Source organism: Eumetopias jubatus, unplaced genomic scaffold (assembly GCF_037043125.1).
Source record: "Eumetopias jubatus isolate StellerSeaLion01/CBP00866 unplaced genomic scaffold, mEumJub1_p1.0 scaffold_11, whole genome shotgun sequence".
NCBI lineage: Eukaryota > Metazoa > Chordata > Mammalia > Carnivora > Otariidae > Eumetopias > Eumetopias jubatus.
In genome coordinates this window covers 56,232,177-56,520,534 of record NW_028274817.1, presented here as the reverse complement: position 1 = coordinate 56,520,534, position 288,358 = coordinate 56,232,177, and the positions used below count along the sequence as shown (strand labels likewise).

Here is a 288,358-nt window from a genome sequence, read left to right as displayed (position 1 = left end):
ACAGAAAAAGATTATTCCCACTTCCCTCTTTTTCACACATGCAGGACTAAATACTCCATAACTCTCTTAAAATCTTGATTGTAACAAAGAGTTTTAGGCTTTTATCTCAGTTAAAATGAACAACACTAATATAACTTTATTGGAAAGTTATATAGAAGTTTGGTTTGGGGATGATATAAGTGAACTGTAGCTTCATCTAAATAACAGAAAGCTAATAAGCAAAACACAGTATAAAGGTATAAGCAATAACTTAGAGTTATAGAGATAAATACTAAAAAACTAAAAAAATATATTGGTTAAAAGTGTTGGCACCTGGGGAGCAAGAGGAGAGAAAGAGGCCTATCTGGAGGCTCTTGATTTTCATTGTACACTTTTCTATACTATTTATTTATTTGAGTATGTGCTTGTCTTACTTATTAAAAATATTAAAGTGCTCTCAGAAGCAGTGGTAGAAATGACACTTCATCTTTAGCTAGTTTGACAGAGAGGAATAACTTCCAAAATTGGCATACAAAATGTCAGCTTTGATATTCTATTCACTGACAAGGTTGATTACATGTATTTTTAAATAATGCTATGTGTTTCTGATAAACTTGTAAATATTAGCAACAGGTTGCTTCAGGTATAATATATATAATGTTTCAACAATTATATATATTATTCAGTGTTCACCATGATGTGTACTTTTAATCTCCTTCACCTGTTTTACCCAACTCCCACCCACCTCCCCTCTGGCAACCACCCTTTGCTCTCTGTATTTGAGTCTGTTTTTTGTCTTTTTTTCTTTTTGTTCATTTGTTTTCTTTCTTAAATTCCACAAGCGTAAAACAATATGGTATTTGTCTTTCTCTAACTTATATTGTACACCTGAAACTAATATAAAAATGTATTGTTAATTACACTTGAATTTTTTAAAGATTTTATTTATTTAATTGACAAAGAGAGACACAGTGAGAGAGGGAACACAAGCAGGGGGAGTGGGAGAGGGTGAAGCAGGCTTCCCACCGAGCAGGGAGTCTGATGCAGGGCTCGATCCCAGGACCCTGGGACCATGACTTGAGCCAAAGGCTGACGCTTAATGACTGAGCCACCCAGGCGCCCCTACACTTGAATTTTTAAAAATAAATAAATAGATAAAAATTGTAAAGAGAAGACAAACAATTTAAAAATGCAATAATAAAAGCTGCTTCAGACAAGGCCTGACTTTTATTTTGAGCATTCTTAGGACTGATGAGAGAGGGGAAGCAGAATATGACACGAAAAGCAATATTTTATGAAAATAATGTCCCAGGAACTACTGGGGATAAGCAATTACAGATAGTTATAATATTTGATAAGTGCTAGGAAATTTAAAAAATCAATAACATATTTACGTCAATGGAAATAGACAAAATTTTACATTAATAGAGAATTCAGTAAATATATAGATAAGCAAATCAATAGACAAATAAATGTAATGTGATTGAACAATTCCTAAAGACAATGTTTAAAAATACAGGCTTTACACCTAATAATAAAATATTTCCCTTTCTTTTATTCATTTTAAAGAAGAAAAGTACCCAAATGTAAAAGCTATAACTGTAAAACTCTTAGAAGAAAACATAGTTGGAAATATTCATGGCATTGGATTTGGTAATGATTTTCTTGTTGTCCAAAAAGTATGGACAACAAAAGAAAAAATAAATTAGACATCATCAGAATGAAATCATGAAATGGGAGAAAATGGTTTCAAATAATACATCTGATAAGGGATTAATATCCAGAAAGTAAAAAGAAAACCAACAAAGAACAAAAAACCTTACAACTCAACAATAACAAAAATCAAATAACTGAATTCAGAAATGGGCAAAGAACTTGAATAGACATAACTCCAAAGAAGATATAGAAATGGCCAATAAGCACATGAACAAATGCAAATTAAAACCACAAAAAGGTATCACTTCAAAACTGCAATGGACATACTGTTTATGTCCTCCCAAAAACCATAAGTTGAAATATTAACCCGCAATATGATGGTATTTGGTAGGTGATTATGTCATGAGGCAGAGCCTTCATGAATGGGATTAGTGCCCTTATAGAGGCCTGCCACTCTTTTTAAAAAAGCCTTCTCTCACCTTTCCACCATGTGAGATTACAGTAAAAAGAGTACCATCTATGAATCAGGAAGTGGGCTCTTACCAAACACTGATTGTCCTGGCACCTTCATCTTGTACTTCTCAGTCAGCAGAACTATGAAAAATGAACTTCTGTTGTTTAGAAACCACACAATTAATGGTACTTTAGTTTTCTTTCCAGTTTTATTGAGGTATACTTGACATATAACATTGTGAAAGTTTAAAGTGTGCAGTGGGATGATGTAATATAAGCAATAAAAAAAAAGAAAAAAGAAATGATTACAATAGGGTTAGTTAACACTTCCATCACTTCACATGATTATTTTATTTTTTGAAAACTTATATTATAATTGCAAGTTTGTACCCTTTGAACAACATCTCCCTGTTTAATTTTTTGAGGAAATTCCATACTGTTTTCCATAGTGGCTAAACCATTTTACATTCACAACAAAAGTACACAAGGGCTCCTTCTCCTTCACAGCCTTGGCAACACTTGTCTCTGTCTTTTTGATAATAGTCATTCTAACAGACAGGGAGGCAAAATGGTGGAAGAGTAGGGGACCTCGTTTCATCTGGTCCCTTCAATTTAGCTAGGTATCTATCAAATCATTCTGAACACCTGTGAATTCAACCTGAGATGTAAGTAAAGAATTACTGGGATTCTACAAATAGAAAAGTGACCACTTTTTGCAAGGTTAGAGATGCAGAGAAGTGAATCTGAGGGAATATATCAGAAGATAAACTGTGGGGGGAGGGAGTCTCCATAAGCTGGCTACCAGAAAGTGATAGCCTCAGAGCACAAAATCAGAACATTTAGAAGTCTGCTCCAGTGAGAGACATCCCTGCCTGAAAGGGGCTCAGGTGGCAAATCAGTGCAGAATCCTAGGTGGGACAGTGTGCTCTCAGGATCCCTGGGGTCACAGAAAGAATGGGGGTGCTTTGAGCCAGCAGAGTTCCCAAGCATTGGAACAGGGAAACCAACTACAGTCAGCAAGCCTGGGAGTGGGCTCTCAGCTCAGTTTGCCATAAACCATGAACCACAGCACAATTGGGCAACTGCTTTTTATGTGGGGGCTCCACAAAGGGCAGAAAGGCAGCGACCCTCTGCCTTCCCCTGGGAGGGGCAGCACAGGTGCACACCGCAGAAGTCTACAGAGTTTGGTGCACACAAAAGTGAAGACTGCTTTTCCCTGAGAGTTTGCTGAAGAGACGGGTTGCAAACTTTCAGCTCTGGGGCTGGAGATTGGGGCACCACCATTTTTATTTTCATCCTCTGAAGCGTCACAGAAAGCCTTCAGGGAACAAAAGCCACATAGAGCAACCTGAAGCAGCTTACACTGAGCCCAGCCCCCTGGCAAAGGGTGGTGCAACTCCACCCAGGCAAAGACACCTGAGAGTCAGTGCAACAGGCCCTTTCCCCAGAAGACCAACAGGAACATCAGGCTAATACCAAGTCTATGGATCACACAGAACTGAAAAGCTCTTGTGCTAGGGGAAAATAGTATACAGAATTTGAGGGGCTTTTTTCATGATCCTTTTTCCTTTCAGTGTAAAATTTTCCTTTTCTTTTTTTAAGATTTTATTTATTTATTTGACAGAGAGAGACATAGTGAGAGAGGGAACACAAGTAGGGGGAGTGGGAGAGGAAGCAGGCTTCCCGCAAAGCAGGGAGCCTGATATGGGGCTCAATCTCAGGACCCTGGGATCATGACCTGAGCTGAAGGCAGACGTTTAATGACTAAGCCACCCAGGCACCCCTAAAATTTTCCTTTTCTTTTTTTCTTTTTCAACTAGTTTCTTATTTTATCAACATTTTGTTCTTTTTTAAAAAAGATTTTACTAATTTATTTGACAGAGAGAGGGAGCACAAGCAGGGGGAGGGCAGAGGGAGGGCAGGGGGAGGGCAGGGGGAGAGAGAGAAGCAGGCTCCCTGTTGAGCAGGAAGGCTGGTGCAGGGCTTGATCCTAGGACCCCCAGATCATGACTTGAGCCAAAGAAAGATGCTTTACCAACTGAGCCTCTCAGGTGCCCCTCAAATCTTTGTTCTTAAGTCTTTTCTTAATTTTCACTTTTACATTTACATTTTATAGATATATTCTTCATTTTTGGCTTCCTTTCACTGTATTCAATTTTATAATAGCACTGGCTATTATATGCAAGTGTTGAATCACTAAATTCTACCCTTGAAACTAATACTACACTATATGTTAACTAACTTAAATTTAAATAAAATATTGAAAGAAACAGAATGTTTGAACCTGTTCTAAAAGCAATAAATATTTACTCCCCCCAATATTTTATGTATATGATATCATACTTTAAATCCTTTTATCTTGTGAATCCCTTGGGTGATTATTGTATATATAATTGATTTTATTGTTTTTGTACTTTAACTGCTATACTGGTTGTATAAGTGATTATTCTACTACATTTATTATGTATGTATTTATGAATTGTAATTTATGAATTATTCCCTTTCCTAATTCTGTTACTCTAGATTATGGTCTTTCCTTTCTTTCTTTTTTTTTAAAGATTTTATTTATTTATTTGACAGGGAGAGACACAGCGAGAGAGGAAATACAAGCAGGGGGAGTGGGAGAAGGAGAAGCAGGCTTCCCGCAGAGCAGGGAGCCCGATGTGGGACTCGATCCCAAGACCCTGGGATCATGACCTGAGCTGAAGCCAGAGGCTTAACGATTGAGCCACCCAGGCGCCCCTGGCCTTTCCTTTCTATTGAAAAAATTCTCTTTAACATTTCTTGAAAACACTGTTTTAGTAGTGATAAACACCTTTAAGTTTTGTTTAGGAAACTCTTTCATTATGCTTTCATGCTATGATAGCCTATCTTGATAGAGTATTCTTGGTTACAGATTTTTTCCTTTCAGACTTTGAATTAATCACCACACTCTTCTGGCTTGCAAATTTTCTGCTGAAAAATCAGAGGATAGCCTTAAGCAGTTTCCCTTGTATGGAACTGTTTTCTTTTGCTGCATTTAAAAGTCTTTATCACTAATTTTTTTAAGTTTTTATATTAATTCTATATAGTTAACATACAGTGTTATATTATGTTCAGGTGTACAATATAGTAATTCAACACTTCCATACATCACCCTGTGCTCATCAGGACAAGTGGACTTCTTAATCCCCATCACCTATTTAACCTGTTCTGCACCCCCTCCACTCTGATAACCATCAGATTGTTCCGTATATTTAAGAGACTGTTTCTTGCTTTCTCTCTCTCTCTCTTGCTTTATCCATTTGCTTCTTTGTTTTGTCTCTCAAATTCTACATATGAGAAAAATCATATGGTATTCATCTTTCTCTGACTGATTTATTTCACTTAGCATTATACTCTCTAGCTCCATCCGTGTGGGTCCCTGGGACTACCTCTCAGAGAACTGCTGTGGGTGTGCACCAAGGGAGGCTGTGGTTTTCAGCAGTGCATACAGTAGTGGAGACTCTTTGTCCTGGAGGGTTTATTAAAGGGCAGACTGTGAATTTTCTGTTCTGTGCCAGAGGTTTGGCTGCAGCCATTTTTGCTCTGATCATCTGAAGAGAACAGGAAACCCCCCAAGGAAAAAAAGCTACACAGAAGACTGGTTTCCACTGGGCCCATACCACTGACAGGGGGTGGGAAAACTCCACCCATGCAGGGTTACTTGAGAAACAGCGGGGCAGGCCCCTCTCCCAGAAGACAGGCTGGAAGAACAGGTGGACAACAATTCTATGGATTCCATAAGACTGTAAAATCCTAATGCTAGGGGAAAATTATATATTGAGCTACAGGTGTGGCCTCGTCAATTGTTTATTTTTCAGATAAAATTCTCCTTTCCTTTTTCTTTTTTTCCTTTTCTTATGCTTTATCACTGTTTTTTTTCTCTTTTTAACTTCTCATCTCAACTAGATGTTTATTATATCAACTTATATTTCATAGTTGCTTTTTAAATTGTATTTTTTCACACCTGTATTTTTTATAGATATATGCTTTATTGTAGTCCTTTTTACACTATTCAATTTTACCTTTATATATATACGTTTTACTTTCCTTATAATATTGGGACATAATGTCTTCTAACACAAGACGAAAATACACCCAGAAACAGCTGAAACACACCATTTTGTCCACACTAAGAGATTATAACCCCCATTCCTCCCCGATTTTTAATTTTTTAATTTATAAATTTTATCCTTGTGTTTTATTTTGGCTTTGTTTTCTAAGTGGTGGTTTCGGACCATTCCAGATTTTGCTAGGGTGTATGTTGCTTGGGTCATGGTTGATATCTTGGACTATGGTCATTCACTGAATCATCCCTCAACAGAATGACTAGCAGGAGGAACTCTCAACAGAGAAAAGAAAGAGAGACAATGTCCTCTGCCACAGAACTAATGTATATGGATATAAGCAAGATGTCAGAGGTAGATTTCAGGATAGAAATCATAAAGTCAATAGGCAGGCTTGAAAAAAGCATTAGTGACAATATAGAATCTCTAAGAGCAGAAATGAGATCTAATCAAGCCAAACTAAAAAATGCTATGAATGAGATCCAGTCTAAACTGGATTCTCTAACAGCCAGGGTAAATGAGGCAGAAGATAAAACTAGTGATCTAGAAGATAAGCTGATGGAAAGAAAGGAAGCTGAGGAAAACAGAGATAGGCTGCTAGTAGCACATGAGAAAAGGCTTGAAGAGATTAATGATTCCATAAAATGTTACAATATCAAACTTATTGGGATTCCAAATGGGGTGGGGGGGTCTAGAAGGTATATTTGAGCAAATCATAGCTGAGAACTTCCCTAATCTGGGGAAGGAAACAAGCCTTTGAGTCCAAGAGACAGAGAGGACCACTCCAAAATCAAAAAAATAGATCAACACCCTGACATATATTAGTGAAGCTTGTAAATTTTACACCCAAGGAAACAATCCTTAGAATAGCCAGGGAGAGGAGGTTCCTTACATATGGAGGGATGAACATCAGAAAAACATCACACCTGTCCACAGAAGCCTGACAAACCAGAAAGGGCTGGCAAGACATATTCAAGGTACTAAATAAAAAGAATATGCAACCAAGAATACTTTATCCAGCAAGGCTGTCATTGAGAATGGATGGAGAGATAAAGACCTTTCAGGACAGGCAGAAACTGAAAGAATATGGGACCAGCAAGCCAGCACTGCAAGAAATATTAAGGGGGAATTTGTAAGCGAGGAGAGAACTAAAGAATCACATAGACCAGAAACAAAAAGAGAAAATCTATAGAAACAGGGACATTACAGGTTATACAATGGCAATAAATTCATATCTTTCAATAGTTACTCTGAATGTAAATGGGCTGAATGCTCCCATCAAAAGAAACAGGGTTTCAGATTGATTAAAAAGCAGGACCCATCCATATGCTGTCTAAAACAGACTCATTTTGAACTTAAAGACACCTTCAGCTTGAAACTAAGGACATGGTCACAGCTTTGTAATATAGCTTGAAATCGGGCAACGTGATGCCCCCAACTTTTTTTTCTTTTTCAATATTTCCTTGGTGATTCAGGGTCTTTTCTGATTCCATTCAAATTTTAGAATTGTTTCTTCCAGCAATTTGAAAAATGTCATTGGAATTTTGATCAGGATGGCATTGAAGGTATAGATTGTTCTGGGTAGCATAGACATTTTAACAATGTTTATTCTTCTGATCCATGAGCATGGAATGTTTTTCCATGTTTTTGTGTCTTCTTCAATTCCTTTCATGAGTGTTCTGTAGTTCCTAGAGTATAGATCCTTTACCTGTTTGGTTACGTTTACTCTGAGGTATCTTATGTCTTTTGGTGCTGTTGAAAACAGAATCGTTTCTCTAATTTCTCTTTCTACAGTTGCATTGTTAGTGTATAAGAAAGCAACTGATTTCTATGCATTGATTTTGTATCCTCCCACATTACTGAATTGCTGTATGAGTTCTAGTAATTTGGGGGTGGAGTTTTTTCGGTTTTCCACATAAAGTATCACGTCATCTGAGAAAAGAGAGACTTTGTTCTTTGCCAATTTGAATACTTTTTATTTCTTTTTGTTGTCTGATTGTGTTGCTAGGACTTCTAGTACTATGTTGAACAATAATGGCGAGAGTGGGCATTCTTAATGTGTTCCTGATCTTAGGGAAAGGCTCTCAGCTTTTCCCCATTGAGGATGATATTCACTGTGGGTTTTTCATAGATGGATTTTATGAACTTGAGGAATGTTCCCTCTATCCCTATACTCTGAAGTGTTTTAATCAGGAAAGGATGCTGTATTTTGTGAAATGATTTTTCTGCATCAATTAAGAGGACCATATGGTTCTTCTCTCTCCTCTTATTAATGTTTTATCACATCGATTGATTTGCAAATGTTGAATCACCCTTGCATCCCAAGACAGCATGGTACTGGCACAAAAACAGACATATAGACCAATGGAACAGAATAGAGAACCCAGATATGGACCCTCAACTCTATGGTCAAATAATCTTCAACAAAGCAGGAAAAAATATGCAATGGAAAAAAGACAGTTTCTTCAATAAATGGTGCTGGGAAAATTGGACAGCCACATGCAGAAGAATGAAACTCAACTATTTTCTAACACCATACACAAAGATAAACTCAAAGTGGATGAAAGACCTCAGTGTGAGACAGGAATCCATCAAAATCCTAGAGGAGAACATAGGCAGTAACCTCCTTGACATCGTCCACAGCAACTTCTTTTAAGATAAATCTCCAAAAGCTAGTGAAACAAAAGCAAAAATGAACTTTTGGGACTTCATCAAGATGAAAATCTTCTGCACAGCAAATGAAACAGTCAACAAAACAAAGAGGCAATCCATAGAATGGGAGAAGATATTTGCAAATGACACTCTGTAGTGTCAGGGCTACAGGGCTAAAGGGCTGGTATCCAAGATCTATAAATAACTTCTCAAACTCAACACCCAAAAAACAAATAATCAAGTCAAAAAATGGGCAGAAGACCTGAAAAGACACTTCTCTGAAGAAGACATACAAATGGCTAATAGACACATGAAAAAATATTCATCATCATTAGCCATCAGGGAAATTCAAATCAAAACCACATTGAAATACCACCTTACACCAGTTAGAGTGGCAAAAATTTACAAGGCAAGAAACAACAAATGTTGGAGAGGTTGTGGAGAAAGGGGAACCCTCTTACACTCTTGGTGGGAATGCAAGTTGGTACAGCCACTTTGGAAAACAGTGTGGACGTTCCTCAAAAAATTAAAAATAGAGCTATCCTATGACCCAGTAATTGCACTCCTGGGTACTTACCCCAAAGACACAGATGTAGTGAAAAGAAGGGCCATATGCACCCCAATGTTCATAGCAGCAATGTCCACAATAGCCAAACTGTAGAAAGAGCCAAGATGCCCTTCAACAGATGAATGGATAAAGAAGATGTGGTCCATATATACAATGGAATATTACTCAACCATCAAAAAGGATGAATACCCAACTTTTACATCAACATGGATGGGACTGGAGGAGATTGTGCTATGTGAAAAAAGTCAAGCAGAGAAAGTCAATTATTATATGGTTTCACTTATTTGTGGAACATAAGGAATAGCATGGAGGACATTAGGAGAAGGAAGGGAAAAATGAATGGGGGGAAATCGGAGGTAGAGATGAACCATGAGAGACTATGGACTCTGAGAAATAAACAGAATTTTAGAGGGAAGTAGGGGGGGGCGATGAGTTAGCCCAGTGATGGATATTAAGGAGGGCAAGTACTGCACGGAGCACTGGGTGTTATATGAAAACAATGGATCCTGGATCACCACATCAAAAACTAATGATGTATTGAATGGTGACTAACATAACATAATAAAATTTAAAAAGTTAAAGAAAAAAGAAACTAAGGAGATGGAGAACCATTTACCACACTAATAGACCTCAAAAGAAAGCTGGGGCAGCAATCTTCATATCATACAAATTAGATCTTAAACCAAAGACAATAGTAATAGATGTAGAAAGACACTATATCATACTTAAAGTGTCTATCCAAGAAGAAGATCTAACAATTGTAAATATTTATGCCCTAACTTGGGAGCAGCTAATTATATAAACCAATTAATAACCAAAATAAAGAAATATATTGATAATAATATATTAATAGTAGGAGACTTCAACACTCCACTCACAGCAATAGATCATCTAAGCAGATTAACAGAAAAAGGAGAGCTTTGAATGACACATTGGACAGATGGACTTCACAGATATATACAGAACATTCTGTCCTAAAACAACAGAATATTCATTCTTCTTGAGTGCACATGGAACTTCTTCAGAATATATCACATACTAGGTCACAAATCAGGTCTCAACCACCAGCAAAAGACTGAGATTATTACCTGCATATTTTCAGACCACAGTGCTGTGAAACTGGAACTCAACCACAAGAAGAAACTTGGAAGGAACTCAAACACTTGGAAGTTAATGAGCACTCAGCTAAAAAATGATTGGGTCAACCAGGAAATTAAAAAAGAACTTAACTTATTGAAACTAATGAGAATGAAAACACATTGGTACAAAATCCATGGGATACTACAAAGGCGGTTTTAAGAGGGAAATACATAGCCATTCAATCCTCTCTCAAAAAATTAGAAAAATCCCAAATGCACAAGCTAAACTTACACCTAAAAGACTTGTAGAATGAACAGCAATTAAGGCCTAAATCAAGCAGGAGAAGAGAAATAATAAAGATTAGAGCAGAAATCAATGAACTAAGAAACAGAAAAACAGTAGAACAGAAAAAAACAACAACTAGAAGCTAGTTCTTTGAAAGACTTAATAAGATCGATAAACCACTGGTCAGATTTATACAAAAGAAAATGGAAAGGACCCAAATCAACAAAGTTATGAATGAAAGGAGAGCGATCACAGCCAACACCAAGGAAATAGAAACAATTCTTAGAAATTATTACCAGCAACGATATGCAAATAAATGAGGCAATCTGGAGAAATAGATGCATTCCTGGAAACTTATAAATTACCAAGACTGAAACAGGAAGAAATAGACAATCTGAATAGAAAATAACAAGTAAGGAAATTGAGAAGTAATCAAACTTCCCCAAAAACAAGAGTCCAGGGCTTTCCAGGGGAATTCTACCAAACATTTAAAGAAATAATACCTATTCTACTGGAGCTGTTTCAAAAAAAAAAAAAAAAGAAAGAAAGAAATACAAGGAAAACTTCCAAACTCATCCTATGAGGCCAGCATTACCCTGATCCCAAAACCAGAAAAAGACCCTGGCAAAAAGGAGAATTACAGACCAATATCTCTGCTGAACATGGATGCCAAAATACTCAAGATCCTAGCCAATAGGATCCAACAGTACATTAAAAGGTTTATCCACCATGACCAGGTGGGATTTATTCCTGGGAAGCAAGGATGGCTCAACATTCACAAATCAATCATCATGATAGAGGACATTAATGAAAGAAAAGACAAGAACCCTATGATCCTCTCCATTGGTGAAGAAAAAGCGTTTGACAAAATATAGCATCCTTTCTTGATTAAAACTCTTCAAATTATAGGGATAGAAGGTATATTCCTCAATATCATAAAAGCCATCTATGAAAAACCCACTCAAATATCATTCTCAATGGGGAAAAACTGAGAATTTTCCCTTAAGGGCAGGAACATGACAGGGATGCCCACTCTCACCACTATTGTTCAACATAGTACTAGAAGTCCTAGCTTCAGCAATCAGCCAACAAAAAAAATAAATAAATAAAAGGCATTCAAATTAGCAAAGAAGAAATCAAACTCTCACTCTTCACAGATGACATGATACTTTATGTAGAAATCTCAAAAATCTCCACCCCCAAATTAATAGAACTCATACAGAAATTCAGCCAAGTGGCATGATACAAACTCAATGCCCAGAAATTAGTTGCATTTCTATACACTAACAATGTAACTGAAGAAACAGAAATTAAGGAATTGATTCCATTACAATAGCACCAAAAACCATAAGACACCTAGGAATAAACCTAATCAAAGAAGTAAAGGATCTATACACTATAAACTATAGAACTTATGAAAGAATTGGAGGAAGTCACAAAGACTTGGAGAAACATTCCATGCTCATGGACTGGAAGAATAAACATTGTGAAAATATTTACACTGCCCAGAGCAATTTACACTTTCATTGCAATCCTTATTAAAATATCATTGACATTTTTCACAGAGCAGGAACAAACAATTCTAAATTTTGTATGGAACCAGAAAAGACCCCAAATCGCCAGGTGATTGTTGAAAAAGAAAACCAAAGCTGTGGGCATAACGATGCCTGACTACGAGCTATATTACAAAGCTGTCATCATCAAAACAGTATAGTCCTGGCACAAAAACAGACACATAGACCAATGGAACAGAACAGAGAGCCCAGAAATGGACCGTCAACTCTATGGTCAACTAATCTTCGACAAAGCAGGAAAGAATGTCCAATGGAAGAAGACAGTCTCTTCAACAAATGGTGTTGGGAATATTGGACAGCCACATGCAGAAGAATGAAACTGGACCATCCTTTTACACCATACACAAAGTTAAACTCAAAATGATCTCAATATGAGACATGAATCCATCAAAATCCTAGAGGAGAACATAGGCAGTAACATTTTTGACATCGGCCTCAGCAACTCCTTTCAAGAGCCGTCTCTAAACACAAGGGAAACAAAAGCAAAAATGATCTTTTGGGAATTCAAGTTAAAAAGCTTCTGCACAGCAAAGTCAACAAAATTAAGAGGCAAACCAGGGAATGGGAAATTATGTTTGCAAATGCTATTTCAGATAAAGGGCTTGTATTTAAGATCTATAAAGAACTTCTCAAACTCAACACCCAGAAAACAAATAATCCAGTCAAGAAATGGGCAGAAGACATGAACAGACACTTCTCCAAAGAAGACATACAAATGGCTAACAGACACAGAAAATGTTCAACATCACTAGCCATCAGGGAAATACAAATCAAAACCACAATGAGATACTACCTTACACCAGTTAGAATGGTAAAAATTAACAAGACAGGAAACAACAAATGTTGATGAGGATGTGGAGAAAGAGGAACTCTCGACACTGTTGGTGGGAATGCAAACTTGTACAGCCACTCTGGAAAACAGTATGGAGGTTGCTGAAGACTTTAAAAATAGAACTACCCTATGACCTAGCAATTGCACTCTTCAGTTTTTACCCCGTAACACAAATTTAGTGAAAAGAAGAGGCACAGGCACCCCAATTTTCATAGCAACAATATCCACAATAGCCAAACTGTGGAAGGAGCTGAGATGCCCTTCAACAGATGAATGGATACAGAAGATGTGGTTCCTATATACAATGGAATATTACTCAGCTGTGAGAAAGGATGAATACCTACCATTTGCATCAACATGGATGGAACTGGAGGGGATTATGCTAAGTGAAATAAATCAAGCAGAGAAGGACAATTATCATATGGTTTCACTCAGATGAGGGACATAAGGAATAGTGCTGAGGAGTATAGGGGAAGGGAGGCAAAACTGAATGGAAGAAATCAGAGAGGGAGACAAATCATGAGAAACTCTGGACTCTGGGAAACAAACTGATGGTAACAGAAGGGAGGTGGTGGGGGGATGAAGTAGCTGGGCGATAGGTATTAAGGAGCGCATGAGTTGTGGTGTGCACTGAGTGTTATATGCAACTAATGAATGTTGAACACTACATGAAAAACTCTTGATGTGGGGCGCCTGGGTGGCTCAGTCATTAAGTGTCTGCCTTCGGCTCAGGTCATGATCCCATGGTCCTGGGATCAAGCCCCTCATCGGGCTCCCTGCTCAGCCGGGAAACCTGCTTCTCCCTCTCCCACTCCCTCTGCTTGTGTTCCCTCTCTCACTGTCTCTCTGTCAAATAAATAAATAAATAGAATCTTAAAAAACATTAATGGTGTACTGTATGTTGGCTAACTGAACATAATAATAAAAAAAAGTGTTTGGAAGAAGTCACCTGTAAATCCATCTTGCCCTGGACTTTTGCTTTTTGGGAATTTTTGATTACTGACATAATTTCTTTGCTTGTTATCAGTCTGTTCAATATTTCTATTTTTTCCCGTTTCAGTTTTGGTAGTTCATATTTCTAGGAATTTATCCATTTATTCTACATTGTCCAATTTGTTGGCATATAGTTTTTCATAATATTCTTTTTTTATCACTTGTATTTTTGTGGTATTTGTTATTTTTTCTCATTCATTTGAGTCCTTTCTCTATTTTTCCTGATAAGTCTGGCTAGAGGTTTATAAATTTTATTGATATTTTTCAAAGAACCAACTCCTAGTTTCATTGATCTGTTCTATTTTTTTTTAGTTTCTATATCATATATTTCTGCTCTAATCTATTATTTCATTCTTTCTGCCAGTTTTAAATTTTGTTTGTTCTTTTTTTTCTTTTTAAAAATATGTATTTACTTGAAGGGGGAAATCAGAGGGGGAAACAAACCATGAGAGACTATGGACTCTGAGAAACAAACTGAAGGTTCTATAGGGGAGGGGAGTGGGGGGATGGGTTAGCCTGGTGATGAGTATTAAAGAGGGCACATATTGAATGGAGCACTGGGTGTTATATACAAACAATGAATCATGGAACACTACATCAAAAAATAATGATGTAATGTATGGTGATTAACATAACATAATAAAATAAAATTTAAAATATATATATGTGTATTTACTTATTTTAGAGAGAGACAGTATGAGTGGGAGGAGTGGGAGAGGCAGAGGGATAGGAGGAGAGAAACACAGGTAGACTCTGAGCTGAGCCCAGTGTGTGATGTGGGGCTCTATCTTACGACCTGAGCTGAAGCCTAGAGTTGGATGCATAACTGACTGTGCCACCCAGGTGCACCTGTTGTTCTTTTTCTAGTTCCTTTAGGTGTAAAGTTAGGTTGTTTATTTGAAATTTTTCTTGCTTCTTGAAGTAGGTCTGCATTGCTAGAAACTTCCCTCTCAGAACCACTTTTGCAGCACCTCAAATATATGGACTGTCGTGTTTTCATATTCATTTGCTTCCATATACTTTTTTATATATTTTCTTATTTCTTGGTTGCCATATTCATTGTTTAGTAGCATGTTATTTAACTTCCATGTATTTTTTGTTTTTCCATATTTTTCCCTTGTGGTTGACTTCTAATTCCATAGAAGAATGGAGAGAGGCTGTTCCCTCTTCATGAAGTGCGTCTGTGAGAGGTGGCATTGCCTCTTCAGGGACAAAATTCACCATTTCCCTCTCCCACTGCTCAGCATACATGCAGAGAAAACCTGCTAGGGCAGCTCAGCTGGACACTGGCTGTTTAGACTGCTTTGCTCCAAATGCCATGCCCCTTCACTCTGGCATCACCGCCCTTCTGGGTCAAAACTGCATCAGTCCCAGGACAGTAGGATCCTCTCTCAGAAGACCAGTGCATGTGCCTGCCACACCAGGTCCCTAAAGTTTGGAGTTTTAAAAGTCAGGTGGCTTGGCTTGGAAAGAACCCAAAGTGCACTGAATTGCTCCAGGCAGGTAGGCAACCTGGAGACAGTGTGATAACAGTGATCTGAAAAATGCCTAAGACACACAAGGGGAAATTGTTAGCTCTTCTGGGAGGTCTTCCTGAGAGCAGAGATCATTGGAATCCCTTTTCCTGGGACAAAAGAGCTGAATGGAACCATTTTCTGGCCCCCTTTCTCTCTCTCCTTCTTCTGGATTCCTATGATATGAATATTATTACATTTGCTGGAGTCACTGAGTTCCCTAAGATAGAGTTTCCCAGACAAACAAAAACTAAAGGAGTTAGTGACCACTAAACCAGCTCTGCAAGAAATATTAAAGGGGACTCTGAGTGGGAAGGAAAAACCAAAAGTGACAAAGACTAGAAAGGAAGAGAGAAAACCTCCAGAAACAATGACAAAACAAGTAAAAAATGGCAATAAATACATATCTATCAATAATTGCTTTGAATGTAAATGGACTAACTACTCCAATCAAAAAACATAAGGTGCCAGAATGGATAAAAAAACAAGGCCTATCTATATGCTCCCTAAGGACACCCATGTTAGACCTAAGGACATCTGCAGATTGAAAGTAAGAGAATGGAGAAACATTTATCATGCAAATGGATGTCAAAAGAAGGCACAAGCATGGGGAGTGGTAGGCAGAGGGAAAGGAAGAAACAGGCTCCCTGCTGAGCAGAGAGCCCAATGTGGGGCTCCATCCCAGGATTCTGGGATCATGACCTGAGCAGAAGGCAGACGCTTAATCCACTGAACCACCCAGGTGCCCCAAATAAATAAAATCTTAAAAAAAATAAGTCAGAGAAAGACAAATACCATATGATTTCACTCATATGTGGAATTTAAGAAACAGATTAACATAGGGGAAGGGAAGGGAAAACAAAATAAGATAAAACAGAGGGAGGCAAACCATAAGAGACTCTTAACTATAGGAAACAAACTGAGCGGTGCTGGAGAGGAGTTGGGTGGGGGGATGGGGTAATTGGGTGATGGACATTAGGGAGGGCATTTGATGTACTGAGCACTGGGTGTTATATGCAACTAATGAATCACTAAATTCTACCCTTGAAACTAATAATACACTATATGTTAAGTACTTGAATTTAAGTTAAAAATGTTGAAAAAAAGTTAGGTGGAGCATGTTCATGCTGGTTGCCAGAGATAACTGAGGATCTAGGCTGGTTGGGGGGGGGAGAAATAGAGAAATTATACCTGCCATTCTTTCATTCTTGGAAACATCTCTTAAAGATCCCTGCCCTTCCAGCATACATTCTGAGATTAGTAAGGAAATTGCATTCAAATATACCCAGAAGGTTTTCAGACTGTTGCTTTTATACTATATTTCAGTGGGGTTGTTTGTTATGCTATCTCTTTAACGGTGGGAACTCAGTTTCCTATCACCCTCCAGCTCTCCCATAGTTGAGCCTGCCAGTTTTTAAAGTACCCAGAGTTAAGTCCTGGTGGTTGTAAAAAAAAACTTTCAAAGTTAAGTCCCACTAGTTTTCAAAGCCAAATTTTATGGAGACTTGTCTTCCAACTGCAGGTCCCCCATGCATGGGGTACCTGGTGTGAGGCCTTCTCCTCCCTTTTTGCCATGATTGTGGCACCCTCCCATTTGTGGTTTGTCTTGCTAGGAGTTTGGTTCCCTACCAAGTCTTTGCCCTTCCTACTGTTTTTGAAGTGGTCTCCTCTCTACCATTAATTGTGGAAAGTCTGTTCGACCAGTCTTCTAGTCATTTTTCTGGTTTAGATGAACTGATGAGGCTGTATCTAGGTGTGTCCGTTGTATGAAGGGAGCTTAGAATCCTCCTACTCCACCATCTCCTGAGCAGCCTCACTATCTGATGAATTTTTTTATCTTCATTTGAGGTTTTGTTTTATTCTTTCATTTGGAACATATTCTTCTGTATCCTCATTTTGCCTAACTTTCTAATTGTTCCCATATATTGTGTAAATCAGTTATATCTTCCAGTCTTGAAGGAGTGGCTTTATGCTAAAGCTTTGGATTACAGTAGCACATACACCCCCCCTGGTCACCTGAGCCAGGTGTCCCAGCAGTGACCCCTGTGTGGGCTACATGCATTCTTCCATAGTTGCTGCATCACAATTGGTGTAGACTTGCTGTTATATAGGGGTGACCCCCAGTATGGCTGTCTGTAAGGTCCAGCTGTGACTGCTACAAGCTTGCTAGTGAGTGGGTCTGGCCCTCAACCCATCTAGCTGAGAGGCCCAACCACAACAATTGTGGGTATGCTGATGTATGGGGTTGAATCCCAACATGGCTGGCTGCCAGGCCTGGCCATGACAGCTATGGGTGCACTGGTGGGCAAAGCAGGCCTCCTGTGTGGCTTGCTGTGAAGTAGATATTCTAGTGTGGTGGGCTGGTCCCTTGGGACAGGAGCCCTTGGGATGGGCTCCAGTGCCAGTTGAGGATGTCCACAAGGAGTTTCAGGGCTGTGAGCTGCTTGAGAGGGCCTCTGCTACTGGCCAAGCCTGTCCACCAGGATTGGCAAGGTAGTGCGATGCTGGGGACGGGCTCTGGCCCAGTGGGTGGTTTGGGTGAGGTGAATTCTCAGAAGTAAGTCAGGACGGGGCAAGCTGTGCTTATACAGTAGATGGAGAATGTTAGAAATAGGGCTCACCAGCACTGGGCCAGCTAGGTAGAAGGGAGGTGCTAAATAAGCAAAAGGTACCTGCCAGTGCTTCTGTCCCCAGAGAATGTTCCAATAGATCCCTGCCTCTCTGCACCCACCTTAGAATTAGTCAGTGGATCCTCACGTGTAACCCAGGTATTTTTCAAACTGTTGCCTCTATGCCAGGATTCAGAATGAGTGATATTGTGTGCACATCCTTTAAGAGCAGAGTTGCAGTTTCCTAGTGCCCTCCAGTTCTCCTGAACATAAGCTTTGTTGGTTTTCAAAGCCACACACTATGGGGTCTCATTTTTATCATGCAGGTCCCTCAGGCTGTGGATCCTGGTGTGGGGTTCAAACCCCCCATTCCTCAAGGAGAATTTCTGCAATTGTGATACCCCTCCTGCTTGTGGGTTGCTGTGCTGGAGGTGTGGGTCTTGAACAAATCACATCTCCATCCCTCCTACCATCTCCAGGTGATTTTTTTTCTTTATATCTTTAGTTGTGTATGATCTGTTCTGCTAGTCTTCGGTTCATTCTCAGAGATAGTGGTTCTATATGTAGTTGTAGATTTGGGTGTAGATTTTGACAGGAGAAGATTAGTTCAGGGTCTTCCTATTCCACCATCTTGATCCTACCCTTGAATCTTGTTTCTTTTCACATCTTGTCATTTTATATTTAAAAACTCAACATTTTATGTGATATATTGTAGGAGCTCTGGATTCTTATTTTTTTTTTCCCTGAAGCTGGTTGTTGTTGCTAGTTTTATTTCATTTATTTGTAGCTTTTCGGTGGAATCTGTCTCCCCCATGCTTTGTGCTCTCTGGTGCTTGGGCTTATTTTTTAAATCATTTTGTTCCTTTTAAGCCTGGCTTCCTAGGAGTCACCTCTGTGTTTTCATAATTTAATTGTCAGCTAAAAATTGGTCGAGGTTGTGCTCAAATAACTTGTGTCAGTAGGCATCCACCCACTGCTGTTGGATTTGTGTGTGACTTTATGTATATGTACAAATTCAGGTCATTTTCAAGTACTGCCCAGACATTAATTTCCACCAAATCCTTTCAGGTCTCCCTTTGTATTGTAACCTCCTGGACAGGCTAGGAGAGCTCCACCAGAGGTCTCTCATATCCAAAATTTTTCACTTAAGTTTCAGCTGGTTGTTCAGTCTGCCACTGACTCCGACCAGGGCTTCACCCTGAGATTACCATTGCTGCTAGCTTTTCCTGCTCATCTTCTACTGAGGTAGCTGCTTTTATTGACAGTGCCATTTGACATAGGTTTTTCATTCTCTACTCCAAATCAAGTCAGCCCCTTCTACCAGTGATGTTGCTGATTTCCACTGCCAGGTCCACTGTAATAGAAATACCTTACACTGATATGGTGATGGGATGGGAGAAGTCCCAGACAAGAATGCCACAGACTTTCATTGTTCATTCCTGAAATTCAGTTTTACATGAATAAATGTTTCTCGATTTGTTGGTTGCTTTTGTTCTGTTCCAGATCCCTGAAATGGTGACTTTTTTAAAAAAACAATACTGTAAAGTTTTAGAGTTGTTTGAGAGCAGAGAATTTTTGCTGCCCTCATTACTACACCATAGTCAGAAGTCCCCACATTAAAAATATTACCTATGATTTTGAATTCTCATTAGTTCTTAGGGTTTCTATTTAACTATTCTGAACTAATAAGAAACAATTATTCAATGCATCAAATATTTGTTGAACACTAAAAATGGGCTTACGTGGGGTGCCTGGGTGACTCAGTCGTTAAGCATCTGCCTTCAGCTCAGGTCATGATCCTAGGGTCCTGGGATCAAGCCCTGCATCAGGCTCCCTGCTCCAAGGGAAGCCTGCTTCTCCCTCTCCCACTCCCCTGCTTGTGTTCCCTCTCTCACTGTGTTTCTCTCTGTCAAATAAACAAATAAAATCTTTAAAAAATTAAGATAAAAAATAAGTAAGATAAAAATGGGCTTACTTGGTTTACATCCTATATCACAAAGCCAAACACAATAGCTTCTCTCAGTATTACAATTCAGTGTGTCTAAATAACATAAAGGCATGGCTCTGGAGCTTTAGGATGCATAAAATTCACCCAGGGTACCTGTTAAAACTGTAGATTTCTGGCCAAGAGGAATTTATTTGTAGATTCTGATTCAACAGATTTAGGGTAGAACCCAGGAAACTATTTTAAAGAAGGTTCTCCAATAATTCTGGTGCAATTGGTCCAAAGACTGTACTGGAGAAATATTAAGAATGAAAGCTGTTGTGCTAGTTTGGCAACAAAAATACTAAAATCGGAATTATACAGAGAAGATTAGCATAGCCTCTGCACCAGGATAACACACAAAATTGTGAAGCATTCCATTAAAAAAATGAAGGCTATGACCTGAAAAAAAATGGGCATGTGTTCCACTTATACTTTTATATGGAACATCCAGATAATTGAGATTGAAGTATTTTACTTGGTTTTTGCTATACTTATATTATACGTGCCCTTCTCACATCATCAGTTTGGACATATTGCTGGTAGTCTATTGTGTTAGCTACAGTTTTGTCTGCTTAACATGATTTTCTTCCACCTCATTCTTTCTCTACTAATAGAACCTTTTTCTTGTTAGGTTGACTTCTCTGACTGACCGGAGAAGTTTTAAGATAATAAGCATTTTCAATAAGAATATCCCATTTCCTTGTCCAAAATGATTAGTTCAGGAATGGGCAAGTGATCTAAGCCACTCTGTGGGGGAAATTGCTAGAACTCTTGCTGGAACTTGAGTAAGAAATTCTAGCTCTGTAATTAAAAGATATAAAGATGGTGTAAATCTATATTTGTTAATACAATGGGAGGGAATTTTCCAAAAGATAAAGCACACGGAGAAAATCGGAGTCAAGGAGGAAAAGTGAGAACTATCCTTTGAGTGGCTGGAAACAAATGTGCTTGAAGCTCTGGACTTTCCAATAGGTTTCTCTTTTATTTAAACTAGTTTGAGTTGGGTTATCCTTCGCTTGAAACTGAAATTGTCATAGTGTACTTTGCCTTTGAGTAATATTTCCATCTGCTCCACTCACACCATTAGTCCCCCGCTCCTGGTCTCTCTCTCTCTCTTTCTCACACACACACACTCCCTCTTTGTCAATAGTTCTGAGTATAGCTTCCATATTAAAAAGACATATTGAATCTCTTTCTTAGATCTTAATATGAATTTATCACAATATATTTTTATAAAAAGTAAGATCTAACATGTAATGTCCATAGATGAATTACAAAGGATTTAAATTCTCCAATTTTGCCTAAACTCTACTCTTTTGAATTCTTATTTTACCCTAAATAACTAAAAAGCTAAGGAATACACTTGTTTCATCTTCCCCACCATCCTATGCTGTCTTTAGTGCTCCAACCTCTCTCACTTTTCCTAATGTTTTAGTTTTTCCCACGTGTTTCAAAATTCAAGGATATCTTTCTGGATTCTGGCACACCTTCATATGTATTCTGAGTTCCTTAGACTATTCCACACTGTTCTGCTCACAGTATCCTAACTTTGGAAGAGTAAAAAGAACCAAGTTGCAATTTCTTTCTTTCTGCAATACCTCCTCTTAAAAAGGGCATGACTCATCCTTAGTACCAGTAACCTGGGAAAGCTTTCCCAATCCATCCATAAATCACTAGCTATCAGGGAAATACAAATCAAAACCACAATGAGATACCACCTTACACCAAGTTAGAATGACAAAAATTAACAAGGCAGGAAACAACAAATGTTGGCCAGGATGTAGAGAAAGGGGAACCCTCTGACACTGTCGGTGGGAATGTAAGCTGGTACAGCCACTCTGAAAAACAGTATGGAGGTTCCTCAAGATGTTAAAAATAGAGCTACCCTATGACCCAGAAATTGCACTACTAGGTATTTACCCCAAAGATACAGATGTAGTGAAAGAAGGGGCACATGCACCTCAATGTTCATAACAGCAATGTCTGCAATAGCCAAACTGTGGAAGGAGCCAAGATGCCCTTCAACAGATGACTGGATAAAGAAGGTGTGGTACATATATACAATGGAATATTATTCAGCCATCATAAAGGATGACTACCCACGATTTGCATCAACATGTATGGAACTGGAGGAAACTATGCTAAGTGAAGTAAGTCAAACATAGAAAGACAATTATCATATGGTTTCACTCATATGTGGAACATAAGCAATAGCATGGAGGACCATAGGGAAAGGGAGGGAAATGTGAAGGGGGGGGAATCAGAGAGGGAGATGAACCATGAGAGACTATGGACCCCGGGAAACAAGGTTTCAGAGAGGAGAAGGTGAGGGATGAGGTAACAGAGTGATGGGTACTAAGGAGGGCACGTTTTGTGATGAGCACTGGGTGTTATATGCAACTAATGAATCATTGAACACTACATCAAAAACTAATGGTGTACTATACAGTGGCTAACTGACCATAATGAAAGAAAAAGAAAAACAAAGCCCCCCTCAATAGTAACTTGTGGATTACAGTACCAGCATCCTTTATCCACCACTCCTAACCCTTTGCAGTTATATATTTATACACCCATGTGCTTCCCTCCATTTTCCTTAGTTTTCTCTCCCTTCTCTAGACACAAAGAACTATAAATGAGGACGTTTATACCTATGAGCATAGATTTCTTATCTCATTTAATAATAGAAAAATACATAAGACTCAATGGCATACATTCTTATAAGAATGCCAATTTCAAATAGGCATAAAATGAATATTTTTGAAAGAACTTAAAATAATGTATTTCATAGTCAGAACTATTTTAGTAAAAAATAATATGACTTTTTTTAACACTTGGTCATAAACAGGAAAGCTCACAGCCTTATCAAGCAAGAATATAATGACATTAACATTTGGACATAATTGAAGAATGAGCCAGTTTTCCTTCTGCTAGCAAATCATGTACAGAAATAAAATAAAATGTCATTTTGTGTTACACTTTAATTAACTCTGTTTTTATTAAACCCCAAACAAAGCAGAGTTTCTGTAGGTCAACTAAAGTGGCTTAAAAAAATAAGAAAAGTATTAGTGATGGAAGTGATACTTCTTTTGGGAAACATCTGCTCTTCTATCACATATCATTACAGCTATATTTGATTTTCCACACAGAAAATTGTTTGCACCTGTCTTCAGCATTTTTTTCCAGCACACATTTACAGCATATCATTAACACTCACTCTTTCTTCTGCTAAACAACACTTCATACTATTGAATCAGTGTTGCTATTCATGTCAGAAGAAGGTGATCTAGCCATTTATCACTGTTCTGGCAACGTTTATGTACCTGGACTCAGGTAATCTCTTCAGAAGGCATTAGAATGGATTGCTTGCACTGAGTGTTGCCAATCAGGCTGCATAATTAAATCAGGCAGAATAAATAGTTTGAGTTGCATACCAAGATTATGCACTTTCAAAGATATACTGGCACTTTTGATTGCATTCTATTGCCACATTATATCAGATTATTTAGAGCCTTTGGAAAATATGATCTTTATATGCTACTTTTGACACAGCAGTTAACCTTGAATAGTGCCACTTAACTCAAATTTCAATCTTTTGCTCACTTCCCAGAATCTTTTAAGAATTGAACAGGGCCATATCTCTTGCATTAGGTGAAAAAGGATGCGATCTCTCATTTCCAGGATATAATCTAGACTCTTTAGCAAACAACCTGGGCCTGATTGATCCAGTTTACCTCTCAGGGCCCAATTTTCATGGGCAAGATGGCCCACTTAAGATGGGACTCATTTAATTTTGTTGAAATATTTGACTAGGTATTCATTTACCTGATGGTGTAACATACTCTGCACTGCTCTGTGATAGTGAAAACTGCACCTATAAACCTTTTTCTCATCAACCTACATTATTAGACTAGAAGATTCTAAATATGAAATATGTTACTTTCTTTTAATGGAAGTCAAATAAGAAAACTCTGCCTCAGTGAGGTTATAGATGGTTATCATAGCATTTCTACTCTAAAGTTGTTGGTTAAAAAATTCTACAGAAATTGAACAACTAAAATTGTCCAATATGTGCTTTAAATAAATGAGAGAGATTTGCATCAAAATCAAGCATTTGACAGCTGCTCTCTCTTTTTAGTTTAACCCCCTAAATGAAGGAGACAATGAAAGGGTAGTGGAGGAAAAGGGTCAGGAAATGTGGGTACTATGTATTTAGATTTATTTATTACTTTTATAAAATTCAAATACCAAACCACCATAGGTTTTAAATGTCCTGGCTTTGGAACCAGATTGCCTGGGTTCAAGCCTTGGTTTGCTTCTTGGCTGTGTGATGTCAGCCAAGTTATTTAACCTCTTTATGCTGCAGTTTCTTCATCTGTAAAAATGGGGATAATAATAGAGCCTCCTTCACGATTCGAATTATGTATATAAAACACCTGAAAAATGCCTGTTACAGGTATTGCTATGTGTTAGTTACTAGCTAATTATTAATCTTAGTAAATCATAAAATTGAGTTAATAAAAGTTAAACCTGACTTTCAAAAAAACACATATCTCATTCTAAAGAGAAGATTGCTTTGCTTGTTGTATTTTTTTCTATTGACCTCATTTGTTTAATTGTTAGATATTTTGTCTGACCTATCCCCTGCTTTCAGATTTAGATTGTCTAGAAATGAAAACTCCTATTTCAGCAGGCATATCATACCTGCCACTCAGCATGTTCAAGTTGAATGAAAGCAGCATTTGCAACATACAAACTTCAGCTTATTGACCCAATTTAACTTGGATCCATGCTGAAAGCTCTGATTGAAATTTTGAAATCCTTTTGCTGATGATCAATTTTAGGAAGTTCCCATCTCCTGAAAGCTTACCAGTCTAAACTATATGGCAGATACATGAAGCAGAATAAGTAGACATTTCTTTGCTGGAAAAATGAGTAGGAAGAAGATAGAATCCTGTTTTTTGCAAGTTACAAGTGTACACAGTAATTAATTTTTTGCCATCATACCAGTGCTAAGATGGTTCCTTATCTAAACGGTATCTTTTTAGCTCTAAAATTCCATGATTTCCCAATCAGAAACTATTATGTTACAAAATGCTTTCGACCAAACCCTATATAGCCTAAATAAACTTTATTTCTAATCCTATCATTTTAATTTAGCAAAATCTTCTTTATTTTATTATAAGTACTCAATTTAAAACTGAACTGAATTCAGAATGTACAACTTATTTAAATTAGTATCAAGTGTGTTGTGTACTTGAAAGAAAACACTGGAGAATTTTGATCTGCTTTAGGCAAAGCAAAAAGAAAAACTGAGAAACTCTCAAGGCTTTCTCTACTAGTATAAGTCCATTGTCCTTAAAGGAGCATCTTTATTCTGTCATAGGATCATTTATCAAGATACTAATTCAGGTTTGTTCCCACATTTTGTAGACATTTTTCTCTTCCTCATTCCAAGAAAGAAGACACACTTTGTATTCTGAGTTCTGAGCAACTTGTTTCAGAGTATGGTAGGATTTTTTTAAGATTTTATTTATTTATTTGACAGAAAGTGAGAGAGTACAAGCAGGGGGAGAGGCAGAGGGAGGGGGAGAGGCAAAGGGAGAGGGAGAAGCAGGCTCCCCACCAAGCAGGGAGCCTGACATGGGGCTTGATCCCCAGGACCCTGGGATCATGACCTAAGCCAAAGGCAGACACTTAACCAACCAAGCCACCCAGGTGCCCCAGAGTGTGGTAGTTTTTTAACGGATTTAGTGTTGCCGTAGAAGAATTGTAGGATGCAAGATTCAGAGAAAGTCTAGACCTGTCTTTGCTGAGAACAGTTATATAATTCTAAAATACACAAAACCAAGACTTAAGAAAACATAATTCAGAAACCTTCAGATGACTTCAATACAGTTTCTGCTCTCAAGGAGCTCTCCAGTCTACTGAACAGACAGACCTGTAAAAAAACAGGCAATGGTAATGCTAGGCAATAAAATGAGGTATAGGGAATATACTTTAACTTGGCACTTAACCTGGACTGGTGGTAACAGGGAAAGCTTCTGGGCAAGGTGATGCCTAAGAGTCTTAATGTAAAAGATATCCAGGCAGAGAAAAGCATTCAAGAAAGTAAGAATGTCATGAACAAATGCACAAGCAAGAGAGCATGGCACCTTCAATGGACTGCAAATAATGCTGAATTGTAGGAGCTTAGACTGTGAAGTGGTAAAGATAGGGGTTAGAAAGATATTGAAAGATTTCAAGCAGAGGAATGATGTGGTCATATTTGCATTTTAGAAAGTCTGTACTGGTAGCACTGTGTTAAAAAGATTGTAGGGGATCACAAGTGGTGGCAAGAAGATCAGTTCAGTTAGCAGACTAGTGCCCAGGTCCAGCTGAAAGGTGATAATATTTTAGACAACAGCAGAGACAGTTGGGATAGAAAAGAAAAGACATATTAAAGACAAATTTTGAAGTAGACTCATAATGATTTGGTGACAAGAATTAGCATGGAGTAGTGAAAAAGACAAAAGAGAACAAGATGATTCTTAGGTTTCAGGTTATGGTTAACAAGCTGGTTTCATATGAGTGCCATTTCTTTTCTTTTCTTTTTTTAAATTTTTATTTAAATACCAGTTAGCTAATATACAGTGTAATATTAACTTAAGGTGTACAATATAGTGATTCAACACTTCCATACAATGCCTAGTGCTCACCACAGGAAGTGCACTCCTTAAGCCCCATCACTTATTTTACCCACCACCCCACCTCCTTTCTGCTAACCATCAGTGTCCTATAGTTAAGAGTCTGTTTCTTGGTTTGCCTCCCTCTCTCTTTTTCTCCTTTGCTTCTTTGTTTTGTTTCTTCAATACCACATAGGAGTGAAATTATATGGTATTTCTCTTTGTCTTAGCATGATACATTCTAGCTCCATCCACTTTGCTGCGTATGGCAAGATATCATTCTCTTTGATGGCTGAATAATATTCATATATATATATATATATATATATATTCTTTTTCTTTATCCATTCATCAGTCAATGAACGTTGGGCTCTTTCAATACTTTGGGATTGTTGATAATGCTGCTATAAACATTAGGGGGATGTACACATTTGAAATAGTATTTTTGGATTCTTTGGGTAAATACATAGTACTGCTATTGATGGGTTGTAGGGTAGTTCTATTATGAACTGTTTGAGTAACCTTCATACTGTTTTTCAGAGTGGCTGCCCCAGTTTGCACTCCCACCAAAAGTGTAGGAGGTTTCCCCATTCTCCACATCCTCACCAACATCTGTTGTTTCCTGTGTTAGTAATTTTAGCCATTCTGACAAAAGCAAGGTGATATCTCATCATAATTTTGATTTGTATTTCCTTGATGATGAGTGGTGTTGAGCATCACTTCATATGTCTGTTGCCCATCTGTATGTCTTCTTTGGAAAAATATCTATTCATGTCTTTTGCCCATTTCTTAACTAGATTATTTCTTTTTTGGGTGTTGAGTTTGATAAGTTCTTTATAGATTTTATATACTAATCCTTTATCAGATACATTATTTGCAAATATCTTCTTTTTTCCATAGGCTTCCTTTTAGTTTTGGTGATTGTTTCCTTCACTGTCAGAAGTTTGATATCTTGAAGTCCCAGTAGATCATTTTGCTTTTGTTTCTCTTGCTCCCAGAAATGTGCCTAGTAAGAAATTGCTATGGCCAGGGGTGCCTGGGTGGCTCAGGCATTAAGCGTCTGCCTTCAGCTCAGGTCATGATACCAGGGTCCTGGGATAGAGCCCCGCATCAGGCTCCCTGCTCCGCAGGAGGCCTAATTCTCCCTCTCCTGTGCCCCTTTCTTGTGTTCCCTCTCTCACTGTCTCTCTTTGTCAAATAAATAAATAAAATCTTTTTTAAAAAAGGAAAAAAAGAAATTACTGTGGCTAATGTCAAACAGGTTGCTGCCTGTGTTTTCCTCTAGGATTTTGATGGTTTCCTGACTCACATTTAGGTCTTTCATCCATTTTGAATTTATTTTTGTGTATGGTGTAAGAAAGTCTTCCAGTTCATTCTTCTTCATGTTGCTGTCCAGTTTTCCCAACACCATTTGTTGAAGAGACTGTCATATTTCCAATGGATATTATTTCCTGCTTTGTCAAAGATTAGCTAACCATTCAGTTGTGGGGCTATTTCTGGGTTTTCCATTCTGTTCCATTGATCTCTGTGTCTAGTTTTGTGCCAGTACAATACTGTCTTGATCACTACAACTTTGTAATATAGCTTGAAGTCTGGAATTGTGATGTCTCCAGCTTTGTTTTTTTTTTTTTTCTCAAGATTGCTTTGGATTCCAACTGATCCCTGGAATTGGGCTGGATATCTACCAGACCAGTCTGAGCACCCACAAAATCACCCTGAGATGTAAGAAGATAGATCTGGATCTCCACAAACAGAATATCACAGGCAGTTGGTTTCGAGGTATGAAGCGGAGAGCCGTGATTCCATGGGCAGATATCAGAGAATAAACAGCAGCGAGAGGGAACCTGGCTGCGGGGATCCTACACCACTGGTGAGCGACATCCTTGTGTGCAGGGGACAGGGCAAAGACTCCCAGACCGGTAGCGGTGGGGAAAGGACTTTAGGGCAGCTTCCCGGACAGAAACTGGAATGGCGCAGGATCACACATGAAACCTGGGAGTGGCTGGCGACTTTAGAAGCACAAAGGGCAGAGAGGTGCCCCGATCTGGAGGCAGGACTGGGAGCTCGGCGGAGGGGCACACAACCCAAGATGCTGCAGTTTATAGCAGCACAGACAGAAATGGAGAGTGTGGGCTGGAGAGCTCACTGAAGAACAGACTGCAATCTCTCTGCTCTGAGGCAGAGGGGTGGAAACGGTCTCTTCTGCTCTCTCAGAACAGATGTGGAAACCTGCCAGGGAAAGACGCCAGAGAACAAAAGCCCCCCAAAAAGGGTTCCCACCGAGCCCATGCCCTGCCACAGGGGAACAGGGCAACTTTGCCCAAACGCTATTGCCTGAATAACAGATGGCAGGTCCCTCCCCCAGAAGAAAAGCTGTGAGAACAAGGGGCCAGCAACCCTAAGGTCCCTAGAAAACAGGTGCATCCTGCTTGGATTCTGGTTAATAATTTGACTCTATACATTTCCTCAACCACCCATCAGCAAAATACCTAGGAAGAGGAACCCCCAAAATAAGAAAGACTCAGAGATTATGAGTTATGCCACAGATATACAAATGGATGCAGATATAACGAAGATGTCGGAGATGGAATTCAGGGTAGCAATTGTGAAAGACTATACCTAGAAGGGAGAAATCAATTAATGGCAACATAGAGTCTCTAAGGGCAGAAATGAAAGCTGAATTGGCAGAAATTAAAAATGCTATCAATGAGATCCAATCCAATCTAGATAATCTAACAGCTAGGGTAAGTAAGGCAGAAGAAAGAATTACTGACCTGGAAGACAATTTAATAGATAAAGAGGGAAAAGAGGAGGCCAGGGAAAAACAACTCAGAATCCATGAAAATAGAATCAGAGAAATAAGTGACACCATGAAGCATTCCAATGTCAGAATTATTTGAATCCCGGAGGGAGTGGAGAGAGAGAGAGGACTAGAAGATATATTTGAGCAAATCATAGCTGAGAACGTCCCTAATCTGGGGAATGAAACAAACATTCGTGTCCTAGAGGCAGAGAGGACCCCTCCCAAGATCAAGGAAAACATGCCAACACCCTGGCATGTAATAGTAAAACTTGCAAATCTTAGAACCAAAGAAACCATCTCCAGGGCAGTTAGGGGGAAGAGATTCCTTACATACAGAGGGAGGAACAACAGAATAACGTCAGACTTATCCACAGAGACCTGGCAAGTCAGAAAGACCTGGCAAGACATATTCAGGGTACTAAACCAGAAGAACAGGCAGCCAAGAATACTTTATTAGGCAAGGCTGTCATTTAGAATGGATGGAGAGATGCAAAGCTTCCATGACCGGCAGACACCGAAAGAATATGTGACCACTAAGCCAGCCCTCCAAGAAATATTAAGGGGTGGGGTCCTATAAAAGGAGAAAGACCCCAAGAGTGATATACAACAGAAATTTACAAAGACAATCTATAAAAACAACATCTTCACAGGCAACATGATGACAATTCATATCTTTCAATAATCACTCTCAACGTGAATGGCCTAAATGCTCCCATAAAACAGCACAGCGTTTCAGATTGGACAAAAAGCCAGGACCCATCCATATGCTGTCTACAGGAGACTCATTTGGAACCTAAACATACATCCAGACTGAAAGTGAAGGGATGGAGATCCATCTTCCATGCCAGTGGACCTCAAAAGAAAGTAGGGGTAGCAATTCTTATATCAGACAAATGAGATTTTAAACCAAAGTCTGTAGTTAGAGACACAGAAGGACACTATATCATTCTTAAAGGATCGATCCAAAAAGAAGATCTAACAATTGTAAATATTTATGCCCCCAACATGGGAGCAGCCATCTACATAAGCCAAATGTTAACCAAAATAAAGAGTCACATTGATAACAATACGTTAATTGTAAGAGACCTCAATACTCCACTCTCAGCAATAGACAGATCATCTAAGCAGAAAAGCAACAAAGAAACAAGAGCTTTGAATGACATACTGGACCAGATGGACCTCATAGATATTTACAGAACATTCCACCCTAAAACAACAGAATACTCCTTCTTCTCGAGCACACATGGAACGTTTTCCAGAATAGACCATATACAGGGTCACAAATCAAGTCTCAACCAATACCAAAAGATTGAGATTATTCCCTGCATATTCTCAGACCACAATGCTTTAAAACTGGAACTCAAACACAAGAAAAAATTTGGCAGAAATTCAAACACTTGGAAGCTAAAGGACACTCTTCTCAAGAATGTTTGGGTCAACCAGGAAGTCAAAGAAGAAAAACAATTCATGGAAACCAATGAAAATGAAAAAACATCAGTCCAAAACCTATGGGATAGTGCAAAGGAAGTCCTAAGGGGGAAATAAATAGCCATCCAAGCCTCACTCAAAAAAATAGAAAAATCCCGAATTCACCAACTAACTACACCTTAAAGAACAAGAGAAAAAGCAACAAACAATGTCTAAGCCATGCATTAGAAGAGAAATAATTAAGATTAGAACAGAGATCAATGAATTAGAAACCAGAAACACAGTAGGTCATATCAATGAAACCAGAAGTTGGTTCTTTGAAGAATTAATAAGATCGATAAACCACTGGCCAGACATATCCAAAAGAAAAGAGAAAGAACCCAAATTAATAAAATTAGGAATGAAAGGGGAGAGATCATGACTAACGCCAAGGAAATAGAAACAATTATTAGAAATTAGTATCAACAAATATATGCCAATAAACTGAGCAATCTGGAAGAAATGGAGGCCTTCCTGGAAACCTATAAGCTGCCAAGACTGAAACAGGAAGAAATTGACAACATGAATAGGCCAATAACCAGGAATGAGACTGAAGCAGTGATCAAAAACCTCCCAACAGGGGCGCCTGGGTGGCTCAGTTGGTTAAGCAACTGCCTTCAGCTCAGGTCATGATCCTGGAGTCCCGGGATTGAGTCCCACATCGGGCTCCCTGCTCAGCGGGGAGTCTGCTTCTCCCTCTGACCCTCTTCCCTATCGTGCTTTCTGTCTCTCATTCTCCTCTCTCCCAAATAAATAAATAAAATCTTTAAAAAAATACCTCCCAATAAACAAGAGTCCAGGGCCTCAAGGATTCCCTGGGGAATTCTACCAAACATTCAAAGAAGAAATAATACCTATTCTACTGAAGCTGTTTCAAAAAATAGAAACAGAAGGAAAACTTCCAAACTCATTCTATGAGGCCAGCATTACCTTAATCCCCAAGCCAGGCAAAGACCCCATCAAAAAGGAGAATTTCAGATGCATATCAGTGATGAATATGGATTCCAAAATCCTCAACAAAATCCTAGCTAATAGGATCCAAAAATACATTAAAAGGATCATCCACCACGACCAACTGGGATTTATAGCCGGGATGCAAGTTTGGTTCAACATTTGCAAATCAACCAATGTGATAGAACACATTAATAAGAGGAGAGAGAAGAAATATATGGTCCTCTCAATTGATGGAGAAAAAGCATTTGACAAAATACAACATCCTTTCCTGATTAAAACTCTTCAGAGTATAGGGATAGAGAGAACATTCCTCAAGTTCATAAAATCCATCTATGAAAACCCCACAATGAATATCATCCTCAATGGGGAAAAGCTGAGAGCATTTCCCTTAAGATCAGGAACACATCAAAGATGCCCACTCTCGCCATTATTGTTCAACATAGTAATAGAAGTCCTAGCAACAGCAATCAGACAACAAAAAGAAATAAAAGGTATTCAAATTAGCAAAGAAGTCAAAGTCTCTCTTTTCGCAGATGATGTGATACTTTATGTGGAAAACCCAAAAGACTCCACCCCCAAATTACTAGAACTCATACAGCAATTCAGTAATGTGGCAGGATACAAAACCCATGCACAGAAATCAGTTGCTTTCTTATACACTAACAATGCAACTGTAGAAAGAAAAATTATAGAAACGATTCCATTTACAATAGCACCAAAAACCATAAGATACCTCAGAATAAACCTAACTAAAGAGGTAAAGGATCTATACTCTAGGAACTACAGAACACTCATGAAAGAAATTGAAGAAGACACAAAAAGATGGAAAAATATTCTGTGCTCATGGATCGGAAGAATAAACATTGTTAAAATGTCTATGCTGCTGAGAGCAATCTATACTTTCAGTGTCATCCCGATTAAAATTCCAATGACATTTTTCAAAGTGCTGGAACAAACAATCCTAAAATTTGTATGGAATCAAAAAAGACCCCGAATTTCCAAGGAAATGTTGAAAAAGAAAAACAAGTTTGGGTGCATCACATTGCCCAATTTCAAGCTATATTACAAAGCTGTGATCTCCAAGACAGTGTGGTACTGGCACAAAAAAAGACATATAGACCAATGGAACAGAATAGAGAGCCCAGATATGGACCCACAACTCTATGGTCATATAATCTTCAACAAAGCAGGAAAAAATATACAATGGAAAAAAGAGAGTCTCTTCACTAAATGGTACTGGAAAATTGGACAGCCACATGCAGAAGAATGGAACTTGACCATTCTCTAACACTATACACAAAGATAAACTCAAAATGGATCAAAGACCTCAGTGTGAGACAGGAATCCACAATAATCCTAGAGGAGAACATAGGCAGTAACCTCTTTGACATCTGCCACAGCAACTTCTTTCAAGACACATCTCCAAAAGCTAGTGAAACAAAAGCAAAAATGAACTTTTGGGACTTCATCAAGATAAAAAACTTCTGTACAGCTAAGGAAATAGTCAACAAAACAAAGAGGCAACCCACAGAATGGGAGAAGATATTTGCAAATGACACTACAGATGAAGGGCTGGTATCCAAGATCTATAAACAACTTCTCAAACTCAACACCCAAAAGACAAATAAGTCAAAAAATGGGCAAAAGACATAAAAGACACTTCTCTGAGAAAGACATACAAATGGCTAACAGATACATGAAAAAATGTTCATCATCATTAGCCACCAGGGAAATTCAAATCAAAACCACATTGAGATACCACCTTACACCAGTTAGAATGGCAAAAATTGACAAGGCATGAAACAACAAATGATGGAGAGGGTGTGGAGAAAGGGGACCCCCCCTTACACTGTTGGTGGAAATGCAAGTTGGTACGGAATTTGGAAAATAGTGTGGAGGTTCCTCAAAAAATTAAAAATAGAGCTACCCTATGACCCAGCAATTGCACTCCTGGGTATTTACCCCAAAGACACAGATGTAGTGAAAAGAAGGTCCATATGCACCTCAATGTTCGTAGCAGCAATGTCCACAATAGCCAAACTGTGGAAAGAGCCGAGATGCCCTTCAACAGATGAATGGATAAAGAAGATGTGGTCCATATATACAATGGAATATGACTCAGCCATCAGAAAGGATGAATACCCGGAAAGGCGGAGCAAGATGGCGAAGGAGTAGGAGACCTGGATTTCCTCTGGTCTCAGGAATTCAGCTGAATAGGGATCAAACCATTCTGAACACCTACGAACTCAACAGGAGACCGAAGAAGAGAGTAGCAACAACTCTCTGAACAGAGAAGCGACCACTTACTGGAAGGTAGGACGTGCAGAGAAGTGAATCTGAGGCGATATTCGGGAGGATAGACGGCGGGGGAGGGGTCCTCCATCGGCCGTTTCTGGCAAGTGATAGAGTCGCGGAGTACGAAATTGGAACTTTTAGAAGCCGGCTCCGCTGAGGGACGTCGCTCCAATGGCTAAGCGGAGGGTGGAACCCTCACGGGACAGTGTGGTCTGAGGACCCTCGGGGTCACAGAAAGACCGGGGGTGCTTGAGTGCAGCAGAGCTCCCAGGTATTGGAGCGGGGAAGCCGACTGCAGAGACAGAGCCAAGGCGCAGGCTCTCAGCTCGGGGTTGCCATAAACTGTGATATGTGGCCCAGTCAACCACTGCTCCTCCAGCAGGGACCCAACAAGCGGCAGATCCGGGGAGACTTCCCTCCCTCCCCCGGGAGGAGCAGCACAGAAGTGCACCGCAGGGATCTGCTGGGTTTGGAGACTCCACACAGGGTCGAGTGCCAGAGATAGAAATGCTTGGTCACAGGCCGGATGAGCACGCAGTGCGGCTGAAGACCAGGGAGACGGGAGTGATTGCTTTTCTCTGGGGGCGCACTGAGGACCGGGACCCTGAGTTCTCAGCTCCTCCGAGTGGAGATTGGGAGGCCACCATTTTCACCCTGGTCCTCCAAAGCTGTACCAGAGCTTGCAGGGAACAAAACTCCTGAGAGCAAACCCGAGCAGCTTGCTTAGGCCGGACTGACAAGGGTGGGGCAATTCCGCCTCCAGCAAAGACAATTGAGAGCTACGGCAACAGGCCCCTCCCCCAGAAGATCAGCCCGAACAGCCAGTAAGCCAAGACCAAGTTTACCGATCAAGGAGAATGGGAGAACTTCAGCGATAGGGGAATACTGCACATAGAATTCATGGTTTTTTTTTACCATGATTGATTAGTTTTTCAAAGTTAATTTTTTTAAATTTTTTTTAAATTTTTCTTTTTCCCTTTTTCAACCAACATCTTACCAATCCCTTTAAAAAAAAAAAAAACATTTTTTATCTTTCATTTTTAAAGTCATATTTTATCCCATCATAGTAGTTACCCTTATTTTTGGCATATATATATAAGTTGTTCTCTCTTTAAAATTTTGAGATACAGTTTCTACTAACAGATCAATATATACCCTAAATCACTAGTGTATGGCTTTGTTCTAGTCTCCTGCCTGATCACATTCTCTACCTTTTTTTTTTCTTTCGTTTATCTTTTTCTTTTTTTTCTTAAATCTTCTTTCTTTTTTCAAACAACTTCTTATCATCAATCCCTTTTATAAAATCTTTTATAATTTTCATCTTTACAGTCATCTTCCATCCCTTCGTTGTATCAACCCTTATTTTGTACATATATAAGTCTTTCTTCCTTTAAAATTTTAGGAGACAGTTTTTTCTAACAGACCAAAATACGCCCAAAGTCTAGTGTGTGGCATTGATCTATGCATTAGCCTGATCATATTCTGTTTTTTGTATATTGTTCTGTTTTTTTTATCTTTTTCTTTTTGTTTTTTTTTTCTTTCTTTTCTCTTACTTTTTTCTTTCGTTCCCTTTCTTTTCCCCTGGTTTCAGTTCTTTTCTGATTTCTTTAGAGTATATTTGCTGGGGACATTGTTAACCTGTTAGCATTTTGTTCTCTCATTCATCTATTCTCCTCTGGACAAAATGACAAGACGAAAAAATCACAGCAAAAAGAACAAGAGATAGTACCGTCAGCCAGGGACCTACTCAACATGGACATTAGTATGATGTCGGACCTAGAGTTCAGAATCATGACTTTAAAGATACTAGCCGGGCTTGAAAAAAGCGTGGAAGTTATTAGAGAAACCTTTTCTGGAGAAATAAAAGAACTAAAATCTAACCAAGTCGAAATCAAAAAGGCTATTGATGAGGTGCAATAAAAAATGGGGGCACTAACTGCTAGGATAAATGAGGCAGAAGAGAGAATCAGCGATATAGAAGACCAAATGATGGAAAATAAAGAGGCTGAGACAAAGAGAGAGAAACAACTACAGGATCACGAGGGCAGAATTCGAGAGATAAGCAATACTATAAGATGAAACAATATTAGAATAATTGGGATCCCAGAAGAAGAAGAAAGAGAGAGAGGGGCAGAAGGTATATTGGAGCAAATAATAGCAGAGAACTTCCCTAATGTGAGGAAGGAAACAGGCATCAAAATCCAGGAGGCACAGAGAACCCCTCTCAAAATCAATAAAAATAGGTCAACATCCCGACATCGAATAGTAAAACTTACGAGTCTCAGAGACAAAGAGAAAATCCTGAAAGCAGCTCGAGAGAAGAGATATGTAACCTACAATGGTAGAAATATTAGATTGGCAACAGACCTATCCACAGAGACCTGGCAGGCCAGAAAGGACTGGCATGATATCTTCAGAGCACTAAACGAGAAAAATATGCAGCCAAGAATACTATATCCGGCTAGGCTCTCATTGAAAATTGAAGGGGAGATAAAAAGCTTCCAGGACAAACAAAAACTAAAGGAATTTGCAAACACGAAACCAGCCCTCCAAGAAATATTGAAAGGGGTCCTCTATTCAAAGACAGAGCCTAAAAGCAGTATAGGACAGAAAGGAACACAGACAATATACAGTAACAGTCACCTTACAGACAATACAATGGCACTAAATTCATACCTTTCAATAGTTACCCTGAATGTAAATGGGCTAAATGCCCCAATCAAAAGACATAGGCTATCAGATTGGATTAAAAAACAAGACCCATCGATATGCTGTCTGCAAGAGACTCATTTTAAACCCAAAGACACCCCCAGATTGAAAGTGAGGGGGTGGAAAACCATTTACCATGCTAATGGACACCAAAAGAAAGCTGGGGTGGCAATCCTTATATCAGAAAAATTAGATTTTAAAACAAAGACTGTAATAAGAGATGAGGAAGGACACTATATCCTAATTAAAGGGACTATCCAACAAGAAGATCTAACAATTGTAAATATCTATGCCCCAAACATGGGAGCAGGCAATTAATAACAAAAGTGAAGAAACACATTGACAACAATACAATAATAGTGGGGGACTTTAACACCCCCTGACTGAAATGGACAGATCATCTAAGCAAAAGATCAACAAGGAAATAAAGACTTTAAATGAAACACTGGACCAAATGGACTTCACAGACATATTCAGAACATTCCATCCCAAAGCAACGGAATACACATTCTTCTCTAGTGCCCATGGAACATTCTCCAGAATTGATCACATCCTAGGTCACAAATCAGGTCTCAACTGGTACTAACAGATTGGGATTATTCCCTGCATGTTTTCAGACCACAATGCTTTGAAACTAGAACTCAATCTCAAGAGGAAAGACAGAATGAACTCAGATACATGGAGGCTAAAGAGCATCTTACTAAGGAATGAATGGGTCAACCACTAAATTAAAGGGGAGGCGGGTGGGGGGATGGGTTAGCCTGGTGATAGGTATTAAAGAGGGCACATTCTGGGTGGAGCACTGGGTGTTATGCACAAACAATGAATCATGGAACACTACATCAAAAACTAATGATGTAATATATGGTGATTAACGTAATAAAAATTATTTTAAAAAAGAAAGAAAAAAACCTAAAAACAAACAAGCAAAAAATTACTGACAACTACAATGTACATCTCCTTGTAAAACCCTTCATTTTCATTAAAATTTAAAAATGATTCTGGTGGTTGGCTCCAAAAAAAAAATTTCATGGAAACCAATGAAAATGAAAACACAACTGTTCAAAATCTTTGGGATACAGCAAAGGCAGTCCTGAGAGGAAAGTATATAGCAATACAAGCCTTTCTCAAGAAACAAGAAAGGTCTCAAATACACATCCTAACCTTACACCTAAGGGAGCTGGAGAAAGAACAGCAAATAAAGCCTAAACCCAGCAGGAGAAAAGAAATAATAAGGATCAGAGCAGAAATCAATGAACTAGAAACCAAAAGAACAGTAGAACAGATCAACAAAACTAGGAACTGGTTCTTTGAAAGAATTAACAAGACTGATAAACCCCTGGCCAGACTTATCAAAAAGAAAAGAGAAATGACCCAAATCAACAAAATCATGAATGAAAGAGGAGCGATCAAAACCAACACCAAAGAAATACAAACAATTATAAAAACATATTATGAGCAACTCTATGCCAGCAAATTAGATAACCTGGAAGAAATGGGTGCATTCCTAGAGATGTATCAACTACCAAAATTGAACCAGGAAGACATAGAAAACCTGAACAGACCTATAGCCACTAAAGAAATTAAAGCAGTCATCAAAAATCTCCCAAGAAACAAAAGCCCAGGGCCAGATGGCTTCCCAGGGGAATTCTATCAGACATTTAAAGAAGAATTAATACCTATTCTCCTGAAACTGTTCCAAAAAAATAGAAATGGAAGGAGAACTTCCAAACTCATTTTATGAGGCCACCATTACTTTGATCCGAAAACGAGACAAAGACCCCATCAAAAAGAGGAATTACAGACCAATATCCTTGATGAACATGGATGCAAAAATTCTCACCAAAATACTAGCCAATAGGATCCAACAGTACATTAAAAGGATTATTCACCATGACCAAGTGGGATTTATCCCTGGGCTGCAAGCCTGGTTAAACATCCGCAAATCAATCAACGTGATACAATACATTAACAAAAGAAAGAACAAGAATCATATGATCCTCTCAATAGATGCAGAAAAAGCATTTGACAAAGTACAGCATCCTTTCTTGATCAAAACTCTTCAGAGTATAGGGATAGAGGGTACACACCTCAAAATCATAAAAGCCATCTATGAAAAACCTACAGTGAATATCATTCTCAATGGGGAAAAGCTGAGAGCTTTTCCCCTAAGGTCAGGAACGCGGCAGGGATGTCCACTCTCACCACTGCTATTCAACATAGTATTAGAAGTCCTAGCCACATCAATCAGACAACAAAAAGAAATCAAAGGCATCCAAATCGGCAAAGAGGAAGTCAAACTCTCACTTTTTGCAGATGATATGATACTGTATGTGAAAAACCCAAAAGACTCCACCCCAAAACTGCTAGAACTCATACAGGAATTCAGTAAAGTAGCAGGATATAAAATCAATGCACAGAAATCAGTGGCATTCCTATACACCAACAACAAGACAGAAGAGAGACAAATCAAGGAGTCGATCCCATTTACAAATTGCACCCAAAACCATAAGATACCTAGAAATAAATTTAACCAAAGAGGCAAGGGATCTGTACTCAGAAAACTATAAAATACTCATGAAAGAAATTGAAGAAGACACAAAGAAATGGAAAAACGTTCCATGCTCATGGATTGGAAGAACAAATATTGTGAAGATGTCCATGCTACCTAGAGCAATCTACACATTTAATGCAATCCCCATCAAAATACCGTCCACTTTTTTCAAAGAAATGGAACAAATAATCCTAAAATTTGTATGGAACCAGAAGAGACCCCGAATAGCCAGAGGAATATTGAAAAAGAAAAGCAAAGCTGATGGCATCCCAATTCCGGACTTCCAGCTCTATTACAAAGCTGTTATCATCAAGACAGTATGATACTGGCACAAAAACAGACACATAGATCAATGGAACAGAATCGAGAGCCCAGAAATGGACCCTCAACTCTATGGTCAACTAATCTTTGACAAAGCAGGAAAGAATGTCTAATGGAAAAAGTCTCTTCAACAAATGGTGTTGGGAAAATTGGACAGCCACATGCAGAAGAATGAAACTGGACCATTTCCTTACACCACACACAAAAATAGACTCCAAATGGTTGAAAGACCTAAACATGAGACAAGAGTCCATCAAAATCCTAAAGGAGAACACAGGTAGCAACCTCTTCAACCTCAGCCGCAGCAACTTCTTCCTAGACACATCGCCAAAGGCAAGGGAATCAAGGGCAAAAATGAACTATTGGGATTTCATCAAGATAAAAAGCTTTTGCACAGCAAAAGGAACAGTCCACAAAACCAAAAGACAACCTACAGAATGGGAGAAAATATTTGCAAATGACATATCAGATAAAGGGCTAGTATCCAAAATCTATAAAGAACTTATCAAACTCAACACCCAAAGAACAAATAATCCAATCAAGAAATGGGCAGAAGACATGAACAGACATTTTTCCAAAGAAGACATCCAAATGGGCAACAGACACATGAAAAAGTGCTCAACATCGCTCAGCATCAGCGAAATCCAAATCAAAACCTCGATGAGATCCGACCTCACACAAGTCAGAATGGCTAAAATTAACAAGTCAGGAAATGACAGATGTTGGTAGGGATGCGGAGAAAGGGGAACCCTCCTACACTGTTGGTAGGAATGCAAGCTGGTGCAACCCCTCTGGAAAACAGTATGGAGGTTCCTCAAAAAGTTGAAAATTGAGCTACCATATGATCCAGCAATTGTACTACTGGGTATTTACCACAAAGATACAAATGTAGGGATCAGAAGGGGTACATGCACCCCAATGTTTATAGCAGTAATGTCCACAATAGCCAAACTGTGGAAAGAGCCAAGATGTCCATCAACAGATGAATGGATAAAGAAGAAGTGGTATATATACACAATGGAATATTATGCTGCCATCAAAAGGAATGAGGTCTTGCCATTTGCAACGACGTGGATGGAACTGGAGGGTGTCATGCTGAGTGAAATAAGTCAATCAGAGAAAGACATGTATCATATGACCTCACTGATATGAGGAATTCTTAATCTCAGGAAACAAACTGAGTGTTGCTGGAGTGATGGGGGTGGGAGGGATGGGGTGGCTGGGTGATAGACATTGGGTGGGGTATGTTCTATGGTGAGCACTGCGAATTGTGCAAGACTGTTGAATCACAGATCTGTACTTCTGAGACAAATAATGCAACATATGTTAAGAATAATGAAAAAGAAGAGGATAGCAGGAGATGAAGAATGAAGGGGAGTAAGTCGGAGGGGGAGACGAACGATGAGAGACGATGGACTCTGAAAAACAAACTGAGGGTTCTAGAGGGGAGGAGGGTGGGGGGATGTGTTAGTTTGGTGATGGGTATTAAAGAGGGCACATTCTGCGTGGAGCACTGGGTGTTATATGTAAACAATGAATCATGGAACACTACATCAAGAACTAAGATGTAATGTATGGTGATTAACATAACAATAAAAAATTTAAAAAAATTTAAAAAAAAAGAAAGGATGAATACCCAAATTTTACATCAACATGGATGGGACTGGAGGAGATTAAGTTAAGTGAAATAAGTCAAGCAGAGAAAGTCAATTATCATATGATTTCACTTACTTGTGGAACACAAGGAATAGCATGGAGCACATTATGAGAAGGAAGGGAAAAATGAAGGGTGGGATATTGGAGGGGGACATGAACCATGAGAGACTATGGACTCTGAGAAACAGGGTTTTAGAGGGGAGGGGAAGGAGGTCTGGGTTAGCCTGGTGATGGGCATTAAGGAGGCCACGTACTGCATGGAGCACTGGGTGTCATACAAAAACAATGGATCATGAATCACATCAAAAACTAATGATGTCTTGTATGGTGACTAACATAACATAGTAAAATTTAAAAAATTAAATAAAAAAAGATTGTTTTGGCAATTTGGGTTCTTTTGTGGTTCCATACAAGTTTTACAGTTGTTTGTTCTAGCTCTGTGGAAAATGTTTGTTCTTCTAATCTAGGAGTATGGAATGTTTTTCATTTCTTTGTGTCATCCTCAGTATAGTCTTCAGAGTACACATCTTTTACCTCTTTGACTGGGTTTATTCCTTGGTATCTTATGGGTTTTGGTGCAATTGTAAATGGGATGGATCCCCTGATTTCTCTGCTACATAATTATTGGTGTATAGAAAATCAGTAGATATTTGTATGTTGATTTTTGTATCCTGTGATATTGCTGAATTCATGTGTGAGTTCTAGCAAATTTTTGGTGGAGTCTTTTGGGTTTTCTATATAGAGTTATCATGTCATCTGGGAATGGAGAAAGTTTGACTTCTTCCTTGCCAATTTGGATGACTTTTATTTTTTGTTTTGTCTGATTGCTGTGGTTAGGACTTCCAGTACTATGTTAATTAACAATGGTGAGAGTGGACATCTCCTGACTGTAGAGGAAAAGCTCTCAGTTTTTCCCCATTGAGGATGATATTAGCTGTGGGACTTTGTATATAGCCTTTATGATGTTATGTTCCCTCTATCCCTACTTTGTAGAGAGATTTTATCAAGAATGAATGTTGTACTTCCTATCCTTTCCTTTATTAATGTGGTGTATCACATTGATTGGTTTATGAATATTGAACCACCCTTGCTGGTCAGGAATAAATTCTACTTGATTGAGGTGATTAACTCTTGTAAGGTACTGTTGGATTTTATTTGCTAAAATCATATTGAGAATTTTTGCATCCATGTTCTTCAGGGATATTGGCTGGTAATTCTCCTTTTTAGTGGGGTCTTTGGTTTTAGAATCAAGGTAATGCTGGCTTTGTAGAATGAGTTTGGAAGTTTTCCTTCCATTTCTATTTTTTGGAACAGTTTGAGAAGAACAGGTATCAACTCTTCTTTAAATGTTTCGTAGAATTTGCCTGTATAGTCATTTGGCACGGGACTTTTGTTTGTTGTGACATTTTTGAATACTGATTCAATTTCATTGCTGGTTATGGTCTATTCATATTTTCTATTTCTTCCTGTTTCAGTTTTCATAGTTTATATGTTTGTAGAAATTTATCCATTTTTTTCCAGATTGCCCAGTTTGTTGGCATATAATTTTTCATAAGAGTCTCATAATTCTTTGTACTTCTGTGGTGTTTGTTATAATCTCTCCTCTTTAATTCATGTTTTTATTTATTTGGGTCCTTTCTCTTTTCTTTTTGATAAGTCTGGCTAAGGGTTTATCAATTTCATTAATTCTTTCAAGGAACCAGCTCTTAGTTTCACTGATCTGTTCTACTGCTTTTGTTTGTTTGTTTCTATATCATTTATTTCTGCTCTAATCGTTACTTCCTTTCTTCTCTTGGTTTTAGGCTTTACTTGCTATTCTTCCTCTGGCTCCTTTAGGTGTAAGGTTAGATATTTGAGACTTTTCTTGCTTATTGAGGTAGACTGTATTGCTATATACGTCCCTCTTATGACTGCTTTTGCTGCATCCCAAAAGTTTTGGGCTGTTGAGTTCTCATTTTCATTTGTTTCCATGTATTTTTTTTTAATTTCTTCTTGCATTTCCTGGTTAACACACTCATTCTCTAGTAAGATGTTCTTTTCCTCCATGTATTTGTGGTCTTTCCAAATTTTTTTTCTTGTGGTTGTCTTCAAGTTTCATAGCATTGTGGTCAGAAAATATGCATGGTATGATTTCAATCTTTTTTTTTAATTTGTTGAGGCTTGATTTATGACCCAGTTTGTGATCTATTCTGGAGAATGACCCATGTGCACTTGAGAAGAATGTGTATTCTGCTGTTTTAAGATGAAATGTTTTGAATATATCTACTAAGTACATCTGGTCCAGTGTGTCATTCAAAGCCATTGTTTCCTTGTTGATTTTCTGGTTTGATGATCTGTCCATTGCTGTAAGTGGGTTGTTAAGGTCCCCTACTATTATTGTATTGTTATCAATGAGTTCTTTTATGTTTTATTAATTATTTTATATGTTTCAGTGCTCCCAATTTGTGGGCATACATATTTACAGTTGTTAGATCTTCTTATGGGATAGAACCCTTAATTATGATATAGTGCCCTTCTTTATCTCTTGTTATAGGCTTTGTTTTAAAGTCTAGTTTTTCTGATATAAGTATGGCTACTCTGGTTTTCATCCATTTGCATAATAGATGTTTCTCCATCATATCACTTTCAATCTGCAGATGTCTTTAGGTCTGAAATCAGTCTCTTGTAGGCATCATATAGATGGGTTTTGTATTTTTATCCATTCTGATACCCTATATCTTTCCATTGGAGCATTTGGTCCATTTACATTCAGAGTGATTATGGATAGATATGAGTTTAGTTCCATTGTATTATTTGTCAAGTTGTTGTTTCTGGAGATTTTCTCTGTATTTCCCTAGTCTTTGTTTCTTTTAATCCTTCTTTCTCACTCAAAGAGTCCCCTTTAATATTTCTTGCAGGGCTGATTTAGTGTTCATAAACTCCTTTAGTTTTGTTTGTCTGGGAAGCTCTTTATCTCTCCTTCTATTCTGAATGACAGCCTTGCTGGATGAAGTATTCTTGGCTGCATATTTTTCCCATCCAGCATATTGAATATTTCATGCCACTCCCCTCTGGCCTGCGAAGTTTCTGTTGATAAGTCTGCTGCTAACCTGATATAAGGATTCCTTTCCCCTTGCTGGTATCCAGATGTTTCCCTTATCTCTGTATTTTGCAAATTTTTCTGATATATCTTGGTGTTGACCTCCTTTTGTTGATTTCATGGGAGTTCTCTGTGCCTCCTGGATTTGGATATTTGTTTCCTTTGCAGATTAGGGAAGTTTTCAGTTAAAATTTACTCAAATAAAACTTCTGCCCCCTTTTCCCTCTCATCTTTTTCTGAGAATCCTGATACAAATGTTATTATGCTTTATGGAGTCAGAGTTCCCTGTCTACATTTGTGACCCAATATTTTTCTTTCCCTCTTCTTTTTAGCTTCATTATTTTCCATAATTTTATCTTCTATATCACTTATTCATTACTCCATTTCATCCATCCTTGTGCTCATTACATCCAGTGAGCTTTGCATCTCAGTTATAGTGGTTTTTGTTTTGGCCTGACTAGTTCTTAAGTCTTTTATCTCTGTAGTAAGGAACTGGTGTCTTCTAGGCTTTTCTCAAGCCCAGCTAGTACCCTTATGATTATTGTTTTAAATTCTTTCTCAGGCATATTACTTATATCTGTTTTGATTAGCTCCCTAGCCATGACCTCTTGTTCTTTCTTTTGGGGTGAATCCCTCCATCTTGGCATTTTGTCTAGGTTTCTGTCTTCTCTGTGTTAGGAAATTCTGTTATGTCTTCTGCTTCTGAGAGTAATGGCTATATAAAGAAAATGTCATATGCTGACCAGGGCATGGTTCTTCCAGAAGTGTTTCTGGTGTATGCTGTTTGCACTCTGTTATTGTGTTGGAGCCGCACTTTCCCTCAGGTCAGTCCTCTGTAGTGTTTCACCTTGTCTGCAGTGGGGAGTGTTTGGACCTTGTCCGATGTGTGGCGAGTTTTAACTACATGGGTTTTGGTCTCCTTGTTAGGAGGCCAGATCCTATTTCCAGTAGAGCTGAATTTTTACAGCACTTTATGATCAGTAGACTTGATGAATGTGTGTGTGGGGGGGTTGTGCTTGTCTTCTGGGGGAGTGACATGCTGCTTGTCTGCCTCTCAAGCACACTTGTGCTAGTTCAGACTCACCTGCAGAACACAGGGGGTTAGGTTTGATATAAGTGGCTCAAGCCTCCACTGTGGGCACTGTGCTGCTTACTGAAGTTCCTCCAAGCTGATGCAATGAGGGAAAAATTGTGTCAGCCAGCTTTCTTGGCCCTCAAAAGGAGAGTTTGGGCCCCCTGCTTTTCAGGAAGCCCTCACAGACTAGCACATAATCTTCCCTCATTTGTCCCAAGCTTCCCTCAGATCCCTGCCTTCATCTTGTCTATGTCTGTGGCATCTGCCCATATGACGGTACATTGTTCCTGTTTTATCTCAGGTGTGCTGGCTGGTTTTCAAAACTCCAAATTTTAGAGACTCGGCATGGCCTGGACCTGTGCTGATACCCTCAGACAGGGTCTCACTGTGCTGTGGTTGGTGCCGGTTTTTTCCGTAAGGCCAGTCCCATGGACTTCCTGGGGCTTGGAGTTTATGGTAAAGTGCAGCAAAAAGCTGGTGTCCAGGTCCAGGTTAGCTGCCCTCAACAGGTATCTCTGCTCATATGCTAATGAATGGGGCAGCTCAATGGCACCTGCTGAGGTGTCCTCAGAGAGGCAGTGCTGCCTCTCCCAAATACCCTCCAAGATGGGGAACTCTCTCTCCCAGCAGGATCCAGGGGTTCCTCAGACCACACTCTCCACTACTGGGTCTCTGCCCTCCTTCACAGGAGCACCTCTACACCCACCAGCCTCCACCTGGGAATGGTGCTGATTTCTAAAACTTTATTCTTTGATCTCTGCTGCTTGTGAAAATTTGCAATAATCAGCCCCTCTCGTTTTCCCCATCAATGATTTTGGGGAAGTGTTTTCTTTGTGCAATGCCCTGTGTTCGGTTACTCTCTCTCTCTCTCTTTCTCTCCTCTCCACCTGATCGGGGCTCCCTACCTTCTGTAGCACCGCTGATTCTTTTCCCCCCAAATCACGTCTCTACATCTGCATTGCATGATGTGGCCTCTTTTCTCCCTCTAGTTGTACAGTTTGTTATCTCAGTTCTCAGATTAATTTCCTATGTGTTCAGAATGATTTGATATTTATCCAGCTGTGTTTGAGGGACAAGACAAGCATAGGGTTCTACTACTGTGCCATCTTAACTCCTCCCTCATGATTTATTTCTCCTATAATCATATCTCCATGCCCACTACCTTCCATGATGTGGCCTCTTTTCTCCCTCTAGCTGTTCAGTTTGTTCTCTCAGTCCTCAGATTTCTTGGGTGTTTGGAATGATTTGATATTTATCTAGCTGTGTTTCAGGGATGAGGCAAGCAGAGGGTCCTCCTACTATTCTGCCATTTTCTCTCCTCTCCAGTGTTTAATCCATTTTTAGCTTACCTTTGTGTGTGGTGGGAAAAAGTGGCCCAGTTTCATTCTTTTGCATGTAGCTGCCTAGTTTTCCCAACACCATTTGTGGAAGAGGCTATCTTTTCTCCATTGTATGTTCTTGCTTCCTTTGTCATAGATTAATTTACTATAAAAATGTGGGTTTATTTCTGAATTATTTTCTTTTATTGATTTATGTGTCTATTTTTTGTCAGTATCATACTGTTGCAATTCCTACAGCTTTGTATTATATCTTGAATTTTGGCATTGTGATACCTCCAGTTTTGTTCTTTGTTAAGATTGTTTTGGCTCTTCAGGGTCTCTTCAGGTTCCATACAAAATTTAGGATTGTGTGTTCTAGTTCTGTGAAAAATGCTGATGGTATTTTAATAGGGATTTCATTGAATCTGTAGATTGCTTTGGGTAGTATGGGCATTTTAACAATAATTGTCCTTTAATCCATGAGCATGGAATATCTTTCCATTTGTGCCATTTTCAATTTCTTTCATCAGTGCTTTCTAGTTTTCAGAGTACAGGTCTTCCACCTCTCTGTTTAAGTTTATTCTTAGGTATTTTATTCTTTTTGGTGCAGTTGTAAGTGGGATTGTTTTCTTAATTTCTCTATTGTTACTTCATTATTAGTGTCTAGAAATGCAACAGATTTCTGCGTGCTAATTTTGTATCCTGCAAATTTACTGAATTCTTTTATTACTTCTAATAGGTTTTTTGGTGGAGTCTTTCAGGATCTCAATATGTAGCATTATGTCTTCAGCAACATATAAAACTTTTACTTCCTTACCAATTTGAATGTCTTTTATTTATTTTTGTCTGATTGCTGCATCTTTTTTATTCTGATTTTTTTCATTTAACATTAAAGAGTGTTCATTGACATGTGTTGATTGTCTCTCCTTAGTTTGTTTCTAGGGAGTGTTTTGGAAAACAGTGTTTTGGACTGTAGATAATACTGTTTCCAGGGAAAAATAAGACAAGGGCTTTGTGCATGTTAAACCTGAATCTAAAATAATTTTACCTATCACCAAAGGAAGTTACAACTGGGAACAAAGAAGACTCTACAAAGGATACTCTTACACCATAAAAAGTAAAAGACAAAAAAGAGTTTACATGACTCATATAACAAAAAGTTCATAAGTAAGTAGACCAAGTCTGTTACAGGTCCCAGTGATGCCCTCAAGGATCCAGGCTCTATCTTTCTACTCTGCCATTCCTTTTTTTTTCTTTAATTCCAGTATAACATACAGTATTATATTGATTTCGGGTATACAATATAGAGATTCAACAATTGTATACATTATTCAGTAGTCATCAAGATAAATGTACTCTTAATCCCCTTCACTTATTTCACCCATCTCCCTTCTGGTAAATATCTGTTTATTCTCCCTCGTTAAAAATCTGTTTCTTGCTTAGTCTCTTTATTTTTCCTTTGCTCATTTGTTTTGTTTCTTAAATTCAACATATAGTATTTGTTTTTCTCTGACTTATTTCACTTAGCATTATACTCTCTAGGTCCATCCATGTTGCTACAAATGACAAGATTTCATTCTTTCTTATGGCCAAATAATATTCCATTGTATGTATGTATGTGTATATATACCACTTTCTTTATCTGTTCATCAATCGATGAAAATGGGCTGCTTCCATAATTGGCTATTGTAAATAATACTGCAATAAACATAGGATGCATATATCATTTGGAATTAGTGTTTTCATATTCTTTGAGTAAATACCAAGTAGTGCTTGCAATAGCAACACACTGGAAACACCTAAATATTCATTAATAATAATTGGTTAGAGACTTCCAGGAAGATGGTGGAGTAGGAGGACCCTAAACCCATCTTGTCTCGTGGATACAACTAGATAACACTCACATCACCACAAATAATTCAGAAAATGACCCAAATACTGGCAGAATAAACTCCACAAATAAATGTAGAGAAGAGGCCACATCAAAGAGGATAGGAAGGGCAGAAATTTGGTGAGAAGCTAAATCTGACAGATCTGGGCATAAGACAGAGGGAGCTGTGGGTGTAGAGAGGAGCAAGAAAAAGACTATCAAACTGGGGACCCTGCACAGGGAAGACGAATCCCCATAGCATTTGCTTTTGAAAGTCAGAGAGGCCAAATTTCATGAGGCACAAGTCTCCTCCAATAAAACCAACCCAAGGAGGTCCACACCATGACACATAGTAATTAAAATGGCAACAAGTAGTGATAAAGAAAATATTTAAAAGCAGCAAGAGAAAAGAAGACAGTTACATACAAGGGAAACACCACAAGGTTATCAGCAGGTTTTACAGCAGAAATGTTGCAGGCTAGAAGAAAGTGTCATGATATATTCAAAGTGCTGAAAGGGAAAATTCTGCAGCCTAGAATATTGAATCCAGCAAGGTTATCATTCAGAATAGAAGGAGAGGTAAAGAATTTTCCAGACAAACAAAAATTAAAGGAGTTCATGACCAATAAATCAGCCCTGCAGGAAATATTAAAGGAGACTCTTTGAGTGGAAATATCAGTAATGGAACTCACAAAATAAAAGGATGTAGAACATGACACCATATACCTAAAACATGAGGGGAGAGGAGTAAAATATGGGTTCAAACTTAAGCAAACATAACTTAAAATAAACTGCTACATGCAGATGTTATATACAAACTTAGTGGTAATGACAAGTCAAAGACCAGTAATAAATATGCAAACAATAAAAACAAAGGAATCCAAATATATCAGTAAAAAAAAAAAAAAAAGAAAAAAAGAAAAGCCAAAAATCCATGAAGGAGAGCAACAGAAGGAAGGATCAGAGAAAACTACAAAATCCACCATAAAACAAGTAACAAAATGGCAATAAATGCATATCTATCAATGATTACTCTGAATGTAAATGGACTAAATGCTCCAGTCAGAAGACATAGGGTGACAGAATGGATAAAAAAACAAGACCCACCAGGACACCTGGGTGTCTTAGGTGGTTAAGCATCTGACTCTTGATTTCAGTTCAGGTTATGATCTCAGCGTTGTGAGATTGAGTCCTGTGTTGGGCTTTGTGCTGGGTGTGGAGCCTGCTTAAGATTTTCCCTCTCCCTCTTCCTCTGTCCCTCCCTCCTGCTCACGTATGCACTCTCTCACACTCTAAAACAAAACAATACAAGACCCATTTATATGTTTCATATGACAGACTCATTTCAGAACTAGACACCAGCAGATTGAAAGTGAGGGGATGAAGAAACACTTGTTATGGAAATGCATATCGACAGAAAGCTGTGGTAGCAAAACTTGTATATATCAGACAAAATAGACTTTAAAACAAAGACTGTAACAAGAGACAAAGAAAGACACTATATAATAATAAAGGGAACAGGGCACCTGGGTGGCTCAGTCAGTTGAGCATCTGCCTTTGGCTCAGGTCATGATCCTGGGGTCCTGGGATTGAGCCCCACATCAGACTCCCTGCTCAGTGGGGAGCCTGCTTCTCCTTCTCCCCCCACCCGTGCTCTTTCTCACTATCTCTCTCCCTCTCTCAAATAAACTCTTGAAGAAAATAATAATAATAAAGGGGACAGTCCAACAAGAAGACATAACAATTCTAAATATTTATGCACCCAACATGTGAGCACCCAAATACATAAAGCTGTTAGTAACAAACATAAAAGAACTAATCAATAGTAATACAATAATAGTAGAGGCTTTTAACACCCCACTTACACCAAAGGACAGATCATCTAAACAGAAAAATCAATAAGGAAACAATGGCTTTGAATGACACACTGGGCCAGATGGACTTAACAGATATATTCAGAACATTCCATCTTGAAACAGCAGAATATGCATTCTTTTCAAGTGGGCATGGAAAATTCTCCAGAATAGATAACATATTAGGCCACAAAACAAGCTTTAACAAATTAAAAAAGATCAAAGTCATACCATGTATCTTTTCCAACCAAAACACTGTAAAACTAGAAGTCAACCACAAGAAAAAATATGGAAAGACCACAAATACATGGAAGTTAAATAACAGGTTACTAAACAATGAATGGGTCAACCAGGAAATCAAAGAAGAAATTTAAAAAATTACATGGAAATAAATGAAGATGATAACGCAGTGTTCCAAAATATTTGGGATGCAACAAAAGCAGTCCTAAGAGGGATGTTTATAGCAATACAGGTCTAACTCAAGAAAAAGAAAAATCTCAAATAAACAACCTAACCTTATACCTATAGGAGTTAGAAAAAGAACAAACAAAACCCAAAACCAGCAGAAGGAAGGAAATAATAAAGACTAGAGCAGAAATAAATTATGTAGAAACTAAACAAAAACAAAACAAACGAACAAACAAAAATAGAACAGATCAACGAAGATCTGGTTCTTTGAAAAGATCAACAAAATTAATAAACCTCTAGCCAGATTCATCAGAAAAAAAGAGAGAGGATTCAAACAAAATCACTAATTAAAGAGGAGAAATAATAAAAACACCACAGAAATAGAAACAATTGTAAGGGAATATTATGAAATATTACATGCCAAAAAACTGAACAACTTAGAAGAAATGGATAAATTCCTAGAAACATATAAACTACCAAAACTGACACAGAAAGAAAATTTAAAAAGACCAATAACCAGCAAAGAACTTGAATCAATAACAAAAAACCTCCCAATAAACAAAAGTCCAAGCCCAGATGGCTTCACAGGTGAATTCTACCAAATATTTAAAGAAGAGTTACTACCTAATCTTCTCAAACTATTTCAAAAAATAGAAGAAGGTATACTTCTAAATTCATTCTATGAGGCCAGCATTATCATGATACTAAAACCAGATAAAGTTACCAAAAAAAAAAAAAAATAGAGAGAGAACTACAGGCCAATATTTCTGAGGAACATAGGTACAGAAATCCTCAACAAAATATTAGGAAACTGAATCCAACAATACATTTTAAAAAATCACTTGACCTGAGATCAAGAGTCAGATATTCAACAATAGCCACCCTATGGCGAGAGCCTAAATCTCCCTCAACTGAAGAATGGATAAAGAAGATGTGGTGTATATTTATATATATATAAAATAAAAATAACTGTATATACATACACACACACACACACACACACACACACACACACAATGGAATATTACTCAGCCATCAAAATAATGAAATCTTGCCATTTGCAGTGACATGAATGGAGACAGAATGTATTATGCTAAGTGACACAAGTCTGTCAGAAAAAGACAAATACCATATGATCTCACTCATATGTGGAATTTAGAAAGAAAAAAGGTGAACATATGGGAAGGGGGAAAAGAAAAAAAGAAGAGAGGGAAACAAGCCATAAGAGACCCTTAATGATAGAGAACAAACTGAGGGTTGATGGAGGGAGGTGGATGGGGGATGGGCTAGATGGGTGACAGGTATTAAAGAGATCACTTGTCTCCAATGTTTATAGCAGCAATGTCCACAATAGCCAAATTATGGAAAGAGCCTAGATGTCCATTAACAGATGAATGGATAAAGAAGATGTGGTATATATATATATATATATATATATATATATATATATATATACACATATACATACATACATACAATGGAATATTATGCAGCCATCAAAAATAAAATCTTGCCATTTGCAATGACATGGATGGAAGTAGAGGGTATTATGCTAAGTGAAGTAAGTCAGTCAGAGAAAGACAAATATCATATGATCTCACTGATATGAGGAATTTGAGAAACAAGACAGAGGATCATAGGGGAAGGGAGAGAAAAATGAAACAAGATGAAACCAGAGAGGGAGAAAAACCATAAGAGACTCTTAATCTCAGGAAACAAACTGAGGGTTGCTGGAATGGAAGGAGCTGGGAGGAATGGGGTGCCTGGGTGATGGACACTGGGGAAGGTGTGTGCTATGGTGAACACTGTGAATTGTGTAAGACTGATGAATCACAGACCTGTACCCCTGAAACAAATAATACATTATATGTTAATAAAAAAATATATATATAAAAGAGGGCACTTGTTATGATGAGCACCGGGTGTTGTATGTAAGTGATGAATCACTGAATTCTACTCCAGAATTCAATATTACACTGTATGTTCACTAACTAATATTTAAATTAAAAAAAATCATTCATTATAATCAAGTGGGATTTATTCCTTGAATGCAAGGGAGGTTAAATATTCACAAATCAATCAGTGTGAAACATCACATCAATAAGAGAGGATAAAAATCATATGATCATTCAAGAGATGTAGAAAAAGCATTTGACAAAGTACAACATCCATTCATGATAAGCACATCAACAAAGTAAGTTTAGAAGGAACATGACTCAACAGAATAGAGGCCATGCATGAAAATCCCATACCACACATCATATTCAATTGGGAAAAACCAAGAGCTTTTCCCCTAAGGTCAGGAACAAGACAAGGATGTGGACTCTCAGCACTTTTATTATTCAATATAGTTGGAAGTCCAAGCCAGAGCAATCAGACAACAAAAAGAAATAAAAGGCATCCAAATTGGTAAGGAAGAAATAAAACTTTTACTATTTGCAGATGACATAATATTATATTTACAAAACCTGAAAGACTCCACCAAATAACTACAAGCACTGATAAATAAATTCAGTAAAGTAACAGGACACAAAATCAATGTAGCATTTTTATACATCAATAATGAAGCAGCAGAAAGACATATTAAGAAAATAATCCTATTTACAATTGCACCAAAAAGAATAATATACCTAGGAATAAACTTAATTAAAGAGGTGAAAGACTTGTATTCTGAAAACTATAAAACATTCATGAAAGATGTTGAAGACAGCACAATCAAATGGAAAGATTTCCCATTCTCATGGATTGGAACAACAAATATTGTTAAAACATCTGTACCACCCAAAGCAATCTACAGATTTAATACAATCCCTATCAAAATACCAACAGCATTTTTCAGAGAACTAGGACAAACAATCCTAAAATTTGTACAGAACCACAAAAGACCCCAAATAGCCAAGGCAGTCCTGAAAATGAAAAGCAAAACTGTAGGTATCACAATTCCAGACTTCAAGTTATATTATAAAGCTGTAGTCATCAAAACAGCATGGTACTGGCCCGAAAGAAAAGACACATAGATCAGTAGAACAGAATACAAAACACAGAAATAAACCCACAAGTATATCATTGACAAATCAGGAAAGAATGTGCAATAGGAAAGTCTCTTCAACAAATGGTGTTGGGAAAACTGGACATCTACATGCAAAACAATGAAACAGGACCCCTTTCTTACACCATATATAAAAATAAAATCAATATGGATTAAACACCTAAATGTGAGACCTAAAACAATAAATATCCTAGAAGAGCACAGGCAGTAATTTTTCTGACATTGGCCACAGCAACATTTTTCTAGTTATGTCTCTCGAGGCAAGGGGAACAAAAGTAAAAATAATTGTGACTACATCAAAATAAAAACCTTCTGCACAGCAAATGAAATAATCAATAAAACTGAAAGGTAACCTACAGAATGGGAGAAGATATTTCCAAATGACATATCCAAAAAACAGTATCCAAAATATATAAAGACCTTGTACAACCCAACACCACACCAAAAACAAATAACCCTACTTAAAAATGGGCAGAAGACTAAGAAACAAAACTGAAGAATATGAGGGAAGGGGAGAAAAAAATAAGATAAAAACAGAGAGGGAGGTAAACCATAAGAGACTTATAACTATAGGGAGCAAACTGAGGGTTGCTGGAGGGGTGGTGTGTGGAGAGATGGAGTAATTGGGTGATGGGCATTACAGAGGGCAGTTGATGTAATGAGCACTGGGTGTTATATGCAACTGATTAATCACTAAATTTTACCTCCAAAACTAATAATACATTATATGTTACCTAAAACTTAAATATAAATAAAATATAAAAATTGTAAAAAAAAAAAATGGGCAGAAGACATGAAAAGACATTTCTCCAAAGAAGACATACAGATGGCCAACAGACACATGAAAAGATGCTAATCATCACTTATCATCAGGGATATGCAAATCAAAACTACAAGAGATATCACCTCACACCTATCAGAATGGCTAAAATCAATAATACAAGAAACAGCAGGTGTTGAAAAAAGCAACACTTGTGCACTGTTTGTAGGAATGCAAACTGGTGCAGTCACTCTGCAAAACAGTACAGAACTTTCTCAAAAAAGTTAAAAATAGAACTACCCTACAATCTGATAATCATGCTACTGGGTATTTACCCCTGAAATACAAAAACACTAATTCAAGGGCATACATGCACCTCTCTGTTTACTGAAGCACTGTTTACAACAGCCAATTGTGAAGTAGCCCATGTGTCCATCAATAGATAAATGGAGAAATAAGTTGTGATACACACACACACAATGGGATATGATTCAGCCATGAAAAAAGAATGAAATTTTGCCATTTGCAACAAGATGGATGGATCTAGAAGGGCATAATGCTAACCAAAAAAAATCAGTCATTGAAAGACATATACCATATAATTTCACTCACATGTGGAATTTAAGAAACAAAACAAGTAAAGTTAAAAGAGAGACACACACCAAGCAACAGGTGCTAACTATACTGATGGTTACCAGAGTGGAGGTGGATGGGAGGATGGATGAAATAGGTGATGGGGATTAAAGTATACATTTATCATGATGAGTACTGAGTAATGTATAGAATTGTATTGTACAGTTGAAACTAATATAACACTGTATGTTAATATACTGGAATTAAAATAAAAAACTTAAAAATAATAATGATTAAGTGGACTTCATACCATGGAACACTATGCAGCAATTAAAAGGGTGGATGCAAATTTTTATGTATTGGTGTTCTATGTCTAAGATATATATATGTGTATATATATATATTTTAAAAACTCCAGGTACAGAACTATGATATGAACCAATTTATGTTTTTAAAAAGTGGAAGAAATTGATGCATTCCTGGAAATTTATAAACTACAAAGACTGAAACAGGAAGAAGTAGAACATCTGAACAAACCAATAACCAGCAAGGAAATTGAAGCAGTAATCAAAAACCTCCCAAGAAGTCTTCCCAGGGGAATTCTACCAAATATTTAAAGAAGAAATAATACCTAATCTACTGAAGCTCTTTCAAAAAAGAAAGAAAGAAAGAGAAAGAAAGAAAGAAAGAAAGAAAGAAAGAAAGAAAGAAAGAAAGAAAGAAAGAAAGAAAGGGAAAGAAAAGAAATACAGGAAAACTTCCAAACTCGTTCTATGAGGCCAGCATTACCTTGATCCCAAAACCAGGCAAAGACCCCATCAAAAAGGAGAATTACAGACCAATATCTCTGATGAACATGGATGCCAAATACTCACCAAGATACTAGCAAATAGGATCCAATAGTACACTAAAAGGATTATTCGCCAAGACCAAATGGGATTTATTCCTGGGATACAAGGGTGGTTCAATATTTACAAATCAATCCATGTGATAGGGCACATTAATAAAAGAAAAGACAAGAACAGTATGATCCTCTCCATTGATGCAGAGAAAGCATTTGACAAAATACAGCATCATTTCCTGATTAAAACTCTTCAGAGTACAGGGATAGAGGGAACACACCTCAATATCATAAAAGCTATCTATGAAGAGCCCACAGCAAATATCATTCTCAAGGGGAAAAACTAAGAGCTTTTCCCTTAAGGGCAGGTACATGACAGGGATGCCCACTCTCACCACTATTGTTCAACACAGTACTAGAAATCCTAGCTTCAGCAATCAGACAACAAAAAGAAATAAAAGGTATTCAAATTGGCAAAGAAGTCAAAATCTCTCTCTTTGCAGATGACAAGATACTTTATGTGGAAAATCCAAAAGACTCCACCCCAGAATTGCTACAACTCATACACAGATTCAGCAACATGGCAGGATACAAAATCAAGGCACAGTTGCATTTCCATTCACTAACAATATGTCTGAAGAAAGAGAAATTAAGGAATCAGTCCCATTTACAATTGCACCAAAACCCACAAGATACCTAGGAAGAAATTTAAACAAAGAGGTAGAAGATCTCTACTCTACAGTATAGAAACTACAGAACACTTATGAAAGAAATGAGGGAAGACACAAAGACGGAAAAGGATTCCATGCTCATGGATTGGAAGAATAAACATAGTGAAAATGTCTATGCTGCCCAGAGCAATCTACACATTTAATGCAATCCTTATCAAAATACCATCAACATTTTTCACAGAGCTGGAACAAACAACCCTAAAATCTGTATGGAACCAGGAAAACCCTGAATCACCAGGGGAATGTTGAAAAAGAAAACCAAAGCTGGGGGCATAACGATGCCTGACTTAGAGCTATATTACAAAGCTGTAATCACCAAGACACCATGGTACTGGCACAAAAACAGACATAGATCAATGGAACAGAATAGAGAGGCCATAAATGGACCCTCAACTCTATGGTCAACTAATCTTTGACAAAGCAGGAAATAATATACAATGGAAAAAAGACAGCCTCTTCAATAATTGGTGCTGGGAAAATTGGACAGCCACAAGCAAAAGAATGAAACTGGACCATTCTCTCCCACCATAAACAAAGAAAAACTCAAAATGGATGAAAGACCTAACTGTGAGACAGGAATCCATCAAAATCTGAGAGGAAAACACAGGCAGTAACCTCTTTGACCTTGGCCACAGCAACTTCTTCCAAGATACGACCCCTGAGGCAAGGGAAAAAAAGCAAAAATGAACTTTTGGGACTTCATCAAGATAAAACGCTTCTGCACAGCAAAAGAAACAGTCAACAAAACTAAAATGCAACTTAAGGAATGGGAGAAGATATTTGCAAATGACATTACAGAAAAAGGGCTGGTATCCAAGATCTATAAAGAACTTCTCAAACTCAACATCCCAAAAACAAATAATCCAGTCAAAAAGTAGGCAAAAGACATGAACAGACACTTCTCAAAAAAAGAAATAAATATGGCTAACAGACATATGAAAAAATGCTCCACATCACTTGCCATCAGGGAAGTGCAAGTCAAAACCAAAATGAGATATCACCTTACACCAGTTAGAATGGTCAAAAGTAAGAAGACAGGAACCAACAAATGTTGGAGAGGATGTGGAGAAAGGGGAACACTCTTACACTGTTGGTGGGAATGCAAGCTGGTACAGCCACTCTGGAAAACAGTATGGTGGTTCCTCAAGATGTTAAAAATAGAGCTACCCTATGATGCAGCAATTGCACTACTGGGTATTTACCTCAAAGACAGATGTACTGAAAAGAAGGGCCAGATGCACCCCAATGTTCATAGCAGCAATATCTGCAATAGCCAAACTGTGGAAAGAGCTGAGATGCTCTTCAACAGATGAATTCATAAAGAAGATGTGGTCCATATATACAATGGAATATTACTCAGCCATCAGAAATGATGAATACCTACCATTTGCATCGACATGGTTGGAACTGAAGGGGATTATGCTAAGTGAAAATAGTTAAGTATTCAAAAAAATATACTCATTGTGTCTGTATGTTCATGTGTGTATACAGTTTCACATCTCAAGAGGAGTGATATTAGAAGGGGTGAATGAATATCTAAAAAATGTAGACAATTAAAAAATATAAGGAAAAAGATTATTCATAAAATCACACTATTCAAAATAACTATTACCATTTTGTGGGCACTCATCTGGACTTTGCACATACATACACATATGCATATAGACTTTCATTTTTTTCTTTTTTAAATTTTTTATTGTTATGTTAATCCCCATACATTATATAATTAGTTTTTGATGTAACGTTTCATGATTCATTGTTTGGGTATAACACCCAGTGCTCCATGCAGAAAGTGCCCTCTTTAATACCCATCACCAGGCTAACCCATCCTCCCACCTTCCTCCCCTCTAGAACCCTCAGTTTGTTTTTCAGAGTCCATCGTCTCTCATGGTTCGGCTCCCCCTCCGATTCCCCCCCTTCATTCCTCCCCTCCTACTATTTTCTTCTTTTTTTTTAACATATATTATTTGTTTCAGAGGTACAGACCTGTGATTCAACAGTCTTGCACAATTCACAGCGCTCACCATAGCACATACCCTCTCCAATGTCTATCACCCAGCCACCCCATCTCTCCCAAACCCCACCACTCCAGGAACACTCTGTTTCCTGAGATTAAGAATTCCTCATATCAATGAGGTCATATGATACATGTCTTTCTCTGATTGACTTATTTCGTTCAGCATAACACCCTCCAGTTCCATCCATGCTTTGTGCAAATGGTAAGATCTCATTCCTTTCGATGGCTGCATAATATTCCATTGTATATATATACCACTTCATCTTTATCCATTCATCTGTTGATGGACATCTTGGCTCTTTCCACAGTTTGGCTATTGTGGACATTGCTGCTATATACATCGGGGTGCACGTACCCCTTCAGATCCCTACATTTGTATCTTTGGGGTAAATACCCAATAGTACAATTGCTGGTTCTTATGGTAGCTCTATTTTCAACTTTTTGAGGAACCTCCATACTGTTTTCCAGAGTGGCTGCACCACCTTGCATTCCCACCAACAATGTAGGAGGGGTGCCCTTTCTTCACATCCCCGACAACATCTGTCGTTTCCTGACTTTTTAATTTTAACCATTCTGACTGGTGTGAGGTGGTATCGCATTGAAGTTTTGATTAGGATTTCCCTGATGCCGAGCGATGTTGGGCACTTTTTCATGTGTCTGTTGGCTATTTGGATGTCTTTTGAAAAATGTCTGTTCATGTCTTCTGCCTATATCTTGATTGGATCATTTTTTCTTTGGGTGTTGAGTTTGATAAGTTCTTTATAGATTTTGGATACTAGCCCTTTATCTGATATGTCATTTGCAAATATCTTCTCCCATTCTATCGGTTGTCTTTTGGTTTTGTGGACTCTTTCTTTTGCTGTGCAGAAGCTTTTTATCTTGATGGAGTCCCAATAGTTCATTTCTGCCCTGGCTTCCCTTGCCTTTGGCGATGTTTCTAGGAAGAAGTTGCTGCAGCTGAGGTGGGACAGGTTGCTACCTGTGTTCTCCTTTAGGATTTTGATGGACGCCTGTCTCACATTTAGGTCTTTCAACAATTTGGAGTCTATTTTTGTGTGTGGTGTAAGGAAATGGTCCAGTTTTATTCTTCTGCATGTGGCTGTCCAATTTTCCCAACACCATTTGTTGAAGAGACTGTCTTTTTTCCATTGGATATTCTTTCCTGCTTTGTTGAAGATAAGTTGACCATAGAGTTGAAGGTCCATTCCTGGGTTCTCTATTCTGTTCCATTGATCTATGTGTCTCTTTTTGTGCCAAGACCATGATGTCTTGATGATGACAGCTTTGTAATAGAGCTGGAAGTCTAGAATTTTGATGCCACCAGCTTTGCTTTGCTTTTTCAACATTCCTCTAGCTATTCAGGGTCTTTTCTGGTTCCATACAAATTTTAGGATTGTTTCTTCCATTTATTTGAAAAAAGTGGATGGTATTTGGTAGGGATTGCATTAAATGTGTAGATTGCTCTAGATAGCATTGACATTTTCACAATATTTGTTCTTCCAATCCATGAGCATGGAACGTTTTTCCATTTCTTTGTGTCTTTCCCCATTTCTTTCATGAGTATTTTATAGTTTTCTGAGTACAGATTCTTTGCCTCTTTGGTTAGATTTATTCCTAGGTATCTTATGGTTTTGGGTGCAATTGTAAATGGGATTGAATCTATAAATGCTTTTTCTTCTGTCTTGTTGTTGGTGTATAGGAATGCCACTGATTTCTGTGCATTGATTTTATATCCTGCCACTTTACTGAATTTCTGTATGAGTTCTAGCACGTTTGGGGTCGGGTTTTTTGGGTTTTCCACATAAAGTGTCATAACATCTGCAAAGAATGAGAGTTTGACTTCTTTGCTAATTCGAATGCTTTTTATTTCTTTTTGTTGTCTGATTGCTGTGGCTAGTACTTCTAGTACTATGTTGAATAGCAGTGGTGATAGTGGACATCCCTGCCATGTTCCTGACCTTAGGGGGAAAGCTCTGAGTTTTTCCCCATTGAGAATAAATTTCACTGTGTGTTCTTTATAGATGGTTTTTATGATTTTGAGGTATGTACCCTCTATCCCTATACTCTGAAGAGTTTTGATCAAGAAGGGATGCTGTACTTTGTCAAATGCTTTTCTGCATCTATTGAGGGGATCATATGGTTCTTGTTCTTTCTTTTATTAATGTATTGTATCGCATTGATTGATTTGTGGATGTTGAACTAACCTTGCAGCCCAGGGATAAATCCTACCTGGTCGTGGTGAATAATCCTTCTAATGTACTGTTGGATCTTATTGGCTAGTAATTTGGTGAGAATTTTTGCATCCATGTTCATCAGGGATATTGGTCTCTAATTCTCCTTTTTGATGGGGTCTTTGTCTGGTTTTGGGATCAAGGTAGTGCTGGCCTCATCAAATGAGTTTGGAAGTTTTCCTTCCATTTCTATTTTTTGGAACAGTTTCAGGAGAATAGGTATTAATTCTTCTTTAAATGTCTGATAGAATTCCCCTGGGAAGCCATCTGGCCCTGGGCTTTTGTTTCTTGGGAGATTTTTGATGACTGCTTCAATTTCCTTAGTGGTTATAGGTCTGTTCAGGTTTTCTATGTCTTCCTGGTTCAGTTTTGGTAGTTGATACATCTCTAGGAATGCATCCATTTCTTCCAGATTATCTTATTTGCTGGCATACAGTTGCTCATAATATGTTCTTATAATTGTTTGTATTTCTTTGGTGTTGGTTGTGATTGCTCCTCTTTCATTCCTGATTTTATTATTTGGGTCATTTCTCTTTTCCTTTTGATAAGTCTGGCCAGCGGTTCATCAATCTTGTCAATTCTTTCAAAGAACCAGCTCCTAGTTTCGTTGATCTGTTCTACTGTTCTTTTGGTTTCTATTTCATTGATTTCTGCTCTGATCTTTATTATTTCTCTTCTCCTGCTGGGTTTAGGCTATATTTGCTGTTCTTTCTCCAGCTCCTTTAGGTTTAGGGTTCGGTTGTGTATTTGAGACCTTTCTTGTTTCTTAAGAAGGGCTTGTATTGCTATATACTTTCCTCTTAGGACTCCCTTTGCTGCACCCCAAAGATTTTGAACAGGTGTGTTTTCATTTTCATTTGTTTCCATGAATTTTTTTTAATTCTTCTTTAATTTCCTGGTTGACCCATTCATTCTTTAGTAGGATGCTCTTTAGCCTCCATGTATTTGAGTTCTTTCCAACTTTCCTCCTGTGATTGAGTTTTAGTCTCAAAGCACTGTAGTCTGAAAATATACAGGGAATGATCCCAATCTTTGGTACCAGTTGAAACCTGATTTGTGACCTAGGATGTGATGTATTCTGGAGAATGTTATATGGAAACTAGAAAAGAATGTGTATTCTGCTGCTTTGGGATGGAATGTTCTGAATATATCTGTGAAGTCCATTTGGTCCAGTCCATCTGTCCATTTCAGTGAGATGGGTGTTAAATTCCCCCACTATTGTTGTATTGCTGTCAATGTGTTTCTTTGCTTTTGTTATTAATTGGCTTATATATGTGGCTGCTCCCATGTTAGGGGCATAGATATTTACAGTTGTTAGATCTTCTTGTGGATAGACCCTTTAAGTATGATATAGTATCCTTCCTCATCTGTTATTATACTCTTTGGTTTAAAATCTAATTTTTCTGATATAAGGATTGCCATCCCAGCTTTCTTTTGGTGTCCATTAACATGGTAAATTGTTTTCCACCCCCTCACTTTCAATCTGGAGCTGTCTTTGGGTCTAAAATGAGTCTCTTGCAGACAGCATATCAATGGGTCTTGTTTTTTTATCCAATCTGATACTCTGTGTCTTTTGATTGGTGTATCTAGCCCATTCACATTCAGAGTAACTTTTGGAAGATATGAATTTAGTGCCATTGTATTGCCTGTAAGGTGACTGTTACTGTATATTGTCTGTGTTCCTTTCTGGTGTATGTTACTTCTGGGCTCTCTCTTTGCTTAGAGGACCCCTTTCAATATTTTTTGTTGGGATGGTTTCATGTTTGCAAATTCCTTATTTTTTGTTTTTCCTGGAAGCTTTTTATCTCTCCCTCTACTTTCAATGACAGCCTAGCTAGATATAGTATTCTTGGCTGCATATTTTTCTCATTTATTGCTCTGAAGATATCATGCCAATCCTTTCTCACCTGCCAGGTCTCTGTGGATAGGTCTGTGCCAATCTAATGTTTCTACCATTGTTGGTTACAGCTCTTTTCCTGAGCTGCTTTCAGGATTTTCTCTTTGTCTCTGAGACTTGTAAGTTTTACTATTAGATGTCGGGGTGCTGACCTCTTTTTATTGATTTTGAGGGGGGTTCTCTGTGCCTCCTGGATTTTGATGTCTGTTTCTTTCCCCAAATTAGGGAAGTTCTCTGCTATAATTTGCTCCAATATACCTTCTGCCCTTCTCTCTCTATCTTCTTCTTCTGGGATCCCAATTATTCTAATATTGTCTCATCTTATGGTATCACTTATCTGTCGAATTCTGCCCTTATGATCCAGTAGTTGCTTATCTCTCTTTTTCTCAGCTTCCTTATTTTCCATCATTTGGTCTTCTATATCGTTAATTCTCTCTCCTGCCTCATTTATCCTAGCAGTTAGAGCCTCCATTTTTTTATTGCACCTCATTAATAGCCTTTTTGATTTTGACTTGGTTAGATTTCAGTTCTTTTATTTCTCCAGAAAGGGTTTCTCCAATATCTTCTATGGTTTTTTCAAGCCCAGCTAGTATCTTTATAATAGTCATTCTGAACTCTAGTTCCGACATCTTACTGATGTCCGTATTGATTAGGTCCCTGGCAGTCGGTACTGCCTCTTGTTCTTTTTTTGAGGTGATTTTTTCCGTCTTGTCTTTTTGTCCAGAGAAGAATAGATGAATGAGAGAACAAAATGCTAACAGGGTAACAATGACCCCAGAAAAATATACACTAAGCAAATCAGAAGAGACCTGAAACCAGGGGAAAAGGAAGTGAAAGAAAGAAAAAAGAAAAAAAAAGATAAAGATAAAACAAGTAACTGCCCTCCTTAATAGCCATCACCCATTTAACCCATCTACCCGCACACCTACCCTCCAACAACCCTCAGTTTGTCCTCCATAGTTAAGGGTCTGTTCTATAGTTTGCCTCTCTCTTTTTTTTTACTCCTATGTTCACATGTTTGGTTTATTAAATTCCATATATGAGTGAAATCATATGGTATTTGCCTTTCTCTGACTTATTTCACTTATCATAATATTTCCTAGCTCCATCCATGTTGTTGCAAATGGCAAGATTTCATTGTTTTGGATGGCTGAGTAATATTCCATTCTATATAATAGATATATATATATATATATATATATATATATATATATATATATATATATATACCATTCTTCTTTGTCCATTCAGCAGTTGATGGACATTTGGTTTCTTTGCATAGTTTGGCTATTGTTGATAATACTGCTATAAGCATTGGGTGCATGATTCCCTTTGAATCAGTATTTTAGTATCCTTCAGGTAAATACCTCGTTGTGCAACTTCTGGGTCATAGGGTAGTTTTACTTTAACTTTTTGAAGAATCTCAATACTGTTTTCCACAGTGGCTGCACCAGAGTTTGCATTCCCACCAACAGTATAAGAGGGTTTCCCTTTTTCCACATCCTCAGCATCATCTGTTGTTTCCTCTGTTATTAATTTTAGCCATTCTGACAGGTGTGATATCTCATTGTAATTTTCCTTTGTATTTCCATGATGATAAGTGATGTTGAACATCTGTTCATGTGTCTGTTACCTATCTGTATGTCTTCTTTGGAAAAATATCTATTCATGCTTTCTGGCCCATTTCTTAACTAGATTATTTGGTTTTTGGGTGTTGATAAGTTCTTTATAGATTTTGGATACTAACCTTTCATCAAATATGTCATTTACAAACATCTACCATTCTGAAGGTTGCCTTTTACTTTTGTTGATATTTCCTTCACTGTGCAGAAGCTTTTTATCTTGATGAAGTTCCATCATTTCATTTTTGTGTATTTCCCTTGCCTCTTGAGACATGTCTAGTAAGAACTGGCTACAGCTGATGTCAAAGAGGATGCTGCCTGTGTTCTCTTAGTATTTTGTTCGTCTCCTATCTCACATTTAGGTCTTTCATTCATTTTGAATTTATTTTTGTGTGTGGTGTAAGAAAGTGGTCCAGTTTCATTCTTCTGCATGTTGCTTTCCAGTTTTCCCAACACCATTTGTTGAAGAGACTGTCTAATTTCCAGTGGATATTCTTTCATGCTTTGACAAGGATTAGTTAACCATTCAGTTGTGGGTCCACTTCTGGGTTTTCTATTCTGTTCCATTGATCTATGTGTTGGTTTTTGTGCCAGTACCATACTGTCTTAATCACCACAGCTTTGTAATATAACTTGAAGTCCAGAAATGTGATGCTTCTAGCTTTGCTTTTCTTTTTCAAAATTACTTTGGCTATTTGGTTTCTTTTGTGGTTCCATACAAATTTTAAGATTATTTGTTCTAGCTCTGTGCAAAATGCTGATGGTATTTTGATATGAATTGCATTAAATGTGTATATTGCTTTGGGTAGTATAGACATTTTAACAGTGTTTGTTTTTCCTATCCATGAGTATGGAATGCTTTTCATTTCTTTGTGTCATCCTCAATTTCTTTCATAAGTATTCTATAGTTTTCAGAGTACAGATCTCTCTTTGGTTAGGTTTATTCCTAGATATCTTACAGTTTCTGGTGTAATTGTAAATGGGATCGATTCCTTGATTTCACTTTCTGCTGCTTCATTATAGGTGTATAGAAATGCAACAGATTTCAGTACATTGACTTTATATCCTGTGACTTTACTGAATTCGTGTATCAGTTTTAGCAATTTGTTGGTGGAGTCTTTCGGGATTTCTACATAGGGTATCATGTTGTCTGTGAAAAGTGAAGGTTTGACTTTTCCTTGCTGATTTGTTGCCTTTTATTTCTTACTGTTCTCTGATTGCTGAGGCTAAGACTTCCAGTATTATGTTAAATATAAATGGTGAGAGTGGACATCCCTGTCTTGTTCCTGACTGTAAAGGAAAAGCTCTCAGTTTTTCCCCATTGAGGATGATATTAGCTGTGGGTGTTTTGTATATGGCCTTTGTGATACTGAGTTTTGTTCCTTCTATCTTTACTTTTTTGAGGGTTTTTATCAAAAATGAATGCTGTACTTTGTCAAATGCTTCTTCTGCATCTGTTGAGAGGATCCTATGGTTCTCATCCTTTCTTTTATTAATGTGTATCATGTTGAATGATTTGCAAATATTGAACTTCCCTTGGAGCCCAGAAATAAACCCCACTTGATCATGGTGAATGATTCTTTTAATGTGCTGTTGGATTCAAGTTGCTACCTTCTTGTTGATAAGTTTTGCATTCATTTTTCATCAGGGATATTGGCCTGTAATTCTCCTTCTTAGTGGACTTTGATTTTAGAATCAAGGTAATGCTGGCCTCAGAAAATGAGTTTGGAGGTCTTCCTTCCTTCCTTCCTTCCTTCCTTCCTTCCTTCCTTCCTTCCTTCCTTCCTTCCTTCCTTCCCTCCCTCCCTCCCTCCCTCCCTCCTTCCTTCCTTCTCTCTCTTTCTTTCCTTTCCTTTCTTTCTTTCTTTCTTTCTTTCTTTCTTTCTTTCTTTCTTTCTTTCTTTCTTTCTTTCTTTCTTTCTTTCTTTCTTTCTTTCTTTCTTTCTTTCTTTCTTTCTTTCTTTCTTTCTTTCTTTCTTTCTTTCTTTCTTTCTTTCTTTCTTTCTTTCTTTCTTTCTTTCTTTCTTTCTTTCTTTCTTTCTTTCTTTCTTTCTTTCTTTTCTTTTCCTTTCTTTTTCTTTTCTTTCTTTTGGAACTGTTTGAGAAGAATAGATATTGACTCTTCTTTGAATGCTTGGTAGATTTGCCCTGGGAAGCCATCTGGTCCTGGAATTTTGTTTGTTGGGAGATTTTTGATTATTGATTCAATTTCTTGCTGGTTATGGGTCTGTTCAAGTTTTCTATTTCTTATTTCAGTTTTGGTTGTTTACATGTTTCTAAGAATTTATCCATTTATTCCAGATTTCTCAATTTGTTGGTATATAATTTTTCATAATATTCTCTTTTAACTGTTTGTATTTCCGTGGTGTTGGTTGAGATCTCTCCTCTTTTGTCTGTGATTTTGTTTATTTCGGTTTTTTTCTCTTTTCTCTTTGATAAGTTTGGCTAGGGTTTTATCAATTTTATTAATTCTTTCAAAGAACCTGTTCCTACTTTCATTGATCTGTTCTTCTGGGTTTTTGTTATTGTTGTTGTTGTTTCTATATCATTTATTTGTGCTCTAATCTTTGTTTCCCTTCTGCGGGCTTCAGCCTTCATTTGCTCTTCTTCTTGTTGCTCTTTTAGGGGTAAGGTTAGGTTGTGTAGTTAAGATTTGCTTTTTGAGGTATTATTATATACTTTCTTCTTATGACTGTTTTTGCTGCATTCTAAAGGTTTTGGGCTATCATGTTTTCATTTTCATTTGTTTCCATGTATTTTTTTTAATTTCTTCTTTCATTTCCTGGTTAACCCACTCATTCTTTAGTAAGATGTTCTTTAACCTCCATGTTTTTGTGGTCTTTCCAAATTTATTTTCTTGTGGTTTTCTTCAAGTTTCGTAGCATGGTGGTCAGAAAATATGCATGGTATAATCTCAATCTTTTTTTTTTATTTGTTGAGTCCTGATTTGTGACCCAGTATGTGATCTATTGTGGAGACTATCCCATTTGCACTCAAAAATATTGTGTATTCTGCTGCTTTAGGATGAAATATTCTGACTGTATCTGTGAAGTCCATCTGGTCCAGTGTGCCATTCAAAGCCATTGTTTCCTTGTTGATTTTCTGCTTAGATGATCTGTTCATTGCTGTAAGTGGAATGTTAAAGTCCCCTACTATTAATGTATTAATATCAATGAGTTATTTTGTGTTTGTTATTGTTCCATATATTTGGGTGTTCCCAAGTTGGTGGCATGAATATTTACAATTGTTAGATCTTTTTGTTGGATAGACCCCTTAGTTATGATATAGTGCCCTTCTTCATCCCTCATTATAGTCTTTGGTTTAAAATCTAGTTTTTCTGATATAATTATGACTACTCTGGCTTTCTTTCAACATCCATTAGCAGGATAAATGGTACTCCATCACCTCACTTTCAATCTGCAGGTGTCCTTAGGTCTAAAATGAGTCTCTTGTAGGCAGCATATAGATGGGTCTTATTGTTGTTGTTTTTAAAGATTTATTTATTCATTCTAGAGAGAGAAGTGAGTGGGGGGAGAGGCAGGAGAGAGGGAGAGAAAGAATCTCAAGCAGAATCTGCGCTGAGCACAGAGCCCCATGCAGGGGTTGATGTCATGACCCTGAGATCATGGCCTGAGCTGAAACCAAGAGTTGGACACCTAACTGACTGAGCCACCCTGGCGCCCCTTTTTGTTGTTGTTGTTACTGTTGTTTTTATCCATTCTGATACCCTATGTCTTTTGATTGGCACATTTTGTCTATTTACATTCAGAATAATTATTGATAGATATGAATTTAATTCCATTGTATTGCCTATTAAGTCGTTGTTTCTGGAGATTTTTTTCTGTTCCTTTCTAGTCTTAATCCATTTTGGTCTTTTTTTCACACTCAAAGACTCCCTTTAATATTCTTGCAGGGCTGGTTTAGTGGTCACAAACTTCTTTTGTTTTTGTTTGGGAAACACTTTATCTTCTATTCTGAATGACAGCCTTGTTGGATCAAGTATTCTTGGCTGCATATTTTTCCCCTTCAGCACGTTGCCACTTTCTTCTGGCCTGCCAAGTTTCTGTGGACCGATTTGCTGCTAACCTGATTTATCTTCCCTTGTAGGTTAGGGTTTTCTTTTCCCTTGCTGCTTTCAGGATTCTTTCCTCATCTCTGTATTTTGCAAATTTAACTGTGATATGTCTTGGTGTTGGCTTGCTTTTGTGGTTTTGATGGGAGTTCTCTGTGTCTCCTAGATTTGGATGTCTGTTTCATTCCCCAGATCAGGGAAGTTTTCAGCTAAAATTTCCTCAAGTAGACCTTTTGCCCCTTTTTTGCTCTCTTCTCTGCAACTCCTATGATATGAATGTTATTACACTTTATGGATATGCTGAGTTCCCTAAATCTACATTTGTGATCCAATTTTTTTCTTTTCCTCTTCTTTTCAGCTTCATTATTTTCCATAATTTTATCCTCAGTATCACTGAAGTATCACCTCTGCCTCTTCTATCCTTGTGGTCATTACATCCTGTCAGTTTTGCATCTTGGTTGTAGCAATTTTATTTCTTCCTGGCTAGATTTTTGGTCCTTTATCTCTGTGGTAAGGGACTCCCTGGTGTCTTCTATGCTTTTCTCAAACCCACCTAGTATCCTTATGATTGTGTTTTATCTTCTTGATCAGGTATATTATTTATATGTTTCAATTAGATATCTGGCCATGACCTTTTCTTGTTCTTTCTTTGGGATGTATTCCTCCATCTTCGCATTTTACCTAGGTCTCTGTCTTCTCTATGTTAGGAAAGTCTGTTATGTTTCATGCTCCTGAGTGTAATGGCTTTATTAAGAAGAGGTCATATACTGTCCAGGGTCTGGTGCTTCAGGAAGTGTTTCTGGTATATGCTGTGTGTACTCTGGTGCTGTGCTTTGGCTGCTCTTTACCTCAGTTGTGTCCTCTACAGTTTCTCCTTGTCTTTAGGTCAGTACTCTGCAGAGTTTCTCCTTGCCTGCAGTGGGGAATGTTTGGACTTTGGCAAGAGTGTGGTGAGCTTTAACGAGGTGTGCTCTGTCTGCTTAAAAGAGATCTGATCCTATTTCCATGAGAGCTGAAGTTTTGCAGAACTCTATGGTCAGGATACATGGCACATGAGGAGGTTTTGTGGTGGTCTTCTGGAGGAGGGGCCCACTGCTCTGGTTCTCAGGCATGCTTGCCCTATAAAAGCAGACACCTGCAGAGTGCAGGGGGGCAGGGCTTTTTGTAAGTGGTTGAGGTTTCTACCAGTGGCACTGTGCCGCTTACTGAAGTTAGTTTATGCTGAGGGGTTGGGGAGATAAATGGCGCCAGCGCCCTCCACTGTCACTGAGAAGGGAGTTCCTGTCCATCCCTGTCTGGGAAGTCCTCCCAAAAGAGCAACAATCTCACCTCATGTGTCCTAAGCATCCCTCAGATCCCTGCTTTCACCCTGTGTCCAGGCGGTCTGCCCACCCAGCAGCCCCGCTTGTGTTCTATCCCATGCAGTCTGGCTGAGTTTTAAAACTCCAACTTTAGGGAACTGGTGTGGCAGGGACCTGCACTTATCCTCTGGGGTAGGGTCTCAGCATGCTGGGACCGATGCATTTTTGTTTCAGAAGGACAGCTGCACCAAAGCACAAGGGAGTGGATTTTGGAGTAAAGTGCAGCGAAGAGCCAGTATCCAGGTTAGCTGCCCTCAGCAGGTTTCTCTGCACCTATGTTGGGGGATGGGGGAGGGTAATGATGCCCACAGGACCTTTTGTCCTTGGAGAGGCAATGCCACCTCTCCCACATGCTCTCCAAGGAGAGGGAACCATGTCTCCGGTGTCCCAAGGGATCTTCATATCAGGACATCCACTACTGACCTGTCCTTCTCCATGGGAGCACTGCAGCCCCCACCAGGCTCCACACCAGCCATGGCATGGACCTCTAAAACTCCAGTCTTTGAGCCTTTCTGGTTGTAAAAACTCACGAAAATCAGCCCCTCCCATTTTCCCAGTCAATGTCTTTGTGGAAGTGTTTTCCTTGTGCAATCCCATGTGCTCCTCTATCCCTCTTGCCTCTCTCATCTCCATGATGAGGGCTCTCTCCCCTTTGCAGCACCTGCAATCCTTTCTCCTCCAAATCATATCTCTGCACCTCCTACCTTCCACAGTGTGGCGTCTTCTCTCCCTCTAGCTGTGAACTTTGTTTTGTCAGTCCTCAGATTTCTTGGGTATTCAGGATGATTTGATATTTTTGTAGCTGTGTTTGAGGGATGAGGCAAGCCTAGGTCCTCCTACTACTCCATCATCTTTCCAGACATGTTTATTTAGTTAAAACTTGGTGTTTGCAAGTACCAAATCAATACACGTTTCTTGAACATCAAAGGAAATCTTATTATGAGGAATCAGGAGTGTCTCAAAAAACTGAAGAGCAGCAATGATACTGGGTCTCCGAGAGGACTGATCTTGGAATTAGAAACTTCACAGAAACCAATGCTAGGTTCATCTGGCAATTCAGTGTCTCATCAGTGCTTCTTTCTTTGCAAACTGCCTTTGCTCCCCTGGCCACCTGGTAGAAGATATAGCTGCTCATAGCTAATTTTCATTATGGGCCAGTCACTCAGAACGTCAAACTCTTGATGAGTCCCAATTCCAAAGTGCTTCAGGGCCGTTTCCACCCTAGATTGAAACTAGTATGGCCAGAGGAGCAGGGTTATGCAGGACATGCATGGTCATGAGCCAAGGGTTGTTTAGGTCCTGGAGATACATGGATGAATAGCAGGGTCCCTACCTTCAAGTTGTTCACTATCTAGGAGACTGGAATAAAATCAGGAAACTTGGAATTCAGTGAGATAAAGGCTTTATGAGCAGTACTGTAGGGAGCACAGAGGGAAAAGTAAATTTGCCAAGTGAGGTTAACAAGTGTTGGCAGTTGAAATAATATTAAATATGGGTTTTAAAGGCAGAATAGAAAGTTTATTAGAAGAAAAGGGGTATAGTGGTAGCAGAGAGAGGTCAGGGCATTCCAGAATGGATATATGCAAAGGGCCAAAGAGGTTGAAGATCCTGAGGAATTCATTGTGACTGAAGTGTGAGGAGAGGTAGAATGATAGATGAAGGCAAACCGAAATATGTTTTTTGGGGGAGTGTGGTCTCATATGCAATGCTAAGGAAGTCAGATTGTAATTAGTATGGAAAAGGTTTTAGGGAGAGAGTGACATGATCAGGGCTATTATTTGTATTTAAGTGAAACTCTACCACTAGAAGGGCAGATAGATATAGCTCATTACGATGAGAAAGAGTATAATCTTGTTACTAGATCACAACCATGTTTCAGTGCACAAAGAATTTAGAGGAGCAATCCAAATCTTTGTGTGACCTTGGACAAATCATTTTATCTCTCTGTCCTTCAGTTTCATCATCAAGATCCTCATCTGTAAAAGACAGAATGATTAATAGCTACATGTTGTTTTGAGGTTAAAAGTGTTAATAGAATAGTGCCTGGTACATAGGAGGCACTGCAAGTGTCACCCTTCATTTCCTTTTCTTCTCTCTACCTGGACCTCAGAGTCCCAAGCTACACCCTGTCACAACCATATTTGGTGTAGGCTAAGGATGCACACTCAAGAGCTTCACTCTTACTTAACTTTGGTGTGTTATTATGCTAAATAACTCCAACTCACCATGTGTAAGCCTGAGAAGGAATCCATGCAGTGGTTTCTGGAACCACCATTGGAATAGAATGTGGAACTTTGTGTCAAGAAGACCAACTGTAGGGGCACCTGGGTGGCTCAGTCATTAAGTGTCTGCCTTCGGCTCAGGTCATGATCCCAGGGTTCTGGGATCGAGCCTCACATTGGGCTCCCTGCTCGGCGGGAAGCCTGCTTCTCCCTCTACCACACCCCTTGCTTGTGTTCCCTCTCTCGCTGTTTGTCAAATAAATAAAAAATCTTGAAAAAAAAAAGACCAACCGTAATAATTAATCTGAAAGAAAATGAAAACAGTGAGTTGTGGAAATAGAGGAAGCTGTGATCAGGAAGATATTCCTGAAATAAAAACAGTAAGATTTTGCGTCCAGCTGAATGAATGTGGGGATTGAAGATTTATAATTCTACATATATGTGAGCAAGATAGACCTTTTTATACTTCTGTATCTACTTCAATTAAAAAAATTGTCTACATTTCAGATGGTAGCTACACTTGTGGTGAGCATAGAATAACCTATAGGGATGTTGAATCACTATGTTGTACTCCTGAAACTAATGTTAACATGAACTATACTCAAATTAAAAAAAAAATTAAAATAAAAAATCTATTCACATTTCAATTGACTTATTAACTTGTTCCACTGGTAGCTCTAATTGGATAAAAACAACTGATCTCCACTCAGTAGTAGCCCTTGAAGAAGAATGGGGGATCTACTACCCCATCAGCAACAATTTTTGAGAGCAACAGTTGCTAACAGTTGAACTATATTGTTAATATAGGAAATAAGATTGAATTTTTGATGTGGATAATTGGGGCATGTTATATTTTACAATATGTATATATTCAGTTTAGTTTCTAAAAAAATAAGATTATATTCAACAGATTCCCATAGATAGCAGTCACAAGCCCAAATATGTACAGGTACCAGAGAGGTTTCATGTTGGAAATTAGTAGCAGTCTCCATGTTGCAACATCTGAAAACATGAAGATAGAAACACTGTAGAGGTTAAAAAGCATTAAAATTTTATCATTGATCTTTAATCAAGAAAGTACAAAGTATAGGTTATGTAAGTTGCAAGAATATAAATTTCCCCACTCCATGTGACTCAGTAATGCTATTTTCATTTTCAATTTGAGATAGAGACTCTCTAAACATGCTTATTTTTCCCAAATTTGCCCTTGTACCAAGGTTGCTCAGCAAAATTCTTTATCTCTCTGACCCTAGAAGCCATTGACCTAAGGTAATAAATTCAAATACGTTATTTTTATAGCCCATGGTTTCAAAACATTATAAAACAAAATTTAGGACAGGACTGAACATATAAGTCCTCCTTTTCAGAAATAGAAAAGTAGTTGTGTTGTAAAGTAAGATACTACCTATAGGTTATTATTAATCAATAGACTTTTATTTACCATTTAAAAATTTTGCTATGTAAAGTTTTAAATACAAAAATACAAAATAGAAAAAAACCCAAACCCATATAGCATAACCTAGATTTAATCATTAATATTTTATGTATTTGCTTCACCTATTTTTAAAAAATCTCTAACAGATGCTTTTTAAAATTTTAACATTACCACAACCCAGTAGTTAAAATTAATTCCTTGATGTCAACTAACACCCAGGCAAAGTTCAATCCTTACAATTGTCTCAAATGTTTTTTTTTCTAACAAAAGTTTCATTTATTCAAAGCAATGTCCAAAGTCAGCATGTTGCACTTGGCTGATACATCTCTAAAGTCTCCTTTAATCTGTAACAGTGCTCCCTTCATTTTTTTCTGTGCAAGTTATTTGTTGATAAAGTCAGGTTATTTGTCCTTTAGAATTTTATACATTGTATCTTCATGGTGTCATTTAATAAGCTCTTCAATCCCAATGTTTACAAATTGGTAGTTAGATCTAGAGGCTTGATTATATTCAGATTGAGTTTTTAATTTCTATTTTGGCAAGAATTCTTCCCAGTTAGTGCTGTGTACTTGCTATTACAACACAACAGGAGGTTTATAACATCTTATTTTCTCCTTGTAGTGATTTTTAAGATTGATCACTAGGTTCAGGTGATGTCTGCATCAAACTTTCACCTTAAGGTTTTAGTAACCACTGATAATCACTGCCTAGGTCCATTACTACACTGGGTTTACAAAATGGTGATTTTTCTATCATTCTTCATGTAATTATTAATGGTGATTTTTCTATAAGAATTTTCCTTCAACAACTATTTGAATACCCTGAAATAGTTTGCATAGGAAAGATACAATAATTGCTTCTTTCATATTAGTTTCTAGAATAAAAGGTTGGTGCCATAGCAAGATGAAAAAGTATTTAATAGATATTAGTATATAATAGAAATGGGAAGAGAAAATTAAGAGGTAGTATTTTATCTTTTCAAGCTCTATGAACAAATCCTGTGCCAATTTAGGTACAGTCTATTTTTTTTCCACACATGAAAATCCTGAATAGAACAATTTATTAACAATTCATTAATGCTTCTAGATCAGCAAGTGTCCAAGTCTAAAGAATATTTCTTTTAGGGGTCAACTGTCTGAGAGGAAGAGGATTTACACATGCACGTCCCATTAACATTAATAGGAGTTACCAGCATAAATCCCCCTGCAGTGATAGGTGAAAAGACTCTTACAGGCTACTAGGATTCAAGTTCTAATGATTATCTGTCAAATAGCCCTAAGAATCATCACCACCAGAAAAAGCAAACACGGCAACTTGTATGGGAAGAGCATCTCATTGCAGTCCTACAGCCAAACTATATTAATGGAAAGAAAACTGGCCTTAAAAAATGTGATTGGGGCGGGGGGAGGCGTCTGGGTGGCTCAGTCGGTTAATCAGCAGAGTCTTGATTTTGGTTCAGATCATGATCTCAGGGTCATGGGATCGTGCCCAGCATCAGGCTGTGCTCAGCATGGAGGAATCTGTTCCTCTCCTTCTGCTCCTCCCCTTGTCCTATCTATCTCTAATATAAATAAAATCTTTTAAAAAAATGTGACATGGGATGTTAAGGGTTAAACCATTTAACATTTTATTTAATTTTTTTAATGATTTCATTTATTTCTTTGACAGAAAGAGAGCACAAGCAGGGGGAGCTGCAGAGGGAGAGGAAGACGCAGGCTCCCCGCTGAGCAGGGAGCCTGATGTGAGGCTCGATTTCAGGACTCTGGGATCATGACCTGAGCTGAAGGCAGACGCTTAACCAACTGAGCCCCCCAGGGGCCCCTAACTTTTTAAAAAGCCACCATACAAGTACATCATTAGTTTTTGACATAGTGTTCCATGATTCATTGTTTGCATATGGTGACTAAAATATAAAATAAAATTTAAAAAAGAACTAAAGCATAAACAGATGCTAGTAAAATATAAAAAAAATAAAAAATAAAAAAGCCATCATTAAAGAGAATTCAAACATCAAATCACTTGTTTAAAAAAAAAAAAGTGTGAATACTGTATGAGCTCCAAGGTGTTTGAAGGATAATACAGCTATTTGTTTAAAAATTCAATTAACCTTATTTTCCCAAATTTGATTTATGAATAATCTCACAAATTGTCAGTTTTGAAGGAGTCCTGTTATCTTCTGAATGCATTCTGAGAAGCTTTAGGAAACTACCTGGAATTGACAGAAAATGTCACTCTGCTTTAATTATTTGATCCAAGAGCAAATCAGAGTTCAATGAATGATTTCTGTACATGAGGAACACCAGCAGTCTCTTATTTATTTCAAGTAAATTGTTGTGGACTCAACCACCAAAGAGAAAAACATTTCAGGTTCTCATTCAACAAATATGAAAAACATTTCATATTCTCATATACTAAGTGAGATGTGAAAACAGTTTGTAGGCAATGTACTATAAAGCCATAGCCCATGCCTCAAGCACCAATTTCAAACAGAATGAGATCTGATGCTGGCTTCTAGAACAATTTGCTAAGTAAATCAACCCAGGTATCATTTGATTTTGCCTTTCTCACAAACCTGACAAAGTTGACAAGTGCTTAGAAACAAAACCAAGTATACAGCTGGACAATTGTTTAAATAATAGACTGATATCAACAAATCAGTTCCAAGACAATCTTTAATTTCTTGGTATATATGCAAAGTTTTAATAGTAAAAAAATAGGAAACCACACTTGAAAGGCATCACTTTTATTTCTTCTGAAAACTTACTGCTACAGTGTGAAAATTATGAATAATCATACTTATGCCTTTGAAGTGCATATAAGAAAATTAACCTAGAGATAAATTATTCAATATCAATGCAATAAATGACTTATAAATATAAGAAAATATTTAATTCCTGCTTTAAAGCATCAATACTACTTACTGATCAAATTTCAACAACATTTTTTGAGGTCTTTGGGACTTTAGACAAAGGGCTGCCTTTTGGGGAACTATAGGTATGACAGAAGTTATAATCATTACCATGGTCATTATTTTAAATAAAAGGCTGCTAATCTCAGAAACTACCATTCTAGAAGTTAACCATTAACATGGCCATTTTACTATGGGTAACTAAATATCATCAGAGATGGGGAAAATTTTAACTCAGTTTTTCTATAGAAAAATGCCTACATTTATAATATCTACCTACCTACCTATTTGCTTTTCTGGGCAGGCATGCCAACTAGATAAAGACACAGTAGCAACACAGGGTAACTGGTTTTCATGTAGATCACTAAACTGAATGTTATCATTTTTGGTTAATAAGCAGCATGTATAACTAAACATTTTAAACATATGAATCAAGATTCTTTGATGACAATATTCAAAATTTTAAATTAGCTACTGAGATTTCTGTATCACATATAACATATTAACTTTATTCATATAACTTCAGGCTTATGGTTTTACAACAAAACCAAAAGGTTTTTCCTTTTTTGGCTTAAAACTATGAAAAAAGATTTATTTGCAGTAATTAAGATAGCTGAAAAGAAAGCTCTTAGAATAATTTCTATTATATTCTGAGGCAACAAGAAATATCTAAAGTTCTCTACCACAATGTTTTTAACAGTTGTGTAATATTTTAATCACCATTAATCATATTCAGGAGCTTTTAAACACTTAAATAGTATTTAATAAATAACCCGGAAGAGAGATTATGATGCTGGCTAATGGATAAAATAAGGTACAATATGGGTTGGGCCATGAGACCACAGAGCATCTCCTTCCTTGTCTACATATAGATAGCTGCAGTAAAGCTATCATAGTCTTTCTAGTTATTATTCTGGCCTACCCTGATTGGTTGCTTTCATAAATATGTATGCTGCATTCAAAAGGCCTTAACTCTTAGACTATAACAAAGTACAATATCTTAATTGGTGCAACTTACTGCAATTGTATTCAGACTCAATACTTTCATATAGTGGAACCTTGTATGGTGCTTCAAGGTAGGTATTGTGCATTTAGCACATGGCATAGTTGGGTTTCAGGAAACATGATTTGACTTAAGATCTGAATCTATATAGCAAAATGGATTATAATGTGATTCTGCTATCCCTAATTTGTAGGACATTATAAAACGGGAAGAGAGGGAGAGGGCCAAAGAGATAGGAGATGGGGTGTACAATGGCAGAGGAGTTAGGAGCAGCCTGAGAGGCTGGGAAGGTTTTCCTTCCATCTGGATTCAGCTATATCCACAGGGGATTGGAAAGGTGAGGCAAGAGCTACATTCCTTGTTTCTTTCCATTTTCTATGAATCTGTGACCTGACAGAACTAGCCTCCTTTAAGATCTCTGAAATCTGGAGAGGTCATAGCCTCACAGCAACTATGTGCTTTCTACTGTAGCAATGGCTCTCTCATTGGTAATGTAGGCCAGAATGCACAATAAACTTTTTATATATTTAATTATTGAAATAAATCCAAAGTATTGCTCAAATAGAGCAAACCATCAGAACTTGGCATCCGGAAAAATTTTAACAGTCACTGTCACTGTAACTAGATTTGCTGGCTACGTATAGCCCCAACATTTTTATGTTAAGTGTATATTAAGGTTTACTAATGGTCATACTGTATTCAGAGTCCTTAGTGGTTCAGGTTTACCTAGCAGAAGAGGAATATGAAGAATTTAGAGTGCTTTCCTTACTAACATTCAAAACCACAATTCCATGTTACTATGCTTACTGGTCTACAAGACTATAAAATACTCATTTAGGAAACAGATTTTTTTTTTTTTTTTGGCTTAGTTGCAATAAAAACACTGTGCTCTATTGTGTTGGGGGGAGTTGACAGCAAACAATTATTTGCTGCAAGAGATTTTTGATATTCACCTCCAAGTCAAGGGGAAAACAACTTTTTTTCCCCCCAGAACTACCATTCTAAGGATTGAACTGCATTTATCTTCAAAATTATTCTCCTCCAGTAGGCAACATGTTACTCTTTCTACCTTACATATGGAGAAAGTGAGGCCTATTAAGTTAAAGAATTTGTCTAATATCATCAATAGTATAGCTAGAACTAAATTGGGTCCATACACAATTAGGCTTTAGTTACCTGACCAGACAGATTTCCACATACTGATGAGCATACCCAAATCTTTCCTTCCATTTCTTCAGTCCTATAAGCTTTCCTAGTGTGTAAATGATTCACATACAAATATCACTACTAACAAAAAATGTTGAGTAATGGATTCATGGTTTATTTGTAAAAATGTATACTTTAATATTGGCATTTTTAAGAGTTCTCAAGATAGAAAACAAACCAAACCTCTATTCCAAACACAGGCTCCTGCCTCGATCATGATACTTTAGCTTTCCTCAACTACATTTACATGTGCTTTTATCATTGGTGTCATCATGCCCATACCCATGAAGAAAATAGAATTAAAATAATCAAAGGGAATATGTGATCTGATTCTGAAGATGTGGCTTTCAAACAAAGATCCAAAGTGGTAAGCAAAAGCTTTCTGAATATGACAGAATTATTAACAATGCATAGGTACACTTTCATATCCATAGCTACTATACTCCTGGGAACCCATCCATTTATATTTATCTGCTAATTCTACAGGTTTGGTAACTTAAAGCAAGCAAGCCAATGTGCTTTATAAGTGTTTTGTGTTCTTACAATGTCCTCTTTAAGGAAAATCCCCTTTTGGATTTCTATGACCTGCTTCTCTCGGTAATTATGTCAATTGGCTGCTGTTTTCTAACATTTTTCAAACAGTTCTTCCATGAAGAAGACTGAGGCCAGGAGGGATTTCCAAAGTGGGATATTCAGTTTGGCATATATCCATTACTGAGAGGCCTCCTCTGGGTTTCCCAGGCTTGTGCTTTCCTTGGGAGTCTCTGAGTTAGCTTCTGGTATGACACTGAATTCAGAAGTCTCTGATTGTAAACTGTCCCCATCAATGATAATGTCTTCAGGATTTGGTGGGGGTGGACAGAAGTCTTCATTGGGGCAGATTAGCTGGAAAAGTGTTTCAGCCTGGCAAGGGAAGAAAGGACAAAATAGTTTTTGGATATCAGCTTAAAATGTATATGCCTTTCTGAAATTATTTAAAAAATGAAGTATCACCCTTGAAAATTTCAAGTTATAGACCTTTATCAAGTATACATGACCTTCTAAAAATCTGCTTTCAGAATTCCGTGACTTCTCTCCAATTCTATGCATGCATTCAGGCCCACTATTAAGTATATCAGTACTTGATCAGATTATCAAGTGTTAGATAGCTGAGAGTTTAAGGACATTCATTCTACACATCGGTAGAAATACAATTTCCTTTAATATTCTTTATGTAAATTCCCAATAGAGTCTATTTGTGATAGCTGTACAATTAAACTTGGCATAAAATAATCTTAACAAGGGCGCCTGGGTGGCTCAGTTGGTTAAGCGACTGCCTTCGGCTCAGGTCATGATCCTGGAGTCCCGGGATCGAGTCCCACATCGGGATCCCTGCTCAGCAGGGAGTCTGCTTCTCCCTCTGACCCTCCCCCCTCTCATGCTATCTCATTCTCTCAAATAAAATAAAAAAATAAAATAATTTTAACAAGTCATTATTAAAATCAAGAAAATTCTTATTTGTTCAACTATTTGCTTTTCTGGTATAATTTAACTACCCCCCCCCCCCGGGCTTTAAGGAGTATAACATGGTGTTCAAGATGACGGACTCTGAATAGAAGGCCATGTGTAAATGCTGGCTCTGCCAATTAGTAGCAATGCAATTTGGGGGAATGCTTAATAAACTTTTGAGCCTTGCTTTCCTTGTCTATGAAATGGCAGACTAAGCCTCTATATATGGTAGCTGTCATCTCTGTTAATAAGTTAAAAAGTCAAGATTTTATTTTTAAAGATTTTATTTGAGAGAGACAGAGACAGAGAGAGAAAGAGACTGCGCACACATGTGAGTGCAAGCGGGGGGTGGGGGGAGGAGCAGGGGCAAGAGGGAGAGAATCTCCAGCAGACTCCACCAACATTGGCCAATGCGGGCCTATGTGGGGGCTTGATCTCGTGGACCTGAGCCGAAACCAAGTCAAACGCTTAACCAACTGAGCCACCCAGGAGCCCCAGAATGTCAAGATCTAAGCTGAGCTTAGTCTGGCAGGGTAAGAGAATAAGAAACTGAATGTGATTTTAATGAACACACACGCACGCATGCACACACACACATACACACACAAAAGCAAATGTTAACAAGAAACATTGCTATTCTATTCTAAATATATCCTTACTTTTATTTAGATGAATACAGCTCATTGTTAGATAAGTGTCTTTGACATACTAGGGAGCTTGCACTCTATCCTATTGGTAAACAAAAGTCATTAAACCGTTTTAAGGTATATGCTTGTTTTAAAGGCAACGTCTTTCTGTACCACTTTAATCCTTCTTTCTGACATGCACACAAAGTCATCCCTTAGGCCAGGTGTTGACAACTATGGTCCACAGGCCAAATCCAGCCTGCTATTGTAAATAAGGTTTTATTGGAACACAGCCACTCTCATTCATTTAACTATTTTCTGTGGCTGCTCTTCCACTACAATGGCAGGGTTGAGTAGCTGCAGAAGAGACGACAGGAGCTGCAAAATCTAAACTATTTACCATCTGGCCATCTAATGTTGGTAGACTCAGGTGGTTGGTCCATGGGGGGATTAAAAGTGACATTCCTTGGGAGTGGGTGGAGGGATACTAAACAGAAACTTTTGAGCTCTGATGTGAAGTTGAAAGAAGGGACAGAGAAAAATACTTTCCCTCTTCAGTATAAAGGGTATATTTTTTGGACATGCCATTTTACTGTGACTGTTTTGAAACTAAATATTTGAGATGCCTACTTTACTCTCCACCCCAGGAACTCACCACAGGTCTTTGCTGGAGAAACTTAGCTCTTAGAAGCAGGAGGACTGAGGTCAAAGCCTCTATCTCATCCTTTAGTTCCTCTTTTTGTCTTTTATCTCAACCTTGTCTGCCTATAGAAGTTCTCCCTCCCTCTTACTTCCTTTCACTCTCAGGAAGCAATCAATGGCCAAATCCTGACAATCTTATCTCTTAGTTCTTGACTCCCTTTTTTTTTCCTTCCCTATAGATATAGCCCAGGCATACATCATCTTTCCCTTAGATAACTGCAACATCTCAGAACTGGTCACCTTGCCTCTAGGTTTACCCCATGTAATCCATTTCCATGCTGCCTTCAGAAGGGGTCTATGGAAATGAAATTCTGGTTATGCCACTCTCTGGCTTAAAACTCTTCATTGACTCCCCATTTCTTAAAAGGATAAAAATCCAAGATCTTTGCTATGGCATACAAAACCCTACAAGCCTCTTTCTCTGGTCTTATCATTTACTCCATCCCATCTTCAACTTTCAGACTTTTTGCTTCACTAATACCTATTTATGTGCACTTTCTTAAACACGTCATGATGTTTCTATCATGGATTGGTGCAGATGCTGGAATGTTTCAATTATCTTCCATTTGTATGGGGAATTGCTACTCATCTTTTATAGTCCTCTCTGCAAAGTTCTCTGACTCCTAAATAGACCTCATGGCTCCTTTGTATTATTTTTGAACTTTGTACATTATTCTATTATTGCATATACTGTACTGCACTGTCATTTGTTTACATGTTCTCCTTTACTAGACAGTGATTCCTTCAGGGATGACAAGGACTGAAGGAATCAACTCTGGATCCTTAGTTCCTGGTATGGAGTAGTATTCCAATATACATTTTTTAAAAAATGAACTAAAGAACTTTTAAAACTGTATATTGTAGAAATGCTGAACATAAATATAATAATTATTATTACTACTTTACTTCTATTCTAGTTCCTCTGTGTCTCACACCTTCTCTCCCTTCTGTTACCTACCTGTAGGATACATTTTCCTCTGGATCTCAGTCCCTGTGGCTGATTCCACACTCTGTTTCCATATATCCTTGTCATAATCTGTCTCCTAGGACTGCTAACCAATTGCAGGCTGCTGCACCACCCTTATTTGTTTTCTACCTGCTTGTGGAACTCTCACCATCAGCCCATCTGCCATTGGCCCTCACTGATGCCAATTTCCTACAGCCAGTCTCCAAAACCCTTCCCATCTCCTCTCTCTTACTGCTGGAACCTTTGAAGGTCAACTGCCATGCTCTGGAAGGTCTATCTAATATTTCTTGGTCTGTTGTATTTCATTTGTCAACTAAGCCTCAATTGTGAGAGCTGTCAGAAGTAGAGGTTAGTTGAGAGGAGTTATTAACTTTTAATCCTTTTTGCTCCCCCTCCCCACCTTTTTTAGAGAGAGAGAAAACATGAGCGGGGAGGGGTAGAGTGAGAGGGAGAGAATCACAAGCAGGCTTCATGCTCAGCATGGAGCATGATTCTGAGATCATGACCTGAGCTGAAATCAAGAGTCAGAGGCTCAACCGACTGAACCATCCGGGCACCCCAATCCTTCTTGCCCTTTTAAACCAAAAGCTAGCTTAAAGAGTAGAGTTTCGTGTAGTTAAAAAAATTAAAAAGGCATAATTATATTGTGACTTGGTTTCTTTATATTGAGAAGTATAGAGAGGACACACTGAGTTACTGAAGACATTCCCATGTTTATTTAACATACATCTAGACAAAACAAAAAAAATATTTTGTCAATCTAGCAGTTTAATATATTTAGGATGTATCCACATTAACAAGAGGAAAGTAGCACAGCACAGTAGATGACTGTATAAGCACTGGGGTCCAACAGATCTGAGTTAAAGTTCTGGCTCACAAATTTACCAGATCTATGATCTTTGGACAAGTTATTTAGCCCCTCTGGGTCTTAGTTTCCTTATCTTGGGCATGTCACAGATACTTACCTCATAGGGTTCTGAGGACCAAATGAAATAATATACATGTGATGTTTAGGATATTGTCTGGTACACAGAAAATGCTCAGTGAATGGTAGCTTTAGAAAATGTGACACCTAAAATTTCCCTCTCCTTCAATGGCATGAGAAAGTGAACGATACTGCAATATGTGAGCAACTTGATAGGTCATATGATCTATAAAACTAGTCTTCAACTTACAAATTCTGTACCAAAAGTCATAAACATATTGCTAATATGCCATAAAGACAACATTCTAAATGGTGGTAAGGCTGCCCCCATCAGCCAATTTAAACCATTTTACACCTGAAATATAATACAAAGAGTACATTACTATGGTAGTGGCACCTCCTAGGAGATGGGGGCTCCTGAAGGAGGAGTGAGCTATCAATGATCTTGGGAGTAGAGAACTATAGACCAGTCTGTTCATCAGTATGTGTGGGTAAATGAGACACTACCTGTATTAAGAAAAGAGATATCATATGTCAGTTTCAGAAAAAAAAGAAAAAATTAAGTAACAAACTATAAATACCAGCAAGTCACAGAATCACAATTTTCACTTAGGCTACTTATGCTAGCATCACTGTGGTGATAATAATGTCTTGGTGTGCTCCTCCTGCACACAACTTTAACTTGTATTAAACACAGACCACTTTATATTTTTTAGTATGTTTTCAAATCACATGGATTGGTGCAGATGATGGAATGTTTCAATTATGTGTTCCATATGAACACAAGGGAGACAGGTCTATGCTATGCAACATCTATACGTTTACAAATAGGAAAAGCAAATGCAAACTTGCTAACTGGTAAAATAAAGCATTTGTGAAAAAAAAAGAAGTCTGCGGGTGCTTATGTTTACTACGTAGACAAAGCCTAGGTGATGCTCTAAGAGCTTTTATCGACAATTTGGAAAACAGAAGTTATCAATTAGTGACTAGGCTGAACATAGGATGAAATACTGGAATTAGAACACAAGTTTATTTAAATACACTGGCTATTTGTAAATATTATTACTGATGCCCTTCAAAATAGGTATTATTTCTCCCCAAACTGATGTGAGGTTTAAAGCTATATAACAATTTAAAACTACTCACATTTACTAGTATATAATTAGTACCAAAAGTAGCATTATTATTATTTTATACTAGGATTAAACACTAAAATCTATCTTCTTGGGAGCAAATTACCTCATAACAAAATTATCCTTTAATTATAATCTTCTAGCTGTTTGTTAAGATCACATTAGCATTTGTATAATGAGCCCTTATGTAAAAGGCCTTCCCATTTTGGTTAAAAAAAACATTACAGTCCACTCAGGAATAAAAATGACCTAAGCTAGGGACACCTGGGTGGCTCAGTCAGTTAAGCATCCTACTCTTGATTTCAGCTCAGGTCATGATCTCAGAGTCAGGAGATGGAGCCCTGCCATCAGGCTCTGTGCTCAGTGGGGAGTCTGCTTCTCTCCCTCTCTCTCTGCCCCTCTGCACACATGCTCTCTAAAATTAATAAATAAATCTTTTTAGAAAAATGACCTAAGCTATCTGCCTGAAAACATGTTGGTGATTCTGCTTGGAAAAAAATGGATCATCAAAGCAAAAATGCCTTGGTCATTTTAAGCCATAAATGTGGAACTTGAACCATCTTAGGTTCCTATTAAACTAACAGAATGAATGATGGGTGACTTCCCACTTCTGATATCACTGATTGAATAGGATTATCAAGGATCACCACTAGACTCTGAAGAGAGAAACAAAGAATGTGGCAAAAAAAACTATAGATACATGGGGTCATGGCCTTGCCACTATGATTAAAAATTAAAGGGTCAATGAGGCCATTTGCTCCTATGAGATCCCTGCCACTAGTTGGACTGAAACTTCCATCTGTGGTCTTAATGTTAAATTATCCACTTGCTGATTCAATAGACAGATATGCCAACTGTATCTGTGAAAAGTTTAGACTTGTGCCTCAAAAAAATATATTTTATGTTCTTTTCCTGTCAGGTACAGAGAAGTGTATTTATATATACAAATGGATCTTCATCTGAATGGAATCATAGTTCACTTTTGTCAGCTTGTGTTGGCTTACGCTGTACCAGTTCATAGCCCTGCCCAGAAGTGCTGTCACAAAATTCCACCTTGATTTAACATATTCCTCAGCAGCTATGACAGTAACTTCTGGGACACCAGCTTGTGTCAAAACATTAAAGGAATCATGTTAACTCTGAAAAACTGTAAGTTACATATTCTTTTCCAAAATAAGAAAATGTTTTAAGATCAATTAAAAATTATATTTTGTATGTGATTAGTTACTTGGTTACACTCCTTTTAAAATGACTCAGAGGTTAACAAAGAAAAATGGTTAGTATATTTTAAAATAATAAAACAACAGGCCTACAGTTTAAATTAGAAGGAGGGCATGTACTGCATGGAGCACTGGGTGTTATATGAAAACAATAAATTGTGGATCACTACATCAAAAACTAATGATGTACTCTATGGTGACTAACATAATAAAATAAAATAAAATTTAAAAAAAAGCAATGTTTCTTTAGAAAACTGGCATAACTTTAATTTTTCAGAATGTGTATTTCTAACATCTTCCATCCTTATTCCCACAATGGAACTCATAAATGCTCTCTTGCAAATTCATCATTATAGTCAAGAATGTGAAAATATTGGATACTATATTTACAGTATATTTAAAGAAGTTTGGTCATTTATAGGAAAAAGTTTGGGGGCAAGTTATAGAGATGGTGTTAAATGACAGAGACACTTTTCTAGTCTTTTTTCCCACATCCCAGAGGAAAAAAACAATTCACTTTCCCAACCACACCAACTTTTTAACAGAAAATGAGAAACACAAACAGCTTACCTGTTTGACTGCATTATCATTTCCTAAACCACAGTCTGGACCAGAGCAGACATAAACGTTGGAAGGTAAATCATTATAAGAGTTCCTGCTGACATCTGAAGAATCTCTCATATTGAAGTAAAGAGCCCACAGAAGTCTTGGTTTTTCAACTTCTTCATTTTCTAAATGTAGGCATAAATTTTACTTACATCTATAGCACAATAAGCCTGTCAATTAATACAATACATAGCCAATTACTAACAAAGCCATGATTATATAGTGTAGTAAATCAGAGCTTTGTATGTAAAAAACAGTAAATCTTTATCCACACACTCTAATACATGTATATATTTCAAGCAGTGATGGCTTTTCAACCTAAGACAAGTTAGATTTTAAAAATTATTTTGATTACAAGTTACTTAGATGTAAGTCCAATTGTGTTCTCTTGGATTTCTATTATTTCTCCACAGCAGTATCAAAGCATTTCTGAACACATTCATCCTTAAATTATGCCACTGAAGATAACAAATTTTTTTATGTTTCACATAAACAAACTAACTTGAAAAAATTATTAAGTCAATGATCTATACAGGATTATGAGATGTCTAGAAGACATCTATAGAGACAGGAAGTAGATCAGTGGTTGCTTAGGGCTGGGGGAACTGGGGTGAGGGATGACTGTTACCAGGTGTGGGGTTTCTATTTTGGGTGATGGAAATATTCTAGAATTTACTGTGGTGATGTTTGAACCATTTGGTGAATATATTAAAAAACATTGAATTTTACACTTTAGGTGGGTGAACTGTATAGTACCGTGGATTATATCTCAATAAAGCAGTTATTAAAAATATATATCCAGGATTAACACATTGATACCATAACTCACTAACACTTTGTCCTACTGGATTATAAAAGTCATGGCAACCAACAACAAAAATAAGGTTGTGAGACTTAAAGTTGTTTTAGCACATATTCTCTCATTTAACAGTGAGCATCTATTATGTGTGGTAGGCTTGGGCTAGGAGACAGAGATGCACAGATAAAGAAGAGTTAGTCCTTAGTCTCCTGATTTTTCACGTTCCCTAATACAGAGAGGGCCTAGCACACAACAGACATTCAATGAACAATTTCTATATTGATTTTCATCCTGTTTTCAGGTATAATCAAAGTATGATGTGCTTATTAAAAGGTTCTACCTTATTAATACCTAAAAACTATTCTTTGCAATCTTAATAATTATTTCCTTGCCACTCTTCCTTAGAAATGTTATTAAATTTTATTTGCTTGAAATATTGCTGTTAATATATTTATTGACTACAGAATTTTCTTTAGCCTGAATCTGAACAAAAATTCAAATTCTGTATAATGGTAACAATAGATGTATATTAAATTACTCAAGACCATGCAGTACCTTGTGAATCATAAAGAAAATACAAAAGGTATAATTAATTAATTAGCTCTTATTGTTAAATTGGTAATTAATGTAGCAAAATTCACAGCTAATTGCAGCATTCAATTAATAAGAATGCCCAATTCCTCAATTCAGGATAAACAGGATTTTGTTATATTTAAAATATCTCCACTACAAGAATACCAAACATGTTATTTTTCTAGTTCATTTTGAATAATCCATAATTATTAGTGTGACAGGATAAAGAAACTCTGAATGGAAGAAGTGATTCCTTATGATGTCCCTTCCTAATGCTAAGATATATTGAATCTAAGGTATCACTAACTTCATGTAAACACATGAAAGATGGTGAAACCTATTTACTGACAAAATAAAGGAACTTAAGGAACTCGTATTTCACAGCTAAAACCATATGGCTCTTAGTAAATTTATTGGTTTTAAGTTTAGTTTCACTAAATCTTATGGGAAGACAATTAAACATACCGCCTATGATTTGCAACACCAGACTCCAGGAGCACTGCAGAAAGAAAAGTGGGCTAAGGTCTGGAATTTCCTTTAATATTGCCCAGTCCATTTCTAAGCATACATTAAGAGAGTTTATCTTGTATTTCATGAAAGTTCCAGCTCAAAGGAGGGCTTTCACTCAAAAGAAGTTGGGAAAAATGAATAATCCAATAGATTATAGGAAAGAAATTTCATAGAGGTTGAAGCATTGAGAAGGAACCATGAGAGAGATGAAAAGTTGACATAGGCTGAAGATAAATGCTCTAGATAGAAGAGAGTTATCAGGCTTTGACCTTAAAACCCTCAAAATGACATATAATTGCTTCATCTTTCTTTGAGGTCAGCTGGAAGGCAGAGAGATAGTTGAAAAAATAACATGCAGTTGTGAACTACACAGTTGTCAAAGAAATATTAAAGCTGCTGAGGTTTGGCTAGGAATACATCACCTAACCAGGAACAAAACTGGTTTTCTGTAATAGCTCATTTCATCAGTTAGATAATGTAAAGGACTGAACAAGTGAAAGGTAATTTAGAATAAGACCTTAGGCAAATTAAACTGAGATAAGTACAAAATAAGGTAGGCAGAAAAAAAAATCAACAATGGCATACCAAATACAAGCAATAAATGGTCTACAGTTACATGCCATATTTAGGAATAGACTATTTTAGCAACACAGCAGAGGAGTGTGAGGACAAGAGTGTAAGAGACTGTCACAGCTGTGACCTACTCTGGATACAACAAATACAAAAAGGAATTAAGATAAGGCATTTGACTTCTGAGCCCAACAATTACCTAACATCCTTATCAGCCACGGACCTCAAAATAACACCTGTAAGGGTAATTTTTGTTTTTAGGTAGTTTTGTTTTTTTGAGATAGGACATGAGTGAGATGGGATGAGATAATTCCACATGCCATGCACAATCAAGCGAAAAAGAGAACATGGTGCAGTAATGATACTACACTGTAGACATTTCAATATATAGTACTAATGAAATTCTTGTTTCAATTCATATAGAAAAATCTCAACTTCCTGGGTAAAATAGGAAACCACTGAGGATAGTTATACCATTGCTCACTCAGTCCTTTGAAGGGTATTCTGAAGTCTGGAAGAACTAATCCAGACTGGTATGAATGGTTAGCAATCACCTAATTTTCTTACCTATACAATCAGGTTCATTAGACATAATAACACCTGAAAATTCTTTGGACAAGGAAATAGGGAAGGGTTTAGAGATCTCTGATGTTCTTAAAGGAGGCCAGGGGGTTTAGAGATCTTTGATGTTCTTAAAGGAGGCTGGGAGGTAGGGCTCTTGGAAGTATTGGTACAATTGCGTCTTAAGACAGTATATGTCAAGAGCTCCAGCTGATACCTTAAATGTGAAAAAGTAACAGAAAGAATAGAGGGAATACCATTCACAAACCTACTGAAATTTCTTAGATACATCAGCAAAGAAGTACTGTATTTGAGAAGAGAACATGATCTTTTACAATAAATAAACTTCCTTGCAAGGTAACTAGGCTGACTTTCACAAAGGCTTATGAAGCACAGCACTAAACAGAATGTAGAACTCTAAAAGAAAAAATAAGCTCAAGTAATGTTATTCCTTTGGCACACATTTTAAAACAAACATTAGGAGAAGGAAGGGAAAAATGAAGGGGGGAAATCGGAGGGGGAGATGAACCATGAGAGACTATGGACTCCGAGAAACTGAGGGTTTTAGAGGGAAGGGGGGCGGGGGGATGGGTTAGCTGGTGATGAGTATTAAGGAGGGGCATGTACTGCATGGAGCACTGGGTGTTATATGGAAACAATGAATCATGGATCACTACATCAAAAACTAATGATGTATTGTATGGTGACTAACATAACATAATAAAATTAAAAAAAATAAAACTATTTACAATGCTCTAAAGCATAAGATTTCATATCACTATCAAGTAATTAAAACATAATAAAAGCCACTAATCTGTGAAAATAGGTGCTTTTGCTACAGAGAAGAATGTGCTTTAATGCACTAAAAGTTGATACTGCTCATAAAGTTCTTTCTCATTTAGGCAGGAAAATGAATTGAGCTCTCTTCTCCAGGTGACTTTGCCTCTTTGACCTGCCATGGCCCAGTGCTCACTTTATCTGGTGATTCATTTTCAATAACTCCAACAGTATTTGTTCTGACATTTTAATTAAAATATGACCACTACCTCATCCTGATGATAAAAAGGCCTATGTGTCAGTGAAAACTAGCTTTTTAGTGCCTCAGTGCACCTGAGGACCCCTCTGAGCACATAGTTCTTACTAAAGAATTTCACTCAGGTTCTAAACAATACATCATTTCAAAATGGGATCACTTTAACCATTAAGATTAATGTTTAAAAATCTAAAATGACTAGAGGATGCTAAATAATGAATATGTGATTTCCTCAGTTTTTTTTTTTTAAAGAAAATTAAATGCATTTAAAACATGAAGAACAATGATACAAGATTCAAATTTAGTGTATTATTGGGACTATCACAAAATGAAATTAAAACAAAAAATTATTAAAAATTTCAGAAACAAGGAAAAAATTCAGTTTTTAAAAGCAAGGTAATCAAAGCCAAGGATAAAACCATGATTCCATATTAGGTTTAAGAATATTCTCAGGTATCAAAACTTCGCAATCAAATTTTTAACAAAAATTCAAACACATATATGAGACTTTCCAATGAATAAAATGTAAATATGAAACAAACTAAATTCCAAACTAAAGTGAAATAAAGTTTCAGATTTCAGGATTTTATTCACGTAGCTGAAAAAAAAACCTAATTATACTGGTATTAGTTCTTAAAACGGAGTTTTCTTATGTAAATATAAATGTCCCACTACATACTATCTCTGCATTAAGAAAACAAATAAGACACATAGGAGATGAACTAAAAGAAAATACAACAGGTAGGAGTAAATAAATGGTTGCCTGAACAAACATAACATCCAAAGGAAATAAAGATATATGACTCAGTGAGGAAACTGGTCATGATTCAAGTGGACATGCAAATCCTAAAATGAAAATCATCCTTGCTTCATATAAATGTATAATATCCATTAGGCTACTTTTTGATCACTTACACCCTAAATACACTACAATTTACTCCATTCATAGCTATAAGAGCTCCCCTATGAGGAGAAAAATTTAAAAATTTGTGGTTGAAAAACATTTTTCCACCATGAATAAGTAGCATAGTGGCACATATATTTTGAGAGCTAAATATTTATCACATCACTAGCAAGCTACACATTAAAGGACAATTAGGAGGGATTCTGACATTTGTCAATTAATACTGTAATATTATCTCAGCTTTCTTTTAAATAAAGATAACTTTTTCTGATAAAGGTATACTCTCTGTATAATATCTGTAAAATGAAGAAAATTAAAAGGAAAAAAATAAAAGTTGTCCATAATTCCACCAAAACTGAGAGATTTACAGGCAGTCTTTTTCCTATGCATGTGAGTATGTATGCATATAAATGTATATTTTTTGCACCTAATTATACATGTTGTGTGTGAAACATATTTTTCCTTTACCATTACAGAGTGAACATTTGCCCATTTTTAGGAAGAGAATGTGCTCCTTCATGCTACTAAAACGTGTAATACATCACATTTCAGTCCAGGTTGCAGAAACCTTCACGAGATACCTAAGAGGAGTAAAGTTGTTATATTACCTTTTCATCATGAATCGCTGATTATTATTCTTACCTATCTCCGTTTCAGTATATGGAGTAAACAATTTCTGCACAACTGGTTCTAAATCTTCTCTTGCTGTTTTAGAAGATGTACAAGTCAAATGAACCAAATCTGTTTAAAAAAAAAATATCTTGAGTTCCTATTACACACATTTGGCACTAAACTGGTGCCAGGGGAAACAGAGACCTAAGCAAGTCATGGCTCCTGCCTTTAAGGAATTTATAATCTAGTGATGGAACATGTAGAAACCATAACAATATGCTGTATGTGTTAATAGCTAAAATATGTGTTAACTAATAAAGAGCACACTAAGACACAAGAGGAAGTAGCAGTTGGTGGTTCATTTTATAAAACTAGCAGAGTAGAAAAGCTTAGGAAACCACTTATTCATAGAAAGAGCTTAACTTATCCTTATAACATTCCCAAAGAGGCTGGATAAAGGAAGAGGCTGGATAAAGGATTGCTAAGCAAAGTAGAAGTATGTAAAAAAGAATGAAATGGAATATTTACCTAGAGAACACACTTCATATTCTTCAGATGGAAGAATCCATTTATATAAACTTTACTGATAAGTTAACATATCTATTCATTATAGGGTTTTCTTTTTTCTTTAAATTTTTTATTGTTATGTTAATCACCATACATGATTAGTTTTGTTTTTTTTTAAGATTTTATTTATTTGACAGAGAGAGAGACAGCGAGAGAAGGAACACAAGCAGGGGGAGTGGGAGAGGGAGAAGCAGGCTTCCCGCCGAGCAGGGAGCCCGATATGGGGCTTGATCCCAGGACCCTGAGATCATGACCTGAGCCGAAAGCAGACGCTTAACGACTGAGCCACCCAGGCGCCCCCATCATTAGTTTTTGATGCAGTGTTCCATGATTCATTGTTTATCTATAACACCCAGTGCTCCACACAGAACGTGCCCTCTTTAATACCCATCACCAGCCTAACCCATCCCCCCACCCCCTCCCCTCTAGAACCCTCAGTTTGTTTTTCAGAGTCCATCGTCTCTCATGGTTCGTCTCCCCCACCGATTTCCCCCCCTTCATTCTTACCCTTTCTTTTTTTTTCTTAACATATATTGCATTATTTGTTTCAGAGGTACAGATCTGTGATTCAACAGTCTTGCACAATTCACAGCGCTCACCATAGCACATACCCTCCCCAATGTCTATCACCCAGACACCCATCCCTCCCACCCCACCCCCACTCCAGCAATCCTCAGTTTGTTTCCTGAGATTAAGAATCCCTCATATCAGTGAGGTCATATGATACATGTCTTTCTTTGATTGACTTATTTCACTCAGCCTAACACCCTCCAGTTCCATCCACGTAGTTGCAAATGGCAAGATCTCATTCCTTTTGATGGCTGCATATCAAAACCTCAATGAGATACCACCTCCCACCAGTCAGAATGGCTAAAATTAACAAGTCAGGAAACAACAGATGTTGGTGGGGATGCGGAGAAAGGGGAATCCTCCTACACTGTTGGTGGGAATGCAAGCTGGTGCAACCACTCTGGAAAACAGTATGGAGGTTCCTCAAAAAGTTGAAAATAGAGCTACCGTACGATCCAGCAATTGCACTACTGGGTATTTACCTCATTATAGGGTTTTCTAAGAAACCTTTTCGGGGAACACTGCTGGCTAGGTTTGAGTGATACATATACTTGAAAGTCCATAAAATGGCACAATTTAAAGCAGTATATAGTATTTTCAGAAATCCCAAATCACTTCCTTTTTCCATTTACAGATTCATGGGGCCTGGCCTTGGAGAATGTTTGCGTTAGAGAATATCATGAACAAAAAAGGCCCTTCATAGGAGTAAAGTACTGTAGCCTAATACACTTAGAATTGCTAAAGCCCAACACACAAATATAAAGTAAGGACAAACAGTTTTGTGTACTGAAAGAAAGGACTAAGGGGATCCCTAATGGGAGAAATTCTTATGGTCCAGGAAAGGGCTTGGGGCAGGATAAAATGATAACTGAAAGAATATATTAGAGAAGAGTATAAGTACTGAGAAATTCTTTCCCCTAAAACACCGGTAGAAAAGTATACTCACTTCTTTTCTGAAAGTTTAGACCAGTAGACTTTATTTTTAAACCCCAGGAAGACAGTTCAAAGCTTATCATGGAAGTTGACATCAGAAGTGGAGGCTTATTATTAAAATTCCATTCTAAGCATGAACTGAGGACTCTTAATAACCATCTGAGCTAAAATCAAATTTTGTAGATTTTTTTCAGGTCCACCAAAAAAAGTGATATTCTAAGAAGGTTTCTATTTTATTTGAGTATAGTTTTTACATGATTGTAACAATGATTCCTATTGATTCTGGGATACAATAGGACGTATGGTACTAATCATTTCAAAAGGTATAATAACCTTCACAACAAAATTATTCCTAATTAACTAAAATTTTCCAAATGCTATATAATTTTGCTGGGGAGTTTAAACTCCCTACGTAATTGCTGAATTAAATGGGGTATATAACTACAAAGGCAGAAATTCCTGATAAAATTTGAGAGAAACTGTCCTGTCTCATAAAATACCAATACCCATGCCAAAGTTCTCAATTTTCCAGTTCTTCCTATTCAGTTAATGTGTACTAGAGAAAAAGCAGATGAACATGAATATAAATAAAAGTATATTTTTAATATCTTAAGGGTAGACTACTGGTTCCATTTAACAGGATATATAAAAGAAATATATAATGGAGTAATTACATCCTTATGTTTTGTAACAATATTATCATAGTTTGGTTCAGGGAGTGCCACCAAAAATTTCTAGTAGTCAAGTCAGATTATCATCTTACACTTAATGAGTTTTATACCAATTCTTAGAAAGAGGGGTGCCTGGGTGGCTCAGCTGGTTAAGCATCTGCCTTTGGCTCAGGTCATGATCCCTGTGTCCTGGGATCAAGCCCCTTGTCCAGCTCCCTGCTCAGTGGGAAGTCTGCTTCTCCCTCTTCCTTTGCCTCTCCCCCCAGTCATGCTCTCTCTCTCAAATAATAAAATCTTTATTTACAAAATAAAATAAAAATAAAAAATAATATAAAATAAAAGCAAAAAACAATTCTTAGAAATACTAAAACATTCATAACCTGAATTGTAATGTCTGAACATGATTCTGATTAGATGCTACATTATTAATTGACCTAAAAATTTAAGTTATAAACAACTATTTTTTTTCTCCCTACACTTCCTACTTTTCCTGTTATGATCAAAGTAATATAGACTACTATTTAGTAAGTTATATATGAACCGCATAGTAACCACAAACCCCAAAACTATAAATAGATACAACAAAAATTAGGAGAAAGAAAGTCAAACATAACACTACAGAAACTCATCAATCACAAAGAAAGTAAGAAAGCAAGAGAGGGAAAAGAACTACAAAACAACCACAAAACAACAAAATGGCAATAGAGATACCTAGCAATAATTACTTTAAATGCATTATGTGACTTTAATTCTTCTCCAAAAAATTAACTTGCTCAATAAATGCTAAAAATGACTACAAGTTATATCAGATGGGGCAAGTGCTTTCCTAAAAGCATTACACTTATCAATACAAATCAATAACTATTACTAAGATTGTAGAAGATACATCAGAAGTGAAAATATTACCCATTGGCAGCATGTGATATTATAACGGACTCAAAAATTTTTAAACCTTGGCTCTTTTATAAACTATGCTCCTATTAACTTCATTTAGCAACTGCTTAAAGTCTTAATGGTCTTAAAAATGATGAAATGTATTCTCTATCACAATTTCTCTGCTGGCAATAATACTTAGATTTGATTGGCATTAAAGAAGCCTTAGTGCAATATATGCTTTAATTCATAGAATAAAACAGTAACACTTGAAAAAGTTTGGTGAATGGAGTGCTAGTCACAATCAGTACCACTGAAACAAAGATATCTGAAGTTCACAAGTCTGACATCACTCAACACGAAACTAGAAATACAACCACGCTTTCATTTTAGTTCTCTAAAACTTCCTGGTCAAAACAGCATCTGTCCCAATGCAGTGAGACCCTCCCCCAAAAGAACAGTGCAGGCCCCCGCCACAGCACTTCCCTAAAGTTTGGAGTTTTAAAAGTTAGCAGGCTTGGGGTAAATACCCAGTAGTGCAATTGCTGGGTCATAGGGTAGTTCTATTTTCAACTTTTTGAGGAACCTCCATACTGTTTTCCAGAGTGGCTGCACCAGCTTGCATTCCCACTAACAGTGTAGGAGGGTTCCCCTTTCTCCGTACCCTTGCCAACATCTGTCATTTCCTGACTTGTTAATTTTAGCCATTCTGACTGGTGTGAGGTGGTATCACATTGAGGTTTTGATTTGGATTTCCCTGATGCTGAGCAATGTTGAGCACTTTTTCAAGTGTCTGCTTGCCATTTGGACGTCTTCTTTGGAAAAATGTCTGTTCATGTCTTCTGCCCATTTCTTGATTGGATTATTTGTTCTTTGAGTGTTGAGTTTGATAAGTTCTTTATAGATTTTGGACAGTGCTCACCATAGCACATACTTTCCCTAATGTCTATCACCCAGCAACCCCATCCCTACCACTCCCCACCACTCCAGCAACCCTTAGTTTGTTTCCTGAGATTAAGAATTCCTCATTTCAGTGAGATCATATGATATGTGTCTTTCTCTGATTGACTTATTTCACATAGCATAATGCCCTCTCATTCCATCCACGTCATTGCAAATGGCAAGATTTTGGTTTTTTTGATGGCTGCGTTAATATTCCATTGTATATACAGACCACATCTTATTTATCCATTCATCTGTTGATGGACATCTTGGCTCTTTCCATAGTTTGGATATTGTGGACATTGCTGATATAAACATTGGGGTGCACGTACCCCTTCAGATCACTACATTTGGGGGGTGGGAGGGATGGGGTGGCTGGGTGATAGACAATTGGGAGGATATGTGCTATGCTGAGCGCTCGGAATTGTGTAAGACTGATGAGTCACAGACCTGTACCTCTGAAACAAATAATACATTATATGTTGAAAAGCAAAAAAGTATGAAGGGAAAAATGAAGGGGGGGAATTGGAGGGGGAGATGAACCATGAGAGACTATGGACGCTGAGAAACAAACTGAGGATTCTAGAGGGGAGGGGGGTGGGGGTATGGGTTAGCCTGGTGATGGGTATTAAAGAGGGCACATATTGAATGGAGCACTGGGTGTTATATGCAAACAATGAATCATGGAACACTATATCAAAATTTAATGATGTACTGTATGGTGATTAACATAACATAGTAAAATAAAATTAAAAAAAAGTAAAGCACCCACCCTGCACCATTAAAAAAAAAAAAAAAAAAGGTAGCAGGCTTTGCTGGGATAGAGCCCAAAGTTCACTGCACTGCTCCAGGCAGGCAAACAACGCAGAGGCAGCATGAAAACACGTATCTGAAAAACGCTTGGAACGTACAAGAAGAAATTATTCCCTCTTCTGGGAGTGCTTCCCTGAGAAGAGCAGCACAGAGACCACTCTCCAGGAACAAAGGGTGGCTGGCTGGTGCCATTTCCCTCCTCCACCAAGTCCTACCCACCCTGCACTCTGCTGGAACTACTTTTCTCCTGCAACTGTGCATAAGTCCCAGTGCAACAGGCTCCTGCCAGAAAACCAATAGAAATCCCGACACACACAATGTATACTGACCAGAGAGTTCAGCAAGGCTTCAGTTCTAGTGGAAGTAGCACCAGGTTTCATTTAACAAGTAGACCAGAATACACCTAGTTAAAAGTCCCTACACACTGGCCAAGATCCAAACAATCCCCACTGCAGGCAAGGAGAGCCTCTGCAGAGGCTTGCTTGAAGGACAGAACAGTGGAAACACAGCAGCAGAGTGCACACAGCACACACCAGAGACACTTGCCAGGCCCTGAACACTATATGACACCTTCATAAAGTCATTACTCTCAGGAGAAGGAAACATAAGAGACTTTTCTAAAACAGAGAAGAAGACAGAGACTTACATAAAATGCCCAGATGTAAAAATTCATCTCAAAAGAAAGAACAAGAAAAGTTCACAGACAGGGATGAAATTTAAACAGATATAAGTGGGGAGTCTGCTTCTCCCTCTTCCTGCTACTCCCTCTGCTTGTGCTCTCTCTCTGATAAATAAATAAAATCTTAAAAAAAAAGAAAAAGATTTCTGGGGTTGTGTCAGAAGGATACAGGAGCACTGGCCAAAGGTTCGAGAGATGGGAAAAGATGGTGGAGTAGGGGTCCCTATTCTAAGCGGTCCCCGGAATTGAACTGGATATCCACCAGAACACTCTGAACATCCATGGAATCAGCCTGAGATGTAAGAAGATAGATCTGGAACTCTACAAACAGAATATTGCAGGCGGCTGGTTTCGAGGTAGGGAGCGGGGAGCCGTGATTCTGCGGGCAGATATCTGAAGATAAAAGGAAGGGGGAGGGAGCCGAGCCCTCGGGATCCTAAACCGCTGGTGAGCGACAGCCTCCTGAGCTGGGGACGGGGCACACACTCGCAGACTGGTAGAAACGGGGAAAGGACTTTAGGCGACCGCTGGGACTGAAGCTGGAGCGGTGGGGCTGCGCGTGTGAACTGGGGGCAGCTGGCAGATTTAGAAGCACAAAGGGCAGAGACGTGCCCTGACCTGGAGGCAAGGACTGGGAGTGCTGTGGAGGGGCGCACAACCCAAGATGCTGCAGTTCATAGCAGCACGGACAGAAACGGAGAGAGTGTGGCCTGGAGAGCTCATTGAAGAACAGAATGCGATCTCTCTGCTCTGAGGTAGAGGGTTGGAAATGGTCTCTTCTGCTCTCACGGAAGAGACGCGGAAAGCCTCCAGAGAAAAAAAGCCCCAAAAACCTGGTTTACACTGAGCCTGTCGCCCACCACAGGGGGCAGGGCAACTCTGCCCAAACAGGGTTGCCTGAGTAACAGCGTGCCAGGCCCCTCTCCCAAAACACAGGCTGAGAAAACAAGAGGCCAGCAACACTAAGGTCCCTACAAAACAGGTGCATTTCGCTTAGATTGTGTTCAATAATTTGGACTCTATACATACCCTCAACCACCCATCAACAGAATGACTAGGAGGAGGAACCCCCAAAATAGGAAAGACTCAGAGACTATGACTTATGCCACAGATTTACAAATGCATTCAGATATAACCAAGATGTCGGAGGTGGAATTCAGGTTAGCAATTGTGAAGACAATAGCTAGACTGGAGAAGTCAATTAATGGCTACACAGAGTCTCTAAGGGCAGAAATGAAAGCTGAACTGGTAGAACTTAAAAATGCTATCAATGAGATCTAATCTAATCTAGAAAATCTAACAGGTAGGGTAAGTGAGGCAGAAGACCAACTAATAGACAAAAAGGGAAAAGAGGAGGCCAGGGAAAAACAACTGAGAATCCATGAAAATAGAATCAGAGAAATAAGCGACAGAATGAAAGGTTCCAATGTCAGAATCATTGGGATCCCTGAGGGGATGGAGAGAGAGACAGGACTAGAAGATATATTGGAGGAAACTGTAGCTGAGAACTTCCCTAATCTGTGGAATGAAACAAACATTCCTGTCCTAGAGGCAGAGAGGACCCCTCCCAAGATCAAGGAAAACAGGCCAACGCCCCAGCATGTAATAAAAAAACTTGCAAATCACAGAACAAGGAAACCATCTTAAGGGCAGTTAGAGGGAAGAGATTCCTTACGTACAGAGGGAGGAACATCAGAATAACGTCAGACCTATCCAGAGACACCTGGCAAGCCAGAAAGGCCTGACAAGACATATTCAGGGTACTAAGCAAGAACATGCAGCTAAGAATACTTTATCCAGCAAGGCTGTCATTTAGAATGGATGGAGAGATGCAGAGCTTTCAAGACCGGCAGAAACGGAAAGAATATGTGACCAGTCTGATGGCCTTGCAAGAAATATTAAGGGGGGTTCTATAAAAGGAGAAAGACCTGAAGAGTGATACAGAAAAGAAATTGGGGCACCTGGGTGGCTCAGTCGTTAAGCGTCTGCCATTGGCTCAGGTCATGGTCCCAGGGTCCTGGGATCAAGCCCTGCATTGGGCTCCATCTTCGGTGGGAAGCCTGCTTCTCCCTCTCCCACTCCCCCTTCTTGTGTTCCCTCTTTCGCTGTGTCTCTTTCTGTCAAATAAATAAATATTAAAAAAAAAAAGAAAAGAAATTTACAGGGACCATCTATAAAAACAAGGTCTTCACAGGCAATATGATGATAATTAATTCATATCTTCCAATAATCACTCTCAACGTGAACAGCCTAAATGCTCCCATAAAAAGACACAGGGATGCAGACTGGATAAAAAGACAGGACCCATCCACATGCTGTCTATAAGAGACTCATTCTGAACCTAAAGATACATTCAGACTGAATGTGAAGGGATGGAGATCCATCTTCCAGGCCAGCAGACCTCAAAAGAAAGCTGGGGTAGCAATTCTTACATCAGACAAACTAGATTTTAAACTAAAGACTGTAGTTAGAGACACAGAAGGACACTATATCATTCTTAAAGGGTCTATCCAACAAGATCTAACAACTGTAAATATCTACACTCCCAACATGGGAGCAGCCATCTATATAAGCCAACTGTTAACCAAAATAGTCATATTGATAACAATACATTAATTGGAAGAGACCTCAATACTCCACTCTCAGCAATGGACAGATCATCTAAGCAGAAAATCAACAAAGAAACAAGAGCTTTGAATGACACACTGGACCAGATGGACCTCATAGATAAATACAGAACATTCCACCCTAAAACAACAGAATACTCACTCTTCTTGAGTGCACATGGAACTTTCTCCACAACAGACCACATACTGGGTCACAAATCAGGTCTCAACTGATATCAAAAGATGGAGATTACTCCCTGCATATTCTCAGACCATAATGCTTTAAAACGAACTCAATCACAAGAAAAAATTTGGAAGATATTCAAACATTTGGAAGCTAAAGACCACTCTGCTCAAGAATGTTTGGGTCAACCAGGAAATCAAAGAAGAACTTAAACAATTCATGGAAACCAGTGAGAACGAAAACACATCGGTTCAAAACCTATGGGATGCTGCAAAGGCGGTCCTAAGGGGGAAATACACAGCCATCTAAGCCTCACTCGAAAAAATAGAAAAATTCCGAATTCACCAACTAACTCTACACCTTAAAGAACTAGAGAAAAAGCAACAAACGATGTCTAAGCCATGCATTAGAAGAGAAATAACTGAGATTAGAGCAGAGATCACGGAATTAGAAACCAGAAACGCAGTAGATCAGATCAACGAAACTAGTAGTTGGTACTTTGAAAGAATTAATAAGATCGATAAACAACTGGCTAGACTTATCCAAAAGAAAAAAGACCCAAATTAATAAAATTATGAATGAAAGGGGACAGATCATGACTAACACCAAGGAAATAAACAATTATTAGAAATTATTATTAACAACTATATGCCAATAAACTGAGCAATCTGGATGAAATGGAGGCCTTCCTGGAAACCTGTAAGCTGCCAAGACTGAAACAGGAAGAAAGTGACAACTTTAACAGGCCAATAATCATAAGGAGATTGAAGCAGTGATCAAAAACCTCCCAAAAAACAAGAGTCCAGGGCCTGATGGATTTCCTGGGGAATTCTACCAAACATTCAAAGAAGAAATAATATCTATTCTCCTGACGCTGTTTAAAAAAAAAAAAAAACAGAAACGGAATTAAAGCTTCCAGACTCATTCTATGATGCCAGCATTACCTTAATCCCCAAACGAGGCAAAGAGCCCATCAAAAAGGAGAATTTCAAATAGATATCCCTGATGAATATGGATTCCAAAATCCTCAACAAAATCCTAGCTAATAGGATCCAACAATGTATTAAAAGGAACATCCATCACGACCAAGTGGGATTTATCCCCGGGATGCAGGGGTGGTTCAACATTTGCAAATCAATGAATGTGAGAGAACACATTAATAAGAGGAGAGAGAAGAACCATATGGTCCTCTCAATTGATGCAGAAAAAGCATCTGACAAAATACAACATCCTTTCTTGATTAAAACTCTTCAGAGTATAGGGATAGAGGGAACATTCCTCACGCTCATAAAATCCATCTATGAAAAACCCACAGCGAATATCATTCTCAATGGGGAAAAGCTGAGAGCCTTTCCCTTAAGGAACAGGACAAGGATGCCCACTCTCGCCACGATTGTTCAACATAGTACTAAAAGTCCTAGCAACAGCAATCAGACAACAAAAAGAAATAAAATGTATTCAGATTGGCAATGAAGAAGTCAAACTCTCTCTTTTCACAGATGACATGATATTTTACGTGGAAAACCCAAAAGACTCCACCCCCAAATTACTAAAACTCATACAGCAATTCAGTAATGTGGCAGGATACAAAATCCATGCACAGAAATCAGTTGCTTTCTTACTAACAATGCAACTGTAGAAAGAGAAATTAGAGAAACGATTCCATTTACAATAGCACCAAAAACTGCAAGCTGCCTCGGAATAAATCCGTAAGGATCAATACTCTAGGAACTACAGAACACTCATGAAAGAAATTGAAGAAGACACAAAAAGATGGAAAAACATTCCATGCTCATGGATTGGAAGAATAAAGATTGTTAAAATGTCTATGCTACCCAGAGCAATCTATACCTTCAATGCCATCCTGATCAAAATTCCAATGACATTTTTCAACATGCTGGAACAAACAGTCCTAAAATTTGTATGGAATCAGAAAAGACCCCGAATCGCCAAGGAAATGTTGAAAAAGAAAAACAAAAGCTGGGGCATCACACTGCCCAATTTCAAGCTGTATTACAAAGCTGTGATCACCAAGACAGCATGGTACTGGCACAAAAATAGACATATCGACCAATGGAACAGAACAGAGAACCCACATATGGACCCTCAACTCTACGGTCAAATAATCTTCAACAAAGCAGGAAAAAATATGCAATGAAAAAAAGACAGTCTGTTAAATAAATGGTGCTGAGAAAATTGGACAGCCACATGCAGAAGAATGAAACTCGACCATTCTCTAACACCATACACAAAGACAAACTCAAAATGGATGAAAGACCTCAATGTGTGTCAGGAATCCATCAAAATCCTAGAGCAGAACATAGGCAGTAACTGCTTTGACATCGCCCACAGCAACTTCTTTCAAGTTACATCTCCAAAAGCCAGTGAAACAAAAGCAAAAATGAACTTTTGGGACTTCATCAAGATAAAAAGCTTCTACACAGCAAAGTCAACAAAACATAGAGGCAACCCACAGAATGGGAGAAGATATTTGCAAATGACACTACAGATAAAGGGCTGGTATCCAAGATCTATAAAGAACTCAAACTCAACACCCAAAAAACAAATAATCAAGTCTAAAAATGGGCAGGAGACATGAAAAGACACTTCTCTAAAGACGACATACAAATGGCTAACAGACACATGAAAAAATGTTCACCATCATTAGCCATCAGGGATATTCAAATCAAAACCACATTGAGATATCACCTTACACCAGTTAGAATCGCAAAAATTGACAAGGCAAGAAACAACAAATGTTTGAGAGGTTGTAGAGAAAGGGGAACCCTTTTACACTGTTGGTGGGAATGCAAGTTGGTACAGCCACTTTGGAAAACAGTGTGGAGGTTCCTCAGAAAATTAAAAATAGAGCTACCCTATGACCCAGCAATTGCACTCCTGGGTATTTACCCCAAAGACACAGATGTAGTGAAAAGAAGGGCCATATGCACCCCACTGTTCACAGCAGCAATGTCTGCAACAGCCAAACTGTGGAAAGAGCCGAGATGGCCTTCAACAGATAAATGGATAAAGAAGATGTGGTCCATAAACAATGGAATATTACTCAGCCATCAGAAAGGATGAATACCCAACTTTTATATTAGCATGGATGGGAGTGGAGGAGATTATGGTAAGTGGAAAAAGTGAAGCATAGAAAGTTAATTATCATATGGTTTCACTTATTTGTGGAGCATAAGGAATAGCATGGAGGACATCAAGAGAAGGAAGGGAAAAATGAAGGGGGCAAATCGGAGGGATAGATGAACCATGAGAGACTATGGACTCTGAGAAGTAAACAGGGTTTTAGAGGCGAGGGTCGTGGGGTGGCTATGGGTATTAAGGAGGGCACGTACTGCATGGAGCACTGGGTGTTATATGAAAACAATGAATCGTCGATCACTACATCAAAAACTAATGATGTACTGTATGGTGACTAATAATAAAATAAATGACATAATAACATATATAATAATAAATATAATAACATAATAAAATAAAATGAAAAAAAAACCCCAGATATAAGTAAAATGCCTGGAGATTTTAAAGCAATAATCATAATGATACTCACCAAGCTTGAGAAAAGAATAGAAGACTTCAGGGAGGCCCATACCACAGAGATAAAAAGTCAGAAATGAAAAATGCAATAACTGAGTTTTTTTTTTTAAACTGAGATTCTAAAAAGACTGGATGTAATGACAACAAGGATAGAAGAAGCAGAGGAATGAATGAGTGACATAGAAAACAGAATAATGGCAAATAATGAAGAAGAACAAAACAGAGAAAGAAGACTTATTGAGCACGAGAACAGACAGGGAACTCAGTGATTCCATCAAAAGTAGTAACATTTGTATGGTAAGAATCCAACAAAAAAAAAAAGAGAGAAAAGGGGGCAGAAGCTTTATTTGAGGAAATAATAGATAAAAACCTCCCTAATATAAGGAACGAAATAGACATCCAAATCCAGGAGGCACACAGAACTCTCACTAAAATCAACAAAAGCAGGCCAACACTAAGACATAGTGTAGTGAAATTTGCAAAATATAGTGATAAAGAAAAAATCCTAAGAACAGTAAGACAAGTCCCTAACTTACAAGGGAAGGCCCAAAAGGCTAGCTGCAGATCATTCCACAAAATTGGCAAGCCAGAAAGGAGTGGCATAATATATTCAACTTCCTGAATGGGAAAAATCTGCAGCAAAGAATACTCTATCCAGCAAAGCTATCATTCAGAATAGGAGAGATAAAGAGCTTCCCAGAGAAACAAAAACTAAAGGAGTTTGTGACCACTAAACCAGCCCTGAAAAAAATATTAAAAGGGACTCTTTGGGAAGGAAAAAGTGACAAAGACTAAAAAGAACAGAAAAAATCTCCAGAAAATGACAAAACAATAAAATAGCAGTAATAAAATTCATATCTATCAATAATTACTCTGAATGAAAATGGACTAAACACTCCATTCAAAAGACATAGGGTGTAAGAATGGATTAAAAAAACAATACTCATCTATATGCTGCCTATAAGAGACTCATTTTAGATCTAAAAATGCCTGCAGATTGAAAGTGAGGGGATGGAGAAATATTTCTCATGCAAATGAAAGTCAAAAGAAAGATGGAGTAACAATACTTGTATCAGACAAACTAGATTTTAAACCAAATGCCTTAACAAGATGAAGAAGGGCACTATATCATAATAAAGGGGACTATCCAAGAAGATCAAACAATTAAACTTATGCCCCAACAGGGGAACACCAAATATATAGAACAATTAATAACAAACTAAAAGGCAGTAATTAATAATACAATAGTAGGGGACCTTAAACATCCCACTTATAGCAATGGACAGATCATTTAAGCAGAAAATCAACAAGGAAACAATGACTTTGAATGACACACTGGATCAGATGGACTTAACAGATATCCAACTTAAAGCAGAATACACATTCTTTTCTAATGCACAGGGGACATTCTCCAGAATAGATCACACATTATATAAAAAAAATCAAGCCTCAACAAGTACAAAAAGACAGATCACACCTATTCTATGAAAACTGAAGTCAACCACAAGAAAAATTTGGAAAGACCACAAATACATGGATTTTAAACAACATGCTACTAACAAATGGTCCACCCAGGAAATCAAAGAAGAAGAAAAAACCATGGAAACAAATGAAAATGAAAACACAATGGTTCAAAACCTTTGGGATGCAGCAAAAGTGGTCATAAGAGGGAAGTATACAGCAATACAGGCCTACCTCAAGAAAAAAGAAAAATCTCAAATACACAACTAACCTTACACCTAAAGCAGCTAGAATAAGAACCATGAACAAAGCCAAAAGCTAGCAGAAGAAAGGAAATAATAAAGATTAAAGCAGAAATAAATGATACAGAAATTAAAATAACCAGTAAAACAGATTAATGGAACCAGGAGCTGGTTCTTTGAAAGAATTAATAAAATTGATAAACCCCAGCCAGACTTATCAAAAAGAAAAGAGAAAGGAACCAAATAAATGACAAATGAGAGAGGAGAAATCACAACTGACACCACAGAAATATAACTGTAAGAGAATATTATGAAAAACTATATGCCAACCAATTGGACAACCTGGAAGAAGTGGGTAAATTCCTAGAAACAGAAACTACAAAAACTGAAACAGGAAGAAATATAAAATTTGAACAGACCATAACCAGCAAATCAATCAGTAATCAAAAATCTGCCAACAAACAAAACTGCAGGTCCAGATGGCTTCCCAGGGGACTTTTACCGAACATTTAAAGAAGGGTTAATAACTACCTATTCTTCTCAAAATATTCCAAAACACAGAAATGGAAGGAAAACATCCAAACTCATTCCATGAGGACAGCATTTTCCAAAATAAAATCTAGTTTGTCTGATTCCAAAACAAGACAAAGACTCCACTAAAAAAATAGCACTACAGGCCAATATCCTTCATGAACATGGATGCAAAAATTCTCAACAAGATATTAGCAAATTGAACCCAACAGTACATTAAAAGAAACATTCACCACAATCAAGTGGGATTTATTCCTGGGCTGCAAGGGTGGTTCAATATTTGTAAATCAATCATGTGGCATACCACATTAATAAAAGATAAGAACCATATGGTCCTTTCAATAGACGCAGAAAAAACATTTGACAATGTACAACACCCATTCTTGATAAAAACCCTTAACAAAATACAGATAGAGGGAACACACCTCAACATAATAAAGGCCATATATGAACAAAACACAGCTAATATCATCCTCAATGGGGAAAAACTGAGATTTTCCTCTAAGGTCAGGAACAAGATGGGGATGTCCACTCTAATCACCATTATTTAACACAGTAATGGAAGTCCTAGCCACAGCAATCAGACAACAAAAATAGAAGGCATCTAAGGAAGAAGTCAAACTTTCACTATTTGCAGATGACACGATACTCTATATAGAAACCCCAAAAGACTCCACCAAAAAATTGCTAGAACTGACACACAAATTCAAGCAATTCACAGGATATAAAACCAATGTTGAGAAATCTGTTGTGTTTCTATACACCAAAAATGAAGCAGAAAGAGAAATCAAGGAATCAGTCCAATTTATAATTGCACCAAAACCCATAAAATACCTAGGAATAAACATAAAAGATCTGTACTCTGAAAACTATAAAACACTGAAGAAAGAACCTGAAGATGACACAAAGAAATGGAAAAACATTCCATACTCATAGGAAGAACAAATATTGTTAAAATGTCCATGCTACCCAAAGCGATCTACATATTTAATGCAATTCATATCAAAATACCTACAGCATTTTTCACAGAGCTAGAACAAACAATCCTCAAATTCGTATGGAACCACAAAAGATCCCTAATAGCCAAAGCAATCCTGGAAAAGAAAAGCAAAGCTAGAGGCATCACAATTCTGCACTTCAAGCTATGTTACAAACCTGTAGTCACCAAAACAATACAGAACTGGCACAAAAACAGAGACACAGATCAATGGAACAGAAGAGAGAACCCAGAAATGGACCCAAATAATCTTCAACAAAGCAGGAAATGCAATGGGAAAAAGAGAGTCTTTCCAACAAATGGTGTTGGGAAAATTGGACAGCCACGTGTAAAAGAATGAAACTGGACCACTTTCTTACACAAGAATAAACTCAAAAACGGATGAAAGACCTAAATATGAGACAGGAAACCATTAAAATCTTAGAGGAGAACACAGGCAGAATCCTCTTTCTCCTCGGCCATAGCAACTTCTTACTAGACACATCTCTGGAGGCAAGGGAAACAAAAGCAAAAATGAACTATTGGGACTAATAGACATGAAAAGATGCTCAACATCACTCATCATCAGGGAAATACAAATCAAAACCAGGCTGAGATAACATCTTATACCTACCAGAATGGCTAAAATTAACAACAGAGGAATTAACAGATGTTGGCAATGATGCAGAGAAAGGGGAACTCTTACATTGTTGGGAATGCAAACTTGTGCAGCCACTCTGGAAAACAGTATGGAGGTTCCTCAAAAGTTAAAAATAGAACTACCCTAATGACCCAGCAATTGCACTACTAGGTATGTGCCCAAAGGATACAAAAATACCGATTTAAAGGAGGACATGCACCTAATGTTTATAGCAGCATTATCAACAATAGCCAAACTATGGGAAGAGCCCAAATGTCCATCAACTGATGAATGGATAAAGAAGATGGTGTGTGTGGAATACTATCCACCCAATCAAAAATAATAAAATGAATAAAATCTTACCATTTGCAATGCCGTTGATGGAGCTAGTGTATTATGGTAGAGAAAAAAGCCAGAGAAACAAATAGCATATGATTTCACTCATAGATGGAATTTAAGAAACAAACAGATGAACATAGGAGAAGGAGACAAAAAATAAAAGAGGGGGAGGCAAACCATAAAAGACTCTTACTCTAGAGAACAAACAGAGGGTTGATGGAGAGGAGGTGGGCAGGTGATGGGCTAAATGGGTGATGGATATTAAGGACTGCACCTGCTGTGATGAGCACAGTGTATTATTTTTAAGTGATGAATCACTAAAATTCTACTCCTGACGCTAATGTTACACTATACCTTAACTAACTAGAATTTACATAAAAACTTGAAACAACCTCAAAAAAGGAAAAAAAAATTGTATCATGAATTTTATTAATATATACTACATACAATATATTTAGTTATATATTAGTATTTGGTAATATATTACTCATATCTTCAGTAGATTACACATATTATATATAATTATAATACATGTTTTATATGTTTATATATAATGAAGTATTACACAGCCATAAAATGGATGAGATTTTGCTATTTGCAACAACATGGACGGACGTATAAAATGTTATTCTAATTGAAATAAATCAGACTGAGAAAGACAAATACCATATGATTTCACTCTTATCTGGAGTCTAATAAAAAAAATGAATGAATAAACAAGGGAAAAAACAGAATCAGACTTATAAATAGAGATCAAACTAATGGTTGTCAGTGGTAAGGGGAGTAAGGTGATGTGATGGACAAAATGGATGAAGGGGAGTGGGAGATACAGGCTTCCAATTGTGGAATAAACACGTCATGGGAATAAGAGGTATAGCATAGTGAATATGGTCAATGATATTGTAGCAGCATTGTATGGGAAGAGAGGGTAGCTACATTTGTGGGGAGCACAGCATAATGTATAGGGAAGTTGAACTGCTTTGTTGTACACATGAAACTAATGTAACATTGTGTGTCACCTATATTCAAAAAATTTTTTTAAGTGAAACTTGAGTTTTATAAGTGCCATACACTGTTCACATGAATCTGATCCTTATAACAGTCCTGAGGTATAGATACTATCATTATCCCTATTTTATAGATGGGGAAGCTGAGGTACAGAGAGATTAAGCAACTTGCCTAAGGTCATTCAGCTATTATGTAAAAGAGTTAGAACATAGCCAGTCTATGTTCTCAACTACCATATAATAGCGTATTGTTAGAATGCATCTTCCTGGTTAACTGAACTGTTTAGCTGCCTTGGAAGTACCTTTTGTATATATTATTTCTGTACCGTATAAAAGTAAACTTCAGTTGTACACTTACAGTTTTACAAATTCAAAATCACGTCAAAGATAAGGCAATATGATATCCATGAAAATTCATTAAATTAAAGAGACTAAAAGGTGAAAGTAAACGTATTTTAACGTCTTAAGCACATTTTTGGTCATATACTTTAAAACTACAGTGCATTTGCATAGCATAGGATAAAGAATAAAAAGTCTAAAATATGTGATCTGTAAAAAGAAAAATTAAAAATTGCTTAACAATTGATCACTTGCTTTGTTAATGTCTAAAGATTAAATTGATTTTAGTATTACATTTGAATACATGATTTTTATGATATTTTCTACTCTGAATAAGAAATCTGTATTTATTTGGTCTATTTTTGTCAAATTTGTTTTTATGAATTAAAATTCTGACTAATCATAATACAAAAAAATTGTTGAAAAATTGAAAATACTGTGAGAATTATATATCTTTTAAACAATGCCTACAATCTCCTAAACAGTATATTTTCTTTAACAAAAACTACAAAATGAATTTTATGTATTATACTTTACTGAATGCAACACAGTAAGTGAATAGTATTTAACGTAAAGTACCATAGTATTTGTCAACCCTGAATTACACCATAAAAAGTTACAAAATTCTACCTGTTCTTAATGGAAAGAAAGTAGGAGTTGGTGCTGATTCAAGAATGGGTGAATTTGATCAGTTGATACTGAAAAGAGATAAAGATAAACTGAGTATGAGGATTAGTCAAGAAGTGAGAATATTCTCAGAAAGAGTAACATAAAACCTTCATTAGCTAAAAGAGTACCTGAGCAAGTTTAAATTCTTTTATCTTCCCATATTTATTTAACTGGGAAAAATACCTTTGAAATCAGTAACAACCTTAAAAGGAAAATAAATCTTTACATATTGATTACTATGGCTAATGAAGAATGGAGTACACTAGATTTAGACATTAATTAAACCCAGTATTTAAAAGTAAAAAAGACTTAAATTTTACTAAAGAATTCCCATCTTTTCTCTAAAGCCATAATTTTGTAGTATGTCTTACAAACAAGCTAATTTGCTCATGAATATCTGTAAAATGCATTTCTTTGTTAAAAAAACTAAATAAATCACGAGACTTCACATCATTTACTTTCTATAAATTTCATTTTATTACCTTTGAGGAATGAGTGGAACCCACAAAGTCTCACTGGTATGTATTTTGATTATGTTTGATTTACTCAGGTGTAACTGCATTAGTTACAGTGCTTACCAACATTTGTCTTCCAGTGATTCTTCCAATAGGAAGAGCGATGAGTTTAGTTCATAATTTTGTCATTACAGTCTCAAATTTTAAGCCAAGTGAAGGCATTTGGTTCCACTCAGCTGGACATACTAATTATACGCCTGTCATTTATATGAGACCTATCTAGATGTATTTGTCTACTTAAGTAATTGTTTTAAGGGAAAACTGATAACAATGAAACCTGCTTAATAATTAAATAACAAATTTATACAGTATTAAGAATTAACTCTTCCTAAATACTATTTTACTTTTTGATTTCTACAATCAGCACATAGATGATCATTAACAGCTCAACACTATTAGTATAAATATGAGAAATCTACAACACAGCTAACTAAGCTAACCCAGATATATGAGCATTCAGACAGAATAGTAAAAAATACTCTCTCAGGAATCCTAATTGAGACTAGCTCTTCTGAAGATACTTTTTTTTTTTTTAAGTATGAATACTGTCAAATTCCATACTATCCTCCCTTAATAGGTGGGATTCTTATACAATTTGAAAGTATTCATCATTTTCAGTTTTTGGTGTTTGACCTGGGAAATAATGAAATTCTTCTGTGAGGAAACAATTCTGTAAATTTTTAAAACCTGTTCTATTGTGTTCAAGATAAATTTTATTCAAAAGGTTCAGGAAAAAAGAAAAAACTCTTAAAAGAGATTTAAAAGTAAAAGTTGTGTAAGGGAAGAGAATTATTATGTAACATTGTAAGCTAAAAATTTTTGCTTATAACCAGGGAGCTTTGAAAGAGGAAAATAAATGAGCCAGGAAAAGGTCTGAATACTTAAAATAAATACATGGCATATACTTTTTTTTTCTGACTTGAAAATTTAAAAAATTAAGAGAAAGGGAAAGGGTGGTTTAAAGCCTTCTGTGATATTAGACTAGTTCTGTTTCAGAAGACAGACAAGCTAATTACCAAGAGCAGAACAACTTGCCACCAGTTCTGATATCATGACTCTCAATTAGGGCAGAAGCAGGAAAATACACTATTAAAGACTTTTAATGTCCAAGTTACAAATTATTCCTGAAAGTCTATGAACAGGCCCAAAACATAAGACAAAAAGGAGGAAAAAAGAAGCCAAACATTAAGAAAGTGAAAAAACCAAATAAACATGAACTTCCCTTGGGTAGAACAGCGTGGGTCTGCTGCAGGAGTCTGTCAAGTTTAGACACTGAAAGAATGGGGTCACAGCCCTGAGATAAAAATGCTAGTTCACAGTCAGTGAACACAGAGTTCAGATGGAAACCAGGGAGACAAGCATGACTGACTTGCTTTTCTGTGAAGCTCACTGAAGAGTAGGAGGGCATAAACTTTCAGCTCCAGGGCTAGAGATCAGGGCTCCGCCATTTTCATCCACCCCCATTGGTGCTGAAAGCCTTCAGGGAGCAAAACAGCAACACACAGTACAATCCAGAGCTGCTTACACTGAGCATGGCCCCCTGGCAAGGGGAGTGCAATTCCACCAGGGGAAAGGAACCTGAGAATCAGTGCAACAGGCCCCTCCCCCAGAAGACCAGCAGGAATATTCAGCTAATACCAAGTTTACTAATAATAGAGAACTGCAAAACTTCAGCTCCTAAGGAAAACAGTTTATACCATTTGTGTTTTTTTCTTATTTTTCTTATTATTCTTTAGGCTTTCAGTTTTACATTTTTTCCCCTTTTATCAATTCTTAAAGTTTTTTTAATTTTTATTTTCACATTTATGTTTTATATATATATTTCATTTTTGGTTTAATTTCACTGTATTCAATTTTATTTTTGTATATATATCAGTTTTTTTTTTTTCTTTCCTATTTTGGGATCTTGTTTCTTCTAACAAACGGACCAAAATAAAACCAGGATCTAGTTTATTGTTGTGTTCTGTTCTACTTCTTATTTTAATTTTTTCTTTTTTTTTTTCTGTTTTCTTCTGATTTGTTTAGTGTGTATTTTTCTGGTGCTGTTGTTGATATTCTTGCATTTTCTCTCTTTCACCTATTCTTTTCTGACATAATGACAAGATGGAATAACTCATCCCAAAAGAAAGAATAGGGGGCAATACTCACGGCCAGGGATTTAATCAATATAGGTATAAGCAAAATGTCAGAACTAGAATTCAAAACAATGATAATAAAGATACTGGTTAAGCTTGAGAAAAGCACAGAAGACATTACAGAATCCCTTACTGGAGAAATAAAAGAACTAAAACCTAATCAGGACAAAATAAAAAAGGCTATTACTCAGATGCAATAAAAAATGGAGGATAGTACTGCTAGGATAAATGAGGCAGAAGAGTCAGTGATACAGAAGACAAAATGATGGAGAATTAGGAAGCTGAGAAAAAGAGAGATTAACAGCTATTGGATCACAAAGGGTGGATTCATTAGATCAGATATACCATAAAGCAAAATAGAATTAGAATAACTGGGGTCCCAGAATAAGGGGAAAGAGAGAGTTGGACAAAAGGTTTATTTAAACAAATTATAGCTGAGAATTTCCCTAATCTGGGGAAGGAAACAGGCATTCAAATCCAGGAGACACACAGAATCCCCTTCAAAATCAATAAAAACAGGTCAACACCTTGACACATAATAGTGAAGCTAGCAAATTTTGGAGATAAAGAGAGAATCCTGAAAGGAGCTCTAGGCAAGAGATCCTTAACCAACAAGGGTAGTAACATAAGGATGGCACCAGTCCTGTCCACAGAGACCTGGCAGGCCAGAAAGGACTGGCATGATATATTCAAGGTGCTAAATGAGAAAAATATGCATGCAAGAAGACTTTATCTAGCAAGGCTGTCATTCAAAATAGGAGAGATAAAGAGCTTCCAGGACAAACAGAAACTAAAAGAATTTGTGATCACTAAACCAGCCCTGCAAGAAATATTAAAGGAGATTCTGTAAGCGAAGAGAGAGCCCAAAAGTAACAAAGACCCAAAAAGAACAGAGAAAATCTACAGAAACTGACTTTACAGGTAATACAATGGCACTAAATATGTATCTTCCAATAATTCCTTTGAATGTAAATGGAGTAAATGTTCCTATCAAAAGACACAGGGTAGCAAATTGGATAAAAAAAGAAGACCCAACCATATGCTGTCTACAAGACTCATTTTAGACCCAAAGACACCTCCAGATTGAAAGTGAGGGGGTTAAGAACCATTTATCATGCTAATGGACATCAAAAGAAAGCTGGAGTAGCCATCCTAATATCAAACTAGATTTTAAGCCAAACACTGTAGTAAGAGATGAACAAGGACACTATATCATAATAAAAGTCTACCCAACAATAAGATACAATTGTAAATATTTATGCCCCTAACTTGGGAGCAGCCAATTATATAAGCCAATTAATAACAAAATTAAAGAAACACATTGATAATAATACAATAATAGTAGGGGACTTCAACACCGCACTCACAGCAATGGACAGATCATCTAAGATCAACAATGACACAATGGACCAGATGGACTTCACAGATATATTCAGAGCATTCCATCTTTTTATTTTTATTATTATGTTAATCACCATACATCACATCATTAGTTTTTGATGTAGTGTTCCACGATTCACTGCTTGCGTACAACACCCAGTGCTCCAGAACGTGCCCTCCCCAATACCGATCACTAGGCCAACCCATCCACCCACCCCCCTCCCCGCTAGAACCCTCAGTTTGTTTTTCAGAGTCCATAGTCTCCCATGGTTCATCTCCCCCTCCGATTTCCCCCCCTTTATTCTTCCCCTCCTGCTATCTTCTTCTTCTTCTTTTCTTAACATATAATGTATTATTTGTTTCAGAGGTACAGGTCTATGATTCAACAGTCTTACACAATTCACAGTGCTCACCATAGTACATACCCTCCCCAATGTCTATCACCCAGCCACCCCATCCCTCCCACCCCCCACCACTCCAGCAACCCTCAGTTTGTTTCCTGAGATTAAGAATTCCTCATATCACTTAGGTCATATGATACATGTCTTTCTCTGATTGACTTATTTCCATCTTAAAGTAACAGAATACACATTCTTCTCGAGTACACATGGAACATTCTCCAGAATAGATCACATAGTGGGGTCTCAACCAATACCAAGGATTGGGATTATTCCCTGCATATTTTCAGACCATAATGCTTTAAAACTTGAATACGATCTCAAGTGAAAATTTGGAAGGAACACAAATACATGGAGGTTAAAGAACATTCTAATGAAGAATGAATGGGTCAACCAGAAAATTAAAGAAGAATTTAAAAAATTCATGGAAACAAATAAAAATGAAAACACAACTGTTTAGAACCTTTGGGATGCAGCAAAGGTGGTCCTAATGGGAAGTACATAGCAATACACGCTGTTCTAAAAAACAGGAAAAGTCTCAAATACACAACCTAACCTTACACTTAAAGGCACTGGAGAAAGACAGCAAATAAAGCCTAAATCCAGCCAGAGAAAAGAAATAAAAAGATTAGAGCAGAGATCAGTGAAACAGAAATCAAAAGAACAGCAGAACAGATAAACGAAACTAGGAGCTGGTTCTTTGAAAGAATTAACAAGATTGATAAACCCCCCACCAGATTTATCAAAAAGAAAAAAGAAAGAACCGAAATAAATAACATCATAAAGAGAGAGATCGTAACCAACACCAAAGAAATACAATTATAAGAGCGTATTATAAGCAACTATATGCCAACAAATTAGGCAATCTGGAAGAAATGGATGCATTCCTAGAAACATATAAACTATCCAAAACTGAAACAGGAAGAGATAGAAAACCAGAACAGAGCCATAACCAGTGAAGAAATTGAATCAGTAATCAAAAATTTCCCAACAAACAAGAGTCCAGGACCAGATGGCCTCCCAGCGAAATTCTACCAAACATTTAAAGAAAAATTAATACCTATTCTTCTGAAGCTGTTTCAAAAAATAGAAATGGAAGGAAAACTTCCAAACTCATTCTATGAGGTCAGCATTACCTTGATCCCCAAACCAAAGACCCCACCAAAAAGAATTACAGAACCATATCCCTGATGAACACAGATGCAAAAAATTCTCACCAAGATACTAGCTAATACGATCCAAGAGTACATTAAAAGGATTATTGGGGTGCCTGGGTGGCTCAGTGGATTAAGTGTCTGCCTTTGTCTCAGGTCAAGATCTCAGGGTTCTGGAATCAAGCCCTGCATTAGGCTCCCTGCTCAGTGGGGAGTCTGCTTCTCTCTCTCCCTCTGCCCCTCCCCCCTGACTTATGCTCTCCCTCTCTCTCAAATAAATGAAATCTTAAAAAAAAAAAAAGATTATTCACCACAACCAAGTGGGATTTATTCCTGGGCTGCAAGGGTGGTTCAACAACTTCAAATCAATCAATATCATACACCACATTAATAAAAAGGACAAGAACCAAATGATCCTCTCAACAGATACAGAAAAAGCACTTGACAAAATACAACATCCTTTCTTGATTAAAACTCTCCACAGTATAGGGATAGAGGGAACATACCTCAAAATCATAAAAGCCATCTATGAGAAGCTCACAGTGAATATCATTCTTAATGGGGAAACAGGTTGCTGCCTGAGTTCTCCCCTTGGATTTTGATGGATTAGTTGACCATAGTTTTGTAAAAAGCTGTAATCATCAAGACAATATGGTACTGCCACAAAAACAGACACAGAGATCAGTGGAACAGAATAGAGAACCCAGAAATGGACCCTCAACTCTATGGTCAACTAATCTTCAACAAATCAGGAAAGAATATACAATGGAAAAAAGACCATCTCCTCAACAAATGATGCTGGGAAAATTGGGCAGCCACATACAGAAGAACGAAACTGGACCATTTTCTTATACCACACACAAAAATAAACTCAAAATTGGTGAAAGACCTACATGTGAGACAGGAATCCACCAAAATCCAAGAGAACTCAGGCAGCAACCTGTTTAACCTTGGCTACAGCAACTTCTTGCTAGACATGTCTTCAAAGGCAAGGGAAACAAAAGCAAAAATGAACTATTAGGACTTTATCAAGATAAAAATCTTTTGCACAGCAAAGGAAACAGACAACAAAAGTAAAAGACAACCTTCAGAATGGGAGAAAATATTTGCAAATGTCTTATCAGATAAGGGGCTAGTATCCAAAATCAATAAAGAACTTCTCAAATTCAACACCCAAAAAACAAATAATCATGTCAAGAAATGGGCAGAAGACATGAACAGACATTCTCCAAAGAAGACATACAAACGGTCGACAGACACATGAAAAAATGCTCAACATCACTCAGCATCGGGGAAATACAAATCAAAACCACAATGAGATACTACCTCACACCAGTCAGAATAGCTAAAATGAACAACTCAGGAAACAACAGATTTTGGTGAGGATGCACAGAAAGGGGAACTCTCTTACAAAGTTCGTGGGAATGCAAGCTGGTACAGCCATTCTTGAGAAGAGTATGGAGGTTCTTCAAAAAGTTAAAAACAGAGCTACTCCATGACTCAGCAATTACACTACTAGGTATTTATCTAAAGGATAGAAACATAGCACTTTAAAGGTGCACCTGCTCCCCAATGTTTATAGCAACAATGTCCATAATAGCCAAATATGGAAAGCCAAAAATATGGAAATAGCCCAGATGTCTATCCACAGATGAAGATGTGGTATACATATACAATGGAATGCTACTCAGCCATCAGAAAGGATGAAATCTTACCATTTATACTGAGGTGGATGGAGCTAGAGGGTATTACGCTAAGTGAAATAAGTCAGTCAGAGAAAGACAATTATTGTATGATTTCACTCATATGTGAAATTAAGAAACAAAAAGATTATCAGAGGGGAAGGGAGGGGAAAATAAAATGAAATCAGAGAGGGAGCTAAACCATAAGAGACTCTTAACTATAGGAAAACAAACAGGGTTGCTGGAGGGGAAGTGGGGAATGGGGTAACTGGGTGATGGGCACTAAGGAGGGCACTTGAAGTAATGAGCACTGGGTGTTGTATGTAACTGATGAATCACTAAACTCTACCTCTGAAACTAATACTATGTTATACATTAACTGAGTCTAAATAAAATAAAAAAAATTACTCTAAGAAGCAGTATAGTATGGTTAATAAAAGTGTAGACTCTAGAATCGGATTGACTGGATTCAAATTCTGCTTCTTCCTGCGACAAGTTCTGTGACCTTGGGTAAATCATTTACCTTTTTTGTGCCTCCATTTCCTCATCTGAATAATACAGAAGACAATTGGCCCAACTCACAGAATTGTTGTTAGGGTTAAATTAGGTTAATCCAATTAAAGTACTTAGATATTTAATAAATGTTAGTTATCACTATTTGAAAAATAAATGTTAACCCTAGAGGGAAGTTCAAGGTTCTACCTAAATAGAGCAGCAAAAGTGTAGTTAAGTGCAAGAATGAGGCAGGGAAAAGCTTGAAAACGGTGGTTAATATATGAACTAGGACTCAAAGGATGAAGAAGCATTTAACAATGGCAAGGCCACTTCAGGTTAAGGGAAGAGTTTGTGCAAAGGCACAAAGGTGAGAAAAAACACAATAATATTAAAAATAATATTTTGTTATATGTAGTATCAATACCCAGTGTATCGGCAATGGTATTCTTATTGTCAATAGGAGCTTCCATTTCTTATATGATTAACTCTTTGCCAGGCATTGTGTGTTAAATGTTTTATAAATATTGAATCTTTACAACAGCTCTAATTCATTTATATCCACTGGCATGCAACATTTCCTAGGAGCTCAATACTATCATCATTGAATGTCAGGGCACTATTTTCTTTATTGTAAGATAGGAAAAAGCCGATAGTTTTAAGGCTGGCACAGTATGATGATGATTTATGACTAGAGAAAGAAAAGTATATGAGGGCAGCATTTTTTTTTTTTTAATTTTCAGCATCAGCACAGTGATATGCTTTATGGGTCCTGAATCAGAAAGAAGTTATGTCTGAATCCCTGCTCTGCCACTTACCGAAATATGTGATTTTAGGTAATCTAATTAAACTCCATTAGCCTTAGTTTCCCAATCTATAGAATGGAACTAATGGTACCTACTTCATAGGATTAAGAAATGCATGAAATAACTAATGGGAGTACGTACCCCATTACTCCCAGCAAATATGTGATGATAGCTGTTTTTGTTGTTGTTATTATAATTATTAATATATTTCAAAGATAAATATCACCATATGACCTTGGACAAATGATCTTGCCATCTCTGTGGTTCCTCTAGGCAGACCTAAATAAGACCTATACAGTAGTCTTCAATCAGTAGGAAGATTTTTCTGAATAGGCTGATGTGAAGAAGAGGTGTAGGGATGGGAGAGTATACACACACATAAATAAATGAATTAAGTAGGAACAGAATCCAGATGACAAAGAAGGAAGGAGCCATGTGAGAAAAGATACTAATTGTTATGTTGCAGGGCAATTTGGAAAAGCAGTTTAAAATTTCAGGAAATATTTACCAAAGTAGGAAGATTTGAGAATAATGAAGATTAAGGAAAAATAGTCAAATTTAATGACCACATGAAACATTTTTATATCTTAGTGGCCTGGAAATATACACCTGAAACTGGATTCAACTGAACATAATCAAAATTATAACGGTTAAATATATGGTATAGTATGTCAAATTGTGATCACACTATTATACATTTATGCAATATGATCCTTTATGCTTGTGGCATATCTACTTAAGTCTAATTTTAATTCACATTGCAGAAAAGTCAGCAAATCAAGATAAACAAACAGAAAAACGTGCCAGTTACCTGTATTCCCATCATTTAGGGATAACCATTGCTGCGACTATTCTGGCATATACTCTTCGGAATTTATTTGCATAATATGCTGATGTACTAATACATGCACAAATGTGTGTGTGTGTATAAACATGAATATATTCATCCTTCGCAATAAAAATTAGCTCAAAAATTTACTCATAACAGAAAACTTATATAAGCAAACCTTACATTATCATTATAATATGAAACAGCAAAGAACCTTATATACCATTATTTTGCCATAAATGGAGTTTAATTAGATTACCTAAAATCACATATTTCAGTAAATGGCAGAGCAGGGATTCAGAAATAATTTTTTCTGATTCAGGACCCATAAAGCATATCACTGTGCTGATGCTGAAAATTAAAAAAAAAATGCTGCCCTCATATACTTTTCTTTCTCTAGTCATAAATCATCATCATATTGTGCCAGCCTTAAAACTAATGGCTTTTTCCTATCTTACAATAAAGAAAATACTGCTCTGACATTCAATGATGATAGAATAAAAAAACTGTTTTCACTGTTGAGGGTCTTCTAACATACAAATTTTAGGATTGTTTCTTGTAGATCTGTGAAAACACTGTTGGAATTTTGATGGGGATTGCATTAAATATGTATATTACTTTGCACAGTATAGACATTTTAACAATATTTGTTCTTCCAATCCATGAACATGGAATGTCTTTCCATTTCTTTACGCCATCTTGAATTCCTTTTATCATTGTTTCATAGTTTTCAGAGTATAAATCTCTCATATCTTTGGTTAAGTTTATTCTTAGATATTTCATTGTTTTTGGTGCAACTGTAAATGGGACTGTCTTCTTAATTGCTCTTTTGGCTGCTTCATTATTGGTGTATAGAAATGCAGATTTCTGTACACTGATTTTGTATCCTGCAACTTTCTTGAATTCATTTATCAGTTCTAGTAGTTTTGGGTACAGTTTTTTGGGTTTTCCATATATAGTATCATGTCATCTGCAAATAGTGAAAGTTTTACTTCTTCCTTACTGATCTGGATGCCCTTTTTCTTTTTGTTGTCTGATTTCTGTGGCTAGGACTTCTAGTACTATGTTTAATGTAGTGGTAAGAGTGGACATCCTTGTGTTATTCCTGATCTTTGGGGAAAAACTCTCAGTTTTTCACCATCGAGTATGATGTTTGTTGTGGGTTTATCATATAAGGCCTTTATTATGTTGAGGTATGTCTCCTCTGGACCTACTTTATTGAGGGTTTTATCATGAATAGATGTTTTACTTCATCAAATGATTTTTCTGTGTCTATTGAAATGATCATATGGTATGTATCCTTTCTTTCACTGATGTGATGTATCACATTGATTGATTTGCATATAGTGAACCACACTTGGATCCAGAAATTCCATTTGATCGTGATGAATGATTTTTTTTAAGGTATTGTAGGAGTTGGTTTGCTAGTATTTTGTTGGGGATTTTTGCATCTATGTTCATCAGAGATACTGGCCTCTGGTTTTGTTTTATTGTGGTGACTTTATCTAGTTTTGTTATCTGGGTGATGAAGCCCTCATAGAATGAATTTGGAAGTTTTGCTTCCTGTTCTATTTTTATAATATTTTCAGAAGAAAAGGAATAAACTTTTTTTTAAATGTTTCTTAGAAATCACCTGTGAAGCCCTCTGTTCCTGGAGTCTTATGATTATTGATTCAATTTCATTGCTGGTAATCAGTCTGTTCAAATTTTCAATTTCTTCCTGCTTCAGTTTTGGTAGGTTATATGTTTCTAGGAATTTATCCATTTTTGCTAGGTTGTCCAATTTGTTGGCATATAATTTTTTGGGACTATCCTCTTACAATTGTAATTCTGTGGTATTTTAGTTGTGATTTTGTTTATTTGAGTCCTGTTTTTTTGATAAGTCTGGCTAGAGATTTATCAATTTTATTTAGTTTTTCAAAGAACCAGGTTCTGGTTTCATTGATCTGTTCATGTTTCTGTATCATATATTTCTGCTTTAATCTTTATTTCCTTCCTTTTGCCAGTTTTGGGTTTTGTTTGTTCTTTTGGAGGCTCCTTTAGGTGTAGGTTAGGTTCTTTATATGAGATTTTATTTTGCTGCTTGAGGTAGCATGTATTGCAATAAAGTTTCTTCTTACAACCACTTTTGCTTCATCCTACATGTTTTGAACCATTGTGTGTTCATTTTCATTTGTTACCATGTATTCTTTTATTTCTTCCTTGAATTCTTCATTAACCCATTTATTGTTTAGCAGCACATTATTTAACCTCCATGTATTTGTGCTCTTTCCAGATTTCTTCTTATGGTTGATTTTCAGTTTCACAAAATTGTGGTCAGAAAAGATGCATGGTGTGGGACAATGGCAGTGGAGTATAAGGACCCTAGGATCACTTTGTCCCACAAATACAAGTAGCTAACTACCAAATCACCCTAAGTACTCCAGAAATCACCCTGCAGACTTACAGAACAAATTCCACAACTAAAGGCAGAAAAAAGGCCACACAAAAGAAGGTTGGAAGTGCAGAGACATATTTTGAGAGAGAAAAGGATTTTGGATGCTATGGTGGGTAGGGAGTAACAGGTGCAGAAGGTTGAGAGATGGACTAACACACAGGGGAGCCCATGGGGAAAACAAATCCCCATAGCAATTGGCTTAGAGTGAGAAGAGTTGAATTTCGTCAGTCCTTGCAACCAGCAGGGCATAATTCTATAGTTTTAAAGGTAAGCGGGCTTGGCTGGGGGAGAACTGGAGGGCATTGCGCTGCTGTTGGAGAAGGCAGTACAAACAGTCCACGGACATACAGCATGGAAAAAGTGATCTGAAGAGCCCCTGAGCAACAGAATGGGCAGGTTATCTGCTCATCTTGGAGCATATCCTAGAGAGGCAGTGTTCATAGACTCCCCTCTGGGAACAAAGAACTAGCAGGTGCCATTTCCCTCCCCAACCCCTCAGCAGAAGAACAGAGCCACCTGCTGGAAGTGGCACAGTACTGACACTGGAGACCTAACTTGCTTGCATCAAGCCCTGCCCCCGAACGTCCAGTGCTCCAGTGGAACCAACCTTCCAAGTCACTAGCATCAGTCCCAGAGAGGGATGGTCCCTACCCCAGAAGACCAGCCCAAATCCCTGCCCACACCACAACTCCACACCCAGGAGTTCTGAAGGGGCTTGGTTGCAGCAGCACTGCTGAAAGGTCTCATTTCACAAGCAGACCAGAGCACATCTAACTGAAACTCGCCATATTCAGAACAAGGACCAAACATTATCCACAACAGGCAAAGCAAGCCTCCACTGGCGAAGGCATGAAGGATAAAGCAAACACAAGAGCAGAGCACACAAAGCAGACAATGGAGACATTCCCTGAAGCACCAGGCCCTGGGTAACAGCAGAAACTGCACTATGGGCACCACAGGACTTCCTCAAAAGGACATTACCCTGAAGAACAGGAGACACAGTTGACTATCCTAACACATACAAGAAGGCACGGACACTTACACAAAATGAGAAAACAGAGGAATTTGTGACAAATGAAAGAAAAGGACAAGACTACAGCCAGAGAGCACTGCAAAGCACTCCAGGACCTCTTCCTCATAAAGCCACTATTTTCAAAAGCAGAAAATATACCTCACTTTCTTAACACAAAGAAACAGACACAGAGAGGTAGACAAAATGAAGAAACAAAGAAACTCATCCCAAATGAAAGAACAGGACAAGGCCACAGGCCAAGATATAAGCAAAACAGATATAAGTAACATGCCTGATAAGGAATTGAAAGTAATGATCGTAAAGATACTGGACTTGAGAAAAGATTAGAAGACATGAGTGAGACTGGTAAAACAGATAAGAAATAACATAGTGGAGATGAAGAACTCAATAAACAAAATGATAACAGGCTTGATGGAATGAACAGCAGGCTGGAAGAAGCAGAGCAACAAATTAATGAACTAGAAAACAGAGTAATGGAAAGTAATCAAGATGAAAAAGAGACAGAAAAAAATTATGTAAAACGAGACTAGACTTAAGGAATTCTGGGACTCCATCAAACATAATAACATTCACTTTACAAGAGTCACAGAAGAGAGAAAAAAGGGGGCAGAAAATTTATTTGAAAAATAATAGCTAAAAAAAATAATTAATAGCTACTTTTCTAATATGGGGTAGGAAACAAATATCCAGATCAAGGAGGTATAGATACCCCCAACAAAATCAACAAAAGCAGATCTATACCAGACATAATGTAATTAAATTGGCAAAATACAGATATTAAAAAAAGTATTTAAAGCATCAAGAAAAAGAAAACGGTTAAATACAAGGGAAAACCCATAAAGCTATCTGGGGATTGTTCAGCAGAAACTTTGCAGGCCATTAGAAAGTTGCATGATATATTCGAGGTGCTAAATGGGAAAAATTTGGAGCCAAGAATACTCTATCCAGGAAGGTTATCATTCAGAATAGGAGAGAGTTTCCAAGACAAACAAAAAACTAAAGGAGTTCATGACCACTAAACCAGCCCTACGAGAAATTTTAAAGGGGACTCTTTGAGTGGAAAGGAAAGACCGATATTGACAGTATGAAGGTAGAAAACACAAAAGTAGTAAAAATGACCATTTCTGTAAAAAGTCAGTCAAGGATGTAAAAAATGACACCACATACCTAAAACGTAGGGAGGAGAGGAGTAAAGAATGGGTTCAAACTAAAATGACCCTCAGCTTAATATAGACTGCTACATGGAGAAGATGTTATATACAAAGCTAATGGTAACTACCCATCAAAAACAAGTACAAAAAATAAGGAGAAAGAAATCCAAATATATCACCAAAGAAAACCATCAAATCATGAAGGAGAGAAAGACAAGAAAGGACCAGAGAAAATATCCAGAAACAACCACAAAAGCAGTAATAAAATGGTAATAAATAGATCTATCAATAATTACCTTGAATGCAAAGGGACTAAACACTCCAGTTAAAGGACATAGGGTGACAGATGGATAAAAAGACAAGACCCATCTATATGCTGCCTACGACAGACCTATTTTACACCTAAAGACACCTTCAGATCGAAAGTAAGGGGATGGAGAAAAAGTCATCATGCAAATGGCTGTCAAAAGAAAGCCAGATTAGTAATACTTGTAAGAGACACACTAGGCTGTAATACAAAGACTGTAATAAGAGACAAAGAAGGACACTATATAATAATAAAGGGTGCAATCCAACAAGATGATAAAACAATTGTAAATATTCATGCACCCAAATACATAAAACAGTTAATAACAGACAAAATAATCAATAATAATACAATAATAGCAGAGGAATTTAAGCCCCCACTTACATCATTGGGCAGATCATCTAAATAGAAAATCAACAAGGAAACAATGGCTTTGAATGACACACTGGAGCAGATGGACTTAATATATATGAATATATATGATATATTCAGAACATTCCATCCTAAAGCAGACTATACATTCTTTTCAAGTACACACAGAACATTCTCCAGAATAGATCACATATCAGACCACAAAACAAGCCTCAACAAATTTGAAAAGATGAAGTTATACCAAGCATCTCTTCTAAACACAACATCATAAAACTCTAAGTCAACCACAGGGGAAAAAAATCTTGAAAGATCACAACTACAGGGAGGTTAAATAACATGCTACTAAACAATGAATGGATCAACCAGGAAATAAAAGAAAAAATAGAAAAGTACATGGAAACAAATGTAAATGAAAAGACAGCAGTTCAAAACCTTTGGGATGCAGCAAAAGCTATTCTGAGAGGGCAGTTTAAAGCAATGCAGGCCTACTTCAAGAATCAAAAATATCAAAGGAACAATTTAACCTTATAACTAAACAAGCTAGGAAAAGAACAAACAAAATATAAAACCAGCAGATGGAAAGAAATAATAAAGATCAGAGCAGAAATAAATGAAGAACAAAAACAATAGAACAGATTAACAAAATGAGCTGTTTCTTCGAAAAATTAATAAAATTATTAGCCACTAGCCAGACATATCAAGAAAAAAAGAGAAAGGACTGGAATAAATAAAATCACAAATGAGAGAAGAGAAATACCAATACCACAGAAACACAATTACAACAGAATATTATGAAAAACTATATGCCAACAAATTACATAACCTAAAAGAAATGGATAAATTCTTGGAAACATATAACCTGCCAAAACTGAAACAGGAATAAATAGAAAATTGGAAAAGAGTGATTACCAGCAACTAAAATTTATTCAGTAATCAAAAAAATCCCGACAAACAAAAGTGTGGGAACAGATGGCTTCACAGGTGATTTCTACCAAACATTTAATGAAGAGTTAATGCCTATTCTTCTCACACTATTTCAAAAAATAGAAAAGGAAAACTTCCAGTTCATGCTATGAGGCCAGTATCACCCTGAGACTAAAATCAGATAACGATAACACACGCAAAAAAACTACAGGCCAATTATCTCTGATGAACACAGATGCAAAAATCCCCACAAAATACTAGCAAACCGAACCTAATAACACATTTAAAAAAATCATTCACCATGATCAGATGGGATTTATTTGTGGGATGCAAGGGTGGTCAATATCTGCAAATCAATCAAACTGATAAAATCACACCAATAAAAGAGAGAATACAAACCATATAATTATTTCAATATACACAGAAAAACCATTTGATGAAGTACAATATCCATTCATGATAAAAAAAAAACCTCAACAAAGTAGGTCTAAAGGAGACATACCTCAACTTAATAAAAGCCTTATATGAAAAACCCACAGGAAACATCATACTCAATGGTGAAAAACTGAGAGTTTTTCCCCAAAGATCAGGAATAACACAAGGATGTCCACTCTCACCACTTACATTCAACATTGTACTAGAAGTCCTAGCCACAGAAATCAGACAACAAAAAGAAATAAAGGGCATCCAAATCAGTAAGAAGTAAAACTTTCACTATTTGCAGATGACATGATACTATACATGGAAAACCCAAAAGACTGTACCCAAAATTACTAGAACTGATAAATGAATTCAAGAAAGTTGCAGGATAGAAAATCAATGTACAGAAATCTGCTGCATTTCTATATACCAATAATGAAGCAGCCAAAAGAAAAATAAGAAAATAGTCCCATTTACAGTTGCACCAAAAACAAAAAAATATCTAGGAATAAACTTAACCAAAGGTGTGAAAGATTTATACTCTGAAAACTATAAAACATTGATGAAAGAAAATGAAGACAACACAAACAAATGGAAAGACATTCCATGTTCATGGGTTGGAAGAACAAATATTGTTAAAATGTCTATACTATCCAAAGCATTCTACAGATACAATGTAATCCCAATCAAAATGTCAATAATATTTTTCACAGAAATAAGAATAATCCTAAAATTTGCACAGAACCACAAAAGATCCCAAATAGCCAAAGAAATCCTGAAAAAGAGAAATAAAACTGGAGGTATCACAATTCCAGTTTTTTAAAATTTTTATTGTTATGTTAATCACCATATATTATAACATTTGTTTTTGATGGAGTGTTCCATGATTCATTGTTTGTTCATAACACCCAATGCTCCATGCAGAATGTGCCCTCTTTAATACCCATCACCAGGCTAACCCATCCCCCAACCCTCCTCCCCTCTAGAACCCTCAGTTTGTTTTTCAGAGTCCATCATCTCTCATGGTTCGTCTCCCCCTCTGACTTACTCCCCTTCATTCTTCATCTCCTGCTATCCTCTTCTTTTTCTTTTTTCTTAAAATATGTTGCGTTTTTTGTTTCAGAAGTACAGATCTGTGATTCAACACTCTTGCACAATTCACAGCGCTCACCATAGCACATACCCTCCCCAATGTCTATCCCCCAGCCACCCCATCCCTCCCACCCCCAACCACTCCAGTAACACTCAGTTTGTTCCTGAGATTAAGAATTCCTCATATCAGTGAGGTCATATGATACATGTCTTTCTCTGATTGACTTATGTCACTAAGCATAACACCCTCCAGTTCCATCCATGTCGTTGCAAATGGCAAGATCTCATTCCTTTTGATGGCTGCATAATATTCCATTGTGTATATATACCACTTCTTCTTTATCCATTCATCTGTCGATGGACATCTTGGCTCTTTCCACAGTTTGGCTATTGTGGACATTGCTGGTATAAACATTGGGGTGCACGTACCCCTTCGGGTCCCTACATTTGTATCTTTGGGGTAAATACCCAGTAGTGCAATTGCTGGATCGAATGGTAGCTCTAATTTCAACTGTTTGAGGAACCTCCATACTGTTTTCCAGAGGGGTTGCACCAGCTTGCATTCCCACCAACAGTGTAGGAGGGTTCCCCTTTCTCCACATCCCCGCCAACATCTGTCGTTCCCTGACTTGTTAATTTTAGCCATTCTGACGGGGGTGAGGTGGTATCTCATTGAGGTTTTGATTTGGATTTCCCCGATGCCGAGCGATGTTGAGCACTTTTTCATGTGCCTGTTGGCCATTTGGATGTCTTCTTTGGAAAAATGTCTGTTCATGTCTTCTGCCCATTTCTTGATTGGATTATTTGTTCTTTGGGTGTTGAGTTTGATAAGTTCTTTATAGATTTTGGATACTAGCCCTTTATCTGATATGTCATTTGCAAATATTTTCTCCCATTCTGTCGGTTGTCTTTTGGTTTTGTGGACTGTTTCTTTTGCTGTGCAAAAGCTTTTTATCTTGATGAAATCCCAATAGTTCATTTTTGCCCTTGCTTCCCTTGCCTTTGGCGATGTTTCTAGGAAGAAGGTGCTGCGGCTGAGGTCGAAGAGGTTGCTACCTGTGTTCTCCTTTAGGATTTTGATGGACTCCTGTCTCACGCTTAGGTCTTTCAACCATTTGGAGTCTATTTTTGTGTGTGGTGTAAGGAAATGGTCCAGTTTCATTCTTCTGCATGTGGCTGTCCAATTTTCCCAACACCATTTGTTGAAGAGACTGTCTGTTTTCCATTGGACATTCTTTCCTGCTTTGTCAAAGATTTGATCTTTGATCATTTGATTTTGATCATTTCTCTTTTCTTTTTGATCAGTCTGGCTAGGGGTTTATCAGTCTTGTTAATTCTTTCAAAGAACCAGCTCCTAGTTTCGTTGATCTGTTCTACTGTTCTTTTGGTTTCTAGTTCATTGATTTCTGCTCTGATCTTTATTATTTCTCTTCTCCTGCTGGGTTTAGGCTTTATTTGCTGTTCTTTCTGCAGCTCCTTTAGGTGTAGGGTTAGGTTGTGTATTTGAGACCTTTCTTGTTTCTTGAGAAAGGCTTGTACTGCTATATACTTTCCTCTCAGGACTGCCTTTGCTGTATCCCAAAGATTTTGGACAGTTGTGTTTTCATTTTCATTGGGGTCCATGATTTTTTTAAATTATTCTTTAATTTCCTGGTTGATCCATTCATTCTTTAGTAGGATGCTCTTTAGCCTCCATGTATTTGAGTTCTTTCCGATTTTCCTCTTGTGATTGAGTTCTAGTTTCAAAGCATTGTGGTCTGAAAATATGCAGGGAATGATCCCAATCTTTTGGTACCGTTTGAGACCTGATTTGTGACCTAGGATGTGATCAATTTTGGAGAATGTTCCATGGGCACTAGAGAAGAATGTGTATTCCGTTGCTTTGGGATGGAATGTTCTGAATATGTCTGTGAAGTCCATTTGTTCCAGTGTGTCATTTAAAGTCTTTATTTCCTTGTTGATCTTTTGCTTAGATGATCTGTCCATTTCAGTCAGGGGGGTGTTAAAGTCTCCCACTATTATTGTATTGTTGTCAATGTGTTTCGTCGCTTTTGTTATTAATTGCCTTATATAATTGGCTGCTCCCATGTTCGGGGCATAGATATTTACAATTGTTAGATCTTCTTGTTGGATAGACCCTTTAAGTAGGATATAGTGTCCTTCTTCATCTCTTATTACAGTCTTTGTTTTAAAATCTAGTTTGTCTGATATAAGGATTGCCACCCCAGCTTTCTTTTGGTGTCCATTACCATGGTAAATGGTTTTCCACCCCTTCACTTTCAATCTGGGGGTGTCTTTGGGTCTAAAATGAGTCTCTTGCAGGCAGCATATCGATGGGTCTTGTTTTTTAATCCAATCTGATAGCCTGTGTCTTTTGATTGGGGCATTGAGCCCATTTACATTCAGGGTAACTATTGAAAGGTATGAATTTAGTGCCATTGTATTGCTTGTAAGGTGACTGTTACTGTATGTTGTCTGTGTTCCTTTCTGATCTTTGCTGCCTTTAGGCTCTCTCTTTGCTTAGAGGACCCCTTTCAATATTTCTTGGAGGGCTGGTTTCGTGTTTGCAAATTCCTTTAGTTTTTGTTTGTCCTGGAAGCTTTTTATCTCTCCTTCTATTTTCAATGACAGCTTAGCTGGATATAGTATTCTTGGCTGCATATTTTTCTCGTTTAGTGCTCTGAAGATATCTAGCCAGTCCTTTCTGGCCTGCCAGGTCTCTGTGGATAGGTCTGTTGCCAATCTAATATTTTTACCATTGTAGGTTACATATCTCTTCTCCCGAGCTGCTTTCAGGATTTTCTCTTTGTCTCTGAGACTCGTAAGTTTTACTATTAGATGTCGGGGTGTTGACCTATTATTATTGATTTTGAGAGGGGTTCTCTGTGCCTCCTGGATTTTGATGCCTGTTTCCTTCCTCACATTAGGGAAGTTCTCTGCTATTATTTGTTCCAATATACCTTCTGCCCCTCTCTCTCTTTTTTCTTCTTCTGGGATCCCAATTATTCTAATGTTGTTTCGTCTTATAGTATTGCTTATCTCTCGAATTCTGCCCTCGTGATCCTGTAGTTGTTTCTTTTTCTCAGCCTCTTTATTTTCCATCATTTGGTCTTCTATATCGCTGATTCTCTCTTCTGCCTCATTTATCCTAGCGGTTAGTGCCCCCATTTTTGATTGCACCTCATTAATACCCTTTTTGATTTCGACTTGGTTAGATTTTAGTTCTTTTATTTCTCCAGAAAGGGTTTCTCTAATAACTTCCACGCTTTTTTCAATTCCAGCTAGTATCTTTAAAGTCATGATTCTGAACTCTAGGTCCGACATCGTACTAATGTCCGTATTGAGTAGGTCCCTGGCTGACGGTACTACCTCTTGTTCTTTTTGCTGAGGTGATTTTTTTCGTCTTGTCATTTTGTCCAGAGGAGAATAGATGAATGAGAGAACAAAATGCTAACAGGTTTACAACGTCCCCAGCAAATATACTGTATACAAGTCAGAAAAGACCTGAAACCAGGGGAAAAGAAAGGGAAAGAAAGAAAAAAGAAAGAGGAAAAAAAAGAAAAAAAAGATAAAAACAAGAACAGAACAATACAAAAAAAGCAGAATATGATCAAATATGATCAGGCTAGTGCATAGATCAGTGCCACACACTAGACTTTGGGCGTATTTTGGTCTGTTAGAAAAAAGTGCCTCCTAAAATTTTAAAGGAAGAAAGACATATATGTACAAAATCAGGGTTGATACAATGAAGGGACAGAAGATGACTGTAAAGATGAAAATTATAAAAGATTTTATAAACGGACTTGATAAGATAAGAAGTTGTTTGAAAAAAGAAAGAAGATTTAAGAAAAAAAAAAGAAAAAAGGGAGAGAATGTGATCAGGCAGGAGACTAGAACAGAGCCATACACTAGTGATTTAGGGTATATTTTGATCTGCTAGAGGAAACTGTATCTCAAAATTTTAAAGAGAGAACAACTTATACATATATATGCCAAAAATAAGGGTAACTACTATGAAGGGATAAAATATGACTCTAAAAATGAAAAATAAAAATTTTTTTTAAAAAAAGAGATTGATAAGATGTTGGTTGAAAAAGAGAAAAAAGAAAAATAAAAAAACAGTTAACAAAAATTAACTCTGATGAACTAATGAATCATGGTAAAAAAAAAAAGCCATGAATTCTATGTGCAGTATTCCCCTAGCACTGGAGTTCTCCCGTTCTCCTTGATCGGTAAACTTGGTCTCAGCTTGCTGGCTGTTCGTGCTGATCTTCTGGGGGAGGGGCCTGTTGCTGTGGTTTCCATATGTCTTTGCCGGAGGCTGAATTGCCCCGCCCTTGTCCGTTAGGGCTAAGCAGGCTGCTTGGGTTTGATCTCAGGAGCTTTTGTTCCCTGCAAGCTCTTGGTACAGCCTTGGAGGACCAGGGCAAAAATGGTGGCCTCCCAATCTCCACCCGGAGGAGCTGAGAACTCGGGGCCCCGCTCCTCAGTGTGCCCACAGAGAAAAGCAGTCACTCCCTTGTCCCCGGTCTCCGGCCGCTCTCCGCGCTCACCCGGCCTGTGACCAAGTGTTGCTATCTCTGGCACCCGACCCCGTGTGGAGTCTCCAAATCCAGTAGATCCCTGCGGTGCGTTCCCACGCCGCTCCTCCCCGGGAAGGAAGGGGAGTCTCCCCGGCTCTGCCGCTTGTTGGGTCCCTGCTGGAGGAGCAGTGGCCCGACTGGGTGGCGGATCATAGTTTATGGGAACCCCGAGCTGAGATCCTGCGCCTTGGCTCTGTCTCTGCAGCCGGCTTCCCCGCTCTGATACCTGGGAGCTCTGGCGCACTCAGGCACCCCCGGTCTTTCTGTGACCCCAAGGGTCCTGAGACCACACTGTCCCGGGATGGTTCCACCCCCTGCTTAGCCACTGCAGCGACGTCCCTCAGCAGAGCCGACTTCTAACAGTTCCGATTTTGTGCTCCGCAGCTCTAGCACTTGCCAGAAGCGGCCGGCGGAGGCCCCTCCCCCGCTGTCTATCCTCCCGAATATCACCTCGGATTCACTTCTCCGCACGTCCTACCTTCCAGTAAGTGGTCGCTTCTCTGTTCAGAGAGTTGTTGCTACTCTCCTCTTCGATCTCCTGTTGAGTTCATAGGTGTTCAGAATGGTTTGATCCCTATTCAGCTGAATTCCTGAGACCAGACGAAATCTAGGTCTCCTACTCCTCCGCCATCTTGCTTGGATCTCCACAATTCCAGTTTTTAAGTTATACTACAACGCTGTAGTAATCAAAACAGTATGGTATTGGCACAAAAATACACGCATAGATCAATGGAACAGAACAGCAAACCCAGAAATAAACCTACAATTATATGGTGAATTAATCAAAAAAGCAGAGGAATATCCAATGGGAAAAAGAGAGTCTTCAATAAATGGGGTTGGGAGAAGTGCATGGTAACATGCAAAATAATGAAACTGGACCACTTTCTTACACCATACACAAAATAAATGCAAAATGGATTAAAGACCTAAATTTGAGACCTGAAACCACAAACATTCTAGACAAGAACACAGGCAGTGACTTCTCTGACATTTGTGGTAACATTTTCCTAGATATGTCTCCTGAGGCAAGGGAAACAAAAACAAAAATGAACTCAAAATAAAAAGCTACTGCACAGTGAAGGGAACAATCAACAAAACTCAAAGGCAGCCTATGGATTGGGAGAAGATATTTGCAAATGACATATCCGATCCAGGGTTAGTATCCAAAATATGTAAAGAATTTATCAAACTCAAGACCCTAAAAACAAATAATCCAGTTAAGAAACAGGCAGAAGTCATGAATATACTTTTCCAAAGAAGACAGAGATGGCCAACAGGCACATGAAAAGATGCTCAACATCATTCACCATCAGGGAAATGCAAATCAAAACCACAATGAGATACCACCTCACGCCTGTCAGAATGGCTAAAATCAACAACACAAGAAACAACAAGTGTTGGCAAGAATGTGGAGAAAAAGGAACCCTCTTGAACTGTTGGTGGTAATGCCTATTGGTGCAGCCACTGTAGAAAACAGTATGGTAGGTTCCTCAAAAAGTTAAAATTAGAACTTCCATAGGACCCAGCAATTGCACTACTGGGTATTTACCCAAAGAATACAAAAACACTAATTCAAAGGAATACATGCACCACAATGTTTATAGCATCATTATTTTCAATAGCTAAGATATGGAAGCAGCACAAGTGTACATCAATTGTAAATAGATAATGAAGAAGTGGTATGTATGTATACACACAATGAAATATTATTCAGCCAGTAAAAGAAACGAAATAATGACAATTGCATGACAACTGCAATGACATGGATGGAATTAGAGACTATAATGCTAAGTGAAATAAGTCAGAGAAAGACAAATACCATATGATTTCACGCATATATGGAATTTATGAAACAGAAGAGACAAGCAAAGGGAAAGAGAGACAAGGTAAGAAATAGACTGTTAACTAAAGAGAACAAACTGATGGTTACCAGAAGGGAGGTGGGGGGGGATGGGTGAAATATGTGATGGGGATTAAGGAGTGCAATTGTTGTGATGAGCACTAGATGATGTATGGAATTGACAAATCATAATACTGTACACCGGAAACAAATAGAACACTGTATGTTAACTATCAGGAATTAAAATAAAAAATAAGAAAAGATGAATGGTGTGACTTAGATCTTGTTTAATTTGTTGAGACTTCTTTTGTGACCTGATATTTGATCTGTAGTGGAGAGTATTCCATGTACACTTGAATATATATTCTGCTGTTTTAGGATGGGATGTTCTGAATATACCTGTTAAATTCACCTGGTCCAGTGTGTCATTGTTTCCATGCTGATTTTCTGTTTGGATGATCTGTCCATTGATGTTAAGTAGGGTGTTTAAGTTCTCTACTATTATCGTATTACTACCGATTAATTCCTTTATGTTTGTTATTAACTGTTTAATGTATTTGGGTGCTACCATGTTGGGTGCATGAATACTTATAACTGTTATATCTTCTTGTTGGATTGTCCCCTTTATTATTATATAATGTCCTCGTCTCTTGTTACAGTCTAGTTTGTCTAAGTACTGCTAGTCTGGCTTCCTTTTGACATCCCTTTGCTGGGTGTTTCTCTATCCCCTCACTTTTAACTGCAGTTTCAGTAAAGACCATGACAGCATCCTGGATTTTGACCTCTCCCCAACAGTAATGAGACACTGGGGTGGTGTCAGGGGAGGCCTAATGGAGAGTCAGGACTCCCACCACTGCCTGAGTAATGAAACCATATCCCTCTCCCATCCTGTCAATGAAGACCATGTGAGGAGCAGTAACAAGGCACTCCTATGCTCTTCCTAGCCAGGGTGGAAATCAGTGGAGGCCTACTAGACAGCCTACACTATAATCACTCTGCAGTAATAAGGAAGTTCTCCAACCTCTAGGTGCCGGCAGAGGGCAAGTGGGGAACTGCTACCTCCCTGGCTAACAAGATGGCACCTCCTTTCCCCACCAGAGCAGTATCAGAGGAGGTCTGCTAAAACAGAATAAGATCCAAGTCCCACTATATAATAATAAAAATGCCCAGGTATCAATCCAAAACTATTCATTATGTCAAGAAATAGGAAAACCTCACCTTGACTGAGAAAAGATAATCAACATATGCCAACATGACACAGCTGTTGGAGTTAAGATTTAATGGAGCCATCATAAAAATGCATTAGTGAGCAATTATAAACCCGCTGGAAACAAATGAAATGACAATCTCCAGAAAGAAAGAGAAAGCCTCAGCACATAGGAGATTTAAAGGGCAACCAAATGGAAATTTTTAAACTGGAAAATACAATAATTAAATTTTAAAAAACCCTCAGTAGATGGGTTCAACAGAATGGAATGGAGAAAGGGAAGAATCAGTGACCCTGAAAGTAGAACCATGGAAATGATACAATACGAAATGAAAGAAAATAGCCTATATAAAAATGAACTGAAACACATGTAGTTTGGGCTCTTCATAAAAATGAGCAGAAACACACATAGTTTGGGCTCTTCTTGCTCTCTGTACTAGCTTATTATTGTTACTCCTTTGGTTATATTCCTTTGCCTAATCCATTGTCCCCAGCATGATGTATTCCTCTTAATAGGTATAATAAATATTTTTTTCATTATGTTATGTAAGTCACCATTAGTTTTTTTTTTAAATTCTTTTATTCTTATGTTAATCACCATATATTACATCATTAGTTTTTGATGTAGTGTTCCATGATTCATTGTTTGCATATAATAAATACTTTTGAATTAAAAAAAGGAACAGAGCTTCAGAGACATGTGGAACCATAATGAAAGTTCTAATATTCATGTCACATGAGTCCCAGAAGAGGAGAAAGAGGATAAGGCTGAAAAGTATTCAGAGAAAAAAAGGATGAACATTTCCTGAATTTGGCAAAAGATATAAACCTGCAAATTCAAGAGGCTACATAAATGTCAAATAGAATAATTCCAAAGAAATCTATGTCAAGACACATCATATTAAAACTTCAAAATTAAAGACTAAGAAAAATCTTGAAAGCAACCTGGGCGGAAGGGAGCACATTACCTACAGGGGAAAAACAATTCAAACAGAAGACTTCTCATTAGAAACCATGGAGGCCAGAAAGAAGTACAGCTTATCATGGACTACTACTCAGCAATAAACAGGAATGTACAATTGATACATGCAACAAGTTGGGTGAACCTTAATTATACTGAGAAAAAAACAACAAAAACTCAAAAGATTACCTACTGTTTTAAATAAAAAAAAGAAAAAAATTAAAAAAGAAAAAAAGATTACCTATTATAAGATTCATTCTATATGACATTGTCAAAATGACAAAATTACTGAGATAGAAAACAGATTAGTGGCTGCCAGGGATTAGGTAGCTAGTGTGGGGAGGGAGGGATACAGCTATGGCTATAAATGGGCAATACAAGGGATCCTTGTGGTGATGGTCGTAAGAATCTATACATGTGATAAAATCACATATGCACATTAGAACAATGTCAAACTCCTGGTTTTGACATTGTACTATAATTTGGTAAAATATAACTACTGGAAGAAACTGGGTGAAGGGTACATGGGACTTCTCTGTACTATCTTTGCAAATATCTATGAATCTATAACTGCAAAATAAAAAAAAAAACTATACACGTTGACCCAATAATTCCAAAGAAGTTTTTAAAAAATAATGGAATTTCACAAATATTTATTAAGCTTTTTTTTTATAGGACTGTGTAGTAAAAATTTTCAAAACTCTTTATCTCAACAGCATGGGATTAAATAAAAATGGTATACCCACAATCACTGAAAATATCGACATGCAGAAAGATTTTTGTTGTATTAAGTCTTTAAAAAGCAGATTATAAAACAATATATAAAATAGTATTGCGTATTTATGGAAATATATATGTATACACATATAAAAAGCAAGATAAAGAAACACACACCAAGTGTTTATCATCTATGGGTAGAAGGATTATAGTAATTTTACTTTTTCTATATCTTTCAAACTGTCAATAGTGAGTACGTATTATTAGACTGGGCATACAAAAATATTTCACACAGAAAAATAAAATAAAATAAATTTATAAAAAAAGTTTACAAAAATATTCACTAACATAAAATAAATGTAATTTAGAAAACCAAAGATGAGTGTAGGTTTATTTTATATCTAAGATATTAACACAGATAAAAAAACATGAAAAAAAACCAGTTAAGGTAATAGGGAAAAATAATGGTAACTGTCATGGTAAAAATTTACTTAATTCACAAATCACTATATAAGGTAGAAAACCATCAGTGAGCTACTTTTCAAACTGAAATTTAGGATTACAGCAATAAGGGACAAGTTTTCTTCACTCTTCCTGCTGGCAACAAGCTCCCAATTCTCTGTTTAACTACATTTCTGACATCTTTTAGTAAGTAGAAGTTCTACACTTGAAGACATAGTCATGTTTTCATTGACTATGCCAAACCAGATTAGTCTTCTGCTTCTCATAATTCATGTAACAGTTTGAATAAAACAATATAAATTTACAGAATTTTAAAAAATCTAGCTAATGACATTGTTGCTGCCCTCCTATGAATCTACAGTCCACTGTTTTTTGGTACTGATCTTGTGGTACTTTCATATTCTGGCTCTTACAGCTACTTTTGTGTTTGTCTTATCTGTCCCAGTAGATTGAGTCCCCTAAGGTCAGGCCTATGTCATACTGATCTTTACCTATCCTGAAATGTCTAGCAGAATACACTGCACACAGTTAATACTGTCTTGTTCTATTAGATGTGCAATAAGATTATGAACATTTCAAATCAGGCATGCCACCCTCTGCTTTTTGTAATCACTACAGTACACAGTTTAGGTCTAGGCATAATGATACCCAATGTATCCTTGCTGATTTCTACTCAGTGAAACACCTTTAAGAAATATATTCTACAAGCATGGTATCTGACAGTGTTAGAGACAGAAATTTTGATACATATTGGTAAAAGAACATAAAGTAGTACCTAACTTTAGACTCATAAAAAAACAGAGGATTTACATATGGTAGAAGTTCATAAACTGGATTAAGAATTCTAAGGAAAAGCAAAGAAGAAAACTAGCAGTAGAGAAAATAAATTTTATGAAAGTATATTCCTAATAAGCTTAAGTAAAATTACAGAAAGAACTGGAAAGTCACAGAAATTCTTTCACTGGAGGGTTTATAAATTGTGCCTATGAAGATTTAGCCACAAACATGATTAGAAGCAAGGGGAAGGTATAAAATGACTTACTGTATGAACATAAAGCGTGTGAACAAATAGTGTGAATAAAAAAATATATGGCAAAACTATAAACAGAGCCCAGGCAACTTTATCAATGGCTGCCCCCCTTTACTTCCTCAACAAGTACACAAGATGACTAGATTCTACTGTGCTTACATGTGCCTTTCATGCATGTCATTGTTGAAGGACACAACTCAATGACTCGAACAGCAAAAGTTCCTGGTTCCTCTCCTGGCACTGTCAAAATGGAAATCTAAAAAGTGGAAACAAAATATTAGACATAGCTGGTAGAACTTATTTTCATTCTTCTATCATTAGAGTGCAGTTTACCTTCAAACTGAGTGTCTTTTCTCAAACTCCACTGATGTTTGAAAAAATTTAACTTGTAAGGGTTTAATTTAGAACAGAATTTGAAACATGTAACATGAACATGTGTCCGAACATCAAATTTCTGCTTTATATACTTATATATCATATACATTGCATTCATATAATTCATAGACAATGAATATTTCAAATATCTTTAATATTTAATTCTTCACTTATTTTCAAAGGATTCAATTATGACTTATTATTTCTGAATTATATACACTTCACTATTTGAAAACAGATCATATTAAATCAAGTTTGATTATTCATAATGGCTGAAAGCAGATATAGAGTACTAAAATTTAAAAATGTTACAAATCCCAAAGATATTGAAATAAGCAAAGTAATTGGTCAACATATACCAAAGTACAGCTGAACATATACCAAAATGTTTCAAAATAAAGGTCTTCAAATTAATTTAAGGACTCCATTAATAAAATTAGAAACCCAGAATTTAGAGTAAAGTGGAAAATTATTTTTAAGTAACGTTTATTGATATGCAGTATGCTGATATGCTATAGACACTACTAATATATTACATGGCTTTATACTTACAACTTTAAATGACCATCAGGTCAATGTTTCTCTATAAAACCAAAAGTTTCAATATGAATTCTCAATAATCTTCAATCTGAGGAAACTATACCCTCTCATATATAAAATACTTGCCAAAAGGTAAAGCCCTATTTATACTTTTATCTGTAGGCACTAAATGCCTAGATTTTGACTGGTGATGTCATATTGATAGTCCACATAGGAAATGCCTACAAGTTTTCAAAACAGAAATTCTTTTAATAACCCTGACTATTCTACTATCATATTCCTCATAAGTCCATTTTGGGGTTTAATATGTCTCAAAAACTGTGTTCTCCATATTCCTCTTAACTCCCTTTTGCTACTGGCTATCCATGATACAAAATGTTGTACCTTAAAGAGAGAGGAACCACTAAAACATGTATCTAATGTTGTACAATAATTATCAAATGATTATAACTAAAAACATGTGCATAACCAGAAAGGTATCTTAGGGACTGCACCAACATGGAAGTGCAGGCATACCACATTTTATTGCACTTCACTCTACTGCACTTTGCAAATACTACTTTTTTTTTTTTTTTAACAAATGAAGGTTTGTGGCAACCTTGCATTGAGCAAGTCTATTGTTTTTTTCCAACAGGATTTTGCTTACTTCATGTCTCTATGTCACATTTCGGTAATTCTCACAATATTTCAAATTTTTTCATTATTATATTTGTTATGGTGATCTGGGATCAGTGATCTTTGATGTTACTATTGTAATTGTTTAGGGGCTCCATGAACTGTGCCCATATAGAATAGCAAATTTAATTGATAAATGTTTTGTGTGCTCTGACTGTTCCACCAACCAACCATTCCCCAGTCTCTACCCTCTCCTTGGGCCTCACTATTCCCTGAGACACAATGATATTGAAATTAGGCAAATTAATAACACTATAATGGCCTCTAACTGCTCAAATGAAAGGAAGAGTCACACCTCTCTCATTCTAAATCAAAAGCTAGAAATAATTAAGCTTAGTGAGAAAGGCGCATTGAAAGCTGAGACAGGCCAAAAGCCAGGCATCTTGTGCCAGTTAGCCAAGTTGTAAATGCAGAGGAAAATTTCTTGAAGGAAATTAAAAGTGCTACTCCAGTGAACATGAGAATGATAAGAAAGGGAAACAGCCATATTGCTGACATGGAGAAAGTTTCAGTGGTCTGATCAAACAGATCTGGATCAAAACAGATAAAGCTAAAACATTCCCTAAGCCAAAACCTAATCCAGAGCAAGGCCCTAACTCTTTTTAATTCTATGAAGGCTGAGAGAGGTGAGAAAGTTACAGAAAAGTTTGAAGCCTAGCCAGGGTTGGTTCACAAGGTTTAAGGAAAGAAGCCATCTCCATAAAGAAGTGCAAGGTGAAATAGCAAATACTGATATAGAAGCTGCAACAAGTCATCCAGAAAATGTAGCTAAGATAATTCATGAAGGTGGCTACAGTAAAGTACAAATTTTCCAGGTAGATTAAACAGTCTTCTATTGGAAGATGTCATCTAGGGCTTTCATAGCAAGAGAGAAGTCAAGACCTGGCTTCAAAGTTTCAAAGGACAGGCTGACTTTAAAGGCTAATGTAGCTGTTGACTTTAAGTTGAAGCCAATGCTCATTTACCATTACAATAATCCTAGGGCCTTTAAGAATTATGTTAAATCTACTCTCCCTGTGCTCTGTAAAAGGAATAAAGCCTGGATGACACAACATGGTTTACTGAGTATTTTAAGCCCACTGTTGAGACCTACTGCTCAGAAAAGATTGCTTTTAAAATATGAATGCTCATTGACAGTGAACCTGGTCACCCAAGAGTTCTGATGAAGATGTACAAGATTAATGTTGTTCTCATGCCTGATAACACAACATACTTTCTGCAGTTTATGGATCTAGGAGTAATTTTGACTTTGCCATAGACTGTGATTCCTCTGATGGATCTGGGCAAAGTAATTGGAAAACCCTCTGCAAAGAATGCACCATTCTAGATGCCATTGAGAACACTCATGATTAATGGGAAGAGGTAATATCAAAATTAATAGTTTGGAGGAAGTTGGTTCCAACCCTCAGGAATGACCTTGACGGGTTCAAGACTTAAGTGGAGGAAGTAACTGCAGATGTGGTGGAAATAGCAAGACAACTAGAATTAGAAGTGAAGCTTGAAGAAAGGACTACATGGCTGCAATCTCATGATAAAACTTTAATAAATGAGGAGTTGCTTCTCATGGATGAGCAAAGAAAAGTGTTTCTTGAGATGGAATCTACTTCTGACAATGATGCTGTGAAGATTGTTGAAATGACAACCAAGAATTTAGATATGACATAAACTTAGTTGATAAAACAAAACAGATTTTGATGGGACTGACTCCCAATTTTCAAAGAATTTCTCCTGTGGGTAAAATGCCATCCAAAAGCATTGTATGCCAGAGAAACCACTCATGAAAGAAGAGTTAAATGATGCAGAAAAGATTATTGTCTTATTTTAAGAAATTGTCATAGTCACCCAAATCTTTAATAACCACCACCCTGATCAGTCAGCAGCCATCAACATCAAGGCAAGACCCTCCACGAGCAGAAAAGATTAGAATTCATTGAAAGCTCAGAAGATGGTTAGCAGTGTTTAGAAATAAAGCATTTAATTAAGGTAAGTACATTTTTTTAGACATAATGCTATACTGCACACTTAATAAACTACAGTGTAGTGTAAACATAACTTTTATATGCACTGGGAAACCAAAAAAATCTTTTGACTTGCTTTACTGTGACATTCGTTTTACTGCGGTGGTCTGGAACTACTCACAATATCTCTGAGGTATGCCTGTATTTCTTTTGTTTCCTACAACCATCATGTCTAATTTTTAAAAATTTAAATATAGTCAGTAATCCCTTACCCCAGTACCTTCTGTGTCCTGAACTGAGAAGGTACTGTCTTAAATCTCATAGAGATTAATAAAAGCCATCAAAAGGGAATTTCCTCAATCCTCTAATACCACTTTCATAAAATTTATCTAAACTTACACCTATTCTTTCCTCTTTTTAAGTCTCATTATATATGCTTCAAAAATTTAATAAGAGGAAAAACCCATGCAGGAAACAAAGAAAAGCATACCAAATGTATATTTTAGACTGATCACTCTGATAGCTCTGTGGAGGATGGATCTGAAGGAGACAAGATGAAAGGCAGAACAAGTTAGAAGGCAGAAATGAGGTCCAAAACCAGAGCAGTGAGAATAAGGACTAAAAGGAAAAGCAGATTGTAGCAACTTCTAGAAAGTACAATGAGAGGACCTGGAGGCTCAGGAGATACCAGAGATGGGAGGAAGTTGTTGTTAGTTGGAAGGATGTCAATGCTTTTCATCAAGGTAGGGAGCACTGGATGAGTAGTTTTGAGAAGGAAGATGGTGAGTTCAGCTCAGAGTATGTTCAGTTTGAGGGGCCTTTGAGATAGATGTCCAGCAGGAAGTTTGGCCAACATTCCTGAGAGATATAGAAATGGCTGTCACCAACATTTATGCAGAGTTAGAACCATGAGAGTATATGGAATCAAGCAGCAAGTGTGCACAGAACAAGAGATAATGTGGGCTGAAACAAGAACCCTGAGGAGCCCCAACATTTAAGAGAAGGACAGAGCCCACAAAAGAAGCAGAGAGGGAATATTCAGAGTTATGAGGAGAACCAGGAGAGCAGTGTCATGGAAGTCAAAAAAGAGAATAATCAACATTGCTAAATGTACCAAAAAAGACAAAAACCAAAAAAATGTTCTGTGGTCCTGACCATTATAAAGTTATTAATAAACTTAGCAAGAAAAATTGTGGTAGAAATGTGGAGATAGAAGCTGGGTCTAGAAATGAATGAGAGGTAAGGAGATGGAGGCAGCAAGTATAGATACTGTCTTAAAAATGCTGACAAGAACAGGTGAGAGATGGGATACATTTAGAGATGGGGGCAAAGTCAAGGGATAATTTTTTTTGTTTCTTGTTTTTGTCTTTTTAATTTTTAGTTTTGGAACAGAAAATGCTAGTACATGTGTATAGGTTTGAGGGGAAGGTGCCAATAGCAGGGAAAGCCTGAAGACAGAGGAGAGAGAGCAAGCATACAGGGTGGGTGGGTGGGTGGGGTGTGTGTGTGTGTGTGTGTGTGTACGTACGTACATACGTACGTGCACGAGAGCCAATAGCATTTGTGAAAAGGGCTGCTGGCCTTGGACAAGGAGGGGAGCCCCCTCATTAGTCTCTGTACTTGTGCATTAGTTGTGAGTGCTGGGGTAGGGGCTCCAGGGTCACTGTGCTTAGTAGGTGGCCTTGCTTTTCTTGGTGAAGCAGGGGGTGAGGTGAAAGAGCTAACAGAGAGAAGGGTGGGTAAAATAGTAAAGATTTGGATGAGGCAATGAGGGGAAAGGGAGAGGGAGCTATCTGAGGCCAGTGGAAAAACTAACTGGTAGTAGGCAGAGGGTCCAGATGAATGAGGTTGGCAACCCCAGCTCTGTGGCTGTGCCAATCTGTCTGGTCGTGTGGTTTTCTCAAGTATCCCTCTGTAATCCAGATGTAGATTATAGCCTCATCCAGGTACAGGATTTTCCTCTGTGGGTGCAGTAGAGCGTGGCTACATGGGAATTGAAGGTATTGGGGGAAGGGCAGTTCAGAAGATAAACCATGGGGTCTAGGACATGGAAAAGGAAGAGGGCAGAAGGAAGCTGGTAAACTGGGAGGAGAAAGAGGGGACAAGGAACTGTAGGTCTCTTAACAGGTCAATGAGCAGACTGGGTGAGGGTAAGAGAATGGAAGAGCTGAAAGGATAGGGGCAGATTAATGCTACTGTACACCCATAACCTCCAGACTCAACTGGGCCACTGATGCTGTGCAGCCATCTGACCATGAGATAGGTCATTCTCCAACTCCTCACAGTTATTACTGTATATCCTTCCTTGAGCTGTGACCTGTTAAGCACTCTTATACCCTCATTGTCAGGAGATGACCTCACTTTGTAATTTAAAGAGTAAATGGAGGGGCTCCAGGGTGGCTCAGTCGGTTAAGTGTCTGCCTTTGGCTCGGGTCCTAATCCCAGCGTCTTGGGACGGAGCCCTGAGTCAGGCTCCCTGCTCAGCAGGTAGTCTGCTTCTCCCTCTCCCTCTGCCCCTCCCCTGCTCGTGCTCTCTCTCTCGCTCACTCTCAAATAAATAAATAAAATCTTAAAAAAAAAAAAGTGAATGGATCCTATCAGATGGGAACTCCCGAGACCTACAAACAGTCCTGCATTCACCCTCTTATTTCAAGATGCCTCACATCCCATCTAAGGGCAATGCTTTTTACCTGTTCTCTGAATCCCATCCTCCCCAGCCTTTACCTGGACCTCGCTGCATTGTCTTCCTTTTCTCCAGCATATCTTCAACCTTTCCTTCCCTCTCTACTAGCTCCAGCATCAGCTGAAATATACACAGTCTTTTAAAGAAAAGAAAAGCCCTCTTCACTTCCACATCTCTTCAGGAATCACTTCCTCTTTCCTACTCTTTGCAGCTCAGCTTCTACAGAATTGTCTCTATTTTCTCTCTTCACTTTAATGCCTCCCTGTCATTCTTCAACATACTCAGAAAGCTTATAGTTTACTGGAAGATACAGACAAGTTAACTGGTAATTATAGGACAGTGTGATGAGCATTACAATAGCTGCTGTACCAATCCTTGCTCACACTTGCCATGCTTAACTTAAATAGCTACTATTTATCTGTCTATATCTGTATCTTCCAGACTGCAAGCTATAAGGGCAGAGATGCTATCATGGTTAGCACTGTCTTCAGATCTCAGCACACTGGATGGCATGTAAAAGACACTCATTGTTTACTGAATAATCATTCAGTATTTATTATATTTATGCTCATATGCATAGCAAACATTTGTTTATATATCAGAAAGCTTCACTTAAGGAATGTTTGGAACCTATTTTTAGCAGTAGCATATAGAAAAGGTCTGAGAGTCATACTAAGTAAACTGATTTTATCAGTCACTGTGTAATCAGAAGAAGGGGCATACTTCTTGGAATTTAAGAGTTCAGACTGAGGAAAAACCATAGGCATAAAGACATTCCTATAGAATTGGCAGTGAGGAGAAGGAAGAGAGTACTGAAAGGAACAATGGTGATGAGGAAACATTAGAACCAGAAATGTGTGCGGTACTCATTCACACCAGGCCTAATGGTAAGCTTACCACCACTGTTCTAGGGTTGGTTACCATAAAGCCTTTCCTTCAAGAGTTTTAAATGTATTCCCTGGGGATTCTCTTTTTTTCCCCATAACAATATATTTTCAATTACATAGAATAACTCAAAAATTAGGATTTAGTCCAATTTCCATAGAATAAAAATATTATATAAGATGTAAATATTTGTCCTGCTGGAAGGAAATCTTTAAGAAACCAAGATTATTACAGAACTGACATTATGTATTTTTTAAAAAATGCATTAAATACATTAGCACATATGGCTTAATACATTTTATTTCACCAATATTAATTTATACATAATACCATGTAGATTAGGTTAGCAACATTTATTAAAAAGTACAGGACTAAAATTACCTGTTGATCTGAATCCATTTTTAGTACAGATCTATCTGTAATCAGGACTGACCTGGAGATCTGCCTGTAATGCACAGAACAGTTAATCAGTGATTCAGATTCCACAAATAAGTTTCATTTATAGTTATATAACTACCATATTTCAAAGATTTAAGTCATGATAAAAGTGTTGCCTCCTCAAGCCAAGTCAAACTCTGCTTTAATCTATTCTTGGCTCACTGAAGGGAGAATACTGTGGGGGCATCTAGGTGGCTCAGTTGGTTAAGAGTCTGCCTTCAGCTCAGGTCATGATCTTGCACGGGGCTCCCTACACGGCGGGGGTCTGCTTCTCCCTCTCCCTCTGCCCCCACCCCGCTCGTGCTCTCTCTCTCTCTCAAATAAATAAAATCTTAATTAAAAAAAAGGAAAGGAGGATATGGGACGTGCAGACCAACCCCAGGTGATACAAAGGAGTCAAAATTAGACTGGACTCCCCTACAACCAGACTCAGTGGATATATTGGATATATCTTTGGTTTGGTACACATTTGCATCTAACTTGAAGAACACAATCATAGAGAAGTGTCAATATAATCACACAGATAAATTTTCCAATGTTTCACCTTCCCCTGGACAGTGGGTGGAGGGGTGCCTTACCGGTATTGTACATGTGAGCATGTGTTCTCAGAAAAGTAACTGTCCTCCACAAGGAAATGCTTAGAGATTATTCTCTGACCAAACTGATCTATGATTGCTTTACATCTACAAAGAAAATAAACATAGCAAAAAAGTTCTCATTAATGATTACACAACTGAAAAATAAACATAATCAGCTACAATTCTGAATCTGAAACCAATTTCTTAGAAGACAATTTAAAATAGTATACAATTTCACATTTTGACATAAAACTGACACTAAATTACAGAATATATATTCTTGTTGCTTCTTTGAAATCTTTAAACTATAAACATAGAATAGAATTTAAATATTTATTTTGAATACCATTAATAAGAATAATGTTAGTGTAAGTATTACAGTATAAGCATAAGCTTTCTAATGTTTAGGAATATAAGAAGCTTTTCTTTTGTTTAGAAAAGGCTTTTGTCCCCTTAACAGATCTAAGAAAAGGAGAGAAAAGTTGATTAAATACCTTGTTATATCATTCACAGTCTGTAAAAGTCACTAAAGCCTTTTTATTTTTGTTAAGTGTTGCTTTCTCTTTTGTTCAAGAATAGCTATCTGGTCACACATGTGATAACGCTTTAAACAAACAAAAAAAGAGGGATAAAGCTTCTTTTAATGTTTCTACTTTACTTCAAAGAATGATCAAAAAAAGATTTCTTTCAAGTGCTATTTCTAAATAAGGAAAACACTTATGCATGGACATTATCAGGTCTCTGTCACGTGATATGTGTTGGGACAATGATTCATACAGAACCCTCCATTGACCTTCTTTCAATGTGTCTAGATAAAAGGATGAAAATTAGAATCCATCTCCTTGCAGTGCCACAAGTTATAAATGAACTTTATAGGCTCATTATCCAAACTAATGGACTAAGGGCAACATCCTTGAAATGGACTTACCAGTACTGACAAAGCCAGTATGTAATATCTCAGGAATGATATGCAAATGGCTGCATGGCTTTTTATTATGAAAATATCACAATTTACTTTTGTCACAGCTTCTCCTTTTGGGATCAGAATTATTTTATTAGAAATACATTTGTATGTTACTCCTCATAAAATGCAAGTAAATAATTTCAAACTTATACCATATTTTAAATATACGGATATAAATTAAAATATGCTACATCACTCTAAAAATAAGCCAATTAAGAGATATTTACCAGGCACAAAACAAAATGATGAACACCCAAGACTGACAGTAAGAGAAATTTAATGTGTATTTCCTAAAGGCAGATTATGATATGTTTATTCTTGAATAAATGACATGCCACTGTTGTCAGGACTGTGATACCTCATGATGTTAGATATACATAATACATATTTTAACCAATTAGCCACATATTAATATATGCTATATTACATTTATTTATGTGATTTCTTTCCCATCTCACCTCCAATTCCTTTCTCTTCCCCAGTTGTTTCTATGCGTATGTCCTCACATTTCATTAAACTAGAGCTTTTGCCTTATAAAATACTTAACTGAACAGATATAAGGTATTTATACCTATAGTATTTTCCAAAATAATTATTTAAAAACTGAAAAGATAAGTTACTTACTCAGTATCCTGTTTTAATACATTCACATACAATTTAAAACACAAGGTACTTTAGGCAATGGAGAAGAGAAATCTGCTGATCCATCATTAAACACTGATCCCTATTTGTCCTGGAAACACTGACAAGCCTTTTTCTTACCTTTAAGTCAGAAACTATAGAAGTCAAGAGGGAATAATCTGGGCAGAAAAAAAGAGGGTGTTATAATCTATATCTTGATAGGGATTTGGGTTATTCAGATTTATCATTTATCAAAACTCAGCTACTGAGCACTTAAGATTTGGGCACTTCACTATGTAAATTTTACTTCAAAAGGAAAGGCTATAAATAAATATTAAACTCTTAATGATAGGAATGCCAAGGTATTTAGGGGAAATTGTATTGATATCTGGAATTTACTGCGAAATTCTTAAGAAAGGTGAACAGATGGATAGAGGAATAAATAGGGTAGAAACATGATTAAGCAAGCAATATATTAAGATGTTAATTGTAGAATCTGGGTTGTGGATATACAAAAATTCATCCCGGAATTCTTTCAACATTGGTGTAGATTTGAAATTTTCATCATAAAATGTTGGAATAAAATTGGTGGGGCAGGGGGGAGTGGTGTTAGTATAAATCCTGGACTCTTAGTCTAAGTCTTCGCAAAGGACTCCCATTTAAATAAACCACACCATTAAACCTGGCCCTCAAGCTACTGGAGACCTTGTTTTGTAGGCTTCCAAACACTAACAGGGCTGCTTTGGTGGTAGCTACACCCTTGGTGACAGGTAGAAACTGGTTTCAGAAGTTATGGTATTAGAAAAAACTACTGGTACCACTCAAAAGGGAGGTAAGGGTGTAGGAGGATTACGGAGTATATAGGTCAATATACCAATAAATGTGCCTACTTATGCTGAAGCTTCTAGATGAAACAGTGATTCTCAGAGGAGGAGGAGGAGTAGAAGGAGGAGGAGGAAGAGGGAGCAAATCAGAATCACACCTGGGGGACTTTTTCAAATTTTAAGTACCCCTGGAGATTCTGATAAACTCCCAAATCCCGGAGAAAAATCATTGTCGAGCATGCCACTGTTACTGTTGTAGTTTTAGGCTGTGCTAGGTAGAGAAAAGTCAAGAGCTATTGCTACAAAAAAAAAAAAAAAAAAAAAGGTGATTTCTGCAGAAATTGATGTGATGGTCACATATGCCCAATCTGGTAGATGATGGTAACAACTCACCTGATAGTCTCACTCTGAAGTACTAAGGCTCTAGGCCTGAGCAAGGCTGTTCAAACCAACACATGTTTAAGCAAGGAATAAGGTTTGTTTTCCCCCCAGATACTTGACTTACTATCATATATTAGGCCTAATTAGGAGAAAAATGAAGAAAGGAATATTAATTTGGGACCGAGACTTAGACTTTGTATTAAAAGATTAATATAAAAAATTAGATGACACTTAAGTAATGGAAAACAGCACAATGAAACAGTACTGCCAGAGACATTAAAACACCCTTCCACATAAACCTGAGGAAGCCATTAAAGATTAACAATATTCTGGATTTAGTTGAGGGCCTTGCTGAGCTTCATAAATAGTAAACTGAGGAGGAACACGATAGAGTTCTCAATTACAGAGACCCAAGGACCAGGCTGATCATAAGAATCACTGAGGCCAGACAGAACATTTCTAGAGGTGAGTTTTCCAAATCAAAAATCACAAGTTATTCAATTCTTGGTTCAATGACATGAGGACATATACAGCAAAATGATAAGGAAGAAAATGCTCAGCAAGATGAAAACTCTTTATCTGGAATTTGGCCCAGAAAAGAAATATAACATTATAACAAGTATCCAATGTCTATGATTTTCAGACTATCCCAACTAACTGTATGATAAGAAATGCAGCAATCATATGAAATAATAAAAGAAAAAATACATTAATTAAGAAAATTAGAAGATCCCCAATCATTGAAGGAAACAAAATAATTTTCTCTGTTCACTATGCCCTTCTATGCTTTTTAAAACACATTAGTTCAAATGTCACCTCTTCAATAAAACGATTCCAAAATGCTTATCATTCATTTTTCTTGGGTAAAAATCCACTCCAATAGTTTCAAATACATTAACAGATAGATAACTCCAAATCTATGGTTCTGTGTTCTGACCAATCCCAAGCTCTGTATCCATATTTTTAACTGTGTCTTATCTGTTTCTTTCTGTGTTTCTCAATGTGTTTTTGGATAGACTCCAAACCCTTTTTAAACCTAGCATACCCCTGGGGCACCTGCGTGGCTCAGATGGTTAAGTGTCTGCCTTTGGCTCAGGTCAAGGTCTCGGGGTCCTGGGATCGAGCCCCACATCAAGCTTCCGACTCAGTGGGAAGTCTGCTTCTCCCTCTCCCTCTGCCTCTCCCCCTGCTCGTGCTCTATCTCTCTGTCTCAAATGAATAAAATCTTTTTATAAAATAAATAAACCTACCATACCCCAAACTGAGTTCATCATGACTCCTTACCTGTTTCCCCCCTTGGAATACCTATCTCATGTAATGACATGACCAGCAGTTAGCTTCCCTAGCTTAGAAACTTTCTTCCCATATCTAATCTGCTACTCAATTTTGATTCTACCTTATAAAGATTTCTTGAAACTAGCTTCTTTTCTTCATCTCTACTATACTGCCTTAGACTTGTGTTTAGTCTAATAAGATAATGGACTGCTAGCAAGTCAGTAGCTCATTTGTTTGGTGTAAATGACGACATAACAATCATGTGCCAAGCACTGTTCTAAGATATAAGAATAAAAATATCCTATCCTTAAGAAGCTCCCAATATAATGAAGATGCAGACACAGGCAACTGTAAGATAATACCCAAGTCCAGGGATAAAAAATGAGGACAGGACATCATGAGAGTACTAAAGGAAGGTATCTAACTAAACTTAGGGGGTAAAGGTGGAGTATCAGGGAATGCTCCTCAGACAAAGTGGTAACATTAGCTGCTTTTAAAGGATGAAAATTAGTTAAGCAGGCAAATAAGAAGAACATTTCAGGTAGAAGGGCAGCATTTGCAGGGGTACAAAGGCAAATGAGAAAAGTACAGGGAACCACATACAGTTCAGTGTTAAATGACAATAAAATGGAAGCAGGGAGGGAGGAGAGATGAGCTTAGAAAGGCAGGCAGAGGCCAGATTCCAGAGCCTCACATGTCATGTAAAAGGGCCTTACACTTTATTCGGAAGTGACACAAAGCCACTGAAGCTTTTTACACAGGGAGGGACAGAGCTAGATCTGCATAATGAAAAGATCTCAATGTGTAACTATCTCATTAATTTATTTTTCTTTAATGTCCCCCAGTAGACTCTAAGCTCCATGCTAACAAAGACCATGATTGTCTTGTTCTTGGCTATATTCCTAGTGCATGAGACATTAAAAACAACTAATACTTGTTGCACCGATGGCTAATGGATGGATAGACAATGGAAGTATTCCGTGCATGTGAACAGTGTGGAGACAAAACCAAAGATTCAGAATCTCTGATTTAGGAGGTAAAAGAATATCTTATCATCAAAGTGTTTCTTCCAAATCACTGCCAGAATTGGTAACTTAAACTAGCAAATCTAATCGTGTTATATACCCACTTAAAACCACCACTGATTACAGTCCAAAGTCCTTAGCTTCCTTCGGCACAGAAGGATCTTCAGGATATATCTCCTCCATGGGATTCCAAAGTATCCAATTACATTAACAATTGCAACTAGCTAACATGTACTGAGCTCTTACTATGTGTAACAAATGGTTCTACCTGCTTTATTTGTTAATAATCATAATAACCAAATAAGGTAGTTACTTTATACAGAAACTGGAGCACAGGGAGGTTAACCAATTTTTAAAGTCCATTCAGTTAGTAAGTGGGGAAGCCAGGATATAGATCCAGGTCTATATGACTTTAGAGACTGCTCTGTTTATTGCTCTCTTTGTACATGAAGGCAAGGTACATGTTTTATTCATCCCGTTATTCCCATAGCAACTAGCATGGAGGATGGAGGTTGCTGGAGGTTAAATGTATAGAATATTATCACTACCATTTTGCAAATGAGACATGCTAAAATCAGAAATTCAGCAATTTTTCTACAATGACTAATGGTAGTAAGATCAGTCACCCCACATGCTCTAACATACTATTCGTTACTAACTTCCAAGTATCTGGAAAAGGTATAGTTATTCCTGACATCAGAAAAAAAGATATTTCTAAGAAATACTTAGAGCAGGAATTCTAGCAAGTGAGACAGCTGAAGTATAAAAGAACAAAAGAACAGCAGCTGAAGTAATTAGATTCAGACTACTGGTTACAGACATATCTAGTCCAAGGTCATCCATACCCTACCCCAGTATCAAATACTATATTGCTAAATGGACAAATCTGCTTTATAGGAGTTTTACATAGCACAGCTGCGAAGAAAAAGAAAGCTGCTCAACAAGAGCATTCAGTGTTTCTAGAAACAGTCAACAGAGGGGTCCAGTATTAGAATTTAGTGACAGGGTATAGAAAAGAATTGTTGATATCTGTCCTCTGAAAATTGAAAAGCAGAGCCAATGGATAATATAGCAAAGAAAGCACAGTCAATGTGGCTCTCAGGAAAAGCAAACTAAACAAAAATGAAAAATAAGACCTAACTGAAAGTAAGTATGGTTAATATTCTATATTTCTTCTTTCCAAAGTTTGTACAATACATCGATGTGTAATCACCACATTGAATTCAATGCTATGATCGTTTATGCTTCTACAGCTTTACTCAATGGATGGTGAAAAGAAATCACCAGAAGATTATCAACAGTTTTTTAAGATTCATTCATTCATTTAACACACAGCCACTGAGTATAATTGGTGATATGAACCTGCTTTGTTTCTGGACATACAGTCATGAGATCCTGCCTTTTCTTACACGGAATTTACAATCATACAAGGGGACCTGGCTCAGGGGGCCAGCAGAGGGTTCTGATCTAGTCTGTGGAATCAGGAAATAAACTTAGACCTTAGAACTCAAGCATGAATAGTTCTTTGCTACACCAAAGGGAATGCCAAGTGTTCCACACAGAAAAACAGAGCAATCTAAGACCATAAGGAGACAAATGCAAATCATTGCTGATTTCTTTATTAATGTTCTAATTACACTTAAAATTCTTTATTAATGTTCTAATTACACTTAAAATAAACAATTTAAAGTTTAAGTCAAGCTGGGTTCCTTAAAAAGAAATGTATGCTGGATATGTCTAAATATAAGTTCAAGATTTTTTCCCTCAAAAAACTATGCCTCACTTTATATTCAAGTCCTGACAAATTAACTCCTATTGATGTGGGAAACAAAGGCAAAAGAAATGTAACTTAAATTAAAATCTCCTTACAGCTTGCAGCCCACTGATAGGTACCTGAAACATTCAGAGCATGATCTTCCTCAATGAACTCATGGCTGCCTTAGTGCCTTCATGTTTCAAAGTAACCTTATCTTGGCAGCGGCTGGCCCCTCAAAGTCCTGATAGCCTTGCTTCCGGATTCCTTGGAGACCTGTGTTATCCCTAGCCCCCACTAATTAAAAAATATAGTCACTCCTCACAATCCCAGTATAGCTCTTTCTGCCCACAGGTCCTGTCTCATAAATAGGGAAGGGGTTAAGGTATAGGCAGGAGAGATAGGAGGCCCCTGACTCCCCTGACTAGGCTCTAAAACTATTCCTGGCAGGTGGAGACACTGAGAAGGAGCTGAACAAGAAATAAGGGAACAAACCAAGACGGCACAAGAAATCTCAAGGAAACAAGCTTCCCAGTCAGTTCTCAATAAAAGACTGCCACTAAAAGTCCTCAGTGGCAATCCATTCAGGCCCCCTCACACTCTAGAGAGTTTTCTTTCCTTTCTGCTCTCACTTTCACTTAATAAACTTTCACTTCACTTCAACCGTTTGCGTCCACGAGATTCACTCTTCAACTCTGTGAGACAAGAACCCTGTAATCCTGCAACACTATTATCGGTAGCTCTCTTAAGTATTTGATTTTGAACATGAAAGCAGTGTTTGGGAAAGATGAATTAGCCTGAGTCAACTTTAATCAATGCTAGCTTTAAATATTTATAGAGACTGTTTGACTTAACAAAATGGGATTCTTATTAAAAAGGCAAAAAATTATTATAAATTTGGTAATTATTAGTGAAGGTATGAATTTAAAATGTTTAAGTATTGGTGGTCTCTTAAAACTTTTAAAGATCACTTAAGCAATACACTATCGTGAGACTACTGGAGATATCATGAATACTATGAATGTAGGTCAAATTTAAAAATTGTTCTATTCTTAAGGAGGTAAATAATTGTGGCTTGGAATAAATGTTCAAGTAAGAGAATCACAAGCAGAATCCAAAATGGCTGTATCTTAAACAACCAAGATGGACAATAAAAAAAAATATTCATTGGAAAACTGGAGGTCTAATAAAATGATGGTCTAAGTAGACGTTTTGCTATTTCATTTATATCCATAGAAGTTTTTTTTGATTTCTCACTGGGACTGAAGATTACCTAGTATGTAAGAATGGTCTATATTTAAGCTTATAAATCATGTTGGGATAATTTATTTATAAATGTTAAGGAAAAACTAAGTACTTTCTAAGTACTTTTATTAACACAGTCAAAGCACGTTATATATGGGAGGAAACTAAATGATTACTGGAGAGTCCATCTAACTCATCTTACAGATAAAGGAACTGGCCCAGAGAAAAGTGACTTGCTCACTGTCATTCACAGCAGTGATGGAGTTCCAGGTCTTCTCTCATTCAAGGGCTACCTGACCATGAATGCCTTAGGAGTTATTGGGCAATAATTGTTATGTTTGAGGTCTTTCCATGAAGACATAAAACAAAATGTTAAATAAGTAGCAGTATGTCCGCTATTTAAAATTCAGGAGAGGAGCTTGTCTGTGACTTAGCAGAAGGAACCTCGGCTTCCTGGGCGCCTGTGGCTTGGATGGTTAAGCGCCTGCCTTCGGCTCAGGTCAGGATCCTAGAGTCCTGGGATCGAGTCCCACATTGGGGTCCCTCCTCCTTGGGAGCCTGCTTCTCCCTCTGCCTCTCTCTCTCTCTCTTTCATGAATAAATAAATAAAATCTTAAAAAAAAAAAGAAGGAACCTAGGCTTCTCTCTTCCCTCGAACATAACTAGGTAACTATCAAATCATCCTGAATGCACAGAAATTGACCTGAGGACTGAAAGAATAAACTCCACAACTACAGGGAGAGAAGAGGCCACTCCAGAAAGGTAGGAAGTCCAGAGATGTGGTTTGGGGTAGAAATGGATCACAGGTGCTGTGGAAGGGAGGAAGCCCTGGTTGCACAGAAAGGTAAGAGAAAGGAGCACAGAGAGAAACTCACAAGGAGAACACTTCCCCAAAGCCACTGGCTGGGAAAATGAGAGGGGCTGATTTTTGTGAGTTTTTGCAACCAACTGGGCTCAAAGACTGCAGTTTTAGAGGACTTCTGGACTGGCTGTGATAAGAGCCCTGAGGGCACTGCCCTGGAGAGATGACAGGTAAACAACCTGAGGGCAGATAGCTCATCTGAGGATCACCTAAGGCCCAAGGGGAGACTGTTCTCTCTTCTTGGAGCACCTATGTGACAGGCAGCATTCAGAGAGACACCTCTCCTCCTCTCCCGGCAGGGGGTGGGGGGTGTGGGGGGGTGGTGAACCGGCAGTAGTCACCATTTCCCTCTACCACCCCGCAGCATAGGCAGAGATACCTCCTAAGGGCTTCTTTCCCCCAACTGGCTGTTTAGCCTACTTGCTCCAAATCCCATTCCTCTGTGCTCTGTGCAACTGCCCTTCTCAGTCAAATGTGCAGGCCTCCCAACACCGCGAGACCCTCCTCCAAAAGACCAGAACAGGCTCCTGCCACGGCACTTCCCTAAAGTTTGGACTTTTAAAAGTCTGCATGCTTAATGTCCACAATAGGCAAAATACGGAAAGAACCCAGATGTCCATCGACAGATGAATGGATAGATAACAGGTGGTATATAGAGTGGAGTATTACTCAGCCATCAAAAAGAATGAAATCTTGCCATTTGCAATGATGTGGATGGACCTAGAGGGTACTACGCTAAGTGAGTTAAGTCAGTCAGAGAAAGACAAAAATATGATTACACTTGTATGTGGAATTTAAGAAACAAAAGAGATGAACATAGGGGAAGGGAAGGAAAAATAAAATTAGATGAAATCAGAGAGGGAGACAAACCATAAGAGACTCTTAACTATAGGAAACAAACGGAGGGTTGCTGGAGGGAACATGGGTTGGGGGGATGGGGTAACTGGGTGATGAGCATTAAGGAGGGCACTTGATGTAATGAAAACTGGGTGTTACATGCAACTGATGAATCACTAAACTCTACCTCTGAAACTAATAATATACTATATGTTAATTAATCGATTTTATAAATAATAAAATAAAAGTCTGCAGGGGCACCTGGGTGGCTCAGTCGTTAAGCGGCTGCCTTCGGCTGAGGTCATGGTCCCAGGGTCCTAGGATCGAGCCCTACATCGGGCTCCCTGCTCAGCGGGAAGCCTGCTTCTCCCTCTCCCACTCCCCCTGCTTGTGTCCCTCTCTCACTGTGCCTCTCTTTGTCAAATAAATAAATAAAAATCTTAAAAAAATAAAAAATAAAAAAATAAAAGTCTGCATGTTTGGCTGGGATAGAGCCCAAAGTGCAGTGCATTGCTCCAGTCAAGCAAGCAACCCAGAGACAGTATGAAAACAGTGATCTGAAAAAATGCTTGGTACACATACTCTTCTGAAAGTGGTTCTCTGAGAGCAATAAGCACTGAGATCCCTCTTGGGGGATAAAGGAGCTGGCTGGCACCATTTCCCTCCCCAGCCTCCCAGCATAAACAAGCTTCAGTCAACAGCACAGTGCCAACACTGTCAGACTAACCCATTTATACCATGTCCCACCCCCTTGAACTCTGCCTGTACCACTTTCTCAGGCAAGTGTCCCTAAGTCCCAATACAGCAGGCCCCTTCCCCAGAAGACCAGCAGAAAACCTTGAAAACACCACATTTCCCAAACAGAGAGTTCTGCAAGGCTTCAGTTCTAGAGGAAGTAGCATCAGGTATCATTTAACAAGCAGACCAGAGCACTCCCCTAGTTAAAACTTGCCACACTCTGCCCAAGGACCAAACAATCCCCACTTGAGGCAAGGAGATCCTCTGCAGAAAAGCCAAAACACAGCAGCAGAGTGAAACCCAGCACACACCAGAGATACTCCCTGAAGCACTAGGTCCTGGACACTATATGACCTCTTCTTCATAAAGCCATTATTCTCAGGAGCAGGACACAAAATGGGCTTTTCTTGATGTGTGTGTTTTTTTTTTTTAATGGGCTTTTCTAACACAAAGAAGAAGACAGAGACTTAGACAAAAGGCCAAGATGGAGGAATTCATCCCAAACGAAACAAGAGAGGTCACAGCCAGAGATCTATTTGAAACACATAAAGTAATATGCCTGCATGGAGAATTTAAAGCAATAATCATAAGGATACTGACTGGGCTCAAGAAAAGAATGAGACTTCAGGGAGGCCCTTACCACAGAGATAAAAGACAATCACTTAGAATGAAAAAAATGCAATAACTGAGATTGTAAACAGACAGGATATAATGGCCACAAGCATGGAAGAAGCACAGGAATGAAAAAGTGATAATGGAAGACAGAATAATGGAAAATAATGAAACTGAACAAAAGAGAAAAAAAATAATTATGTATCATGAGAATAGACTTAGGGAACTCAGTGGCTCCATTAAACATATTGCATTTGTAGCATAGGAGTCCCAGAAGAGAAGAGTGAGCAAAGGGGACAGAAGGTTTATTTGATGAAATGACAGCTGAAAACCTGCCTAATCTGGGGAAGGAAACAGACATCCAGATCCAGGAGACAGTGAGCACTCCCATCAAAATCAACAAAAGCAGGCCAACACCAAGATATATTATAGGTAAATTTGCAAAATATGGTGATAAAGAAAAAATCCTAAAAGCAACAAGACAAAAGAAGTCCCTAACAAACAAAGGAAGACCCATAAGGCTAGCTGTAGATCTCTCCACAGAAACGTGTCAAGCTAGAAGAGAGGGACATGAAAAATTAAAACTGCGGAATGGGAAAAATCTGCAGCCAAGAATACTCTATCCGGCAAGGCTATCATTCAGAATAGGAGAGAGAAAGAGTTTCCCAAACAAAAACAAAAGGAGTTCATGACCACTAAACTAGCCCTGCAAAAATATTAAAGGGAACTGAGTGGGAAGGAAAGACCAAAAATGAAAAAACTATACATGAACAGAGAAAATCTCCAGAAACAATGACAAAACAAATAATAAAATGGCACTAAATTCATATCTACCAATAATTACTCTGAATGTAAATGGACTAAATGATCCAATCAAAAGACAAAGGGTGCCAGGATTTTATACCTAAAAGACACCTGCAGATTGAAAGTGAGGGGATGGAGAAACATTTCTCATGCAAATGGAAAAAGAAAGCCAGAGTAGCAATACTTCTATCAGACAAATGAGACTTTAATCCAAAGATTTTAATAAGAGATGAAAAAGGGCACTATATCATAATAAAGGGCAATATCCAACAAGAAGATCTAACAACTGTAAATATTTACACCCCCAACTTGGGAGCACTCAAATATATAAAAGAACTAATAACAAATATAAAGGAACTCACTGATAATAATACAATAATAGTAGGGGACTTTAACACCCCACTTACAGCAATGGATAGATTAAGCAGAAAATTAAGAAGGGAACAGTGGCTTTGAATGACACACTGGACCAGATGGACTTAACAGATATATTCAGAACATTTCATCCTAAAGCAGGAGAATACACATTCTTTTCGAGTGCACATGGGACAGTCTCCAGAACAGATCGCATACTAGGTAACACACCATGCATAATTATGATAACAACACTACGAAACTTGAAGTCAACCATAAGAAAAAATTTGGAAAGACCACATATACATGGAGGCTAAAGGGTACTAAAGAATGAATAGGTCAAACAGGAAATTAAAGAAGTTTAAAAAAATACATGGAAACAAATGAAAATGAAAACATAATGGTCCAAACCTTTGGGATGCAGCAAAAGCAGTCACAAGAGGGAAATATACAGCAATACAGACCTACCTCAAGAAGCAAGAAAAATCTCAAATAACCTAATCTTACACTTAATAGAGCTAGATAAAGAACAACAAATGAAGCCTAAAGTCATCAGAAGAAGAGAAATACTAAAGATTAGAGCAGAAATAAATGATACAGAAACTAAAAAAAACAATAGAACAGATAAATGAAACCAGGAGTTGGTTCTTTGAAAAAACTTTAAAAATTGATAAACCCCAGACTTATCAAAGAGAAAAGAGAAAGCATAATAATATGCTTAATAAATAAAATCACAAATGAGAGAGGAAAAATAGCAACTGACACCACAGAAATATAAACAATTATAAGAGAATATTATGAAAAACTATACACCCACAAATTGGACAACCTGGAAGAAACAGATAAATTCCTAGAAAAATATAAACTTCCAAAACTGAAGAGAGAAAAATAGAAAACTTGAACAGTCCAATAACCAGCAAAGAAACTGAGTCAGGGCCAAAAAATCAAAAATCTCCCAATAAGCAAAAGTCCAGGGCCAGACGGCTTTCCAGCGGAATTCTATCAAACACTTAAAAAATAGTTAATATCTATTCTTCTCAAACCACTCCAAGAACTAGAAATGGAAGGAAAACTTCCAAATTCATTCTATGAGGCTAGCACTACACTGATTCCAATACCAGACTAAGACTCCACAAATAAACTTTAGAATAAAGAAAACTATAGGCCAATATCCCTCATGAACATAGATTAAAAAAAATTCTCAACAAAATACTAGCAAATCGACAGTACATTAAAAGAATCATTCACTACGATCAAGTGGAATTTATTCCTGTGCTCCAAGGGCAGTTCAATATTTGCTAATCAATCAACATGATACACCACATTAATAAAAGGGTAAGAATCCTTTCAATAGATGCAGAAAAGGCATTTGACAAAGTACAACATGATAAAAACCCTCAACAAAATAGGATAGAGGGAACATACTTCAACATAATAAAGGCCATATATGAAAAACCCACAGCTAATATCTTCCTTAATGGGGAAAAACAGAGCTTTTCTTCTATGGTCAGGGACAAGACAGGGATGTCCACTCTCACCACTGCTACTCAACATAGTACTGGAAGTCCTAGTTTCAGCAGACAGCAAAAAGAAATAAAAGCCATCCAAATCAGCAAGGAGGAAGTCAAACTTTCACTATTTGCAGATGACATGATACTATATATATATATATATATATATATATAAAACCCAAAAGATTCCACCAAAAAATTGCTAGAAATGATACACGAATAGAAAATCAACAAAAAGAAATCTGTTGCATTTCTATACACCAATAATGAAGCAGCAGAAAGAGAAATCAAGGAATTGATCCCATTTACAATATCACCAAAAACCATAAGATACCTAGGAATAAACATAAACAAAGAGGTAAAAGATCTGTACTCTGAAAACTATGCAACATTTATGAAAGCAATTGAAGATGACACAAAGAAATGGAATAACATTCCATGCTCATGGATTGGAAGAACAAATATTGTTAAAATATCTTTATTATCCAAAGCAACCTACACATTTAATGCAATCCCTATCAAGATACCAACAGCATTTTTCAGAGTTACAACAAAGAACCCTCAAATTTGTATGGAACCACAAAAGACCCCAAATAGCCAAAGCAATCTTGTAAAAGAAAAGCAAGCTGGAGCATTACAACTGCAGTATTCAAGTTATATTACAAAGCTGTAGTGATCAAGACAACATGAAAATGGCACAAAAACAGACACATAAATCAATAGAACATAATAGAAAACCCAGAAATGAACCCACAACTATGTGGTCAAGTAATCTTCAACAAAGCAGGAAAGTACCCAATGGAAAAAAGACAGTATCTTTAACAAATGGTACTGGGGAAACTGGATAGCAGTATGCAAAAGAATGAAGCTGGACCACTTTCTTAAAACATAAAGAAAAATAAATTCAAAATGGATTAAAGACCTAACTGTGAGACAGGAAACCATTAAAATCCTAGAGGGGAAGAGAGGCAGTAACCTTGACACTGGCTGTAGATATGTCTCCTGAGGCAAGGGAAACAAAAGCAAAAATAAACTACTGAGACTTCCTCAAAATTAAAAGCTTCTGCACGGCGAAGGAGACAGTCAGTAAAACTAAAAGGCAACCTTTGGAGTGCGAGAAGATATTTGCAAATTACTTATGTGAGGAAGGATTAGTATTCAAAATGTTTAAAGAACTTATCAAACAACACCCCAAAAAACAAATAATCCTGTTAAAAAATGGGCAGAAGGCACAAACAGACATTTTTCCAAAGAAGACACACAGATGGCCAAGAGACATAAAAAGATACTCAACATCACTCATCACCAGGGAAATACAAATCAAAACTACAATGAGATATTACCTCACACCTGTCAGAATGACTAAAATTAACAACACCGGAAACAAGAGCTGTTGGTGAGGATGTAGAGAAAGGGGGACCCTCTTACACGGTTGGTGGGAATGCAAACTGGTGCAGCCACCTTGCAAAACAGTATGGAGGTTCCTCACCAAGTTAAAAATAGAACTACCCTAAGACACAGCAATTACATTACTATGTATTTACCCAAAGGAAAGAAAAATACTGATTCAAAGGGATACATGCACCCGATGTTTATAGCAGCATTATCAACAACAGCCAATTTATGGAAAGAGTCCAAATGTCCATCAGTTGATGAATGGATAAAGATGTGGTGTACAGGGGCATCTGGGTGGCTCAGTCGTTAAGCGTCTGCCTTCGGCTCAGGTCATGATCCCAGGGTCCTGGGATCGAGCCCCGTGTCAGGCTCCCTGCTCCGTGGGAGGCCTGCTTCTCCCTCTCCCACTCCTCCTGCTTGTGTTCCCTCTCTCGCTGTGCCTCTCTCTGTCAAATAAATAAAAAATCCTAAAAAAAAATGTGGTGTATATATATATACAATGGAATATTAGCCATCAAAAAGAATGAAATCTTGCCATTGGCAATGACATGGATGGAGCTACAGACTATTACGATAAGCGAAATAAGTCAGATAAAGACAAACACCGTATGATTTCATTCATATGTGGAATTTAGGAAACAAGACAAATGAATATAGGCGGGAATAAAAGAGACAAACCAAGAAACAGACCAACTATAGAGAACAAACTGATGGTTATTAGAGGGGAGGTGGGATGGGTTAAACAGGTGATGGCTATAACGAGGGCACTTGTGATGAGCATCGGGTACTGTATGTGATGAATCACTAAATCCTACACCTGAAATTAATACTGCACTTTATGTTAACTAGATGGAATTTAAATAAAAACCTGGGGGACAAAAACACATTTATAGCTTAAAGAAAATAACAAAAAAACAAAAAAATAAGTAAGATTCATATTTGACTCCAATAGATCTGGAAGAATCATCTTCATAAGGGCCTAGAATGAATTAAGATCTAAAGCTCCCACTCTTAGAATACTGGCTAGATCCTGAACTTTACATTACAGATCAGTGTTTCTTAGTGTCATCTATGGAGCACCTACATTAGATTCATTTGGGGTGTTCCTCAAAACTGCGAGTTCCCTGACTCCATTCTAACCATATTATCCAATTTCGCTCTCTGAGGGTGAGGCATAGAAATCTCCCTTCAAACAAAAACAAGAACAGAACAAGTTTACCTGGTGATTCTTAGGCACATTAAAATTTGAAAACTATCATTGTTTGGTCTTTAGACCCTTGGCCCCCAGCTATTTGTTGCAAGGAAGAATTCCTCTCTTCAGAGTTTATAATAAAAACTACATCAAAGTTAAGGTAAATGTAACCTTTAGTTGAACAAATGTTATTACTATACTTAATGTAGCCATTTTCTAAAAAAAGAAACACGAGCCATGTAAATTCTTGTCACTAAGAGTAACAAGTAGAACTGGAATTGGGCCCAAAAAAGGTAAAAGGATGTAAGTAAATAAACACCAAGTAAAAATAAACAATTCACTATCTGGCTTTCCATCATGGGAACACATTCGTGCTTCAAAATGACTATATAAGGAAAAATGACTCTAAGAGGCTTAAAAACAACAATTCCTTCATGAACCTCCACAGAGTTATTCATGACCCAGTATATGAATATCCTGGGCCTTCAAAGATTTTTCACTATACATTATCATTTTTCATTTATGTGGTATCTTTGCATTAAGGTGCTAAAAGTACTTTACATACAAGCCTTTAAACTGTGTGTTTCTATTATCTTATACTAGAGAATTACTTTCTAAGTCAAATTCACTGCCTAAACATTACATGTTCTAGACTTGAATTTTTTTCCACCATATCTCAAAATACCAGCTCTTGGTGTTATAATTAGTCTGTAAGAAATTATGCCGCTTAGACTATATAAAATTACTGTAAAATCAAACAGCTTAAATTTTCTATTTTTAAGCTTCCAGTTCATGATATTAAAGTATTTTATGGTCTGAACAATACCATTTCTTTATATACCCCTAAAAATAGTCATATTAGAGATGTAGGTTAGATGCTTAACAACATGTAACTAGAAAGAAAAATACATAGTAATTTAAACAGCTCCTAAAACTTAATCCAGTTTTAATTTAAATACAGAAATCAAAGACTACTACTTAGTGTAATTCAGACAAGGGTGTATCTTAGTAACTAAATAATAAATCCTAGAAAAATATAATTGAAGTATAAAAACATAGACATAAATAGTGCTTGGCATTTTCTAAAAGCAGGTACATTTTTATTCCAAACCTAAACCAGTCTGCAGGCCTAGTATGATTGTATAAGAATTTATCCTCAGATAACAGGGTAGCATAGTTTATGACAACAATCTACCTAAAAAGTCATTAAAGTGTTTTTTCTCTTGGGAGTGACATGCATTATCAGCAGAGATTAATCTGATGAGTCTTTAGGTGAGTTCCATTTTTAAAAATGCAATAACAGAGGGCTTTGTTGTCATCTGATAAAAATCAATTAGAGGAGGTAAGGCCACAAGGAAAACTAACATCACTCACTACCCACCCCCGGCAGCTGAAATGATTTGTCTTCCAAGCCTGGATGATCAGGAGCTATAGTTATATTGCAGGGAAATTAATTTAGTTTCTATATTTTGAACTCACTTTCTTTGTTCTGGAGGATCTAAATACAAATTACTTTTAATCAAGGTTGGTATGATATTAATACCAAGGAGGATCTTCGAAGAATCATTTTTTTTTAAATTGACTTTAGCATCTTTCACCTGTGCTTGGGGTGCAACTATAGGAACGTAACTTATATCATCCTTACTTTCTGGATTCTTTGTCCACAACAAGGCACTGTACTGAATGGCGAAGACAATAGATTCCACCAAACACTGCACACATCCTAGGAAGAGAATAGAAGGCGTGAATTAGGATTCTTGAGTTGAAAATTAAGGTAGCATTATCTTCTTTGAAATGTCTTCCATTTAATAAGTGATCTTACAGAAAAAGAATTTTGACAACTTATTATTTTCTCTGTCATGGTATTAAGAATCCCTCAGAAGTAAGATAGATTAGTAATATTTTGATGCAGCAAGAGGTACCAGTATTAATAATACAATGTGCAAGCCTAGAATTATGATCAAGCCAAAAGTATCCCCAAAGCTCAGTTATTCCCCCAAACCACCTACTAACTACAAATAGCCTCAAGAGGTAATGTCTGAAACCCCCAACAGAAATGACCCCACAGGGGAGCCTGGGTGGCTTGGTTAAGCATCTGACTCTTGATTTTGGCTCACATCATGATCTCATGGTTGGGGACTGAACGGAGTCAGGCTCTGTGCTCAGCAGGGAGTATGCTTAAGATTCTCTCTCCTCTCCCTCTGCCCCTCCCCCCACTCATGCGCGCTCACTCGTCTCTCTCTAAAATTCAAAAAAAAAAAAAAAAAAAGTGGCCACAGAGAAGTCTTAAGGAGGAAACAAAGCAGGAAAGACTGGTAGACCCCTGGAGATTTTGCTTACCTTAAAAGTAAACAAAAACTACACTGGGAACTGAAAAGTAGAGCAGTAAGCACATGAGTTAATGCTGCAGAAGTTCTAAGGAGTTTGCCTATCTCATGAAACTAAGGGCTTGGGTTTTAATGCTTACGTAGGGACAGGAGAGGCTTCAGGATCCAAGTAAGGCAGGGAGTAGAAAATGAGATATTCTCTCATAATGTCTGGATCATTAAAGGACTACACTTCAGTGAAAACCCACTTAACCACAAAAGGGAGAAAAGAAAAATTGTTTTATCCAAAGCCCTGGGTGGAGAAGATTATACCTCTGTATTTATAACCAGTGGTCTGCCTCACACAGGTCGGGGGTTTGCAATTATACTACATGATCCAAGAAACCCTTAACCAATAAAACACCATGAAAGAAAAGTGGCTCTGGGTCAGTAGTACCTCTGGAGACTTGGTGGAAGCAACTGCTAAAACTTTGTGGAGCGATATGAAGCCACATGAAAGAGCCACAGACAGAATCCCCTTATATGTTTATAATCTAAAATTATACATGAAGAAAAATACCTTAGCCTGAGTGAGGATTATCAGACACAACAAATGGGGTGGGGTAGCTGAAGTATGGACAGTCTTGTGGGGACTGCATCCTCTAACTGCACAGTTGGCTTAACCTCTCACATTGTACAATGGAATACATTAAGCAATTTAAATGAATGAACTACATTCCCATCTATCAACATGGATAAATGGCAAAAACATAAAAATTGAGAGATAATAGCAAATTAGGGAAGAATATATTGTGATGTCATTTATGAAAAGTTTCAAAACTTCATATGCAAATATGTAGTAAAAGTGCAGAAACATTTAAGGGAATTATAAACACCAAATTCAGGATAGTAGTTATCTCTGGGAAGAGAGGGAGTAAAAGTTACAATGGAAGTTTCAGTTGTTCAGTTTCTTAAAAAAATATATTGAGAGCAAATATGGCAAAATGTTAAGATTTGACAAAACTGTGAATGGCTACATGGTGACCTTTATATTATTCTATGTACTTCTTGGAGCATTCTTGAAATATTTCATAACCAGATTATAATGAAAAATATAAATAGAGATAAGTGACATTCACCAAGTATGGCATAATACTATTATCTTTCTAAGTTTAATTCATTTTACTGAACATGACTAAGCTAGTTAGGATAGGTGAGGTTAGGTAATAATTCATTCTGGTATAGGATGACATAGATCAGGGTTTTTCTTCCACTGAGAAATTTAGAATATAAGAAATGGCACATCAGAGCATGCAAGCAAAATTTCATGAGCTTAAAAACCCTTAGACTGCAAGTTTTACCCAGGGCACCTGCTACAAGATATTCTCCCTTCTTGCTAATCTTGTTCACTAGTCACATACCAAGTTCCAGAATATTTATTGTCTGGTATACCTGGTACTATTTGAGACACTGCACTCGACAGATCCCACAGAGGGTTAGAAAAAAATCATCTATTAGACTGTTTAGATACATTTCCTAGGTGTATTCTAACCCCTGTTGTTGGTAGGGGAGTACCAATTTAGTGAAATTGATGTGACAAAGATAATCAGTCCAACCTTCACCATCAATTTCCTGTTAATACTGAAAGAGGCCACAGTCACATGAAATATTACTGGCCCACTAAAAATAAATAGGTTAAATTAGGTTAAGCCCCAAAATGGATAATCAAGTTAAAAATGTGAATCACACAATCAGCATTCTCATTTGCCTGGGGATCTCTGTTACCTGAGTAGCAGCATCAGTGTTTCCAACTTCCTTGTAAGCAGCTATAGATGAGCGATAACCAACTGACTGACCTACAGAATTTCTCATTTCAGTCATACTGGTCTATGTTTTTACACACACACACACACACACACACACACACACACCAACACCCCCCCCTCAGGAAAAAAATTTTAAGTATCTTCCCACATTCCAAGAAAAGCAAGGGGATCAAGTTCAGAATCAGAAGTTGTATAAAGTTAAAACAAAATCATAAAATATCATACCATAGACTATTATGGTATTATCAAAAGCCTGAGAAATCCACTTAATTAAAATTAAATGTATTTGTTTACAAAGACCTCCTTTCATTATATATTACACTATTTATGAAATATATTGCTACTTTAGTATCCCTTTGTTTGAAAATTAATTTCTATTAAGTTTTAGGGTAAATGAGGTCTCTGAAAAATATATTTAAATATAAAATGCAAGAGAGGCATCTTTAACTATTTATTTTAGTAAGCCATCAACAAATTACCTGGTTTTCAACACAATTTAACAGTAGTGGACATATACTACATAGAAGGAACACAAGAATGTAAAGAATGTTTAGGATTGGTTTGTGTGGATGTTATTTTTTTTAACTTCAATGTTTTAATATCACGATATACAAATACAAAACATTGTACGAGTCTATGTTGTACTACATGGAGATGGAATAATATATGTGTTTTTATCAGAATCTGTATCACCCAATGCTAGCCACTGTACCAAAGGCTTTCCACAGGAATTTTTCTACTCTATGAGGTTTTATCATGAATAAAAAAGCTCACAAATATTTTCAACCACTGCAGATTCATATTTATCTTAAATTGTTGTTCAGCTGCTTTGGAGAACTGCTAAGAAATACAAAACTGCCTTAGCCAAGAGTTCTGAGTGGCTAAAGAATTTTATTATTTCTTGTTGGCCAGATCTCCCTTATGTTGGCATTGCAAAGACACTGTGCACTTCTATGGGGTAAGAAAAAAGGATCTCGATAGCCCTCTTACTGTTTAGGGAGGCAAATTACCATTTCCTGAAAAACACAGAATATTATAATTGTTATTGGCTAAACAGTAATTAATGAAAATCCATTTATATAAGATAAACAACAGCAACAGAGAGCCATAAAGCCCCATATGTGCTAAAGAAAAGTTTGGAAATATTTCAACTGTTTTTCCTACCTCTACATTGGTTTAACCAAATCAAGTGAGAGTAACATCAGCCAATAAAGCAAAGTGTCCAGAATTCAGCTTCCATAGCATACCTCAGCCATTTTAGCTAATATTTTTATGAAAAACCAAAAAAGATGAAAGTAGATTTACTTTGTTGGAAATAAAAAAAATGAAAATACTGCTAATTTCATAAAATATTTGAAACTAATTTCGTTTTTATAATAAAGTGTTTATCTTTTTTTAGTTTTAATTGTCATTCCTGCTGTTAAAAAAAAATCAGTCAAAGTCATGTCAACATTTAGGGATAAACTTTGGGGTATTTAAAATAACATGTTTGGAAAACTGAACCACATTTTTAATTGCCAGCATTATGCTTTGTTCTTGGTAGAATCATCCTTGTTTCTTCTTTTTACATCCCAATTGTAAACCCTGGCCATATTGACTTCTGTGGTAATCAAGATTCTTCGTGGCAGTCAACAAATTCTTTTCCAACAATGCCTGAGCTTCATCAATACCATATTCAAACATTACATTAGCCTCCAACCACAGACACACTTTATCAGTAGGAGAAATTGAAGCTTTGCAATACAGGTTATCTGCCAGTAAGAATCCGGTCTCCAGTGAACTGGTGGATTCTTTTTTCCTTCTGCATGTATTTTAGAATTTCTAAAGTCTGCTTAATTTCAGGAATCTGGCCTTTTAGCCTCCTTTTCTTTTGAGCAAGGTTTGAGTTCCATAAACTTTTACTTCTGGTACTATTCATCCAGCTTCTTTAGTACTGTATCTGCAGTCTCATTCCCAGGCTGTTTCATGAAGGAATCTACATCTTTCACAAACAGGACCTCAGTAATCCCTAGGTGGAGCCGCCACCCATTCCCCATGGCCACTTCTAAGCCATAACCGTCCTTTGGGGCCGCCATCTTGGGGAAGCGAGCACACGACTTGTGTGGATGTCATAAAGGAAGAAGTCCAATGATCAGACAGTCAGAATCCAACAAATTTCCTCTTCATTTTAAACGAGAACAGGGTGTGTTTTGTGCTCTTGGGAAGAATTACTTGATATCTACCATAAATCAACACAACTGCAAAAGTGTACACCTGCATATGTATATAAGTTTTTTATACTCCTTCTCAGTGGCATTTTTTTTTTCCATTCCAGTCATGCCTGTTAGGGAAAACATGTGTTGCTCACAATGGTGGCATTTGTTCTCTCAGTGGTTTTGTTACCAGCTAGATCCTAAGAGCTGACCTTTACTGCCCACCTGCTTGTACTCACCAACCTTTGTCCCACATTCTTCCTTAAGCTCTTCTTGCCAGCTTATATCATAACTCAGGCAAACAGAAATCAAAACTACCCCTCAAGCCATAGCCACTGCCCTGACAAGACCTCCAGCCAGTCCAGATCAGTTTGAGTGCAAACCCGGGCCCTGACTTGCACCTGCGCAGAGACCATGGACTATATCTTCTTCTTCTTCTTCTTCTAAGATTTTATTGATTTATTTGACAGAGAGAGAGACAGGAGAGAGGAAACATAAGCAGGGGGAGTGGGAGAGGGAGAAGCAGGCTTCCCGCGGAGCAGGGAGCCCAATGCGGGGCTCAATCCCAGGACCCTAGGATCATGACCTGAGCTGAAGGCAGATGCTTAATGACTGAGCCACCCAGGCGCCCCTATATCTTCTTTTAACTTTAAAAAATTTTAATTCCAGTATAGCTACCATACAGTGTTATATTAGTTTCAGGTGTACAATACAGCAATTCACCAAGTCTATACATTACTCAAGGCTCATCATATTAAATGTACTCTTAATCCCCTTCACCTATTTCATGTACCTCCCCCACCTACCTCACCCCTGGTAAACATCAGTTTCTTCTCTATGAGTCTTTTTTGTTTTTATTTTCTTAAATTCCACATGAATGAAATCATATGGTATTTGTTTTTTTCTGCCTGACTTATTTCACTTAGCATTATATTTTCTAGATCCATCCATATTGGGGTGTGTATGTGTGTGTGTGTCCCCATCTACACACACACACACACACACACACACACACACACACACACACACACACACACACACACACACACACCATCTTATTCATCTATTGATGGACATTTTGGCTGCTTCCATAATTTGGCTAGTGTAAATAATGCTGAATAAACATAAGGGTGCTATATCTTTTTGAATTAATGTTTTCACAGTGTTTGGGTAAATACCTAGTAGTGGAATTACTAGATCAGATTTATATTTTTTTAAAAGATGAGCTTGGCTGCTGTGTAGAGAACTGTCAATGGGGCAAGAGTGGAGAAGAGGAGGCCAGTTATGTTTGCAGTAGACCAAGTGAGAGATGATGGCAACCTGAAGCAGGGTAGTGGCAATGGAGATGAAATGGAGACACTGGAGACAATTTGAGACATAAAGCTGACAAGAATTGCTGATGGACTGGATGTAGCAGGGAGATGTCCTCCTGAAGACAAGTTTAAGGTAATTCAGATATTCATGAGAGCAGTCTCCCCTCTGAAATGTTTAACAATCAAATTTAACTGTTCAAGCCTGATTCAATCTCCCTGTACAGGTGGAGCTTTGAAGGATTCTGCAGAAACACTTCTCTTCCACCTAGGGTGTGATTATTAGAGCCAGCTAATTGTTACCAACCTCAACAACCACTATATCTATTCTGGCCATTCATTACATAATACTCTGGGTATAAATATCTAGATAGGAGGGTACCAGGAACAGATTAGTTTCTGGCCTTCAAAAAGTTACCACGCACCTGTAAGGACAGAGCACTGCTGCTAATTCAAGAAATTATATGTCACAAGTATCTAAGTCCAATGGGGCTTTTGATGCAAATTTCACACTCATGAAAAAGTTGTGGACAGATGGATTGCCCTTTAGGCATTGCCGTCATTCTTGAAAGGCATAATCATCATGCTTAACTTAGAAAAAGCTGCCAAAAGGAATACGTAGCCTTCAGAAAACTCACCCCAGAAACTGCCTCTATTTTATAGCTCTTAGCCATATATCTAGCTTCCTCTGTTCTCGGTGACATTCTGTAGATGATGTATTCATTTTTTTTTAGCTTTCCCAGCTGTCCTTAAATTAACCTTCTATAGGAAAAGTCACAATAAAACTATATATTATATGACAGAAACAGACCTGTATTAATAATTGCACAAGGGACCCAGAATAAATTAATATAAGTTATAGAATACAAGTCATCATTCCGTCTTTTTTTTTTCACTAGTTCTCTTTTCTTTGGGGGGATGGGTGAAATAAGTGAAGGGGATTAAGAATATACTTACCATGATGAGCACTGAGTAATGTATAGAATTGGTGAATCACTACACTGTACACTTGAAACTACTATTACACTATATGTTAATTATACTGGAATTTTAAAAAATTAAAAATTCATCATTCAATATTAAAAAAAAATTAAGCCTTCCAAAAATACTGGAGGTCAATTTATATGCTTGGGTCACAACCTAGGCTCTGTATCTATACATCATGTGTAGAATGGCTCCCTGGTTTGTACGCAAACCAGAAACATGTCAACTCAACAATTCTCCAACACAGCCTATTGCAATGACATCAATGGAGCTTTTGATGGGAAAGCACCAATATTTCCTAACTACTCTTTTTTTTTTTTTTTTTTTAAGATTTTATTTGAGAGAGAGAGAATGAGAGACAGAGAGCACGAGAGGGAAGAGGGTCAGAGGGAGAAGCAGACTCCCCGCTGAGCGGGGAGCCCAATGCGGGACTCGATCCCAGGACTCCAGGATCACGACCCGAGCCGAAGGCAGTCGCCCAACCAACTGAGCCACCCAGGCGCCCCCTAACTACTCTTTAAACATAATTTAAACTAAGCTTTTTTTTTTTTTAAAGACTTTATTTATTTGACAGAGAGAGACACAGCAAGAGAGGGAACACAAGCAGGGGGAGAGGGAGAGGGAGAAGCAGGCTCCTTACGGAGCAGGGGGCTCAATCCCAGGACCCCGAGGATCATGACCTGAGCCGAAGGCAGACATTTAACGACTGAGCCACCCAGGTGCCCCTACACTAAGCTTTTAATAAAACTGAAATTTTTAGTCTGAATACACAGACTAGCAGCTTCATTTTCTTTTTAATCTGCCACATATCTACTTAAGCAAATTCATTTAAAAAGATCTTTCAAATTCAAAAGGAAGCCCTTGGTTCAAACTTTTAAGATGTAGCAAAGAAGACTATAGTAGTAAATCTACTTAGGCTCTCTGGATTTCTTTGGGTTAACATCCTTTCTCTGCTTTGACATTCTGTACATGATATAATCACTTCTTATATAATTCTTATTTAAATCATTGATCCATTTTGCTACCTAGTCTTCAAAACTCAAACTGTACAAACAACACAGGTAAATAGGCATCAATTTTAAATCAAGACATTAATATACTTTTATTTGTAATGCCCTTCATGACTATGTCCTATATAGTGTGGGTTTTTCTTAATGCAGACACAAGAATACCCAAAGCTAATGTTTTCTGAGATCCCTACATAACAACTCCTAGATCTTTTCATGTGTTGAAAAATATGGGCGGATCCATTTAGAGTTACAGTCACTTATGCCATTTTCCTGCCTTCTCACATAACGTTATGAAACAATCCTTCAGCTAATACTCTTCAGTTCGATATTTTACTATCTACAATAGCCCTCCGTGTCTATTACAAATTGGGAAGCAGCTGAGTTACTATGCTCACTGTCCACAATCATTTACAAAAATGTTAAAAAAAACAGTAAATATTTATTATATTCTTAAATAAATCAAAATTATATATAATAATTATATATATATTAATATTACAGCTTACTGTAAAAATCTCCCCATGCAAGGAGGAGTTCATTGAATCCACCCATTCCTTTTTTCCTATGTTTAAACTAGATCTCTATGCATGACTAAACATTATCCCCAAACCCATGGTAGGAGGACATTTTTAAAGCAGTATTTGGTATAAAATCTTATTAAAGGCTTTTTGAAAATCTAAATGTTCACTGACTCCTCCTCATTCCCACTTTATTTAGCCCTCTCAAAGAAACTTGTCAGATGGCTGATGTATAATTACCTCACAAAAACCATATTCTTTCTTCCTGTGGATTACACGTCCAATAATTTTCTCCTTTGGCTATTTATTAAAAAATTGACTGTCAGGTCAAATAGCCTTATTCCTCTGCGATTCCTGGGCTCCTTCTTTAAACTATATACCCTCTATACCTTCTCCATACCCCCAAACCAAATCCCTGCTCAGGACTATCTTATTTTAAACTGAATTGGTTCACACACAGAAGTGCCCCAGGCCCCTTCAGTCACCAATACATTCACCTTTTCCCCATTGGATGGTATGTATCAATTCATACAGTAAAATAAAATAAAGGATAGTCATTTGTGTTATGCAAATCCTAGGAAAGACCTGCAAGCTTTCTCAATTCAAAGGCTAATGGTACTAACCTGGAACATGAGTCCCCTAGGGCTACATATAAAATTGAAATTGCTCAAATCAACCAACTAGCCACTGGTACTATGCTAGTTTCACAGTAGATGCACAGATTTAGCCCCCTGTTAGATAAATGAGAAAAATTATAGTATTAAGCGTAACAACTGAAAAAAAATAAAGAATATATTTTGTGGTAGACTAGAAGTATTATAAGGGAATTGAAAGAAAAGGTCAACACGTGTTGGAAGAGGAGTTACAGAACGTCAAAAGTAGAGAAAACCTTTAAAACAGCTAGACCAATTTCAGAGAAGGTAAACTACTTGCCTAAAAGCATATAGCTTCTAGCAGTCAGGTGTAGTGAAAGAAGATCTGATGGCTAGGCCTGTGTCAACCCTTGAAGAGGAACAGGCCAGACTGTTGGGGGCGGGAATAAATCCTAAAAGGTAGAAAAGTAATGAGAAAATGCAGAAAGGTGAGAGTGTGCACAGACACTGGAATAATTAAATGGATGTACAAACTGGTGCACCTGGTGGCTCAGTCGGCTAAGCGTCTGCTTTCGGCTCAGGTCATGATCTCAGGGTCCTGGGATCGAGCCTCGCATTGGACTCTCCGCTCAGCGGCGAGTCTGCTTCTCCCTCTCCCTCTGTGATCTTTCGCTTTCACTCTCTCTCAAATAAATAAATAAAATCTTTATAAATAAATAAATAAAATGGATGCACAAACTGGGGAATGACAGGAAAGAGCTGAAGGATAAAATTATTACAAAATGGGGCTAAAAGGTAAGTAGAAGTGTTTTCATTTGATGTGACAGACGAGAATGCCACTGGAAGTGCCATGTTGGTTTGATGAAGGAGGCAGATAGTGGGAGCAGGAGAGCAGCTAGCAATTATGGTCCTGACCACGGCAGAAGAGTAGAAACTGAGGAAAGCATACTCTAAGAAACTGAGAAGCGGGGCGCCTGGATGGCTCACTTGGTTGAGCGGCTGCCTTTGGCTCAGGTCACGATACCAGGGTCCTGGGATCAAGCCCCACATCAGGCTCCCTGCTCAGCAGGGAGTCTGCTTCTCCCTCTCCCTCTGCCCCTGCTTGTTCGCTTGCTCACTCTCTTTCCCTCTCAAATAAATAAGAAACAGAAGAAATAACATAGTAGTTAGACAGAATCAAAGGTTAATTCCAGAATTACTCGGCTGTTGATTTGTGAGAAGAAAAATGCCACTGGAATGCTCGTGGTTTCCTTAAAGGATGCTCAATTTATAGAGTAACTCAAAATCCAAATCTAGACTTCTGAGGTTATATGGACATAGCATAAATTCACTACATACCATAGTTGCTAACTATGAGTGATATAATGAAGGGCATTTTCAAATAGCTATAATACATTTTCTTTTTTTTTTTTTTTAAAGATTTTATTTATTTGAGAGAGAGAGAATGAGAGATAGCACGAGAGGGAAGAGGGTCAGAGGGAGAAGCAGACTCCCTGCTGAGCAGGGAGCCTGATGTGGGACTCGATCCTGGGACTCCAGGATCATGACCTGAGCCGAAGGCAGTCGCTTAACCAACTGAGCCACCCAGGCGCCCTATAATACATTTTCTAAAACCTCAATTTGGTGAAAGATACCATCCTCTGACATGTACAAATAAAAATTGTCATTTACCTATAGCAAGGAGTTACCAACTAGACGTCCATGAGATAAATCTGCTTGTAGATAAATTTTGTTATGATCTCAGTTTGAAAGAAAAAAGTTACTCTGGCATAAACAATCTGGATCTCTGTCTTCTTTGAAAGAGAAAATCAGGCAACACTAGGCCTACAATCAAGACTTACGGTCACATAGCAATTTCTCTCAACAGCTCAACAGCTCTTCTCTTCTGCTCAACAGCTCACCATGGTTTCTACTGCTCTAACCATCTTCTTCCAGGCCACTTCACTTCCTATGACCTGCCTTGTCCCTGTAGACATTTGGCATTGCAATCCCTATGTCTCAGTTGTTCAGTAAGTTTTCTTTTGATATTTTTATTTGCCTTGTCATGAGTGTTATATGTTAAACAACTATTATTCAGGATGTTATACATTAAAATTTTAAATATGAATCTTCTAAAACAAATCAAAGACAGCAAAATGCAAATGTTAATAGAACTGGTACAATTTTAAGAGTGTCCACTCATTTTATTAGCTATAGAACATGTGGGAAAAGGGAAAGGTATTTGCTACTCTGAGGTGGTCACAATTTATTTTTCTGAAAACAAGTAGGGTTGTAACAATTAACAGTGGTATACTGCGAAAGCCTGTGAATCTAGATTTATCCCAGCTTTTTTATTTTTAAAGATTAAAAAAAAATACCTATGAAATGAGAGCCAGTGATAAATCAAAATTTAAACCTTACATTGAATTCCTCTTACTTAAAATGCTAACTGAGTTATACTTCAGTTTTAACCATTTATACATACTCTTCATACTTTTCAAACATTTGATAGAGTTAAGAAATTAACACAATGAAAATATAAATTTGAAAAATAAGCAATTGTCATTAATGTGAAATTAATATATGGGTCTGCCAAATAAGAGTAAAGACAAATTTCCTCACTTGTGAATATGTCTTTCTTTTGTAAAATTAGAGGGGAAAAAAATGTCACTTTCAAATATATGAAATAATTATACTGTACATTAATTTAAAAAAAACAACTTGCTTTCTAACTTCACAAAGTCTTAGATTTTTTCCAAAATTCACTTTCTTTTACTAGGCTCTGACAAAGTGTAATGCTTGACTACACAAAGCTATGGTTAGAGCATGTTTTTAAATATCATCAATTATCTGACATGAATGGTGGAGACCTACTATTCCCATACATACAACTATGAAAAATACAAAAGCTTAGCAGCAAGGAAATTTCCCATTGTCCCACTGTAATTAAAAAGAACATGGGAATCCATGTAAATTCCTCAGAAATATGAAGCACTGAGTCTATAATGAGATATGCTGTTTTCTGTAAGTTTCAAATATTAAACTGCCACTTAAGCTCAAGGAAAATTCACAAAAGCAACCTAATGTCTAGCCAACACATTATTTAGATAACTGTGTATATTTGGAGTATAATCTAACTCTGATGCCATTAACCCCAAACAACATTCAAACGAACAGAATTTTAATTAATCGAGTACTGCTTCCAATAAGTCAGATTTTACTGAAAGAGAGCAAACCAACATTGTACTCAATTTCAACTTTGCCCTGGTACATCAAATTGTATTACAGATAAATTAACAGTGCGAAAATTTTTGGCTGGTATCCCTATCCTACATAGCCTTTTAAAAAGCAATTTCAGTGCCTATCAAGGTAGAAATCACCAGTTTTAATTTTTTTAATACAGGTGCAAAACAATGGGACCCATTAATAGCTGAACTTTTCACAACACTATTCATGATGATTTATGAGTTAGTATATAATTTGATTATTCTATTAATTCTGATTACTGCTTTGGCTAATAAAGTGAAGGTCACTTCCAAAATAAATCTTCATTACATTTCACGGAAAGTAATTGCCTTCAACTAGTTGTTTTCTTTAATTAAAAACTAATGTAACAAGAAAGAAAACAGACTTCAGGGTTACCATGTCTGCTGCTATTAAGAGAAATATACTGTGTGGATGTAATGTTCTCAAGACAAATCCAACAAAACAGAAAGTGTCTCTTCATCTAATCTCTGTATTTTCAAAATGGAAGAACTATTTTATATGTATTTAGAATAATTTTGAAATTACAAGAATAAAAACTGAACTGTATTAATGCTTTAGAAAATGAAAACAAAAAATCTTTGAAAATATTCTCCAAATTCATGAATGTAAAATGTAAGGCAATATTTTTTTTTTTAAGATTTTTTATTTATTTGACAGAGAGAGACACAGCGAGAGAGGGAACACAAGCAGGGGGAGTGGGAGAGGGAGAAGCAGGCTTCCCGCAGAGCAGGGAGCCTGATGTTGGACTCGATCCAAGGACCCTGAGATCATGACCTGAGCCGAAGGCAGACGCTTAATGACCCAGGCACCCCAAGGCAATATTTTAATTTCTAAAATTATGTATGTGGGATTCAGCATATGAAAAATTAACAGTAGGTCTCTGTCTTAACCAAAGTTTCTCCTAAGGGTGGCAAGAAACCTTCTCTGCCTCTTAAGATAAATATTAGGTACAGGGCCCTGACAGCTTTGGAGGGAGATTACAGGAAAAATGAAAAAAAGGCTCACTTTATTATTCTCATTTAACCTATTTTTACACACAGAAGATTCTGTGTCCAAGATTTAACATTTCATTTTATCTTTTATAAAGTCCTTTAGACCTTCAGCTGATGTCCTATTATCAAAGCTGCTGAATCATAATACCATATAAAATGAATAAAGGAAATTAAAGATGATACATATTTTCCCACAGAAGTAAAATACTAATCCTCAAACAGGAAATATTTCAAAAGCTAGAAAGCCTGAATATAAGAAATTACTGGGGCATAACAATGAAGCAGGTGGCAATAATTTGTATGCACACCAATGGTCTCAATTGATACATTGTCACAAATCCCATTCCTGATTAACTTGCTCACTCTGTCCTGGTTATGTTAATCTTTCTGTTATCTCAAAAGACCCCAACTTAGACCTCTGCCACAGTTCCTGATGCCTAGAAAGCTCTTCCCTCATATCTCCAAGAGCTTATGCCTTACCATATTTTGGTGTCACTACACTCAAATATCACCCTCCTAAACGGCCTTCCCTGATCACCATAGCATCTAAAAGGACACCTCCCTACTGCTTATTGTCACTTCCTGCCATATTAGCCTATTTTCTTTTCTTCACAAGACACATTACTCTCTTAAATTTTATCTTTCTACTCTCTGTCCAACACCCTTCAACAACCCCTCCCAACCAGAGAATTTCTCTGTTTTCAACAATGTATGTCTGGCACCTACAAAAGAGCTAGTATAAAACGTTTTGTGTGTCTCTCTACATATTTTTTAACGAATTCTAATTTTTATTCTAAACTCGCATATGATAAAACAGAAAGCCCAAGTTTACAGCCAATGCTCCCTTAATATTTTATGTAAGAAAATAGTTTTAAGTCTTTGGTAAAAAATTCAGTAACTGTTACCCATACCTAACATGCCCTGAGTGAGCATGTGTGTATGAGTGCATGTGTGCTTAGACAAAATACATATGGCTATCAAAGAATGTACAAAAGTTGCAAATGTACTGGTGGTAACAAACACAATGAACACTCTTACTAGGTTCCTCTCGTGATTGTAATCAAGAGTACATATTTGCAAGACAGGTTTAGGGGCTCATTAGCCAGGGAAGATATCTGTTTCAAAAGGAACATATTTAGTGCATAGGAAAATGTGAGATCAGAACCACTGTAAGTCCCCAACATCTCAGAAACTTTTTGTATTTTTATACCTTTTTAAAAAATCTCTAATGTAGAAAAGATTGATTTCAGTTTGACTTCTAGTTTCCAATTAAAAATCATAATAACTAGTGTTCTTTACTCTTGCAAAAAGTAGTACTCAAACATATAAACACTGAACTGTTCTCGATGCTATTCCTACATCTGGGAAAAAAATTCTTTAACTTTGAGGGCTTGACCTCCGAAATATACTCTCTTTACAGTCCTCACAGAAACCTTGTGATAAGACTTTAAAATTTTAAAAATAAAAACAAATAAATGCTATCCTTTCCTATAACTTAATTTCCCCGATATATGAGTTATATATAAGAGTGTATTAACTCTTATTACTCTTCCTCTCATGGGAAATTCAAGCATCGTGATATCAAGACCCGTGCGGGCTCCACACACTACTTGGATTTCTCTCTCCCTCCGCCCCTCCCCCCTGTGCTCACTCACTCTCTCTCTCTCTCAAATAAATCTTTAAAAATAAAAAAATGACTTCCTTTTTCCTTAAGTCACAAAGAAACACACAATAAGCCAACTCCCAGTTAAAAGACTGATAAAAGCCATCACTCCTAGATGAATTCCAGATCTAGTATGAATTTCATGCTTAGTTTAATAACAGTGGTTCTCAACCTTGGTGTTCTGTGAGATAGTGCTCCCTAAGTCTGTGGGAGGAAAAGGGAAAAAAAGGCTGTGTTACAGTGGGTCCTATGCAGAGCCTGCAGCCTCTCTTATCTATGCCAAAGCCTCTAAGAATGCTGGGTATATCCCTGGGAATGGGTCAAACATGCAAATACATCCATCATGTATGCTGACACAGAAAAGGGTTGTGAACTACTTATAGTCTAAATATGCTGTTCCTGGGGCGCCTGGGTGGCTCAGTCGTTAAGCATCTGCCTTAGGCTCAGGTCATGGTCCCAGGGTCCTGGAATCAAGCCCCACATCGGGCTCCCTGCTCGGCGGGAAGTCTGCTTCTCCCTCCTGCACTCCCACTCCCCCTGCTTGTGTTCCCTCTCTCGCTGTGTCGCTGTCAAATAAATAAATAAAATCTTTTTAAAAAAAATAAATATGCTGTTCCTAACAAAAAACAAGAGAGTATCCTGTAACACAGAGAGCCTCACAGCTGTTCAACTACCTTCTACTATGCTTTTGTGCTTTGGTCCTCCTTCTTGCTACCTTGCTTTTATTTTCCATAGACAAGTAGGGTGTTTTTCTCATACCATTGCAACATTTAACTAGAAACTCCAGACATAAGGAATTAAACTCACATAAGTTTGCAAACTTAGCTTTGTATCCCTAGAGAAAACATGAGCGATTTTATCCATGGTTTAGCATCTATCAGGAGGAAAAAAGTGCAGAGAAGCTCAAATTTAATCTGCAAGGCTGACAGGCTAATTTTCTTAATCTCACTAATTATAGATCACATATGAGGGTAATTTTAAAAACCGTTCTGAATTGGTCAGGACAATTTTATTAGTATATTTCTGTGGCTAAGACCATCTCCACAGGAATGATTAACAGTAGAAACATTTAGTCTGTTCAACTGACTGAACATCAATAACCATCAGTGTGTTTGTTGGGGTCTTAAAAATTACCAGTTCCAAAGTTTACATTCTAAAGAGAATTATTTTCTCCCCAGCAACTATTCAGAAACAAAGCAGTATTTCTTTTCTCATGTAAGTTTTGACATTGTTAGATATCTAAGATGAAACAAACTGCATTGGAGATAAGTAGAACAGTCTCATAAGGCCAGAGATTTAAGCTAAAATGTAGAAACAGATAACCAAGTTCTTCTGATTCATACTTGATTTATCTGTGCCATACAGACAGTGCCTTAGTTTGCTATTTGCTATTCTTAAGAGCCAATTTCAAGCATTAAAATATTCATAGCCTAGAAAGACCCTCCATAGTCTTTATTTCTACTTTAGGAGTACAATGAAAAAGAATGCTTGTTTTCATCTGCATTTGCTTGCTGAAAGAAATACATCTAACCCCACAGAAGAAGGAACAAACAAGAAAGCTAATTCCAGGGAGGGGAACAGGTATACTGCACTAGATTTCAGATAGTAGCACGTCTAATCTTGGTATATCCACCTCTGTGAGAAGACTACATACAGGCTGACAGTAAAGTTCTGATTTCAAAAACATCATGGAAGGTGGAAACAGTACAGTCAGAAGTTTGGCTCTCAGTTCATTAGGCATTTGGGACCACTCCACTATATCGAAGAATGTGAATTCATATATGCACAGGAAAATTAACATGGTTTGGAAATTATTTCACTTTATATAACAAAGGTTCATGCTGTGCTTATTTGTGCCAGGTACTGTTCTAAGAGCTTAGGCAAATAATTTCCTTAAAACTCCTAACAACCCTAAGAGGTAGATACTATTGTTATTCCCTTTTTATAAGGGAGGAAACTGAAAAAGCAGGATTTAACCAGTAGGTAAGTGGCAGAGGATTCAAACAGAAAGTCTGTTTAAGAGTCTCTACTCTTAACAACTACACTGTTGTACCTCTCAGGATACATTAAAACATAAAACTAGGATCAAGATTAATTGTTCATTCAATAAATATGTATTATTCAAAAGCTTATTTTAGAGTTAATTCCTTCTATTTTTAAATGTACCTGAAGAATATGGGTCTATGCATACAGGACCATGATTAAAGACTGTAGATTCAAGAATGAGTATTTTCAAATTCTAATATAGTCAAAAGAAAAACAGCCACACTGTGAATCCCATTTTTCTTTTAACAAACTCCAGATTGGGGGGAAAACAAAGAAGAGAGGGAAACAAACCACCAGAGACTCTTCACAATAGAGAACAAACTAAGGGTTGATAAAGGCAGGTGGGTGGGGGATGGGCTAGATGGTGAAGGATATTAAGGAGGGCACTTGTGATGAGCACTGGGTGTTGTAAGTGATGAATCACAGAATTCTACTTGTAAAACCAATATTGCACTGTATGTTAACTAAAATTTAAATAAAAACTAAAAAAAAACTGGTCGGAAAGCAAAAAGTTGAAAGATATGGCTGTTTACAAATACATGTGCATTTGTATGAAATAATGTAGGGATACCAGTGTAAGTGCAAATTATAAAGGACAGGTTTATAACTTTCAAGTGTGCATGAATTAAAGACTACAGGAGTCATTTACAAACAGCTGAAATTAGTTTGGTTTCTTGAGTAGGCTACATATACTTTCCCGTTTATGCTATTCATTTGTTTAGCAGACTGTTTACAGACCACAAAGTAAAAACATTCAAATTATTATGAATCCTGACTTGGTGAGATTAAAATTGGTGAAGTTTTACCACAGGGAAATGGCACTTTTTGGACAAAACTTTTATTCTATTTCACTATACTGGGCAAGTAAGAGTCTACTGCCTAATTTGGGGAAAGGGGAGAAGAAAGAGAGGAGAGGTTGAGGCATGAAGGGATAGAGAAATAAGGAAGAGGAATGGCTAAGAGCTGTATTAATTATTTCAGCTCCAACACAGAGTTCTTTTTTATAAATCATTTCTCTAGTACATGAAAAAAAATAGTTCCTGTCTTACAATATTTAATTTCTATGGTAAATTCTAATCCGATTTTTTTAAATAAGTAATTTATTAAGCACCTACTATATGCCAGCTGAAGTTCCAAGCAGTTCTACTGAAGCAGTTAATTACATGAGTAAAATACACCAAATTCAATAGTAAGGCAAAAATTATGGCATACCCATTTTGTAAAAGCCTATGTACTAGAAACTACAGGAGACATAAAGAGGACTACATTATATACAGTAAATATACCTATCAATAGACATACTATAAGGTAATTTAATTACATAATTAAATTCTAAATACCATATCTTGTTTGTATAAAGTGAATGAAGAGTCTATAAAATATGTTTCAGTAATTACAAAAACATTAATTCCAAATACCAAGACCATGAAGTCATACAACTTTTATGTTATAATACCCTACTTGGTGTTGGACAATCTTCAATGCACTTTCCCTAACATCATCACATTTGAGTTTCAGAGTAGCCCAGGGCAGGAGTTAGGATGAGATTTAATTACCATTTCCATTATATAGGTGAAACAATGGAGGCTCTGAGAATTTAAATGACATGGTCAAGTTCATGCAAATAATAACATGACAGAGCTAGAATTAGAATCCAATTCTGAGACTGATAGTTTCGTAACATATGGAAAACCTTGTAACTTTCATGAAACAAGACAAGGAATTTTATAAAAACAGTTTTTTGAGCATTCCCTACCAAAGTAGAAAGCAAATTGATGAAAAAGTTGAAAATGAAGAGCTTCATTAAAATTCCATGCAATCACACTAATTGGATCACTATGGAACAAAAAACAAACAGGGGAATAGTAGAGAACACATGGAAATCCAGCTATCTAACAAAGACACTTGCCAACAAGTAAAGCCTTAGATCTTTGTAATTTGGCTACGTTCAGGGTTGTTTTTTGAATTGGCTTGAAAATAGATACACTGCACATACTATTTCTATTATACTTGCACAAAAGTACATTGGTTCCAAAGAGATAGTTCAAGAATTGTTTTGAATGATCCTTAAAAAGTCAGTCTATGCCTTAACACAGTGTTACCTTTCAATTTAATCAAACTAAAATCTCAGCTCCAGACACTGGGCTTAAATTCAGTTGTCATTTTGGCCCTATATGAAGTCAGCCGCCTTTCACTCTACTACAAGGTATTAGAATTAAGATCTGGAGTAGTATGCATTATGTAACAGGGGGAGAAAACAACGGGGCTGAGTGTTTGCATCTATGTGTGAGGATCATCTAGTATCTGAATTTTTAGCATTGAAGGAGGCTATTACTAAAATAAAAACTCAAACTATGTAATTTGGGGACAAATATAATTCTAATATGTTCATGAGAGTCACAATAAATGCTCTAGCACCACACACTTATATATTTCAATAAGAAGTTATTCCCAAATTAAGTCTTTTCCTGTCACAACCTGAGGAATAATGCCGTCAAGGACACAAAAACATTCCATTGCTTTATTAACGACAATGCTCAATGATCTGTGAATATCCTGGAAAAAAAAAAATGAAGATTACTGAGTTACTTTACCAATCTATCCATCCATCACCAGAGAAGAGGTTTCAAAATGATGGATTATATCACCACCCTGCTGTTTATCCCACACAACACTCTCTCCTCAAGGGAAAAACAAACAAATGATCATACAAACATAATCACGTCTACCCTCTATACCTTATGTATCATTTCTATGCCAATATTATTAACTAGAGGGCTAAATGTCTTTAAAATTGTATGCAAAAGATTCAGAAAATGAGGTATGTTGCTCTTTTACCCTCCAGGATTCTACAATTTATAAAAATTCTATTCAAACAACAGCCCTTCAACTTTTGGGAGACAATCTTTTGGTTAAGCTATTCAACTCTGCTCTTCAAATTTAATAAGGGCAGTTCTCAATTGAGATAGTGCATCTCAGTGGTTCTTAACCTTTTTGGGAGGTGACAGACTCCCTTGATACAATGATAAAACTATCAACGCCCTTCCTAGAAAAATGCAGCCATGTATATCAACACAAAATTTGGCATGCAACTTCAGAGTATTCTCCCCCAAAACCCAGATGATTATTCCAGGTATTGGAATGCCAGGTTAAGGACTCTGAATCTGAAGAACTCCCCTTACTATACCCAGCCTTCCAATGCTATTTTAGGCTGTCAGATACAAGTTTCTACAAAGATGGCTGCAAGTTTGCTTATACTATAACTGAAGATGGCCAAATAAAAAAATTTCTACATATGAAGTTATATTTCTTATATAATAAAGACAATTTTAATTTTAGCATGGTAATACCAACATTCAATGGTATTCAATTCAACTCAATTTTAGCATGGTAATACCAACATTCAAATGGTTGAATGAACTATGGTATATATATCCATATACCAGAGAACTGCTCAGCCATTAAATTTTTTTAAGTATGCATGTATATACACATTTATACATAGATGCCCGTATAAGCGTGGAAAAGATGGGGAAATATGCAACTGAACAATGTTAACTCAAGGGGTGGAATTTGAGGGTGGGGAACAGGGCTTGTATTTCTTTATAAAAGTGAGTGTGTTTGTTTTCCTATTTTTTTCAGTATTTTTATTTTTTCTCTAACTACTAAGATTGTATGTTACCAAGAATTTGCTTTATAATGGCTATTTAGTAACTTCAATATGTCAGGAAATTTGCTAAATTACCTAAGTTGTTCCACTGATTCAAATGTCAAGATCTTTTAAAATGTTCTGGTCCTTAAAGAATTTTTACACAGCTCCAGATTAAAGAACCAAAAATTGAGTAGTAAGACTTTAAGAAAGAACTGCAAGAATATTTTATTCTCCCTGCCTTTCAACATTTTGGCTAGAGTCAACTATACCAATTCAATATATACTAAATTGGACTAACCCATTATTTCTCAAACAGGGAGTAGTTTGTCCTTAGGGGATATCTGTCAATGTCTGGAGACATTTTGTCTGTCACAAGTAGGTAGGTGGGTGAAGGCAGAGACATCTAGTGCATAGAGGCCAGGGATGCTGCTAAACATCCTACTATGTACAGGACAGCCCATCCCCCAACACGGCCAAGAATTATCCTAAAAATGTCAAGTATCCTGTCAAAAATGAGATTAAGAAATTCTGGCCTAAACCAAAAGCCTCAAAACAATTATGTATCTCATATAATCGGGCCATGTTCAATGACAGGTGGGATCATGCCACTCACTGATGGTACTTGGCTCAGAGTAGAACCCAATCTTCTTGCTCTTTTCTGGAAATGGATAGGTTAACTGAGCAATCTGAGATTCCTATAACTCCATCAAAGTATCATCTTGTGTGCCTTGATTAATTTCATGTAAAATCTCTTTAGACACTCTCTGATCATTTCTGAGTACTGATGTTATTCATACCTACATTACACACTCTGGAACCTGATGAAATACTTTCTTATTCTGTAATTGGTCCGTAAGTGTGCATTTTCTTTCCTCAACTAAACACTCTTGACATTAACATCAAAGTCTACATCATATTCTTTTTCATATATATCTATTATACCTAGGCAGAGAATGGATGCTTTAAAAAATAGCTGTTGAATTAAATGGGAAGAAATGAAAATCAAATTTACAATAAATGACATAGATGCTTCTTCACAACTTTTCTGTCTCTCTAAATCCTTTTCTTCTTGTTGATCAGAATTGGGCCCAGAGAGCAATTACCCTGGTTACTTACTCTTCAGCTAGGTTCCCTAGACAACAGCAACACTTGGAAACTTATTAGAAATGCAAATTTTCAGGCTTCACACCAGATCTAAAAGTCAGAAACTCTGGGAATGGGGCCCAGTAATGGTGTTAAATTCTGACACAGGTGAAGGCTTGAAAACACTGCTCTACCAATTCTGTGACACACAATTTTTTGCAGCAATTCATAAATACCTACTATTCATTAATTTACCCATCAAATACTTAATGACTAATGTACACCGGGCAGTGCATTGAGGCAATCTTGTAATATCCCCTAATATCAGGGTTTTTAAAAAGTATTATTATTATAAAAGTACATAAAAAGTATTATTATGTTTGGTAGATAAAAGATTACTCAACTGATTAAACGGGGGTCAGAAAACCTGCCACCTATTTTGTAAAGAAAGTTTTTGGAACACTGCTGTGTCCGTCCTTTTACATATTGTCTATGACTGCAAATAGTTTCAATGGAGACCACATGTCTTACAAAGCCAAAACTATTTACTATCTGACACTTTACAGAAAAAAATTTGTTGACCCACTATATTAGAATACTAAACCTGGCTCAGTCCCTAATTCAGACAACAGCAGCAGCAGCAATAATTATAATAATCATACTAAGAGTAATAGTAATAACAGCTAACACTTATGTAGTACACTAAGGCAATCAATGTTTTAACCACTTTCTAGATATTAATTCATTTTCATCCTTACAACCTATGAGGTAGATGCTATTATCATCCCCATGAAAAATGAGGAAACTGGAGCAGAGAGGTTAAATAACTGGCCCAAGAATACACAGCTAGTAAATGGCAGAACCAGGATTTAACCCCCATGGGTCTGGCTCTAAAATGTACCCTCTTGTTCATTATACTATACTTAACTTCTCTTTCACAACAATAGAGCATAAATATCTGGTTGCATCTGTCCCAAGAGGTGCCTGAAAATTCAGTTCCAATAGCAACATTTTCCAAGTTTTCCCATCCCTCTTCTGTCTTTATACTCCAGAAGCACCTTTATTATAAACTCTTTAGGACCTCTTCTTTTCATAAGCCCTTAAGGAATGATTATCTGAGTAAAAAAATGTTTTCTTTTATTGAAAATTCGTAACAATAGTTCTCAATCCTTGTTTTTAGGTCATGGATGACTATGAAAATCTGATGAAACTATGAGTTCCTTTCATAAAGACATACATATAACATTTTGTATATAAATTCCAAGGACCCACAGACCCTAGGTTAAGAACCTTTGGCATAGGGCGCCTGGGTGGCTCAGTTGTTAAGCGTCTGCCTTCGGCTCAGGTCATGATCCCAGGGTCCTGGTATCGAGTCCCACATCTGGCTCCCTCCTCGGTGGGAAGCCTGCTCTCCCACTCCCACTGCTTGTGTTCCTGCTCTTGCTATCTCTGTCTCTGTCAAATAAATAAATTTTTTTTAAAAAAAAAAGAACCTTTGGCATATAGCATATCTCAGTGCAGCTCTACTCAGCTGCAGGGCTACAAAGCAATAATATGTAGTGATCCACAACGAAAATATTTCTTACTTAACTATAGGACTTTTGCACTCAATGTTCATTTAATTAATGTTTCTGTTGAATTCACTTTGGCAATTTTTTAACCTTTAATTGCAAATATTTAAGGTTCAATTCAATAATCAAGCTTTACACACACAAACAATTTGGACTGGTCAAATCTACCTATCAGATATAGGTTGTTTCCACACCCACATTTTTAGGTGTATCATGGAGTTCTACCTATGACACTGAGGTGAGGGGGTAGGGAACCAGTGGGGTTGGGAGCATGAAACACAGGAATGATAACTAGCCTCCAAAACATATAAAATCTAACTGCTACTGGGCTCATCTGCATTAGTGTTCATCAAATGCAAACATAAAAATTACAGGGCTGAAGGGGAAATTTGTTTGCTTGTAATGTTTTTCCTTTTACCTTTATCTGTTAGGTAAAATGTGGGAAATTGAAAGAATTCCTTTATTCATCTAAAGTAGTATTTCCTACTGGGCACAGAATTGGAACATGTTTCTAAGAATACTGTAAGAATGGCCCTTAGTCTCATCTGTTTTTTTTTTTTTTAGAAAGTGACTGTGTATTGACAGTAAGAAATTATAACAAATTACAAATTGTTAAAAGCTGACAAATATCACAAATATTTTTTTTAAATTCCCCCAAAATAACAATATTTTTATTAACTAACTCCTTTTAGTTTTTTCAGAAAATGTTTAAAAATTGTGGGGCACCTGGGTGGCTCAGTCAGTTAAGCGTCCGACTTGATTTCAGCTCAGGTCATGATCTCAGGGTCGTGGGATTGAGTCCTGCGTTGGGCTCTGTGTTCAGTGTGGAGTCTGCTTGTCCCTCTTCCTCTGCTCCTCCCCCCTGCTTGTTCTCTCTTTCTCAAATAAAAAAATAAAATCTTTAAAAAAATTGTGTAAGATTGTGTAAGAGGTAAGTCATGAAGAATGCATACCAGGAAATCTGCTTTCTAGCCTCAGCCTCTTTTTATCTTTCCTCATTTATAAAATTAGACCAGTCAAAACAATATGAAACCATTCTTTCAATTCTAATTTTTTTTTTTTGTGATATTACTACCAGAATAGTAGGGAGATTTTTACAAGAAAAGAGATTAAACAGAATGCTGTTAAAGGGAAATAATAATGTACTGTTAAAAGTATCTACATCTATAATCTAAGCCATGCTTATGTGTGTGGAAGGGCAAGAACACTGGGGGCAGACTTTAAGAAGCCACCTCAATTTTGCTCTGACTTTACATGCAACTGAACATATAAACTCATAAAACTTTCCATTGGTATAATCTTTGGCCAATTTTAACATTTCTCTTGGTTTTCCAATAGGTCCATCCAGGATAACAAATGTCTTAGATTTCTGAAAATTCTCTGAATAAAAAGTGTTGGTTATTAGAGAATAAAATAGGCAGGTTACTTTGGTCTGAGAGATGTTTTCTACAGAGTTCTCCAAATATAACAATAAAGGAGAGGAAAAAGATAAAACAATAGAAAATACTTTATAATTTATATTAAAAATAAATTCCATGATTATAACAAAATCAGAGTAGCATCTATGTGGTCCCTTGTAGGCATCATTATTCAAGCCATTGCTGAATGAATTTATCAAGTGGGAGATTCCCTCTCCTATCTTTCCATGCTATTCTTATAATCTTGAGCAAGTTACTTACATATTTTGGGACTTTTGGTGTTCCCTCATTCTCTCTTTTTAAAAGCTATAAGTTAGAGATCAACTTGTATTCCAAAATTTCCTGAGGGAGATCTCACATTTGTTCAATTTTCCATAGTCAATACTCAGAAAAATGTCACTTGAGTACAAACATCTAGTAAAAAGTATTTGGTGGTGATTCTACATGTGTGTGCATGCACAATATTTATATTACATGTTAAAAGTAAAAAAAACACATCTTTTATGTTTTAAGAATCCTACTACATTAAAGGAAAAAAGAAAATAAAATTTAGGCCACTGAAGAATGGAAGACTGAATTACCCAGTAAATTATCAGTTGAATAAATCCTTCTTATAAAAATCAAGTAACAATCCCTGGGCAGTCTAAGTCTACTTATAAAAAAGTGTAGTTTGTTTGATCCCACTGGTACTGTTCCATTTCACAGGTTATCACACATTATGTGAAACCTACTCTGAACTAGAAAGTTCTAAAAGCTACCATGTTACCAACCACACAGATAACAGAAATAAATTAGTCAGGGCTTAAAAAGGACTTCTGTTTAGAAGATATATTGAGAGAGTCTAAAAACCTATATACTGCACACATATCCTGTCCAGTGTGTCAGAAAAAATACTAACCAATATATGGTAGGGAAAATTCTATGGCTTGCTAGACTAGAAAAAATACAGTTTTCAATGACTTTTCTTCCCAAAAGGTCCAATTTATGACATATTAGTGGGTAGTATTACAATAAGTAAGCTTCAGATTTTTTACTTAAAAATAAGTCTACCAGGGCTCCTGGGTGGTTTCAGTTGGTCAAGTGTCTGACTCTTGATTTCGGCTCAGGTCATGATCTCAGGGTCCTGGGATGGAGCCCAGTGTCGGGATGCCCACTGAGTGAAGAGTCTGCTGGTCTCTCTCTCCCTCTGCCCCTCTCCTGTTTGCTCACTTGCTCTCTCTCTCTCTTAAATAAATAAACCTTTAAAAAAAATCTACCTATTTAAATGGATAAAAACCTCAAAGGGTGTTTATTAATGAAAGTTATCTCTAATAATTAAAATGTTATACTGAATTCATTTAGAATGCAAGGATATGACTTAACAAATGTCTTTGAATCCTCACATAAATATGCATGCATGCCATTTATATCAGTAGCCTTGATGAGTACCCACTGTAACTGGCTGAGAAATGCTTAGGCTTATAATAAAACAGAATATAGAATGGTGGTTAGAAATCACAGAACAGGTGACATCTAATTCTGATAAACTGGTGATAAAAAGTGTAGCCTATGATGTATAGATGGTAGTAGTGTTACTATTTTAGGATATAAACAAAACAACATTTATATGAAATTATAAACTGTGATGTAAGGAATCAAATATAAAGTTAATATCCCTAGGCTAATGCATTTTTATTATAATTCACATACATATATGTGTGTGTGTAAGTGTGTATATATTTTATACACCTCAGAGACCTTAGATTTACTTTAATTACCAAAAAACCACCCAAAAGTTTAATATACTACTTCAAAAAAAAAATGGAAAAAGTTTTTGGTTTATTTTGTTTTTAATCAACTACCTATATGTATATACATTATATAATTCCCTGAAAGTATCAATTCAAATTGCAGAGTGAGGTATCATTTTTATAATAAACATTAAATCTGTATCATACACAAAATTCTGATATACACTCTATAGAGGATAAAAAGATGTAGAAGGCTGATAAAAACTCAGCCTTAAAGAGAATACAGAGGTGCTGGGGTGGCTCAGTAGGTTGAGCTTTCGACTCTTGATTTTGGCTCAGGTCATAATCTCAGGGCTGTGAGATCAAGCCCCAGCTCTCGGCTCAAGGTGGAATCTGCTTCTCTCCCCCTCTCCTTCTCCCTTGGCTCCACCCTCTGTTCATGTGCACGTGAGCACATGCACACATGAGCACACATGCACTCCCACTCTCGTGCTCTAAAATAAATAAATAAATCTTTAAAAAAAGAGGGTACAATCATTTTTGGGGAAAAATGTCTTCTTTATCTAGGATTCAACACATATAAGGTCTCATTTTGAAATTTTATATCAGTATAGGACAAACAAAACTTTTCAGTGTTTTTTCCCTTAAAAACAACAAACACCAAGTAGTATTTACTAGATGTAAATATGATCTGAATTAGGAAAGGAAATACAGGGATTTAGTGGAAAAACAGGAATGAGGTTAAGAATTCCATTTTCAAAAAATGGTAAGGAAAACCAGTGAGCTTCTGTTCACTCCCCAGTAATCTGTTCATTCTGTCCCTATTCCTTTTTTTTTTTCTGTCCCTATTCCTTACCTAAAAGCTCTGTAGGAGTGAGTAGCAAGTGGCAACACAAGAAGAAAATAGTGTGGCTCCTTTTACATCAGGCAATGCCACAGGAAGAGGAAAAGAATGATTAAGAAAACCAGAAAACCTCCCTCTTAGTTTAAATTGATAGGAGGACCTCTGGTCCTGTGGGAAATGACAGTCCCTATTCATGCCTACTTTGGCAAGTAACTGGAGAAGGAAGAGTTTGTCCGGAAATACACAGACCTATCATATTCAGAATTAAATTACTTTCAAATTTATAACATTCTCACCTCTGCATGATTAAGAAATGTGTACAGGAGAATATCTACTTCCAGCAGTATACTGGACTGGATACTGTGAAGGGACCTCTTGTTTCTACCAAAAAAAAAAATGACTTTTTACATTAAGCATAACTTTTATTGCACTGCTGAGATTGAAAGAAATGTCTACAAGAAACTCCCCAACCCCAAATACACACACACAGTACAAAAAACCTTGAGCTAAATTCAAAGCTTCAAGAAAAAAAAAAAAAAAAAAAACACTGCAATTAAATAAAAGCAAGTCTTGGGGCGCCTGGGTGGCTCATTTGGTTAAACGTCTGCCTTCGGCTCAGGTCATGATCCCAGGGTCCTGGGATCAAGCCCCATGTCAGGCTCTCTGCTCAGTGGGAGCCTGCTTCTCCCTCTCCCTGCCGCTCCCCCTGCTTGTACTCTCTCTCTCTCTGTCAATCAATCAATCAATAAAATCTTAATTAAAAAAAAAGCAAGTCTTCATTCTAGCCATAAGTAACACTCTTCCCAAGATACATGAACCATGTTTTTAAACAGTTATGTCACTATGAGATGCATTTTTTAAGTTTTATTTAAATTCCAGTTAGTTAACATACAATGTAACTTTACATTTCAGGTGTACAATATAGTGATTCAACACTTCCATAAAATACTTGGTGCTCATCACAAATGCATTCCTTAATCCCCATCACTTATTTAACCCATTCCCCCACCCATCTCCAGTCCAGTAACTATGTGTTTTTTCTAAGAGATGCATTTCTAATAAAGTTTTATTTTTATGTTAAAAAAAAGTCTTGTTGCTCATATTAATCAGTGTGGGAACTGTACCTGGGGTTCCTTTAATAAGAAAGGATCCCCTTATTATATGCAACTGATGAATTACTGAACACTACATCTGAAACTAATGATGTACGGTATGTTGGCTAATTAAATTTAAATGAAAAAAAAAGAAAGGATCCCCTGAAAGGAGCTGAAATAGTCCCAAATCTTAGTGCCTTCTGGCTGAAGCAAACACAATCCTTGAAGGAAAGCATCCTTAATTCGGGTCCCCAGATTTCCAAAGATTAAAACCAATCAAATATAAACTCTCAAAGATAAGCATGGCACAAGAAACTAAACCAATAACATGAATCAACAGAATTTAAGATATATGAACAAAATGAACAAGCAAAAGAAAATATCAAACAACAAGAAAGATCTGGGGAGAGGAGGAGCAGAGCTTCTACAAATGAAAGATTACAATATTGAAGTAAAAAAATGAGAGGATCAGAGACAGAGAGAATTAATAAACTGGAAAAGAGATCTTAATAAAGTACCCAGAATATAGCCAGAATGACAAGGAGATAGAAAGTATGAAAGAGATTAAGAAATAGGGATGAGAGAATGCAAAATTCTAAAACATTTCTAGTTAGGGTTCCAAAAAAGGAAGGAGAGAGACAATGGAGGAAAACCAGTATTTGCAAAGATACTGGCTGACAATTTTCCAAAATGATAAATGACAATTCACAGATAGAGGAAATACATTGAAGTTGTTTGAACCATATGGAATTGTAGGTCAAAATGGTTTAATATTATTAATTACACATGATTTAACTGATACCAAGCTAAAGAAACACCTAAATTCACTGCAGTGAAAATGCAGAACACCAAAAACAATCTTAAAAACAACCTGAGAGAAAAGAAATATGATTTATAAAGAAATGAAAATTAGGCTGACATCAATTTTTCAACAGCAAAAGAAGGAATCCAAATGACAGTGGAATAAAATTTTAAAGTACTGAGAAAAAGAACTGCCAACCTAGAAATGATTTCCTCACAAATCTTCCCTCAAAACAAAAAGACAAAAAAAAGTTATGTTCATATACAAACTAGGCATTTACTGCCAACAGATGTAAACCAGAGGAACTTTTAAAATTAGGTACTTCAAAAGGAAGGAACAGACTCCTATTAACAAGATTCATCCTGCTTGGTAAGACAGAGATTGTCAAATGGGATTAAAAATATGTAATAATTTGCTATTGAGAGCCCCAAATACAGACTCAGAAGACTCAGAGATGGAGAAAGATAAAACAGGCAAACACTAATAAGTTGTAGTAGCTATTATAATATCAGATAAAGTAGACTTTAAGGAAAAAAAATGCATTATTAGGGATGGAGAAGTCAGCAAATAATGTAAAATATTACATTCATCAGGAAGATTAAATAGTTATAAATTTAAATGATCTTAACAAATTGCCTCAAAATAAATATAAGGTAAAAACTGACAGAACTATAGGGAGAAACTGAGAAATCAAACATCATAATGGGAGATTTTAAAATACTTTATTACTGGTAGATCAAAGGAAAAAACTCAACAAAATTTGCAAATTACAAAAAAAATTTGCAAATTATAACTTGAAGCCTGCCTTATTAGACTCCAAGACCAATAGAGAACCCTGTGCCCAAGAACTAAACACATTCTTCTTGAACATAAATGGAAAAATTACAAAAATTGATGACATACTAAGTCATAACATAAAGCTCGAAGTATTAATACCATAAAAACATGTTTTCCATAGCAGCAATGTCCACAATAGCCAAACTGTGGAAGGAGCCAAGATGCCCTTCAACAGATGAATGGATAAAGATGTGGTTCGTATATACAATGGAGTATTACTCAGCCATCAGAAAGGATGAATACCTACCATTTACATCGACATGGATGGAAGTGGAGGGTATTATGCTAAGTGAAATATGTCAATAAGATAAAGACAATTATCATATGGTTTCACTCATATGTGGAATATAAGAAATAGGGCAGAGGACAATAGAGAAGGGAGGAAAAACTGAATGGGAAGAAATCTGAGAGGGAGACAAACCATGAGAGACTCTTGACTCCAGAAAACAAACTGAGGGTTGTGGATAAGGAGGAGGGTGGGGGGATGGAGTAACCAAGTGATGGGCATTAAAGGAGGTCACGTGATGTGATGAGCATTGGGTGTTATATGCAACTAATGAATCACTGAACATTGTATCAAAAAGTAATGATGCACACTATGTTGGCTAATTGAACTTAAATAAAAAAAAACATTTTCCAGACGTAACTTAATTTTCTACAATGAAATTAGATGGTAAGAGCAAAAGAATCAACCAAATCAGCTATTTTAAAACCTCTCATAATGGGGCACCTCGGTGGCTCAGTGGGTTACGCGCCTGCCTTCAGCTCAGTTCATGGTCCTGGACTCCCGGGATCGAGCCCCACATCAGCCTCCCTGCTCAGTGGGGATTCTGCTTCTCCCTCTCCCACCCCCCTGCTTGTGCACTCTGTCAAATAAATAAATCTTAAAAAATAAAATAAAACCTTCTTCAACAATCCATGGGTCAATGTAGAAAACATAATGGAAATTAAGATATTTAGGACTAAAAGATAATGAAAATAATACATAATAACTGTGAAGAGTCAAAAGAGGAGTTGGCACTTTATCATCTCAAATGCTTATATTAGAAAATAAAAACGATATTTAACATTTAACATTGGGTTTCATCCTAAGAATTGGCAGGGACAGAAAAGGGGAGGGATGAACTGAACAAAACCCAAAGTAAGTAAAATAAAGGAGATAATAAAGAATGGAAATTAATGAACTAGGAACACAAAGCTGTAATAGAAAGAATCAAAAAGCCAAAAAGTTGATTCTTCAAAAACATAATAGACTGTAAAACTTGCTCAAGGTTACATGGCCAATGAATGGAGAAGCCAGGACTTAAATCTTGGTAGTCTGTCTCCATAGTCCAGGTTTTTAACTACCATGCTCCACTACCCTAAAAGTGCTAAGTATAAAAAGAAAAGATTGTTATGTTTGACTACATTAATCTTAATGACCTCCATGCATCATGAATACCATAAAGCAAGATATATGCAACACATACAACTAAGAAAAGATTAGTATTCAGAACAAAATCTCCTACAAATCAATAAGGAAAATACAGTAACACAAGAGACTAATGGAAAAACACAGGAACATGCATTTCACGAAAGAGAAAACATGAATATAAAATAACCATATGAGAAGATGCTCCTCCTCATAAGTAGTCTAGGAAATGCAAAATAAAAGTATAATGTGAGGCTACTTTATGTGAGTCAGACTGAAAAAAACTTAAAAACCTAATGACAAATGTTGGCAAAGATGTAGACCTATGGAAATTCTTATATACTGCTGTGGGATGTAAACTGGTACAGTGCTCTGGAGAAAAATTTGGGTACTATCTTGTATGAACATTCATATACCCCATGACTTGGAAATTCCACTCCTAGATATGTATCCTAGAGAAATTCTTGAGCATATATATCCAGAAACATACACAAAGATGTTAATAACAGCAAAAAACAAAACAAAAAAACCAAAACAAACAAACAAAAAAACCCCTGGAAACATCTTGTCTCTACCAAAAGAAAAATGGACAAATAAATTATGGTCTATTCACAATGGAATACTACATAGCAATGAAAGTAACTCTAATTATGCAAAACAAGGATGATGTTTTGAAACATAATATTGAGTGAAATAAGGAATTTACAGTGGGGTTCTATTTTATGAAGTTCAAACACAGGCCAAACTGAGTATCAGATAGGTAGGTAGGCAAATACATAGATTTATAAAAGAGCAGAACAACAAAGTATGCTTGCATATACTAAATCTTGAATAAATCTCATTTTTGTTTTTTTAATTTTCATCTTTTATTACCTTAAGAAGAAACAAGAGAACCAATGCCAGTCTTACCTGCAGAAACACTGAGGAAGTTCTCCTTGGCCATATAAAGGAAACAAAAATGGAGTGTTGCCATACCGCCCAAGACAGCGAAGAAAGTTTTTGGTAGCTTTGAGACCATCTACGGTATTGCAGGCTGTCTCTGATGTCATTGCAATTGAATGAAGGACAAAGTACCGGAGGTTGGGGGTTAATTTTTGAGTTTTTAAATACTCAGAAAATGTAATCTCCTCATAGGCTATGTAAAGATAAAAATTTATCAGTTAAAATCAGAACCAAACTTCCAATTTAAAAAACACTGCACAAAAGAGATCAAGCCTGTTCAAAACACTTGGCAAAGGACCCAGGTGGTAAATATTACATTTTAGACAGAAACCACAGATTTTAGGGGAAAAAAAGGAACTAGAAACAATCTCACTATCTTAACTGAATTAATGGCACAATTTTTAAGCTTTAAACAATGAATCTTTAGTAGTTTACAGACTTAAAAAAATTAGAAAAATATTAAATAATTCATTAACCATCACAATAGGTTTCCATAATTGGCAATAATTAACTTTATTATCATTAAAACTGCAGAATAATGTCAATAATTACACTTTGAAATATTAAATATGACAAATGGCAATTTTTTGGTGAAAACAATGATAGAGCGATACTTAATTTTTTTGAAATGTGTATTTCTTACTAAAGCTAAGAACAATAAACTATGACTAAAAAGTAAGGAAGTTAATTTCTGTGTGGCTAATGGAATCAGTCTTACTGCCTTATAGCACACCTCAAAACAAGGGACCCCTAAAAACTACTCATTTAAAGAACAGAAAAAAATGTAATTGGACTGTTAGTGGTAGGAAATACAACTCCATGATGAAAGAGAAAAACATAAAAATTATAAAAATTTACTTAGAGAACATAAGTTTATACCACTGTGAAGAACGATTTGGCAGTATCTAATGGACATGAAGCTTTAAGAGCAAGAGCCTGACTTTTAATATTCCATCAAGTAAAAAAAAAAAAACAAAACTGCTCTATTTCTCATTGTAACCTTATAAATGAAACATCAATAGAATATTCCTATTTTGGATAATGTTTCCAGGCAAAGCACTTAAAAAGTATAAAGCTCTGATACTAAACGGAGATATTCAATTTTCAACAAACTCTAAAGTAACTGTATGATTTGGGTCAAAGCCAAGACTAGAAACCATCATGTCCTCTAATACAATCCCCATACCATCTAGCTTCTTTTTCTTAATCAGTCAAAATGAATAATTCAATATACCAAGCAAAAGTAATCCTGGGAAAATGAAAAAAATATACAGATTTTTTTAACTGCTGAAAAAAATTAATGGAACAATGAAAAGAGAATATCATCTATGAAGAACTAGTTGACAGCAGTATTTACTTAACAAGAATAAAAACTTCCACAATGATGAAAACATTCTATAGCTGTACTGTAGCCATAGTAGCTAATAACCACATGTGGCTACTGAGCACTTCAAATATGGCTAGTCCAACTGAGGAACTGAATTTTAAATTTTATTTAATTCTAATTAATGTTAATTTAAATAGCTACATGTTATTCATGGCAAACCTCCTGGAGAAATGAGCGGCTTACTACATTAGAGCAAGCATATTAAAATAAGAAAGCTCAAATAACTAGAGAACACAATTTAATAGAAAACAATACCTTTATATTCATCAGGATGTTTTTCATACTCCATACAAAATGTAAGAAACTTCATTAGCATTCGCTTTTCTACCATAGTAAGTTGTTTGCTATTAAAGACATCTGCTCTAGAACAAGGAACCTGAAAAACATTATTTTAAGTTAAAAAACTGCTTTCTAGTGATACAAATATTCCAAATTACATTTTTTCCTTTTAACTATAACAAGATCATTATTTCCATTCTAGCCATTCATGTTACCTTCCATCAGTTCTAATGGCATCTCTGTTGGCCTCAGAGCTAATTAACTTGTGAGCTCTCTTACTTAGTTCTGCCAAGTTGCTCCTTATGCCATTAAAAGGCCAATGGCATGTCACCCCTAACTGGGTACAAATGACAGCTCAAATCTAGCAATACTGCCTGATATTAACCTTTTCTCAACACCAACATCAGGCTGCAGAATAACTCATGAAAAAATTAACACTAGAAATTTTAACTGAGTAATCTCTTACTATTTACTTTTACCATGCAGGACTGGAATTTGCTGCTTTGCCAGGAAAATAACAATCCTATTTGCTTATCCTTCCAAAACATATCATAATAACTTAAGCTCATACCCAGTTACAATACTTCAGTAGCAAAGTACCTGTTCCACTCTTCCTTCTCGAAATACAAGAATCCTGGTAATATTTTTGAACTCTGCATATCGACTTACATTAGATTTGATTAAAAGATCAATTAGCAATCCTCGAGAATACAGCAGCTGTACAAAGAAAATATTTTACAGGATGAAATAAAAGGTAAAATTGTGGAAAAACTGATAAATGCTAAATAAAGATATATATAATCCCACTACATTTTTAAATATTTGTAAAAAGCATTCTACCTATTAATACTGTCATACATAACACACTTTACAACAGGTTTACAATTGATTATCTGAAATTCAAAACCCAAAAAACTCTGGAATTCAAAGTTTTTCCATAATTTGGCAACAAAATGACCCAAACTGATATAAGGCTCTTCTGTCTTTGCCCCACTTACTGTGAATATTCATACATTTGACTGCAGGAATATTAATAGGTTTAATTATAGAGTGCGTCCTCAGACTCTGCTAAGACTGTTGTTACATCATCTATAGCATATCAGCATATGTACTGTATTACTTTCTAAAATAATTTTTTAAATCTCAATAACAGAACACACCAGTCCCAAGGGTTTTGAATAGGAGACCGTAGCCTTATAAAACAACAACTGGTCATTAAGAAGACACCAGCTCGCTGGACTTCCTCACCAAACAAAAAAGAAAAAGATTGGTTATGCATTTCCACCACAAGAGTTGAATTTTAAGGTCCCTCTATCATCCTAGCAGGCTAGATTTAAATGATATGTCTTTTTCAAGAAGTGAGGATGATGGGTATCGCCAGCATGCATGTGAGGAATTGATTTAATCATTCACATCGCTCATAAACAATATCAGACAGACAAAAACAACTTCAACAGTATTATCTAGCATGTTCTAAATTTAACCATATGGTTAAATGCAACAAATTTGGCTATGTCCTATAATGATATACCTTTAAGTACCTATAAATAAATGTTAAAAATGTAAATGTTACATCTGTAATAGGGGAGAGAAAGAAAACAATTAGCTTTACTACAAAGAAAAAGGGAATTTCAAAAAAATCAATCCAAACTGGTTAGTCTGAGTATCCAAGAGGTCAGTAAAGACTTTGAAAATCAGTATCAGTTAGGTGAATTTTTATAAAGTCCAGCATTGTACAGAACAAAGCTGGCATTGCTTCTTTTTCTGAAACTAATCCAATTACCCTGACTAAATATAGCATGTTAATTCATTATCTTCAGCCTAATACCCTACACAACTGATATAGCCCATGTTTTTAAGAATATATTGCCAAGTATTCTGTAATTATAATAAAAAATAGGTACTTCAAATACCTAATTCGTTTCAATACTTGAAATTCAATGATCCCTCAGTAGTCATAATAATTTCACAAATATTAACCAAACACAAGATGTATTTTCACTTAATAAGATCTAGTAAAGCTTAAGATTTAATGCCAGCTTAAAAATAATGCATTTAAGATAACACTGAAGAGAACACATTTCAATTAAAACTACACTAAACTTTTGTCTGAAGCTTAGTAATAACAAGTAAGTATTTAAACCTACGCCTCTTTTTCACCACTAAGTGATGTAACAGAAATTTCAGTGATGAGAGGCTAAAGAACACCAAGTATCCTTCAATAGAAAAATGGATAAAGTTGTGTGTATATATATATATATATATACACAATGGAATTACTTGGTAATAAAAAAGAATGAAATCTTGCCTTTTGCAACAACATGGATGGACCTAGAGGGCAGTATACTAAGTGAAATAAATCAGAGAAAGACAAATACCATATGATTTCACTTATATGTGGAATCTAAAAAACAAAACAAATGAACAAAGAAACAAAAAACCAGACTCTCAACTACAGAGAACAAACTGGGGAGTTGCCAGAGAGGAGATGGGTGGCTGTGGTTGGGTGAATGAAATAGATAAAGGGAATTAAGAGGTACAAACTTACAGTTATAAAATAAGTAAGTCATGGAGATGAGAAGTACAGCACAGGGAATATAGTCAATAATATTATAACAATGTTGTATGGTGACAGATGGTGAGTAATAGTGGTGAGCAATTAGTAAATGTATAGAATTGTCCAGTCAATATGTTGTATAACTGAAACTAATATAATATTGTATGTTAATTATACTTCAATAAAAAGAATATTTCAATGTGATTAAAATATTGACAATTAGATTTAATAATTAATCATTTTTGCTTCACTTGGCCATGTTGGTTCCATAATTATTAAAGGTATGGACTTTCTTAGAAAAGAGTTTTAATTGGTTAAGACCTTCAACTTTGATTTTCTCTATTACTATAAGAAGCATATTATACTATAATAATAATATATACACTATATAAAAATGGTAAGTATTTTATTTAACCTACCCTGAGTAGTATAAGACTACTTTTTAAAAGGCTATATTTGGGGCGCCTGGGTGGCTCAGTTGGTTAAACATCTGCCTTCGGCTCAGGTCATGATCCTGGAGTCCCGGGATCGAGTCCCACATCGGGCTCCCTGCTCAGCGGGGACCCTGCTTCTCCTCCTCCCTCTGCCTGCTGCTCTGCCTCCTTGTGCTCTCCATCTCTCTGTCAAATAAATAAATAAAATCTTTAAAAAAAAAAATAAAATAAAAAAAAATAAAAGGCTATATTTATGTGGGTAAAGCACCACAGTAATGTGTGTGTCAGTTTTACCATGATGACTTTGAGATCGAACGCATGTAGAAATGTCAAGTAGGTTGGAGACATCAAACTGGACTTTAGGAAAGAGGTAGGGCTTGAAATAGATATTTGGCAATCATCCTAAATTTAGATGCCATAACTGAAACTAGAACTGAAAGAATTTCCAAGGAGTAACTGATTGCCCCAATATCATGGAATGTACTGCTTTCTAGACCATAGGTACTGAGTAAATATTCACTAAATGACTTCAAAACTAAAAAATGATAATAAACCTCTTATATTGCAATGGTTCTGCATTCTTTAGCTACTGCTGCTTCTGTAGGATGAATTTATTATTGATTATTTTTTAAATATATAAAACCATGAAAACTACTATGCAGGACAAAGTAAACTGCCTTGACTTCTCTAGACACATCTGTTTTTAATTTACCCTAAAAGACAAACTATTGTGATCCACTGAAACTCATGAAAATACCCAGAAATCTTAAGTCTCCTCAAACATCTTAGCATCTAATTAAACTATCTCCCTCTCCACTACAATCAGCATTCACTTTCTTTCATACAAGTGAATAATTTCCTACACTAATTCCAAAAACTGATACACCACCTTCTACCATTTTCCTTTGCAATATTTATACTGTATTTCAGCTACCATAAGGGTTAGAGACTATTATAAACTACTGCTGATTCTTTTTTTTTTTTTAATTTGAGAGAGAAAGAGAAGAAGAGAAAGTGAGAGAGGAGTACAAGCAGGGAGGAGGGGGAGAAGCAGGCTCCCTGCAGGGGGTTTGATCCCAGGACCCTGGAATCATGACCTGAGCCAAAGGCAGACGCTTAACCGACTGAGCCACCCAGGCGCCGCACTAGTGTTGATTCTTAACCAAAATTTATATCATTTAAATTAGGCATTCCATATTCCAAGTAACTAACTAAAAATGAAAATTTCAGAACAAAGCCCATTTGTAACTTGACTACTTCAGTTTTTTTATTTTTTGGTTTTGTAAAACTTATTTTCTGTTCATGAGAACAGGAAACCATTAATAAACTATGATTAAACTTCCACCCAGAAATCAATAGCCAAGGTAACATGGAAAAAATGCTAGATTTCAAAGCACGGCAGGGTCACAGTAGCTGAAGGTGGAATAGATGGCACAGAAATATGAAGTAGGACCAAAGTAGCAGTTAACTCAAGAGCAGAACAGAATCAGATACAGAAAGCTATGTGATGGAAAGAAACAAAGGGTAGTAAAAATATACTCGTATTTTTAGGCATCAGGTTCAAAGAGAGCAGCAGTGCAAGTATATGGGATTATATCAGCAAAATGTGAGGACTATGCAATTAGTCTCTCTTTATTCTGTAACTTGAACTTCAAGAGAGCACATTAAATTGAAAAGCTGAGTTTTGAAGCAAGTCTAATATTATTTACTATGCTCTCCTACTTCTTTTTAATTTCTTATTGTTTGCCCTCAATTTATGGGATTTAGTCTGTTTCTTTCTACTTTCTCCCAGCCCTATATCTAACTTTTTTTTTAAGATTTGTATTTATTTATTTGAGAGAAAGAAAGAGAGCGAGTATGCACAGGAGTTGGGGGGGAGGGCAGAGGGAGAAGTAGATTCCCCACTGAGCAGGGAGCCAGCCGGACGTGGGGCTCTATTCATCGGCCCTGGGATCAAGACCTGACCTGAAGGCAGACATTTAACCAACTAAGCTATCCAGGTGCACCCTATATCTAACCTTTTAAGACCATCCTTACTGGTTTTCTGTTCTTTTTGCACTACATTAACCTTGCTTCCTATAAACCCAATATAACATTGTACTCTCCAAAGACTCAGGGACCTCCTCTGAAGTTACACTGACCTAACATCAGAGTTTGGGACTGAAACATAACCAAAGAATAGCATTGTTTCCAGCCTCCCTCCCCCGCCAACCATTAAATTATTCTCTCAAGCCCTCATACCTGAACAGGTGATTTTCAAAAATGCATTGGTTTATTCAGAATGTTGATCATCATACAGACTTTTTTTAAAGATTTTATTTATTTATTTGACAGAGAGACACAGTGAGAGAGGGAACACAAGCAGGGGGAGTGAGAGTGGGAGAAACAGGCTTCCCGCAGAGCAGGGAGCCCGATGTGGGGCTCGATCCCAGGACCCTGAGATCGAAGGCAGACGCTTAACGACTAAGCCATCCAGGTGCCCCCATACAGATGTTAAAATAGTTATAGAAGGGCTAAAAAAAAGTTCATTTAATAAACTAACTATAAATATAAATTTATAATTAGGCTCATTAGAATTTTTCTCTTGATAGATTTCTTGGTGTCCATGTAGTAGAAGAATATTAGAGTGGACTCTGCTCCAGTACAAATGTATTCTTGTGCTACAGTACTGAGCATTTTTAATGCATTTTTAAACCTGTATTTAAAGAATATTTTAACTGAATTATAAATTTCTGGCTACTATCTCTTTATAAAAAAAAATGTTCCACACTTCAAAAAATAAAATTACGATAATTGGGTTTATGGTCCCAGATGCTATTTTCAATCAATTAAAAATTTGTATTATTCTAATGATAAGATGAAGAAAATTAGTACTTACTTTTGATACCAAATCAATATTAAATCTCCTGCCTTCTTTAATAATTTGTGAGTAAGTAATCCTATTTTTCTTTGGTGGCAATGCAATGTCTTCTGCTGTAGGCACATTTTCACTTGTTTCTTCTTCTGAAGCTGACTTCACACAAGTTTTATCGTCATAACGTTTTTCTTTTTCCCCTGTTACTTCCACATCGTTTATTTCTAGGGCAGGCTCTAGATCACTGCTTGGAGTTTGTTCTGTGGGCATTTCACAGCTCACAGTGCATAATGACTCATCTTCTGAAGGCAGATAGGCGGAATGTGCAGCTTCTGTGGGGCTTCCAGATATCACAGAAGCATGATTTTTCTGCAGTGCACCAGCTTCTTCAACATCTTCATGTAAATCCTGACTAATGAGAAACCATAATAACAACACACTTTTGATAATTGTACTGACATTTTTATATTATTTTAATGGTGATTTTTATTTCTTTACCCCATTTATATTATCAAGTTCAGTATACATTTTGCCTTATATGAACCACACACTAAACATTCATCTGTTAAAGTTTCAATACAATATGAAACATAATTAATATTTGAAAAATATACATCAAGATTTCAGAGTTTAGTAGGGTCTGTCACACGTACTTTTGAGAATTTAATGCCATCAAGGGAATTGTATTTTAGAAACAAATCAAAAGTGCTTATGAGCACAGGCTTCAGAATAAACAGGACAATGTTCAAATCCTGACCCTGTGATTAGGTAACTCGAGTTATATTTTACTATATACGAGTATATTTTATATATTATATATATATATTTAGTATATTAGTAAAATATACTAAATACGAGTATATTTTACTACCCTCACACAACATCTCCTGACCAGAGAGTTATGCAAAGATTCAGGTCTAGTGGAAGTAGTATTGGGTCTCATTTAACAAGTAGACCGGAGTACACCTAGTTAAATTCACCGCACTCTGCCCAAGGACCAAACGCTGCCCAATGAAGGCAAGGATAGACTGCAGATAACTGGCCTGAACTTAGACAAGTTATTTATCCTCTCTGATCTAAATTATCCATCTATAACATATGGATAATAGCATCTACCTCACAAGATTGTTTTGAAGATTAATAGTTTAGTCTTCATGGTATCATGTGCAAAGAACCTGTCACAGGGCCTAGCACATAGTAAATGCTCAACAATGGTACTTATCAAAGATTATTACTTTTGATGATGGGACAGAGCTAGAAAAAGTCTGCCATAAAATATAAGTTGGCCTATCACAATGTGGTATCTAAGAGGATCCTTTGTATTCTTTCCTGCTTTATTTTGTTTTAGTATTAGTTTCTATTACTCTACTGGAAGTCCCAATTCCAAAATTACTACTGATAAAACAGGCTCCTGTTCAATCTACCCGCATTATGCATTTCACTTTCATGGTTTATCCTCCACAGAACCTACATTTCATTGAGTTGTCCTACTGTGCAACACTAAAAATGCCAATGATAGGTCTTGGGAAGTAAACACCTGATAACTGATTGCTCAAGAACTTATAGCAGCTCTTCCTTGTATGGTTTCTAAGCCCTACCCCATAAAATCTTCTTCCTGCCTCTAACCCATATCACCTTCTTTATCAACTATTTTCTGGTCTTACTGCTCTTGTTTTCAGACATATCATCTCTCTGAATCTATCAACTCCAATCTCCATGTTTTGGACCATATCATTTGTGTCTCCTGGGTTATTCATCCCACTCCCCATAATATTGTTAATTCTCCTATTCTCAAAAATAAGCACGTACTTTAACAATCTATCCACTGTAAGAAAAATTTTAAATATTTCCCCCAAAAACTTCCTTAAACCAACCATACATATCATTCTATTACTTCATGTCCCCAAAATACACACATGCAGTTTACCTTGCATTTATTTATCAGTTCCTTTTAACAGTCCTTTGGTTGTTCAGGATATACTTTATCTTCTGAAGTAGACTTTAATTCCCTTGAGGGAAGACCAGAACATCTCTACTTATATGTCCCTCACAGCACCTACAGCACTGCTCTACAGATGTGCTAATAAATTATTGAAGAATAAATGGTTTCTACATGCCAAGGGTGTGCGTGCTTGTGTGTGTGTGTGTGTGTGTGTGTGTGTGTGTGTGTGTGTGTGTGTGTAAACATGAAACAAACTGAATCTGTAGAAAAACATAACATAGGAAGCCAGGAAAAAGCAATAAATTATAAGTCTGAGTACACTTAAAAAATGTCTTATTACAATTAATACAAAACACTATAATAAAAAAGTTACAATGAAAGAGTAACATAACTTAAATGTCAAAAAAAAAAGCGCTGGAGAGAAGAGCTAAGATGGTGGAATAGAAGGATCCTAGCTCTTCTCCTTTGAAAACAACTAGATAACTATCAAATCATTCTGAATACCCAAGAAATCAACCTGAGGACTGACAGAACAAACTACACAACTAGAGGGAGAGAAGAGGTCACATGGAGGAAGGTAGGAAGTGCAGAGACATGCTCTGGGGGAGAAACAGATCTCTCATGCTGTAGAGGGGAGGGAGCCCTGGTCTGGGAGAAAGGCAAGGGAGAGAGAAGCATACAGGGGAACACATTCCACTGGCTGGGAAAACAAAAGGGGCAGATTTGTGAGTTTTTGCAACCAGCAGGGATTGAAGACTAGAGTTTTAGAGATCCACAGCATGGCTGAGATAGAGCCTGGAGAGCAAACTGCACTGATTCTGGAGAGAAGGCAGACAAACAACCTGGGGGCAGACAGTCATCTAAAGAACACCTGGGACACACAGAGGGGAGAGAATTCCCTCTTCTCAAACTGAGTTCCTGAGAACAAGTACTGAGAACCCTCTCCAGAGACAATGGAGCTGCCTGGCTCCATTTCCCTCCCCCACCCCTTAGCATAAAAAAAGAACCAACTGCTATAAACACCAGAGCACCTACACTGGCTGCCTAACTGGCTTATACCAGGTCCAACACCCCTGCACTCTACCCCTACTGACCTTCTTTGTCAAGTTTGACTCAGTCCTAGCTGGATAGGACCCTTCCTCAGAAAACCAGCAGGAACCCCTCCTCACACAACATCTCCTGACCAGAGAGTTATGCAAAGATTCAGGTCTAGTGGAAGTAGTATTGGGTCTCATTTAACAAGTAGACCGGAGTACACCTAGTTAAATTCACCGCACTCTGCCCAAGGACCAAACGCTGCCCAATGAAGGCAAGGATAGACTGCAGATAACTGGCCTGAAGGACAGAGCAGCCAAAACAAGCAGCAGAATGCATGAGCATGCACCAGACATATGACCTGAAGCACCAGGCCCTGGGTACTATATGACCTCTTCTTCATAAAGCCAATACACTCAAAAGCAGGAAACGGAACAAGCTTTTCTAACAAAGGCAGACACTTAGGCAAAATGCCAAGACAGAGGAATTCATCCCAATTGAAATAACAAGATAAGGTCACAACCAGAGATCTAACTGAAACAGATATAAATAATATGCCTGAATGGAGAATTGAAAGCAACAATCATAAGGATAATGACTGGACTTGAGAAAAGAATGGAAGACTTCAGGGAGGCCCTTACCACAGAGATAAAAGAGTTAAAAAAAAAAACAGAAATGTAAACTGCAATAGGAAAGATCTGAAACAGACTGGATACAATGAACACCAGGATGAAAGAAGCAGAGGAACAGATAAGTGATATAGAAGGTAAAATAACAGACAAATACAAAGCCTCAAAAGAGAGAAAGTAGAATTATGGATCAGGAGAATAGATTCAGGGAACTCAGTGACTCCATCAAACAAAATAACATTTGTACTATACAGGTCCAAGAAGAGGAAGAGAGAGAAAAGGGGGCAGAAAATTTATTTGAGGAAGTAATAGCTGAAAGATTCCCTAATCTGGGGAAGGAAACAGACATCCAGATCCTGAGGCACAGAGGACTCTCATCAAAATCCACAAAAGTGGGCCAATACCAAGATTTATTGTACTTAAATTTGCAAAATACAGCTATAAAGAAAAAAATCCTAAAAGCAGCAAGACAAAAGAAGTACTGACCTTACAAAGTAAGACCCATAAGACTAGCTGCAGATCTCTCCACAGAAACTTAGTAAGTCAGAACAGTGTCATGATATAATCAAAGTGCTGAATGGGAAAAATCAGCAGCCAAGAATACTCTATCCACCAAGGCTATCATACAGAAGAGAAGGAGAGATGAAGAGTTTCTCTGAGAAAACAAAAACTAAAGGAGTTTGTGACCACTAAACCAGGTCTGCAAGAAATACCAAAAGGGACTATTTGAGTGGAAAGAAAAGAACAAAAGTGACAAAGAGAAGAAAGGAACAGAGAAATTCTCCAGTCACGACAAAACAAGTAATAAAACGGCAATAAATACACAGCTATCAACAGTTCTGAATGCAAATGGACTAAATGCTCCAATCAAAAGGCACAGGATGGCAAAATGGATAACAAAACAAGACCCATCTAAATGCTACCTACAAGAGACTCTTTTTAGACCTAATGACACCTGCAGATTGAACATGAGGGGATGGATAAACATTTATCATGCAAATAGACATCAAAAGGAAGCCAGAGTAGCAATACTTATATTAAACAAACTAGATTTTAAACCAAAGACTATAATAAGAGATGAAGAAGGGTACTATATCATGATAAAGGGGACTATCCAACAGGAAGATCTAACAACTGTAAGTGAATAAATAAATCTAAAAAAAAAAAAAGAATGAATGGGTCAACCAGGAAATTAAAGAAGAAATAAAAAAAAAATACATGGCAACAAATTAAAATGAAAACACAACAGTCCAAGAGAGAAAAATCTCAAACAACCTAACCTTACACCTAAAGGAGCTAGACAAAGAAATATAAATGAAGCCTAAAGCCAGCAGAGGAAAGGAAATAATAAAAATTAGAGCAGGAATAAATGATATAGAAACTAAAAAAAAAAAAAAAAACCGATCAATGAAACTAGGAGTTGGTTCCTTGAAAGAATTATTAAAAGTGATAAACCCCTAGCCAGACTTATGAAAAAGAAAAGAGAAAGGATCCAAATATCATTCTCCTCTCAGATTCATCTATAAAATGGGCATCAGTCCACTTTCCTTACCTTTCATGAGGCTGTTGTACCATAAATGAGCTAACGTATCTGCAAGGTATTTTATAAACTCCAAAAGACTAATCAAACATGAGATACTAATCAAACATAAGATACTGCTAAACTTCACAAAGGTCAACAAACAACTCAAAATACACATACCCAGGTTTTTTGAGATCACACGTTGAAAGCTCTTTGGCCACATTACCCCACGATTCCACTGTCATTAGCAACATTAAAAATGAGGAGCAATAATATGACATGTGATTTGTATATTTTCTGCAGAATTATTCATACTCTACATTTTATTTTAAAAAGCAAATAAACCAAAGTGTGTTCCATGAAGGACCTAAGGTGACAACTTTCAGAGGTCCCACAACTACAAATTAAACTAAGGAATGACATGATAATCAATTGCATTTTACAGATAAGACAAAATATGGCAACTTATTACAGACCTTGATAATGACACCATGGAAACTGAACACAGCAACTGATCTAGTCAGTGGCTCTCTATTACATTCTGAGAAAAGGGGCTTTCTACAGTGAATGAAATGTATTAATGCTGAACAGTCTGGAAAACATGACAAAATAATTAAAGTATAAGAAAAGAAACTATTCTTTGTGTATCTGTCCTACAACCATAAATTAGTAAGTCTTACTCTTCTCAACATCATTTTGTGAAATCCCTAGCACTATGGAAAACATATGCAATAAAAACACAAGACTGTCCTTATTCTATTAACAACATTTTTGGACTTTGGCTAAGGTTAAATTTAATACTTAACTATAAGTTATAAAGACACCAGAAAATTCCCAAAACTTCACTTAATGAACTAGTAAGCAAAATTCTCTTCATCAAAATGAACTTATCTTTCCTCAAATTTAAAACTTTATATTGTGGTAAAAGAATTTCTTAAAATAGATAATTCAACCTTTTGAAGAAAAATTCAGAATAAATTAAAAACTCAAATTTATAAATTTTAAAGTATTTGAAAAATATAAAAACATATTTGTAAGTTGTTAATGAATATGGCTGATTATAAGCTCTCAATGGAAACTATGAGTTCAACAATGCTATTATGATTTTAACATATAAAGAAAAAATCTGCCTCATTAGTTCTCATAAAACTTTTCAATATCAAAGAAGATTTCACAAATGAAACCTAATATAATTTATAGTGCCAATTTGAATTTCAAAGACCATTTACAATACAGTATAACAATACTGAGGTAATTTTACCTACCTGCAACTGATGAATACTACTTTGTCTAATGCTTTTTATACTAACTGCCAAGATATATATATATATATAATCTTAAGAATCTGGGGGTATAAACTCAGGTATTATCTAGTATTGCTTATCAATAAATTATATTAACAAAGTAATACCTCAAAGTGAATGCATCTTATTTATTCACAGTTTGAGATGAATCAAATAAAAAATTGCCAACTGGTTAATTTATTCAACACAGGTTTTAACATATTCATTTTTCAACCATTTGCATCTTTTTCACCACACTATAGGTTGTTGCAAAAATTGTATTTTTACCTAGTGCTTTGTTTAAGGCCAAGCATTTCTGATTTGCACAGTGTATGTTAAACTGCTACCCAGCTGTTTATTCCTGCAAATAAATGTTTAATGGATACCCATAAGTTACAAAAATCAGACTATCCAAAAGTTATTGTTCCAGAAACTAGCAATATAAAAAACCACCGTATTCAATTTTGAATTGCTACAATAAAATATATTGGTATATCTTTTTCTCTACTCTTACCAACTTCAAATATTAACACACATTATGGAATATAGCTGAAATACTAACCTCTTGTCACATTTTTCCAGGAACAAAATTTCGTAAGATGATGTACTGCAAGTACTGCTGGTTGTCTACACAGCAACCATTAGTCTCTTCCTCCCTGACACAAGAAATGCAATTCCAGAACTAGGGAAAGGATCATGGCTGATTAAAGCCAATTATAGCAATTTACATCCCTTTGCTGCTGACTTGATTTAGGAGTGAGCTGGTTATCCAGTTTTAGCCAATAAGACAAGGGAGAGTGTGCTGGGAGCTCCTGATAGAAGACTCTATAGTATAATAATTAAAAAAAGGGATACATATGGGGCACCTGGTGGCTCAGTCAGTTAAGCGTCTGCCTTCAGCTAAGGTCATAATCTCAGGGTCCTGGGATGGAGTCCCACATGGGGCTCGCTGCTCCATGGGGAGTCTGCTTCACCCTCTTACCCCTGTGCTCTCTTTCTCTTTCTCTCTCACTTTCTCTCAAGTAAATCAATTAAATCTTTAAAAAAGATAAAAGGGATACATGTTAGGAAAACTCTCCTCCTTCCTATCATGTTTAGAGGTCTTTGCTGAATGAAAATCTGTTTAGAATTTTGGCAACTGCTTTGAAACTCTAGACAGCAAGCTAAGAGAAGTGCAGAGCAGCTACCCCAAAGCTCTAATGTGATTAAGATGCTCGATTAATAAGAAAGAATACAAAAACAACCACAAAACAAGTAATAAAATGGCAATAAATACATATCAATAATTACTTTGGATGTAAATGAACTAAAAGCTCCAATCAAGACATATGGTGACAGAGTAGATAAAAAAAAAAAGAAGACCCATCTATATGCTACCTACAAAAGACTCATTTACCTGCACATTAAAAGCGAGGGGATGGAGAAACGTTTATTATGAAAATGAATGTCAAAAGAAAGCCAGGATAGCAACACTTATGTTGGACAAAACAGACTTTAAAATAAAGACTGTAACAAAAGACAAAGGATACTATATAATTAAAAAAAGAGACAATCCAACAAGAGGATATAAGAATTGTAAATGTTTATGCACCCAACATGGGAGCACCCAAATAGATAAGAGTTAATAACAAACATAAAGAAACTAATTGATAATAATACGGTAATAGTAGGGGACTTAAAACACCCCACTTACATCGATGGGATTCATCATCTAAACAATCAACAAGGAAACAATGGCTTTGAATGACATGCTATACCAGATGGATTTAACAGATATATTCACATCATTCCATCCTAAAACAGAATCACATTCTTTTCAAGCACCATGGAACATTCTCCATAACAGATCACATATTAGGCCATAACACAAGTCTTAAATTCAAAAACACTGAAGTCCTATCATGCGCCTTTTCTGAACACAAAGCTATGAAACTAGAAATTAAGCACAAGACAAAAATCTGGAAAGACCACAAATACATGGAAGTTAAACAACATGGTCCTAAACAATGAATGGGTCCACTAGGAAACTAAAGAAGAAATAAAAAAATACATGGAAACAGGGGTACCTGGGTGGCTTAGTCCATTGGGCATCTACCTTCGGCTTGGGTCATGATCCCAGGGTCCTGGGATCGAGCCCTGTGTCAGGCTCCCGCTCAGTGGTGAGCCTGTTTCTTCCTCTACCTCTGACCTTATCCCCCTACTTGTGCTTGCTCTCTCATGCTCTCTCTCTCGAATAAATAAATCTTTAAAAAATACACATGGAAACATATGAAAATGAAACCACAACAGTCCAAAGTCTTTTGGGTGCAGCAAAAGCAATTCTAAGAGGGAAGTATATAGCATTACAGGCCTACCTCAAGAAGCAAGAAAAGTCTCAAATGAACAACCCAACCTTACATCTAAAGGAGCTAGGGAAAAACAAAACAAAACAACAACGAAACCTAAAGCCAGCATAAGGAAGAAAATAGTAAAGATTAGAGCAGCAATAAATGATATAGGAACTAAAAAAGGCAATACAACAGATCAATGAAACCAGGAGTAGGTTCTTTGAAAAAAATAATACAATTGATAAACCTTTAGCCTGACTTATAAAAAAGAAGAGAAAGGACCCAAATAAATAAAATCACAAATGTCAGAGGAGAAATAACCAACATCACAGAAATACAAACTGTAAGAGAATATTCTAAAACATTATATGCCAAAAAATTGAAAAACCTAGAAGAAATGGATAAATTCTCACGAACATAAACTACCAAAACTGAAGCAGGAAGAAATAAAAAATTTAACCAGATTACCACCAATGAAATTCAAATAGTAATCAAAAAACTACCAACAAACAAAAGTCCAAGGCCAGATGGCTTCACAGGTGAATTCTACCAAACATTTAAAGAAAAGTTAATACCTTTTCTTCTGAAAGTATTCTAAAAAAACCAGAAGAGGAAGGAAAACTTCCAAATTCGTCTCTGAGGACAGCATCACCCTAAAACCAAAAGCAGATAAAGACACCACAAAAAAAGAGAACTTCAGACCAATATCTCTGATGAACATAGATACAAAAATCCTCAATAACATACTAGCAAACCAAATCCAACAATACATTAAAAAAATCATACACTACAATAAAGTGGGATTTATTCCTGAGATGTAAGGGTGGTACAATATTCACAAACCAATCAATGTGATACATCATATCAATAACAGGAAGAATAAAAACCATATGATCATTTCAAGAGATGCGGAAAAAGCACTTGACAAAGTACAACATCCATTCATGATAAAAACCCTAAACAAAGTGGTCTAGAGGGAACATACCTCAACAGAATAAAGGCCTTTTATGAAAACCCCACAGCTGCTGGAGTAGTGGGGGGTGGGAGGGATGGGGTGGCTGGGTGATAGACATCGGGGAGGGTATGTGCTATGGTGAGCGCTGTGAATTGTGTAAGACTGCTGAATCACAGACCTGTACCTCTGAAACAAATAATACATTATATGTTAAAAAAAAAAAAAAAGAAGATAACAGGATGGGAAAAATGAAGGGGGGGAATCGGAGGGGGAGACGAACCATGAGAGACTATGGACTCTGAGAACAACCTTAGGGTCCTAGAGGGGAGAGGGGTGGGGGGATGGGTTAGCCTGGTGATGGGTATTAAAGAGGGCACGTACTGAATGGAGCACTGGGTGTTATACGCAAACAATGAATTATGGAACACTACAACAAAAACTAATGATGTAATGTATGGTGATTAACATAACATAATAAAATAAAAAAAAAAGAAAACCCCACAACTAAGATCATACCCAATGGTGAAAAATTGAGAGGTTTTCCTGTAAGATCAGGAACAAGACAAGGATGTCCACTCTCACCACTTTTATTGAACATAGTACTGGAAGTCCTAGCGCAGTAGACAATAAAAAGAAATAAAAGGCATTGAAATTGGTAAGAAAGAAGAAAAACTTCCACTATTTGCAGATGACATGATAGTATACAAATAAAACACTAAAGACTCCACCAAAATACTACTAGAACTGATAAATGAATAAAGTTGCAGGATACAAAATCAATGTACAGAAATCTATTGCATTCCTTTACAGTAGTAATGAAGCAAAATAATAACGATGAAGCAGCAGAAAGTGAAATTAAGAAAACAATCTCATTTACAATTGCACCAAAAACAATAAAATATGTAGGAATAAACCTAATCAATAAAGTGAAAGACCTGTACTATGAAAACTATAAAATACTGATGAAAGGAATTCAATAGGACACAAACGGAAAGACATTCCATGAGCATGGAATGAAAGAACAAATATTGTTAAAAAATCTGTTAAAATGTCTATACTGTTCAGAGCAATCTATACTTTCAATGCCATCCCGATCAAAATCCCAATGGCATTATTCAAAGTGCAGGAACAAACAATCCTAAAATTTGTATGGAACCAGAAAAGACCCCGAATCGCCAAGGAAATGTTGAAAAAGAGAAACAAAGCTGGGGGCATCACATTGCCTGATTTCAAGCTATATTACAAAGCTGTGATCACCAAGACAGCATGGTACTGGCACAAAAACAGATACACTGATCAGTGGAACAGAATTCAAATCAAAGCCACATCGATATACCACCTTACACCAGTTAGAATGGCAAAAATTGACAAGGCAAGAAACAACAAATGTTAGAGAGGTCGTAGAGAAAGGGGAACCCTCTTACACTGTTGGTGGGAATGCAAGTTGGTACAGCCACTTTGGAAAACAGTGTGGAGGTTCCTCAAAAAGTTAAAAATAGAGCTACCCTATGACCCAGCAATTGTACTACTCGACATTTATCCCAAAGACACAGATGTAGTGAAAAGAAGGGCCACATGCACTCCAATGTTCATAGCAGCAATGTTCACAATAGCCAAACTGTGGAAAGAGCCGAGATGCCCTTCAACAGATGAATGGATAAAGAAGATATGGTCCATATTTACAATGGAATATGACTCAGCCATCAGAAAGGATGAATACCCAACTTTTGCATCAACATGGATAGAACTGGAGGAGATTATGCTAAGTGAAATAAATCAAGCAGAGAAAGTCAATTATCATATGGTTTCACTTATTTGTGGAACATAAGGAACAGCATGGAGAACATTAGGAGAGGAAGGGAAAAATGAAGGGGGGGAATCAGAGGGGGAGACGAACCATGAGACTATGGACTCCCAGAAACAAATTGAGGGTTTTAGAGGGGAGGAGGGTACAGGGATGGGTTAGGCTGGTGATGGGTATTAAGGAGGGTACGTATTTCATGGAGCACTGGGTGTTATATGCAAACAGTGAATCATGGAACACTACATCAAGAACTAATGATGTACTGTAGGCTGACTAACATAACATAAAAATAAATTCTGTATTACCCAAATCAATCTACAGATTTAATGCAATCTCGGTCTAAAGAGAAACAGCATTTTTCACAAAACTAGAACAAACAATCCTAAAATTTGTATGGAACCACAAAAAAAGCCCAAATAGCCAAAGCAATCTTGAAAAAGAAAAAACTAGCAGTATCACAATCCCAGACTTCAAGTTATATTACAATGCTATAGTATTCAAAAACACTATGGTACCGGCAAACATAGACACTTAGATCAAAAGAACAGAATAAAAGTCCAGAAACAAACCAACAATTACATGATCGATTAATCTTTGACAAAGGAAGAATGAATATCCAATGGAAAAAAAGACCATCTCTTCAACAAATGGTGCTGGGAAAACTTGATAGCAAGATGAAAAAAAATGAAACTGGACCACTTTTTTCACCATACATGAAAATAAATTCAAAATGTAATAAAGACCTAAATGCAAGTTTTGAAACCATAAAAATCTAGAAGAGAGCACAGAAAGTAATTTCTCTGATACTGGCTACAGCAACATTTTTCTAGATGTGTCTCCTGAGGCATGGGAAACAAAAGCAAAAATAGACTATTGGACTACAGCAAAATAAAAACCTTCTATACAGCAAAGTAAACAATCAATGAGACTAAAAGACAACCTACAGAGTGGGAGAAGATATTTGCAAATGACATATCCAATAAACAGTCAGTATCCAAAATATACAAAGAACTTAGAAAACTCAACACCTCCCCCCCAAAAATAATCCAGTTAAAAATGGGTAGAAGACATGAAGAGACATTTCTCCAAAGAAGTCATACAGATGGCTAACAGACACATGAAAAGATGCTCATCATCAGTCATCATCAGGGAAATGCAAATCAAAACTACGATATACCACCTCACACCTGTCAGAATGACCAAAATCAAAAACACAAGAAACAACAAGTGTTGGTCAGGATGTGCAGAAAAAGGAACATTCTTGCCTTGTTGGTGGGAATGCAACTGGTATGGCCACTGTGGATACCAGTATGGAGACTCCTCAAAATCTTAAAAATATAATTACCCTACAATCCAAGAACGGCCCTACTGGGTATTTACCCAAAAATACAAAAACACTCATTCAAAAGGATACATGCACCCCTATGTTTATAGGAACATTATTTACAATAGCCAAATTACGGAAGCAGCCCAAGTGTCCACTGGCTGATGAATGGATAAACAAGATGTAGTACAGATATACAATGGAATATTATTCGGCCATAAAAAATGAAATCTTGCCATCTGCAACAACACGGATGGAGATAGTAAAATGCTAAGCAAAATAAGTCAGTCAGAGAAAGACAAATACCATATGATTTCACTCATGTGGAATTTAAGAAACAAAATAATAAGCAAGTGAAAAGAAAAAAGAGAGAAAGACAAACCAATAAAGAATGTCTTAACTATAGAGAATAAACTGATGGATACCAGATGGGAGGTGGGTGGGAGGATGGGTCAAATAGGTGATGGGGATTAAAGAGAACACTTATCATGATAGCATTGTAATGTATAGAATTGTTGAATCACTATACTGTACACCTGAAACCAATATTACACTGTATGTCAACTAGAATTTTTTTAAGTTTTTATTTAAATTCCAGTTAGTTAACATACAGTGTAATACTAGTTCCAGGTGTACAATATAGCACTTCAACACTTCCATACACCACCTGGTGCTCGCCACAAGTGCACTCCTTAATCCCCATCACCTATTTAACGAATCCCCCCCACCACCTACCTTCCCTCTAGTAACCATCTGTTCGCTATAGTTAAGTAACTGGAATTTAAATAAAAACTTTTTAAAAGTGTTCATTAACAAAGTCTTCAATGATCAACCTACTGACCTACCTACCTCCTCACCTTCCCACCTCCCATCTACCTATCCCTGTACTTGCTTAAACCACTTTTAGTTGGGCACTATGTCACTTGCAGCCTAAATCAAACTTATTTGTACACAGTGATAAAAAATAGCTTCCTCTAAATTGTAATGATTACATTTTTAAAATTTATTCCTTTTTCTTACTGATATTACTCCATTTTTGCCCAGGAAGTTCAGGTTACTTTGTAATTTTTGAGTTAAAATATTAGAATCCAAAATTAAAAAGTAGAATTTTGGATTACTATTAAAGTGATATCTTTATTTTATTAATCGACTAGAGAGTTGGTTCATTTGCAAATCTAAGAGGGAAGTTTTCATCCTGCTTTAACATTATCATGCCAGAAAAGGGGAAACAATGCCCAATATTAGCAAAACAAAAAACAAAAACACTGGGGCAGAAAAATACAAGTTATTGCCAATAGTTCAGAAAGATAAAATCTCTTCTTGCTAAAGGAACTACATGGCATTATGCAAGTAACAGGCAACAATCTTTTACGTAAGAATTCTCTGGATTTGTGTGACTAAAGTGGGAATTAACGTATTGTACCTTTTCATCATCTACTGAATAAAATAAGAAATAGTAGCTGCTTTTATTCCCTCATATAAACTACAAAAGCATCCTGTGGTGTATAAACTACAGTCACCACAACTAAAGGATATAGGATTGATTCATCCCTTACCTTCCTAACTCTGGGAGTTAGGCACTTTTCATTCCTCATTATAGATGTGACTTTTTACAATACTAAATAGTATTCTAGTAAATTAAGGAAGTAAATGCACCTCATTAGGTGCTAATCTATACAAAAGAAATACTTTATTCACCTGATGGAATGGTTCTCTTGATGTGTGTGAAATACAACATAAAAAAAAAATGGAAACAACACAAGCTTTTGAGTTAGACACGGGTTCAAATCTTGGCTCTGCTATCGCTAGCTCTCCCTGAGCTCCAGTTTATTCAGCAGCAATATACACCAATAGCTCATGCACATGGCTATAGTACAAACTGAATGAAATTAAATAAACTGTGTAAAGTGCCAGGTTATAGAAGCTGTCACACAGACATATATATACTGTGGGGAGCCTGCTTCTCCCTCTGCCTGTCACTCCCCCTGCTGTGCTTTCTCTCTCCCTCCCTCCCCCTCTCTCTCTGACAAATAAAATCTTAAAAACAAAACAATCTATGTATAGCAGAAGTATTTTTGGCTCAAACTGGAAATTGTCCTACTTATTTCAAGCAGCATTCAAGGATCAAAGCTCTGATATAACAAAACAATCTGGACTGTTCCTGATGGGAGTTTATGGCATGGGGAACTTATGCTATGATAGTAGACATATCACCATTTCTATTTTAGTATTTAGACCAATTTTGGAATAACCAAAAGTACTAAATTTAATGTTCAAAAGATCAATAAAGCCTTTAGGTTGAATACTTCAGAGTTACTTTTGAAAACAAATAAAGTCAAAAACAATAAAAAAAAAATGCACTATCCTATATGTTTATATTAGAGTATGGTGTTACCGACTTTCCGAGTACTTTGAGGTATTTTCCAAGCAATGGTGATAAGTCTGCACTGATTTATTTGCATCGTTGCCCTGGCCTCCTTGTAATCAAAAATTAAAAATCAAGAGGCTGCTGGTTATGGCTACAATATTGTTTATGGCCAAAAGATACATATTTTATTCTCCCTTGATGAAATAATAAGTAGCATATGTGAGAATCTAATTGTAGATTTTGGCCTAATAAACATCAACTCTATAAATAAGCTAACACATCTGCTCTAAAATGAGAAAACAAGTCATATGTCAGTATTCATATTATGATAAAGCTGTCTCTACCTGATATTTTGGATTTACCAAAATATTAAAATCAGTATTCTATATATGTAGTGTATCAAGGACTAAAGTTTGACTTCTATTTGTTTGATACAACTAGCTACAATAAACATGAATGACCATTAAAGTGACCATCACTTTTGGTAATGACCATTACTTTTGGTAATCTGTCATTTGATCAGATTGTGAATTTGATAAGCACATGTTAAAAGAGTAGTGTACAAAAACACGATAATTAGCAAGGGAGAGACCCTAAACGATTGGCCTTCATTAGGGTATAATTACAGGGTCATCAGAAAGTGATAACAACTTTCTTTCTGGAAAAAAAAAATGCTCATTAAGTGAGGCTAAGGTTAAGTAGAAAACAACTCATGGTGTGTGGCTATGGACAGAAAACACATGACTCTCAATAGGAAACAGACTCTTCAAAAAAAGCAAATGAAGAGGAATACATAAAACTGTTCCTCTTTGTATAAGACATTACTGTCTATGTAAAAATCCCAAGGAACCTATAAAAAAAATCCCCAGAATAAGTGAGTTCAGCAAGATGCCAGGATACAACTCAATGCATAAAAAAACAATTGCATTTCTAGATACCCATAATGAATATATGAAAGCCAACATTAAAAAGACAATGCCACTTATAATTGCCCCAAAGAGAAGTAACAATTTAGGTATACAATTAACAAAACATGCACAGGATTGGGATGCTGAAAATTCACAATTCTGTAGAAAGAAATCGAAGTCAACCTACATAAATGGAGAGTCGTACATTGTGAGTGAATTGGAAGACTCAAAATAATAAAGGTATCAATTCCCCCCAAGTTGATTTATAGCATTAATGCAATTCCTAAATTCCAGCAACATTTTCTAGACATAGAAAAGCTTATTAAAATATTTATATGAAAAGGCACAAACTCTGGAATAAATAAACAATTCTGACAAAAAAGAATCAATTTGGAGGAATTATTCTACCTGATTTTAAGTCCTAATATATAGCTGCAGTAATCAAGACAGTGTGGAATCGGTGTGGGAAAAGACATACACATCAATGGAACAGAATATAAAATCCACAAATAGACCCATCGAAGTACAGCCAACTGATTTTTGACAAATATGAAAATTAATTCAGTGGAGGAAAAACAGTCTTTATAACAAACTGTGCCAAAGCAATTGGATAACCTTATGTTAAAAAAATTAACACTGACCTAAACCTCACACCTTATATAAAAATTACAGTAGATCATGGGATTAAACATAAAACATACTATAATTTTTTTTTTGAAAAACAGGAGAAAATATTCTGGATCTATACCCAAGAAAAAAGTGGTAAATTGGACTTCACCAAAATTTAAAACATTTCACCTGCAAAATATCCTGCTTAAAGAGGATGCCAGACAAGCCACAGACTTGGGGGAAATATTTGCAAACTACATACCTAACAAAGGACACAGATATAAAACATATAAAGAACTCTCAAAAATCCACAGGAAAAAGCCAATTCAATTAAAAAACGAGCAAAAGATATGAACAGATTTTCAACAAAAAGGATGTAAGAATGGCAAACACATGAAAAGATGTTCAAAATCGGCCATAAGAGAAATGCAAATTATAACTCCAATGAGATATCACTACACAACTATCAGAATGGCTAAAAAAGTGCAAACATCAAAAGTTGGGGAGCATGCGGGGAAACTGAATCATGAAATTCTGATGGAAATGTAAAATGGTACAGCCCCACTGGAAAACAGTTTTTCAGTTTAAAACTAAACATGTAATTACCATATGACCCATCAATTATACACTCGGGCATTTATCCCAGACAAATGAAAACTTACATTCACAGAGAATTCTATAAACAAATATTCATAGCAGCTTTATTTGTAACAGACAAAAGTGAAAAAAGCCCAGATGTTCTTCAACAGGTGAATAAGTGAACTTTGGTATGTCCATAGCATGGAATACTATTCAGCAATAACAAGGAACAAACTACTAATGCATGCAACCACCTGGATGAATCTGCAGGTTAACTACAATAAGTGAAATGAGTCAATGGCCAAAGGTCACATGCTATACAGTTCTATTTACATAACATTCTCAAAATGACAAAATAATGAAGCTGGAAGGGAAATTAGCGGTTACCAAGAGTTAGAAATTGGGGGAAATGGTAGGAAGGAGATGAGCTATGGTTATAAAATGGAAACAGGAAAGATCCTTGGGGTGATGTAACTGCTCACTTCTGTAAGTTGACTGTGGTGATAGATACATGACCTGACATATATGTTAAAATTATACAAAACTAAACACATACTCATGCCCTACCTCCACAAAATGTAACATTAATATCATTGATAATGCTTATATAAAAAAGCAACAACAAGCCAAGAACCTGTACCGTATTTTTCATTATTTACAAAAGGGAAATCAAAAAGATTTTTTGATGTAGCCAACAAGAATGTTAAGGATCTATTACACGGTGATACTCTCTTACTCACATCAATAAAAGAAAATAAAAACAATATGGTTCAATATCTGCAAATCAATCAATATGATACATCATATCAATATAAGAATAAAAACCATATGATTATTTCAATAGATGCAGAAAAAGCACTTGACAAAGTACAACATCCATTCATGATAAAAACTCTCAACAAAGTAGAGATAGAGGGAACATACCTCAACAAAATAAAGGCCATATATGAAAAACCCACACCTAATATCATCCTCAATGGAGAAAAAGTGAAAGCTTTTCCTCTATAGTCAGGAACAAGACAGGGATGTCCACTCTCACCACTGTTCAACATAGTACTAGAAGTCCTAGCATCAGCAATCAGACAACACAAAAAAATAAAGGCATCCAAATCAGCACAAAGAGGAAGTCAAACTTTCACTATTTGCAGACGCCATGATTCTCTATACAGAAAACATGAAAGACTGCACTAAAAAATTGCTAGAACTGATATGCAAATTCAGTAAAGTCGCAGTATACAAAAATCAACGTACAGAAATCTGTTGCATTTCTGTACAACAATGACACGGCAGAAAGAGCTATCAAGGAATCAATCCCATTTACAAATGCTCCAAAAACAATAAGATAACTAGGAATAAACCTAACCAAAGAGGCAAGAGATCTGAACTCTGAAAACTATACAACACTGATGAAAGAAAATGAAGATGACACAAAGAAATGGAAAAACATTCCATGCTCATGGACTGGAAGAACAAATGTTGTTAAAATGTCTATATTACCCAAAGCAATCTACACAGTTCATGCAATCCTTATCAAAATAATAACAGCATTTTTCACAGAACAAGAACGAACAATCCTAAAATTTGTATGGAACCACAAAAGACCCCAAATAGCAAAAAACAATCTTGAAAAAGAAAAGCAACACTGGAGGCATCACAATTCCAGACCTCAAGTTATATTACAAAGTTGTAGTGATCAAGACAGTATAATACTGGCACAAAAATAGACACATAATTCAATAGGACAGAACAGAAAACTGAGAAATGGACCCACAACTATAGGGCTAATTAATCCTCGACAAAGCAGGAAAGAACAGCCAATAGAGAAAAGTCTCTTCAACAAATGGTGTTGGGAAAACTGGACAGCAATATGCAAAAGAATGAAACTGGACCACTTTATTATACCATACACAAAAATAAACTCAAAATGGACTAAAGACCTAAATGTGAGACCTAAACTGTAAAAATCCTAGAAGAGACCACAGGCATTAACTTCTCTGACATCTGCCACAGCAACTTTTTTCTAGATAGGTCCCCTGGCAAGGCAACAAAAGGAAAAATAAACTATTGAGGCTATATCAAAATAAAAAGCTTCTGCACAGTGAAGGAAGCAATCAACAAAACTTAAAAAGGCAACCCACAGAATAGGAGAAGATATTTGCAAATGATATATATGATAAAGGGTTAGTAACCCAAGCATATAAAGAAGTTATAAAACTCAACACCCCCCCAAAAAATAATCCAATTAAAAATGTGTAGAAGACATGAATAGACATTTCTCCAAAGAAGATATCCACACGGCCAACAGACACATGAGAAGATGCTCATTATCACTTATCAGGGAAATGCAAATCAAAACTACAATAAGATTATCACCTCACATTTGTCAGAATGGCTAAAATCAACAACACAAGAAACAACAGGTGTTAGTGAGGATGTGGAGAAAAAGGAACCCTGTTGCAGTGTTGATGAGAATGCAAACTGGTGCAGCCACTGTGGAAAACAGTAAGACAGTTCCTCTAAAAGTTAAAAATAGAACTCCCCTAGGATCCAGCAATCCCACTACAGGTAGTTTACCCAAAGAATACAAAAACAGTTATTAAAAGACCATGTACCCCTGGGGCGCCTGGGTGGCTCAGTTGGTTAAGCGACTGCCTTCAGCTCAGGTCATGATCCTGGAGTCCCAGGATCAAGTCCCGCATCAGGCTCCCTGCTTAGTGAGGAGCCTGCTTCTCCCTCTAACTCTCCCCCCTCTCATGTACTCTCTCTCATTCTCGCTCTCTCAAATAAATAAATCTTTAAAAAAAAAAAAAAGACCATGCACCCCTATGCTTATAGTAGCATTATTTACAACAGTCAATATATGGAAGCAGCCCATGTGTCCACCAATTGATGAATGGCTAAAGAAGATGTGGTATATATACACAAAGAATATTATTCAGCCATAAAAAAGAATGAAATCTTGCCATTTTCAATGACATGGATGGAGCTAAAGAGTAAAATGCTTACCAAATTAAGTCAGTGAGAAAAAGACAAATAGCATATGATTTCATTCATGTGGAATTTAAGAAACAAATGAGCAAAGGGAAAAAATAGAGAAGCAAACCAAGAAACAAACTGTTACCACAGGAGAGGTGGATGGGGGAATGGGTAAAATAGGTCATAGGGATTAAGGAGTGCACCTGTGATGAGCACCTGGTGACCTATGTATGGAATTGTTGAATCACTATAATGTATACCTGAAACTAATATAATAGTGTATGTTAACTGGAAAACAAAAACTTAAATGAATTTTCTCACTTAGAAAGAGACACTTAAAATACTACTTCCCAATATTCTCTCCTGATTTCGAAAATATGTCCCCAAATATTATGGCCAATTGTTTTTATTTCAAAATTATAATTTTCCATTTTGCTAGACTGAATATTATCTAAGAAGAGTTAGAAGAACACTGGAGCAGAATTAAATAATGCTGGGTTTTGATCTTGGGCTCCACAACTATCTAGGCTACCTGTGGTTTGGACATTTTTCAAGCCATTTTTCCCTTCAACAAATTAATCTCTATACTGAGGATTCTATAAAAACTGCAACTAGTACTACCTCCTCTATCCTAGCACAGGATGGTTGTAAGAATCAAGTCATTAATGTGGCATGTTATTATCATCATTATCATCTAAGCAGAAAAAACTGAAAGTTATATTTTAAAAAAGGCAAACCATCTTATCAATTGACGTTTAGCAACCAATGTTACATGTTGGCTTCTTCTGAATAGATGTGAATAAGAAGTCATTAACTCAGTTTATCCTAAATAAATACTTTTCATACCTGGCATAACAAAACACTTCCACATGTTGAATGGTTTTGTCCTTCCTGCTAAGAACAATGGCTTCTTCATTTTCAAGAATCTGCTCTTGCCATGCTGGGCTTTCATTCACAACGTCACTATTTTCCTAAACAAAATACACATGAGAAATGTTAATTGCACAATCTGAACCTCTACTTTTTTGTGAAAATGTATACCTTTCTCAATTAATACTTTGCCTCTGATTCCATCAAAATTCTGAAGTGACTCTAGCATAGTGCACCATCTTCAAAGAGAAGAAAATTGTGTAAAAACCTATCCTATCAAATGTTAGCTCTGGTTGACAGTTTTCTATCAGGATATCTGACATTCTGATGCAGTCATTGGATGTGCCTGTTTTGACATTACTTAAGAACTAGGATAACTAACCTTCTATCTGCTGAAAATCAAGTGTGTCTGGTATACATATTACTTGTTATTAATAAAGTTTTTGCATTTTGTTGTCCAAAAGCAGGCCTCCAATTACTTCATTCTACTTACTTTTAGGTCCTTGAAGGTTAGTCACTAGCCATGTCAAATTCTGATTTTATGTAAAAGTATTTTTGAAAAGTATTCAGCCCACTATAACTAAGGACTGTATAATAATCAACCTCTGAATATATTCAGAAAGACAATAAAAACAATAATGTATGATAACGTATGTAAACTTATAAGGGTTGAAAGTGGCCCTTCAAAATTTTTAATAATTCCTAATTACATTTTATGGAGATAAGTTATATGCATAGCAATATCTGAATACAGGGGATTTTTGGAAATGTCAAGATATGCTTTTTCCAAATGTCAAGGATCAATTTTTAATTTGCTTAAAATTTTAAACTATTTGGTACATATTTCTCAGAGAAAAAAATTTTTGAATATATATTCTCAAAGAACTAGTAGTGAAATATAACTACAATATTCTTCGTTTTAAGTAAATTCACCTCATGAAATTTCTAAACTTACAGATTTCATAAAGTAGGACGATAATTATTTTAAAAGGCTTTTTTTCTCAGGGCCCCTGGGTGGCCCAGTCAGTTAAGCATCGAACTCTTGGTTTTGGCTCAGGTCATTTTTTCAGGGTCCTGGGATGAAGCTCCAGGTCAGGCTCTGTGCCCAGCAGGGAGTCTGCTTCCCCCCTCTCTCTCCCTCTGCCCCTCCCTCAGCTCATGCACTCTCTCTCTTTTAAATAAATCTTTAAAAAGGCCTTTTTGGGGCACCTGGGTGGCTCAGATGGTTAAGCGTCTGCCTTCGGCTCAGGTCATGATCCCAGGGTTCTGGGAACGAGTCCCACATCAGGCTCCCTGCTCAGCGGGAAGCCTGCTTCTCCCGCTCCCTCTGCCTGCTGCTTCCCCTGCTTGTACCTCTCTGTCAAAAATGGGTAGAATCTTTAAAAATAAACAAACAAATAAATAAAAAGGCCTTTTTCTCCTGAATTTAACATTTTAAACTGAAGAAAAGTAGGGCAGACATTGTTATTATTAAGTGTAATTATTAGATAGTGTTAAACATCCCAACATGAAAAGGAGGTGAAATACAGGAACTCTGAATGTGTAGACATGGGGTTACCAACCTGAAGAAAAGACTGTGGATCAGCACACAAAGAGTGAAGGGGAAAAGGATATGGTAGAAAGAAGGTGCTGGAGTAGAAGCAGCACTAAAATAAAAGAAACATCTACAAAAATATTTTTATTTTAATAAATCTAACCTAGTATCAAAATTTATTTTAAAAAATTATCCTCACTCACCAGAATTTTCCATTCAGACAACTGAGGTATTTTTGTTCTTTTGTGAGCATCTAGACTAAATTTTCTCATGGAAGTACTAAATATGCTAAATATACTAAATAAGATAACCCTTACACATACTTCCTAAGAATAATGATCAACACAAATATACGAATATTTAAGGCACACACATAAAATAGCTAAATGTCTACTAGTAACATTTACTTTCTTGATTTATACAGTTTGTATTACATGCAATATTATTTTCCAAATATTACTTGTTTCTCCACACTTATTTCATGCAACAGTATTATTCAAACTGAATCTTCACTGTATCTTCAACATCAATGTCTTTGTCATCACTAGAAGCACTTTTTTAAGTGCATAAATTAATCAGTACAACTACAATGCTTATTGTGGTGTTTGGCATACGGTAAGTGCTTAATAAGTCTTAGTTATATTATTTTTAGCTAACTGAATACAATTTTCTAGAATATATCATACTCCTTTTCCAACTGTCTAAATGCTTTTGAGATATAGCAGTTTTTGATTCCATGTATGATGCTCTCAGTAGGAAGTTCATTTCAAGCCACATATACCATTCACATAAAATTAGGACAGTTTTTTTTCATCTGTCATAAAAATGAGTAAACTCCATGACATAACTCTCCATATTACTATGACATACATGTCCTCTAAAAAACTTCTTTACAATGATATCCAATAGTTGTAGTAGTGAGATCCTAACTTAGAAAAAAACTTACTAAATTTACATTAAATTTTTCCTTGTTTTTTGTTTTTACTAATTCTGTCAGATGACTTCTATAAATATGCAAAACCACCAATGACTCAGACCATTTCAAATTAATGTATTTCCCCGCCGAATAGCTGGGGTTTTTTTTTCCTCAAAATGTACTACTGAAAGAGCAACTAGTAATATGTGAGATTTTATAAGGACCGAAATTTTTTTTCTGAAACACTATTTTGGAGAAAAAAATCTTGCCTTATATTTGGGAATGTAATGAGAAAATGGTATCAAGTATATATGATGTACTCTTCAACCAACATGTCTATGTATATTTAAAAAGCGGTATCTATATTTTGAAAGCATCGGAAGAACATTAACTTAAAAAATGACTGCATAATTTTTGTTAAATAAATAAAAATGGAGTCAATTCTATATTACAGAAGCTTAGCGTTTCCTTTAATGTAGGGTTACTATGTGATACAAAATACAACCTAGTAGATTAAAAATCAACTAAGAAGTTTACCTGGTATTCCTTTAGCCAGGACAGTATTCCTGAAAAGCTAAAACTGGCCCAGTTTCCTCCATAGTAGCTTCTTCTGTAACAATAAAAAATAAGAGTAAAGAAAAGGGTATAAAAATTAAGTCACTGATCTCCATCAGCAAACCACCCTGGACCCTTCAAATCATCTCAATATTGCTACCTCAGAGTTCAAAACATAACTGGGATGTTGGAAATACTAGGCTGAAATAAACGTTGGCCTCTCAGATCCCAAAGGTAACTTTCCATTGTACAAGGAGTTAAAAAAAATCTCTCTGGTCTCCTCAGAGCTTTCTCCACTGATCAAATGCCACTGATCATGTGATTGTGAACAGCTTGATATGGGCATTGAGCAGGGAATATGAACAAAATTTGACTCCTGGTTTAAAAAAAAATGGCTGGAGAGAAAACCTTGGTAGATCTCAAGTAAAGCCAATGAAAAAACTGCTAAGTTTTCTATAAACATATTTAATTATTTATAGACAATTACATGTATAGACTATATATATACATATATAGATAGACAATTATATAGACACTGTCACCACCACCAAACCCCTAAACCCATAACCCATGCCAACATACACACCCACACACACAAATGGCTACTCTATTCAATTAATTTTGATAAGTAAAGCAAGGACAATATTCCTGCTGATAACTGAGTGAACTATTATTCTTCATTCCATAGTCCTGTGAAGATCATCATTCTGTTTTAGAGAACCCAGAGGTCTCCTAATTAGGATCAGGTAAACCTTGTAGACATTGGACTTCTGATTAACTTCCTTAAGTAGGAGATGTGTGGCAAACCAGAATTCTCTAATTCTGTACTATATATCTGTACTGGGGTTTCCCATTTCTTACAAAACTCTTCATGTTTATTGATTCTTTGTATGATGAGCCCCAAAGTACACTCAGTCACACCTACAACATCCATTCTGGTTCTGGGGTGGGATAGATTCTTGGTTTTGTTTTTTGTTTTCATTTTTGCTTCTCTGTATTTTTCTCTAATGAAATAAAAATCTATAAAAGCTCTTTTTAAAATGAGATGAAAACTAAAACCTTTAATATCCAAAATTACTCATCCATAATGCTCCTGGAGATCCTCTCAATATTCTGATATATTTCTCCTCAATCAAATGTTGACATAGGCCTGCAGAACAGTCAGACTTTAGGCTCAAGTATTTTACCAATAATCACTGTTTTTGTTCTAATAGAGAAAATGGTTGAGTATCTGTGAAAGTAGGTCTATTAATACAGATCACTGCTTTACTTATAATCTGATAGTTCTTGGGACACCTGGGTGGCTCAGTCGGTTAAGCGTCTGTCTTTGGCTCAGGTCATGATCCCAGGGTCCTGGGATCCAGTCCCACATCGGCTCCTTGCTCAGCAGGGAGACTGCTTCTCCCTCTGCCTTCAACTTCTTCCTGCTTGTGCTCTCTATCTCTCTCTCTGACAAACAAAATATTTTTAAAAAAGCTTTTTAAAAAATAATAATCTGATAGTTCTCTCAGAGACAGTGCAAATTCATAAACCATTCAGAATCTCTAATGTGTCTTAAAATTTAGATAAAATTTCAGCTCTATTAACAATTCTAGATGGCCACCCCTGCTAATATGTTGGGATCAGGAGACCTGGAAGCTATGATCCCTTGGGTCAGAGAGAAGAGTTGAAGGAGAAGGTGGGCAACAGCCAGTACAGAGAAGAGGGAGGAGTGAAGAGAGAAGGGTGTTAGAACTAGTGGTCTTTCCCACAGAAATTTATACCCTCTTCTCCCTTGCCTGAGATTAATACATTTCCGCCATCCCTCCCCATTCTCTAAATATAATACTCAACAAAAGTAGAAAACATCCTGGGTGTTAAAAAAAACAACTGTCTTTATATTTTTTGTTAAGATATTTACATTTCTTTTAAGCCACAGTAAGGTCATAAATAAGAAGCTCTATTGGGTAAAAGTTTTACGATTGAAGTAATTTATTTATTGGATACACTAATTTATAAGTAATAAATATATATTAGAAATCTGACACCAAGTAGACAAAGGTTTCTTAGATAACACACAGAAAGCAATAAACTACTGATAAAGTGGGATTCATCAAAATGAAATAGTTCTACACTAAATACATCATTTAAAAAATGAATGGGCTAGCCACAAACTAGAAGAAAATATTCATAAAACATATCTGACAAAAGACTGGTATCCAGGACATATAAAGATCTTTTTCAACTTAATAATATGACAAATATTCAAATTTTAAAATGGGCAAAGGGCTTGAACAGACATTTCACAAAGGAAGACAGATGTGGTTAATGAGCACATAAAAAGGTACTCAACATCATTAGTCATTAGATAAGAAAACAGTCTATGGCCATACCACCCTGAACATGCCCAGTCTCGTGTGATCTCGGAAGCTAAGCAGGGTCAGGCCAGGTTAGTACTTGGATGGGAGATAAGTACACATTAAAATAAGCATTAAAAATGAACATAATGAGGGATGCCTAGGTGGCTCAGTCGGTTAAGCATCTGCCTTCGGCTCGGGTCATGATCCCGGAGTCCTGGGATTAAGCCCCACATTGGGGAGCCCCGCACTGGGGTCCCTGCTCAGCAGGGAGCCTGCTTCTCCCTCTGCCCCTCCCCCACTTATGTTCTTGCTCTCTTTTTCTCTGGAGCTCTCTCTCAAATAAATAAAATCTCTAAAAAAAAAAAATGAACATAATGAAATACCACTACACATCCACCAGCAAAACAGTTAAAATTAAAAAGGCTGACAATACCAGGTGTTGGTGTGGATGGCCAGAATGCTCATACATTTTGGTGGGAGTATAAAATGGTACAAACCCTTTGGAAAACTGTTTCAGAAAAAAACTAAACATATATCTACCCTATGATGCAGTAATTCCATTCCTAGATATTTACAAACCAGGAAAGTATGTGTTCACAAAATACTTGTACAAGCTTTTTCATATTGGCTTTATTAATTAATAGCTCCAAACTGATCAGAATTCAAATATCCATCAACAGGCGAATGGATAAATAAGCTGAGGTATATCTATAGGATTGATACTATTCACCAATGAAAATGAATACTGGTAACAACACAGATGAATCTCAAAGCTAAGTGAAAGAAGCTTTTACCCAAAGAGAGTATATTCGGAATGATTCCATCTATATGACATTCTAGAACAAATTAAATTAATTATCATAAAAAAATCCCAAGAGTGACTGCCTTTGAGGGTGGGATTAAGGGCAGGACTTGACTTGGATGGGGCATGAGAAATCTTTCTAGAGCAAAGACAATATTTTATCTCAAGAAAGTTCTGAGTTACACAAGTGTATGCATTTCCCAAAACTTATTAAATGGTACAGAAGATCTTTGCACTTCACTGCAAAAAAGAACCATAAATATTGAACTCTAGTTATATTATGCATGCTGAAGCATTCCAGACTGAAGGTACTTGACTGTGTACAACTTTGAAATATACAAAAGATGGAATAATAAATGGAAAGAAAAATGAATACATGGGCAGTTATGTAATAAAGCAAATACAGCAAAATGTTAAGAGTAGAATCTAGGTAGTGATACATGCTCACAGTACAATTTTTTCAACTTTTCTGTCTGAAAATTATAATAAATTGTTAGAAAAACAAAAATACCCTGAGTTTTCAAACACGGACCAAGATGGGCCAATTTCCACAGTATTTTCTGCTATTATTAAAAACCTTAAAATAATCTAAAAGAAAGCCATCTTGCTGCTTCTTTCCATTATTAAATGACCTAAAGCCAGTTCATAGTCAAAATCTTTTTTTCCCCTATACTTGGTCATGTTTTTTGAGAGCTAACTGGTTCTAGTATTTTTCCATGCAGCTCACATTTTCAACTTTTCCTGTTGATGTGCTCTTGACATTAGCATCTGGTGATCTCATCCAATGTATAAAAAAGGTGAAATATGGTTTTCATTACTGTGGTCTTTCTGACAAAAGATGGTAACATAATTATTAATAAACTCACTATAAGACCAACACAGATTTTTACTAAGTTCATTTTGGTATTTGTATATTCTAAGTATGGTTTGTAATATCCCTTAAAGAGAAAGCAAAAGACTTTAGGTTTCAAAATCAATATGGCAAAAAGAAAATGAAAAAAAATCAATGTAACATTCTAATATGCTCTCTAGGAATATTACTGCAATGAAACAGTAAAAATAAAGTCCACCAAATATTTTCTTAAATTTTATCTTTAAAAATACAGCTTCAGAACTCTGACATTCAAATTCAGTTTATAAAATACTATTTCTCTGAGAAACAAACTGAGGGTTCTAGAGGGGAAGGCGGTAGAGGGATGGGTTAGCCTGGTGATGGGTATTAAAGAGGGCAGGTATTGAATGGAGCACTGGGTGTTATACGCAATGAATCATGGAACACTACATCAAAAAAAAAAAGAAATTAATTTAAAAAAGAAAAGAAAAATAGGAGAAACCTATAATAATGAATAAAAAATTTAAAAAAAAAACACTGTATAAAATACTATTTCTACTCTCTTTAAAAGTGTTTCTGCAGGGAATAACAAAGCTAGGCTACTGGTTCTGTTTTTAAAACCCCATAGATAAAATTTATTTGAAGGACAAAGTGAGAACTTCCTGACAGGAAAAAAAAATGAGAAAAAAGGGGAATGGAACATTTTCTGCCAATTTTGTGTCACAACTGCCTCTGTACATCAAATAAAGGAAAAAGTAGTTTATGATGAAGGATGATGTTTATCTCTAATGGCAGGGAATGCTATTTTATATGGTGAAAAGACTTCCTTAAAACTAAAGTCTCTTTGTGGAACTAGAAAAAGACTACTCATAGTATCTAAACAGCAAATATAAAACTAATGTCTAGGGTGCCTGGGTGGCTCAGTCGGTTAAGCAGCCAGCTCTTGATTTTGGCTCAGGTCATGATCTCAGGGTCCTGGGATGGAGCTGCAAATCTGGCTCCATGTTTGGCAGGGAAGTCGGTTTGTCTCCCTCCACTTCTGCCCCTCCCCACCATTCATACACGTGTGCTCTCTCTCAAATAAATAAATCTAAAAAAAACTGATAATGTCTAAAGCCCTCTAAAATTTCATGACAACTAAGTGACCTACAATTTTCACCTAAAATAGTAAAAATCACAAATGGACATTTTTATTTTCAAAGATAAAAAAGCCCAAAAATCACAATACTGAGGTATAGCTCACAATTGTGTAAAATGTTGACCTTAAAACTGTAGAAAACATGATTTTCATCTTTCTAAAGTTTTACAAAGCTTACTTAGCATACTACCCAAGTTTTTCCAGACACAGAAAGGAAATGGTTACACAATTATCTCCACTAACACCATCCAATAAAACAACAGAAAAAAAAAGTTTTAAAACAATTAACAAGAGATTTCTCATCCTTTACATAGTATTTAATATTAAAGCAACATCATTTTGCTTCATTGCTACTAACAGAAAGAAATACATTATGGGTAGACATAAAGAAAGTTGAGCTTTATGAGAAAGCTATTAAACCTATTAATCAGAGCCTATTTATTAAATCCTAACAATCTTCTTTTCCATTGTATATCATAATTATAATTCAGGGTTGAATATTCAGCAACACCCATAGCTACATGATGCTAAACTACATTGTTACTGGGAAATGGCTTCTGTAAGCAAGTACAAGAACACTGACAAAAGACAGAGCTACGGACATTCAGGCACACAGATCTGGGAATTGTTTTAATTATTAAAGAACATGGGAGTTAAAAAGGGAAGCAACACAGATCAACCTCTAGGCCTCCCCTATTCTATATTTGCTGCTTCCACAATTCCATTTCCTTATATAATAGTAATTCCACCCCTTCCACTGACAGCATTTTTAAGTTTTTGTTTTTAAAACTGTTTTTACAACTATTTTCTCACGGATTTTTCCAGCAATCCTGTGAAGGAGGTAAGGTATTATATTACAGATGAAGACACTGGAACTGTCTATGTAGAAATTAAGTCACTAGCTCAGAGCCACACAACTACAATTGTTAGAACTGCAGTTAAAGGGGGGGAGAAAAATGGCGGAGGAGTAGGGGATCCTATTCCAACTGGTCCCCGGAATTGAGCTGCATATCTACCAGACCACTCTGAGCACCCACAAAATCAGCCTGAGGTGTAAGAAAATAGATCTGGATCTCAACAAACAGAATATTGCAAGCGGTTGGTTTCGAGGTATGAAGCTGGGAGCTGTGAATCTGCGGGCAGATATCAGAGGATGAACAACAGCGGAAAGCCACCAGGGAAATAAGCCAGAGAACAAAAGGGCCAAAAATTGGCTCCCACTGAGCCCATCCCCCACCACAGGGGGGCAGGGCAACTCTACCCAAACAGGGTTGCCTGAGTAACAATGCGGCAGGCCCCTCCCCCAGAAAACAGGCTGGGAGAACAAGAGGCCAACAACCCTAAGGTCCCTAGAAAACACCTATATCTTGCTTGGGTTCTGGTCAATGATTGGGACTCTATACATACCCTCAACCACCCATCAACAGAATGACTAGGAGGAGGAACCCCCAAAATAGAAAAGACTCAGAGATTACGATTTATGAAGCAGATTTACAAATGCATGCAGATATAACCAAGATGTTGCAGACGGAATTCAGGCTAGCAATTGTGAAGACAATGGCTAGAATGGAAAAATCAATTAATGGTAACATAGAGTCTCTAAGGGAAGAAATGAAAGCTGAATTGGCAGAACTTAAAAATGCTATCAATGAGATCCAATCTAATCTAGATAATCTAACAGCTAGGGTAAGTGATGCAGAAGAACGAATTAGTGACCTGGAAGACAATTTAACAGATAAAAAGGGAAAAGAGGAAGCCAGGGAAAAACAACTCAGAAACCATGAAAATACAATCAGAGAAATAAGTGACACCATGAATGATTCCACTGTCAAAATTACTGGAATCCCGGAGGGAGTGGAGAGAGAAAGGGGCCTAGAAGATATATTTGAGCAAATCGTAGCTGAGAACTTCCCTAATGTGGGGAATGAAACAAACATTCGCATCCTAGAGGCAGAGAGGACCCCTCCCAAGATCAAGGAAAACAGGCCAACATCCCGGCATATAATAGTAAAACTCGCAAATCTTAGAACCAAGGAAACCATCTTAAGGGCAGTTAGGGGTAAGAGATTCCCTACATACAGAGGGAAGAACATCAGAATAACGTCAGACCCATCCACAGAGACCTGACAAGCCAGAAAGGCCTGGCAAGTCTTCCAGGTCACTAATTCGTTCTTCTGCGTCACTTACCCTAGCTGTTAGATTATCTAGATTAGATTGGATCTCATTGATAGCATTTTTAAGTTCTGCCAATTCAGCTTTCATTTCTTCCCTTAGAGACTCTATGTTGCCATTAATTGATTTCTCTATTCTAGCCATTGTCTTCACAATTGCTAGCCTGAATTCCGTCTGCAACATCTTGGTTATATCTGCATGCATTTGTAAATCTGCTTCATAAATCGTAATCTCTGAGTCTTTTCTATTTTGGGGGTTCCTCCTCCTAGTCATTCTGTCCTAAACGAGAAGAACATGCAGCCAAGGATACTTTATCCGGCAAGGCTGTCATTTACAACGGATGGAGAGATGCAGAGCTTCCAAGACTGGCAGAAACTGAAAAAATATGTGACCAGTAGCTGGCCCTGCAAGAAATATTAAAGGGGGGTCCTATAAAAGGAGAAAGACCCCAAGAGTGATATACAACAGAAATTTACAGAGACAATCTATAAAAACAACGTCTTCACAGGCAACATGATGACAATTAATTCGTATCTTTCAATAATCACTCTCAACATGAATGGCCCAGATGGTCCCATAAAACGGAACAGGGTTGCAGATTGGATAAAAAGACAGGACCCATCCACATGCTGTCTACAAGAGACTCATTTTGAACCTAAAGATACATCCAGACTGAAAGTGAAGGGATGGAGATCCATCTTCCATGCCAGCGGACCTCAAAAGAAAGTGGGGGTAGCAATTCTTATATCAAACAAATTAGATTTTAAACTAAAGACTATAGTTAGAGACACAGAAGGACACTATATCATTCTTAAAGGGTCGATCCAACAAGATCTAACAATTGTAAATACCTATGCCCCAACATGGAAGCAGCCATCTACATAAGCCAACTGTTCACCAAAATAAAGAGTCATATTGATAACAATACGTTAATTGTAGGAGACCTCAATACTCCACTCTCAGCAATGGACAGATCATCTCACCAGAAAATCAACAAGGGAACAAGAGCTTTGAATGACACACTGGACCAAATGGGCCTCATATATATAGAGAGAATATTTCAACCTAAAACAACAGAATACTCATTCTTCTTGAGCGCACATGGAACTTTCTCGAGAATAGACAACATACTGGGTCACAAATCAGGTCTCAACCAATACCGAAAGACTGAGATTATTCCCTGCATAATCTCAGACCACAATGCTTTAAAACTGGAACTCAATCACAAGAAAAAAATTGGCAGAAATTCAAACACTTGGAAGCTAAAGACCACTCTGCTCAAGAATGTTTGTGTCAACCAGAAAATCAAAGAAGAACTTAAACAATTCATGGAAATCAATGAGAATGAAAACACATCGGTCCGAAACCTATGGGATACTGCAAAGGCAGTCCTAAGGAGGAAATACATAGCCATCCAAGCCTTGCTCCAAAAAACAGAAAAATCGCGAATTCACCAACTAACTCTACACCTTAAAGTACTAAAGAAAAAGCAACAAATGATGGCTAAGCCATGCATTAGAAGAGAAATAATTAAGATTAGAGCAGAGATCAATGAATTAGAAACCAGAAACACAGTAGACCAGATCAACGAAACTAGAAGTTGGTTCTTTGAAAAAATTAATAACATCGATAAACCACTGGTCAGACTTATCCAAAAGAAAAGAGAAAGGACCCAAATTAATAAAATTAGGAATGAAAGGGGAGAGATCACGACTAACACCAAGGAAATAGAAACAATTATTAGAAATGATTATCAACAGCTATATGCCAATAAACTGAGCAATCTGGATGAAATGGAGGCCTTCCTGGAAACCTATAAGCCGCCAAGACTGAAACAGGAAGAAATTGACAACCTGAATAGGCCAATAACCAGTAACGAGATTGAAGCAATGATCAAAAACCTCCCAAAAAACAAAGAGTCCAGAGCCTGACGGACTCCCAGGGGAATTCTACCAAACAGTCAAAGAAGAAATAATACCTCTTCTCCTGAAGCTGTTTCAAAAAATAGAAACAGAAGGAAAACTTCCAAACTCATTCTATGAGGCCAGCATTACCTTAATCCCCAAACAAGGCAAAGACCCCATCAAAAAGGAGAATTTGAGACCAATATCCCTGATGAACATGGATTCCAAAATCCTTAACAAAATCCTAGCCAATAGGATCCAACAATACATTAAAAGGATCATCCACCACGACCAAGTGGGATTTATCCCCGGGATGCAAGGGTGGTTCAACATTCGCAAATCAAAAAAGAAATGAAAGGTATTCAAATTGGCAAAGAAGTCAAACTCTCTCTTTTTGCAGACGACATGATACTTTATGTGGAAACCCCAAAAGACTCCACCCCCATAGGCAATAACCTCTTTGACATCAGCCACAGCAACTTCTTTCAAGATACATCTCCAAAAGCTAGTGAAACAAAAGCAAAAATGAATTCTTGGGACTTCATCAAGATAAAAAGCTTCTGCACAGCAAAGGAAACAGTCAACAAAACAAGGAGGCAACCCACAGAACGGGAGATGATGTTTGCAAATGACACTAAAGACAAAGGGCTGGTATCCAAGATCTATAAAGAACTTCTCAAACTCAACACCCAAAAAATAATCAAGTCAAAAAATGGGCAGAAGACATGAGCAGATACTTCTCTGAAGAAGACACACAAAAGGCTAACAGACACATGAAAAAATGTTTAACATCACTAGTCAGCAGGGAAATACAAATCAAAACCACAATGAGATACCACCTTACACCAGTTAGAATGGCAAAAATGGACAGGGAAAGAAACAACAAATGTTGGAGAGGTTGTGGTGAAAGGGGAACCCTCTTACACTGTTGGTGGGAAAGCAAGTTGGTACAGCCACTTTGGAAAACAGTGTGGAGGTTCCTCAAAAAATTAAAAATAGAGCTACCCTATGACCCAGCAATTGTACTACTCGACATTTATCCCAAAGACACAGATATAGTGAAAAGAAGGGCCATATGTACCCCAATGTTCATAGCAGCAATGTCCACAATAGCCATACTGTGGAAAGAGCCGAGGTGCCCTTCAACAGATGAATGGATAAAGAAGATGTGGTCCATATATACAACAGAATATTACTCAGCCATCAGAAAGGATGAATACCCAACTTTTATATCAACATGGATAGAACTGGAGGAGGTTATGCTAAGTGAAATAAGTCAAGCACAGAAAGTCAATTATCATATAGTTTCACTTATTTGTGGAACAAAAGGAATAGCATGGAGGACATTAGGAGAAGGAAGGGAAAAATGAAGAGGGGGGAATCGGAGGGAGAAATGAACCATGAGAGACTATGGACTCTGAGAAACAAACAGGGTTTTAGAGGGGAGGCGGGAGGGGGGATTGGTTAGCCCGGTGATGGGTATTAAGGAGGGTATGTACTGCATGGAGCAGTGGGTGTTATATGAAAACAATGGAATGTGGATCACCACATCAAAACCTAATGATGTATTGTATGGTGACTAACATAACATAAAACAAAAACAAAAACAAAAAAAACTGCAGTTAAAACTCAGTTTTCCTAAACCCTAATCTAGCCATTGGAACATAATCCCAAAGTACTAAACTGGCTAGCATTATTTAGTCCATAGGATATTATAATGTACCTATGGTTCAATGAAGCCAAACACTTAGATAACAAATACTTGTGGTAAATGTAGTGTAATGTATAAACTTGCCAAATCACTAAGTTGTATACCTGAAACTAATTTAACATTGTGTCAACTATACTCAAATAAAAAAAAAAATGGCACATCGACCTGATTAAGTTCAGCTTTTCCAAAGTGTACCCCATTAATAACATGGACTATTAATAGATGTTCCAAGAAGAAAAAGGTACAATGACAAAATAAATTTGGAAAATGCTAGGTTTTTAAAAGTTAAAACACCAAAAAAATGGTTTATGACAGAGCTTCTCAGCACCATTATGAGCTGTATGAGAAGACTGAGTATTAAACCTATTAATTAGAGCCTTTTTATTAAATCCTTAGTGTTCATGTCTGTTCTCACCAAGAGGAAAAAATTTAGTTGACCAATGAGCACTTTTTTTAAAAAAGCATTTGAAAGGACTGGGGTTATACAAACATATTTTGAGAAATGCTGCCTTAATTCATATTAAGGTTAAAGAGAAAAATAGGGTAATATATATTACAGAGCTTGCCATTTTCCATTCACTACCAGTTAATGTGCACAAGAATCCCGAGATTGGTGCTAAAATTATCCCCATTTTACAATTAGGAAAGAAAAAAAACAAGAACTTGAGTATCTTGTTTATTTAACTCACTCAGCTAGGAAATGGCCTGGATTTAAGCCCAGGGCATATCAGGCCCCAAAGTCTAAGCTCTTTCCACTATAAAGACTGCCTTCTATCAACTTTTTTCAAAGAAATGGAATAATCCCAAATTTGTATGGAACCAGAAAAGACCCCGAATAGCTAGAGGAATGCTGAAAAAGAAAAGCAAAGCTGGCGGCATCACAATTCCGGACTTTGAGCTCTATTACAAAGCTGTCATCATCAAGACAGTATGGTATTGGCACAAAAACAGACACACAGATCAATGGAACAGAATAGAGAGCCCAGAAATGGACCCTCAACTCTATGGTCAACTAACCTTCAACAAAGCAGGAAAGAATGTCCAATGGAAAAAAGACAGTCTCTTCAACAAATGGTGTTGGGAAAATTGGACAGCCACATGCAGAAGAAACAAACTGGACCATTTCCTTACACCACACAGAAAAATAGACTCCAAATGGTTGAAAGACCTAAATGTGAGACAGGAGTTCATCAAAATCCTAAAGGAGAACACAGACAGCAACCTCTTCGACCTCAGCCGCAGCAACTTCTTCCTAGAAACATCGCCAAAGGCAAGGGAAGCAAGGGCACAAATGAACTACTGGGACTTCATCAGGATAAAAAGTTTTTGCACAGCAAAAGAAACAGTCCACAAAACCAAAACACAACCGACAGAATGGGAGAAGATATTTGCAAATGACATATCAGATAAAGGGCTAGTATCCAAAATCTATAAAGAACTTCTTAAACTCAACACCCAAAGAACAAATGATCCAATCAAGAAATGGGCAGAAGACATGAACAGACTTTTTTTCCAAAGACATCCAAATGGCCAACAGACACATGAAAAAGTGCTCAACATCACTTGGCATCAGGGAAATCCAAATCAAAACCTCAATGTGATACCACCTCACACCAGTCAGAATGACTAAAATTAACAAGTCAGGAAATGACAGATGTTGGCGGGGATGTGGAGAAAGGGGAACCCTCCTACACTGTTGGTGGGAATGCAAGCTGGTGCAGCCACTCTGGAAAACAGTATGGAGGTTCCTCAAAAAGTTGAAAATAGAGCTACCATACGACCCAGCAATTTGCACTACTGGGTATTTACCCCAAAGATACAAATGTAGGGATCCAAAGGGGTACGTGCAATGTCCATAATAGCCAAACTATATAAAGAGCCAAAATGTCCATCAACAGATGAATGGATAAAGAAGACGTGGGGTATATATATACAATGGAATATTATGCAGCCATCAAAAACAATGAAATCTTGCCATTTGCGGCGACATGGATGGAACTGGAGGGTATTATGCTGAGTGAAATAAGCCAATCAGAGAAAGGCATGTATCATATGACCTCACTGATATGAGGAATTCTTAATCTCAGGAAACAAACTGAGGGTTGCTGGAGTGGTGGGGGGTGGGAGGGATGGGGTGGCTGGGTGATAGACATTGGGGAGGGTATGTGCTATGGTGAGCACTGTGAATTGTGTAAGACTGTTAAATCACAGACCTGTACCTCTGAAACAAATAATACATTATATGTTAAAAAAAAAAAAAAGAGGATAGCAGGAAGGGAAGAATGAAGCAGGGGAAATCGGAGGAAGAGACGAACCATAAGAGAGTGTGGACTCTGAGAAACAAACTGAAGGTTCTAGAGGGGAGGGGCGTGGGGGGATAGGTTAGCCTGGTGATGGGTATTAAAGAGGGCACGTTCTGCATGGAGCACTGGGTGGTATACGTAAAGAGTGAATCATGGAACACTACATCAAAAACTAATGATGTAATGTACGGTGATTAACATAACATAATAATAAAAAAAATACCAGAAAAAAAAAAAAAAACCTCTAGAAATGTCTTATTGGCCCTACTATAGTTTGAGTAGCTTCTTTTATATAATAAATCTCATGACAGTGTAGAGTATTAAAAAAAAAAGACTGTCTTCCATAATCTACAAGACTGTAATACTGAAAATTATAAACATAAGCATATAATACAAATCCCAGAATCTAACTTACTATACATAAAGGAAATGGAATCTGTTTACAGACATTAGACAGAATGAAGTCTAATTTTTGTTTTCCTTCTCCAGTTCATCTGGATAATGAAAATGGGAACATAATTTCATGACTACATCTACTCTAATGCCAGAGCTGAAGGGACTACTCATTTCCAGGACCTAAAATACAACCAATTTTATTGCATTTCTCAACTTTAATGTGTGCAAATATCTTTCTGTATATGATAAAAGTAGGAAAATAACTGTGGTATGTCTACTACTATTGATTTGCTAGCTATGAAAGAGTACAAATATACCATGCACATTAAGAGAATTTATTCCATTTAAATCTGATTGGAATACTATAAAGAATCATGACATGTTTCTACCCTCCTGGTTGACAAATAACAGAACAGACTAGGGAATATACTGAATTTACTCCCCACACAAATTTTCCTTTACTAAAACATCCACATAACTGATACACAAGAAAGCCAAACTCCTTTCACCATCCACTCAATTCTAAGATCAAGGCAGGTGGGCTTCCTTGGTAGAGTATGCAGATGCAATTCTAATGTTAGAAAGGAAGACCAGACCCTTACTTGGTTTTAAAAACATCCCATGAAGCTACATTAAGTTGCTTTGGCAGTCAGATCAGTCTCCCAGAATGAAATACTCCCAGGCTGAGTCCCCAGTAATTAGGGCTGGACAGAGACCCTCCTATGTTGACAGTTATTAGTCACTGACACTAGGCCACCCACTCAAATCCATTTTCAGACAACCAAACCAGGTAGATGAGGAAGTAATATACACAGATTGCCCTCAATTCTTGTTTTTCTCTGTGATCTCATCTATTCTTACTGGCGAAATTATCACTTCTCTGCTGATGACTTACAAATTGTTATCTCCAATGTGAGCACCTCTGGTAAGCTCGAGACTCATGGCTATTTTGGGGCTGAAAATACAGATGAGTCATCAGCTACTAGACAAACTCCGTTTATTAGATATTCCCAATTAACTTTAACCTCTACATGATGAACAAACAAATTTATTATCTTTTACCCACCCCCATGTATCCTACTGGGCTCTTGCAGTGACTCTTCAAGGTAAGTCATACACTAGCCACATTTTAGACTTGAGGAAAACTTAAATTACATACCTAATCACTGACAGAGTCACAACTTCAATCAGGTCTCTTGACCATCAAGTCCAGTATTTGTGTCTGTTTTCCAACCCTACAACTTATCTCAGAGAAAGATCACAGGCTTTGCTGTCAAAAGGACCTGAGCTTACATCCTCGTTCTTCCCCTAATAGACATGTGACATTTGACAAGTTATTTCAATTCTCTTAAATTTGTTTCCTCATCTGCAAAAAGGGAAAAATTATACTTCTTTTACAAAAATGTAATAAGAATTAAGTAACTTAATATTTGTAAACTACCTAACACAGTACTGAGCAAATATTCCATAAATGGGAACTATTATTATTATATCACATCGTCTCTAATAGCAAACAACATGTTGAATGCCAGATTAGGTTAAGCAAAATAAAAATACTTTCACTCATAAATTAGTGCCACAAACATCATATCTTTTTAAAGTGGGAGAATATGGAAAGGAGAAAACTAGGGCAACACCTGAGTTTTTAATATTTCATAAACATTTTTCTCACCCCTATAGGAGACCACAGTTTTCTTTATCTATAATAGAAGGTAGAGGCCTTCTGCAAGATGGTTAACACAGGAAGATCCTCAATTCACCTCTTCGCACGGACATATCAAACCTACAACTACATATGGATGATTTCCCTCTGAAATATATTTGATGACTAGATGAGGTGCTTCTCCACAACAAAGAATAAAAAAACCACAACCAGATGGTAGGAGAGGTAGAGACACAATCTTGCCAAAATCCTACCCAGGTGCTGGGGCATGCAACAGAAAGGGGTCTCACAAGTCCAGTGCTTCTAGATATGTACATACTAGTAAGCAATAACTACTTACTAATCAATAATTAAAGGAAAATGGACTAAATTCTCCTAACAAAAGACATAGAGTAGCTGAATGGATAAAAACACAAGACCATCTAGGGGTGCCTGGGTGGTTCAGTCAGTTAAGCATCTGCCTTTGGCTCAGATCATGATCTGAGATCTGAGGTCCTGGGATCGAGCCCTACATCAGGCTCCCTGCTCAGCAGGGAGTCAGCTTCTCCCTCTCCCTCTGCACCTCTCATGCTCTCTCTGTTGTCTCAAATAAATGAATATAATCTTTAAAAAAAACAAACAAAAAAACCCCACAAGACCATCTATATGCTGCCTACAAGAAACTCACTTCTTGTAGGACAAAGACTGAAAGTGAACTGATAAAGTATATTCCATGCAAATGGAAACAAAAAGCTGCTATAGCTATACTTATATCACACAAAATAGACTTTAAAACAAAGAATGTAACAAAAGACCAAGAGGGAGACTACATAATGATAAAAGTGTCAATCTAGCAAGAAGATATAACATTTATAATTATATATGCACCCAATATAGGAGCACCAACATATATAAAGCAAATATTAGCAGAACTAAAGGAAAAAATGGCAACAGTACAATAATAGTGAGGGACTAACAACCAACATACATCAATGGATAGATCATCCACACAGAAAATCAATAAGGAAACACTGGCCTTGACTGATACATTAAACCAGGTGGACTTAACTAACATACAGAACATTCATTCATTCCCAAAGCAGCATAATACACATTCTTCTCAAGTGCATGTGGAACGTTCTCCAAAATAGATCACATGTTAAGCCACAAAACAAGTCTCAATAAATTTAAGAAGACTGAAATTATATCAAACATCTTTTGCAACCACAATGATATGAAACTAGAAATCAATTACAAGAAGAAACCTGGAAAAAAAAAAATCACAAATATGGGGCACCTGGGTGGCTCAGTCGTTAAGTGTCTGCCTTCCACTCAGGTCATGATCCCAGAGTCCTGGGATCGAGTCCCGTATCAGGCTCCCCGTTCCGCGGGAAGCCTGCTTCTCCCTCTCCCACTCCCCCTGCTTGTGTTCCCTCTCTCTCTGTGTCTCTGTCAAATAAATAAATAAAGTCTTAAAAAAAAAAAATCACGAATATGTGGAGATTAAACAACATACTACTGAACAACCAATAGGTCAATGAGAAAGTCAAAAAATACACTGAGACATGGGGCACCTGGCTGGTTCAGTTGGTGAAGCATGCAACTATTAATCACAGGGCTGTGGGTCTGAACCCCATGTCAAGTGTAGAGATTATTTAAAAAAAAATAAGATCTTTAAAAAGGAATACATTGAGAGGCAGAAGAAAGAGAAATCAAGGAATCAATCCCATTTATAACTGCACCAAAAACGTTAAGATACCTAGGAATACACCTAACCAAAGAGGTAAAGGATCTGCACTCTAAAAACTATAGAACACTTATGAAAGAAATTGAGGAAGACACAAAGAAATGGAAAAACATTCCATGCTCATGGATTGAAGAACAAATACTGTTAAAATGTCTATGCTACCCAAAGCAATCTACACATTCAATGCAATCCCTATCAAAATACCATCAACATTTTTCACAGAGCTGGAACAACCCTAAAATTTATATGGAACCAGAAAAGACCCCGAATAGCCAAAGAAATGTTGAAAAAGAAAACCAAAGCTGGTGACATCTCAATTCTGGATTTCAAGCAGTGTTACAAAGCTGTAATCCTCAAGACAGTATGGTACTGGCACAAAAACAGACACGTAGATCAATGGAACAGAACAGAGAACCCAGAAATGGACCCGCAACTCTATGGTCAAGTAATCTTCAACAAAGTAGGAAAGAATATCCAATAGAAAAAAGACAGTCTCTACAACCAATGGTGTTGGGAAACTGTACAGCCATGTGCAGAAGAAAGAAACTGGAAAACTTTCTTACACCATACACAAAAACAAACACAAAATGGATGAAAGAGCTAAATGTGAGACAGGAAACCATCAAAATCCTAAAGGAGAACACAGGCAGCAACCTCTTTGACCTCGGCAGCAGTAACTTCTTGCCAGACAGGTCTTCAAAGGCAAGGGAAACAACAGTAAAAATGAACTATTGGTACTTCAAGATAAAAAGCTTTTGCACAGCAAAGGAAACAGTCAACAAACCTAAAAGGCAATCTACATAATGGGAGAAGATATTTGCAAATGTCTTATCAGATAAAGGGCTAGTATCCAAAATCGATAAAGAACTTCTCAAATTCAACACCCAAAAAACAAATAATCATATCAAGAAATGGGCAGAAGACATGAACAGACATTCCCCAAAGACAACATACAAATGGTCGACAGACACATGAAAAAATGCTCAACATCACTCAGCATCAGGGAAATACAAACCAAAACCACAATGAGATAACTACCTTATACCAGTATGAATGGCTAAAATTAACAAGACAGGAAACAACAAATGTTGGAGAGGATGTGGAGAAAGGGGAATCCACTAACACTGTTGGTGGGAATGCAAGCTGGTACAGCCACTCTGTAAAGATGGTATGGAGGTTCCTCAGAAAGTAAAAACTAGAGCTACCCTACAACCCAGCAATTGCACTATTACATATTTATCCAAAGGATACAAACACAGTGATTCGAAGGGGCACATGCTCCCCAATATTTATAGCAGCAATGTCCACAAGAGCCAAAATATGGAAAGAGACCAGATGTCCATTGACAGATGAATGGATAAAGAACAGGTGATTTCCATTGTGTATATATACAATGGAAATATTACTCAGCCATCAAAAAGAATGAAATCTTGCCATTTTTAATAATGTGGATAGAACTAGAGGGTATTATGCTAAGCAGAATAAATCAGAGAAGGACATATCATATGATTTCACTCAAATGTGGAATTTAAGAAACAAAACAGAAGAACACAGGGGAAGGGAAGGAAAAATAAGACAAAAACCGGGAGGGAGACAAGACATAAGAGACTCTTAACTATAGGAAACAAACTGAGGGTTGCTGGAGGGAAGGTGGGTAGGGGACATTAAGGAGGGCACTTGATGGAATGAGCACTGGATATTATATGCAACTGATAAATCACTAAATTCTACCTCTGAAACTAATAATATACTACATGTTAATTAAACTGAATTTAAATTTAAAAAATAAAAAAAATACATTGAGACAAATGAAAATGGAAATATACCAAAATCTATGGGATACACAGCAAGCTGTTCTAAGAAAAAATTTATAGAGATACAAGGCTACCTAAAGGAACAAGAAAAATCTCGAATTAACAATCTAACATTGCAACTAAAGGAACTAGGAAAAAAAGAACAAAGAAAGCCCAAAGTTAGTAGAAGGAAGAAAATAATAAAGATCAGAGCAGAAATAAATGAAAGAGAGACTATTAACAGTATGAAGTATAAAGGTATCATCTCAAAAGATGTAGAAAAACTGTTTGGTGAAATTCAACCTCCATTTATGATTACAAAACTCCCAAAAAATTGGATATATACTGAATGTACCTCAAAACAACAAAGGCCTTATTAAGCCCACATCAGAAATCATACTCAACAGTGAAAACCTAAATGCTTTTCCTTTAACATCAAGAACAAGACAAGGATGTTCCCTATTGCCACTTTTATTCAACACAGTATTGAAGTCCCAGTCAGAGGAATTAGGCGTGAAAAAAAAGGCATACAAATTGTAAAAGAAGAAAAATGGTCACTATTTGCACATGACATTATATATAGAAAACCGTAAAGACTCCACCAAAAAACTTTTAACCCTAATAAAAGAAGTCAGTAAAGGTGCAGAATACAAAATCAATATACAAAAATATGTTGCATTTTTATACACTAACAACAAACTATCAGAAAGAAATCAAGAAAACAATCCCATTGACAATCACAACATAACAGAATACCTAGGAATAAATTAAACGAAGGAGGTGAAAAATCTGTAAACGGAAAACCAGAAGACACTGATTAAAAAAAAATGAATAAGAGACAAATACAAAGATATTCCATGCTCACAGACTGGAAAAATTAATATTGTTAAATGTCCATAACACTCAAAGCCATCTACAAATTCAGTGAAATCCCTATCAAAATTCAAATGGAATTTCCACAGAAATAGGACAATCCTAAAATTTGTATGGAATCACAAAAGACCCGAATAGCCAAAGCAAACTTGAGGGGGAAAAAAAAAAAGCTGGAGGGATCATTCTCCCTAATTTCAAACTACATTACAAAGCTACTGTAATCAAAACAGTATCATATTGGCATAAAAACAGACACACAGATTAACGGAACAGAAGAAAAAGCCCAGAAATAAACCAGTGAATGCATACATGGTCAATTCACTTACAATAAAGGAGGCAAGAATACATAATGAGGAAAGGACAGTCTCTTCAATAAATGGTGCTGGGAAAACTAGACAGCTACATGAGAAAGGATAAAACCAGACCACTACCTTACACCATACACAAAAATTAACTCAAAGTGGATTAAAGACTTGAATGTAAAACCATAAAACAAAACTAGAAGAAAATATAGACAGTAATTTCACTCCAGTCTTAACGATACGTTTTTTAGATCTAATTCCAAAGGTGATAGCAACAAAAGCAAATAAACAAATGGATCCACATTAAACAGAAAAGCTTATACACAATCATCAACAAAATAAAAAGGTAATCTATTGAAAGAGAAGACATTTACAAAACTATATCCAATAAGGGGATAATATCCAAAATATATAAAGAATTCATATAAATCAACACGAAAATAACCCAACTAAAAAATGGGCAGAATATGTGAACAGACATTTTTCCAAAGACACACAGATGGCTAACAGGCACATACAAAGAAGCTCAGTATCAGTAATCATTAGGGAAATGCAAATCAGAACCACTATGAGATACTACCTCATACCCATCAGAATGCCTATTATCAAAAATTCAAGGGGCGCCTCGGTGGCTCAGATGGTTAAGCGTCTGCCTTCAGCTCAGGTCTCTCTCTGTCTCTCATGAATAAATAGAATCCTAAAAAAAAAAAAATTCAAGAGGCACTTCTGGGGAAAATAGCAAAGAAGATCCTAAGCTCCCCTCATCCCAGAGATAACACCATATCAGTATAAATAACCTAGAAAATGACCTGAAGACTGGGCAGAACAGACACTCTTCAGATAAATGTAGAGAAGGGGCCATACTGAAGAGGGTAGGCAGGGCAGAGAAGTGGTCCAGAACTAAAGGAACCTGGGGGAGGGGGCTGTCCAAGGGAGGAGAGAGGGTGTGGGCACAGAAAGGGGAAAGAAAGAGACCCTCACACCAGGACACCCCAGGCAAAGGGAAACCCCACGGGGAAGATGAATCCCTGAAACATTTGGCTTTGAAAAACCAGAGGGACATAAATCTGCAAGTTCTTACAATTAACAGGGCTTCACACCAGGAACTTTAAAAACCAGCAGGCTGGGTTCTGGGAGAGCATTGAGGGCTATGAGAAACTAGATCCCTACCCTTAAAGAGACTGCACAACAAACAGCCCTGTGAAAATACAGTACAGAAGCAGCAGTTTGAAAAAGGCCTGGGGTATATGAGAAGATTTATTTACTAATTTCAGAGCCTGTGCTAGCCGGGCAAGGATCAATGGGAGAATTCTCCAGAAACAAGCTGGCAGGCACCATTTCCCTCCCCTGACCCCAGCCTAGATATGTGAACAATTGCAGGAACAAGCACAGTGACAACACCCACTACCTAACAAGCAAACAGCAAGCCCCACCCCTGTATTCTCCTCAGACACACCAGGGCCCATCCAAAGCAGTGCCACAAGTCTGGCAAGGTGTAAGTAGCCCTGACAGGGACCAGCACAACTTCAAAGTGACTTCTACCTTGGGCAGAGGAGAAGATAATGATACACAACACTCCGACTACAGCCCCAGCAGTGAGCTGGGGGCAAAAAGCTGCTCTCACTGCAGGCCCCAAGCACCAGTGAAAGCTTCTCAGGGGACAACACAGCGCAACTACCCAGCAGTTTGGTGCTACTGGATCTTTGGCAAACACATGGTCTGACTCAACTCAAGCCCAAAGGAGCCCAAGACTGGCCCACCAACAACACAGGGACCAAATCCTGCTCATAATAGGCAGAGAGAGCCATCAGAGATGGCTGATGTCTTTTCTCAAAGGACATTACACTGTAGAGCACTAAAGAATCTCTTCTAGATTAAGCCACTACTTTCAAGAGAAGGAGATGTAGCTGACTTTCCTAACACACAGAAATAGACACAAAGAATTATACAAAATAAGAAGACAGAGGAAAATGTCCAAATGAAAGAAGAGGACAAAATCACAGCAAAGAGAGCTAAATGAAACAGATATAAATAAAATGCATGATAAAGGATTTAACATAATGGTCATAAAGATATGCACTAGACATGAGAAGAGTGGAGGACCTCTGTGAAACCCTTAACAATGGGATAGAAAATGGGGCGTCTGGGTGGCTGTCAGTTAAGCGTCTGACGCTTGATTTCAGCTCAGAGTATGATTACAGGTTTATGGGATCGAGCCCCACATCGGGCTCTGTACTCAGTGGGGAGTCTGCTTGAAATTCTCTCTCTCCCTCTCCTTCTGCCCCTCCCCACCGCGCTCATGTGTGTACCACCTCTCTAAAATAAATAAATCTTAAAAAAAAAAGGGGGATCAAAAAAAATAAAAAAGAACCACTCAGAAATGAAGAACTCAATAACTGAAAGTAAAAATACACTACAGGGAATAAATAGACTAGAAAAAGCAGAAAAACGAATCAGCTACCTGGAGAACAGAGTAATGGAAAGTATTCAAACTGAACAGGAGAGACAAAAAAAATAATAAAAAATGAAAACACATTTTGGAATTCAGTAACATCATCAAGCGTAATAACATCTGCATTACACGGATCCGAGGAGAAGAGAGAAAAGAGGACAGAAAACTTATTTGAAAAAGATTAATAGCTAAAACTCTGAATCTGGAGAAATGGAAACCCAGATCAAGAAGGCATAAAGCCCCCCCGCAAAGTCAACAAAAGAGGTCCATACCAAGACCCGCAGGAATGAAAATGGCAAAAAGCAGTGGTGATAAAGCGAATTTCAAAAGCAGCAAAAGAAAACAGCTGAACATAAGGGAAACTCCAAGCTGATTTTCTTCAGCAGAAACTTGACAAGCCTTACAAGAATGGCATGATATATTCAAGATACTGAAAGAAAAAAAACCTGGAGCCAAGAAGACTCTATCCAGCAAGGCTATCATTCGGAACAGAAGGAGCTTTGAGTTTCACAGACAAGCAAAAGTTAAAGGAATTCATGACTGCTACACCAGCCCTACAAGAAATGTTATAAGGGACTCTGAGTGGAAAATAAAGACCATAAGCAGGAATAAGAAAAATAGGAAGAATAAAAGCAATAAAATTAAGTATCCCTATAAAAATCAGTCAAGAGACGCACAAAGTAAAAGGATGTAAAGTATGATAACATATACCTAAAACATAAGGGGGTAAAGGAGTAAACATTGAATTCAACCTTACACCATCATCAACTTACAGACGCCATATGTATAAGACGGTCTATATAAACAGAATGATAACCACAAATCAAGAATCAGTAATAGATATACAAAAAATAAAAAGAAAGGATTCCAAATATATTACTAAAGAAAGCCAACTAACCGTGACAGAAGAGAGCAAAGGAACAGAGAAGAACTACAAAAACAACCATAAAATGAATAACAAAATGGCTATAAACACATCCCTATCAATAATTATCTTGAATGTAAAAGGACTAAATGCTCCAGTCAAAAGTCATAATGGTGACATAATGGATTTAAAAAGTCGTTTTGCTCCCAACAAGAAACTCATTTCCTACCCAGTGACACATTCAGATTGAAAGTGAAGGGATGGAGAAGCATTCATCATACAAATAGATGTGAAAAAAAGCTGGGCTAGCAACACTTCTGACAAAATAGACTTTAAAACAAAGACTAACAAGAGACAAGAACACTATATAATCATAAAGGAAACATTCCAACAAGAAAATATAATAATTATAAGTAAATATTCATGGACCCAACATAGAAGGACCCAAATACATAAAGCAGCTAGTAACAAACATAAAGGAATTAATCAATTAATTAATAATAGAGGGGACTTACCAACCACTTACAACAATGGACAGATATTTCAAACAAAATTAAAACAGAAATAGTGGCTTTGAATGACACAATGCAGGAGATGGATTTAACAGAAATACTCAGAACAATACTAAAAAAACTAGAACACATTCTTTACAAGTACACATGGTACATTCTCCAGAACAGATCACATATTAGGCCACAAAACAAATCTCAACAAATTGAGAAAAAAATGGAAGTCATACCATGCATCTTTTCTGACCACAACATTGTGAAACTAGATATCAGCCACAAGAAAAAATCTGGAAAGAGCACAAATACATGGAGAATAAACAATGCTATGACACATATGAATGGGTCAACCAAGAAATCAAAAAATAAATGGAGACAAATGAAAATGAAAACACAACAATATAACCTCTTTGGGAGGCAGCAAAAGCTATTCTAAGAGGGAAGTTTGTAGTAGTACAAGCCTTCCTTAGGAAGCAAGAAAAATCTCAAACAACTTAACCTTACACCTAAAGGAGCTAGAAAAAGAACAACAAACAGAACCCAAAACCAGAAGAAGGAAGGAAATAATAAACATTAGAGCAGAAATAAAACAGAAACTAAAAGCAGAATAAAACACATCCATGAAAGTGGAAACTGGTTCTCTGAAAAGATCAACAGAACTGATATTTAGCTAGATTCATCAAAAAAAGAGAGGATTCAAATGAAGAAAATCAGAAAGGAAAGAACAGAAATAACCAACACCAGAGAAATACAAAGGATTATAAGAGAACATTATGAAAAATTATATGCCAACAAATTGGACAACCTAAAAGAAATTGATAAATACAAAGAAACATATAATCTCCCAAAACAATCAGGAAGAAATAGAAAATTTGAACAGATTACCAGCAAAGAAGTTGAATCAATAATCAAAGAACTCCTCAAACAAACAGAAGTCCAGGATTACATGGCTTCACAGGTGAATTCTATCAACGCTTAAAGATTAATAGCTATTCTCAACTTTTCCAAATAGTTAAGAGGAAGGAAAGTTTCCATATTCATTCTATGAGGCCAGCATCACCCTGAACCCAAAACAAGATAAAGACACCACGAAAAAGAGAAATACAGGCTAATAACTTTGATGAATATAGATGGAAAAATTCTCAAGATAATATTGTTAAACCAAATCCAACAATACATTAAAAAAACATTCATCACAATCAAATGGGATTGGTTCCAAGGATATAAGGATGGTACAATATTTACAATCAACATGATATAACACATCAACAAGAGTAATGATAAAAACCGTATGATCATTTCAACAGATGCAGAAAAAGCATTTGACAAAGTACAACTTACATTCACAATGAAAAGCCTCAAAAAAGTAGGTTTAGAGGGAACATACTTCAACATAATAAAGGCCAGATATGAAAAACCCACAGTTAACATCATCCTGATGAAATTGAAAGTTTTTCCCTTAAGGTTAGGAACGAGACAAGGATGTCCACTCACACCACATTTATTTAACATAGTACTGGAAGTCCTAGCCACAGCAATCCCACAACAAAAAGAAATAAAAGGCATCCAAATCATGAAGAAGTAAAACTTTCACTCTTTGCAGATGACATAATACTACATACAGAAAACCCTAAAGGCTCCACCAAAAAACTACTAGAACCGATAAATGAATTCAGTTAAGATTGTAGGATACAAAGTTGATATACAGAAACCCACTGCATTCTGTACACTAATAATGAAGTAGAAGAAAGAGAAATTAAGAAAACAATCCCAACTACACTTTCACCAAAAATAGTAAAATACCTAGGAATAGACTTAGTCAAGGAGGTGAAAGACCTGTAGTCTAAAAACTGTAAAACACTGATGAAAGAAACTGAAGACAATACAAACAAATGGAAAGATATTCCATGCTCACAGAACAAATATCATTAAAATGTTCATACTACCCAAAGGAATCTACACATTTAATGCAATCCCTATCAAAATACCAATATTTTTCACAGAACTAGAACAAACAAACCTAAATTTTATATGGAACCACAAAAGACACCGAATAGCAAAAGCAATCTTCAAAAAGAATAAAACTGGAGGTATTACAATCACAGTTTCAAGATATACTACAAAGCTGTATTAATCAAAATTGTACAGTACTGGCATAATAGACACATAGGATCAATGGAACAGAATATAAAATCCAGAAACAAACCCAAGATTATATTGTCAATCTTTGACAAAGCAGGTGAAAATACTGAATGGGGAAAAGACAGTCTTCTTTTAACAAATGGTGTTGGGAAAACCGAACAACTACATGAAAAAGAATGAAACTGGACCATTTTCTTACACCATATACAAAAATAAACTCAAAATGGATTAAAGACATAAATGTGAGACCTGAAACCATAAAAATCCTAGAAGAGGGCTCAGGCAGTAATTTCTCTGACATCAGCTGTAGCAGCATCTTTGTAGATAGGTCTCCTCCAGCAAGGCAAACAAAAGCAAAAATAAACCATTGGGACTACATCAAACTAAAAACGGTTCCATGGAGCAAAGTAAACAAAAGCACTAAAAGGCAACCTACAAAATGGGAGAAGATATTTGCAAATGACTTACCTGATAAAGGGTTAGTATCCAAAATATATAAAGAACTTATACAATTTAACTTAAAAAAAAATTAACCCAATTAAAAAATGGTCAGAAGACATGAACAGACATTTCTCCAAAGAAGACATCTAAATGGCCAACAAACACATGAAAAGATGCTCAACATCACTCATCATCAGGGAAATGCAAATCAAAACTACAATGAGAGATCACCTCACACCTGTCAAAATCACTAAAATCAAAAACACAAGAAACAAGTAGTCATAAGGATATGAAGAAAAAGGAACCCTCATGCACTGTTGGTGGGAATGCAAACTGGTTCAGTCAGTGTGGAAAATAGCATGAAAGTTCCACAAAAAATTAAAAGAGAATTACCATATAATCCGGGAATTCCACTACTGGATATTTGCCCAAAGAATACAAAAACACTAATGTGAAAAGACATATGCACCCCTATGTTTACTGCAGCATTATTTACAATAGCCAAATTATGTAAGCAGCCCAAGTGCCTATATACATATGAATGGATCAAGAAGGTATAGTGTGTGTGTTATGAAATATTAGCTATAAAAAAGAATGAAATCTTGCCATTTGCAACAACATGGACGGATCTAGAGAGTATAATGCTGTGTGAAATCAAAGACAAATACCATATGATTTTACTCATATGTGGAATTTAAGAAACAAAACAAATGAACAAAGAAAAAGAGACAAAAAAAAGACTCAACTACAGAGAATAAACAGATGGCTACCAGAGGAGAGATAGTGGAGTGATAGGTGAAATAGGTGAAGAGGATGAAGAGTACACTTATCTTGATGAGCACTGAGTAATATACAGTATTTTTGAATCACTGTATTGTACATTTGAACCTAATAACTCTGTTAGCTATATTGGAATTAAAGTTTTAGTGACAGTAAAATAAAAAAAAAATTTAAATCAAGAAATAAGTGTTGGTGAGGATAAGTAACAAGGAACCCTCATGCACTGCTGGTGGGAATGTTAACTGGTGCAGCCTCTAGGGGAAACAGTATGGAGTTTCCTCCAAATATTAAAAATAGAACCACCATATGATCTAGCAATTCCACTTCTAGGTATTTATCTAAATAATACACTAATTCAAAAAATTTATATGCACTCCTATGTTAACTGCAGCATTATTTACAAAAGCCAGGATATGGAGAAAACCTAAGTACACACTGATAGATGAATGGATAAATATTTACACACACACACACACACACACACACACACACACACACACCCAGGAATACTACTCAGCCATAAAAAAGAATGAAACCTTGCCATTTGAGACCACACGGATGAACTTGAGGGTATTATGCTAAATGAAATAAGTCATTGGAAAGGAAGGCAAGATGGAAGAAGAGTAGGGGACCTCGTTTCATCTGCCCTTGAATTGAGCTGGGTATCTATCAAATCATTCTGAACACCTGTGAATTCAACCTGAGATCTAAGAAAAGAATTGCTGGAATTCTACAAATAGAAAAGCAACTGCTTTTTGCAAGGTAGGAGATGAGGAGAAGTGAATCTGAGGGGAATATATCAGAAGATAAAAGGCAGGGGGAGGGAACCTCTGTAAGTCAGCTACCAGAAAGTAATATAGCCCTGAAGCACAAAATCGAACCTTTAGAAGTCAGCTCCAGTGAGAGATGTCCCTACCTGAAAGGTGCTCAGGTGGCAAAGCAGGACAGAATCCTAGATGGAACAGTGTGGTCTCAGGATTCCCAAATCACAGAAAGAATGGGGGTTCCTGAGCTGGCAGAGTTCCCAAGCACTGAATTGGGGAAACCGGTTATGGTCAAGAAGACCGGGAGGAGGCTCTCAGCTCAGTTTGCCATAAACCACTAACAGCGGCACAATGGTGGTACCACTCTCGTGTGGGGCCCTTCAAAGGGCAGAAACGCAGTGACCCTCCACCTTCCCCCAGGAGGGGCGGCACCGGTGTAGGCACCATTGGGGACCGCTCTCCATGCGGGGACCCTGCAAAGAGCAGAAAGGCAATGACCCTCCACCTTTCCGTGGAGGATATATGCCAGCGTGCACCGCAGGAGTCTGCAGAGTTTGGCACACACAAAAGAGAAGACTGCTTAATACCCAAGAGTTTATTGAAGAGAGGGGGCTGTGACCCTTCAGTTCCAGGGCTGGAGATCAGGACATGACCATTTTTATTTTTATCCTCTACAAGGGCACAGAAAGCCTTCAGGGAACAAAAGCCACATAGAGCAACCCCAAGCAGCTTACACTGAGCAGCCTCCACCCCCAACAAGGGGTGTTAAAACTCAACCCAGGCAAAGACATCTGAGAATAAGGGCAGCAGGACCCTCCCCCAGAAGACCAGCTGGAACAAGTGGGAAACACCAAGTTTAAGGACCACACAGGACTGCAGAACTTCAGTGCTAGGGAAAAAGAGTGTACAGAATTCAAGGGTTTTTCTCACGATTCGTTTATCTTTCAGTATAAAATTTTCCTTTTATTTCTTTTTTTTCCTTTTCAACGAGTTTCTTATTTTATTAACTCTTTGTTTTTAAGTCTTTAACTTTCATTTTCTACATTTACATTTTATAGATATATTCTTTTTTTTTGGCTTCCATTCACTGTATTAAATTCTATTTTTGTGTATATATATAACTTTAGGTTTCTTTTCAATTTGAGGACTTAGTGTCTTCAAACAGACCAAAATACACCCAGGACCAAGTAGATCACGCTGTTTTGACATAGCTGGGAGGTTACCAATCCTCATAGAAGACAAATTCGCTTGTAAACCAAAGACTGTAGTAAGGGATGAAGGACACTATATCATACTTAAAAGGTCTACCCAAAAGAAAATCTAACATTTATAAATGTTTATGCTCCTAACTTCGGAGCAGCCAATTATATCAACCAATTAATGACCACATTAAAGAAACACATTGGTAATAACACAATATTAGTAGGGGAATTCAATACCACACTCACAGCAGTGGACAGATCACCTAAGCAGAAGATCAACAAGGAAAAAAGGACATTGAATGACACAGAGGACCAGATGGACTTCACAGATATATACAGAGCATTTCATCCTAAAGCAAAAGAATACACATTCTTTTTGAGTGCACATGGAACATTCTCCAGAAGAGGTCACACACTGGGTCACAAATCAGGTCTCAACTGGTACCAAAAAAATGGGGATTATTCCCTGCATTTGGAAACTACAGTGCTTTGAAACTTGAACTCAATCACAAGAGGAAATTTGGAAAGAACTCCTCAAACACTTGGAGGTTAAAGAGCATCCTATTAAAGAATGAATGGGTCAACCAGTAAATTAAAGAAAAATTTTAAAAAAAATCACAGAAACAAATGAAAATGAAAACACAACTGTTCAAAACCTTTGGGATACAGTAAAGGTGGTCCTAAGAGGTGAGTGCATAGCAATACAAGCCTTTCTCAAAAAATTAGAGAAGTCTCAAATACACAAGCTCACCTTAAACCTAAAGGAGCTGGAAAAAGAATAGCAAATAAAGCCTAAACCAAGCAGAAGACAAATAATAAAGATTAGAGCAGAAATCAATGAAATAGAAACCAAGAGAAAAGAAAAGATGAACAAAATTAGAAGCTAGTTCTTTGAAAGAATAAGATCAATAAACCCCTACCCATAATTATCGCAAAGAAAAAAAGACCCAAATTAAATAAATCATGAATGAAAGAGAAGAGATCATGACCAACACCAAGGAAATGCAAACAATTTTAAGAACATGTTATAAGTAACTCTACACCAACAAATTAGGCAATCTGGAAGAAATGGATGCATTCCTGGAAATATATAAACTACCAAAATTGAAATTTATAAACTAAAAAACTAATAACAGAAAGAAAAGGAAAACCTGAACAGACCCATAACCAGCAAGGAAACTGAAGCAGTAATCAAAAATCGTCCAACAAACAAGAGTCCTGGGCCAGATGGCTTCCCAGCGGAAGTCTACAAAACATTTAAAGAAGAAATAAAACCTCTTCTTCTGAAGCTGTTTCAAAAAACCAAATAGAAGGAAAACTTCCAAACTCATTCTATGAGGCCAGCATTACCTTGATCCCAAAACCAGACAAAGACCCCATCTAAAAAGAGAATTACAGACCAATATCCCTGATGAACATGGCCAAAATTCTCACCAAGATACTAACCAATAGGATCCAACAGTACATTAAAAGGATTATTCACCACCACCAAGTGAAATTTATTCCTGGCCTGCAAGAGTGGTTCAGCATTCCCAAATTAACGTGATATATCACATTAAGAAAGGACAAGACCATATGTGATCCTCTCAATTGATGCAGAAAAAACATCTGACAAAATATAGCATCCTTTCTTGATTAAAACTCTCCACAGTGTAGGGAGAGAGGGAACACACCTCAGTATCTTAAAAGCCATCTACAAAAAGCTCACAGCGAATATCATTCTCAATGGGGAAAACCTGAGAGCTTTTCCCCCAAGGTCAGGAACATGACAGGGAGGCCCACTCTCACCACTATTGTTCAACATAGTACTAGAAGTCCTAGCCTCAGCAATCAGACAACAAAAAGAAATAAAAGGCATTCAAATTGGCAAAGAAGTCATACTCTGTCTCTTTGCAGATGACATGATACTTTATGTGAAAAATCCAAAAAGACTCCACCCCCAAATTGCTAGAATTCATACAGGAATTCAGCAACATGGCAGGATATAAAATCAATGCGCAGAAATCAGTTGCATTTCTCTATGCTAATTATGAGACAGAAGAAAGAGAAATTAAGGAATCGATCCCATGTATAACTACACCAAAAACTATAAGATACCTAGAAATAAAAATCTAATCAAAAATGTAAAGGTTCTGTACTCTTAAAAACTACAGAAAACTTATGAAAGTATTTGAGGAAGACACAAAGAAATGGAAAAATATTCCATTTGTGGGGATTGGAAGAATAAATATTGTTAAAATGTCTATACTACCCAGAGCAATCTACACATTCATTGCAATCCCTATCAAAATACCATTGACATTTTTCACAGAGCTGGAACAAATAATCCTAAAATTTGTATGGAACCAGAAAAGACCCAGAATAGCCAGAGGAATGTTGAAAAAGAAGACCAAAGCTGGTGGCATCACAATGCCAGACTTCAAGCTATATTACAAAGCTGTAATCATCAAGACAGTATGGTACTGGGGCGCCTGGGTGGCTCAGTTGGCTAAGCATCTGCCTTCGGCTCAGATCATGATCCCAGGGTCCTGGGATCGAGCCCCGCATAGGGCTCCCTGTTCCACGGGAAGCCTGCTTCTCCCTCTCCCACTCCCCCTGCTGTGTTCCCTCTCTCACTATGTCTCTCTCTGTCAAATAAATAAAATCTTTAAAAAAAAAAAAAAGGACAGTATAGTACTGGCACAAAAACAGACACATAGATCAATGGAACAGAACAGAGACTCCAGAAATGGACCCTCAATTCTATTTTTTAAAAATATTTTATTGTTTGAGAGAGAGAATGAGAGACAGAGAGAGCATGAGCAGGGAGGAGGGACAGAGGGAAGAGGGAGAAGCAGGCTCCTGATGTGGGGCCCAATCCCAGGATCCCAAAATCATGACCTGAGCCTAAGGCAGATGCTTAAGTGACTGAGGCACCCAGGCACCCCTGAACCCTCAATTCTATGGTCAATTAATCTTTGACAAAGCAGGAAAGATTATGCAATGGAAAAAGGACAGTCCTTTCAAGAAATAGTGCTGGGATGGACAGCCACATGTAGAAGAATGAAACTGGATCGTTTTCTTATACCATACACAAAGATAAACTCAAAATGGATGAAAGACATAAATGTGAGACAGGAATCCATCAAAATCCTAGAGAACACAGGCAGCAACCTCTTTGACCTCAGCTGCAGTAACTTCCTGCTAAACACGTCTCCAAAGGCAAGGGAAACAAAAGCACAAATGAACTACTGGGACTTCATCAAGATAAAAAGCTTCTACACAGCAAAGGAAACAGTCAACAAAACTAAGACACAACCCATGGAATGGGAGAAGATATTTGAAAATGACGTATTAGAGAAAGGGCTAGTATCCAAGATCTATAAAGAACTTATCAAACTCAACACCCCAAAAACAAATAATCCAGTCAAAAATGGGCAGAAGACATAAACAGACACTTCTCCAAAGAAGACATACAAATGGCCAACAGACACATGAAAAATTGCTCAACATCACTCAGCATCAAGGAAATACGAATCAAAACCACAATGAGATAACACCTCACACCAGTCCAAAGGCTAAAATTATCAAGACAGGGAATAAATGTTGGCAAGGATGTAGAGAAAAGGGAACACTCTTACACTGTTGGTGGGAATGCAAGCTGCTACAACCACTCTGGAAAATGAAGGTTCCTCAAGACATTAAAAATAGAGCTACCCTATGACCCAGCAATTGCACTACTAGGTATTTGCCCCAAATATACAAATGTAGTGATCCGAAGGGGCACCTGCACCCCAGTGTTCATAGCAGTAATGTCCACATTAGCCAAACTGTGAAGAGAGACCAGATGTCCATCAACAGATGAATGGATAAAAAAGATGTGGTATATATATACACAAGGGAATATTGCTTAGCCATCAGAAAGGATGAATACTTAACATTTACATTGTTGTGGATGGAACTGGACAGCATTATATTAAGTGAAATAAGACAATCAGAGAAAGACAATTATCATATGGTTTCACTCATATGCGGAATATAACAAGCAGCCCAGAGGATCATAGGGGAAGGGAGGGAAAACTGAATGGGAAGTCATCAAAGAGGGAGACAAATCATGAGACTCTTAACTGCAGGAAACAAACTGAGGATTGCTGGAGAGGAGGTGGGTGGGGGGATGGGGCAATTGGGTGATGGGCATTAAGGAGGACACATGATGTGATGAGCACTGGATGTTATATGCAACTGATAAATTATTGAACACTATGTCTGAAACTAATTATGTACTATATGTTGGCTAATTGAATTTAAATAAAAATAAATGAATGAAATAATCAGAGAAAGGTAAAATACCTTATGAGTTCACTTAAATGTAGAATCTATAAAAGAAACGAAACAAAACAAAACCAATCTCATACATACAAAGAACAGATTATTGGTTGCCAAGGGGTGGAGGTTTGGGAGGTGTGTAACATAAGTTAAGGGGATCAAGAGGTTCAAATTTCCAATTAAGAAATAAGTCATGGGGATGTAATATACAGCACGGTGACTACAGTCAGTAATGTTGTACTGCAAATTTGAAAGACTAAGAAAGTAAATCTTAAACGTTCCCATCGTAACAAAATACAAATGTTTTAATTTTGGTGACAGACGGTAACTAGACTTATTGTGGTGATATTTCCCAATGTATTTAAGTGTCCCATCATTACGTCATACACCTGAAACTAAGATAATATCGTATGTCAAATATACTCAATAAGAAAGAAAATGTGAAGCCCAAAATACAATAGTACATACAGGTTGTATACACCCTCACAGTTATGTAAGAAAAAAAGCAAGTGTGGGGCGCCTGGGTGGCTCAGAAGTTAAGCGTCTGCCTTCGGCTCGGGTCGTGGTCCCAGGGTCCTGGGATCGAGCCCCGCATCGGGCTCCCTGCTTTGCGGGAAGACTGCTTCTCCCTCTCCCATTCCCCCTGCTTGTGTTCCCTCTCTTACTGTCTCTCTCTGTCAAATAAATTAAAAAAAAAAAAAATCTAAAAAAAAAGAAAAAGAAAAAAGCAAGTGTGACGTTTCCAAATTTTTTACATAATTATCACTTAACAAAATCACTCATGAGAAAAAATTATGCTACATTTGGTTAATTCTCAAAGAAAAAGATCACTATTTCACAAACTAGAATTATAAAACTTGTATTTTATATGTTTCACATATTTTGGTGAAAATTAATTCCAATCATTTTTCTAACTTGGCTTATACATGACATATATAGACATATATATACATACATGCGTATTGAAATTGAAATTCTGCACAGAGATATTTAGGAAGTATTAAATATTACCACTGATAAACTTACGAATCAACATGCAGAACCCTCTGGCCACTTCTTGAACATGCAGCTGCAATGATGGATTCAGGCAAACCTATAAAAACACACACCTATTATCACTCAGAATGTAGAAAAAAATATAGAGAGAGAAATATTACACAAATAGTTCAATGCATGCCATCACTGCATAAAAAGGTTTATCAAAGGAGGCTCATCCTTGTATTCAAACTTCTAACATTTATACTATTATACCATTGGATATTTGTTAAATGTACACTACTTATCCTAAAATTCTATTATGTGGAGATTTTTTTAAATCAAGCACTTAAAATCTTTTTATATGCAAATTTCCATAAATGAGCAACTTTCAAAATATTATTCATATAGCACTGTTATTTAGTAGCTGTGCTCACATACTAGCTCATCTCATTTTCCAAACTGCACTGACAGTGAAGCATCATCAGCACAGAAATGAAATACTGAGGGGCAAATATGTTAATTTGTTGCCCGATGCTTTAACATTTTTTCCTATTGTTGAAATTTGAATCCAAATCTAACTCCAAAGCCATCCAGTGCCTATGAGGGGGAATGGCATATATTTTTCAGTTTAAGCAATAGGTTAGGTAGTTTTTTTAAAAAAGAGGCCATTTACAAGACACATTATCTCACTTTCTGGTTAATACAGCAGTTTGAAAACAACATTAGTGTTCTAGAATCAAATCGAGCCACACCATAAAGTGGGTTATCATAAAGGAAATATATGAGTACTAACAAAAAAAATCACAAATTACCAAAGAATGATTTAATAACCTAAAAATTTCAGATGTTAACCACAGTTAATACACTATATTATACATTCAAGACTGTTCCATAACTTTTTATTGTAAAATCTACTATTTCAGTAGAAACTATTAAGAATCATTTATATCAGTCAGACAAAGCATGTTTTGAAAGTTGACTGCAATTCTGTGGTACTATCACCGACTCTTTCACTATAATGAAGCACCTTGATCCTCTTGGATTTTTATGTAGTAGAAAAGAAACAGCACAATTTTTTTTTTTTTTGTCAAGGATTTAAACTACACACTAAGCATCAAGGATTTCAAGAAAAGAGTTATCTTCTTTATGTAAAAAGCAATAGGCATATGGAAGCAATTGACACAATCTAGCTGAAAACCACATTAAACACAAGCTCCAGCCGCATTCACAGAAGAACTAGAGTTTTCCAGTGGTGACTACTGTGGGTGTATAGTGTTTGGTTCAAAAACAAAGTTCTGACTCAATGTACTGAAGACAGCCATTAAATATTAATTATTGGAAATAAGCCATCATAAACTTTCAACTTTAACTTCAGATAATTCAAAGAAAAAACACAGTAAGAATTTGTGGTGTAGAAGGAACTAGGAGAAAGGAAGTTTTGTTTTTTTTGAAAGTTTTAAATAGTTAAGCATACTTAATTCTTCAGTCAAAACTGTATTGTTCTAATGTCTTTTATCTTAAGATTATCTGAACTTTTTACACCTAAAAAAATAACTTTCTCATTAATGAAATGCAGTCACTATGGTACTTTAAAAGCTGCCAAACATCACAGTTAAAAAGGACAACAGGAAAGAAATATTCGGGAAGTAGAATTAGTATGTTAAAGCATATAATAATGACAGCATTAATAATATACCACCAAACATTAGTACAGGGCTTTATGGTTCACAGTATCTTTTCATATACATCACCTCATTTATTCCTCATTATAATCCTGGGAGGCAGGCATTATTATCCGTGTGAGAAAATGGGATGAGAAAGATTAAATAACTTGCCAAAGATCAAGTAATTCATTAATTTGATATTTCAAATTCAATTACCATGGTAAATCCACTCTCTCAACTTGGACATGAATCTGAGAATGAGGATTCAAGGGAAGGACAGCAGCATAAGGAAATGAGTATGGTCTCAATCAGACAGACCTAGGCTTGAATTAATTTTGCTGCTTAACTAGCTATGTGACCTCACACAAGTCACTTGCCATCTTGAGCTTTTGTTTCTTCATCCACCAATGGGAATACCGCCATTTACCTCATAGGACCATTAAGTTGTTGGAGGGTACTTGCTCTATAAAAACTACCTACTTTTATTATTGTTCAGCAAGATACTTTAGAAGCAATACATTTTCATCTAAATACTACTCCAAACATACATCTACTTTTACTAGATACCAACTCCAATGGCAAGCAACAACAAAATTACTCTTCTATTTGGCTCTATTAGCTCTGACTCTGGATAGGCAAATATGCATGTGGTTATTTCCATGGCTGCAATGAACAGTCAGAGGTCATGTCTCTGGCTGACAAAGCAAAACCAAGGACAGATTTCAATACTGAACATGGTTTGAGTCCAAATACAGAACACCAAAATAACTACCATTTGTGTTTTCCCTTAATACTTCTATCCAGACACTCTCCATTAGTTTGTGAAATTGATAGGCTGTTTCTACATTAAATGGCAAGGGCCTATTATCTTCATGCTTAGAATGATTAACAGACTAATAATACAGTTGGTAATGTCTTCCCACATCTCACATTTCTTCCCACCCATTTAATAAACACTGAGTTAGTTCCTTGAACAGAGGATGCATGTAGTAGATCTTCCATAAATATCTGTTGAAGGAAAGAAAAAAAGAAAGAGAAAATGGGGAAAGGGAAGATAGAGAAGAATGAAGCAGACTTTGACAGGTGGTGAGAAAAAAATAGGATAAGGTTAAGACAATTACTAGCCTAAAAGAACTCAGAGTCTAAAAAATAAGAATTTAAAGGGATTGGGACACCTGGGTGGCTCAGTCAGTTAAGCATCTGCCTTCAGCTCAGTTCATGATCCCAGGGTCCTAGGATCCAGTCCGCATCAGGCTCCTTGCTCAGCGGGGAGCCTGCTCTGCCTGCTGCTCCCCCTGCTTGTGCGCATTCTCTCTCTCTGACAAATAAATAAAATCTTAAAAAAAAAGAATTTAAAGGGATTAAAATAATAATTAAAACTATTATAGGAACACAATGGAAAGATGCATTCCCTCTGTGGAGCAGTCACTGAAAGCTCCAAAAGCAGAGGACACTAGCTGCGTCTTTCAAGATCTGTAATTAACATAACTGAAGAGTAGAGAAGGAAAAGGTGAAAGAAAAAAAAAAGGAAAGTGGAAGGGAGTATTCCTGGCAAAGGGTGAAGGGAGAACAAAAGGTGATGTTCAAAAAAGAGTATCTGGAGCCAAATTGGAGTCTGAACTTGGAACCTGTAAGCAACAGGGAATCTTGAAAGGATTTTAGCCAGAACAGCATGGTTAAATCAGTATTTCAGAAAAAAAACAATTCTAGTAACAGCATGAAGGATGAACTTGTATAAAATTGGAGCTTTAAGTTTCAGGGGTTTTTTCTTAATTATTGTATAGGAAAAGTTAACATATTTAAACTTGTTGGTCTTATCGATAATTTAGCAAAGTAAGTAAAATAACTGCTTGTTTTGTTTAAATTCATATTTATAAGCTCTATTTTAATAGCATTTAAACCCTTGACTGATTTAAAAATGAAACCTTTAACATTTGGCACCATAAAATGTGAACTACTTCTGAATCATTACTCAAATTCACACAATGTCCTGTGAGGCCTTTATACAAAACATATATAAGCTTACAGTGAATTACATAGTCTCTCCCACAAGGAAAAGCCAAACATGAGTTAGAAACAGATAACCTAAATCAGGGTCAAATCACAAAGCATTACACTGGAAACACACTGTAAAATACGTGAGTACAAACATATAAGCACAATGTTTTCAACTACAATATGGGACTAATAATATATCTATCTCACAGGAATGTAGGGAGGAATAGGTACAAAGTAATATAAAACATCTTACACAGGGCCTCCTAGCATGTCACTGACATTCAATAAATACTGGTTCTGTTCCCTTCTCTTCTAACCCCTTCAATAAGATTAGTTATTTGAAGATTTTATTTATTTATTTGAGAGAGAGAGAATGAGAGAGAGCACGAGAGGGAAGAGGGTCAGAGGGAGAAGCAGACTCCCTGCTGAGCAGGGCGCCCGATGCGGGACTCGATCCCGGGACTCCAGGATCATGACCTGAGCCGAAGGCAGTCGCTTAACCAACTGAGCCACCCAGGCGCCCCAAGATTAGTTATTTGAAGAGGAAAAAAAAAAATCACTTGTTTACTTATCTTCGAAGATGTAAAAATTTAAAAGTTTTTGAAAAGAAGTCCATTAGCCTTTTCTATATGTACATTACAGGCTTTTGCTATATGTTCACTAAAGAAGTTCATCCAGGGCGCCTGGGTGGCTCAGTCGTTAAGCATCTGCCTTCGGCTCAGGTCATGATCTCAGGGTCCTGGGATCGAGTCCCACATCGGGCTCCTTGCTCCGCAGGAAGCCTGCTTCTCCCTCTCCCACTCCCCCTGCTTGTGTTCCTGCTCTCGCTGTCTCTCTCTCTCTGTCAAATAAATAAATAAAATCTTTAAAAAAAAAAAAAAGTTCATCCAACACTTAGTATTATTTAAACATTCCATATTATTAAATATGGTTATTAAATTCATTTGTGAGGCCGTATCAAATAACTCTGCCAAAAGATTGTAGGAAAAATATCTAATTCTGATTCAAGACAAACACCTTTTACTGGCAAGTCATTTTTATCAAACCACACAAGTTTTAAGTATTAAATTAGCATTTCATAAGTTTGTAATGGGGGAAATTAAGGTTTGTTACTTCATGTCTTTTTCAGTTGAGATTCTGTATAAAGTTGACAGCTAGAAAAAATACATTAAAAGCTTATGGAACATTATATGATCATATACACAAACATGTGTAGTCCCAAATTTCTGCAATTTTCTAAAACCTATCTAGATAAGATATAGATGTTTCATTCTCAAATGAAGGAGCCAGGCTAAAATCAGAACCAAACGTATGAAATTAGTATTTTCAAGAATCTTATCTAAAATATTTTATAGGAACAAAACCATTATTCATTCATTTTCAAAATTCCCTTTTAATCCAAGTCCTTAATGTTGAACTTCATCTTTTACAACTATAAAATTTAAGTTAGTTCTCTATGATCTATTCTTAAAATTGTATTAGTGTCTGGAATTGATTTTTCCTGATGCTATACTTACATAAGATAAACATAAAATAAAATACTTACACCACTCCCAGCATATTGAACAATAAATAATAGATTCTCCTGACAGAACTTTGATGACCTGGCAAGGCCCAAGTGCTTTCAGCCGAAATCATATGAAACCATAAATCACTCTTTATTTTATAGAACATTTCAAAATGGATCCCTGCTTTCTACCTTGAAAGTCATTTCATGCGTTATTTATAACCAGTGAAGACCAGAATGGAAAGAAAATTACATAGAACTAGAAAATTTACTGATATAACTATTTTTTATAAAGAATAACTTTTTTTAGGAAAAAATATAGAACTACTGTACTGGCAAGGAAAAATCTGTGGGCATGACAAGCTTTTAGAGAGCCACATTCCTTACTACTTAACCTTATGTACAGACCTTCCACACCGTCATAAAAAAGCACAAACAACATTAGGTACATAACTGACTAAACTGAGCAATGCAAAAGTAAAACCACATGCTTAACTCACATAGCAGCCACTCAAATAAATGACATCACATAATTAAACGGAAATTGAATTTCAACCCAGGTTCAAGTAGTTTTGTTCATTCCTATTAAATTCTAATTAAAAGTTTGTATCTTTTATTTATTTTTTAGCGGTTACCTGAAAAAGAGAAAAAAGTGCCAGTGAAGCAGCCCAAGGAACTACCAAGAAGTACAGATAAAAATAGTTCTTAAATTGACAACTATTTTAATTCACTATGACTCATATGAAATACTGAACATATTAGTAAGTACTAATGGAGTATCTATGGATTTCTTCATGGGAGAAAATAGTTATTAATATCTATGTAATTTTTGGAACTTTACAAAAGTATATTATCCATTAAATATTAATTTACAAAGTTTATGCCAATTTTTTTTAAATTCAATATAGTATAGCTCTGAGTGTTAAACAATAAGAACACTGTTCCAATATTCAGAGTAGTGAACTGAACATCCAGAAAACTGGATTCTTGTTTTCAGATTTATACTAAATAGTTGGAAATCATTTAACCTCTTTGGAATTCAGCTTCCTTATAAATATCCTTATAGATAAAATGAAGGGCTTGAAATAAATGGCCCATAAGTTTTGTGACAAGATCTCAAAGGTGAATGTTTTTTTTTTTAAGATTTTATTTATTTATTTATTTGAGAGAGTGAGAATGGAGAGAGAGAGCACATGAGAGGGGGGAGGGTCAGAGGGAGAAGCAGACTCCCTGCTGAGCAGGGAGCCCGATGTGGGACTCGATCCTGAGACTCCAGGATCATGACCTGAGTCGAAGGCAGTTGCTTAACCAACTGAACCACCCAGGCGGCCTCAAAGGTGAATGTTAAAGGTGATCAACAACTTGGCCTCTGCTCTTGGGCGAATAACTTGAACTTAAAAAATAAAAACAGAACTCTAGGAAGATGATATTAGCAGCAAAGTTGTTGAATCTCCCCCAAGATTCCCATAAAGATAGTGTAACCAAAATATCAAAACCAAACACCTAGGGGCAACATTTATAACAAAGATAAGTGACAAAATATGATGAACTCCAAAATACAAGTGGATCATTACAAATCATCAATAGCTATAAGATCCACATGTTATCAGAAAGAATCCATAAGAAAATAAGGGAAGACAAATTTGTGACAGTCCTGAAAGCCAAAGAAACCCAAAATTGCTATTAAGTATTCACTGGAAACTTAGCAGGCCATTTGAGAACAGTAGCAGCAATTGCGAGGAATTTTTCAGGCTCCAACCTATGGAGCCTGAAAAGGAACCCCTGGGAGTGCTAGAATGGAGGGGATGTGTGGGAGGTGGAGTTGGGCCCTATAAACTTAAGGAAACTAATGAAGCAAACTCTCCATATAGATAAATCCCTGAACTGAGGAGTAACTTGGGAATCTAATCCAAAGTCAGCAGGACAGGAAAATTGGGGCAAAGGAAAGAGAAGCTCCATACAAAACTAGGAGAGGATAACACAGCCAGCAGATCTCAGGCTACATTTATTTTATTACTTTGTGAAAACAAAAAAAGAGAGATCTAGAACAGTGATGTTAGAAAAGCTATCCTGACCCACACTCCCCATTTAAAAGCACATAGAAAAATTCCACTTAAAAATGAGCAACACAAAAAGATCATGGTTGAATCCTATGCAATGTACAGGTAAAAAAAAAAAAAATACAGGAAAAAGGAGTGAAATAATATCCCAAGAGACAATGAAATAAAGCATGCCAGAAAGACATGCTCACAAATTAGATAAAAACTGTAACATAGGGACGCCTGGGTGGCTCAGTGATTAGGCATCTGCCTTCAGCTCAGGTCATGATCCCAGGGTCCTAGGATTGAGTCCCGCGCATCAGGCTCCCTGCTCAGCAGGGAGTCTGCTTCTCCCTCTGCCTGCCGCTCCCCCCCCCCCCCGCTTGTGCTCTCTATCTCTGACAAATAAATAAATAAAAATCTTAAAAAAAAAACTATAACCTAACTATGGTAATAGAAGCTAAAAAAAGAAATGTAAGAAAATAATAGAAGCTCTGAAAGAACATAAATCAAAATTAGAAAAACTCAGAAGTATTAGAGAATAGTAACATTTGAAAAGAGCGAAATAACTCAAGAAGAAATTAAAGAAAAAATCATTTCAGAAATAAAAATTAAGCTAGAAAGACCACTAGAGCAAAGAAACACAATGGATACATGCCTTAGGAAAAACTGAAGATGCAAACAAGGGCATAAAGGTACTGAAATTATGTTTAAAAAAAGAGGCCTTATCTTTTACATATACATTGAAATATTTACACATAGAATATGATATCTTGAATTTACTTAAAAATAATTTAGGGCTGGATAGTGAAATGAGAAGATGGGGGGTACAGAGAACACAAGATGGTCCATAAATGGATAACTGTTGAAACTGGGAGATTAGTACATGGGGGTTATTTTAGTCTATTTTTTATGTTTGAAATTTTCCATAATAAAAAGTTTTAAAAATAAAACTTAATACCAAATTTTGGACAGCTAATGAAAGTTGGGGACTCTACCAAATAAATAATCTCTTGGAAAGCAGAGATTTAGTATTGTTTTTACCTACATAGAGAAAAATGTATCAACTCAAATTCTCTTAATGAAAGTTTTACTAAGTAATGTAAATATTGCTGAAGACTTATGGGATAAGGAAATGAAATAAGCAGATTCCATTACAATTAATTTTAACTTACTTTTCATTACACTAATATTTCTGTTTTATCAATTTAAGTGACTAAAATGATCTTTTCACAGCAAAGATTATCCCAGGTGAGCTCCCTTCAGACATAATAATATTTAACTTGGGAAGAAAAAAGTTTCTTTGTTCAGCACATATCTTATTTTTGTGCCACAGAAATGAAATTTATATTACCTATAAAGCTATGAGACTAAACAGATGAAAGACTGTATACTCATTCCAAGAATGTTATAATCATGAAACAACCTTCTTCCCTTATTTAAAATCTTATCATGAAATCTACTTTAAAAAAAATATTATATATTTTAATATTAATACTTTAATAATATTTAATACTTTTTATTAATATTTTAATAGTATTTTTTAAAGTATTATACCAACAAATTGAACAACATGGAAGAAAGCGATAAATTTCTAGAAACATATAAACTACCAAAACTGAAACAGGAATAGAAAATTTGAAAAAACCAATAACCAGCAAAGAAATTGAGTTAATTGTCAAAAAAATCCTAACAGGGCGCCTGGGTGGCTCAGATAGTTAAGCGTCTGCCTTCGGCTCAGGTCATGATCCCAGCGCCCTGGGATCGAGTCCCACATCGGGCTCCCTGCTCCTTGCGAGCCTGCTTCTCCCTCTGCCTCTCTCTCTGTCTCTCTCTCTGTCTCTCATGAATAAGTAAATAAAATCTTTAAAAAAAAAAAATCCGAACAAACAAAAATCCAGGACCAGATGGCTTCAAAGGCAAATTCTACCAAACATTTAAAGAAGAGTTAATACCCATTCTTCTTAAACTATTCCAAAAAACAGAAAAGGAAAGAAAACTCCCAAATTCATTCTACGAGGCCAACATTACCCTGATAACAAAACCAGATAAAGAACAACAAATACAGGCCAATATCTCTGATAAACATAGATGCAAAAATCTTCAACATAATGTTACTAAACCAAATTCAACAATATATTAGAAAAATCATTAATCAAAGATCAAGTCAGATTTATTCCTGGGGTGCCAGTGTGGTTCAATATCTGCAAATCAATCAATGTGATACATCACATCAATAAGAGAAAGAATAAAAACCACATGATTATTTCAATAGATGCAGAAAAAGCACTTGACAAAGTACATCCATTCATGATAAAAACCCTCAACAAAGTAGGTCTAGAAGCAACATACCTCAACATAATAAAGGTTATATATGAAAAACTCACAGCTAACAACAGCCTTAATGGGGAAAAAGTAAGAGCTTTTCCAGTAAGGTCAGGAAGAAGACAAAGATGTCCACTCTCACCACTTGTATTTAACACAGAACTGGAAGTCCTAGCCACAGCACTCAGACAACAAAAATAAAAAGGCATCCAAATAGGTAAGAAAGAAGTAAACTCTCACTATCTGCAGATGACATGAAATATATATATATAGTTTCATGTATATATATATATACATATATATATATAACCCTAAGGACTCCACCAAAAATCTGCAAGAACTGATAAACAAATTCAGTAAAGTCACAAGATATAAAATCAATGTATAAAAATCTGCTACATTTCTACATATGAATAATGAAGAAAAGAGAAAGAGAAATTAAGAAAACAATTCCATTTACAATTGCTCCCAGGTCAAAGATACCTAGAAATAAATTTAACCAAAGAAGTGAAGACCTATTGAAAACTGTAAGACACTGATGAAAGAAATTCAAGACAACACAAAGAAATGAAGACATTCCATGCACACGGACTGGAAAAACAAATATTATTAAAATGTCTATACTACCCAAAGCAATCTACACATTTAATGCAATCTCTTCAAAATACCACCAGCATTTTTCAGAGCTAGAACAAACCTAAAATTTGTATGGAACCACAAAAGACTCCAAATAGCCAAAGCAACCTTGAAAAAGAAAAGCAACTCTGGAGGCATCACAATTCTGGACTTCAAGTTCTATAACAAAGCTATAGTAGTCAAAACAGCATAGTACGGGCACAAATATCACATAAAGACACACAGATCAGTGGAACAGACTAGAGAACCCAGAAATGAACCCTAACTATATGGTCAACTAATCTTTGACAAAGCAGGAAAGAATATCCAGTGGGAAAAAGACAGTCTCTTCAATAAATGGTGCTGGGATAACTGGACTGCCACATGCAAAAGAATGAAACTGGACCACTGTACCCATACACACAAGTAAATTCAAAATGGATGAAAGACCTAAATGTGAGACCTGAAACCATGAAAATCCTAGAGGGGAATGCAGGCAGTAACTTCTTTGACATCGGCTGTAGCAAGTTTTTCTAGATAGGTCTCCCAAGGCAAGGGAAACAAAAGCAAAAATAAACTATTGAGTGTACATCAAAATAAAAAGCTTCTGCACAGCAAAGAAAACAATCAATAAAACTAAAAGGCAACCTATGGAATGGGAGAAGATATCTGCAAATGACATATCCAATAAAGGGTTAGTATCCAAACTATATAAGGAACCTAAAAACTCAACATCCAAAAAACCCAAATAATCTAATTAGAAAATGGGCAGAAAACATACAGACATTTCTTCAAAGAAGATATACAAATGGCCAACGGACACAAGAAAAGATGCTCAGCATCACTTATTATCAGGAAAATGCAAATCAAAAGTACAAAAGTACAATGTGGTATCACCTCACACAACTCAGAATGGCTAAAATCAACAAGACAAGAAACAACAGGTGTTGGCGAGGATATGGAGAAAGGGAAACCCGCCTGCATTGTTGGTGGGAATGCAAACTGGTGCAGCCACTCCGGAAAACAGTACGGAGTTTCCTCAAAAAGTTAAATATACAATTACCCTATGATCCAGCAATGCTCTACTGGGTATTTACCAAAAAAAATACAAATACACCAATTCAAAGGGATACATGCATCCCTATGCTTATTGCAGCATTATTTACAGGAGCCAAGATACGGAAGCAGCCAAATGATGCACACACACATACACACACATATATACATACATATGTATACACACAATGGAATATTACTCAACCACAAATAAGAATGAAATATTGCCATTTGCAAAGACATGGATGAAGCAAGAGAGTATAATGCAAGGTAGAGAAGTCAGGGAAAGAGAAATACCACATGATTTCACTCATTTGTGAAATTTAAGAAACAAAACAAATGAGCAAGGAGAAAATAAAAGACAGACAAACCAGGAGACAAACTCTTAACTATAGAGAACAAAGGGATAGTTACCAGAGAGGAGCTCATGTGTGCACTCTCACTCTCTCTCTCTCTCCCTCCCCCCTTCTTCTTCCCTTCACCACCCCCCTAAAATAAATAAATCTAAAAAAAAACTTAAAAATATTTTTAATTGAAAAAATAACTAATAAAAATGCCTAAAATGCAGCAAGACAGCTCTTTTTTTTTTTTTTAAAGATTTTATTTATTTATTCATGAGAGACACAGAGAGAGATAGAGAGGCAGAGGGAGAAGCAGGCTCCCAAGGAGCAGGGAGCCCGATGCGGGACTCGATCCCAGGACCCTGGGATCATGACCTGAGCCGAAGGCAGACGCTTAACCATCTGAGCCACCCAGGTGCCCAAGACAGCTCCTTTTTCATTTTCTCTTACTCTGTAAATATGGTATAATGCTAAAGAAAATATTTTAATCACATATAGCCTGATCCCTAACAATTTTTTTTCCCCTTACTTTTGTGTCTTTGTCCACATGTATACATAAGGCAGAAAATGAAACACAAAGGGGTTAAGTAATTTGTCCAAAGTCATTTACCCAGTAAATGGTGAGTTAATACTGGAACCTAGCCACTGTGGCTCAAGTCTGTGCTCTTAAGTACTATACTTTTTCATGACATCTAAATCTCCTTGTCCATCCCCACCAAGCAACCTTACAATTCCATTTTCTGAATTACTTGATTCTCAGAAATGAGTACTTTAACTGGTAGATACCAGTAATGTTAGAAAGGTATGTTCCCTTTTGTGAATTAACTGGCATTCAGTAGCAGCTACTAAGTGTAGAAGGAATCAAAGAACTAAGAATCAAAGAAAAAGCATCATTTTTTGCAACTCCTAATGAGAATACAAATTTCTACAAGAATTACCTACTGATGTTAAAACAATTATGTGAATAGTTGGTATCAAACTGAGTATTTGTACAGTGCCAAATTAGCAATACGCAGATTATCTTCAATACACAGGGGAAACATATCCATACAACAGAAGCATCAGATTGTCATCATTCTAATCTAGGGTTAATCTTAGCAACACTCATGGTGGATCAACCGGATATGATGTGTGTTCTGGCATAATCCAACATGGCATCCAATCACTAAAGATAAATTCTAGACAAAAATTTTAACCTTGAATCCGTCAAGCCTTTAGATATAAACTCTCAGTTTACAGGAAAAGCATAGGCTAGAGTAATAAAGTAACTGATACCACAAGGAAGAAAGCAGCCAAATCCAAAAGGCAGAACATTCTGTAGGATCACTGGCCCAGTCTCAACATTTCAGTCATCATTTAAAAAAAAAAAGAACTATACTAAGATAAAACAGACTTACAGGACATTAACAACCAGCAGTGCATAATACTGAATTGGATACAAATTTGTCATATTATATCAGCTATAAAGAGTATTTTAGGGTGGGTGTTTGTAGAAAGTTAAATATGGTCTGTGTACTGGAGATAAAAATGAACTGGAATGGATAGAAAGGTATTACTGACTGAAAAAGTTGTAGAATGGTATGTACAGATGATCTTATTTTGTCATGAATGTATTTATGACATTACAAATTTCCTGGGGTGGGGGAGAGGCTTGAAAAGCTGTAAACCAAAGGGCATATAAATACAATTACCTTGGTAAATAGGCATAACCTACTGAAGCTGAAGATTTGAAAACCTAGTATACAACACAATAGCAGTGTGTGTGTACATGTGAGTGTGCAGAGAGGGGGGATTACATCTGTATTCATCTGTACAGACAAATCTCACAAGCATAAAACTGGTCAACAAAAGACACAAAAAGCATACAATAGAATTCCAGAAGTTAGAGAACGATCAAAAACAGGTAAAACAATGTATTTTTTAGAGATGCATACACATGTAATAAAGACACTTTAAAAAATATAAGGGAACAATACAATTTACCATAATCATTACATCTATGGGAAAGGAAGGGAAGACAGATGATAGTGATGCACACAAGGAGCTTCTAAAGTTCTGGTAATGCTCTTTTTCTTTAACTGGGTCCTACATACACACCATTCACTTTATTATTGTTCACTGAAATAAATGTACACACATATAATACACATATTTCATTTGTACATATGTTATTTTATAATATAAATGAAATCTGTGGACCAGATCCCAGGCCACACTGTAAGACTGCCTACTCCACCAGTTAACTGGCCTCCTGTGTGCTTTCAGAGCACTTTAAATATATTTATATTAATTTCAAATTTAACTATGATAAGCAGCTTTAAAATAGATGTCACTCTGGTAGCTTTTAAATCTACTGATTTTCTCAAAATAAATTCTCAGATCCGGAGTTACTGAGTCTAAAAGAATAAACATTTAAAATTCTTAGTACAAACTGTCAAATTACTTTGCTCAAGTGTTATCTCAATTTATAATATCATATTAATTGACAACTTCATCAACAAATTAGTTCTTACTCTTTTAATGTTTTTAATTAGGTTATTTTACATTCAACTTATTAAGAAAAAATATTTTCCCAGCAGTCTGTTGACCATTTCTATCTTCTCTTTACATTCTCTGCCCATTTGTCTAAAGAGATCTTGATATTTTTCACATAAATTTGGAGGTACTCATTTTCTATAATTAGTCCTGTTATGAGTTGCAAATATTTCTTTTGGTTTTCTATTTTTCAGAGTAGATGCTATAATTTTTATATACTCAAATTCTACCTTTTGTTTTTTGAGATTTCAAAGAAGTTATTTCTCTATAGATCAGATGACCTAGTCTATTCCTATTTTATAGTTCCCACTTTGAAAAAGACTACACTGAGACACTCAGATTATTGTCAGAAAGTCCAAAAATTGATCATATAGTAAAACAAATTTTAATTTCAACTCAATAAAGAACAGATTATTAGATCAATGGTGTTAGAATAACTGGATGGTGATTTAAATGGAAAAAACCCTCATACATTAAATCAAAATAAATTTCAAGTGAATTAAAATTTAAATGTAAAAAATAAAATATTAAAAAATAAACTAAGAGTTAATATTTACTTAATCTTGGAAGGGAAAGCTATCTATGTATATCCAAAGGCAGTTAACAAAAGTAACACAAGTATATGTAAACCTGGTGAAATCTGAATAAGGTGATTGGGTAAGGTCAATTTCCTGGTTATGCTACAGTTATCTAGGATGTTACTCGCCATTGGGGAAACTGGGTGAAGTGTATACACTTCCCATATTATTTCTTACAACTGCATGTGAGTCTACAATTATCTCCAAATAAAAACTTTTTAGGAAGGACACTGGAAAGAATATTTGGTTGACATGGAATGATGTTCATGACATACTGTGAGGTGAAAAATAGGTTTCAAAACAGCATCTATGATAAACTTGTAAAAACAGAAAAGTAGACATATCTATATGCACACAGTGAGAAAACATCTGGAAGTACCTACATAAAAGTGTTATTAGGTTAATAACACAGCCCTTGGAGGAAAAAGATATTACCAGATTCATTCTGTCAATTAAGATGCATCCATTGTAAGTGCTGACAAATACTGAAAATTGTAGGAACCAAAAGAATAGTCAACCAAAAAAAGACAAGCTTCATAAACAGGACAATGAGTCCAATACTTGATCTTGAAATTTTAAATTGCAAGTGAAGAAAACAAAAAAACAAAAAAACCTAAAATGGCAAACTCCAGCACATGCACAAGCAGCCTATATGTTATTTTAACAATGATTTTATTTCAGTGGGAAACTATGTATCTTGAAGTATCTTGAAATCAATGAATAATTCCTGGGAAAAACAGATTATCTCCTGAAATGTGACTGTATTCTCTGATCCCATTTTTACCATTACTTTAGTGGCTGTGATTTTTATTTTCAGTTTTAAATGATAAACACAACCAGGTCATGTAGTTCACCTTCATCAGAAGGTTTGCAAGCTAACACAGATGTCATGATGTTGTAAATGATGAGTTAACACTACAAGACTTGTTGGCATCTGGATTTTAATGTCAACAATGGTGACTCCCAAAAATGAAAGCAATTGCCAACCAAAAGCTAGGACACATTAAAATAATAGACAGTATAAGACATTTTTTCACTTGGAAGAATCCCACAAGCTCATTCTAATAACTCAGTTTTAGCTAGAACAACTCTAAATAGTTGGACTTAGGTCAAACTTAACTAAGTCTTAGCTTATATATTTGTAAAATGGAGTTAACTAATGTACCACAGACAGGGTTATTGTGAGAATCAGATTAAATAATGCATTTTAAGAGCTTACAACAGTACTCACATATAGTAAATATTTCTCATATATTTGTTCAACAGTGTGTTGTAGGTACTAAAACTAATTCTCTGTGATCGATTTGGCTTATATAGCTCATGCCAAAGTAACACAGTTCATAGAAAAATAAGGATTAGAACTCACAACTCAGTAAGTCATGGGAATGAAAGGCAGAGCATAACAAATACAGTCAATGATATTGCAATAGCAATGTAATGGGACAGATAGTAGCTACACTTGTGAACATAATCTATAACCTTGTCAAATCACGAAGTTGTGCATCTGAAACTAATGTAACTGTGTCAACTATACTCAAAATTTTTTATTTGAAAAAGAAGTCACAACTCAGCATCTTCCTAATATGCCTTTTATCTGTATGTAAAACCTGTTTCTCTACACTTTAGCTTGTGTAAATTTTCCATAATAACTTTAATTTACTTATTTGAGAAAGAGAGACAGTGACAGAGATAGCAAGAGAGCACAAGCCGGGAGGAGAGGGAGAAGCAGGCTCCACACTGATCAGGGAGCCCGGCAGGGGGCTCAATCCCAGGACCCTGGGATCATGACCTGAGCCGAAGGCAGACGCTTTACCGACTGAGTCACCCAGGCACCCCCATAATAATTATTTTAAACTCATATATAGAAAAGTAGTTTAACAAATTGTGCAAATTTGGATCACAGATATATGATCCAAACATTTCAAAGCAATATACAATGATAAAACTCCATTAATTAATCGCCATTGCAACTCAATGTGAACACAAGGCTGGACAAGAAAGATATGTTAGAATACTACTCAGGGGAAAAAAAAGTAGATGTTGGTACTATTCTAAATGTGATATAAACCAAATCAGTCAAGTAGTATGACTTAAACTCTTGGTAAAATCCAATATGAGATGAAATACTTACACTAAGCACCACAATGGCCTGGCTGCCCCTTGGTCTGTCTCTCTGTCTCTCTCTTTTGCCCCTGCATCTCTTATTTGCAAACTATTTTTTAAATAGCCTTAATATGATAACATGATGGCTCTCATAGTCATGCTTTGGAAAATCACTATCTGTGATAAATCATCATCTCCTCTTACACTGCCCTTTAATAAGATTATTAGAAAAGCAAAAAGACAATAAATGAACCTTTCAAAGTATCCCTATTTTGTTGGCTACAACTGAATATCCTCAAAATGTTTCCAATCTCTCTAGCATTTCATATATATATATATATATGAATACAAACTGATGGAGACTTTTAGTCTATTTTACTTTTAAAACCATTTATATACATATCAGGCAGAACCTAACATTTCAGTTAAAAGATTGCATTGAAACTGAATAGCAGGGCGCCAGGGTGGCTCAGTCGTTAAGCGTCTGCCTTTGGCTCAGGTCATGATCCCGGGGTCCTGGGATCGAGTCCCACATCGGGCTCCCTGCTTGGCGGGAAGTCTGCTTCTCCCTCTCCCACTGCCCCTGCTTGTGTTCCCTCTCTCACTGTGTCTCTGTTTGTCAAATAAATAAAATCCTTAAAAAAAAAAAAAAGAAATCCTTCATATAGACCATTATTATCATCAGCCTTTAAAAAAAAAAAAAGAAACTGAATAGCAGGTGACTTAGCATGAGTAACAGGTCAATTATATGGAATTATAATTATTTCTGTGCATTGGGATTTTATGTTAAACATGAGAATATGATGGTGAGCAGCCGTATTTGATTTTAATTGCTGTAGACTGAGTTATCCAAAACATCATGAGATCACTAGAGAAAATGCCATGAGGCATGGGAGATGAAAATGATGCTGCAGAGGGAGCTCTGGTAACAGATGTAGCTCTGAGGAATTGGCTCAAACTTATGATTTACAGGGAAGGGTAAGTCTCTCCCAAAGAGTCTTCTCCAGAGTTGGATAACTCCCTTTACTTTCCTAGCTCCTGAGAGCAAAACAGACATACTTTTCCATCAATAAATGCCTGAAGAATTACAAACCATTTTTCGGAACAGGAAAATATGTGGGCTTTCTTTAGCTCCTTCAGCATTCTTACACTGACGAAGAGTTTCATACTATGCCCCAAATAAGATAAATCTGTTCCAAATCTTTAGACAAAACAAAATGACAAATAATTCAAGCTGATGAATGAAAGAGAAAAAAAGAAAAAACAGAAAACCTGTAAACCCACAAGATAAGAAATCTGTTAGAAATAGTGGTAATAGACATACAAAGGTCTTTCCTACCAACCAGCCAATGGGAAGAGGAGGAAGATGACTCAGACACCTGAATCTTTCTGTTGCTTTCCATGGAAAGCCCTTCCTGGGAAGCATTCAAGCAGCAACAGTGATGATAAAAGCACCTGGGAATGGCATTATGGGGCATAAAAATCAACTACATTTTCTGAGAACTAACTAAGCATCTTACAGGAATTATTTCATTGAATTCTCAACACAGTTCTGTGAGATTTATTCTCATATAGAAATGAAAAAACTGAAACTTAGACATTAAGGGACATGTGTAAGGTGGTACAAGAGACACAGCTGATTCAAACCCAATCTGTCTCATTTCAGAACCACATTGTCAATCACTACAGTATCACTACACTGCTCAAATGAGATACATACATGTCAAAGTAAATAAAATATATGAATGGTATAGCATTTGTAAAACTAAAGAGTTTTGAAATATCATATTCATTATTATTCACTGTTATTCAGTTAATATTCTCTAGACTTTAAAGACTTTTTGCCCGACAACCCCCCAAAAATATCTACATATATATGGATATATTTTACACAGTGATCTATTACGCACACATGAAATAATTTGTTTCATAAAACTATATTCATCCTTACTACATGTAATGTATTCTGATATATTCTACTCTACCTCTTTTTTTTAATGCTAGAATTGATTTCATGACCCACAAATAGGTGGCATCTTGCCACAGAAAAAAATCATAACTCAACTCTGGACAATAGGTGTATGTATGTTTGGAAATACAGACAGAGGAAATATGGGCATCCTGTCATGTTAGAAACATACACAGACATCCTGGGAGAAGAGTAAATTAAGATATAGTATTTGGTAAATATGTTTTCACAAAACCTCCCACAGTACTACTATTCCCCAACGTTTAGAGAAGTGAAGTTATACCACCACCATCATAAGCATTATAGTCAATGAGCTGCCAGCCAAAGCTGACATTATGATTCTCAAACAACATCAAAGAATGGAAGCATGCTACCTCCATGACCTTCCTGATACAGGCAGCTTACTGTTTGCAAAAAAATCTTTCTGAGCCATTTTGATACCCAAATTTCCCAAGTATATTAAACACTGACCTGACTCCTTAAAAGGACTATACAGAATTTAGCCTTTTCAAAGACCCAGGGTCATACTTACGCAGACACAACGGTCAGCTGGTAGATAGGTCACCTAATTCAAATCTCCCACTTTACAGATGAACAACCTGGCTTCCCAAGAGGTGATGCAATTTGCCCAAAGTCACCCAGTAGAAGGGTCAAGTGATTCCCATTACACCATTCTGCCACATCTGTTACTGTACTATGTCGAGCACTATCTAGGAAAGTAGTCACAATTTAGGAGCATCTCCCATGTTTGTTATTTTGGTTACCTCATTTCTTTCTCCATAATCTTTAGCAATAAAACTTTTAAATCAAAAAGGATCTATGTGTTTATCCTCTGCAGGAAAAATTTTAAGCTAGCCCACTCCATAGCCCATCTTAGGGAAAGAACCCCCAAAATATAATTGTGTGGTGTACTTCAGAAAGGAAAGGAATGCAGACTGAATCCTTATGTGGTCTTCAGAAAGCAAGAAGGATGCAACAAAAAGCCCACGTTGGCTTAAGAACAGTTCTGTGGATGTGACTATCAGGAACCCCAGTCTCTGAAAACAGGCAACACAGTAAACTTCACAAAGGCAGGGACTAGGTTCTCAGTAAATGTGGGTTGAATACTCTGAAAAATTTGTCACTATACAAACCGGTCCCAGGCCATTTTACTGTCTGACATAGGCTTGCACTTTAGGGTGTTTGTCTCTTCCCTTTCCCATTAGGATATGAACTATCACTTATATCTAATGACATCCCCCAAACACAGCTTTTACAGAAGTTAAGGATGTTTCTAATATGCTCTGAGCACACTGGAATTATTTCTAAAATACGAATATGCTCTAAGTGAGGGCCTAAAGGATTCCACTATGTAAGAAGCATGCCAATGTTATCACAGCTCTCCTAATTTCCATCTTGCCCGCTCTTCTGTTGAACTGTTGTCTCTGATGCAGATTACACAGATGTCACCTCCAATGAGGTGTTATGTTATCGGGACTATTTTTGTCCTGAAACCAATGATACTTCTCTACAACCCATCATTCCAATGTCTTTTTAAATGGCAAAATATCTTGAAAATTACAACTGTGTACCCAAACTGAAAGCCACTTCCTAGAACATCACTTACATCCAGTTTTGTCCTCCCCTTTAAGACTCCAGATGGCCCCCCTTCCTTATTCCATTTTCTTCTATATTTTTCACAGCTCAAATAGTTGATTTTATCCCTCTGCCTTTGGGTGTTTGACAGATATTTCCTCTATTTTGTAATCAGAAAGAAATGGAATAACTAAGAAAATACATACCAAACTTTATCTTCCCATAATCTCTTCAAAACATGACCCTAAGGAAAATCTTATGATATGAAAAGTAAAAAAAAAAAAAAAAGACTAATTAATCAAGGACAAAGGGATTTAAATATTATCTACAGATGTTTTTACTTCAAGCAATTGTCTTTTGAAATAGAGCTAAATCTACTAAAAGAAAAATTACATTTCATAGCTTATTTCTTGTTTGTGATAGATGCATGATTAATTCCGCTTTTGTCAGTAAAACTGAATCTAAGAAATGCTGCTTTTCCTAAGATTTACTCAAGCCAGTATTTAGTAATGCGAACATATATATACATATATTTTTAAGTAGGCTCCATGCCCAATGTGGAGCCCAACTGTGGGGCTTGAACTCAATGACCCTGAGATCAAGACCTGAGCTGAGATCAAGAGTTAGACACTTAACCGACTGAGCCATCTAGGTGCCCCTAATGCAAACATTTTTAAGGCTACTTTCAGCAAACTATTTCAGAAGAAAAATATTCCAAACACATTAATAATTCCAATTAAGTAATGACTGGAATTATTAGAATCATTTGGGAAATGACTTACCCAATTTTTCCATTTTATATATTTATTTTTTTTTAAAGATTTTATTTATTTATTTGAGAGAGAGAGAGAGAAACAGCACAAGAGGGGAGAGGGTCAAAGGGAGAAGCAGGCTCCCCGCTAAGCAGGGAGCCTGATGTGGGACTTGATCCCAGGACCCTGGGATCATGACCTGAGCTGAAGGCAGTCGCTTAACCAACTGAGCCACCCAGGTGCCCCACCAATTTTTCCATTTTAACATACCTAAAAACGAAGCTTCATAACATAAATTTATGCAACGTGCTTGATAAACTCAGAGTATGTTCACCATTAAGTGATATGAAAAACATAACTTACGATTAACTTCAAATAATTTCTTCCCATACTTTGAGAAATACTACTACCCTCATTGGAATAAGTCTAAAATGAATCATTTTCTAAAAACACCAGATGCCACCTAATGCAATTTTCTGTATCACTCACAGTATCTTCTTACCTCTACCATAACGGACTCTAACAGGATGAATATAGTCCATATTATGATCTGAACCAGAAAGCAACTATTTAAGAATTAACGGCATTTAATAACAGGAATTAGCACTCTTACCAATTAAAATTTGAATCCAGGTAAGAAAAATCTTATAATAATTCAAAAAATTTTAAAAACACCCCAAGTTCCTAGCTAACAAAAAAGAAAGGCAATAATATAGAATCCAAGTATGGTATAACAACTATTCAAAAATGGATGTTGTTCTCCATTTTAGGATAGACTGGAGAAAACACCCAACATTTGTTCACAGCAGCTGCAGCCAAGTTATCTGCAGTCATGCAGTTTTCAGAATGGCAACATGTCTTTGTTGTCCTGAGACCACTTACCCAGGTGCAACTAGAATAAGAGAATTTTTGGTTAGACAATACCTGAAAGACTAGTTTACCCTTTCTGTGTTTAAAAACAAGAAGACTGAGGCTCAGAGAGATTAAGTGCCCTAGCAATTCAAACAGCTATTTAAAGGCCAAGCAAGGTCTAGAAACAACCTTTCTCAATTATTTCTACTAATATGGGTTAACTCTTAAGGTCTGAAGCACTGATTCTCCTTCTGAGATGGAATGGGCCTTTGGAAATCTACCAGCTGTGTGATCTTGAGTACACAGCAACCTAAGGCCCCTTTTCCTCGTCTGCAAAGTGTAGAGAATACCTACTCTAAGGAGGTTGTTGTGAGGATTACAAACAGCTTCTAAAGTGCTTAGCACATCAATTGGCAAATAATAAGCATTCAACCAGGTAGCTATTATTTTTACTCCCGCCCTGGAAACATGGATGCCCCCACTGTTTGAGAAGACAACAAACTCCATTCGTTAACACAATGGACAGGTTCTCATCCACCAGAGCTTCTCCGACCTACCACATTCTGCAAACAGGAGAAAGCCCCACTCAACAACCTACTTCACGCCTTCTAAAATCCGCCCTTTACACTATTAAGAAAAACAAAATACCAACTGCTGCCAAATGTCTTCTGCCACGTGCCGTACGTTGAATTTGTCAACTAGAAATTGCAGGGTTCTGACTCCATCCAAAACATGGAGAATAAATGATGGGTAAACGAGGGGAAGATAAGGTCACACACCTGAAATGGAATTCACAGAAGCTTCTTCTCAGCTCATTTAGTTGTGAGTTGATAGGTGGGTGACAGAAAGCAAAACGCTATCTTTCAGCATCATAAAGCAGGAATGGCTACCTCAACAAAATACAATTCCCTAGGCTTGTCAACACAATAGAAAAGAATCCGTGTCCTGTCCTAGTAAATTAATACGCACACGGGCAACAACTGAGCACCTTTCTCGAAAACCTGAAGACTAAACTGTATCCGAGCTGCACTACACCCTAGGACTACATAAATATATGTAAAATTTCTACGAAAGGGCGAGACAATGATGGGGAATATCACCTTGAAATCAACAAGGAAGGAATCATGTCATGCCAAAGGCGTTTCCTTCGATAAAATCCCGACCCTCCATTCTCATGACACTACAAACCGACCTCCCTCTAAGGAAATTACAGAATCACCCGCAACAACCAACCTCAGCAATCGGCATCGACCAGATCGCCCCCTACTCAAATGGCGCTAAGTACCGTGAGTCCAAGCCCCTCCCTGGAGCCGCCAAGTCCCGCGCTGACTCCACACTACCTCACTTCCTTCCCGTCCTACCTCCCATCCTCAACCCCCGGCATTTCTCGCCAACCCTCACCACTGACAGAGAAGGTAAGAACGAGATAGATTTCCTACACTTTGTTCGGGGAGTACCAGAGCCACACATACCCGTCCCTATTACGATCACATCAAACTCCGAAGGGAGAGTATCCGCCATCTTGAAAGGAAATGTGTCATGTGACTATTGCTTGTGGAAATGAGATCTAGTCAGGCGTTGCCCTGGTAGAAGGCGGAAGGAAAAACAGTGCATTCTGGATATTGTAGTTCTTGGTGGCCGGTCCAGGTAGGCGGCTACAGCATTTTATTTGAAATGTTTACGCGAATGTTAAAAGCTCAGTTTATTTTCCAGGCTGAGTGCAGTAGCGCGTTTAGCCTGGAGGTTTGGGGTAGTAATGAGATGGAGATTTTTGCTCTGCTAGCTAGGTTGAATGGGAAAACCTGGGTACCCCTTGACAATGATGAAGCAAGAATTGTTGGGATAGATGAAGGGCGGAATGAAATTGAAAGGGGATTGGTCTGTGAACAAAGGAAATTTTCATTCCAGCCTGGTAACTTGTTTCCCCCAGTGTGTGTGCACTTTCGTTTTGGTCCCCCGAAGCATCATTTTTCGCACCAATTCTTTCAAACTATATCCTGTATCTTTTTCGTCTCCATTATCTCCCCAATGAAAACCCACGAAAAACCTCTCTCCTTAGTTTCGCCACAATGAAACCTAAATTGCGTCTGTATTTGTTCTAGTTAGTCCACGCAGCCACCCGGCAGTATATTTTTACAAAATTGGCTTTGCTTTACAGGAGGGAAAAAAGATATGAAAGCATAGTAGTTGCTTGATAAGCGTTTATTGGTTCTGAATCTGGTTTTTTATACGTATACAAGGAGTCCATACAAGATTCTTCTGATAAACTTTTGCAGAAATGATCAAGGTAAAATGGCCTTTATATTAAAGTGATTGTATTTGATGAGGGGTTTTAGGGTTCATTGTAGTTATTTTAGTTATTTTACAAGAGTTTCAAAATAATTAAGGAGAGAAATAATTCCAAAAGAGAAAGTGCCAGTAGTTGACCTTCCCTTACACCACCTGTCCGCTGAACTGTTTGTGGTTTCCCAGTCACACTGTTTTTCCTTTAGCATGGAATGATATTCCCATACTCCAGCTAACATATCCTTAATATTCAGTTCAGGTTCTACCACCTCCTCCTTTTATCTCCTCACTATATTGGGTTAAATTTCCCTATGTAGTGCTAACACCCTGTCATAGCCTCCCATATTGCACTGAAATTATTTGCATTATGTTGGTTCCTATACAGTTAACACAGCCCCACACATACAAAAATATACACCTAGATATATAACAACCTAAATTTTAAGTCCCTCTATGACAGGGACAGGGCCTTACTTATCTTTTTACCCCCTGCATCTAATATGAGCCTGTTGCTTAATAGGAATGCCAGTCAGTGTTTGCTGAACTGAGCTCA

At 36.8% G+C, this 288,358-nt stretch overlaps 1 protein-coding gene, 1 non-coding gene and 1 pseudogene across 4 annotated transcripts; 1 reads left to right on the top strand and 2 right to left on the bottom strand.

The window, feature by feature from the left end:
• Positions 1–20,546: 20,546 nt before the first annotated feature.
• Positions 20,547–20,654, top strand: LOC114207586 (U6 spliceosomal RNA). Its single transcript, XR_003608884.1, has one exon. It is a non-coding gene; the product is annotated as a U6 spliceosomal RNA (small nuclear RNA).
• Positions 20,655–79,320: 58,666 nt separating this feature from the next.
• On the bottom strand, positions 79,321–287,046 carry CHM (CHM Rab escort protein). 3 transcript variants are annotated; one of them, XM_028101500.2, is made up of 15 exons: positions 286,992–287,046; positions 263,659–263,725; positions 229,204–229,276; positions 226,193–226,317; positions 205,110–205,497; positions 199,841–199,957; positions 199,217–199,337; positions 197,542–197,767; positions 165,150–165,227; positions 147,112–147,216; positions 146,477–146,540; positions 139,139–139,235; positions 92,486–92,584; positions 86,858–87,018; positions 79,321–80,129 (listed from the first exon to the last, which is right to left on the bottom strand). In XM_028101500.2, the coding sequence occupies exons 1-15, from the start codon at positions 287,038–287,040 to the stop codon at positions 79,938–79,940; spliced, it is 1,962 nt and encodes a 653-aa protein (XP_027957301.1). In that variant the 5' UTR covers positions 287,041–287,046; the 3' UTR covers positions 79,321–79,937. The 3 variants fall into 3 exon arrangements, with proteins under 3 accessions (XP_027957301.1, XP_027957302.1, XP_087884834.1); XM_028101501.2 differs by having other exon boundaries at positions 199,910–199,957; XM_088028708.1 differs by lacking the exon at positions 79,321–80,129 and having other exon boundaries at positions 86,976–87,063.
• Positions 169,112–169,720, bottom strand: LOC114207533 (prefoldin subunit 3 pseudogene; annotated as a pseudogene).
• Positions 287,047–288,358: the final 1,312 nt, after the last annotated feature.

Bases quoted from the DNA above. Each gene is read 5' to 3' on its own strand.
- CHM (XM_028101500.2), bottom strand. From the start codon at position 287,040: ATGGCGGATACTCTCCCTTCGGAGTTTGATGTGATCGTAATAGGGACG. The intron at 197,768-199,216 runs GTATTGTTTTCT...ATCTTTACATAG, and splicing joins ACATCCTGATGAATATAAAG to CCTATGAGGAGATTACATTT. The intron at 92,585-139,138 runs GTAAGCACAGTA...TTTTTTAAACAG, and splicing joins GACATGCATGAAAGGCACAT to ATTTGGTTCATTTGACTTGT.